The following is a 288,358-nucleotide window of genomic DNA, read 5'->3' on the forward strand; positions in this document are numbered from 1 at the left end:
AAATATCCAACAATAAATTACCTTGCCTTAATAAGGCAAAAAAAAAAAAAAAAAGAAAATTGTTTTGGATATAAATTTAATTTGGATATAAATTGAATAAAGGAATATGGAAGTAATTATTAAGATATTTTAAACATATATGGAGGAGATGAAGCCGATTGTCCCCAAATGCTATTTGTGATCCTTGAAAAAAAATTAGATCGTCAAAGAAAATATGTTTTTTTTTAATTAGCGATATTACAATGTAGATTTTTTAAAGAATGCTTTTGGATCACCACTAGATGGAGCCTCTAAAGAAAAAATTTTTTTCCTGGCCACACCTTAATTTTTTTTGAGGAATATTTTTTTGCATAATATCAACTCCTTGAAAAAAATACATCCTCGAAAAAATCCTTTTTTTTTAATTTAGTGACATCTCAATGTTGATTTTTTAGCAATAGCTAGAGTGTCATCAATAGGTGGAGCTCCTATCGTCAAAGAAAATATGTTTTTTTTTAATTAGCGACATTACAATGTAGATTTTTTAAAGAATGCTTTTGGATCACCACTAGATGGAGCCTCTAAAGAAAAAATTTTTCCTGGCCACACCTTAATTTTTTTTGAAGAATATTTTTTGGGATAATTTCAACTTCTTGAAAAAAATATAACCTCGAAAAATATACTTTTTTTTAATTTTGCGACATTTCAATGTTGTTTTTTTTTAGCGATAGCTAGGGTGTCATCAATAGGTGGAGCCTCTATCGTCAAAGAAAATATGTTTTTTTTTAATTAGCGACATTACAATGTGGATTTTTTTTTTAAAAAATGCATTTGGATCACCACTAGATGGAGCCTCTAAAGAAAAAGGATTTTTTTCTAGCCACACCTTAATTTTTATTTTTTGGAGGAATATTTTTTTGGATAATTTCAATTCCTTGAAAAAAATACATTCTCGAAAAAATCCTTTTTTTTAATTTAGCGACATCTCAATGTTGATTTTTTAGCGATAGCTAGAGTGTCATCAATAGGTGGAGCCTCTAAAAAATAAAGTATATTCTTTCTAGCGGCTTTCATAATCAGAATTTTTTAACGAATTTCGAATAACGAAAAAAATAATAACTCGTTAAAAAACTTTAGAAGAGAAGAAGTCAGTTGCCCTGAATTTAATTTTTGATCCATCCTTGAAAAAAATATTTTTTTTTATTAAAATATTATTATTTTTTTTTTTTGACAACCTTACAAAGCTTTCAAGTTCTCTTCCCCAAAAAAATTTGGATAAAAAATATTTTTTAAAACTGTTTATTTAATAAAAATTCCAATGCTAACCTATGACAATATTTAGCTCTCAAGAAGAGGAATCATCCCTTCTACTCATGAAAATGCATTTGAGTCATATTGATGTTATCAACGTTAAAGTGATGCCCACTCAAGTAGCATTGATTTTGAAATCGACAAACATTTCCAGCTGATAAAGTCGATATTGTTCTACGGGGGATCTTGAAGTTAAATATCAGTATTATAAATAGATAAAATTTAAGTACTTCAGAAAGGAAAAAAAACTTCAGTGAGTCTTGAAAAACTTTTTAAAAATTTCAGAATTATGGCTCTTAAGATTCTTAAAAAATCTAAGGTTTTGGCTCAATAAATGGCCACTAAAATTTCCGTAAAAACCATTTTTTCTGTCCTCTAAAAATTCCTTAAAAACTTTTGGTGGCCTTACAGAATTCTGTAGAAAAATCCGTTTGGCCCCTAAAAATTCCTAAAAAAATACGTATTTTTGTCTTTTGGTGGCCTCTAAAAATTCCTGAAAAATACGTATTTTGGTCTTTTGGTGGTTCTAAAAATTCTTAAAAAAAAATCCACGTTTTCGGGTTGCAGGTGGCCACTAAAAATTCTTTAAAAAATACACGTTTGGTGGTCATTAGGTGGCCTCTAAAAATTCTTTAAAAAAATCCACGTTTTCTGGGTTGTAGGTGGCCTCTAAAAATTCTTTAAAAAAATCCACGTTTTCTGGGTTGTAGGTGGCCTCTAAGAATTCTTTAAAAAATCCACGTTTTCTGGGTTGTAGGTGGCCTCTAAAAATTCTTTAAAAAATCCACGTTTTCTGGGTTGTAGGTGGCCTCTAAAAATTCTTTAAAAAAATCCACGTTTTCTGGGTTGTAGGTGGCCACTAAAAATTCTTTAAAAAATATACATCTTCTGGGTTGTAGGTGGCCCCTAAAATTCTTTAAGAAGTCCATGTTTTCTGGTCTTTAGGTGGCCTCTAAAAATTCTTTAAAAAATTCACGTTTTCGGGGTTGTAGGTGGCCTCTAAAAATTCTTAAAAAATCCACGTTTTCTGGTCTTTAGGTGGCCTCTAAAAATTCCTTAAAAAATTCAAGTTTTCTGGTCTTAAGGTGGCCTCTAAAAATTCTTTAAAAAATCCACGTTTTCGGGTCCTTTAATGACCTCTAAAAATTTTTAAAAATATCCAAATTTTCTGGTCTTTGGGTGGCCTTTAAAAATTCTTCAAAAAAATCCAAATTTTCTGGTCTTTGGATGGCCCTTCAAAATTCTTTAAAAAATCCACGTTTGGTGGCCTCTAAAAATTCTATAAAAAAAAAATCCAGGTTTTCTGGTCCTTAGGTGGTCTCTAGAATTTCTTAAAAAATCCACGTCTTCTGTTCCTTAGGTGGCCTCAAAAAATTCTTTAAAAAATCCACGTTTTCTGGTACTTAGGTGGCCTCTAAAAATTCTTAAAAAATTTACGTTTTCTGGTCCTTTGGTGGCCTCTAAAAATTCTTAAAATATTTACGTTTTCTGGTCTTCGGTGACCTCTAAAAATTCTTTGAAAAATCCAAGTTTGGTAGCCTCTAAAACTGCTTTGAATATTTTTTTCCAATGCTTCAAAAATTCCCCTTCTATGCCCATTTTTTCCCTTCCCTTGATGATCATTGACGTAATTTTCCCCAAATGTCAATAAAAAAACAAAGTGTAGATCATAAAAAATAAATATTTAATGTTTTTATTATCCAGATGATGACCACCATAATATTGGAACAGATGTTTTGTGGGAGATCATTGGAGCCAGCTTAGAGATATTTCCCATATAAATACCTCCACATCTTAGTAAAATGATAAGCAGTACCAATTTTCTCTTGGGAAATCAAGCTGCAGTGGAAAAATGTGGAAATTTTTAAGTTTATGTGTGGTGGGCTTGGCCCTACAGGCCTCGGCTCGCGATTGGTGGGAAAATGGTAATTTCTATCAGGTCTATCCGAGATCCTTCCGGGACAGCAATGGAGATGGTGTGGGTGATTTGAATGGTGAGTGAGAAACAAAATTTGAGATTTTCAGCAATTTTCAAATTTTAAGTTTTTCAATATTTTTTCAAATTTAGAGTTTTGTAAAAATTTTCTAATTTTTAATTTTTTTTTTAAATTTTTAAATTTTTTTTTATTTTATTTTTTTTTAATTTTTTTTTAATTTATTTCTAATTATTTTTTTAATTTCCATTTTTAATTTTTTTAAATTTTTTATTTATTTTTTTTTTGATTTTATTTTTTTTTTTAATTTTTTTTATTTATTTATTTTTTTTTTTTTCATTTTTCCAGGTGTGGCCCAGAAAATTGAATATTTGCGAGACCTGGGCATGGATGGTGTCTGGTTGTCGCCCATCATGAAATCCCCCATGTCCGATTTTGGTTATGACATTTCCGACTACTACCAGGTCCAGGCGGAATATGGCTCCTTGGATGACCTCCTGCGCCTAATTGAAAAAGCCCATAGTGTGGGTTTGAAATTGATTTTGGATTTCGTGCCGAATCACACTAGTGACGAACATGAATGGTTCCAAAAATCGGTGGCCAATGACTCCTACTATCGCGACTTCTATGTATGGCATGATGGCAAAATTAATTCGGAAACGGGTGAACGTGAACCGCCCAGCAATTGGTTGTCTCAATTTAAATATTCCGCCTGGGAATGGAACGAGCAGAGACAGCAGTACTATTTGCATCAATTCGGTGTCAAGCAACCCGATTTGAATTATCGCAACCCTAATGTGGTGGCTGCCATGAAGGATGTCTTGAATTTCTGGATGGATCATGGCATTGATGGTTTTCGCATTGATGCTGTGCCTTTTCTGTTCGAAAGTGAAATTGACCCTGAGACCGGGACCTATCCCGATGAGCCTGTAATTGCCGATACGTCGGTATGTCCCGATCCCAGTGACTGGTGCCATCTACAGCATCCCCATACCAACTCCCTACCCGAATGCATTGACATGGTCTATCAATGGCGCCAGGTGATTGACATTTGGAAATTGGAACATAACTCGACGACTAAGATTTTGTTGACCGAAGCCTATACCAGTTTTGAGAATTTAATGAGAATGTATGGCGATGGCCAAAGGAACGGCTCCCATGTACCCTTCAATTTTGAAATGTTGGCCAGCTTGAATAAGGACAGCACGGCGGAGGATTATCGTTACTATGTCAAACATTGGGTGGATAATATGCCTGAGGATGTCTATGCCAACTGGGTGTTGGGTAATCATGACAATCGTCGTGTGGCCTCCAGATTTGGACCTCAGCGCAAGGATTTGCTGAATATTTTCCTGCAGACATTGCCGGGCATTTCGGTGACCTATAATGTGAGTAAAAAATTCTCCAGAACCCAAAAAAAAAAAAAAAAAAAATATGGAGATCCTTGGAAAAATTAATTTCAGTTTTTTAAGGATCCTATTTTTAAAGGCCCTTGAAAAAAATTTTTTGTCATTTTTTAGGCTGCGATTTTTTGAGGATTTTTTTGAAAATCTCCTCAGAAAATATTTCCAAAAAAATCAGATTTAAAGAAATTTAAAAAATATGTCCTTCGGATTTTTTTTAGGATCCTATTTTTAAAGGTCCTTAAAAATATTTTTTTGTTGTTATTTTTTTGAGATTTGATTTTTTGGATTTTATACCAAAACTGGTCCTCATTTCCCCAGACCACTTGTATGTTTAGGATTTAATGAAGGTCCTTTTAAACTTTTTTTGAAAATCTCCTCCTCCTCCCTTAAATTCCGTCTTTGAAGGATCTTATTTTTAAGAAAATATCTTAAGGAAGTCCTAAGGGTTTCGGATCCTTTAAAGAAAAAAATTCATTTTTTTTAAATTCTCAAAAAAAAAAAAAAAAAATTGCTCCCATCAATTATATGATTTTCCCCTTTCTTCCTCTTCCCGCCTCCAGGGCGATGAATATGGAGCCGAGGATGTAGAGTTCTCCTGGGAGGATACTGTCGATCCCCAGGGCTGTAATGCCGATCCTGAGACCTATCAAAAATACACCCGTGATCCAGTGCGCGCCCCATTCCGTTGGGATGCCACAGCCAATGCTGGTTTTAGCAAGGCAGCCAAGACATGGCTGCCGGTGGGAGAGGGCTATGAAAACAACAATGTCCAGGCCCAGTTGGCGGCCGATAACAGTCATTTGAAAATCTTTTTGGCAGTCAATAAGTTGAGGCGTGAGGAGCCTGCCTTCAGTGGTAAAAGTGTGGATCCCGTCGTTGTGGATAATGTTTTGCTGTATGAGAGGTAAGTGGTGGGGAAAAAGGGGGACAGAATTGTGTAAAAATTCATTTTTTCAATAATTATGGAAAAAATCCAGCAGGTTATGAAAGTAGATCTAAAAATAGAAGGCATTTTTGAAAGGTTACATTGCCAAGCAACCTCAATAGAGGGGGTTCAACCCTCTTCCACATTGTCGGAAATTTTCAAATTAAGATTCCTTGGATTTCTTACATTCCAGGTATAAGGTGTCTTTGGCAATATTGCAGATACAGACACGAGAAATATTTTTTTGGGAAATTTTAACCCTCAAGCGAGCCAACAAATGGGTCTTTTGGGTCCTTTTTCGGAAATATGATTAAAATCTCCCTTTAAGCGGGATCGTAGCAGGTCAAAATATCCTACAAAATTATTTGTCATAAAATTCTATTAAGGGTCCTAGAAGACATCAAAAGTCTACAACTTACCTAAAGGCCAGGAAATCAATTTCATTAAAAACACATTTTAGGGTTAAAACAGTACTTTTTGTGAGTTTGTGCAAAAATCTCCAACAAAGCAGCATTTTAGATAGATGATGTCAAAGAGAAAATTCTTCCTCATCAAATGTCACTGTAAGTCACCAGATGAAACAAATTTCTATTTCCATTGATTAGCAAAAAAATATCTCCCAAAAAAAAAAATCCGAAAATACTCCCTAATTTTTTTTCATAAATTTTTCCTCGGACTTTTTTGAGTTGACGCCTAAAAGTAACATAAAATTTCATTCTAGGTAGATGGTGTTTAAAGGAGGAATATTCTACACCGAATTTCACTAGAAGTTTCGGAATAAACCATACATCTAGGTTCAATAGTTTTTCAGGAAAATTGTATTCTGTTAAGGAATTCATATATTTGGTAAAGAAAATAAATTTTGGGGTTAAAGGTGTACTTTTTGTGAGCTTGTGCAAAAATCTCCAACAAAGCAGCATTTTAGAAGAATGACGTCAAGGACAAAAATATTCTTCATCAAATTTCACTATAGGTTACCAAAGAAAAGAAATATCTGTTTTCACTCTCTATCAAAAAAAAATTTTCCATCAATGTTGCCAAAATCGCACAAAAATTTTTTCCAATTTTTTTTCATCATTTTCCCTCGTTTTTTTTCAAATTGAAGCTGGAAGGTAACATAAAATTTCATTCTAGGCAGATGGTGTTAAAAGGGGAAATATTCTACACCAAATTTCACTATAAGTTTCAGAATAAACCATACATCTAGGTTCAACAGTTTTTCAGGAAAATTGTATTCTATTATGGAATTCATATATTTGGTAAAAAAAAAAAACATTTTGGTGTTAAAGCTGTACTTTGTGCGAGTTTGTGCAAATATCTCCAACAAAGCATCATTTTAGAAGAATGACATCGAAGACAAAAATATTCCTCATCAAATTTCACTATAAGTCACAAAGGAAAAGAAATCTCTATTTTCGCTGTATATCAAAAAAATATTTCCATCAATGTGGCGAAAAACGCACAAAAAATATTTCCAATTTTTTTCATCATTTTTCCCCCGCCCTTCTTCAAATTGAAGCTGGAAAGTAACATAAAACTTCATTTTATGCAGATGGTGTTAAGAGAAGAAATATTCTAAACCAAATTTCACTATGAGCTTCGGAATAAACTATATATCTAGGTTCAATAATTTTTCAGGAAAATGTTATTCTATTAAGGAATTCATATATTTGGTAAAAAATACCAATTTTGGGGTTAAAGGTGTACTTTTTGTGAGTTTGTGCCAAAATCTCCAACAAATCAGTATTTTATAAGGATGTCATTGAAGACAAAAATATTCCTCATCAAATTTCACTGTAAGTCACCGCGGAAAAGAAATCTCTATTTTGACTGCATATCAAAAAAATATTTCCATCAATGTTGCCGAAAATCGCACAAAATTTTTTTTCCAATTTTTTTCATCATTTTTCCCTCGTCTTTTTTCAAATTGAAGCTGGAAAGTAACATAAAATTTCATTTTATGCAGATGGTGTTAAAAGGGGAAATATTCTACATCAAATTTCACTATAAGATTCGGAATTAACCATACATCTAGGTTCAATAATTTTTCAGGAAAATTTTATTCTATTAAGGAATTCAAATATTTGGTAAAAAAATACATTTTGGTGTGAAAGCAGTACTTTGTGTGAGTTTGTGCCAAAATCTCCAACAAAGCATCATTTTAGAAGAATGACGTCAAGGACAAAAATATTCTTCATCAAATTGCACTATAGGTTACCAAAGAAAAGAAATCTCTACTTCCATTGTTTAATACAAAAAAAAAATAATAATTGCATCAATGTTTCCAAAACAAGGCCGATAATACTCTCTTATTTTTTAATACATTTTTTCTGGTGATTATTTCGAGTTGACGCCTGAAGGTAACATAAAATTTCGTTTTAGGCGAAATATGTCAAGAGAAGAAATATTCTACACTAAATTTTAATATAAGTCTTAGATTAAACCATACATCTAGGTACAAATGTCTTTAAGAAAATTACATTCGAAATTCGTATACCACAAGTGAAAATTATGTCTTTTTTTTTAAGTGTTTATTAAACACGTTTTTAGTTCGAGTCCAAATCTCCATTTAAAATTAATTTTTTGGGGTAAGTGCCAAAGGAAGAATTACTCAAGATCGAATTTCGTTCGGAGTCTCTGAACAACGGAAATTTGTATATTTAATAGGAACCCTGAAAATATACCGTCAATATGTATTTATAAAAAAAACCTTGTTCATTAAATTTTTTGATCACTTTTCCTCAGACTTTTTTCGAGAGGACACCCAAAGGTACCATAAAATTTCGATTTAGGCGAAATAAGTTAAAGGGAGAAATATTCTACACCAAATTTCACTATAAATCTCAGAAACAACCACATATCTAGGATTCACAGTTTTTAAGAAAATTACATTCGAACTTCATATATCACAAGTGAAAAGTATGTTTTTGTTTTTTTAAGTACTTATTAAACACGTTGTCAGTTCGTGTCAAAATCTCAATTCAAACTTCATTTTTTGGGCAAAGTGTTAAAGGTAGAATTATTCTAGATCGAATTTCATTCTGAGTCTCCGAACAAAAGAAATTTGTATATTAAATAGGAACCCTGAAAAAGTATCATCAATTAGTATAGTAGTATTGATAAACAAAGCTTGTTTATTAAATTTTTTAATCAATTTTTTCTTGGACTTTTTTGAGTTAGTGCCTGAAAGTAACATAAATTTTCGTTTTAGACGAAATATGTCAAGAGAAGAAATATTCTATACAAAATTTCATTATAAATTTCAGAATACGCTATATATCTACGAAGAATAGTTTTTAAGAAAATTATACTCGAAATTCATATATCACAAGTGAAAATTATAGTTTGCTTTTTTAAGTGCTAATTAAACGCATTTTCAGTTCGTGTCAAAATCTCAATTCAAACTTCATTTTTTGGGCAAAGTGTCAAAGGAAGAATTATTCTAGATCAAATTTCATTGTGAGTCTCCGAACAAGAGAAATTTGTATATTTAATAGGAACCCTGAAAATATACCATCAATATGTATTTATAAATAAACATTGTTTATTAAATTTTTGATCAGTTTTTCCTCAGACTGTTTTTGAGAGGAACCCTAAAAGTACCATAAAATTTCGCTTTAGACGAAATAAGTTAAAGGGAGAAATATTCTACACCAAATTTGTCTATAAATCTCAGAAATAACCACATATCTAGGATTCACAGTTTTTAAGAAAATTACATTCGAACTTCATATATCACAAGTGAAAAATAGGTTTTTGTTTTTTTAAGTGCTTATTAAACACGTTGTCAGTTCGTGTCAAAATCTCAATTCAAACTTCATTTTTTGGGCAAAGTGTTAAAGGTAGAATTATTCTAGATCAAATTTCATTGTAGGTTTCTGAACAAAAGAAATTTGTATATTTAATAGGTACCCTCAAAAAATATCATCAATTAGACTTGATAAACAAACCTTGCTTTTTTTAATTTTTTAATCAATTTTTTTCTTGGACTTTTTTCGAGAGGACCCCTAAAAGTAACATCAAATTTCGTTTTAGGTGAAATATGTCAAGAGAAGAAATATTCTACACTAAATTTCAATATAAGTCTCAGAATTAACCATTCATCTAGGTACAATCGTTTTTAAGAAAATTATATTCGAAATTCATATACCACGAGTGAAAAATATGTTTTTTGCTTTTTTAAGTATTTATTCAACACGTTTTCAATCCAAGTCAAAATGAACATTTGCACTTCATTTTTTTGAAAAAAGTGTTAAAGAAAGAATTATTCTAGAACCAATTTCATTCTGAGTCTCTGAACAACGGAAATTTGTATATTTAATAGGAACCCTAAAAAAATATCATCAATATGTATTTATAAAAAAAATATTGTTTATTAAATTTTTGATCAGTTTTTCTTCAGACTTTTTTCGAGAGGAACCCTAAAAGTACCATAAAATTTCGCTTTAGACGAAATAAGTTAAAGGGAGAAATATTCTACACCAAATTTTACTATAAATCTCGGAAATAACCACATATCTAGGATTCACAGTTTTTAAGAAAATTACATTCGAACTTCATATATCACAAGTGAAAAGTATATTTTTGTTTTTTTAAGTACTTATGTCAGTTCGTGTCAAAATCTCAATTTAAACTTCATTTTTTGGGCAAAGTATTAAAGGTAGAATTATTCTAGATCGAATTTCATTGTGAGTCTCTGAACAAAAGAAATTTGTATATTCACTTTTTACCATGAAAAAATATCATCAGTTTTTTTGGTTCATAAAAAAACATTATATTTCTTAAAATATATATTTTCTCTCTTCCAGAAATCCCCCCTCCGGCAACGGCGACTCCTTCTTGGTGGTCCTGAACATCGGTGATGTCGATGTGCCATTGAATTTGGGCCAATATGCCAAAAAGGTTGGCCAACAGGTTGAGGTCTCCGTTAGCTCTTTGCAATCCGGCATTGAACCAGGGTAAGTTTATGGTGGCTATATTTGAATTCGATTTTTTGAAACTTTTAATTTTTTCAAATTTCTTCTATAGACAAGTTGTCGACAGCGAAAACTTTGTGGCCAAGGCCTATGTCGGCTATGTTTTGCGCTTGATTTAAATATTGTTACGAAAAAAATATATATGTATTAAAAATATGTTTATTTGTTAAATAAATTTTGCTCTATTTGTATTTTGTGCAGACACAAAATTTTATTTTTTTTTTATTTAATGAAGTATTTTATTTTTAAGGGTCCCACAAAAGGAAGAACCTGAAATTTTAAATTACGACTTCTTATCTTAACATTATTTAAAAAAAATATTTTTTTTTTTTTTTTTGAATAAAAAACTTTAAAATTTTCATTAATTGCAAAAGTTTAAAAAAATTAAAAAAAAAATATATTGTTTGAAAATAATATTTTAACAAATTAATTAAGAAACATCCTAGTTATGTGATTGATTTTTTACGGCTTCTTATCTTAAGATTAATTTAAAATAAAAAATATTTTTGAAAAAATCCTATTTTTTTGAATAAAAATTTTAAAATTTTTATTAATTGCAAGAGTTTAAATAAAATATTAAAAAAATATATTTGTTTGAAAACAATATTTAAACAAATTAATTAAAAAAACATTCTAGTTATGTGATAGATTTTTTTCCAAATTTACATTGATTGAAAATATTCAAAAATAGATTACATAAATTGAAGAAAAAAATTAAAAAAAAAACATTAACAAAAAATCATAGTATATTTGATTTTTTTTTTTTTTTTTGACACAGTTTGAAAAATTAAAATATTAAAAAAATCGCTTTCATATGGAAAATATTTCCAAAAAATCCCCAATCCTGTGGAGATGTTTTGATATTTGATTTCATTTTTTTTAAATTCCAGAATTGTTGTCAAGATCTGATAAAACACCTGCTTCAATATTATTTAGAAGCAGAGCAAATAAACAAAATAACGTACATCACAATTGAAAATACATTGTCCATTGAACACGGCAAATATTTGTCATGGGCTTACCTGGTGATCGCCAGCCATCAAATGAATGATTTCAATGTTTTGCATTTTACAATAAGGGTAAATATTTAACTTATATAAAATACAATAATTTCAATGCAACTGGAGTGGCTGGGAGTAAATATTTGTCAACAATTTTCAAAACAAATGTTAAGGAGGTTACTGGCCATTCAATGAGTCAATGTTTGGGATTTTGAAAAACAATAATAATTTCCTCATGGTGATAAAATTTTACGATTAGAGGTTTCCTAATCTTCTCCTGATGGTCTTTTATTTATTTTTTTAGCGCAACTTATTAAAATAAATTTCTCGAAAATTAGGCAGATGTGTTTTGGGGCAACATTTTGACTTTTTGCTAATTTTATGATGACGTTGGGCGCCATTTAATTTATTCTTCTTTTACCTAAAAAAAAAATAAAAAAAAATTATTCAAATGTTCTCAATACATGTTGGTCGCCATTAGCCGATTACTTTTTTAGATACATTTTAACTTTACTTCTTATGTGGAAAAATATAGCCCAGCTTGGGCGCCACTCATCACATCTAAGAGGGCAAGCTTCATATAGTTCATAATCCCACGTTGGGCGCCATTTGCTACATGAAAATTTAACAAATTAGTTTTGAATCCACCTTGGACATCAATTTTCAGAATAAATTTTTAGGATTTTGAAAAAAAAAAACTATTTCCTTAACGTGAATTTTTTAAAAAATATTTTTTGAAGTATCCAACAAACGTGGATTTTTTAAAAAATATTTTTTTAAGTAATCAACAAACGTGGATTTTAAAAAAATATATTTTTTTTGAAGTTATCAACAAACGTGGATTTTTTAAAAAAATATATATTTTTTGAAGTTATCAACAAACGTGGATTTTTTAAAAAATATTTTTTTAAGTAATCAACAAACGTGGATTTTAAAAAAATATATATTTTTTGAAGTTATCAACAAACGTGGATTTTTTAAAAAAAATATATATTTTTTGAAGTTATCAACAAACGTGGATTTTTAAAAAAATATTTTTTGGAGTAATCAACAAACGTGGATTTTTTAAAAAATATTTTTTTAAGTAATCAACAAACGTGGATTTTCTAAAAAAAATATTTTTTTAAGTAATCAACAAACGTGGATTTTCTAAAAAAATAGTTTTTTAAGTAATCAACAAACACGGATTTTTTAAAAAAATATTTTTTTAAGTAATCAACAGACGTGGATTTTTTAAAAAATATTTTTTTAAGTAATCAACAAACGTGGATTTTTCAAAAAATATATTTTTTTTAAGTAATCAACAAACGTGGATTTTTAAAAAAATATATTTTTTGAAGTTATCAACAAACGTGGATTTTTTTAAAAATATTTTTTGAATGAAAATTTAACAGATTAGTTTTTTTTTTCTAATTTCACATTGGGCGCCATTTGGTACACGAAAGTTTTATTATTTTATTTTGAAGAAGGTTGCTGCCTGTTCGATGAGCAAGTATTTTAAAAAATAAAAAGTTTCCACCTGCTGAAAAAATTTTTACGATTAGAGGTTTCCAAATCTTTTTTTTTTTTTTTTTTTTTTGATTTTTTTATCAGTGTATATCACAAACCGAACATGTTTGTTATCTTCATAAAAAAATAATAGTATTGAAAATATCCATTACCGGTTATTTTCATTGGCTTCCAATAAAGATTACACTCTCTTTGGCATAATTCTGGGCTATCACAACCCGCTTATCATCGCTGCCAATTAAAATAGTAATCAAATTCATGACATAAAATCCGATAAAGCATTTCAGTCTGATTCGAATCGATTTCATTTGATTTGAATCAGTCGTTAGTTGACATTACAATGAAGTCCAGAGTAGCCGGTCTGACGCTGCTAGCCCTACTGGTGTTGGGCGCCACAGCTGCCCAAGTGGATTGGTGGGAAAATGCCTCGCTTTATCAAATCTATCCTCGTTCCTTTCAGGACAGCGATGGTGATGGTGTGGGCGATTTGAAGGGTATTACCTCGCGCCTGGAATATTTGAAGGAAATTGGCATTACTGCCACATGGCTGTCGCCAGTCTTTGAATCGCCCATGTCCGACTTTGGTTATGACATATCCAATTTTACCCGCATTGATCCGATTTTTGGTACCCTGGAAGATTTCGATGCCATGATTGCCAAGGCCAAGCAACTGGGTGTGAAAATTATTTTGGATTTTGTGCCCAATCACTCGAGTGATGAATGTGAATGGTTCAAGAAATCCATAAAAAGGGAGAAGGGTTTTGAGGATTTCTATGTGTGGGATGATGGCAAGGTCGATCCTCAGGATAATACAAAAAGATTGCCGCCAAGCAATTGGGTAAGAACACAATTTCCTCTTTTGCCCCTCAAATCAAAATTAATTAAAAAATCTCCAATTTTTTAAGGTCTCTGTCTTTGGTGGCTCCCAATGGACCTGGAACGCCGAGCGCCAACAATTCTATCTGCATCAGTTCCAGGACAAACAACCTGACTTGAATTTCTCCAATCCCCTGGTACGCCAGCATATGTTGGATGTTTTGAAATATTGGCTTGATCGTGGCGTTGATGGTTTCCGCATTGATGCCGTGCCCCACATCTTTGAGAAGCGCAACGATGATGGCTCCTTCCCCGATGAACCCGTGTCTGGTGGGTCCTCTGACCCAAATAGTTATGATTATCATGATCACATCTATACCAAGGATCAATATCCCACCGTGGAATTGCTGTACGAATGGAGGGAATTTTTGGACTCATATCGGGCGAAGAATGGGGGAGATACAAGGTGAGGTTAAAAAGAGGAAATTAAATATTTTTGAAGAAAAGAACTTAGGTTTTTAAACAAATCAACAAACGTGGATTTTTAAAAAATATTTTTTAAACAAATCAACAAACGTGGATTTTTTAAAAAAAAAAAATTTTGAAGTAACCAGCAAACGTGGATTTTTTAAAAAATATTTTTTGAAGAAATCAACAAACGTGGATTTTTTAAAAAATATTTTTTGAAGAAATCAACAAACGTGGATTTTTTAAAAAATATTTTTTGAAGAAATCAACAAACGTGGATTTTTTAAAAAATATTTTTGAAGAAATCAACAAACGTGGATTTTTTAAAAAATATTTTTTGAAGAAATCAACAAACGTGGATTTTTTAAAAATATTTTTTGAAGAAATCAACAAACGTGGATTTTTTAAAAAATATTTTTTGAAGAAATCAACAAACGTGGATTTTTTAAAAAATATTTTTTGAAGAAATCAACAAACGTGGATTTTTTAAAAAATATTTTTTGAAGAAATCAACAAACGTGGATTTTTTAAAAAATATTTTTTGAAGAAATCAACAAACGTGGATTTTTTAAAAAATATTTTTTGAAGAAATCAACAAACGTGGATTTTTTAAAAAATATTTTTTGAAGAAATCAACAAACGTGGATTTTTTAAAAAATATTTTTTGAAGAAATCAACAAACGTGGATTTTTAAAAAATATTTTTTGAAGAAATCAACAAACGTGGATTTTTTAAAAAATATTTTTTGAAGAAATCAACAAACGTGGATTTTTTAAAAAATATTTTTGAAGAAATCAACAAACGTGGATTTTTTAAAAAATATTTTTGAAGAAATCAACAAACGTGGATTTTTTAAAAAATATTTTTTGAAGAAATCAACAAACGTGGATTTTTTAAAAAATATTTTTTGAAGAAATCAACAAACGTGGATTTTTTAAAAAATATTTTTTGAAGAAATCAACAAACGTGGATTTTTTAAAAAATATTTTTGAAGAAATCAACAAACGTGGATTTTTTAAAAAATATTTTTTGAAGAAATCAACAAACGTGGATTTTTTAAAAAATATTTTTTGAAGAAATCAACAAACGTGGATTTTTTAAAAATATTTTTTGAAGAAATCAACAAACGTGGATTTTTTAAAAAATATTTTTTGAAGAAATCAACAAACGTGGATTTTTTAAAAAATATTTTTTGAAGAAATCAACAAACGTGGATTTTTTAAAAAATATTTTTTGAAGAAATCAACAAACGTGGATTTTTTAAAAAATATTTTTTGAAGAAATCAACAAACGTGGATTTTTTAAAAATATTTTTGAAGAAATCAACAAACGTGGATTTTTTAAAAAATATTTTTTGAAGAAATCAACAAACGTGGATTTTTAAAAAATATTTTTGAAGAAATCAACAAACGTGGATTTTTTAAAAAATATTTTTTGAAGAAATCAACAAACGTGGATTTTTTAAAAAATATTTTTTGAAGAAATCAACAAACGTGGATTTTTTAAAAAATATTTTTTGAAGAAATCAACAAACGTGGATTTTTTAAAAAATATTTTTTGAAGAAATCAACAAACGTGGATTTTTAAAAATATTTTTTGAAGAAATCAACAAACGTGGATTTTTTAAAAAATATTTTTTGAAGAAATCAACAAACGTGGATTTTTTAAAAAATATTTTTTGAAGAAATCAACAAACGTGGATTTTTTAAAAAATATTTTTTGAAGAAATCAACAAACGTGGATTTTTTAAAAAATATTTTTTGAAGAAATCAACAAACGTGGATTTTTTAAAAAATATTTTTTGAAGAAATCAACAAACGTGGATTTTTTAAAAAATATTTTTTGAAGAAATCAACAAACGTGGATTTTTTAAAAAATATTTTTTGAAGAAATCAACAAACGTGGATTTTTTAAAAAATATTTTTTGAAGAAATCAACAAACGTGGATTTTTTAAAAAATATTTTTTGAAGAAATCAACAAACGTGGATTTTTTAAAAAATATTTTTGAAGAAATCAACAAACGTGGATTTTTTAAAAATATTTTTTGAAGAAATCAACAAACGTGGATTTTTTAAAAAATATTTTTGAAGAAATCAACAAACGTGGATTTTTTAAAAAATATTTTTTGAAGAAATCAACAAACGTGGATTTTTTAAAAAATATTTTTTGAAGAAATCAACAAACGTGGATTTTTTAAAAAATATTTTTTGAAGAAATCAACAAACGTGGATTTTTTAAAAAATATTTTTTGAAGAAATCAACAAACGTGGATTTTTTAAAAAATATTTTTTGATGAAATCAACAAACGTGGATTTTTTAAAAAATATTTTTTGAAGAAATCAACAAACGTGGATTTTTTAAAAAATATTTTTGATGAAATCAACAAACGTGGATTTTTTAAAAAATATTTTTGAAGAAATCAACAAACGTGGATTTTTTAAAAAATATTTTTTAAAGAAATTAACAAACGTGGATTTTTTAAAAAATATTTTTTAAAGAAATTAACAAACGTGGATTTTTTAAAAAATATTTTTTGAAGAAATCAACAAACGTGGATTTTTTAAAAAATATTTATTGAGGAAATCAACAAACGTGGATTTTTTAAAAAATATTTTTTGAAGAAATCAACAAACGTGGATTTTTTAAAAAATATTTTTTGAAGAAATCAACAAACGTGGATTTTTTAAAAAATATTTTTTGAAGAAATCAACAAACGTGGATTTTTTAAAAAAATATTTTTTGAAGAAATCAACAAACGTGGATTTTTTAAAAAATATTTTTGAAGAAATCAACAAACGTGGATTTTTTAAAAAATATTTTTTGAAGAAATCAACAAACGTGGATTTTTTAAAAAATATTTTTTGAAGAAATCAACAAACGTGGATTTTTTAAAAAATATTTTTTGAAGAAATCAACAAACGTGGATTTTTTAAAAAATATTTTTTGTAGAAATCAACAAACGTGGATTTTTTAAAAAATATTTTTTGTAGAAATCAACAAACGTGGATTTTTTAAAAAATATTTTTTGAAGAAATCAACAAACGTGGATTTTTTAAAAAATATTTTTTGAACTAATCAACAAACGTGGATTTTTTAAAAAATATTTTTTGAAGTAATCAACAAACGTGGATTTTTTAAAAAATATTTTTTGAAGTAATCAACAAACGTGGATTTTTTAAAAAATATTTTTTGAAGTAATCAACAAACGTGGATTTTTTAAAAAATATTTTTTGAAGAAATCAACAAACGTGGATTTTTTAAAAAATATTTTTTGAAGTAATCAACAAACGTGGATTTTTTAAAACATATTTTTTGAAGTAATCAACAAACTTGGATTTTTTAAAAAATATTTTTTGAAGTAATCAACAAACGTGGATTTTTTAAAAAATATTTTTTGAAGTAATCAACAAACGTGGATTTTTTAAAAAATATTTTTTGAAGTAATCAACAAACGTGGATTTTTTAAAAAATATTTTTTGAAGTAATCAACAAACGTGGATTTTTTAAAAAATATTTTTTGAACTAATCAACAAACGTGGATTTTTTAAAAATATTTTTTGAAAAAATTAACGTATGTGGATTTTTTAAAAAAATGTTTTTTTAAGAAATCAACAAATGTAGATTTTTTAAATAAAAATATTTTTTGAAGAAATCAACAAACGTGGATTTTTTTAAAAAAAATATTTTTTGAAGAAATCAGCAAACGTGGATTTTTTAAAAAATATTTTTTGAACTAATCAACAAACGTGGATTTTTTGAAAAATATTTTTTGAACTAATCAACAAACGTCGATTTTTTAAAAAATATTTTTTGAAGTAATCAACAAACGTGGATTTTTTAAAAAATATTTTTTGAAGTAATCAACAAACGTGGATTTTTTAAAAAATATTTTTTGAAGTAATCAACAAACGTGGATTTTTTAAAAAATATTTTTTGAAGAAATCAACAAACGTGGATTTTTTAAAAAATATTTTTTGAAGTAATCAACAAACGTGGATTTTTTAAAAAATATTTTTTGAAGTAATCAACAAACTTGGATTTTTTAAAAAATATTTTTTGAAGTAATCAACAAACGTGGATTTTTTAAAAAATATTTTTTGAAGTAATCAACAAACGTGGATTTTTTAAAAAATATTTTTTGAAGTAATCAACAAACGTGGATTTTTTAAAAAATATTTTTTGAAGTAATCAACAAACGTGGATTTTTTAAAAAATATTTTTTGAACTAATCAACAAACGTGGATTTTTTAAAAAATATTTTTTGAAAAAATTAACGTATGTGGATTTTTTAAAAAAATGTTTTTTTAAGAAATCAACAAATGTAGATTTTTTAAATAAAAATATTTTTTGAAGAAATCAACAAACGTGGATTTTTTTAAAAAAAATATTTTTTGAAGAAATCAGCAAACGTGGATTTTTTAAAAAATATTTTTTGAAGTAATCAACAAACGTGGATCTTATGTGATTACCTTTAAAAACCACGTTGGGCGCCAACAATGGCATGCATTCTTTAGACGTAATTTTGACTAGGCATCTCGTCGGTCAATATTTTAATCTAAAATAGACGGCATTTGTTACGCCACTCATTAAACCCACGTTGGGCGCCATTTGTCTCATAATATTTTGAGGTAAATTCTAATTTTATATTTCTCTTTTCAGAATCCTCTTGGCCGAAGCCTACTCCTCGGTGGAAACCCTTAGCCTTTACTTTGGCAATGGTACCCACTCTGGCGCCCATATACCCATGAATTTCAATCTGATGTATTTGAATGGTTTCTCAACGGCCCAGGATGTGGAAAATTCCGCCAACTATTGGATGGACACAATGTGGAAACAACATCAGGCGGCCAATTGGGTGGTGGGTAATCATGACAATGGGCGTGTGGCCAATCGTATGGGTCGCCACAAGGTGGATTTACTGAATATTATTGTCAATTGTCTGCCAGGGGCCTCGGTCACCTATTATGGTGAGGAAATTGGTATGTCCAATGTGGCCACCCAATGTACGGCTGTGTCCTGTGACGATCGTGATCCTGAGCGCACACCCATGCAATGGGAACCCCTGCCCAATGTTGGCTTTACAAATGGTCCGAGCACATGGCTGCCCATTGCCGAGGACTTTGAAACCTATAATGTCCAAACGGAACGTATGGTGGCCCGTAGCACCCTGAATATTTTCAAGGGCCTACAGCAACTTAAATATACGGCGGCTTTTCGCAATTTCAAGTCGGCCGGTGGTTTTTCCTACAAGGCCTTGTCCGAACAAGTTTTGCAAATCATACGCTCTTCACCGGGCCGCGAAGAATATATGATTTTGATAAATATGGGTAATAAAATGGAACATGTGGAGAATTTGAGCTCGCTCACCTATGAATATGTTTTATTGAGTCCCCATTCGCCACACAATGTTGGGTAGGTTTGATGTGAAGAGGAATTCTGAATAATTTTGTAGTGACAGTTTGTTTTTTTTTTTCTTTGCAGCGATAAGGCGAATTTGCTTGGCCGCTTGTATTTAATGCCCTACGAAGCTGTGGTCTTGCGCTGGTTGGAACGATAACGAATATAAATCAATTATCTACACACAAACGGAGCGATAATGCATAAATATTTGTTTTTTATTGTTGTTTTTCTTTTTTTTTCATTTAAAATGATAGCATGTCAAGAGCTCTCAAGAGTGGTAATATAACAAATAAAAAATAAATAACACATTTATATCAAAATGCGCCTATTTTCCTGCATGGAAGTTTTAGCAAATGCACAAGGGTGGGTCAGATGGATTTTCAATATTTCATGGATCTTCAAAATATTAAAAATCCCAATGATTTTTTTTTAAATATGGATATTTCTAAAATATATTAATTAATATTAAATATAAATTAGTAAATAAATCAAAATATAAAAGAAAAAATATGAATAAAATAAAAATATAATATGAATAAAAAACTAAATAAATAAAATAAAAATAATGAAGAGAAAATAAAATAAAAATAATAAAAAAATAAAAAGTATAAAATATTAAATATATTAAATATTATTAATAATATTAGGAATTTGTTTGAGGCTATGTTTCAAGTTCATGTTAGGCACATACACTTCTCCGATTATATTTTGACTATATATCTTATGCAGCAAACTTTAAATCCAAGTTGGTCACCCCAGACACCTTAATTTAAAGGTAGAAAAATGTTGACATTTTATGACGTTGGGCGCCATTTTTATTCAAATTGCAATATATTTTAACCCATTAAAGAACAAATTAAAAAAAAAAAAAAACAGAATAAAAAAAATACGTTATGGGAAAAGTTTCTGAGTTCACTTTGGACTGTATTTTTATGTTTCAGCACACCATACAAGATTTCAATAGACGTGGATTTTTTAAAAATTATTTTTCCAAAATTTCAATAGACGTGGATTTTTTAAAAATTATTTTTCCAAAATTTCAATAGACGTGGATTTTTTAAAAATTATTTTTCCAAAATTTCAATAGACGTGGATTTTTTAAAAATTATTTTTCCAAAATTTCAATAGACGTGGATTTTTTAAAAATTATTTTTCCAAAATTTCAATAGACGTGGATTTTTTAAAAATTATTTTTCCAAAATTTCAATAGACGTGGATTTTTTAAAAATTATTTTTCCAAAATTTCAATAGACGTGGATTTTTTAAAAATTATTTTTCCAAAATTTCAATAGACGTGGATTTTTAAAAATTATTTTTCCAAAATTTCAATAGACGTGGATTTTTTAAAAATTATTTTTCAAAGATTTCAATAAACGTGGATTTTTTAAAAATTATTTTTCAAAGATTTCTAAACGTGGATTTTTTAAAAATTATTTTTCAAAGATTTCAATAAACGTGGATTTTTTAAAAATTATTTTTCAAAGATTTCATAAACGTGGATTTTTTAAAAATTATTTTTCAAAGATTTCAATAATCGTGGATTTTTTAAAAATTATTTTTCAAAGATTTCAATAATCGTGGATTTTTTAAAAATTATTTTTCAAAGATTTCAATAATCGTGGATTTTTTAAAAATTATTTTTCAAAGATTTCAATAATCGTGGATTTTTTAAAAATTATTTTTCAAAGATTTCAATAATCGTGGATTTTTTAAAAATTATTTTTCAAAGATTTCAATAATCGTGGATTTTTTAAAAATTAGTTTTCAAAGATTTCAATAATCGTGGATTTTTAAAAATTATTTTCAAAGATTTCAATAATCGTGGATTTTTTAAAAATTATTTTTCAAAGATTTCAATAATCGTGGATTTTTAAAAATTATTTTCAAAGATTTCAATAATCGTGGATTTTTTAAAAATTATTTTTCAAAGATTTCAATAATCGTGGATTTTTTAAAAATTATTTTTCAAAGATTTCAATAATCGTGGATTTTTTAAAAATTATTTTTCAAAGATTTCAATAATCGTGGATTTTTTAAAAATTATTTTTCAAAGATTTCAATAATCGTGGATTTTTTAAAAATTATTTTTCAAAGATTTCAATAATCGTGGATTTTTTAAAAATTATTTTTCAAAGATTTCAATAATCGTGGATTTTTTAAAAATTATTTTTCAAAGATTTCAATAATCGTGGATTTTTTAAAAATTATTTTTCAAAGATTTCAATAATCGTGGATTTTTTAAAAATTATTTTTCAAAGATTTCAATAATCGTGGATTTTTTAAAAATTATTTTCAAAGATTTCAATAATCGTGGATTTTTTAAAAATTATTTTTCAAAGATTTCAATAATCGTGGATTTTTTAAAAATTATTTTTCAAAGATTTCAATAATCGTGGATTTTTTAAAAATTATTTTTCAAAGATTTCAATAATCGTGGATTTTTTTAAAAATTATTTTTCAAAGATTTCAATAATCGTGGATTTTTTAAAAATTATTTTTCAAAGATTTCAATAATCGTGGATTTTTTAAAAATTATTTTTCAAAGATTTCAATAATCGTGGATTTTTTAAAAATTATTTTTCAAAGATTTCAATAATCGTGGATTTTTTAAAAATTATTTTTCAAAGATTTCATAAACGTGGATTTTTTAAAAATTATTTTTCAAAGATTTCAATAAACGTGGATTTTTTAAAAATTATTTTTCAAAGATTTCATAAACGTGGATTTTTTAAAAATTATTTTTCAAAGATTTCAATAAACGTGGATTTTTTAAAAATTATTTTTCAAAGATTTCATAAACGTGGATTTTTTAAAAATTATTTTTCAAAGATTTCAATAATCGTGGATTTTTTAAAAATTATTTTTCAAAGATTTCAATAATCGTGGATTTTTTAAAAATTATTTTTCAAAGATTTCAATAATCGTGGATTTTTTAAAAATTATTTTTCAAAGATTTCAATAATCGTGGATTTTTTAAAAATTATTTTTCAAAGATTTCAATAATCGTGGATTTTTTAAAAATTATTTTTCAAAGATTTCAATAATCGTGGATTTTTTAAAAATGATTTTTCCAAAATTTCTATAAACGTGGATTTTTTAAAAATTATTTTTCCAAAATTTCAAATTTCACGTATTTCAACCCCAGGAATTCCCCTTTCTTTAAAGAATGTTGCACAGAAAGAAATTAAAATTCAAATTATTATTTTATTTACAAATTTTCATATTTTACAAAAGAACGATTTTAAACAGTCTTTAGAACAACGGCTTCCTTGGGCATCAGGGTTATGGAATCGGTGTGGGCCAAATCTCTGCAGAAAGAAAAATAAAAAATCAATACCTCTTTCAAATTTCCTATAAATTCCAAATTGCCTACCCCTTGCGTCTAGGACTACGATCGGTGACCACCACATATTCCAAAGAGCTACTAAGGCCAAAGAAGGCACTGTTCAAGTTCAGGGACTCCACACTGTCATTGATGTTCAGGAGGACCACATAGGTGGGGTAACCGGCCAGGGAACTGAAGAAAATTAAGGAACATTAAAAAAGGTTTTTTTTTTTATTAAAATCTCTGTGGACCTACCGCTTAATGGCCAAGGTATTCTCACTCAAGGCCTTGACCTCACTTGCACCACCCTGGAAGGTGGGTTCTCGACGCAAATTTTGCAACTGTTTGTAGACATTCAAATGGCTGTATGTGATGCCTCGTTCACGCTTAACATTGACCGATTTGTAATTATCGGCCACCGGAAGCCAAGTGGAGTTGCCATCAGTGAAACCGGCAAAATTGTTGTCACTCCAATGGAAGGGGGTACGCACGGGATCGCGGGTCAGGCGTTCATAATTTTCCGGATTCGATTGACAGGCCTGGGGATCAACGGTTTCCTCCCATGAGATCCAGACATCGGTCATGCCAATTTCCTCACCATTGTAGGTGATACTGCAGCCGGGAAGTGTGAGGAGCAGGGTGTTGATGATGTCAATGCGGTCTTCGCCCAAACGGGAGCCGAATCTGCTTTGGTCATGGTTGCCAAGCTAAGGGGAAAGGAAAGTGAGGTTATGAATTTAATGACTCGTGATTCATTTAATGACTACTTACCACCCAATTGGCGGTCTTGCCCTCGGGCATTGCCTTCAGCCAGATATTGATGAGCTCGTCATAGTGATAGGCATTGGAATTCTTGTTCAAATTGCTAATCAATTGGAAATTGAAGGGTATCTGAGCCCCATTGTGGGTACCATTGCCATAATACTGCATAATCACATCTAAGGGAGCATAGGCTTCGGTCATAATGATGCGATCATCACCACCCAATTCCTGATCCATTTCCTCCAAGACTTGACGCAATTGGTAGACCATGTCAATGGTTTCCGGCTGATTGGTGGTATAGATGTGTTGGAAGTATTCATAATCCTCGGGATCATTGACATTGGGATTGCGTGGCTCGTCAGGGTAGTTGCCATCGGCATCGGGACTGATTTCGAAGGTGTGGGGCACAGCATCGACACGGAAACCGGAGACGCCACGACGCAACCAGAAACGGAAGACGTCCTAAAAAATATTTTTAAGATTTCAAAAAACGTGATTTTTGTAAAAAATATTTTTCCAAAATTTCAATAAACGTGGATTTTTTTAAAATTATTTTTCCAAGATTTCAGTAAACGTGGATTTTTTAAAAATAATTTTTCAAGATTTCAATAAACGTGGATTTTTTTAAAAATTATTTTTCCAAGATTTCAGTAGACGTGGGTTTTTGAAAAAATATTTTTTGAACAATCCAACAAACGTGGATTTTTTAAAAATTATTTTTCAAAGATTTCAATAAACGTGGATTTTTTAAAAATTATTTTTCAAAGATTTCAATAAACGTGGATTTTTTAAAAATTATTTTTCAAAGATTTCAATAAACGTGGATTTTTTAAAAATTATTTTTCAAAGATTTCAATAAACGTGGATTTTTTAAAAATTATTTTTCAAAGATTTCAATAAACGTGGATTTTTTAAAAATTATTTTTCAAAGATTTCAATAAACGTGGATTTTTTAAAAATTATTTTTCAAAGATTTCAATAAACGTGGATTTTTTAAAAATTATTTTTCAAAGATTTCAATAAACGTGGATTTTTTAAAAATTATTTTTCAAAGATTTCAATAAACGTGGATTTTTTAAAAATTATTTTTCAAAGATTTCAATAAACGTGGATTTTTTAAAAATTATTTTTCAAAGATTTCAATAAACGTGGATTTTTTAAAAATTATTTTTCAAAGATTTCAATAAACGTGGATTTTTTAAAAATTATTTTTCAAAGATTTCAATAAACGTGGATTTTTTAAAAATTATTTTTCAAAGATTTCAATAAACGTGGATTTTTTAAAAATTATTTTTCAAAGATTTCAATAAACGTGGATTTTTTAAAAATTATTTTTCAAAGATTTCAATAAACGTGGATTTTTTAAAAATTATTTTTCAAAGATTTCAATAAACGTGGATTTTTTAAAAATTATTTTTCAAAGATTTCAATAAACGTGGATTTTTTAAAAATTATTTTTCAAAGATTTCAATAAACGTGGATTTTTTAAAAATTATTTTTCAAAGATTTCAATAAACGTGGATTTTTTAAAAATTATTTTTCAAAGATTTCAATAAACGTGGATTTTTTAAAAATTATTTTTCAAAGATTTCAATAAACGTGGATTTTTTAAAAATTATTTTTCAAAGATTTCAATAAACGTCGATTTTTTAAAAATTATTTTTCCAAAATTTCAATAAACGTGGATTTTTTAAAAATTATTTTTCCAAAATTTCAATAAACGTGGATTTTTTAAAAATTATTTTCAAAGATTTCAATAAACGTGGATTTTTTAAAAATTATTTTTCAAAGATTTCAATAAACGTGGATTTTTTAAAAATTATTTTTCAAAGATTTCAATAAACGTGGATTTTTTAAAAATTATTTTTCAAAGATTTCAATAAACGTGGATTTTTTAAAAATTATTTTTCCAAAATTTCAATAGTGGTGGATTTTTTAAAAATTATTTTTCCAAAATTTCAATAGTGGTGGATTTTTTAAAAATTATTTTTCCAAAATTTCAAATTTCACGTATTTCAACGCCAGGAATTCCCCTTTCTTTAAAGAATGTTGCACAGAAAGAAATTAAAATTCAAATTATTATTTTATTTACAAATTTTCATATTTTACAAAAGAACGATTTTAAACAGTCTTTAGAACAACGGCTTCCTTGGGCATCAGGGTTATGGAATCGGTGTGGGCCAAATCTCTGCAGAAAGAAAAATAAAAAAATCAATACCTCTTTCAAATTTTCTATAAATTCCAAATTGCCTACCCCTTGCGTCTAGGACTGCGATCGGTGACCACCACATATTCCAAAGAGCTGCTAAGGCCATAGAAAGCACTGTTCAAGTTCAGGGACTCAACGCTGTCATTGATGTTCAGGAGGACCACATAGGTGGGGTAACCGGCCAGGGAACTGAAGAAAATTAAGGAACATTAAAAAATGTTTTTTTTTTTTTATTAAAATCTCCGTGGACCTACCGCTTGATGGCCAAGGTATTCTCACTCAAGGCCTTGACCTCACTTGCACCCCCTTGGAAGGTGGGTTCTCGACGTAGATTTTGCAACTGCTTGTAGACATTCAAATGGCTATAGGTGATACCTCGTTCCCTCTTAACATTGACCGATTTGTAGTTATCGGCCACTGGCAGCCAGGTGGAGTTGCCATCAGTGAAACCGGCAAAATTGTTGTCATTCCAATGGAAGGGGGTGCGTACGGGATCGCGGGTGAGGCGTTCATAATTTTCCGGATTCGATTGACAGGCCTGGGGATCAACGGTTTCCTCCCATGAGATCCAGACATCGGTCATGCCAATTTCCTCACCATTGTAGGTGATACTGCAGCCGGGAAGGGTAAGCAATAGGGTGTTGATGATGTCAATGCGGTCTTCACCCAAACGGGAGCCGAATCTGCTTTGGTCATGGTTACCAAGCTAAGGCGTGAGGAAAGTGAGGTTATGAATTTAATGACTCGTGACTCATTTAATGACTACTTACCACCCAATTGGCTGTCTTGCCCTCGGGCATTGCCTTCAACCAGATATTGATGAGCTCATTATAGTGATAGGCATTGGAATTCTTGTTCAAATTGCTAATCAATTGGAAATTGAAGGGTATCTGAGCCCCATCGTGGGTGCCATTGCCATAATACTGCATAATCACATCTAAGGGAGCATAGGCTTCGGTCATAATGATGCGATCATCACCACCCAATTCCTGATCCATCTCCTCCAAGACTTGACGCAATTGGTAGACCATGTCAATGGTTTCCGGCTGATTGGTGGTATAGATGTGTTGGAAGTATTCATAATCCTCGGGATCATTGACATTGGGATTACGGGGCTCATCGGGGTAGTTGCCATCGGCATCGGGACTGATTTCGAAGGTGTGGGGCACAGCATCGACACGGAAACCGGAGACGCCACGACGTAACCAGAAACGGAAGACGTCCTATTTTTTTAAGATTTCAAAAAAGTGATTTTTTTAAAAAATATTTTTCCAAGATTTAAAAAAAACGTGAATTTTAAAAAATTATTTTTCAAGATATCAATAAACGTGGATTTTTTTAAAAAATATTTTTTCAAGATTTCAATAAACGTGGATTTTTTAAAAATTATTTTTCAAGATTTCAATAAACGTGGATTTTTTTAAAAAATATTTTTTCAAGATTTCAATAAACGTGGATTTTTTAAAAATTATTTTTCAAGATTTCAATAAACGTGGATTTTTTAAAAATGTTTTTAAGAAAATCTCGAAAACTCACTCTTAAAAAATGTTTTTAAGAAAATCCCACAGCCGTGGATTTTTAAAAAAATATTTTTTATAAAATCCCACAGCCGTGGGTTTAAAAAAAAAATATTTTTTATAAAGTCCCACAGCCGTGGATTTTTAAAAAAATATTTTTTATAAAACCCCACAGCCGTGGATTTAAAAAAAAAAATTATAAAATCCCACAGCCGTGGATTTCTTAAAAATTATTTTTGAAAAAATTCAAAGTAAAATAATTTAAAAAATATTTTTTTTTTGGGAAATCTCACAGACGTGGGTCTTTTTACATTTCGAAAAACCTCCTCCCCTTTTCCACTCACCTTCATCATTTCCATAACCTTGGGATTGCGATAATTCAAATCCGGTTGCTTGGCATGGAATTGATGCAGATAGTATTCCTGACGCTGCTCATTCCATGTCCACATGCTGCCACGGAAAACACTAATCCAGTTGGTCGGAGGCTGGCGAACACCATTAACAATTTTACCCGGATGCCAGACATAGAAATCCTTATACTCGGGATCTCTGGCTGCGGACTTGATAAACCATTCACATTCATCACTCGTGTGATTGGGTACAAAATCCAAAATAATTTTCACACCCAAAGCCTTGGCCTTTTCGATCAAGGCCTCAAAGTCTTCCATGGTACCGAAAATGGGATCAATTTCGGTTAGATTGGCCACATCGTAACCAAAATCTGCCATGGGCGAGGTGAAGATGGGCGAAAGCCAGGTGGCAGTGATGCCGATCTCCTTTAGGTAGGGTAGCTGTTCGGTAATACCTTTAAGGAAAAATGTAAATTAGTTTCTCGCTTCTTCTCTCTCTCTCTCTCTCTTTTCTCTTCACTTACCCTTGAGATCTCCCACACCATCTCCATCGCTGTCCTTAAAGGACCGGGGATAAATTTGATAGAACGAGGCTGTCTGCCACCATTTCAAATCGGCAGCCTGACAGCCAAAAACAATTGCCAAAAGGCAAAACAAATGCAGAACTCTCATTTCGTTGTTGGCCCTCTTAACCGTAACACCAACTATGGTCTAATGTCGTGACTTTCAATTCAACTTTTCGATTTATAATCTCCAGTGCGTTGCCGATAAGCTTTGGCAAATGGATTTTGATAAACTAAAATTTATTCCCCGAATTTTTTGGAAATGACCCAAGTCCAAAAACGTGGGAAAATAGAAATTTTGAATTTTAGAAATAATATTCGAAATAAGACTAAGTCGATAATAAATCAATGGGACCCTTGTATTTCCAATGAATGACCCAGAACTATTTTTTATTCATATTTTTAAAATTTAGTTAAATAAAATAATTTTGGTATTTTTCATTTTCTTACAAAATGGACTTAGTCTGTTTTTGAAAATAACCAATATTCTGCCGGCCCCTTCCGCTTATCAGCAAAAGAAGTGGATTAGTGGCCATAAATAATTGTCAATTAATTTATGATGGGTCTTTGGTATTTTCTCATTACATTCGCATTTTTGTTCTAGATTCAGATAAAAGATAGAGGCACCCGGCCAGAGCTTAACAGCTGTCAAATTACAAATATTTTTAACACATTTATTCAAAATTTGAAAAAAAATATTTATAATTTAGAAATTTTTGTAAAATAGGTCACCAATGGAAGATTTCAATAAGCATGGATTTTTTATGAATATTTTTTCCATGATTTAAAAAAACGAGGATTTTTTAAAAATTAATTTTCAAAGATTTTAATAAACCTTGATTTTTTTAAAATAATTTTTTAAAGATTTCAATAAACGTGGATTTTTTAAAACAATTATTTTTCAAAGATTTAATAAACGTGGATTTTTTAAAAAAACTATTTTTCAAAGATTTAATAAACCTGGATTTTTAAAAAAATATTTTTCAAAGATTTAATAAACCTGGATTTTTAAAAAATTATTTTTCAAAGATTTAACAAACGTGGATTTTTTAAAAATTACTTCTCAAAGATTTCAAAAAACGAGGATTTTTTAAAAATTATTTTTCCAAAACTTCAATAAGAGTGGATTTTTTAAAAATTATTTTTCAAAGATTTAATAAACCTGGATTTTTAAAAAATTATTTTTCAAAGATTTAACAAACGTGGATTTTTTAAAAATTACTTCTCAAAGATTTCAAAAAACGAGGATTTTTTAAAAATTATTTTTCCAAAACTTCAATAAGAGTGGATTTTTTAAAAATTATTTTTTAAAGATTTCAATAAACGTGGATTTTTTAAAAATAATTTTTTAAAGATTTCAATAAACGTGGATTTCTTATAAATTATTTTTTAAAGATTTCAATAAACGTGGATTTTTTAAAAATTATTTTTCCAAGATTCCAATAAATGTGGATTTTTTAAAAATTATTTTTCAAAGATTTCAAAAACGTGGATTTTTTAAAAATTATTTTTCCAAGATTTTAATAAACGTGGATTTTTTAAAAATTATTTTTCCAAGATTTCAATAAACGTGGATTTTTTACAAATTATTTTTTCTAAGATTTCAATGAACTTGGATTTTTTAAAAATTATTTTTCAAAGATTTCAATGAACGTGGATTTTTTAAAAATTATTTTTCCAAGATTTTAATAAACGTGGATTTTTTAAAAATTATTTTTCCAAGATTTCAATAAACGTGGATTTTTTACAAATTATTTTTTCTAAGATTTCAATGAACTTGGATTTTTTAAAAATTATTTTTCAAAGATTTCAATGAACGTGGATTTTTTAAAAATTAGTTTTTCAAAGATTTCAATAAACGTGGATTTTTTAAAAATTATTTTTTAATAAACGTGGATTTTTTAAAAATTATGTTTTAAAGATTTCAAAAAAACGTGGATATTTTAAAAATTATTTTTCAAAGATTTCAATAAACGTGGATTTTTTAAAAATTATTTTTTAGAAAATCTTACAGACGTGGATTTTTTAAAAATAATTTTCTACAAAATCCCACAGATGTGGATTTTTTAAAAATTATTTTTTTGAAAATCCTACAGACGTGAATTTTTTAAAAATTATTTTTTTGAGAATCTTACAGACGTGGATTTTTTAAAAATTATTTTTTACAAAATCCCACAGACGTGGATTTTTTAAAAATTATTTTTTTGAAAATCCTACAGACGTGGATTTTTTAAAAATTATTTTTTACAAATTTCCACAAACGTGGATTTTTTAAAACATATTTTTTACAAATTTCCACAAACGTGGATTTTTTAAAAAATATTTTTTACAAATTTCCACAAACGTGGATTTTTTTAAAATTATTCTTTACAAAATCCCACAAACGTGGAATTTTTTTCGAAGGTTTCCATTAAAGTTTCAAATTTTTCGAATTTTTGAAAATGTTTTCCGATTTTACATTGTTTATCAAGTTTCAATATTTTTTTTTTTTTTTAATATCTCAGCATATCCCCCCAAAGACGTTAATGGGGTGGAAGCCATAAAGATATAGCCTAATCGAAATGTTCCATTAATCGATTTTGTTGTTGTTTTTTTCTTTTTTCCCATATGGTCAAATAAAGATTAGCAGGGGCTGTTGATTACCCCGTAAAGCTTATCAAATCTAAAATACGGAGTTGAAACGAATGGAAAAAAATTAATTCCGAATAAACCACTTAAACACTTAACGTCACGATGGCGAAGTGGACGACATATTGCTGGTGCTCTCTAGTGGTTCTGCTGGGACTTTGCCTTACCCGAACTCAAGTGGAAGCCAAGGAATGGTGGGAAACGGCCTCGTTCTATCAAATCTATCCACGATCCTTTAAGGACAGCGATGGCGATGGTGTGGGCGATCTGAAGGGCGTGACCAGTAAATTGGCCTATCTGAAAGAGATTGGCATGGCTGCCACATGGCTATCGCCATTTTTAAAATCTCCCATGGCTGATTTTGGTTATGACATCTCGAATTTCACCGAAGTTGATCCGCTCTTTGGTACCATGGATGATTTTGAAGATATGATGAAAAAATCGAAAGAGCTAGGTGTTCGCATTATTTTGGATTTTGTACCCAACCACTCGAGTGATGAGTGTGAATGGTTTATCAAATCCGCGGCCAGAGATCCCGAATATAAAGATTATTATATCTGGCATCCAGGGAAAATTGTCAATGGTAGCCGGACGGTGCCAAATAATTGGGTGAGTGTTTTCCGTGGCTCCGCCTGGGAATGGCATGAGGGTAGACAGGAATACTATCTGCATCAGTTCCACAAAAAGCAACCGGATTTTAATTTTCGCAATCCCAAAGTGCGAGAGGCAATGAATGTGAGTATTGGAGGGGAGGGGGAGGGGAACGATTTAAAACAAAAATCTTGGTTGTTTTTCAGGAAATTTTACGTTTCTGGTTACGCAAGGGCATTGATGGCTTCCGTGTCGATGCCATTTACCATGCCTTTGAGGTGGCGCCCGATGCCGAGGGCAATTATCCAGATGAGCCCCGTAATGATTGGACCGATGATCCCGATGATTATGGTTATCTCCATCATATCTACACCGTGGATCAACCTGAAACTCCCCATTTGGTCTATGAATGGCGCAAGCTCTTGGATGATTTCCGTAAGGAAAATGGTGGAGATGAGAGGTGAGTGATTTTTTTTTTAAATTGGTTTCCAATATCCCAACAAACGTGGATTTTTATACTCTCAGCCATATGTCTGCAGAGGGTAAATATCCTTGATACCCGCCTTATCGAAATAATAGTGTTAGATCATAGGTCTCTTTGGACCAAATCCGTTTCAGGATAATTGTAGTCGATCTAGGGATGTCCTTCCGTCTGTCCGTCTGTCCGGCTGGCTGAAGCGCTCGATAACTCTCCAAGAGAGTATCCAATTTTGTCCAAACTTCGAACATCGTAATTTTATTCTCAATCCTTCATCAAGCTTGGAGATGGCCAATATCGGTCCACTCCTTCTGGTAGCTCCCCCACAAAGGTCAACATTTTCAAAGAAAATAATTTACCGTGTAGAACAAGAAAGGATCATTCGATATGGTCCAAATTTTGCAAATCTCAATATTTTTATCAACGTTAGGACAGCTACGAAAATGGGCAATATCGGCCCCCTCAATTAAGTACCTCCCCCACAAAGGGTCAAAATTTGGAATAATTATAATTTTGAATAAAATGTCAACTAAGAGTCCGACTAACTTCAAATTTTGCAAATCTCAATATTTTTATCAACACAAGAACTCGGAAGAATATGGGATTTATCGGTCCACTCCTTCTGGTACCTCCCCCACAAAGGTCAAAATTTTCAAAGAAAATATTTGGCCTCGTAGAAAGGGAAAATATGATTCGATATTGTCCAAACTTTTAAAATCCAAATTTTTTTGTCAGTGCAAGGTCAGGTACAAATAATGGGCCATATCGGCTCACCCTATTGAGTACCTCCCCCACAAAGGGTCAAAATTTGGAATAATTATAATTTTGAATAAAACATTAAGTGAGCGTTCGACTAACTTAAAATTTTGCAAATCTCAATATTTTTATTAACACAAGATCTCGGGCGAAGATGGAATATATCGGTCCACTTCTTCTGGTACCTCCCCCACAAAGGGGTCAAAATTTGGAATATTTATATCTCTCATAAAATGCGAAATAAGCATCCGATTATTGTCGAACTCAGCATATCTCAATATTTCTATCAACAAAAGATCAGCTATGAATATGGGATATGTCGGTCCACTTTTTCTGGTACCTCCCCCACAAAGAGGTTAACATTTTGAATAATTATATCTCTCATAAAATGCGAAATAATCATCCGATTCTCCTCAAATTTCATACATCTCAACATTTTCAAGGATACAAGATCTGGTGTGATGGAGGAATATATCGGACCACTCCTTCTGGTACCTCCCCCACAAAGGGGTCAAAATTTGGAATATTTATATCTCTCATAAAATGCGAAATAAGCATCCGATTCCCTTTAAATTTTATATATCCGAATATTTTTATTAAAACAAGATCTGCTCTGAAGATGGGATATGTCGGTCGACTCCTACTGGTACCTCCCACACAAAGGGTCAAAATTTGGAATAATTTTATCTCCCAAAAAATTGCGAAATATTTATCCGAATCTCTTCAAATTTCATACATCTTAAAATTTTTACTAACACAAGATCTGGTGTGAATGTGGGATATGTCGGTCCACTCCTACTGGTACCCCCCCCCACAAAGGGGTCGAAATTTTGAAAAATTCTATCTCTCATAAAATCCGAAATTAGCATTCGATACTCTTCAAACGTCACACATCCCAATATTTTTACTAACACAAGTTCTGCTCTGAAGGTGGGATATGTCGGTCCACTCCTACTGGTACCTCCCCCACAACGGGTCAAAATTTTTGAATAATTATAATCCTCATAAAATGCGAAATAAGAATCAGATTACTTTCGGACTTGGCACATCTTAATGTTTCTATCAATACAAGACCAGGTATGAATATGGAGAGTGTAGGTCCACTCCTTCTGGTACCTCCCCCACAAAGGGGTCAAAATTTTTGAATAATTATATCTCTCATACAATGCGAAATAAGCATTCGATTCCCTTTACATTTTATATATCCGAATATTTTTATTAAAACAAGATCTGCTCTGAAGGTGGGATATGTCGGTCCACTCCTTCTGGTACCTCCCCCACAAAGAAGTCGACATTTTGGAATAAAATTAGAAAAATATTTTTTTTTAAAAATTACCAATTTTTTTTTCCTCTTTTCCAGAATCCTCATGGTGGAGACCTGGTCCCCCATCAACATTGTCATGGAGTATTATGGCAATGCCACAGCCGACGGTGCCCAGATCCCTTTCAATTTCCAAATGATCAGTTATTTGTGGAATGATTCAGATGCCTATCATTATGACAACCTCATCAACGAATGGCTAAAACTGATGCCGGCGGGACGTACGGCCAACTGGGTGGTGGGTAATCATGATAAGAATCGTGTGGGTACAAGATTCGGAGCCGATCGCATTGATATGTTCAATATGTTGCTGCTCACCCTGCCCGGTTGTAGCATAACCTATAATGGCGAGGAGATTGGCATGACAGATGTTTGGATTTCATGGGAGGAGACAGTGGATCCTCAGGCATGTAATGGCCATGAGGATGGCTATGAGTATAGATCCCGAGATCCGGCACGCACACCCTTCCAGTGGAGTGATGAGAAAAATTCAGGATTTTCAGATGGCGATAAGACCTGGTTGCCCGTCAGTCCCAATTATAAAATGGAGAATCTGAAAAGGCAGCGGGGTATTGCCCGTAGTCATTTGAATGTTTTCAAGGAACTGCAGAATCTAAGGCATGAGGAGACGCTCAGAGAGGGTTCAACGGAGGTCAAGGCCTTTAGCCATGATGTGTTGGGTATTAAACGGTAAGAGAGGGGGAATTTTTATTTTTTTTTTTTATAAAAAATATTATCTTCTCCTCCCTTCCAGCTCCCTGGCCAATGACTACACCTACATTACCCTCATGAACATTTTCGATTCCCAGCAAGTGGTGAACCTAAACGATGCCTTTAAGAACCTACCCGCTGAATTTGAATATGTTGTCCTCAGCGACAAGTCAATTCGTCGCAAGGGGTAAGTGACTTTTAATTCGTGTTTTATTGCCGTTTTTTTTGTTCGGCTCTTCTTTAACTTTCCTCTTCGGAGTTAAACTTTAAATTGGATTTTATATTCATTTGGGATTTCTGTTTTTTTTTTCCTTTTCGGTTTTCATTCTTTTGTTTGTCTTTGCAGCGATAAAGTGGCCAGCAGTCGAATTGAGTTGCTACCCAAAGAAGCTGTGGTTTTGAGGTCAATTGTTAAAGTCTAATAAATGCCATTGATATGGCCTGTGGTAATGTTAATTAGAAATGTTAGAAATAAACGAAGAAATGTTTACAAATAAAGTTGGAAATTTAAGAAAAAAAAAAAAAAAATGATTTTTGACTTTGAAATTTTTGTGGGAGTTTACAAAGGAATTGATTTAATTTTGAAGTTTAAGAGTTTTTGAAAGCCTAGTTGGAATTAATTCACGGATATATTTAAGGCCTTTGAAGATATTCAAAAAAAGGCCATTGAAAAATGTTTTATTAAAAAAAAAATAATTTTAAAAATTTTAAATTTAACAATTTAAAAAGGAGTAAGCTCCGCAGGGCCAAGGTTAATATACCCTCCATAGTATGGTGGAGGGTATAAAAATTATTAATTAAAAGGACCTAAAAATATTTTAATAAACAAATCCTTGAAAAAATATTTAAAAAAATCCACATTTGTTAAAAGGTCCTTGAAAGGATATTTAAAAATCCACATTTGTTAAAAGGTCCTTGAAAAAAATATTTAAAAAATCCAAGTTTTTTAATTTAAAGGTCGTTGGAAAAATATTTTAAAAATCCACTTTTCTTAATTAGAAGGTCCTTGAAAAAAATATTCAAAAAATCCACTTTTCTTAATTGAAAGGTCTTTCAAAAAAATATTTAAAAAATTCACGTTTCTTAATTAAAAGGTCCTTGAAAAAATATTTAAAAAATCCATTTTTTTTAATTTAAAGGTCCTTGAAAAAAATATTCAAAAAAATCCACTTTTCTTAATTGAAAGGTCCTTGAAAAAATATTAAAAAAATCCACTATTCTTAATTGAAAGGTCCTTGAAAAAAAATATTCAAAAAATCCACTTTTCTTAATTGAAAGGCCCTTGAAAAAAATATTCAAATAATCCACTTTTCTTAATTGAAAGGTCCTTGAAAAAATATTAAAAAAATCCACTTTTCTTAATTAAAAGATCCTTAAAAAATATTAAAAAAAATCCACTTGTCTTAATTAAAAGGTCCTTGAAAAAAATATTTAAAAAATCTAAGTTTTTTAATTTAGAGGTCCTTGAAAAAAATATTCAAAAAATCCACTTTTCTTAATTGAAAGGTCTTTCAAAAAATATTTAAAAAATTCACGTTTCTTAATTAAAAGGTCCTTGAAAAAAAATATTCAAAAAATCCGCTTTTCTTAATTGAAAGGTTCTTAAAAAAAAAAATAAAAAAATCACATTTTTTAAAAGGTCCTTGAAAAAAATATTTAAAAAATCCAAGTTTTTTAATATAAAGGTCCTTGAAAAAAAAATATTTAAAAAATCCAAGTTTTTTAATTTAAAGGTCCTTGAAAAAAATATTCAAAAAATCCACGTTTCTTAATTGAAAGGTCCTTAAAAAAATATTTAAAAAATCCACGTTTCTTAATTGAAAGGTCCTTGAAAAAATATTAAAAAAATCCACTATTCTTAGTTGAAAGGTCCTTGAAAAAAATATTTAAAAAATCCACGTTTTTTAATTAGAAGGTCCTTAAAAAAAATATTTAAAAAGTCCACATTTATTAAATGGTCCTTGAAAAAATATTTAAAAAATACAATTTTTTAATTTAAATGTCATTGAAAAAATATTTAAAAAATCCAATTTTTTTAATTAAAAGGTCATTGAAAAAAATATTCAAAAAATCCACGTTTCTTAATTGAAAGGTCCTTGAAAAAAATATGTAAAAAAAATAAAATTTATTAATTGAAAGGCCCTTAAAAAAAATATTTAGAAAAATCCACATTTGTTAATTAAAAGGTCCTTGAAAAAATATTAAAAAAATCCACTTTTCTTAATTGAAAGTCCTTGATAAAATATTTAAAAAATTCACATTTCTTAATTGGAATGTCCTTAAAAAAATATTTAAAAAAATCCACATTTGTTAAAAGGCCCTTGAAAAAAATATTTAAAAAGTCCAAATTTTTTAATTTAAGGGTCCTTGAAAAAAATATTTAAAAAATCTACGTTTCTTAATTGAAAGGTCCTTAAAAAAATATTAAAAAAATCCAAGATCCTTTAATCCTTGAAAAAATATTTTAAAAATCCACTTTTCTTAATTAGAAGATCCATGAAAAAAAATTAAAAAAAATCACATTTATTAAAAGGTCCTTGAAAAAAATATTTAATAAATCCAAGTTTTTAATTTAGAGGTCCTTGAAAAAAAAATTCAAAAACTCCACTTTTCTTAATTGAAAGGTCCTTGAAAAAAATATTTAAAAAATCCAAGTTTTTTAATTTAGAGGTCCTTGAAAAAAAATTCAAAAAATCCACTTTTCTTAATTGAAAGGTCCTTGAAAAAAATATTAAAAAAAATCCACATTTGTTTAAAGGTCCTTGAAAAAAATATTTAAAAATCCACTTTTCTTAATTGAAAGGTCTTTGAAAAAAAATATTTAAAAAATTCACGCTTCTTAATTAAAAGGTCCTTGAAAAAAATATTTAAAAAATCCAAGTTTTTTATTTAAAGGTCCTTGAAAAAATATTCAAAAAATCCACTTTTCTTAATTGAAAGGTCCTTGAAAAAAATATTTAAAAAACCCGCGTTTCTTAATTGAAAGGTCCTTGAAAAAAATATTTAAAAAACCTAAAATTTAGTAACTGAAAGGCCCTTAAAAAATATTTAGAAAAATCCACATTTGTTTATTAAAAGGTCATTGAAAAAAATATTCAAAAAATCCACGTTTCTTAATTGAAAGGTCCTTGAAAAAAATATGTAAAAAAATTAAAATTTATTAAGTGAAAGGCCCTTGAAAAAATATTTAGAAAAATCCAAGTTTTTTAATTTAAAGGTCCTTGAAAATATATTTAGAGAAATCCAAATTCGTTTATTAAAAGGCCTTTGAATATCTACGTTTGTTAATTGAAAAGTCGTTAAGAAAAGTAAAAAAAATATATATATATTGAAAAAATCGACATTTATTAATTTAAGTTCCTTAAAAAATATTAAAAAAAATCACGTTTGTTAATTATTTAAATATTTTAAATAATAAAATTCATATTGATATTTTTTTCAATGACCATTCTATCAACAAACGTGAGTTATTTGTAAAATATTATTTTTAAGGATTTTTTAATTACATTTTTTTAAATAATTTTTTCAAGGATCTTTTTTTGTTTTTTTAGCTCTTTAACATGGATTTTTTAAATAATTTTTTCAAGGATCTTTTTTTGTTTTTTTTTTAGCTCTTAAACATGGATTTTTTAAATAATTTTTTCTTCAAATTACCTTTTTTTAAGGTCCTTTTAATTGACAAACATGGATTTTTTTATATATTTTTTTTAGTTTTTTTTTTCAAGGACCCACAAACGTAGATTTTTTAAATTATTTTTAAGGACCTAAAAATGTAGATTTTTTTATATATAGTTCTCAAGGACCTCCTTAACAAACTTGGATTTTTATAAATATATTTTTATTGACTAACTTGAATTTTTTAAATATTTTCTTATCAAGAAGCTTTAAATTAACAAACGTGGATATTTAAAATTTTTTTTCAAGGACCTACAAACGTAGATTTTTTAAATATTTTTAAGTACTTAAAACGTAGAACTTTTCAACAAACTTGGATTTTTTAAAATATTTTTTCAAGGACCTTTGAATTAACAAATGTTATTGCTTTAAAATATTATAATTAATGGATCTGCAATCCACAAAAGTAGATTTTTTTAAATATTTTTTTCAAGGACCTTTCAATTAACAAAGGTGGATTTTTTAAAATATTTTTTTTAAGAACCTGTTTTTTAACAAGGGCAAATTTTTTAAAATATATTTTTTAAGGACTTTTCAATTAACAAATGTGGATTTTTTAAAATATATATATTTTTAAGGACAGTTTTATTAATAAACGTGGATTTTTTAAATATTTTTTTCAAGGTCCTTAATTTTTTTTGATAATTAACAGAAGTGGATTTTTTAAAATATTTTTTTTCAAGGTCCTTGATTTTTTTTGATAACTAACAGATGTGGATTTTTTAATTATTTTTATCAAGGTCCTTCATGTTTTTTTTGAGAATTAACAGAACGTAGATTTTTTTAAGTATTTTTTTCAAGGTCCTTGATTTCTATTGAAAAGTAACAGAAGTGGACTTTTTTAAATATTTTTTGATTTTTGCTTTCCTTGATTTTTTTTCATAATTAACAGATGTGGATTTTTGGAAATATAGCTTTTTAATGTCCTTTAATTAACAAATTTATATTTTTAATTCTTTTCAAAAGGACTCTTTAATTAGGATAAGTGGAGTTTTTTAAATATTTTTTCGAGGACATTTATTCAACATTATTTTTTTTGATAATTAACAGACTTGGATTTTTTTAAATATGTTTTTTGATAATAAATAGACGTGGATTTTTTTAAATATTTTTTTCAAGGTCCTTGATTTATTTATTTATTTTTTTTTTTTTGATAATTAATAGACGTGGATTTTTTTAAACTATTTATTTCAAGGTCCTTAATTTTTTGATAATTAATAGACGTGGATTTTTTAACTATTTTTTTCAAGGTCATTGATTTTCTTTTGATAATTTACAGACGTGGATTTTTTAAAATATTTTTTCAAGGTCCTTGATTTTTTTTATAATTAATAGACGTGGATTTTTAAAATAATTTTTTTTCAAGGTCCTTGATTTTTTTTATAATTAACAGATGTGGTTTTTTTTAAATATTTTTTTCAAGGTCCTCGATTTTTTTTATAATTAACAGATGTGGTTTTTTTTAAATATTTTTTTCAAGGTCCTTGATCTTTTTTTTTTTGATAATTAACAGACGTGGATTTTTTAAAGGTCCTTATTTTTTTTTTTTTTTTGTGATAATTAACAGACGTGAATTTTTTAAAATATTTTTTTTTCAAAGTCCTTGATTTTTTTTTTGATAATTAACAAACATGGATTTTTTAACTATTTTTTTCAAGGCCATTAAGTTTTTTTGGTAATAAATAGACGTGGATTTTTTTAAATATTTTGTTCCAAGTCCTTATTTTTTTTGATAATTAACAGACGTGGATTTTTTAAAATATTTTTTTTCAAGGCCCTTGATTTTTTTTTTGATAATTTATAGACGTGGATTTTTTGCAAGGTCCTTGATTTTTTTTTTTTTTGATAATTAACAGACGTGGATTTTTTAAATATTTTTTTCAAGGTCCTTGATTTTTTTTTATAATTAATAGACGTGAATTTTTTTTAAATATTTTTTTCAAGGTCCTTGATTTTTTTTATAATTAATAGACGTGGATTTTTTTTAAATATTTTTTGCAAGGTCCTTGATTTTAACAGTCGTGGATTTTTTTAAATATTTTTTTCAAGGTCCTTATTTTTTTTTTTTTATAATAAACAGACGTGGATTTTTTAAAATATTTTTTTCAAGGTTCTTGATTTTTTTTTTGAAAATTAACAGACGTGGATTTTTTTAAATATTTTTTTCAAGGTCCTTTATTTTTTTTTTTTAATAATTAACAGGAGTGGATTTTTTAAAATATTTTTTTCAAGGTCCTTGATTTTTTTTTTTTGATAATTGACAGACGTAGATTTTTTTTTAATATTTTTTTCAAGGTCCTTTAACTAACAAATTTGCATTTTTAATTTATTTTCAAAAGGACCTTTTAATAAGGATACGTGGACTTTTTTTAAATATTTTTTTCAATGTCCTTTAATTAACAAATTTGTATTTTCAATTTATTTTCAAAAGGACCTTTTAATAAGGATACGTGGACTTTTTTTAAATATTTTTTCAAGGTCCTTTAATTTACAAATTTGTATTTTTAATTTTTTCTTTCAAAAGGACCCTTTAATTAGGATACGTGGACTTGTTTTTAAATATTTTTTTGAGGATTTTTAGTCAACAAATTTGGATTTATAAGAAAAAATTTCAACGACCCTTTAATTAGCCAACGTGGATTGTTTAAAAATATTTATTTTCAGGGACATTTTAATTGACATACATGGATTCTTTAAAATATTTTTCAACGTCTTTTTAATTAACAGACTTGATTTTTTAAATATCCTTGCCAAGGATATTTTAATAAAAAAAAAGTGGATTTTTTCAAGGAACTGTTAATTACTAATAACTAATACTAACACTTATAATTTTTAAAATATGTTTTAAGGACTTTTTAATTAGTATACGGAGATTTTTTAAATATTATTTAAGGACCTTTAAATTAACCAATTTGGATTTTTTAACCATATCTTTCAAGGAGCTTTTTAATTAAAAAAGTGATTTTTTTACTTTTTTTCCAGCAGCTTTTTCATAAAAAAACCTGAATTTTTAAAATATTTGTTTCAAGGTCATTTAGAGGGCGAAATACACCATGACTTTTTCTACCTAAACTTTTAAAATATTTTTTATTTTCAATTTTTTTAAAGATTTTGTATTTGATTATTAATATTTTATTTAATATCATAATAATCTCTAGATTAATTGTTCCCAAGAAAGTTTGTTTTCCGAAATCCTTATCTTAGAAATTTCTAGGGGAGTACGATCGTTCTTTAATCTGTCATAAATAATTTTTGCAACACTCAAAATTTTGCCACTTCAAGTTATCCGGTCAAATCAAGTAACCAGTCATGAAATTCAAATCGATTTTTGGAGTGCATATAGTCGATCATATATCTTTTCCATGACCATACATTTGTTTTTGTTTCAATTTCTGAACGTTTCACGTTCAATGGTCGTGCTCTGATTTTTTTTAAATGCGTTCTTCTCAGTGCACTTCAGCAGTGACGTGTGCGCTTGTTGTTGTTCATTTTTTTTAATTTATTTCTTTTATTCAATTCTGATAAAGTGATAAAGTGTTTATTTATGAAATGCTCCAATTAAAAAAAAAGAGAGCAACAAAAGCAATTCAACAACAAAATTAAATGCCATAAAACATTACTACAGCTCATGAGGTGTCAAGTGGCCAATGTACTTGCAATGCTGGCATACTGGTTTGCTGGGGAGGGTGGAGATAATGGTTGAATTTATTTCAAAATAAATTGATTTTTTTTTGGAATTTTGGAATTTTTTTGGAATTTTGGATTTCTTCCAAGTCCTAAAGAACAATGTAACGACTCAGATTCCTCCGTTTGCTGAGGTTAGCTCACGGTGGCCAGAGTTCGTCACAGAAATTTATTTCTGTCAGCGACGGGAGTAAGGAAAATACGACTCTTTATTAATATGGGATCACCCCGGTTTATTGTTCTTCAGTTCAATGTATTTACAACCGGGATATTACACAGAGTCCTTGGAGTGATCTCGAATATTCGTCCGGCTCCGAGATAAGAGGACTCCTAGCAGCTTCCCCGGTTTCTTATCCCAGTGGCTTCGGCAACTCACTGGACTTGACCCAGGTGTTCTTGAGCGGCTTTGACAACTCGCTCTTCCCTTTTCCTGGTGGCTTTAATAACTCACTCAGGTATATCTTTGTCCTGGGCTTCTTTCGCTTCGGCGGTCGCGTTTCCAAGATCTTTGGTTTCACTTTACTCACCTGAAGTTGCAAAAATAGGCTGCTTCGTTGATCTAGACTCCTGTTGGCCTAGTGACTCTCAATCGACTGTCCCCCCTGCAACTTTCTAGTTTCCTTTTATAATCCCGTGTCAACAACTTACCGAAGTCCTTTAACTGCATACGCAGGCGCATTGTTGCTAGTTGTTTACAAGTTAGCCGCGCAATGCAGTCCCTACGACGTGCATTTTGTTGCTAGTTGTTTACATGTTAGCAACGCATTGCAGTCCCTGCAACGTGCGTTTTGTTGCTAGATGTTTACGCATCACAGTTCCAGAGACTTGCGTATTGTTGCTGGTTGTTTTCGAGCCAGTAACGCATTACCGATCCAAAGACGTGCGTTTTGTTGGTAATTGTTACAAACAAGCAGCGCATTGCAGTCCCTGTAACGTGCGTTTTGTTGCTACTTGTTTACGATTTAGCCACGACGTACGTTTTGTTGCTACTTGTTTTGAAGTTAGTATCGACGTGCGTTTTGTTGCTACTTGTTTTTCCCCCGATAAGCGGTCAGTGGCAACAATCGAAAATAAAGGGAAATATAAGTTTTCTTCCAATTAATCCAGAATTGCCATATATTTACTAAAAAAGGATTCATAACATATAAATAATTTCCGCTAATTACCGGAACTAGACACGTTTGTGTGACCGGAAACGAGCCTGCGACTTCCGCCATCACACTTCTCCCTCTCCTCGGGTTCATCGAAATCAACGGCTTTTGACGAAAACCTTCCCTTGTCTGTTAATCAGCAGTCTATAGGAGCGTCCACAGACTTCCACGATACGTTTGTACTGTTTACGAGGTACCCGTAACGCCATGCCCATCCGAATGTGTCTCTGCAGTCCCACCTGAACCTCACTGGAAAATTCCTCCCGGCATGAAAACCGGCACCATGAGTTTCTGCCGTCGGGAACCACTACCACGCTACGCATTCTTCTCGGGTCCCCATCGCTACTGGAACCGCTTTCTTCCGCTTCAGACTCTGTCCAATCAGCATACCTTGGTGACGTGCTAAGCTCGGCCTGGTACCCATTGTCCGTACCTTCCCTGACCTCGAGGTCGGAAACTATTTCGTTTCCCTGGGAATTATCCTCTGCGGACGAAGCTTCAGATTGTGAAACGATGCTGGTCGGTATCATTTCTGGGAGGGATTCTTCCTCAAGGGTGATTATTGAAGATCCCGGGGACATTATAGGTGCTGGCAAGGATTCATGCGACGTTCCACTTGACAGGGAGTCCTCGTCGAGGATGATAATCGACGATCCCGGCGACATAATCTGCGGTGGCGTAGGGGAATTTGCGGACCCATGTCTCGGCCTGGGGGGTGTGGGCTGGTCATCGGTATTTGGGGCGAATGACCCGTTGACTGGAGGCCACATAAAACCTGGGTTTGCCGCGTTCTCTTCATCCGAAATCTCGATTATATCGAGCGAACTTGGCCGCTGCTGCACTCTAAAGGGACGAACAATAGCCACTGGTCGTGGTACGTCCCCTATGGTCGTTCTTCCCAGCCGGACTGGGTTGGGCTGCGTAACTCCTGGTACGCCCTGGCAAATACGTTTGCTGGACGTTGGTGTAACCTCATCTTCCTGGTTCTGCCACTGTTGTTTGTAATAGGCTTTGGTCTTTAGTACAGGCGATCGGTTTTCCATGTTGCCGTCGAGACTCTTTTTTACACCTGAAGAAGAAACAACAGAAAATGTATTAGTGGCCGCCTCCAATACTGGTGCGTTAACGCGTCCAGAAGAGGAAGTCTCTGCCGAAGCGAAAGGTTTCAGTTCACTTAGGTGTGCCCTGCGCACATCGTTTCGTTGTTGACCGCGAACGTTTACAATCACGGGGGAAGTGTAGCCCATCACTTCATAGGGTCCATCATATTTTGGGGCCAACTTTGCTGCAAAGCTTTCAATCGCCTTTGACAAGGGGTGTTGTCGTACCCATACCCAGTCGCCCACAGCGGGCTTCCATTGCCGCCGTCTCAGATGGTAATATCTCCTCTGCTGTTCTCCGGCTTGACCTATTCGTTGACGAACCATTTTAAAAACGTCGCGGAGTTCTTCCGCTCTTTCCTCAGAGCTTTTCCCAGTTGTACCAGTCCCATTCGTTACTTCATCGTAGAGAGTGTTTGGCAACCGCGGTTCCCGACATTGTATTATATAGGCAGGACTATGCCCCGTGGTTTCGGATATACACGAATTCATGGCCAAGTTTATCTCTGGAAGAAATTCATCCCATTTATTATGCTGATTCTGACAGACCTGTGCCAGCATCGTCTTAAGAGTCCGGTTCGCCCTCTCCGTTGGGTTCTCCTGGGGACAGTAAGGTGCGGTGAACTGCTGTCGAACTCCAATTTCTCTAAGGTATCTTCCTAATTCGCGACCCGTAAATTGACTACCATTATCCGAGAGAAACACTTTGGGAGTACCGAACCTAGACAAAATCCGCTCTCTAAATGCCTTGATCACGGCACCCGTGGTGGCTTTACGCAACGCCACCAGTTCCACCCATTTTGAAAAACGATCAATAAATACGAGAAGCATCGTGTTGCCATGTTTTGTCCTGGGTAGAGGTCCGACGAAGTCTGCACAAACCATGGACCACGGTTCCTCGGGGATTGTTAGTAACATCTCTCCAGCTGGTGCCAACTGACTAGGCTTGTACTGTTGACAAGAAATGCAACTTCTCACATACCTAGCAACATCCCTCATCATTCCGGGCCAATAGTATCGCTCAGAAACTCGTCTCGCCGTCTTTCTTATCCCAAGGTGGCCTGCGGCTGGCTGGTCATGGTTTTCGTTAAGTACGCGGTTCCGAAGATTGGTGGGTACACACAGCTTCCAAGTATAATTTTCTCCATCACTCGAGTGTCTTGGTATATGGCGGTAGAGCTGGTCCCCAACGACAGCATAATCGGGGAATTTCTTGGGATCCTTGTTGATCTCCTCCAGTTTTAAGCGAATCCAGGGACACACATCCCATGTTTCAGCAACCGCCCTTTGCAACGATTCTACTGGCTGCCTAGACAGAGCGTCGGCGACTACATTTAGACCTCCTTTCCTGTATCGTATAGTGTAGCGATACTGCTGGAGCTCTAGTGCCCATCTCGCCAATCGGCCGGTAGGGTTTTCGATCGAATTCAGCCACTTCAGCGCCAAGTGGTCCGTTAAAACTTGGAACTCGTATCCTTCCAAGTATGGCCGCATCTTTCTGATGCCCCACACAATTGCCAGACACTCCTTTTCAGTTGCGGAATAATTCCTCTCCGCTCCATTCAGAGATCGGCTCGCGTACGCAATGACCCGTTCACCGTCAACAAATTCTTGGGTCAACACTGCCCCAAGACCAACATCACTGGCGTCGGTCTGCAACAGGAACGTTCGACCGAAATCTGGGCATGCCAATACTGGAGCTTGAGTCAACCTAGCTTTGAGTAGTTCGAACACAGTATGCTGTTCTTCCGTCCATCGCCAGTGTTTACCCTTTTTTAAGAGGGATGTCAATGGTTGAGTAAGTGTCGCGAACTCGGGCACAAAACGGCGGTACCAGGACGCCACGCCTATAAATCGTCTCAGCTCTTTGGGGTTCTGCGGCTGTTTCATTTCCATGATCGCGGCAACCTTGTCTGGATCAGTTCGGATGCCGTGCTCGGAGACAATGTGACCCAAGTATCTCGTCTCTTTCTGGAAAAACTGGCACTTGTCAGGGTTAATGCGAAGGTTGGCGGCTCGTAGTCTTCGGAACACCTCCAACAGATTGGCCAAGTGCTCGTCTAGATTTCTTCCGATCACAATTATGTCATCCAGGTATGCAAACGCAAAAGGCTCCAAGTCTGGTCCTATTACGCGATCTAAAGCCCGCTGGAAGGTCGCAGGAGCTGAATGCAGACCAAACGGCATTACCCGCCATTGAAATAATCCTCTTCCTGCAACCGTAAATGCCGTGTACTTCTTGCTGTCCTCCTCCAAAGGAATCTGCCAGTATCCATCCTTAAGGTCAATACTACTGGTGTAGTTTGCCTCTCGAAGTCGGTCCAAAATCGACTGGATTCGAGGTAGGGGATAGGCGTCGGGGTCGGATTTGGCATTAAGGTGACGAAAATCCATACAGAGTCTCCAAGCTCCGTTTTTCTTTCGCGCAAGAGTAATTGGAGAACTGTAAGGACTATGTGATGGTTCAATAAATCCGTTCGCCAATAACTCACTGATTTTGGCATCGATCACTTCTTGCATAGCCGGGTTACGGGCCGCATAACGTAATTTAAATGGACGATCGTCTGTCATGACTATACGGTGCGTTGCGGCCGTAGACGGTCCATGAATATCTCTGAATTTCTGTAGTTCCTGGTCTAGGAAGCTCTGGATCCGTTTTTGCTCCTCTATGGTCGGGGGCTTTGCCGGCACAGAAGCCTCTGGGACGTTCTGGCCGTCCAACGTCCTCTGACACCGTTGATCGGGTATTCCGCAATTACACGAAATGCTGGTGTTCAAATGCTGCTTTGACTCTGATGCTTCTCTAGTTGCTGTAAAAACGCAGGATAGCCCAGCTATCGTCAGGCGAGCCCCGATCTTTGCCAGAAGATCAAGCCCGATGATTAGGTCTTCCGTGGCATCTGGCATGATCAAGAGACGAGCGGGCACAAGTTGACAGCCTAATTCAATAGTTGTTTCGACAGCATGTTCCACATTTCGTTGGGATCCATCTGCCAAAGTCACCAGAGAAGAGCAAGGTATACGTTCGACTCTAAGTACCGCTGCAAGATATTCCTTAATGAACGACGTGGTGGCTCCTGTATCTACCGTGGCAGCGATTTTTCGTCCAGCGATCCCAACGGTGGCCACCAACCTGTTGGGTTCCATGTGGAGTGTCGTGTCTAATTGAGGGGCTCCTTTTCGAACTGCGGACCCGTCTCCCCTCTTTCCTGGCGAGTCCGGTGCCCATTTCCCGCTGCTCGTTTCCGACAGCACTCTATGGAACGGATACCTCTTCGTCCGCACTCCCAGCAGAATAAAATTCCCTCATTTCGACAGCCTGCGGCGAAATGACCGTCTTGTCCGCATCTCCGACACGCCGTTCGTGGATTGATCGGGGACTGGCGGGGTATGTTTGGTGGGCTGTCAGCGGGATCTAAACGCCGGTGTTGTTCCTTGGATGGTGTCATTAACGGTGGTAGACTCTCCAAGTCTTCGGCCATCGATATCAGTTCGTGCAGGCTCTGGAAGTCACGCCGCCGGATGTACCACAGGTATTCTGGCAGCGCGTTCTTGAAAATCCGCTCCAACTTTTGCTCCTCGGAGTAGTTGCTGTGTCTCATCATGTTCTGCATTCCGAGCGAGTAATCGCGAAATTTCTCCCTTGGACGCTGGCGCCGTTTCCGAATGTCGTCTTCCAAGCGCTCGAAATAGCGAGTTGGCAGGAAGAACCTCTGGAAATCCTCTCGAAAGTCTGCCCATGTCTGCCATTGACGGTTATTGTTTCTGAACCATACCAGTGCCTTACCCTTCACTATTTCTGGCATCATCTTGGGTAGAATATCAATATGTAGCGCGTACATTCCAGCTAACTCCTCAGCTCTTTCGAGAAATTCTAATGGGTCCTGCTCACCATCAAATCCCAAGTTCCACTTTCGCACTTGATCCGCCACCGCCCGGAAATCGATGTTGGTAGGAGCTCTGATTCGGCCAATCGGGGACGTTGGTCGTGTTGGGCTGTTACCCGGAACCGGAACTGTAACTCCACTGGGGCTCGTAATAGCCAAGCTTGGAGTTCTTTTCGGGGAAAGGCTGGCCTTGCTGTCTTTACTGGACGTATGTTGATCATAGTAGTCCTGGTACCGAAGTAACTTTTCCAACTCCTCTGGTTCATGTTCCTCCCCCAAGAATTTGCCGAATCTCCTTCGAAGCTCGTCTACCGTTCCATTTACGTCGAGCCCAAATTCGGTGAGGTAGTTCCCCAGCTCTTCTTTACGTAGGCTGTACGCCCAGGTGGTCCGCAGCGTTGTTGACATACCTGTATGCCGATGGTGACCCCCTTTCTTGTTGGTACTGATTTTTTTTCCTTACTCAGGTCCCTGCTCGGGCGCCACTGTAACGACTCAGATTCCTCCGTTTGCTGAGGTTAGCTCACGGTGGCCAGAGTTCGTCACAGAAATTTATTTCTGTCAGCGACGGGAGTAAGGAAAATACGACTCTTTATTAATATGGGATCACCCCGGTTTATTGTTCTTCAGTTCAATGTATTTACAACCGGGATATTACACAGAGTCCTTGGAGTGATCTCGAATATTCGTCCGGCTCCGAGATAAGAGGACTCCTAGCAGCTTCCCCGGTTTCTTATCCCAGTGGCTTCGGCAACTCACTGGACTTGACCCAGGTGTTCTTGAGCGGCTTTGACAACTCGCTCTTCCCTTTTCCTGGTGGCTTTAATAACTCACTCAGGTATATCTTTGTCCTGGGCTTCTTTCGCTTCGGCGGTCGCGTTTCCAAGATCTTTGGTTTCACTTTACTCACCTGAAGTTGCAAAAATAGGCTGCTTCGTTGATCTAGACTCCTGTTGGCCTAGTGACTCTCAATCGACTGTCCCCCCTGCAACTTTCTAGTTTCCTTTTATAATCCCGTGTCAACAACTTACCGAAGTCCTTTAACTGCATACGCAGGCGCATTGTTGCTAGTTGTTTACAAGTTAGCCGCGCAATGCAGTCCCTACGACGTGCATTTTGTTGCTAGTTGTTTACATGTTAGCAACGCATTGCAGTCCCTGCAACGTGCGTTTTGTTGCTAGATGTTTACGCATCACAGTTCCAGAGACTTGCGTATTGTTGCTGGTTGTTTTCGAGCCAGTAACGCATTACCGATCCAAAGACGTGCGTTTTGTTGGTAATTGTTACAAACAAGCAGCGCATTGCAGTCCCTGTAACGTGCGTTTTGTTGCTACTTGTTTACGATTTAGCCACGACGTACGTTTTGTTGCTACTTGTTTTGAAGTTAGTATCGACGTGCGTTTTGTTGCTACTTGTTTTTCCCCCGATAAGCGGTCAGTGGCAACAATCGAAAATAAAGGGAAATATAAGTTTTCTTCCAATTAATCCAGAATTGCCATATATTTACTAAAAAAGGATTCATAACATATAAATAATTTCCGCTAATTACCGGAACTAGACACGTTTGTGTGACCGGAAACGAGCCTGCGACTTCCGCCATCACAACAATAAACGAGGATATTTAAAATTTTTTTTCAAGGTCCTAAAAGGATTTCATTTTATGAAAAATAATTTTCTCGAGGCCTAAAGGCTAATAAACGTGGAGTTTAAAACATTTTATTCAAGGCCTTTTATTTTAAAAATAATTTTAGGACCTTGAAAAAATTATTTTTTACAATTCCGCGTTTATTGGCCTTTAGGGACTTATTTTTCTGAAAGCCCTAAAGACAATTAAACGTAGATTTTTAAAAATATTTTTTAAGGTCCTCATAGACAATGAACGTGGATTTTTAAATACATATTTTCAATCTCCTCAAACCCAATAAACAAGGATTTTTCCAAGATGCGAAAAAGTGGATTTTTTAAAAATATTTTTTTAAAGTCGTAAAAAGAATTTTTAAAAATAAATTATTAAAGGGGCTAAAGGCCAATAAACGTGGATTTAAAAAAAAATGATTTTTTTAACGTCCTAGAAATATTTTTCTCAAGGCCCGGCCAATAAAGGTGGATTTAAAAGGATATTTTTTTAGGTCCTAAAAGTATTTTTAAAAAGTATTTTTCTCAAGTCAATAAACGTGGGTTGTAAAACACAATTTTTTCAAGGTCTTAAAATTATTTTTAAAATAAATTTTTCTAAGTCCCTGAAGGCCAATAAACGTGGATTTTAAACAACAATTTTTTCAAATAAATTTTCTTAAGTCTATTATGGATTTGCAAAAAATATTTTTTTCAAGGTCCTAAAATTATTTTTAAAATGAATTTTCCTAAGTCCCTGAAGGCCAATAAACGTGGATTTTTAAAAAATAATTTTTTCAAGGTCTTAAATTTTTTTTAAAAGTCATTTTTCTCATAGCCCGGCCAATAAACGTGGATTTGTAAAAAATATTTTTTTCAAGGTCCTAAAATTATTTTTAAAATAAAATTTCCTAAATCCCTGAAGGCCAATAAACGTGGATTTGTAAAAAAATAATTTTTTCCAGGTCCTCAAAGCCTATAAACGCGGATTTGTAAAAAATAGTTTTTCAAGGTCCTAAAAGCCAATTAACGTGGATTTTTAAAAAATATTTGTTTAAGGACCTTACGGCCAATAAACCTCAATTTTTAAAAATATTTTTTTTAACGCCCAAAAGCCAACAAACATCAATTTTTAAAAATATTTTTTTCAAGGACCTAAAAGCCAATAAACGTCATTTTTAAAAATATTCTTCAAGGTCTTGAAAAGCAAAAAACCTGGATTTCTAAAAATATTCGTTTAAGGTTCTCAGAGCCAATAAACTGGCATTTTTTCAAGGTCCTTTAACAATATATTTTAGGATCCTAAAGAGCAATAAATGTGGATTTTAAAAGAATATTTTTTAAGGTCCTGACGATTAATAAACTTTTATTTTTTTACATATTTTTCCAAGAAACCATAATCCGTAGGTTTCAAAAAATGTGGAAGAGGGGGGAACTTATCCGCTCTATTTAGGGGATAAACTTTCAAAACTCTCCTTTACATGTCTTCCATTTTTAGCTTCTATCTGATCTGCTGATTTATTTTTTATGTTGCACGGTGTAGTAGAGTATTTTTAAACGAATTTTTTTAAGGATCCTGAGACAACAAAACATGGATTTGTTAGGATAAATTTTCCAAAAACCCATATACCAATTAACGTAAATTTTTTGAGGAAATTTTTTATGGATCTGCAGGTTAACACAATGCAACATTTTTTAAGATTATATTTTGAGGACCAATAGACCAATTATCCTGGATTTTTAAGGATATTTTCCATGAATCAGCAGACCCAAAAAATTTGGATTTGATATATTTTCTAAAGTCCAGTAGACAAAAGGACGTGGATTTTTAAGAATATTCAAAGGAACGGCAGACCAATAAGAATAATTTTCAAAGACCTATATATATATATATATATATATATATATATATATATATATATATTGTTTTTTTTTTTTTTCAAGGATATTTTTGGAGAGGCTGAAGAAGTCTAAAGTTAGATTTTTAAAGATTTCTCAGGGACTAGAAGAGGACCGCAGGACCAATTAACTTGTCTTGAGAAGAAATATCTTTTCAAGGACCTGTTTGTTATCCGAGAATATTTTTTCAAGATCCTGGGAATTATAAAAATATTTTTCGGCGCAATGCCAGCCAATAAAGGTGGCAGAAGATCTCAAAAAGGTGGATTTTTAATGGATTTTTTTCAAGGACTGGAATAGGAACCCTAAGTATATTTTGTAATAATATTTCCAAGGACCTCCAGGTTATTAAAAAAAAATATTTTTTCAAGGACCTGCCAGCCAATAAAAGTTAATTTTTCACGAATGTTTTCTCGAAGGGCAAAAGACATTAATAAAAAATATACTTTTTCAAGGACCTGCCAGCCAATAAACTTAATTTTATAAAGGATAATTTTATTAGAGGCTCGGAAGTCCTCAAAGAGTCATATTTTTTAAAGGATTCTTTTTTTTTGGAATTATAAATGGACAGACAGACCAATAAAACAGTATTTTGGAGCAATGTTTTCCAAAGACCTGTGGACTATTAAAGGAAGCCAATTAACTTGAACTTTTAAAGGATGATTTTTTTTCGAGGGCCAGAATTCCTCTAAAATTTAAATTCTTAAAGGATTTTTTTCAAAGACTAGAAGAGGACCCTCGTACCAATAAAGTTCCTTTTTTGAGAAATATTTTTTCAAGGATCAGCCAATAAATAAACTCGAATTTTTAAAGAATATTTTTTCGAGGATCAGAATTTCTCAAAAACTCAGATTTTTTAAATAATTTTTTCAAGGACTTGAAGTGAATATTTTTTTCAAGGATCAGCCAATAAATAAACTTGAATTTTTAAAAGTTATTTTTCCGATGATCAGAAGACCTCAAAAAGGCAGATTTTTTAAATAATTTTTTTCACGGACATTTTTTCTAGAAGAAAAGGACCTTGAAAAGATGAATTTTTAAAGGAATTTTTTCTGGGATAAGAAGAGGACACTTAGACCAATAAATCAGTATTTTGATGCAATGTTTTCAAAACACCTGTGGTTTATATTTTATAATATTTTTAATATTTATCGAGGACCTATCAGCCAATTAACTTAAACCTCAAAAAGGCATATTTTTTAAATAATTTTTTTCAAGGACTTGAAGTGAATATTTTTCCAGGAAAAACTAATAAATAAACTTGAATTTTTAAAGGATATTTTTTTCGAGGATCAGAAGACCTCAAAAAGGCAGATTTTTTAAATAATTTTTTTCAAGGACTTGAAGTGAATATTTTTTCCAGGAAAAACTAATAAATTAACTTGAATTTTTAAAGGATATTTTTTTCCGAGGATCAGAATCCCTCAAAAAGGCAGATTTTTTAAATATTTTTTTTTCAAGGACTTGAAAGGGACCTCAAGCCAATATGATTGAATATTTTTCAAGGACCTACGTATATTTAAAAAAATATTTTTTGAAGGACCTGTCAGCCAATTAACTTGATTTTTTAAAGGATAATTTTTTCGAGAGCCAGAATTCCTCAAAATGTTAGATTCTTCAACGATATTTTTCAAAGACTAGAAGAGAACTCCTCATACCAATAAAGTTCCATTTTTGAGGAATATTTTTTCAATGTCTTGTCTATTATTAAAAAAATATTTAAAGCATATTTTTTCAAGGATAAGATAAACTATAATTTTTAAAGAATTTTCAGAAAGGCACATTTTTTAAATAATTTTTTTTCAAGGACTTGAAGTGAATATTTTTTCAAGGATCAGTCAATAAATAAAATTGAATTTTTAAAGGATATTTTTTTCGAGGATCAGAAGACCTCAAAAAGGCAGATTTTTAAAATAATTTTTTTCAAGAATGAAGAGGACATCGCGCCAATAAACCTGTGTTTTGGATGAATATTTTTCAAGAACCTACGTATATTTAAAGGATATTTTTGAAAGGACCTGCTAGTCAAAAAAAATTAATTTATGAAGGATATTTTTTTACAACACCTCCTAAAAAGGCACGTTTTTATAGGTTTTTTCTTTCAAGGAATTGAAGAGGACTATCTCGAAAAGCTGTATTTTGGAGGAATATTTTGAAAGACTTGTGCATTACTAAAGAATATTTTCAAGGACTAATAAACTTAAATTTTTCAAGGATATTTTTTTGAGGAGCAGAGGAAGACCAAGGAAGTTGGATATAAAAAAAAAAATTCAAGGACTTGAAGAGGCTCCCAGAACAATAACTTTTATTCCAGAGGAGTATTTTTCAAGGACCGGCGGGCTATTGAAGAATATGTTTTCAAAGATCAGCCAGAAAATAAAGTCGGATTTTTAAAAGCCAATTGACTTATATTTTTAAAGGATAATTTTTTCGAGGGCCAAGAGTATTTAAGGACTCTGTAGACTTTTAAAGGACTAAAAGATGATCCCCAGATCAATGAAGCTGCATTTTGGAGGACTAATGAACTTGAATTTTTAAAGAATATTTTTTGCGAGAGACAGAATCCTTAAAAAATTTAGATTTTTAGAATATTTTTTTTTCAAGGACTAAAAGGGGACTGTTTTTTTTTGGAAGAATATTTTTCACTGACACAAGTCATGAAATTTTAAGTATATTACTTCGAGGATCTGACTGACTTATATTTTTAAAGGACAATTTTTTGTGGGCCAGAAATCCTCAAATATGTAGACTTTTTAAGGACTACAAGAGGATCTACAAATCAATAAAGCTGTATTTAGGAGGAATATTTTTCAAGGATATATGGATTATGAGAGACTATTTTTTCAAGGACTAATAAATTTGAATTTTTAAAGAATATTTTTTTAAGGACTAAAAGAGGACTTTTTTTGGAAGTATATTTTTCAAGCACACAAGACATGAAATTTTAAGGATATTATTTCGAGGATCTGACTGACTTATATCTTTAAAGGACAATTTTTTGTGGGCCAGAAATTCTCAAATATGTAGACTTTTTAAGGACTAAATTAGGATCCCCAGTTCAATAAAGCTGCATTTTTGGGGGAATATTTTTCAAGGATATGTGGGTTAAGAGAGACTATTTTTTCAAGGACTAATAAACTTGAATTTTTAAAGAATATTTTTTTTAAGGACTAAAAGGGATTTTTTTTGGAAGAATATTTTTCACGCACACAAGAAATGAAATTTTAAGGATATTATTTCGAGGATCTGAAGACTACAAACATAAAGAACTGGCAGACCTCTAGAAAGGATATTTGAAGGACATATTTCCGATGACCAGCAGACCACAAAACATGGATACCAGCAGACCACTAAAAGGGATATTTGAAGGATTTTTTTTGAAGACCAGCAGACCCCAAAACGTATATTTTTAAGCAAACCACAAAAACCTGGATTCTAAAGTATATTTTTGAAGGACCAAGCTATTTTTTAAATAACACATTTTTAATGTTCTGAAGTTAGAAAAATGAATATTTGGCCTAGAAAGGATATTTGAAGGACATATTTCCGATGACTAGCAGACCACAAAACATGGATATCAGCAAACCATTAAAAGAGATATTTGAAGAATATTTTTTTCGAAAACCAGCAGACCAGACCTGAAGTTAGAAAAATTAATATTTGGCCTTGATTCTCCCATTATTATAAGGAAGTGATATTAGATTGGCAATAAAATTATTTATTTTTTCCACTTTTTTTCAGAAAATTTTCCTCCTCTCAATTTCAAGTGTTTTACAAGTTGTAATTGCTTGTATTTTGTTTTTCAGTTCAAGTGGCCACAATTTTATCAGCTTCTCATTTCATGATGGTGAAACAAACAACACAATTTTTTTTTATTTTCCGACAATATATTTACTTCCACTCTTATAAAATATTACTTATATTAAATATGAGAATATTCCAATAATTAAACTGTTATGCCCTCCAGAAACATGGGCAGTCGCTGTTTCTTCAGCACCCGCAGTTTTTGCGGTTGTTTGGGACAGCGACACTCTTGGGGCTTGCACTGACACTTTTTCTTCTTGGCAATTGTGTGCTGGAGAATTTGTTCTGAAAATTATTAAATTTAAATTAATAATTAATTATTTCTTTTATGTGGGAATATTAAAAAAAATAAATGAATAAAAAATAAATATAAATAAATAAAATAAAAAATAATAATAAAAAATAAAATAAAAATAATATAATAAAAATAATAAAATAAAAAATATATATAATAAATAAATAATAAATATAAAAATAAAAAAATATAATAAAATATATTAAATAATAAAATAATAAAAATAACAAAATAATAATAATAATAAACTAATATTTCAAACTCACTATTTTTCAACACTTGATTGGGGTTGGGCAGAGATTTTAGCACTTTTTTGAACATTTTTATGGCGAATTGAGAATTTTCGTTCTTAGTCGTATGGAGTTTGAAAATATTCTGTTCTGTGGGAACTGGGGTGGGCAGCTTGTTAACGAATTTGAAAATAATTCAAAAGTTTATTTTAGTTTTTTTTTCTGTTTTTTTTTTTTTTTTTTTGAAATATGAAGCAACATAAACCACATTTCAAATGATAGCCGGTGGTTTGGTTAAGAAATGGTTTCTAGCTCCAAAGGTTCTAGAAATATTCAAAAAACAAAAAAAAAAATTATATGAAAATTTGTTCGCCATAATCAGCTTGAGAACTTTTTGTTTTCAAAGACAAATTAAAGTTTTGAATACTTTCAAAAAAATCTACCTTTCAGATATATTTTCTTGGTAGGAAATATGTATTCTTTAGAAAAGAATAATAGGCAAATGTTTACCTTTTACACCAAAAAAAAATCTCCGAAATCTTTCATTTTGAAGTTTACCGAGGAGGATATAAGTAAAGCCATTGGAAAATGGACCCACATCCAATTTTTCTATCCGAAACTAGGCTAAACGGCTTCATATGAAAACCATAGAAGCCAAGAGTGACCTAAAAATCGGCCGAAAATGTTTACCTTCGATTGGCCACCAGAACTCAAGCGCTGGCCATGGTGATGGTGTGCGCCGCCATAACAGCTGATGGTTGCTCTCCGTTCGTATTAATCGACTGTGGGATCTGAATAAATGCCGATCGCGAAAATAGCGAAAATATCCTGGAGGATGTATAAAAGCCTTGGGCACGCAAACATTTTGGAAACAGGACTCAGTACCAAAATGAGGTTCCTCGCTTCATTTCCAACGCACAATGGCCAACAAAATCTCCGGATACCAATCCGTTGGACTATTGAGTCTGGAGTATTTTTGGAAAGCAAGGTTGGCACTAAAAAATACCAAAGTGTCGATCAGCTCAAGCAAGCGCTTCGCCGGGAATGTGCCAAAATACCGCAGAGCAACATTCGGGCAGCGTGTGACGGTGACGATTTCATTGGCCGTTTGAAGGCCATAATTTGTGCCAAAGGTGATCAATTCGAACAAATCTAAAGTTATTCTAAAATTTGATGCTATTTCCGAATTTTTTCTGCTGTCATTTAATTAAATTAATTAATTTTAATTTTTTTATCTCACCCTGTATATGAGGTATTTCCAAAAAAATCATCCATATCTCAATTTCAACTATCAACAGAGACCTAAATATAAAATGTGAGAATTCCCGGCCAATACCTTCACCTGATACCAAAATTTCGTACCATTTAGTACTTTTCGTATAATTTTAGTACTCATTTGCAAAATTCCTCCATATCTCACTTCTAGTTATCAATGGAGACCTCATATTTTAAATCCAGATGTCGACAGAGGCCTAAATGTCAAATTTCTGGATTCCAGCTCCATCCCATCACCCAATAACCGATTTAGTACCAATAAGTACTTTTCGTACAAATATAGGACGCATTTGTAAAAAAAAACTTCAATTCTTAACCGCAGACACCAACAGTGACATCTGTATCAATTTTCAGGATTTAAGCTCTAATACTTCACCAAATATCAAATTTAGTACCATTTAGTAATTTTTGTATAATTTTAGTACTCATTTGCAAAACCCCTCCATATCTCAATTCCAGTTATCAATAGAGACTTCAATATCAAATTTCAGGATTCCAGCTCTATCCATTCACCAAACACCAAATTTAGTACTATTTAGTGCTTTTTGTACAAATATAGTACGGATTTGCAAATTCACCCTTATATTTCAATTCCAGATGTAGACAGAGGCCTAAATATCAAAATACAGGATTTTAGCCCTTTTCCTTCACCAAATACTAAATTTAGTACCATTTGGTACTTTTCGGTCAAATATAGGACGTATTTCCAACCCAATTCCATATCTCATTCCCAGAGACCTCAAGATCAAATTTCGGGATTCCAGCTTTATCCCATCACCCAATACCCGATTTAGTACCATTAAGTACTTTTCGTACAAATATAGGACGAATTTCCAAAACCATCTCCATATCTTAACCACAGACACCAACAGTGACATCTATACCAAGTTCCAAGATTTCACCCTCTAAGCCTTCACCAAATACCAAATTTAGTACCATTTAGCACTTTTCGTATAATTATAGTACTCATTTGCAAAACATCTCCATATCTCAATTCCAGTTATAAACAGAGTCCTAAATACCAAATTTCAGGATTTTAGCCCTATCCCTTCACCAAATACTAAATTTAGTACTATTTAGTACTTTTTACACAAATATAGTACGGATTTGCAAAACCACGCTCATATTTAAATTCCAGATGTCGACAGAGGCCTAAATATCAAATTTCAGGATTTTAGCCCTATCCCTTCACCAAATACTAAATTTTGTACCATTTAGTACTTTTCGTACAAATATAGGACGCATTCCAAAACTGCCTCCAAATCTCATTTCGAAATATCAACAGAGACCTCGATATCAATTTTGAGGATCATAGCTCGCTATCCCTTCACTAAATACCCGATTTAGTACTATTTAGTACTTTTCGTATAATTTTAGTACTCATTTCCCAAACCCCTCTATATCTCAATTCCAGTTATAAACAGAGACCTCAATATCAAACTTGAGGATTCCAGCCATATCCTTTCACCCGATACCAAAATTTAGTACCATTTAGTACTTTTCGTACAATTTTAGTACTCATTTCCAAAAACACCTCCAAATCTCAATCTCAGACACCAACAGAGACCTAAATACCAAATTGCGGGATTCAAGCTCTATCTCTTCATCCAATACCCAATTTAGTACCTTTTTGTACTTTTCGAACAATTATAGTATATATTTCAAAACCACCGCAAAATATCAACACCAGATACCAATAAAGACTTCAATAACAAATTTGAAGATTCCCGCTCTGTCTCTTAACCAAATACCAAAATCTAGTACCATTTAGTACATTTCGTACAAATAAAGGACACATTTCCAAATCACCGTCAAATCTCACACACCGCTACCATCAGTAATCTCAATTATAAATTTCAGAATTTTATCTCTATTCCTTCATCGAATACCAAGTTTAGTACCATTCAGTACTTTTCGTACAATTGTAGTACACATTGTCGAAACCACCTCCATATGTTTAGACTGCACATAAATAACGACCCTAATATCAAAGTTCAGATTTCAAACACTATATTTTTGCCCAAAACCAAATTGTACCCTATAAAGTACTATTTAGTACTTTTTGTGCACTTCTAGTATACATATCAAAAATTACCTCATTATCACAAACCTACCCCCAACAGAGGCATAAATATCAAATTTGAAGAATCCAGCCCTATCCTTTCACCCCATACCGAAATTTAGTACTATAAAGTACTTTTCGTACTATTAAAGTACACATTTCCAAAATCACATCCATCTCAATACCAGATACCGACAGGGGCCTAAATATGAAATTTCGGGATTCCAGCTCTATCCCTCTTTCCAATACTCAATTTAGTACCATTTAGTACATTTCTTATAATTTTAGTACTTATTTGTAAAACCGTTCCATAACTCAATTTCAGATACCAACAGAGACCTCAATAACAAATTTGAGAATTCCAGTCCTCTCCCTTGACACAATACCAAATTTAGTACCATAAAGTACTTTTCGTACAAATGTAGTACACATTGCCGAAACCACCTTCATATGTCCAGGCTACACATGAGGAGCGACCCTTACCACCAAATTTCAGATTTCAAGCACCAGAAAGAGACCTTAATATCAAATTTGAAAATTCCAGACCTATCCCTTCATTCAATACCCAATTTAGTACTGTTTAGTACTGTTCGTACAAATAAAGAACACATTTCCAAACCAACGCCAAATTTCAAACACCGATACCATCAGTAATCTAAATATACATTTTCAGTATTTTATCTCTATCCTTGCTCTTATTACTAAATTTAGTACCATTCAGTACTTTTCGTACAATTGTAGTACACATTGTCGAAACCACCTCCATATGTTTAGGCTGGCTTAGGTTTACGCTCTAATATTAATGTTCAGATTTCGAACACTATCTTTTTGCCCAAAAGCATATTGTACCAAATATCGTACTATTTTGTACTATTCGTAAATTATAGTAAACCTTGCCGAAACCACCTCAAATATGTCCAGGCTACACATGAACACACCGACCCTAATAACAAATTTCAGATTTCAAGCACCAGAGAGAGAGAGAGAGAGAGACGTCAATATCAAATTTGAAGATTCCAGCCCTATCCCTTCACCCAATACCAAATTTAGTACCATTTAGTACTTTTTGCTTAATTTTGCATTAATTTTCAAATACAGATGCCACCAGTTATTTAAATATCAATTTTGGAATTTTTTTCTCTAACCCCTCACCCAATATCAAATTGTACCAAATATAGTACTATTTAGTACTTTTTGTACACTTTTTTTTAAACATTTCCAAAACCACCTCTTTATTACACACCTACCACCAACAGGGACCTAAAAATACAATTTTTTCCAAATTCCAATTTCCCCCGGTTGACCCTAAACCAATCTGATCCAAATTTAGTACCATTTAGTACAAGTTCGCACACTTAGTACACATATCCGAAACAATCTTCATAAATCAAACTTACTTTCCAGACTTGATTCTCAAAGCAAATTTCCAATTTTTAACTCTGTCCATTCACATGATATCAAATGGTACCCTTTTAAGAAATTTAGTACAATATTATTACTTTTCATAACCTTAAAGTACGAATTTCTAAAAAAAAAACATTTGGTATATCTTTTCTGCCCTCCATCCCCTCTCATTCCAAATTTCAAAATTCTAGCTCATTCCAACATAAAGTATTCAATTTTTAGTACATTTTGGTACTTTTCGTACCCTTTTAGTACGAATTCTTTAAAAACACAGCCTTATCACACGCCTACGCACCAACACTGGCCCTTTTGCAAAATTTCTCGATTTCTTTAAAATTCGATTAATTTTTTAATTTTTTTTTTTCTCAAAGAGTAATAATTTATTCGGCGCGTACTGTATTTGCCTCACAGTAATGGTGATTTTGACCTCCTCATTTAGAGCGATAACAATAAAAGCGAAAGTGCGAACAAAACAAAACAAAAATATGCAAATTATTGATTTTTCTTTTTGCGTTATCATCGAATAATCGAGAGCACAAGAGAGTGTGAGAGTGAGAGAGTGAGAGAGAGAGATACCGGTTGATCACCAAATCATTTTGCTGTTGTCGCAAAAAGAAGAGACCATTTTCTTTTTTGGCCACTTTTGCTTTCTTAGTTGACAGTGAGCTCTTGAAAAGTAAACAATTGTGCGGAGGCTAAGAAGAAACGTTTCATAATCTGTAGAAATACCCCGCCCCCTCATTTTCACTTCAATTTGTGGGACAAAGCAAAGAAACCACAGCGGGCCGAAGCAATCGAAGCCACACAAGAAACATAAAAACAAACAAAGAAATTTAGCTGCGTCAACGCCTACGCCAACGTCGTCGTTGCTGCTGCCGCCGCCACCACTGCGATGTGGTTACAAACATTTTTCATTGCATGCCTGGCCTCTGTGATAGGGGCTGGCGTCTTTCCAAACTATCATGCCCATTTCGACTTTGTGCAGTGGGACAAAGAGAAGACACTGGACGAATATGAGGCCGCACAGAAATGGTGGCAAACGGCCTCATTTTATCAAATCTATCCAAGGTCATTCAAAGACAGCAACGGCGATGGAGTGGGTGATTTGAAAGGTGAGACATATGGAATTCTTGATTGAAGTTTAGATTTAATTCCCTCTCCCCGCTCCTTAGGCATTACCCAGCAACTGGGCTATCTCAAGGAGATTGGCATTACTGCCACCTGGCTCTCACCCATCTTCCAGTCGCCCATGGCCGATTTTGGCTATGATATTTCGAATTTCTTTCAAATCGATCCTCTCTTCGGCACCATGCAAGATTTTGAGAATCTCATGCAGGAGGCCCAACGTTTGGGTTTGAAAATCATTTTAGATTTTGTGCCGAACCACACAAGCGATGAATGTGAATGGTTCCAGAAATCGGTGAAACGCGACCCTTACTACAAGGATTTCTATGTCTGGCATCCGGGTAAAATCATTGATGGGGTACGTCATCCTCCCTCGAATTGGGTGAGTGTATTCCGCGGCTCGGCCTGGGAATGGAACGAGGAACGCCAAGAATACTATCTACATCAGTTTGTGAAGAAACAACCCGATTTGAATTATCGCAACCCCCTGGTGAGATCAACCATGAAAATGGTACTGCAGTATTGGTTGGAAAAGGGTGTAGCTGGGTTCAGAGTCGATGCTGTACCTCATATGCTGGAGAAGGCTCCGGATGCGGCCGGCAATTGGCCCGATGAGCCTCGCAATCCCTATGTCAATGATCCCGATGATTATGGTTATCTGCAGCATATCTACACCGTCAATCAGCCAGAGACCATTGATATGGTCTATGAATTCCGTAAGGTCTTGGATGATTTCAAGGTCCAGCATGGAGGGGATGAGCGCATCCTGATGACTGAGAGTTATTCGCCGCTGGACATTGTCATGAAGTATTATGGCAATGGAACTGCAGAGGGAGCCCAGATTCCATTCAATTTTTTGATAATTGAGGAATTGGGTAATAACTCGAATGCCTTTAATTATGCAGAGACCATAAATAAGTGGTTGGGCAGTATGCCCCAGGGGAGGACGGCCAATTGGGTGGTGAGTAAAAATTTGGACTTTAAACAAAATATTTTCTTTTCAATGGAATTTTTTAAAAAAATATTTTTTGAACATCTATGGTCACATACTGTTCTGAATAAAGGCTCAGAGATCTAATGCTAACGTTAATACAACCTCAGAGGACTTATACTGGCCATTGTAAGAACTCAGTGAGCTGTTCTGGCTCTTATAAGAGCTTAGAGTTCTTATATTTGCCTTTATAAGACCTCAGAGGTCTTATACTGGCATTTATAAAACCTCAGAGGTCTTATACAGGTATTTATAATGCCTCAGACCTCAGAGGTGTAATAGTGGCCTCTATAAGGCCTCAGACGTCTTATACTGACCTCTATAAGACCTCAGACGTCTTATACTGGCCTCTATAAGATCTCAGAGGTCTTAAACTGGCCTCTATAAGACCTCAGAGGTCTTATAATGGCCTTTATAAGACCTCAGAGGTCTTATAATGGCCTCTATAAGACCTCAGAGGTCTTATAATGGCCTCTATAAGACCTCAGAGGTCTTATAATGGCCTCTATAAGACCTCAGAGGTCTTATAATGGCCTCTATAAGACCTCAGAGGTCTTATACTGGCCTCTATAAGACCTCAGAGGTCTTATACTGGCCTCTATAAGACCTCAGAGGTCTTATGCTGGTCTCTATAAGACCTCAGAGGTCTTGTACTGGCCTCTATAAGACCTCAGAGGACTTATGCTGGCCTCTATAAGACCTCAGAGGTCTTATACTGGCCTCTATAAGACCTCAGAGGTCTTATACTGGCCTCTATAAGACCTCAGAGGTCTTATACTGGCCTCTATAAGACCTCAGAGGTCTTATGCTGGTCTCTATAAGACCTCAGAGGTCTTGTACTGGCCTCTATAAGACCTCAGAGGACTTATGCTGGCCTCTATAAGACCTCAGAGGTCTTATACTGGCCTCTATAAGACCTCAGAGGTCTTATACTGGCCTCTATAAGACCTCAGAGGTCTTATAATGGCCTCTATAAGACCTCAGAGGTCTTATACTGGCCTCTATAAGACCTCAGAGGTCTTATAATGGCCTCTATAAGACCTCAGAGGTCTTATGCTGGCCTCTATAAGACCTCAGAGGTCTTATACTGGCCTCTATAAGACCGCAGAGGTCTTATGCTGGCCTCTATAAGACCGCAGAGGTTTTATGCTGGCCTCTATAAGACCTCAGAGGTCTAATGCTGGCCTCTATAAGACCTCAGAGGTCTTATACTGGCCTCTATAAGACCTCAGAGGTCTTATACTGGCCTCTATAAGACCTCAGAGGTCTTATACTGGCCTCTATAAGACCTCAGAGGTCTTATAATGGCCTTTATAAGACCTCAGAGGTCTTATAATGGCCTCTATAAGACCTCAGAGGTCTTATAATGGCCTCTATAAGACCTCAGAGGTCTTAGAATGGCCTCTATAAGACCTCAGAGGTCTTATACTGGCCTCTATAAGACCTCAGAGGTCTTAAACTGGCCTCTATAAGACCTCAGAGGTCTTATAATGGCCTTTATAAGACCTCAGAGGTCTTATGCTGGTCTCTATAAGACCTCAGAGGTCTTGTACTGGCCCCTATAAGACCTCAGAGGTCTTATAATGGCCTCTATAAGACCTCAGAGGTCTTATAATGGCCTCTATAAGACCTCAGAGGTCTTATACTGGCCTCTATAAGACCTCAGACGTCTTATACTGGCCTCTATAAGATCTCAGAGGTCTTAAACTGGCCTCTATAATACCTCAGAGGTCTTATAATGGCCTTTATAAGACCTCAGAGGTCTTATAATGGCCTCTATAAGACCTCAGAGGTCTTATAATGGCCTCTATAAGACCTCAGAGGTCTTATACTGGCCTCTATAAGACCTCAGAGGTCTTATAATGGCCTCTATAAGACCTCAGAGGTCTTATACTGGCCTCTATAGGACCTCAGAGGTCTTATACTGGCCTCTATAAGACCTCAGAGGTCTTGTACTGACCTCTATAAGACCTCAGAGGTCTTATACTGGCCTCTATAAGACCTCAGAGGTCTTATACTGGCCTCTATAAGACCTCAGAGGTCTTATACTGGCCTCTATAAGACCTCAGAGGTCTTATACTGGCCTCTATAAGACCTCAGAGGTCTTGTACTGACCTCTATAAGACCTCAGAGGTCTTATACTGGCCTCTATAAGACCTCAGAGGTCTTATACTGGCCTCTATAAGACCTCAGAGGTCTTATACTGGCCTCTATAAGACCTCAGAGGTCTTGTACTGACCTCTATAAGACCTCAGAGGTCTTATACTGGCCTCTATAAGACCTCAGAGGTCTTGTACTGACCTCTATAAGACCTCAGAGGTCTTATACTGGCCTCTATAAGACCTCAGAGGTCTTATACTGGCCTCTATAAGACCTCAGAGGTCTTATACTGGCCTCTATAAGACCTCAGAGGTCTTATACTGGCCTCTGTAAGACCTCAGAGGTCTTATACTGGCCTCTATAAGACCTCAGAGGTCTTGTACAGACCTCTATAAGACCTCAGAGGTCTTATACTGGCCTCTATAAGACCTCAGAGATCTTATACTGGCCTCTATAAGACCTCAGAGGTCTTATACTGGCCTCTATAAGACCTCAGAGGTCTTATACTGGCCTCTATAAGACCTCAGAGGTCTTATACTGGCCTCTATAAGACCTCAGAGGTCTTGTACTGACCTCTATAAGACCTCAGAGGTCTTATACTGGCCTCTATAAGACCTCAGAGGTCTTGTACTGACCTCTATAAGACCTCAGAGGTCTTATACTGGCCTCTATAAGACCTCAGAGGTCTTATACTGGCCTCTATAAGACCTCAGAGGTCTTATACTGGCCTCTATAAGACCTCAGAGGTCTTGTACTGACCTCTATAAGACCTCAGAGGTCTTATACTGGCCTCTATAAGACCTCAGAGGTCTTATACTGGCCTCTATAAGACCTCAGAGGTCTTATACTGGCCTCTATAAGACCTCAGAGGTCTTGTACTGACCTCTATAAGACCTCAGAGGTCTTATACTGGCCTCTATAAGACCTCAGAGGTCTAGTACTGACCTCTATAAGACCTCAGAGGTCTTATACTGGCCTCTATAAGACCTCAGAGGTCTTATACTGGCCTCTATAAGACCTCAGAGGTCTTATACTGGCCTCTATAAGACCTCAGAGGTCTTATACTGGCCTCTGTAAGACCTCAGAGGTCTTATACTGGCCTCTATAAGACCTCTGAGGTCTTGTACAGACCTCTATAAGACCTCAGAGGTCTTATACTGGCCTCTATAAGACCTCAGAGGTCTTATACTGGCCTCTATAAGACCTCAGAGGTCTTATACTGGCCTCTATAAGACCTCAGATGTCTTATACTGGCCTCTATAAGACCTCAGAGGTCTTGTACAGACCTCTATAAGACCTCAGAGGTCTTATACTGGCCTCTATAAGACCTCAGAGGTCTTATACTGGCCTCTATAAGACCTCAGAGGTCTTATACTGGCCTTTCTAAGACCATTAAGATCGTATAAGGGTCAGTATAACCCCTCTAAAACAATTCTCCTTTACAGCTTGGTAACCACGACAAAAGCCGCGTTGGCTCACGCCTCGGTGCCGATCGCATGGACATGATGAACATGTTGACCTTTACGCTGCCCGGTTGCAGTGTCACCTACAATGGCGAAGAGATTGGCATGACGGATGTTTGGATATCATGGAATGACACCGTGGATCCTTCAGCCTGTAATTCAAATCCTGACATTTATGAATCTCTCTCCCGTGATCCCGAGCGAACACCGTTCCAGTGGAATGATGGTCCAATGGCAGGATTTTCCAAAGCCAACAAGTCATGGCTGCCCATTTCGCCATTGTACAAGGACGTCAATGTGGAAAAGGAGCGTCAAAGTCCTTTGAGTCATTTGAATATTTTTAAGGAGTTGCAGCAATTGCGACAAGAGCCAACCATGAAATATGGTCAAGCGGAGGTGAAGGCTTTGAAGCAAAATGTTCTGGGGGTGAAGAGGTGAGGAAAGAAAGTCGAACTAAAGAAGGGGTATTTTCTATGGGGATATGGATTTTCTTTAAAAAAATTGAGGGCTCAAGAATTCGGATCTTCTTCTAGAGAAAAATGTGTGGTCCGGAAGATTTTTCAACTCAACATAGATTTTTTTTGAGAAAAAAATATTTTTGTGTTTTCGAAAAATATATTTTTTTCAGATACCTCTTGAAGGACTATACCTATGTAACCCTCCTGAATATTTTCAATGAGGTGGAGAGCTTCAATTTACAGCAGGCCTTTTCCAATATTCCCGATGAAATGGTGTACCATTTGGTGACGGAAAAATCGAAGGCCAAGAAGGGGTAAGTGGAATTTTTTTCAAAGTTGATTTCCGTAGTCAATTTCTTAATTCTCCTCTACAGCGATCGCGTCAAGTCCTCTTCCATTACTCTGCAACCCAAGGAGGCGGTGATCTTGAAATCCCCCAGCAAACTCTCCACCACAGCTGGTTATTATCTCTACTATACCCGTGAAGAAGAACCTCAACATTAAGTGTTAGAAAGTTAAACGAATATTTGTTCTCAGTGCCAAGCACAGATTTATTTTTTGTAAAATTTTAAAAATAAAACATTTTGTTATTTTTTTTCTTTTTTGTAAAAATTTTAATTTTTTTCTTTCTCAGAAATTGTTTTTAAATTCAATCGGATTCTACAATAATGGCCTCATAGCCATTCAAATCGAAATTGTCCAAGGCCACCACATCGCTGGAAATAAATAAATTAAAATAATTTTTTAAAAAATTGAAAATTTAAATCAAAACCTACCCAGCCTTCCTGGTCGATATGATATTGGCAATTTTGGTTTTATAGCTTCCCGAGGCCTTGATGACATCCACGACATTGGCCTTTTGGGCCTTATCCAATACATTGGCCAAGAGAATGTAGGTTTTCTCATTGGGCAGGGATCTGCAAGGAGAGAATTAAAAAAAAATGTTTTTCATTGTTTCAAAAAACTTTGGATTTAAAAAATAAATTTTTTTCATAATTGCGATAAACGTGGACTTTTTTTTAAAAATATTTCTTTCCAAGATTGCAATAAACCTGGATTTTTAAAAATATTTTTTTCAAGATTTTAATAAATGGGGATTTTTTAAAAATATTTTTTTAAAGATTTCAATAAATTGGGATTTTTGAAAAATTTTTTCTATGATTTAAATAAACGTGAATTTTTAAAAAAAAATATTTTTGAAAACTTCAATTTATGGAGATTTTTTAAAATATTTTTTTAAAAATTATTTCCATGAATAAAATAAACGTGAATTTTTCAAAAATATTTTTTTCAGGAATTCAATAAAGTTAGATTTAAAAAAAAAACTTTCCAATGTTGCAATAAGTGTGGATGTTTTTTTAAAAGTATTTTTTCCAAATTTCAAAAAACGTGGATTTTTTAAAAAATATTTTTTTAATGTTGCTATTAGTGTGGATGTTTTTTTAAAAGTATTTTTTCCGGATTTCAATAAGTGTGGATTTTATAAAAAATATTTTTTCCAGATTTCAATGAACCTGTATTTTTAAAAAAAAAATTTTTTCCAGATTTCAATAAACGTAGACTTTAAAAAAATATTCTTCCAATGGTGCAATAAACGTGCATTTTTAAAAAAATATATTTTTCTAATGTTGCAATGAACGTGGATTTTTAAAAAAATATTTTTAAATGAAAAAATATATTTTTTTTTAAATTTAAAAAAAGATTTTTTTATATTGAAATTAAGGTCGATTTAAAAAAAAATTGTTCCTCAATAAAAATATATATTTTTTCCAAGATTTCAGTAAACGTTATTTTTTTAAATGTTTTTAAATTTTTATAAAGTATTGTATTCCGGATTTTAATAAACGAGGAATTTAAAAAAGTTATTTCTTCAATTTTTATAATTTTCTTACGAGATTTCAACAAACTTTGATTTTTGAAAAATATTTTTAAAATTTTTAAAAACTATTTGTTTTGAGGTTTTATTAAACGCGGAATTTTGCACAATGTTTCTTGAATGTTTAAAAAAAGGGTTTTTCGCGATTTTAACAAAAGTAGATTTTTTTTAAAATATTTGTTTGAAAATTAAATAGGATTGGATTTTTATTATTTTTTTTTTTTGAAAAACCAAATTAAGGGGGATTTTTTAATTTTTGAAAAGCTAACAAACGTGGATTTTTTTTAAATATTTTTTTTTTGAAAAACCAACCAATGTGGATTTTTTAAAAATATTTTTTTTGATTAGCCAAAAAACGTGGATTTTTTTAAAATAATTTTTTTGAATAACCTACAAACGCGGATTTTTTAAAAATAATTTTTTGAAAAACCAAATTAAGACGGATTTTTTAAAAATTATTTTTGAAGTACCCAAAAAAGCGTGGATTTTTTAAAAAATATTTTTTGAAGTACCCAAAAAAGCGTGGATTTTAAAAAAAATAATTTTGAAGTACCAAAAAAGCCTGGAATTAAAAAAAAATTTTTTTGAAGTACCAAAAAAAGCGTGGATTTAAATTTTTTTTAAGTACCCAAAAAAAGCGGGGATTTTTAAAAATATATATTTTTTAAATATAAATATATATTTTTTAAAGGCGTGGATTTTTTAAAAAATATATTTTTTGAGAACCAAAAGCGTGGATTTTTTAAAAAATATTATTTTAAATACCCAAAAAAGCGTGGACTTTTAAAAAAATATTTTTTTAATACCCAAAAAAACGTGGATTTTAGTATCCAAATATTTTTTTAAAGACTCAATAAGCCTATAATATTTAAAAAATATTTTTGAAGGACTCAGTAAGCCTAGAATTTTTTTTAAATATATATCTTAAGGATTCAATAGGCACAGACTTTTTAAATAAATTTTTGTTAAGGACTCAATAACTTAAGTTCTTCCGAAAGTTTTAATAAATGTAGACTCTTTTTTTAAATATTTTTTTCGAAATTTTAATATACGCTTTTTGTTTTTAATATTTTTAGGATTTTTCAGATTTTTAAAAAATATTTTTTTAAATTAAAAAAATATATACATATTTTTTCAAAATTTCAATAAAAAAAGTTTTCAATTTTTTTAAAAGACATTTTTAAGCTTCCAATGAATTCTTTTAAAATATGATTTTTTTTTAACTTTTTCCAAACGTGGATTAAAAAAACAATTTTCCAAACGTGGACTTTTTAAAAAAATATTTTTCAAAACGTGTACTTTTTTAAAAAATGCTTTCACAAACATAAACTTTTTAAAAAATATTATAAAAATATTAAAAAATATATGCCGTTTTTTTTTTGTTGCCAAATAGTTAGGCTTAATCCCTTTATTGTCGTTTTTAAAAAATAATAAACAAATGTTGTTTTTATAAAAACAAAATAAATGGGATTAGGTCTAACTATTTCGCAACAACAAAATTAAAAAAAAAATTTAAGCCTTCAATATTATTTTTTAAAAATATTTTACTAAACGTGGACTATTTAAAAGTGTTTTTAATATTTTAAATTTAAAAAAAATATATAATTTCTAAATTTGAAAATATATTTCTTATTGTTTTTTAAGCTTTCAATAAACGTGGATTTTTTATTATTTTTCCAAATGTGGATTTTTTTAAAAATATTTTTAGATTTTTTTCAAAAATGTTTTTTATAGAACGTGGATCTTTTTTAATATTTTTCCAAATTTGGATTTTTCTAAAAATATTTTTAGAATTTTTCAAATATGTTTTTTATAGAACGTGGATTTTTTTAAATATTTTTCCAAACGTGGACATTTTTTTAAATATTTTTAAAATTTCAATAATTCAAGCTTTCAATAAACGTGGATTTTTTTAAATACTTTTTCAAATTTGAGCTTTTTTTAAATATTTTTTTCAAACGTGAGCTTTTTTAAATATTTTTAAAATTTTTCAAAAATATTTTCTAATTTTTCAAAAATATTTTCTAATTTTTTAGAAATATTTGTTATAGTTTTTTAAGCTTTCAAAAAACATGGCTTTTTTTCCAAAATATTTTTTTTTTCAAAAATATTTTCTAAATTTTTAAAAATTATTTTTTTAATATTTTTCCAAATTTGGATTTTTTTTAAAGAAAAATATATATTTTTTTAATTTTTCCTCCCCACTCACCTCTTAACAGCCAAAATATTATCCCCAACATTGCCATACTGCAACCCACCATACTGCAGTGTCTTCGTCTGACGCAGCTGGGACATTTGTTTGTAGACATTCAAATGACTTTTGCTGGCCGCCTTTTCTGTCTCAACATTGACAGTCTTGTAATTGGGATTGATGGGCAACCAGGTGGCGCTGTTGTTGGAAAAGCCAGCATTATCCGCCGAACTCCATTGGAAGGGTGTGCGGGCGGGATCACGTGTAAATTGCTTATAATTATCCGGACTGGCATTACACGCGGCCGGGTCAACACTGTCATCATAGGAGATCTCCAAGTCGACCATGCCCAATTCTTCACCCTGAAAGGAGGCGGGAAAAGAGAGAGAGATAGGGAGAGAGAGTTTTTGGAAATGAAGTCTTGGAGAGAAAACAATTTTGGTATATCTCCAGCTTACCATGTAGGTGACACTGACTCCTGGCAGGAACATTTGCAGCATGTTCATGAGATCAATTCGGTTTTCACCATAACGGCTGCCCACACGACGCTTGTCATGGTTGCCCATCTGTAATGGGAACAGGGGCTCTGTATAGCTTTCAGTTTTTATCGAATTTTTCTTTTTTTTTTTGGATGAAAATGAGGTTCGACGTTTACTTACCACCCAATTGGCCGTCTTGCCCGACGGCATATTATCCATCCATTTCTTGATGATCTTCGTAAATCCTCCCGCCGGCAAGTCGGTGTTGTTTTGATTATCATTCCCAGCACTGATGAATTGGAAATTGAAGGGTATTTGGGCGCCATTCACAGTCTTGTTGCCATACATTTTCATCACCTGGTCAATGCTGGACCAGGTTTCAATCATCAAAACCCTGGTGTCGCCACCATGGACCCTTTGATAATCCTCCAAAAGCTGATGCCATTGATAGACCATATCAATGGTTTCCGGTTGATCCTGCGTATAGATGTGCTTTAGATAGGCCGAGTCTTCGGGATCACTGGTATAACCCGACAAGGGTTCATCCGGATAACGGCCATTTTCATCGGGCAGAACCTCAAACATCCAGGGTACGGCATCAATGCGGAAACCAGCCACACCACGATCCAGCCAATAGGTGAGGACCCGTTTCATTTGGGCCACCACATCGGGGTTACGATAATTCAGATCAGGTTGTTTCACCGCAAATTGATGCAGATAGTATTGCTGTCTCTTTTCATTCCATTCCCAGGCACTACCCCGAAAGGCCTGCAACCAATTACTGGGTGGCTTCCTTTGCCCGTTTTCATCCACATAGCCATCATGCCAGACATAGTAATCCTCATAGCCCTTCTCCCGATTCACCGATTTCTGGAACCACACATTCTCATCACTCGAATGATTCGGCACAAAATCCATAATTATTTTCAGACCCAATTTATTGGCCTCCTTGATGAGTTCATCGAAATCCTCCAGGCTACCATATTCCGGTTGGATGTCAAAGAAATTGGCAATGTCATAACCAAAATCGGCCATAGGCGAGACATAGATGGGCGAAAGCCAGGTGGCATTTACCCCAATCTCCTTCAAATAGCTGAGTTTGGAAATAATACCCTTCAAGTCACCAATGCCATCACCATTGGAGTCCTTAAAGGATCTGGGGTAAATTTGGTAGAATTGCGACACCTGCCACCAGTCCTTGCTGGCCAAGGTATTATCCGTTACACTGCCATCACCGGTACAGGCCGAGGCTGCTTGGAAGCCAAGGAGCAACACCACGCCACTCAACAGGCCAATTAGTCTGGCCATGATTTCCGAATATTTTTTATTTTTTAAATCAATTTTTTTTAGACAGTTTTTACTGTCTTTATTTCAAAATTATTACTGCCATTTGCCGAGACAATGCATGGGGTTTTTAATAAATTTCCCTCAGGTGTTCATGCCTCAATTAGCCTAAGTTTTTCCTTTTGTTTTTTTTTTTTCAGATTTTTTTCTGATATTTTTTTCTAATTTTTTTTCTCAATCCTCAAGTGCCAATTCAAATATTTGGTACTTTGTTTTGAATTGCCACTAGAAGCAATTTTCAATTTGTTTTCCTTCTTCTTGTTGTTGTTCTCGATTTTCTTACTCATTAAGCTGCGGAATTTGCTTTCTGAGATTTGTTTTTATTTTTTTTGTCTTTTTTTTTGCGATTTTCTCTCTTTGTATTTAATTGATTCTTATCACCCGTTTTGTTTACATTTTTCTTTTGATTCGAGTGGCATTTGGTTGCATTTGTTTGATTTGCTTTGTGTGCTGCTCTGCTGATGCCCCCGGGGTGCAAGTATTTAATTGAGCATGCAATTTGCAATAGCTTTACAGTGGGTGGGGAGGAGTAGCAATGAGGGAGTGGGAATGAAAAATTAAAAAAAAAATATTTTTTTTGTGAGATTTAAAAAATGATTTTTAGAATCGAAAATATTGTTCAATCTATTTTTTATTATTTTGAAAATCACGTTTTCTGCAGGTTATTAGAAAAATCTTCTTAAGAAAAATTCCTAGTTTCAATAGAGCTTAAAAAAATATTTTTATAATTTCACTCTTGATATTGGACCCTGGGAAAATTTAATTTAAATCCATCATATGGATTTTTCCTCAAAAAAAAAAAATAAATAAATAAAATAAATAAATAAATAAAAATAAATAAATAAATAAACATTTGTGTACGCATTTTTAAGGATTTTTTAAATAAATAATAAATTTTGAAATAAAAAAAATATTTTTGGAATTAGCTAAAAAATATTTTGAATCAGTTTTGATTATTTTTAAAATCAGGATTTCTGCAGGATATCAAAAAGATCTTCTTTAAAAAGAAATATGAAAATTAAATTAAATTAAAAAAAAATTGATTTTTGGAATTATTTCAAAAATATTTTTTAATCCATGTTTCTGTCGGACATAAACAAATCTTCTTTAGGAAAACTCACAGTTTTAATAGAGCTAAAAAAATGTTTTTTTTTTAATTCCATGCTTTTCATTGGAACTTGAAAAAAAAAAAAATAATTAATTAAAAAAAACTGTCAATTAATTTTCTAAGGGCATTGAATTTTTTTCACAATTTCTAGAAGTCCATTGAAAAATTATTTTCACGTTTTGTGATCTTCAGGTAACCTCTAGAAATTCTTTAAAAAATCGACAATTTCTGGCCTTTAGGTGGCCTCTAAAAATTCTTTAAAAAAAGCCACGTTTTGTGGTTTTTAGTTGGGCTCTAAAAATTAGTTAAAAAATCAACGTGTTCTGGTCTTTAAGTGGCCTCTAAAAATTCTTTAAAAAATATACGATTTCTGGTTCAAATAACGCCTCTAAAAATTCTTTAAAAAATCCACGTTTTATGGGTTGTAGGTGGCCTCTAAAAATTTTTTAAAAAATCCACGTTTTATGGGTTGTAGGTGGCCTCTAAAAATTCTTTAAAAATCTTCGTTTCGTGGTCTTTAGGTAACGTCTTAAATTTCTTTAAAAATCCACGTTTTCTGGTCTTTAGGGGGTCTTTGAAAATTCTTTAAAAAATCCACGGTTTCTGACCTCTAAAAATTCTTTAAAAAATTCACGGTCTCTGGCCTCTAAAAATTCTTCAAAAAAATTCACGGTCTCTGGCCTCTAAAAATTCTTCAAAAAAATTCACGGTCTCTGGCCTATAAAAAATCCACGTTTTGTGCTCTTTAGGTGACCTCTTAAAAAATTTTAATAATCGACAATTTCTGGTCTTTAGGTGGTCCCTAAAAATTCGTTAAAAAATCCAAGTTTTGTGGTTCTCAGGTTACCTTTAAAAATTCTTTTAAAAATCCACGTATTTTGGACTTTTGGTGGCTTCTAAAAATGAAAAAAAAAAAAAAATAATCAAAAAATCCGGGATTTCTGTCCTCTAGAAATTCTCTAAAATGTTAACCGTTTTTAGCCTCTAGAAATTTAAAAAAAATTCACGTTTTGTGGTTTTTAGGTTCTCGTTTTTAGCCTCTAGAAATTAAAAAAGTACATTTTCTGGTTTTTACCTAAAATTTCCTAAAATTTCTTTAAAAAAAATCTACGTTTTGTGGTTTTTAGGTGGTCTCTAAAAATTCCTTAAAAAATCCACGTCTTGGGGTCCTCAGGTAGTCTCTAAAAACTCTTTAAAATATCCAAGTTTTGTAGTCTTTAGGTAACGTCTTAAAATTCTTTAAAAATCCACGTTTTCTGATCTTTAGAGGGTCTTTGAAAATTCTTTAAAAAATCCAAGGTTTCTGACCTCTAAGAGTTCTTTAAAAATCCACGGTACGGCACGGCCTCTAAAAATTCCAAAAAATCCACGGTTTCTGACCTCTAAAAATTCTTAAAAAATTCACGGTCTCTGGCCTCTAAAAATTCTTCAAAAAAATTCACGGTCTCTGGCCTATAAAAAATCCACGTTTTGTGCTCTTTAGGTGACCTCTTAAAAATTTTTAATAATCGACAATTTCTGGTCTTTAGGTGTCCCCTTAAAATTCGTTAAAGAATCCATGTTTTGTGGTTTTCAGGTTACCTCTAAAAATTCTTTAAAAAATCCACGTATTTTGGACTTTTGGTGGCTTCTAAAAATGAAAAAAAAAAAAATTAGTCAAAAAATCCAGGATTTCTGTTCTCTAGAATTTCGTTAAAATGTAAAACGTTTTTAGCCTCTAGAAATTTAAAAAAAATCACATTTTCTGGTTTTTAGGTGGCCCCCAAAAATTCTTTGAAAACTCAAGACGTGGAGGTAGCCATTCATTCATCATTCATCAGGTAGCCTCTAAAACTCCTTAAAAAATCCAAGTTTCGTGGCCTTTAGATGGTCTCTAAAAATTCTTTAAAAAATCCACGTTTTGTGGTCCTTAGGTGGCCTTTAACAATTCATAAAAAAATCCACAACTTCTGGCCTTAAGGTGGCCTCGAAAAAATCCTAAAAAGAGCAAGGCTTCTTTTTTTGGTGGCTTCTAAAAATAAAAAAATAAAAATTACTCAAAAAATCCAGGGTTTTTGTCCTCTAGAAATTCTTTAAAATGTAAAACGTTTTTTAGCGTCTAGAAAAAATCACATTTTCTGGCTTTTAGGTGGCCCCTAAAATTTCTTTAAAAATATACGTTTTGTGGTGTTTAGATGACCTCTAAAATTTGTTTAAAAAATCCACGGTTAGGTAACCACTGAAAATTCTTTAAAAAAATCCATGTTTTGTGACCTCTAAGAATACATTAAAAAATCCACGTTTTACGGTTTTCAGGTGACCTCTAATTTTTTTTTTTTTAAATAAACATTTGGTGGTCTTCAGGTGACCTCTAAAAATTCTTCAAAAAATCCACCTTTTGTGGTCTTTAGTTGGCCTCTAAAAATTCTTTAAAAAATGCACGTTTTATGGTCTTTAGATGGCATCAAAAATTTCTTAAAAATCCACGTCTTGTGTTCCTTAGGTAGCCTCTAAAAATTCTTTAAGAATCTACTTTTGTGGTCTTTAGGTTGCCATTACCAATTCATAAAAAATCCACGATTTCTGGTCTTAAGGTGGCCTCTAAAAATTCACAAAAAAAAAAAAACAATCAGGATTCTGGTTTTTAGGTGTCCTATAGAAATCCTTTAAAAAATCCACGTTTTCTAGTCTTTAGATGGCATTAAAAATTCTTTAAAAATCCACGTTTTCTGGTCTATAAAAATTCGGTAAAAAAAACAAGTTTTCTGGTCTTTAAAAATTCTTTAAAAAATCAAAGTTTTCTGGTCTTCAAAAATTCTTTAAAAAAATTATGTTTTCTGGTCTCTAAACATTCATTTAGAAAATCCATATTTTGTGGCTTCTAAAAATTGTTTAAAAAATCCACGAAATTTTTTTGGGGATATTACAAATTTGTTATTATTAAATTCATTTTTTGTCTTACCATGTTTTACCTCGTTGTAGCAATTATCAACGATTTTGAATTATCTTAATCAGAAACTACCAACTGTTTGTCAGTCAGCCATTCAAAATTCTATTTGAATATGTTCGCACATACAAACACTTTTGGGGTGACCTGAGAAATTCATTCATATTTCGTATCAGTGATGTGGAAGATTTTAATTGTTCCGTAGAGAGGTGTGCATTTTGTGTAGCACTGCGTTTAATGTACAACTCTCATAGAAATTACAAAAAGAAAAATAAACAACAACAACAAATTAAAAAAGGTATAATTACATAACTTGAGTAACAGGTCTGGAAGTGTATTTAATGGGTGTTAAAAGAGAAGCTAATACCTAGAAATATTTTTTTTTATGAAACTATTACCGGGACTTTCGAGTCCAACTTTGAAATTTATATTAAAGTTGATAGCTGAAGTCTGAAGTTTTATCAACTTTGAAATTTTTGACTAAATTTTGAAATTTGATCAGATATTGGAATTTTTATAAAATTCTGAAATTTTTATCAAAATTTTGAAATTTTATAAAATTCTAAGTTTTATGAAATTTTAAAATTTTTGAGCAAATTTTGAAATTTGATCAAATATTGAAATTTGTATCAAATTTTAAGGGATTTTTTTCAAAGTTTGAAATTCTATCAAAATTTTTAAGTTTTATGATATTTTGAAACTTTAAATATTTGTTTCTCAAAATTTGAGTTGTAGCAAATTTGGAAGACTATGTTTCCCATAGCTTTCTAAAAACTATCAAATACTTCTTCTTCCCATTAGCCTGAGATTAAACTGCCATCGACTATGTTTTCTTTTACAAATGTGTACGTGGTACTTCGTTCGATTCAATTTCATATTTTCAAGTGCATGGGTTGATAAAATTTCCTATAAGGACAAGTTAGTTTTTATTTACACACTTAGAGTGCTACAAACCGACCTTACTTAACAAATGGCGTTTACACTACAAAATTCAGTAAAAGGCAGTTTTATCTACCCGGAACTAGATGAGTAAGGAAGATAGGGGAATAGTGTTTTTGCGTCATATTATTCTTAGTTTTTTCTTTTTTTTTTGTTATTGGGCATTTTGGTGGACTTTAAAAATTCTTTAAAAAAATCCAGGTTTCGTGAACTTTAGGTCGTCTCAAACTATTTTTCAAAAAAATGCGCTTTTGTCGTCTTTAAGTGGCCTCTAAAAATTCTTAAAAAAATCCATGTTTTCTGGTCTTTAGGTGGCCTCTTAAAATTCTTTTAAAAACTCAAGATTTGAAGTCTTTAGGTGGCATCTAAAAATTCTTTAAAAATCCATGCTTTCAGGTCTTTAGGTGGCCTCAAAAAATTCTTAAAAAATCAACGTTTGGTGGCCTCTAAAAATTCTTTAAAAATCCACGCTTCGAGGTCTTTAGGTGGCCTCTAAAAATTCTTAAAAAACCAACGTTTGGTGGCCTCTAAAAATTCTTTAAAAATCGACGCTTCGAGGTCTTTAGGTGGCCTCTAAAAATTCTTTAACAAATCCATGTTTTTGGGTCTTTAGGTGGCATCTAAAAATTCTTTACAAATCCATGTTTTTGGGTCTTTAGGTGGCCTCTAAAAATTTTTTAAAAATCCACGCTTCGAGGTTTTTAGTTGGCCCCTTAAAATGCTTCAAAAAATCCTCGTTTTCTGGTCTTTGGGTGGCCTTTAAAAAATCCACGTTCTCTGGTCTTTATGTGACCTTTTAAAATTCTTTAAAAAAATCCACATTTTGTGGTCCTTAGCTGGCCTCTAAAAATTCTTTAAAAAATCTACGTTTTCTGGTCTTTAGATGGCCTCTAAAAATTCTTTAAAAATCTACGTTTTCTGGTCTTCAGGTGGCCTCTTAAAATTCTTAAAAAAAACACGTTTTCTGGTCTTTAGATGGCCTTTGAGCATTCTTTAAAAAATCCAAGTTTAGTGGCCTCTACAAATTTTCGTTAAAAAATCCACGTTTTCTGGTCTTTAAATGGCGTTTGAAAATTCTTTAAAAAATCCACGTTTTCTGGTCTTTAAATGGCGTTTGAAAATTCTTTAAAAAATCCACGTTTTCTGGTCTTTAAATGGCCTTTGAAAATTCTTTCTCTGGTCTTTGAAGGCCACGCTTCGAGGTCTTTAGGTGGCCTCTAAAAATTCTTTAAAAAATCCACGTTTTCTGGTCTTTAAATGGCCTTTGAAAATTCTTTCTCCGGTCTTTGAAGGCCACGCTTCGAGGTCTTTAGGCGGCCTCTGAAAATTCTTTAAAAATCCACGCTTCAAAGTCTAAAAATTTATAAAAAAATCCAGGTTTGGTGGCCTCTAATTTTTTTTTAAATTCACGCTTTGAGTTCTTTACGTTGCCTCTAAAAATTCTTATAAAATCCACGTTTGATGGCCTCTAAAAATTCTTAAAAAATCCACGTTTTATAGCCTCTAAATTTTTTTTAAAAAATCCACGTTTGATAACCTCTAAAAATTCTTTAAAAAATCAACGTTTGATGACCTCTAAAAATTCTTAAAAAAATCCACGTTTTATAGCCTCTAAATTTTTTTTAAAAAATCCACGTTTGATAACCTCTAAAAATTCTTTAAAAAATCCACGTTTGATGGCCTCTAAAAATTCTTTAAAAAATCAACGTTTGATGACCTCTAAAAATTCTTTAAAAAATCCACGTTTGATGGCCTCTAAAAATTCTTTTAAAAATCCAGGTGTGGTGGTCTCTAAAAATTCTTTAAAAAATCCACGTTTTCTTATTTTTAGATGGCCTCTAAGAATCCTTTAAAAAATCCACGTTTAATGGCCTCTAAAAATTCTTTAAAATTTCACGTTGTCTTTCCAGGGTAACCTTTAAAATTTCTTTAAAAATTTAATTTTTCTGTTCTTTAGGAGGCTTTTAAAAAATTCTCTAAGTAACGCCTTAAAGTAGGCTTTAATTTTTTAAATTACTTTTGGGAAAGACTTAACTGAGGGAAAATATATATTTTTGGGTCAGCAAAAGACGTTTTAAAATATTTAAATATTTTTTTTATTTCTAAAACTAGTTTTTATAGATATCTGTTTATATAAGCAAACATTATTCCTTAAAATTAATTAAAAATAATATATTTAAAATATGATGTGGGCGTTTAGATCGACTCCACAATAATGGCCTCATTGCCACTCAAATAGACATTGTCGAGGGAAATTTCATATCTAAAAAAATAGAAAAATATATATTTATTAATTTTTTAATAAAAAAATAATATAAAAAAATTATTTGCTAAAACTTACCCCTCTTTCCTGTTTGAAATAATGTTTACAATTTTTACTTTAAATTTCCCGCTGGCCTTAATAACATCTGTCACATCAACGGTCTTGGCATGGCCCGAAACATTGGCCAGTAAAATGTAGGTCTTTTCACCGGGTAAAGACCTGAAAATACAAAAATATAAAAATAAGAAAATAAATTTAAAACCCCTTGAATAGGATTAGAATTCAAGAGATCCACTCACCTCTTTATGGCCAATATATTCTCGCCAACATTGCCATATTTCAGGCTGCCATATTGCAGCGTTCTGGTTTGTCGTAGCTCAGACATTTGTTTATAAACATTGAGATGACTTTTTGGTTTGGCTCTTTCCGTTTCAACATTTGTTACCAAATAGTAAGGATTTACCGGCAGCCAGGTACTTTCATTTGTAGAGAATCCAGCATTGGCCTCGGTACTCCACTGGAACGGGGTACGTTCCGGATCGCGGCTAAATTGATCATATGTTTCGGGATCGGCATTGCAGGCCGCTGGGTCAACACTCTCCTCCCATGAAAGGGGCGTGTCGATCATGCCAATTTCTTCACCCTGTTTTTGAAGGGGAAGAGAAATTTTCAAAAAAGTGGAATTAAATAAAAAATCCAAAAAAGTGCAAAATATATTTTTTCCTGATTTCAGTAAACGTGGATTTTTTAAAAAATATTTTTTTGAAGAAACTAACAGACGTGGATTTTTTTAAAAAAATATTTTTTGAAGAAACCAACAGACGTGGATTTTTTAAAAAATATTTTTTGAAGAAACCAACAGACGTGGATTTTTTAAAAAATATTTTTTAAAAAATCCCGCTGACGTGGATTTATTAAAAATTATTTTTTAAAAAATCCCACAGACGTGGATTTTTCAAAAATTATTTTTTATAAAATCCCACAGTCGTGGATTTTTTAAAAATTATTTTTTACAAAATCCCACAGTCGTGGATTTTTTAAAAATTATTTTTCACAAAATCCCACAGTCGTGGATTTTTTAAAAATTATTTTTTACAAAATCCCACAGTCGTGGATTTTTTAAAAATTATTTTTTACAAAATCCCACAGTCGTGGATTTTTTTAAAATAATTTTTTACAAAATCCCACAGTCGTGGATTTTTTAAAAATTATTTTTTGCAAAATCTCACAGACGTGGATTTTTTAAAAATTATTTTTTTACAAAATCCCATAGTCGTGGATTTTTTAAAAATTATTTTTTTACAAAATCTCACAGTCGTGGATTTTTTAAAAATTATTTTTTACAAAATCCCACAGTCGTGGATTTTTTAAAAATTATTTTTTACAAAATCCCACAGACGTGGATTTTTTAAAAAATATTTTTTAGAAAATCCCACAGACGTGGATTTTTTAAAAAATATTTTTTAGAAAATCCCACAGACGTGGATTTTTTAAAAATTATTTTTTAGAAAATCCCACAGACGTGGATTTTTTAAAAATTATTTTTTGAAGACACCAACAGACGTGGATTTTTTAAAAAAATATTTTTTGAAGAAACCGACAGAAGTGGATTTATTTAAAAATATTTTTTGAAGAAACCAGCAGACTTGGATTTTTCAAAAATATTTTTTGAAGAAATCAACAGACGTGGATTTTTTAAAAAATATTTTTTGAAGAAATCAACAGACGTGGATTTTTTAAAAAATATTTTTTTCGAAGAAATCAACAGACGTGGATTTTTTAAAAAATATTTTTTGAAGAAACCAACAGACGTGGATATTTTAAAAAATATTTTTTGAAGAAACCAACAGACGTGGATTTTTTAAAAAATATTTTTTGAAGAAATCAACAGACGTGGATTTTTTAAAAAATATTTTTTGAAGAAACCAACAGACGTGGATTTTTTAAAAAATATTTTTTGAAGAAACCAACAGACGTGGATTTTTTAAAAAATATTTTTTGAAGAAACCAACAGACGTGGATTTTTTAAAAAATATTTTTTGAAGAAACCAACAGACGTGGATTTTTAAAAAATATTTTTTGAAGAAATCAACAGACGTGGATTTTTTAAAAAATATTTTTTGAAGAAATCAACAAACGTGGATTTTTTAAAAAATATTTTTTGAAGAAATCAACAGACGTGGATTTTTTAAAAAATATTTTTTGAAGAAATCAACAGACGTGGATTTTTTAAAAAATATTTTTTGAAGAAACCAACAGACGTGGATATTTTAAAAAATATTTTTTTAAAGAAACCAACAGACGTGGATTTTTTAAAAAATATTTTTTGAAGAAATCAACAGACGTGTATTTTTTAAAAAATATTTTTTGAAGAAACCAACAGACGTGGATTTTTTAAAAAATATTTTTTGAAGAAACCAACAGACGTGGATTTTTTAAAAAATATTTTTTGAAGAAACCAACAGACGTGGATTTTTTAAAAAATATTTTTTGAAGAAACCAACAGACGTGGATTTTTAAAAAATATTTTTTGAAGAAACCAACAGACGTGGATTTTTAAAAAATATTTTTTGAAGAAACCAACAGACGTGGATTTTTAAAAAATATTTTTTGAAGAAACCAACAGACGTGGATTTTTAAAAAATATTTTTTGAAGAAACCAACAGACGTGGATTTTTAAAAAATATTTTTTGAAGAAACCAACAGACGTGGATTTTTAAAAAATATTTTTTGAAGAAACCAACAGACGTGGATTTTTAAAAAATATTTTTTGAAGAAACCAACAGACGTGGATTTTTAAAAAATATTTTTTGAAGAAACCAACAGACGTGGATTTTTAAAAAATATTTTTTGAAGAAACCAACAGATTTAAAAAAAATAATATTTTTTTTTAAGAAACCAACAGACGTGGATTTTTAAAAAATATTTTTTAAGAAACCAACTGACGTGGATTTTTTAAAAATTATTTTTTACAAAGTCCCACAGTCGTGGATTTTTTAAAAATTATTTTTTACAAAATCCCACAGTCGTGGATTTTTTAAAAATTATTTTTTTACAAATCCACAGTCGTGGATTTTTTAAAAATTATTTTTTACAAAATGCCACAGTCGTGGATTTTTTAAAATTATTTTTTACAAAATCCTAAAGTCGTGGATTTTTTAAAATTATTTTTTACAAAATCCTAAAGTCGTGGATTTTTTAAAATTATTTTTACAAAATCCTACAGTCGTGGATTTTTTTAAAATTATTTTTTAGAAAAACCCCCTGATGTGGATTTTTAAAAATTATTTTTTAGAAAAACCCCCGGATGTGGATTTTTTAAAAATTATTTTTTAGAAAAACCCCCGGATGTGGATTTTTTAAAAATTATTTTTTACAAATCCGCAGTCGTGGATTTTTAAAAAATAATTTTTTTACAAAATCCCACAGACGTGGATTTTTAAAAAATAATTATTTTACAAAATCCCACAGACGTGGATTTTTTAAAAATAATTTTTTTACAAAATCCCACAGACGTTGATTTTTTAAAAATTATTTTTTCTAGATTCCTAAAGGTTCCCTATCTTACCATGTAGGTGACACTTGCTCCTGGTAAAAACATCTGCAGCATATTCATGAGATCAATGCGTTTATCGCCATAGCGGGTGCCGACACGGCTTCTGTCATGATTTCCCATCTGAAATTTAGGGATAGAGAAAATGGGAAATTTTAGAATATTTCCCAAACATTTTCTAGGGCCTCATATCTTTTCTGGAAACCCTTGGAAAATTTACTCACCACCCAATTTGCGGTCTTTCCTGCCGGCATATTATCCATCCATTTCCCAATGATATTCACAAAACCATCTGCCCCCAAATCTGTGTTATCCAGATCCGCATGGCCCCCAGCAATAAATTGAAAATTAAATGGAATTTGGGCTCCCTGCCTGGTTCGATTGCCATATAATTTCATGACCTCATTAATGTTGGACCAAGTTTCAATCATAAGGACCCTGGTCTCACCACCATGTATCCTTTGATAATCATCCAGCAGCTGACGCCATTGATAGACCATATCAATGGTTTCCGGTTGATCCTGGGTATAGATATGCGATAAATAATCAAAATTCAACGGGTCATCAGGATAAAGGCCCGACAGAGGTTCATCGGGGTATAGACCCGTTGTGGCATTTGGCAAGACTTCAAACATCCAGGGTACGGCGTCAACACGAAAACCAGCCACCCCACGATCCAACCAATAGGTGAGGACCCTTTTCATTTGGGCCACCACATCGGGATTACGATAATTCAGATCGGGTTGCTTCACTGCAAATTGATGTAGATAGTATTGCTGTCTCTTTTCATTCCATTCCCAGGCACTGCCCCGAAAGGCCTGCAACCAATTACTGGGTGGCTGTCTTTGTCCATTTTCATCCACATAGCCATCATGCCAGACATAGTAATCCTCATAGCCCTTCTCCCGATTCACCGACTTCTGGAACCACACATTCTCATCACTCGAATGATTCGGCACAAAATCCATAATGATTTTCAGACCCAATTTATTGGCCTCCTTGATAAGTTCATCAAAATCCTCCAGGCTACCATATTCCGGTTGGATGTCAAAGAAATTGGCAATGTCATAACCAAAATCGGCCATGGGCGAGACATAGATGGGTGAAAGCCAGGTGGCATTTACCCCAATCTCCTTCAAATAGCTGAGTTTGGAAATAATACCCTTCAAGTCACCAATGCCATCTCCATTGGAGTCCTTAAAGGATCTGGGATAGATTTGATAGAATTGCGACACCTGCCACCAATCTTTTTCGGGGGTGCTGGATGTGGAAATTCCTCCAGGGCCTGTACAGCCCTCAATTTCCAGGAGTATTTTTAGCAAGGATATTAGGCAAATGAAATATCCTTGATATTCCATTTTGTATTTTTTGATAGATTTTTTTGAAAAATTGTGTTTAGAATTTTAAAACTTTCTTCAACTATTGTCCACTTTCAACTGCCATTGAAGTTGTTATTGTGCAAGGTTTTTAAAAATTTAATTCCCTCGTTTTTCTAAATTTTCCATATCTCAAGTACCACAGTTCGATGACTAACCTACGTCAAAAAATGCCCGGTCGTTTCCCCCTGGTCTTGTGAGGTGCATATCTGTAAATAATGATGTTACATTACAACTTATCAAGGTTGCCAGATTCCGACCAAAAACAATTTTTATAATAATTATTTTTTCATGATTTCAATGAACGTGGATTTTTTAAAAATTACTTTTTCATGATTTCACTATAAGTGGATTTTTTATAATTTTTTTTTATGATTTCAATAGACGTGGATTTTTTAAAAATTATTTTTTCATGATTTCAATAAACGTGGATTTTTTAAAAATTATTTTTTCATGATTTAAATAGACGTGGATTTTTTAAAAATTATTTTTTCATGATTTCAATAGACGTGGATTTTTTAAAAATTATTTTTTTCTTGATTTCAATAGACGTGGATTTTTTAAAAAATATTTTTTCATAACTGCAATAGACGTGGATTTTTTAAAAAATATTTTTTCATTATTGCAATAGACGTGGATTTTTTAAAAATTATTTTTTCATGAACGTGGATTTTTTAAAAATTATTTTTTCATGATTTCAATAGACGTGGATTTTTTAAAAATTATTTTTTCATGATTTAAATATACGTGGATTTTTTAAAAATTATTTTTTCATGATTTCAATAGACGTGGATTTTTTAAAAATTATTTTTTTCTTGATTTCAATAGACGTGGATTTTTTAAAAAATATTTTTTCATAATTGCAATAGACGTGGATTTTTTAAAAAATATTTTTTCATTATTGCAATAGACGTGGATTTTTTAAAAATTATTTTTTCATGAACGTGGATTTTTTAAAAATTATTTTTTCATAATTGCAATAGACGTGGATTTTTTAAAAATTATTTTTTCATAATTGCAATAGACGTGGATTTTTTAAAAATTATTTTTTCATAATTGCAATAGACGTGGATTTTTTAAAAATTATTTTTTCATAATTGCAATAGACGTGGATTTTTTAAAAATTATTTTTTCATGATTCCAATAGACGTGGATTTTTTAAAAATTATTTTTTCATGATTCCAATAGACGTGGATTTTTTAAAAATTATTTTTTCATGATTGCAATAGACGTGGATTTTTAAAAAAAAATTTTTTTCATGATTTCAATAGACGTGGATTTTTTAAAATATATTTTTCATGATTTCAATAGACGTGGATTTTTTAAAAATTATTTTTTTCTTGATTTCAATAGACGTGGATTTTTTAAAATATATTTTTCATGATTACAATAGACGTGGATTTTTTAAAAATTATTTTTTCATGATTTCAATAGACGTGGATTTTTTAAAAATTATTTTTTTCATGATTTCAATAGACGTGGATTTTTTAAAAATTATTTTTTTCTTGATTTCAATAGACGTGGATTTTTTAAAATATATTTTTCATGATTTCAATAGACGTGGATTTTTTAAAAATTATTTTTTCATGATTTCAATAGACGTGGATTTTCTAAAAATTATTTTTTCATGATTCCAATAGACGTGGATTTTTTTAAAAATTATTTTTTCGTGATTCCAATAGACGTGGATTTTTTAAAAATTATTTTTTCATTATTGCAATAGACGTGGATTTTTTAAAAATTATTTTTTCATTATTGCAATAGACGTGGATTTTTAAAAATTATTTTTTCATAATTGCAAAAGACGTGGATTTTTAAAAATTATTTTTTCATAATTGCATTAGACGTGGATTTTTAAAAATTATTTTTTCCCAATTGCAATAGACGTGGATTTTTTAAAAATTATTTTTTCCCAATTGCAATAGACGAGGATTTTTTAAAAATTATTTTTTCCCAATTGCAATAGACGTGGATTTTTTAAAAATTATTTTTTCATGATTGCAATAGAAGTGGATTTTTTAAAAATTATTTTTTCCCAATTGCAATAGACGTGGATTTTTTAAAAATTATTTTTTCATGATTGCAATAGAAGTGGATTTTTTAAAAATTATTTTTTCCCAATTGCAATAGACGTGGATTTTTTAAAAATTATTTTTTCATGATTGCAATAGAAGTGGATTTTTTAAAAATTATTTTTTCCCAATTGCAATAGACGTGGATTTTTTAAAAATTATTTTTTCATGATTGCAATAGAAGTGGATTTTTTTAAAATTATTATTTCATGATCCACAAACGTGGATTCTTTAATAATTATTTATTCATGATTTCATTAAACGTGGATTTTTTTAAAATTATTTTTTCATGATTTCATTAAATGTGGATTTTTTAATAATTATTTTTTCATGATTGCAATAGACGTGGATTTTTTAAAAATTATTTTTTTATGATTGTAATAAACGTGAATTTTTTTAAAAATTATTTTTTTATGATTGCAATAGACGTGGATTTTTTAAAAATTATTTTAAAAATTATTTTTTCATGATTGCAATAGATGTGGATTTTTTAATAATTAGTTTTTCATGATTGCAATGGATGTGGATTTTTTAAAAATTATTATTTTCATGATTGCAATAGACGTGGATTTTTTAAAGGTTATTTTTTCATGATTGCAATAGACGTGGATTTTTTAAAAATTATTTTTTTCCATGATTTCGATAAACGTGGATTTTTTAAAAATTATTTTTTCATGATTTCTATGAACGTGGATTTTTTAAAAATTATTTTTTTCTTGATTTCAATAGACGTGGATTTTTTAAAATATATTTTTCATGATTTCAATAGACGTGGATTTTTTAAAAATTATTTTTTCATGATTTCAATAGACGTGGATTTTCTAAAAATTATTTTTTCATGATTTCAATGGACGTGGATTTTTAAATAATTATTTTTTCATGATATCAATGAACGTGGATTTTTTAAAAATTATTTTTCCAAGATTTCAATAAACGTGGATTTTTTAAAAATTATTGTTTTCATGATTGCAATAGACGTGGATTTTTGAAAAATTATTTTTCGAAGATTTCAATAAACGTGGATTATTTAATATTATTTTTTTCATAATTGCAATAGACGTGGATTTTTTAAAAATTATTTTTTTTTTCATAATTGCAATAGATGTGGATTTTTTAAAAATTATTTTTTTTCATAATTGCAATAGATGTGGATTTTTTAAAAATTATTTTTTCATGATTTCAATAGACGTGGATTTTTTAAAAATTATTTTTTCATGATTTCTATGAACTTGGATTTTTTAAAAATTATTTTTTCATGATTTCTATGAACTTGGATTTTTTAAAAATTATTTTTTATTGATTTCAATAGACGAGGATTTTTTAAAAATTATTTTCTTAATGATTTTAATGAACGTGGATTTTTTAAAAATTATTTTTTCATAATTGCAATAGACGTGGATTTTTTAAAAATTATTTTTTCATAATTGCAATAGACGTGGATTTTTTCAAAATTATTTTTTATGATTGCAATAGACGTGGATTTTTTAAAAATTATTTTTTCATAATTGCAATAGACGTGGATTTTTTAAAAATTATTTTTTCATAATTGCAATAGACGTGGATTTTTTAAAAATTATTTTTTCATAATTGCAATAGACGTGGATTTTTTAAAAATTATTTTTTCATAATTGCAATAGACGTGGATTTTTTAAAAATTATTTTTTCATAATTGCAATAGACGTGGATTTTTTAAAAATTATTTTTTCATAATTGCAATAGACGTGGATTTTTTAAAAATTATTTTTTCATAATTGCAATAGACGTGGATTTTTTAAAAATTATTTTTTCATAATTGCAATAGACGTGGATTTTTTAAAAATTATTTTTTCATAATTGCAATAGACGTGGATTTTTTAAAAATTATTTTTTCATAATTGCAATAGACGTGGATTTTTTAAAAATTATTTTTTCATAATTGCAATAGACGTGGATTTTTTAAAAATTATTTTTTCATAATTGCAATATACGTGGATTTTTTAAAAATTATTTTTTCATAATTGCAATAGACGTGGATTTTTTAAAAATTATTTTTTCATAATTGCAATATACGTGGATTTTTTAAAAATTATTTTTTCATAATTGCAATAGACGTGGATTTTTTAAAAATTATTTTTCATAATTGCAATAGACGTGGATTTTTTAAAAATTATTTTTTCATAATTGCAATAGACGTGGATTTTTTAAAAATTACTTTTTCATAATTGCAATAGACGTGGATTTTTTAAAAATTATTTTTCATAATTGCAATAGACGTGGATTTTTTAAAAATTATTTTTTCATAATTGCAATAGACGTGGATTTTTTAAAAATTATTTTTTTCATGATTTCAATAGACGAGGATTTTTTAAAAATTATTTTTTCATAATTGCAATAGACGTGGATTTTTTAAAAATTATTTTTTTCATGATTTCAATAGACGAGGATTTTTTAAAAATTATTTTTTCATAATTGCAATAGACGTGGATTTTTTAAAAATTATTTTTTTCATGATTTCAATAGACGAGGATTTTTTAAAAATTATTTTTTTCATGATTTCAATAGACGAGGATTTTTTAAAAATTATTATTTCATGATTGCAACAGATGTGGATTTTTTAAAAATTATTTTTTCATGATTTCAATAGACGTGGATTTTTTAAAAATTATTTTTTCGTGATTTCAATAGACTTGGATTTTTATACATATTTTAGTAAATATTTTAAAAAGATAAATTGTCCCATTAAATCGCGTATGCCCACCCATTTAGGCATATCTCTTTCTTCGCTTTGATCTATTGTTTATTTTCATTGTTTTCTTTTCTTTGCTTTCTGTCACCTATAATTTTCACCTAAGACAATTCGCTGATATAAATGTTTATTGTCTGACACCTTGTTAGAATAATCAGCAACACATGCTCCGGATTTCATATGTCTTCCAAGGAGCGAGAATAAATCAGGGAAAAAAGTCATTAAGATTCCGTATAATTTGTTCGATTTTTATTTGAGCTGAAGTACGGCCATTGTTTGTTGCTGCCTGGATGTGCCTCTGTATTGGTGTCGGTGACTGTCGGTGATTGTATTTGAAGTCAGTCATTACAAATTTTCCAAAACATACAAATTAATCCTAAAAACATGTTATGGTTTGCAATTTTTCAGACCTCCCTCCACACACCCACTCACATGCCCCCCTCCCCCACTTTCCCTTCATTAAGACAACGGAAAATTGCAAGCTCGTCCCCCTTCCCCCTTCGAGAAGAACAAAAGATTTTAATGTTTTTTCATCGGGTATCTGTTTTTATGTGCCCGGGAACATGTAATAAGACTTGCCATGAAAAACAAACTCCATCGTAAATTCGAACAGAAAAATAAAAAAAGAAATCTTGGAAAATAATTATAATGACGATGATGGCAATAATTCCCATTAAAGGAAAAACAAGCAAACACTCACTCACACACACCCATCCCCCTACTCGTACTTTCAAACTCTCCCCCTCTGTGTGCGTGGGTGGGTGGTGTGTACTCCACTGGGAACATTTCCCCCCTTTACGACTGTTGCCGAAACAGAGGCGAAAAACTCATGTTTCAATATTTAACAGTAAAGTTTTCATTCACTCATTCATCAATTCTGAGAAGAAGAAAAAAAACCGTGATTTATATTTTTTTTTGCCGATGATCAATCAAAGTTAATGATTCTGATGCCAAAAATGAAGCGAAACAAACGAGCAAACTTGCCAACAAAAATACAAAACAAAAACAATCCGTATTGAATTTTGAGAAAATTATAGTTTAATTTAAAGTAAATTTAAAGGGGAGGTAAAATGATGAAAAAATAATTTTTAAAAAATTCACGTTTATTGAAATCATGAAAAAATAATTTTTAAAAAAATCCTCGTCTATTGCAATTATGAAAAAATAATTTTTAAAAAAATCCTCGTCTATTGCAATTATGAAAAAATAATTTTTAAAAAATCCACGTCTATTGCAATCATGAAAAAATAATTTTTAAAAAATCCACGTCTATTGAAATCATGAAAAAAAATTTTTAAAAAATCCACGTCTATTGAAATCATGAAAAAATAATTTTTAAAAAATCCACGACTACTAAAATCATGAAAAAATAATTTTTAAAAAATCCACATCTACTAAAATCATGAAAAAATAATTTTTAAAAAATCCACGTCTACTAAAATCATGAAAAAATAATTTTTAAAAAATCCACGTTTATTGAAATTATAAAAAATATATTTTTTTTAAATCCACTTTTATTGAAATCTTGGATAAATAATTTTTAAAAAATCCACGTGTGGAAAAATATTTTTTTTAAACTCTACGTTTATTGGAATCTTGAAAAAAATAATTTTTTTAAACTCCACGTTTATTGGAATCTTAAAAAAAATAATTTTTAAAAAATCCACGTCTACTAAAAAGATGAAAAAATAATTTTTAAAAAATTCACGTCTATTGAAATCATGAAAAAATAATTTTTAAAAACTCCACGTCTACTAAAAAGATGAAAAAATAATTTTTAAAAACTCCATGTCTACTAAAAAGATGAAAAAATATTTTTAAAAAATCCACGATTATTGAAATCTTGGAAAAATAATTTTTAAAAAATCCACGTTTATTGAAATCTTGGAAAAATAATTTTTAAAAAATCCACGTTTATTGGAATATTAAAAAGATATTTTTTTAAAAATAACGTGGAAATCATGAAAAAATAATTTTTAAAAAAATCCACGTTTATTGAAATCATGAAATAATAATTTTTAAAAAATTCACGTTTATTGAAATCTTGAAAAAGTAATTTTTAAAAAATCCGTGTTTATTGAAATCTTGGAAAAATAATTATTAAAAAATCCACGTTTATTGGAATATTAAAAAAATAATTTTTAAAAAATCCACATTTATAGAAATCTTGGAAAAATAATTTCAAAAAAATCCACGTCTATTAAAATCATGAAAAAATAATTTTTAAAAAATCCACATTTATAGAAATCTTGGAAAAATAATTTCAAAAAAATCCACGTCTATTAAAATCATGAAAAAATAATTTTTAAAAAATCCACGTCTACTAAAATCATGAAAAAATAATTTTTAAAAAATCCACGTCTACTAAAATCATGAAAAAATAATTTTTAAAAAATCCACGTCAACTAAAATCATGAAAAAATAACTTATAAAAAGTCCACGTCTACTAAAATCATGAAAAAATAATTTTTAAAAAAATCCACGTCTACTAAAATCATGAAAAAAAAAATTCTAAGAAATCCACGTCTACTAAAATCATGAAAAATAATTTTTCAAAAATCCACGTATACTAAAATCATGAAAAATAATTTCTAAGAAATCCACGTCTACTAAAATCATGAAAAAATAATTTTTAAAAAATCCACGTTTAGTGAAATCTTGGAAATAAATTTTTAAAAAATCCACGTCTACTAAAATCATGAAAAAATAATTTTTAAAAAAACCACGTTTACTAAAATCATGAAAAAGAAAAACTTTTAAAAAATCCACCTCTACTAAAATCATGAGAATAAATTTTTATAAAATCCACGTCTACTAAAATCATGGAAAAGAAAAACTTTTAAAAAATCCAAGTTTATTGAAATCATGAACAAATATTTTTTTTAAAGATCCTCGTTTGTTGGTAGTTTGAAAAAATATTTTTTAAAAAATCCACGTTAATTGAAATATTAAAAAAATATTTTTTTTAAAAATCCACGTTTATTGAAATCTTTGAAAAATATTTTTTAAAAAATCCACGTTTATTGAAATCTTGGAAAAATATTTTTTAAAAAATCCACGTTTATTGAAATCTTGGAAAAATATTTTTAAAAAATCCACGTTTATTGAAATCTTGGAAAAATATTTTTTTAAAAATCCACGTTTTTTTGAAATCTTGAAAAAATAATTTTTAAGACATTCGCATATATTGGAATCTTAAAAAAATAATTTTTAGAAAATCCACGTTTATTGAAATCATGAAAAAATAATTTTTAAAAAATCCACGTTTATTGAAATCATGAAATAATAATTTTTAAAAAATTCACGTTTATTGAAATCTTGAAAAAATAATTTTTAAAAAATCCGTGTTTATTGAAATCTTGGAAAAATAATTTTTAAAAAATCCACGTTTAGTGGAATATTAAAAAGATATTTTTTTAAAAATCCACGTTTATTGAAATCATGAAAAAATAATTTTTAAAAAATCCACGTTTATTGAAATCATGAAATAATAATTTTTAAAAAATTCACGTTTATTGAAATCTTGAAAAAATAATTTTTAAAAAATCCACGTCTACTAAAAAGATGAAAAAATAATTTTTAAAAAATTCACGTCTATTGAAATCATGAAAAAATAATTTTTAAAAACTCCACGTCTACTAAAAAGATGAAAAAATAATTTTTAAAAACTCCACGTCTACTAAAAAGATGAAAAAATAATTTTTAAAAACTCCACGTTTCTTGGAATCTTGAAAAAAAAAATATAAAAAAATTCACGTTTATTGGAATCTTGAAAAAAAATAATTTTTAAAAAATCCACGTTTACTGAAATCTTAGAAAAATAATTTTTAAAAAATCCACGTTTATGGGAATCTTAAAAAAATAATTTTTAAAAAATCCACGTTTATGGTAATCTTAAAAAAAATAATTTAAATAAAACACGTTTATGAAAATCTTAAAAAAAAATAATTTTTAAAAAATCCACGTTAATTGTTTCATTGAAAAATATATTTTTTTAAAAATCCACTTTAATTTTTTCATTGAAAAATATAGTTTTTAAAAAAACAACGTTAATTGTTTCATTGAGAAAAAATAATTTTTAAAAATCCTCGTTAATTGTTTCATTGAAAAAAAAAATAATTTTTAAAAAATCCACGTTTATTGTTTCATTGAAAAAAATATTTTTAAAAAATCCACGTTTATTGCAACATTGGAAAAATAATTTTTAAAAAGTCCACGTTAATTGTTTCATTGAAAAAAATATTTTTAAAAAATCCACGTTCATTGAAATCACGAAAAAATAATTTTTAAAAAATCCACGTTCATTGAAATCACGAAAAAATAATTTTTAAAAAATCCACGTTTATTGAAATCTTGGAAAAATAATTTTTTAAAAATCCTCGATTTTTGAAATGTTGGAAAAATAATTTTTAAAAAATCCACGTTTACTGAAATCTTGGAAAAATAATTTTTTAAAAAATCCACATTTAATTAAATCGATAAAAAAAAATTAAAAAAAAAAGTCCTTGAAGACAAATTCCTTAAATTATTTACCTTTCACTCAAACTTCCCTGCAAATTTCTTTAAAATTCAACACAACACTCTTCATTCAATTTGTATACCAAGTGAATACCACGTGTCGCAACTCAAACCCCCACCTCAAATCACCCCTTCCCTCTCTTCGACCAAAAAATAAACTTGAAGAAGCCTTCAACTTCAATCGACGACCTTTTTTAATTACCCCACGAAAAACACGAGAAAAACAAAAAAAAAAAATCCCCAGAGATTCTTCGAACATTAGTCTTTATTTGTTGTTGGGCCAACAACAATTTCTTTTTCTTCTTCGCTAAACACTGCCTAAGGACAAAATTTGCAGTTGAAGAGTGGCTGTGAATTTTTTCACCGTGTTATCCTTTTAATGAATTAACATATCGAAAAATAGACTGGCGTTGAAAGTTGATAACGGCGAATGCCATACTCCGGCATTCAGATACCCAAAATTAGATTTTGTGGCAAATTTTTGGGCAAAGAAGAGAAAAGTAACTGGTGGTGAGAAGTTTTTAAGACACACATGTCTGACCCTGTCCCTTGGTGTGTGCAACTTTTTTTTCGGAAGTTTGGTAAAAGGCTTCGGGTAAGAATTAAAAAAAAAGATCTTAAAGAGGAATTTATTTGTGGGAGGATATTTGTGGGAGGATAAGAACCAGAAAACCAAGAAAAAATCCACGTTTGGTGGCCTCTAAAAATTCTTTAAAAAATCCACGTTTTCTGGTCTTTGGGCGACCTTTAAAAATTCTTTAAAAAATCCACGTTTTCTGGTCTTTGGGCGACCTTTAAAAATTCTTTAAAAAATCCACGTTTTCTGGTCTTTAGGTGGCCTCTAAAAGTTCTTTAAAAAATCCACGTTTTCTGGTCTTTAGGTGGCCTCTAAAAATTCTTTAAAAAATCCACGTTTTCTGGTCTTTAGGTGGCCTCTAAAAATTATTTAAAAATTCCACGTTTTCAGGTCTTTAGGTGACCTCTAAAAATTCTTTAAAAAATCCACGTTTTCTGGTCTTTAGGTGGCCTCTAAAAATTATTTAAAAAATCCACGTTTTATGGGTTGTAGGTGGCCTCTAAAAATTATTTAAAAAATCCACGTTTCCTGGCCTTTAGAGGGTCTTTGAAAATTCTTTAAAAAATCCACGTTTTCTGGCCTTTAGAGGGTCTTTAAAAATTCTTTTAAAAATACACGTTTCCTGGCCTTTAGAGGGTCTTTGAAATTTCTTTAAAAATCCATGTTTTCTGGTCTTTAGGTGGCCTCTAAAAATTCTTTAAAAATTCCACGTTTTCAGGTCTTTAGGTGGCCTCTAAAAATTATTTAAAAATTCCACGTTTTCAGGTCTTTAGGTGACCTCTAAAAATTCTTTAAAAAATCCACGTTTTCTGGTCTTTAGGTGGCCTCTAAAAATTATTTAAAAAATCCACGTTTTATGGGTTGTAGGTGGCCTCTAAAAATTATTTAAAAAATCCACGTTTCCTGGCCTTTAGAGGGTCTTTGAAAATTCTTTAAAAAATCCACGTTTTCTGGCCTTTAGAGGGTCTTTAAAAATTCTTTTAAAAATCCACGTTTCCTGGCCTTTAGAGGGTCTTTGAAAATTCTTTAAAAAATCTATGTTTCCTGGCCTTTAGAGGGTCTTTGAAAATTCTTTAAAAAAATCATGTTTCCTGGCCTTTAGAGGACCTTTGAAAATTCGTTAAAAATCCACGTTTTCTGGTCTTTAGGTAGCCTCTAAAATTCTTTAAAAAATCCACGTTTTCTGGTCTTTAGGTGGCATCTAAAAATTCTTTAAAAAATCCACGTTTTCTGGTCTTTAGGTGGCCTCTAAAAATTCTTTAAAAAATCCACGTTTTCTGGTCTTTAGGTGGCCTCTAAAAATTCTTTAAAAAATCCACGTTTCCTGGTCTTTAGGTGGCCTTCAAAAATTATTTAAAAAATCTACGTTTTCTGGTCCTTGTGTGGCCTCTAAAAATTTTATAAAAAATCCACGTTTTCTTGTCTTTAGATGGCCTTTGAAAATCCTGAAAAAAATTCAAGTTTGTTGGCCTCTAAAAATTATTTAAAAATTCCACGTTTGATGACCTCTAAAAATTCTTTAAAAAATTCACGTTTGTTGGCCTCTAAAGGTCTTTACAGGCTCTGTTACAGGTCTTTATATTTTTTTATTTTTTTAATAACTTTACAATCTTCTTTTAATTTTTCGAATTTTATTTCGTTCCTAAAACCAAGGCCTCTCCAGCCTCTAGAGCAATCTTATCAAGATTCACAGGAATTCCGGCATATTTCTTTGAGTCCAGACTGCTGATTTTTACATTCATCGACGAAGGCAGGGTGGTATCGAAATTTTCCAATGCATTTACGCTATAGGATCCCTCACCGAAATTGGCCACGAATAGCAGGGTTTCCTCTCCCGCTAAGTACCTAAAAATTAGAAAAATAAATAATTTTTGGAAAATAAATAAAATAACCCCCTCCCACCTTTTCAGCACAAAAACCCCATCATTGAGGGCCTTATATTTATAGGCTCCCTGTTGCAGGGTCTTTGAGGCCCTCCTTAACTGCACCAAGTCCTTGTAGATTTTCAAATGCGACTTATTCGCCGCCAATTCCATTTCCACATTGACCGTCTTATAGTCCCCGGCCAAGGGTAGCCATGTCTTGTTTCCCTCCGAAAAGCCGGCATTTTTCGCCGATCTCCATTGGAAGGGGGTGCGACAGGGATCACGTGTGAGATTCTCAAAAATCTCAGGATTAGAGTTACAGGCTGCCGGATCCACAGTGTCCTCCCAAGATATCACGCCATCAGTCATGCCTAGCTCCTCGCCCTGATAGGTGACACTGGCCCCGGGCAGCATCATTACCAACATATTCATGGCATCAATGTTATGTTGGCCATAACGGCTGGATGCCCTGCGCCTATCATGATTACCAATCACCCAATTGGCAGTGCCCCCAGCAGGCATTTTTGTTAGCCAATCATCGACCGCCTTTTGAACATCTCCTGCTGTGAAGCCGGTATCCACTTCGGTAATTAAATTAAAATTGAATGGCAACTCTGCTCCTTTGGTGGTAGAGTTGCCATACATTTGCATGGTATACCACATGGGGGCATAGGTTTCGATGAGTAGAACCCTCGTCTCACCACCATGTATCCTTTGATAATCATCCATCACCTGGCGCCATTGATAGATCATGTCAATGGACTCGGGTTGCAGATCCACCTTTTCCATTTTCAAGTAATTCCTGTCCTCCTTGTCATCGGTCAGACCACTTACCTCCTCGTCGGGATAGATGCCATTCTCATCTGGCTGGGCCTCAAAAAGCAAAGTGGCAGCATCGATGCGAAAACCATCCACCCCCATGTCTAGCCAATATCTGAGGACCCTCTTCATTTGGTCCACCACATCGGGATTGCGATAATTCAGATCGGCTTGCTGTACCGCAAATTGATGGAGATAGTATTGCTGCCGTTGGTCATTCCATTGCCAGGCACTACCACGAAAACCGGACAACCAATTGCTGGGCGGTTGCCTTTGGCCATTTTCATCCACCTTGCCATTGGACCACACATAGTAGTCTTCATAGCCCCGCTCACGATTTACCGACTTCTTGAACCACTCATTTTCAGTACTCGAATGATTGGGTACAAAATCCAAAATGATTTTCAAACCCAATTCCTTGGCCTTGGCAATTAGTTGCCTGAAATCCTCCAGGGTGCCATATTCCGGTTGGATGTCAAAAAAGTTGGAAATGTCATAACCAAAGTCCACCATAGGCGAGGTATAGATGGGCGATAGCCAGGCCGCCGTCACCCCAATATCTTTGAGATATTGCAATTTTGAAGCAATGCCTTTCAAATCTCCAATGCCATCACCATCGGAATCCATAAAGGATCGGGGATAGATTTGATAAAATTGAGCCGATTGCCACCAATCTTGGGTGACTTCGGAGTTCGTCATTTCCTGACATGATTTCGAAGTTGGCAGTCCCAAGGACAGAAGGCCTATGAGGAGTAGAAAAACGTTTGGCCTTTGTCTTTTCTCCATTTTTACTTTTACCTAATGGGGGTCTGTGTCGCACTTATATATGGCGCCCAAGGGGAAGAAAAAATAAAATAATCTCAAGTTTTGAAATGGAAGAAGTGTGAGTACTAGGAAATCAATGTGTTTTGATGAAGTGATAATGTGACAGCTAATCTGTCTTTAAGTGGTAATTATGGAGTGCCTCCATAACAGAAATCTTGAATGGGAGAGAACCTTGCGCAATAAAAATAAAAATATTAAAAAAAAAAACAAAATAAAAAAATAAACAAATAATAGTTGGCCTCTAAAAAAATCTTGTCTCCTGAGAGCCTCCAAAACTTCTATAAAAATCCTCGATTTCTGGTCTTTAGGGGGCTTCTAAAAATCTGGGATTTCTAGACTCCTGAGAGCCTCCAAAAATTCTATAAAAAATCCTCGATTTCTGGTCTTAGGGGCCTTTAAAAAATCTGGGAATTTTGGTCTCTGCAAAAATTCTATAAAATCCTCTATTTTTGGTCTTTAGGTGGCCTCTAAAAAATCCACGTTTTCTGGTCATTGGGAGGCCTTTAAAAATTATTTAAAAAATCCACGTTTTCTGGTCATTGGGAGGCCTTTAATAATTCTTAAAAAATCTACGTTTTCTGGTCATTGGGAGTCCTTTAAAAATTCTTTAAAAAATCCACATTTTCTGATCATTGGGAGGCCTCTAAAAATTCTTTAAAAAATCCACGTTTTCTGGTCATTGGGAGGCCTTTAAAAATTCTTTAAAAAATCCACGTTTTCTGGTCATTGGGAGGACTTTAAAAATTCTTTAAAAAATCCACGTTTTCTGGTCATTGGGAGGCCTTTAAAAAATCCACATTTTCTGGTCATTGGGAAGCCTCTAAAAATTCTTTAAAAAATCCACATTTTCTGATCTTTGGGTGGCCTCTAAAAATTCTTTAAAAAATCCACGTTTTCTGATCTGTAAGCGGCCTTTAAAAATTCTTTAAGAAATCCACGTTTTCTGATCAGTAGGTGGCCTTTAAAAATTCTTTAAAAATCAACGTTTTCTGGTCCTTCAAAGGCCTTTACAAATCCCTTAAAAAATCCACGTTTTCTGGTCATTGGGAGGCCTTTAAAAATTCTTTAAAAAATCCACGTTTTCTGGTCATTGGGAGGCCTTTAAAAATTCTTTAAAAAATCCACGTTTTCTGGTCATTGGGAGGCCTTTAAAAATTCTTTAAAAAATCCACGTTTTCTGGTCATTGGGAGGCCTTTAAAAATTCTTTAAAAAATCCACGTTTTCTGGGCTTTAGATGGCCTCTAAAAATTCTTTAAAAAATCCACGTTTTCTGGGCTTTAGATGGCCTCTAAAAATTCTTTAAAAAATCCACGTTTTCTGGTCTTTAGATGGCCTCTAAAAATTCTTTAAAAAATCCACGTTTTCTGGTCTTTAGATGGCCTCTAAAAATTCTTTCAAAAATCCACGTTTTCTGGTCTTTGGGAGGCCTCTAAAAATTCTTTAAAAAATCCGCGTTTTCTGGTCCTTATGTGGCATCTAAAAATTCTTTAAAAAATCCACGTTTTGTGGTCTTTGGGAGGTCTTTAAAAATTCTTTAAAAAAATCCCCTTTTTTGGTCTTTGGGAGGCCCATAAAAATTCTTTAAAAATCCACGTTTTCTGGTCTTTAGTTGGCCTTAAAAAAATTCTTTAAAAATCCACGTTTTCTGGTCTTTAGGTGGCCTCCAAAAATTCTTTAAAAAATCTACGTTTTCTGGTCTTTAGGTGGCCTCTAAAAATTCTTTAAAAAATCCACGTTTTCTGGTCATTGGGAGGCTTTTAAAATTCTTTAAAAAATCCACGTTTTCTGGTCCTTAACTGGCCTCTAAAAATTCTTTAAAAAATCCACGTTTTCTGGTGGCCTCTAAAAATTCTTTAAAAAATCCACGTTTTCTGGTGGCCTCTAAAAATTCTTTAAAAAATCCACGTTTTCTGGTGGCCTCTAAAAATTCTTTAAAAAATCCACGTTTTCTTGTAGTTGGGAGGCTTCTAAAAATTCTTTAAAAAATCCACGTTTTCTGGTCATTGGGAGGCTTTTAAAATTCTTTAAAAAATCCACGTTTTCTGGTCCTTAACTGGCCTCTAAAAATTCTTTAAAAAATCCACGTTTTCTGGTCCTTAACTGGCCTCTAAAAATTCTTTAAAAAATCCACCTTTTCTGGTCTTTGGGAGGCCTCTAAAAATTCACTGAAAAACCCCACGTTATATGGTCCTTAGCTAGCCTCTAAAAATTCTTAAAGAAATCTACGTCTTCTGGTCTTTGGGAGGCCTCTAAAAATTCTTTAAAAAAATCCACGTTTCTGGTCTTTGGCTCTGGTCTTTCTGGTCTGGCCTCTACAAATTCTTTAACAAATCCACGTTTCCAGGTCTTTAGGTTGCCTCTAAAAATTCTTTAAAAAATCCACCAGATCTGAGTTGTAGGTGACCTCTAAAAATTCTTAAAAAAATCACATTTCTGATCTGTAGGTGGCTTCTAAAAATTCTTTAAAAAATCCACGTTTTCTGGTCTTTAAAGTACCTTTGAAAATTTTTAAAAAATCGAAGTTTTCTGGTCATTGGGAGGCCTCCAAAAATTCAATAAAAAATCCACGTTTTGTGGTCTTTAGGTGGCCTCTAAAAATTCTTTAAAAAATCCACGTTTTGCGGTCTTTAGGTGGCCTCTAAAAATTCTTTAAAAAATCCACCAGATCTGAGTTGTAGGTGGCCCCTAAAAATTCTTTAAAAATCCACGTTTTGTGGTCCAAAATTCTTAAAAAAATCCACGTTTTCTGGTCTTTGGGAGGCCTCTAAAAATTCTTGTCAAAATCCACTTTTTCTGGTCTTTGGGAGGCCTCTAAAAATGATAATAATATCCGTATTTCCTGGTCTTAATGCGGTCTCAAAAAAATTCTTTAAAAAATCAACATTTCGTGGCCTCTAAAAATTCTTTAAAAAATCCACGTTGGGCGCCACGAAAAAATCTTTAAAAAACACAAGTTGGGCGACTCTTTATTTTTTTTTTCGTATTTTTTGCTCCTCCCTCATGCGATTTTTTTATTTGCCCAGATATTTTGTTAAGCGTTCTGCCATTGTTTGCCATAAACTTCAGCTGGCTGTGAGAGGATTTATCGGGTTTTCAATGGCAATTATCTGAAATGATAATTCAAAATCAAATAGCATGTCATTTCGAAATTCACTCCACATGGAAGTGAAGGTTATAAAAACCCCCTTCAGAGGTGGCGAGAAGCGTTAGTCTAATAAAAATGTTCCAACGATTGGTGGTGCGCTATATCATCGCCGCGCTGCTGGCATTGATGGCTGGGCCATCCCAGCAATGCAAGGATCCCACTGTAGCCGAGGTGACCAAAGAATGGTGGCAAACGGCCCAATTTTATCAAATCTACCCCAGATCCTTTAAGGATTCCGATGGTGATGGCATTGGTGATTTGAAGGGCATCACCTCCAAACTGGAGTATCTCAAGGATATTGGGGTGACAGCGGCCTGGCTTTCGCCCATTTTTGCCTCACCCATGGTCGATTTCGGCTATGACATCTCCAACTTTTTCGAAATCCAACCAGAGTATGGTACCCTGGATGATTTCCGGGAACTAATTGCCAAGGCCAAGGAATTGGATTTGAAAATAATTTTGGATTTTGTTCCGAATCATTCGAGCAATGAAAGTGAGTGGTTCAAGAAATCGGTGAATCGTGAGCGGGGCTATGAGGATTTTTATGTCTGGGCCAATGCCAAGACAGATGAGAAGGGTCAGAGGCAACCACCCAGTAATTGGCTGCAATCGTTTCGAGGCAGTGCCTGGGAATGGAATGACCAAAGGCAACAATATTATCTTCACCAATTTACGGTCCAACAGCCGGATTTGAATTATCGCAACCCGGCGGTGGTGGAGCAAATGAAGCGGGTCCTCAGATATTGGCTGGATCAGGGTGTGGCTGGTTTTCGCATTGATGCCGTTCCCGTGCTCTTCGAAGTAGAACCCAACGCCGATGGCATTTATCCTGATGAGGAGGTGAGCGGGGTAACCACTGACAAGGAGGATAGGACCTATTTGAAAACCGATCTCATAGAAAATCAACCCGAAACCATTGACATGGTCTATCAGTGGCGTAGGGTAATGGATGACCACCAGAGGATCCATGGAGGTGATACCAGGGTGTTGCTTATCGAAACCTATGCCCCGGCCTGGTTTACCATGCAAATGTACGGCAACTCCAGCACCGAGGGGGCCCATTTGCCCTTCAATTTCAATTTAATAACCGAAGTGGATACCGACTTCACAGCCGCAGATGTGCAAAAAGCTGTCGATGATTGGCTCAGTCAAATGCCCGCCGGGAGGACTGCCAACTGGGTAACCGGTAACCATGATCGCCGTAGGGCAGCCAGCCGTTATGGCCAACGCAATATTGATGCCATGAATATGTTGGTCATGCTCCTACCCGGAGCCAGTGTCACCTATCAGGGCGAGGAGCTGGGCATGACTGACGGGGAAATATCTTGGGAGGACACCGTGGATCCGGCAGCCTGTAATTCCAGTCCCGAAATCTATGAGAAATTTACCCGCGATCCCTGTCGCACACCCTTTCAATGGAGTGCAGAGAAAAATGCCGGCTTTTCGGAGGGCAGCAAGACATGGCTACCGCTGGCCGGAGACTATAAGACGGTTAATGTGGCAATGGAATTGGCGGCAGATAAATCACATTTGAAAATCTACAAGGAGTTGGTGAAGATGAGGAAGACTTCAAAGACCCTGCAGCAGGGAGCATATAAATACAAAGCCCTCGATGAGGGGGTGTTTGTGCTGAAGAGGTGGATGGAAATTCAGAGAATTTTTTTTTTGGAAAATTGTTAATTTTTTCAATTTTTATTTCAGATACTTGTCGGGAGAAGACACCCTCGTTTTGGTGGCCAACTTTGGTGAGGCCACCAAAAATGCAAATTTATTGGATAATTTCGACTCTACCCTGCCCACATCCATGAGCGTGGTATTGAGCAGCTCAAATTCCAACAAATATTCGGGTATACCCATATCGGCGAAATTGTTGTCTTTGGAGGCAGGAGAAGCCCTGGTATTGAAGGGAAATTAATTTTGGGATGAACTAAAGCATTTTAAGGGAAATACATTAAAAAATAGAAATAAATTTTTTTAAGAATTTTTAGAGACCACCTAAAGGCCAGAAAATGTGGATTTTTTAAAGAATTTTTAGAGCCCACCTAAAAACCAGAAAACGTGGATTTTTTAAAGAATTTTTAGAGGCCACCTAAAGACCAGAAAACGTGGATTTTTTAAAGAATTTTTAGAGGCCACCTAAAGACCAGAAAACGTGGATTTTTTAAAGAATTTTAAGAGGCCTTCGAAAGACCAGAAAACGTTGATTTTTTAAAGAATTTTTAGAGGCCACCTAAAGACCAGAAAACGTGGATTTTTTAAAGAATTTTTAGAGGCCACCTAAAGACCAGAAAACGTGGATTTTTTAAAGAATTTTTAGAGGCCACCTAAAGACCAGAAAACGTGGATTTTTTAAAGAATTTTTAGAGGCCTCTTATGGACTAGAAAACGTGGATTTTTTAAAGAATTTTTAGAGGCCTCTTTTGGACCAGAAAACGTGGATTTTTTAAAGAATTTTTAGAGGCCTCTTTTGGACCAGAAAACGTGGATTTTTTAAAGAATTTTTAGAGGCCTCTTTTGGACCAGAAAACGTGGATTTTTTAAAGAATTTTTAGAGGCCTCTTTTGGACCAGAAAACGTGGATTTTTTAAAGAATTTTTAGAGGCCTCTTTTGGACCAGAAAACGTGGATTTTTTATAGAATATTTATAGGCCTCTTTTGGACCAGAAAACGTGAATTTTTTAAATAATTTTTTGAAGCCACTTAAAGACCACTAAACGTGGATTTTTTAAAGAATTTTTAGAGGCCTCCCAAAGACCAGAAAACGTGGATTTTTTAAAGAATTTTTAGAGGCCTCTCAAAGACCTGAAAACGTGGATTTTTTAAAGAATTTTTAGAGGCCACTAACGACCAGAAAACGTGGACTTTTTAAAGAATTTTTAGAGGCCACCTAACGACCAGAAAACGTGGACTTTTTAAAGAATTTTTAGAGGCCACAAAAAGTGAATTTTATAAAGAATTTTTAGAGGCCACCTTAATACCACAAAACTTGGATTTTTTAAAAAATTTTTAGAGTCCACCTAAAGACCGCAAGACGTGGATTTTTTAAAGAATTTTTAGAGGCCACCTAAGGACCAAAAAATTTGAATTTTTATAGAATTTTTAGAGGCCTTTAAAAGTTGATTTTTTATAGAATTTTTAGAGGCCTTTAAAAGTTGATTTTTTAAAGAATTTTTAGAGTCCACCTAATGACCACAAAATGTGGATTTTTTATAGAATTTTTAGAGGCCGCCTAAAGACCAGAAAGCGTTGATTTTTTAAATAATTTTTAGAGGCCACCTAAAGACCGCAAGACGTGGATTTTTTTAAAGAATTTTTAGAGGCCAGAAAACGTGGATTTTTTAAAGAATTGTTAGAGGCCAGAAAACGTGGATTTTTTAAATAATTTTTAGAGGCCACCTAAAGACCGCAAGACGTGGATTTTTTTAAAGAATTTTTAGAGGCCACCTAAAGACCGCAAGACGTGGATTTTTTTAAAGAATTTTTAGAGGCCACCTAAAGACCGCAAGACGTGGATTTTTTTAAAGAATTTTTAGAGGCCACCTAAAGACCGCAAGACGTGGATTTTTTTAAAGAATTTTTAGAGGCCAGAAAACATGGATTTTTTAAGAAATTTTTAGAGTCCACCAAACGTAGATTTTTTTAAAGAATTTTTAGAGTCCACCAAACGTGGATTTTTTTAAGAATTTTTAGATTTTTAAAGAATTTTTAGAGTCCACCAAAAGTGGATTTTTATAGACGAAGTTTTTTCGCAGCTTTCAAGGGAATTTTTATGATTTTTTCTTACCTTTTCCAATTTTTTTCCCCAAAATTAAAAATCATATTTTTTATATTTTTGTGAATACATTCATTTTGTTTTTATTTATTTATTTCAATATTAAATTTCTTTATTATATAATATCTTAGAGATGTTGTTTTTTTTGTTTCTTATAGTTTATGTATTTCATTTTATTTTTTTTTAATATTATTTTTATTTATTTATTTATGTTTTTTTATTTGTTCACATTATTCATATTCGGTCTCACACATTTCACAATACTTATTTATGTATAAATACGAGCTCTTATAGCTAACATGAAATGTAAATAAATATTTGTTTTTTGTTTTTTTTTTTTATACACACGAATATACATACATATATGTGTCTCTCTCTCTATATATAAGTAAACCTATTATCGAATTAGTTACTCGGGTATTTAATTTTTTTAAATCAATTTTGTTATACACATTAACAATAGCTATTATAACAATATCAATTTGTCGTTCATATGTGTTTGTTTGTTTTTTTTATTTTTTTTTTTAATTAAATTTAATTAATAAATATATTTTATTAAATATTCGTTATGCGTTTTCTGTACTATTGGTTGTTGCGCAGTGATTTTTTTGTTTGGTAGTTTTTATTTATTTAATTTATTTTTAATTTTTTTTCGAATATTTTTTTTTGAAAATTTAAAACTATTTTGATTCTTTTTTGTTTGGAAATTTAGAGTATACATGGTGTGAAAATTATTTATTTTTTTTAAATATATTTTGTTATATATTTTTTATAACTGGTTAGACTCCTGTGAGTTTATGTACAATTTTATAGTTATTTTTCCTAATAATAATTTTTATTTTTATATATTTAACCTCATTTGCATTGAAATTTCGCTTAGCTTTTATGTATAAGCCTTTATAAAAAATTATAATTTAGATATTTTTTTAATTTATTAAAAAAATCTATTTAACCCAACCAACATTTTTTTGTAAGCCTATATAATCATATATTTAGTAAAGATTTATTTTTTTACACATTATTATCTATATAGAGAAAAAAAATTTAAATATTTTTTATATACATTTGAAAACAATATTTTGTTATGGAAGATCTTGGAAAATAATATTTTTTCTTGTTCGGGATAACTTACAAAAAAAAAAAAAAAAAAAAAAAAAAAAAACAAAACAAAACAAAAAAAATAATAATAATTTTTTTTAATTTAAATAAAATAATATATATAGTGTTGTGAAATAAAAATTATTTTTTTTTAATTTTTTATTTAATTATAATTTTTTTTTTTGAAAAAAAAAAAACTTGAAATAGTTTTGAGAATTTTAATATAATATTTTTAGGCTCTATTACAGTGGCACAATATTTAACATTTAACAATTTTATTAATTTTTTATATTATTTACATTGTATTTATTTAGTTATATACAAAAAATTAATTTAATATTTTTGTTTTTTGGAAGTGTTATAGTTTTGATATTGAGCTATGTTGTTGTTTTTTTTTTTCAAAAATTTAAATACAGTAGCTTCCTTTTATTGTTTCATTAACAATTTTATTCATTATGTTACCGGGCTCATAAGTAACACAACAAATTAAATTGTCAATTTTTTAAACTAAAAAAATAAATAAGTAAAAAAATTCAAAAATCGATTTTCATGGACCTCTTAGGGCTCTAAAGACCAAAACCAAAAAGAGATTAGAAAACATGAATTTTTAGATACCCTAAAATATGTTTTAAGGCTACCTCAGAACCAGAAAACTGGAAATTTTCAAGCCGCCTTCAAGGCCGGAAAATGTGGATTTGTTACTGAAAAAAAATTAAAAGGTCAGAAAACGCGGATCTTTTTAAGAATTTTTAAAGGCCACCTAAAGACCAGAAAATGTGGATCTTTTTAAGAATTTTTAAAGGCCATCTAAAGACCAGAAAATGTGGATTTTTTTAAAAGAATTTTTGAAGGCCATCTAAAGACCAAAAAAACGTGGATTTAAAAAAAATGTAGAGGCCACCTAAAGACCAGAAAAAGTGGATTTTTTAAAGAATTTTTAGAAGCCACCTAAAGACCAGAAAACGTGGATTTTTTTAAAAAATGTCTAAAGACTCCTCCAAGTCAAGATTTCATGGATTTGTGATAATAATAGTAAAGCCTCCTTCAAAACCAGAAAACGTGAATTTTTTAAAGAATTTTTTAGGCCACCAAAAGTGGATTTTATAAGGAATTTTTAGAGGTCATCGAACGCGGATTTTTAAAAAAATTTTAGAGGTCACTTAAGGACCGCAAAATGTGGATTTTTTTTAAGAATTTTTAGAGGACACCTAAAGACTAGAAAACGTGGATTTTATAAAGAATTTTTAAAGGTCGCCTAAAGATCAGAAAACGTAGATTTTTTTAAAGATTTTTTAGAGGCCAGCTAAGGACCAGAAAAGGAGGATTTTTTAAAGAATTTTTAGAGGTCAGCTAAGGATCAGAAAACGTGGATTTTTTAAAGAATTTTAAGAGGTTTCATAGAGGCCATCAAGAGTGGATATTTTATAAAATTTTTAGAGGCCACCTAAAGACCAAATGTCTAGAAATTTTTTTTGGATTTTTAAGGGCCACCAAACGTGGATTTTTTTAAAGAATTTTTAGAGGCTATCAATCTTGGATTTTCAAAGAATTTTTGGAGGCTATGAAACGTGGATTTTCAAAGAATTTTTAGAGGCTATCAAACTTGGATTTTCAAAGAATTTTTGGAGGCTATGAAACGTGGATTTTCAAAGAATTTTTAGAGGCTATCAAACTTGGATTTTCAAAGAATTTTTGGAGGCTATGAAACGTGGATTTTCAAAGAATTTGTAGAAGCCACCTAAAGACCAGAAAATGTGGATTTTCAAAGAATTTTTAGGGGTCATCTAAAGACTAGAAAACGAGGATTTTCAAAGAATTTTTAGAGGCCACCTAAAGACCAGAAAACGTGGATTATTTGGAGAATTTTTAAAGGCCACCAAACGTGGATTTTGTAGAGAATTTTTAAACTTGGATTTTTTAAGCATGGTTAGAGGCCAGAAAAGTGGATTTATTAAAGAATTTTTAGAGGCCATCTAAGGACTAGAAAAAATGGATTTTTTAAAGATTTTTTTAAGGTCACCTGAAGACCAGAAAAAGCGTTTTTTTTTAAAGAATCTTTAAGGTCTCCTGAAGACCAGAAAACGTGGATTTTTTAAAGAATTTTTAGAAGCCTCCTAAAGACCACAAAACATGGATTTTTTTTAAAGAATTTTTAGAGGCCAGTTAAAGACCACAAAACGTGGATTTTTAAAGAATTTTTAGAGGCCACCTACAACCCAGAAAACGGGGATTTTTTTAAGAATTTTTAGAGGCCAAAAATCAGAAAACGGGGATTTTTAAAATAATTTTTAAGGGCCACCTACAACCCAGAAAACGTGGATTTTTTAAAGAATTTTTAGAAGCCTCCTAAAGACCACAAAACATGGATTTTTTTTAAAGAATTTTTAGAGGCCAGTTAAAGACCACAAAACGTGGATTTTTAAAGAATTTTTAGAGGCCACCTACAACCCAGAAAACGGGGATTTTTTTAAGAATTTTTAGAGGCCAAAAATCAGAAAACGGGGATTTTTAAAATAATTTTTAAGGGCCACCTACAACCCAGAAAACGGGGATTTTTTAAAGAATTTGTAAAGAAAATTTCAACACTAGATTGAAAATATTTTGTAACATTTTTTTGAACATTTTGGCGTTCAAAAATGTTTTTTTAATAGTTTCTAAGGCTTCCGATAGACCAGAAAATATAAATTTTTTTTGGTTTTATAAGAGACTCCCTTGAGACCAGAATATGTGAGTATTCATGACACCTCTAGAGATAAAAAATATGGGTTTCTAAAGAACTTTAGAGACCCAAAAACGTGGGTACATTCAGGAATTTTAAAAGCCTACTTCGAGACCAGCAAACATTGATTTTTTATAGAATTGTTAAGGCTTTCTTCAACATTTATTGAAGCCTCTTTCAATACCAGAAAAGTTAAATGTTTTTAGGCCCTTTTTAAGATCAGCAAAATGTGGAATTATAAGACCTTCTTCAAGAGCAAACAATGTGGATTTTCTAAAGAACTTTTGGAGGCTTCCAAAAATTTTTTTCTATAGGTTTAAGACCAGAAAAATTGTATATTTTAAAAAAACTTTTGCAGGCTTCTTAAATATTTTTCTATAGGTTTATGTTCTCGTTTGGGGTCTCTAAAATTGTAAAACGTTTTAATTTTAAAAAATATTTTGAAGTCTTTCTTAAAGCCCGAATCTTGGCTTTTTATAGAGGAAAAAATTGAAAAATTGTTTTTTTTTTTTAAATTATTCAAGGTTTTCTAGGTATCTGAAATTGGAGATTTTAAAAAGAATTTTTCGAAAATCTCTTATGAAGAATATTTTCCTTCTTAACTACTTTTCAAGCTTCTTTGTTATATTTTTAAAAGATATTTTTAAGGTCTTAAATCTGATATAAAAAATATTACTTTTCATATTCATTTTAAATATTTTCTAGAGGCCGCCCAAAGACCAAAAAAGTTGGATTTTTTCTTATAAATCTTTTGAGGTTCTCTAGGCACCAGGAAATTTTGATTTTGAAAAAAATTATGAGGGTCTTTGAAGTAGTGGATAACTAATTTTTTAGAGAAAATTGGAAGTCCCCATCTAGGCCTCCATAAGACAAGAAATATTGGTATTTTTTAGTAATTTTAGAAGGCTTCCTGAGGACCAGAAACTGTATTTTTCCAAATGTTTTTTTTTTTTGAAATCCGTAGTGACCACAAAAAATGGATTTAACGATTTTTTTGCTTGGTTTTTTTTTTTAAATTTTAGGAGGCCACCTAATTGCCAGAAAGGTTGGATTTTTCTTACAATTTGATTTTGAAGATTTTGCAAAAGATTTTATGAGGCTCTTTGAGGTAGTGAACTTCTATTTTTTGGAGAATATTGTAAGACTCCTTCTAACCCAAAATCTAGGCCTCCATAAGACCAGAAATATTTGTATTTTTTAGTAATTTTAGAAGGCTTCCTGAGGACCAGAAACTGTATTTTTTTCAATTATTTTTTTTTTTAAATCCTTAGTGACCACAAAATATGGATTTAATGATTTTTTTGCTCCCTAGAGTCCAGAAATTAAAAATAAAATACAATTAAATTTGATATAAAAATATTATTTTTTTTTTGTTAATTTAAAAAAAATATTTTTTTAAAAATGTAATTTTTAAATATTTTTTTTCATGGAATTTTGAATAACAAAAAAAAAAAAAAAAAAAAAAATATGGATTTAACGATTTTTTTGCTCCCTAGAGACCAGATAAGCAGAAATTAAAAATTAAATAAAATTAAATTTGATATAAAAAATATTAATTTTTTTGTTAATTTAAAATATATTTTTTTTTTAATTAATGTAATTTTTAAATATTTTTTCATGGAATTTTGATTAACAAAAAAAAAAAAAAAAAAAAAAAAATATTAAATTTTTATTTCATTATGGAAGCATTATTCTATTGTTCCAGAACACGAAACTTATCTAAAGTATTTACATGTTTTTCTTCGGTCTATCTAATTTTTGGGTGAAAAAAAAAACTTAGTTTGGTTCGAACATATATTGAAATTACACTTCATAATTATATATTGTTTATATAATTTTTGTTTACTTTTTTTTTTAATTTATATTTAATTTAATTTTAAAAAAATATTTTTTTAAAGCAGTCACATTACATTTTATATATATTTACATGATTATTTATTTGGAAAATTTCGGAGGGGAGAGTGGCCAGGAAATAGATTCGTTAAAAATGGGTATTTTTGTTAAGAAAAAAATTTTCGAAATTTTTTAAATTTATGTTTCTGACGGAAAAAAAATCCAACGAAGAGCATGGGAAAATAATTTCGTATTTTTATTTATTTTTTTTATTTTTTATCAATTAAAAAAATTATATATTTTTGTTCTTTAAATAGACGTTAATAGCCACTCTCTTCATTCCAAATTTTTTCTTCGTTTACTTCCTTTTACATTCTTCTGTTTCCTTTTCCTGTTTACATTGGCCAATAGATTAGTTCGTTTTCAGCGAATACGTATCTTCTTCTTATTATTTGTACGTAGTTGTAGTAGTTTGTTTGTGTGTGTTTTCTCATTTTTTTATTTTGTTTCTCCTCTCTTGGTTTTTTGCTGTTTGTTTATTATCCTAGCCTAAGTCCTTGTGGTATTTTCTTACAACATTCCTATGTTTTTGTTCGGTTTTTTATTTTCCTCTATTTTTCTCTCTTTCTTATTCCCCCCTACTCCTATACAGGTATGGCGCAACGTTTTTTGCCCGTACTACTTTCACGACTTAGAGGAGGATTAAGAGGACTTACATTATTGTTACTGGATTGTGAACCTCCCTTGGTGGAGCCATTGCGTGAGCATGACGAGAGGCTGCCGCCGCTGCCGGCAGGCTTAGGACCAGCACCACTGCTGGCTGTTGTCCTACCACACTCCCCCGCTGTGGCAGTATTTCCATTTTCCGTTGCCCCCCTGACCAAATTATCCGAAGACTTTGAATTGGCCAAAGGCTCTTTGTTGCCAGCAACATGTTGCTCACTAATCTCTGAGTTGCTGAGAGCATTGTTGCCAGCAACATGTTGCTCAACATTCATGGAGTTGCTTAGAATGGCAGCAGCTGCTGCCAAGGTGGCTGATGGAGTGGCTGGTGCTTCGCCATAATAGTTTCCGCACAAAGGCTATAAACTTGTTGTCAGCACTGGGCCGACTTTGTGCGTTGTTGTTGTTGTCGTTTCGTTGCATTTGGGCGCCATTGTCGTTGTAGTTTGAGGCATAGATGCCACCACATGATTCGCAGCGGGCGTGCTCACCGCCACCCCATTGAGGCCACTTGAAATGACACCGGCCGCCGCACAATGTTGTTGTTGATTGATTTTGTTGTTATTCGCCACCACCTGGGCCTCATGGCCGCGCACCAGGTCCATGGCTGTCACAGCACTATTTGCATGCTCATGCTGCTCCAGCACCTCCTGCTTGTCGTTGTGATTGTGTGTATTGTGATTATTTGGCACATACTGATCCGCATAGGGTATCTGCTGATATCTACCGCTATCCAAATTCGTAAATATGCTCGACGATATCGTTATGGTCTGCGTGGCCATTTCACAGAGTTTCTTCTTCTGACTGACACTGCTGTGTTCGGTGTTGGTGGGTGTGATATGTTTTTGGATTTTCTCCTCCTGGGCACAGGTGGCAGCTGTGACCACAGCGGCTGCCATCATCGACGAGGGTCCCGTGTTGGCTGTACGATGCATATGCGAGCGTGGTGGCATCATACTTTGACGTACATTGCGCTCGGGGCGTATGAGGATTATGTAGAGCTGGAAGAAGGAGAAAGGAGGAGGAGAAAAGGAGAAATATTAGAGAGTTCGAGAAATAGAGAGAAAATTAAAAATCATATTTTTGAATATCAAGGTAGGATTTTTTTTGGAGGACATCTCCTGACGTCTATTTTTTATAGATTTTTTTTCTAAGGATTTTCAACCTACGTGGTTTTTAAAGTAATTTTTTCCTAAAGATCTCGGAAGCTGATTTTTTTAAAGAAGAATTTTTTCAGAGAACTTGCCTGGCGTCGATTTTTGAAAGATTATTTTTTTCCCAAGGACCCTAATCCACGTGATTTTTAAGGAGCTTTTCCCGATGATCTCCGATGTTTTTATTTTTCAAATTCCGCGGATTTTTTTATGAGACCTTGCTTTACCTCGATTTTTCAAAGAATTTATTTTTTTAAGGACCTTTAATCCACGTGGCGTTTTTAAGGAGTTGTTTTCCACGGATCTCTGAACGTGTTTTTTTAAACAATATTTTTCAAAGTTTAACGGATTTTTTTCTAAAACCTTGGCTGACGTCGATTTTTTGAAATAATATTTTTTCCAATGACCCTCAATCCATGTGATTTTGTAAGGAAATATATTCTAAGGATCTTTGAACGTGGAAAGAAATATTTTTCCAAGATCCTCCAATCGGGGAATTGTTGTGGAATATTTTTCAGAGACCTTACCCTACATTGATTTTTGAAAGACTAGTTTTTTCCAAGGTCCTACAATCCACATGATTTTTAAAGTGTATTTTTTCTAAGAATATCTGAACGTGGATTTTTTAAAGAAATTTTTTCCATGTTCCGGAATCGGGAATTTTTTTTGAGGAACCTTGCCTGATGTTGATTTTGAAAGAATATTTTTTCCAAGAACCTTCAATCGCCTTGGGGTTTTAAGGATTTTTTTCCGCGGATCTCTGAACGTGGATATTTTTTTGAAGAAATATTTTTCTAAGTTCCACAAATTGAGGTATTAGTTCAAGGACACTGCCTGACGTCGATTTTTGAAAGAATATTTTTTCAAAGACCTTCAATCCACATAAATTTTTGAGGATTATTTTTCAAGGACCTCTGAAAGTGGATTTTTTTGTAAAAATATTTTTCCAAGATCCACAAATTGAGGATTTTTTATGGAATTTGTTCAGGGATACTATCTGACGTCGTTTTAATAAAAAATATTTTTTTCCAAGGACCTTCAATTTTTTTCTAGAAATCTCTGAACGGGATTTTTTTAAAAAGCAATATTTTTCAAAGTTCCTCGGATTTTTTTCAGAGACCTTGCCTAACGTTGATTTTTGAAAGAATATTTTTTTTCAAGGACCTTCAATATATTATATTTTTTTCAAATATCCGTGAACGTGGATTTTTTAAGGAAATATTTTTCCAAGTTTCGCGATTTGGGAAATTTTTGTGGAATTGTTTTTTTTTTTTTAAACATTTTTCCAAGGACATTTTTGCAAGGATCTCTGAAAGTGACTATTTTTAAAGAAATATTTTTCCATATTCCACGAGTCTGGGAATTTTTGTCGGAGACATTGCCTAATGCCGATTTTTGAAAAAAAAAATTTTCCAACGATCTTCAGCACACGCAAATTTTTAAGGACATTTTCTTCGAGAATTTCTGAACCTGACTATTTTTAAAGAAATATTTTTTCATGTTCCACGTGTCTGGGAATTTTTCTAGGACTTTTGTCAGAGACCTTACTTAACGTCGATTTTTGAAGAATATTTTTATTTCCCAAAGAAATTCATTCCATTTGGTTTTTAAAGGCATTTTTTCCAAGGTCTTCTCTGAACTTTTATTTTTAAAATAACTATTTTGCCAAGATCCACCAATCGGGGATTTTTTATGGAATGTTTTCACGGACAGACATTTTTTGAAAAACGATGTTTATTGAAATCATAAAAAATATTTTTTAAAAAAATTCAATTTTTTCCGAAATCATAAAAAATATTTTTAAAAAATCCACGTTTATTAAAATCTTAAAAAAAAATATTTTTAAAAAATCCACGTTTATTAAAATCTTAAAAAATATTTTTTAACAAATCCAAATTTATTAAAATCTTAAAGAACATATATTTTTAAAAAATCTACGTTTATTAAAATCTTAAAAAATATTTTTTAAAAAATCCACGTTTAAAAAATCTTAAAAAAATATATTTTTTAAAAAATCCACTTTTATTGAAATCTTTTTAAAAAATCCACTTTTATTGAAATCTTGAAAAAAATATTTTTAAAAAAATCCACGTTTATTGAAATCTTGAAAAAAAAATATTTTTAAAAAATCCACGTTTATTGAAATCTTGAAAAAATATTTTTAAAAAATCCACTTTTATTGAAATCTTTTTAAAAAATCCACTTTTATTGAAATCTTGAAAAAAATATTTTTAAAAAAATCCACGTTTATTGAAATCTTGAAAAAAAAATATTTTTAAAAAATCCACGTTTATTGAAATCTTGAAAAAAATATTTTTAAAAAATCCACGTTTATTGAAATCTTAAAAAAATATTTTTTAAAATATCCAAGTTTATTGAAATCTTAAAAAAATATTTTTTAAAAAATCCACGTTCATTGAAATCTTAAAAATACACATTTTAAAAAATCCACATTTATTGAATACTTGAAAAAAAATTAAATTAAATTTTAATTTAATATTTTTTTAAAAAATTCACGTTTGTTGAAGTCTTGAAAAAATATTTTTAAAAAATGCACATTTATTGAAATCTCGAAAAAAAATATTTTTTAAAAAATCCAAAAATATGTTTTAAAAAATTTAAAATCTAAACTAAAATCCTTTTTCATTTCTTTAATACAATTTATTCCCTTAAATATCAAATTATCCAACTTATCGCTTGAAACTATCATTTACCAAAATCCAATTTTCTTAAGGACATTAATTTGATATTCCCAACCATTACCATCCTTCCTTCTCCTTTTTTTCCCAAATACAAAATTTATAGTTTTCCTCCTTTTTTTCTCCTTATTTTTTCAACACCTTATGTTCGATGAGCACGCACACAAATTTATTGGCACAAATACAAGCTAATTATCCTCATAAATTTCGTATTTGTTTTTATCATCCTTCCACCCATCCTTCTACTGAGAAAAAATAGATTTAGGTACCACTTACCTTGGGTGAAAATAAACAGGCTATCGTAACACTGGCCGACAGACTTATGGTCACGGACATCGATGTTATCCTCAATGGTACATGATTCGCTGTCCCAAAGTAGAGGGGCACAAAGGCCAGCCAAATGACACAGGTGGTGTACATGGTGAAACCTGTGGGCGAGAGTGTAAGAGAGACAAAGTAAATACAAATGTAATGAGAGGTAACAAATTTGTTGGATAAATCAACAAAAAAAGAAAAAGGAAAACGAAAATCAATGATAAGGATCATTAGCCACGAGAGGGTGGAGGAGCTGTGGGGCAGATGTAAAGATGGGCAGCAGGTGTTTTGGTAATATAAAAATACAGAAAAAATTAAATAATCGATTTTTGATAAAAAAAATATTTTTAAAAAAATCTACGTTGTTTGGTACTTTGAAAAACTATTTTTTTCAAAAATTAACGTTATTTGGTACTTTGAAAAAAATATTTTTTAAAAAATCCACGTTGTTTGGTACTTTGAAAAAATATTTTTTTTAAAAAATCAACGTTGTTTGGTACTTTGAAAAAATATTTTTTAAAAAATCCACGTTTGTTGTTACTTTGAAGAAATATTTTTTTAAAAAATCCACGATTATTGAATGCTTTGAAAAACATTTTTTTTTTAAATCGACGTTTTGTTAATATTATTTAAAAATATTTTTAAAAAATCCACGTTTGTTGTTATGATGAAAAAATAATTTTTAAAAAATCCACGTTTGTTGTTATGATGAAAAAATAATTTTTAAAAAATCCACGTTTGTTGTTATGATGAAAAAATAATTTTTAAAAAATCCACGTTTGTTGTTATGATGAAAAAATAATTTTTAAAAAATCCACGTTTGTTGTTATGATGAAAAAATAATTTTTAAAAAATCCACGTTTGTTGTTATGATGAAAAAATAATTTTTAAAAAATCCACGTTTGTTGTTATGATGAAAAAATAATTTTTAAAAAATCCACGTTTATTATTTTAATGAAAAAATATTTTTTAAAAAATCCACGTTTATTATTTTAATGAAAAAATATTTTTTAAAAAATCCACGTTTATTATTTTAATGAAAAAATATTTTTTTTTAAAAAATCCACGTTTATTGAATTATTCAAAAAATATTTTTTTTAAAAAATCCACGTTTATTGAATTATTCAAAAAATATATTTTTTAAAAAATCCACGTTTATTGAATTATTCAAAAAATATATTTTTTAAAAAATCCACGTTTATTGTTTAATTGAAAAAATATTTTTTTAAAAAATCCACGTTTATTGAATGAGTCAAAAAATATTTTTTAAAAAATCCACGTTTATTGAATGAGTCAAAAAATATTTTTTAAAAAATCCACGTTTATTGAATGATTCAAAAAATATTTTTTAAAAAATCCACATTTATTGAAAGATTCAAAAAATATTTTTTTAAAAATCCACGTTAACTGAAATCATGAAAAAATATTTTTTAAAAAGTCCACGTTTATTGAAATCATGAAAAAATATTTTTTAAAAAAATCCACGTTTACTGAAATCATGAAAAAATATTTTTTTTAAAAATCCACATTTACTGAAATCATGAAAAAATATTTTTTAAAAAATCCACGTTTATTGAATGATTCAAAAAATATTTTTTTAAAAAATCCACGTTTATTGAAATCATTAAAAAATATTTTTTTTTCAAAAATCCACGTTTATTGAAATCATTAAAAAATATTTTTTTAAAAAATCCACGTTTATTGAAATCATTAAAAAATATTTTTTTTTTTCAAAAATCCACGTTTATTGAAATCATTAAAAAATATTTTTTTTCAAAAATCCACGTTTATTGAAATCATTAAAAAATATTTTTTTTTCAAAAATCCACATTTATTGAAATCATTAAAAAATATTTTTTTTAAAAATCCACGTTTATTGAAATCATTAAAAAATATTTTTTTAAAAATCCACGTTTATTGGAATCATGATTTTTTTAAAAATCCACGTATATTGAATGATTCAAAAAATATTTTTTAAAAAAATCACATTTATTGTTTTATTGAAAAAAAATATATTTTTAAAAATCCACGTATATTGAATGATTCAAAAAATATTTTTTAAAAAATTCACATTTATTGTTTTATTGAAAAAAAATATTTTTTAAAATATCCACGTTTATTGTTTTATTGAAAAAATATTTTTTAAAATATCCACGTTTATTGTTTTATTGAAAAAATATTTTTTTAAAAAATCCGCGTTTATTGAAATCATGAAAAAATATTTTTTAAAAAATCCATGTGTATTGAAATCATGAATTTTTTTTAAATCCCCGTTTATTGAAATCATGAAAATATATTTTTTAAAAAATCCCCGTTTATTGAAATCATGAAAATATATTTTTTAAAAAATCCCCGTTTATTGAAATCATGAAAATATATTTTTTAAAAAATCCACGTTTATTGAATGATTCAAAAAATATTTTTTAAAAAATCCACGTTTATTTAAATAACGAAAAAATATTTAAAAAAAAACCATCCCCTGTGCCATATCTCAGCTAAATTTCTACAGCTCTCTCTCTCTCTCTCTCTCTCTCTCTCTCTTTCCCCTCGCTTCAAAATATCCCTTCATAACGTCCCTTAACTATCCCCGTACTTACCAATATGTTTCGACTCATTAAAAGCTTCCGGTATTTTGCGTGTCAGCACCGCATAGACAGTGCAAACGACAATCAATACAATCGGATAGAAGAAGGCGATGACGTAGGAGGCATCAATGTAAGAGTCACAGACCAAAAGGTTATCCTCGCGTGTCGGATGATGATGCATGGCATGGGAGGGGGCTATTAACATCCAGACGCCATTTATCAATATCTGTCGAAGGGGCGGGGGAATGGCATAAAACCACAGGAAAAGACCAGGAACAGGACATCCGAATGCAGAACCGCAATGATGAGGTTGAGTGGAGAGGGAAGAGAAAGACAAGATTTGAAATTTTAACATTAATTATTTATTTCACAAATACAGGACAGTAACATGAGTTGGGGGAAAGAGGGAGAGTGGAGAGGATTTTTTTTCTCCGTTTTTTCTCCCCTCCTCCCAAAAAATTTTTCCCTTAAACCCATAAATCTTACCTGCACCGATATAAAAAATGAGCAAATCACCAACTGCGATTTGGGACTTATGAACGAGGGACGCTTGGCTGATTGCTTGCCAGCCTTAAAGATGCGTGCAATGCGATTCGTTTTGGTTAGCAGGGCAGCATAGACGACGGTGAAACAAAAGCCCACAGAAAATCTAGAGGAGAAAATGGCATTAAAATTTGAAATCCCTTTTTGTAAAATGTAACACACACACTCATAGTCTCTTCGAAATTTTTTTGGGTAATAAAAAAGTTTTGAATTTTTACAAAAAAGACGTTATCCTTAGTAAGCGAATCCTGTCGTAAATCTGTGATGCTGAGTTTATGACATTAATGCTGGGAGGTTGAAAAAAAAAAAAAACTGGAAAATTTGCAATTTTCTTGAAACATTGTCAGGGAAAAAGAGGACATACAAGGAAGGGAGGTGGGGGAGGTAGACAAGATTTAACCATCCTGCAGCAAAGATGCTCGAAAAAATTCAACAAAGTTATTTTCAAGGATAAATCCTATTCTCCTCATTCGAATTAAAATGCAAGCATTAATATCCGTTTTTATGCCCTCCACCACAGCATGGAGGGTATATTAAATTTGTCATACCATTTGTAAGACCTCGAAATATATATTTTAGAACCCACAAAGTCTCTATATTCTTGATCAGTATAAAATTCCATGTCGATTTAGCGATGTCCGTCCATCTGTCCGTTCGTACGTCCTTCTGTGGAAATCACTCTAGCTTCCGAACGAAATGAACTAGGTTTACAAAATTTTACTCAAATGTATACTACGTCTTCAGGACCTTTGGTATTGAAAATGGGCCATATAGGTCCATGTTTTGGTATAACTTCCATATAATTGTACCTCCCGATATTCGGTATTTTGGTGATTTAGGCGATCTTATTCACCGGAATTATTTCAAATTTGGTATTCAAAGTTCGTAATGGATACTGCAGCCTGTGACAGAAAATTGTCCGTGCAGGTTCACGTCTCCGTATAGCCCCCATATAAGGGTACCTCCCTATTTTCGGTATTTTAATGATTTTGGCGACATTATTCAGCGGAATTATTTCAAATTTGGCATTTGAAGTTCGTAATGGATACTACAGCCTATGACAGAAAATTGTCTGTGTCGGTCCACGTCTTCGTGTAGTCCCCATATAAAGGTACCTCCCGATAATCGGTATTTTGACAATTTAAACGGCAATATTCACCGGAAATGTTTCAAATTTGGTATTTGGGGTTCGTAAGGGATACCACAGCCTAAGACAGAAAATTATCTTTGCAGGTCCACGTCTTCGTGTAGCCCCCATACAAAGGCACCTCCCGATATTCGGTATTTTGATGATTTTAGCGAAATTATTTTCCGGAATTGTTTCAAATTTGGTATTTGAGATTCGTAATGGATGCTTCATCCTATGACAGAAAATTGTCTGGGGAGGTCCACGTCTTCGTGTAGCCCCCATATAACGGTATCTCCCGAAATTCGGTATTTTGATGATTTTAGCCAATTTTTTCAATGGAATTATCTGAGAATCCATACCAGGAGTTGCTTCTGAGTACTTCACCCCTTGGAAGAGAATTATCTACAGAGGTCCACGATATTGTATTTCCCCGAAGTGATATTTTTCTACGGATTTTTTTAAATTATTCAAGAAATGGTGGAGGGTATTAAAGCAGCTTTCTTGATTGTTGTTAAATATTACGGCTATGATTTTTCCAAATATCTAAAATTAATTATCCGTTCATAGAAAAATCAAAAGAAAATTTAAAAAAATCCTTTTATTCAAATCTGAAAAATATACCCTTCCAGGAAAAAAATGTTTTTCTAATTTTAAAATTCTAAACCAAAAACATTTTCTATAAACTCAACTTAAATATTCCCCCGTATTACGACAACCCAAAAAAAAAACACAAAAAAACCTGAAAATACATTTTAAAATACCCCCCCACCCTCCCCCTGAAATCCGGGAATTGAGACCTCCACGAAAATAAGCATAATTCTATTTGAATATTTATATTATTCAGCGATTTGAGTGCAAAATCACACACCGAAACACATTTACCAAACCACTCGGGAGTAAATTACAAACAGATCAAAAAACACAGGCAAGCACACACACACACACCCGCCTACACTCTCACAGAGGCCACCAAGCATTCAGCTGGCAAATGTAATGGCATCAGTAGCACACACACACACACACTAACTGCAATGGTTCTCATTTGTTTTTCCGTTATTTTTTTTTTTCATGGCAGAGATGCCATGATTGGCACGTGACCGGGAGCAAAATTCAAAATAATACTCACACACACACATTTATACATAAATATCTACATCCACACATAACGTGTTCGTTGCCCAATTGCACTCTCACTTACCTTTGTATGGCACACACCACATTCGTTGGCTTTAGGACCAGGGCAAATGTGACCGCATAACACATCAGAATGCCCGCTAGGAGTATGTAGCTCAGCTCCCTGCCGGATGCCCGGACAATTGGTGTGTCATTGTGTCTGCGGATGTGGTTCGTTGTTCGTTGTAATGGTCGGTCCAGATTCCAGAGCATTATAGAGCCGCATTATCAGCATCAGGCAGCAATGCAAAACAAATGCATTGCAATGATGATGGGAGAATTTGGGGGAGAGAAAGAGAGAGAGGGAGAGAAAGGAAGAGAGAGAGACATAGTTAGAGAGGCAAATATCATTAGAGGTGCTAATGAAATTTTAATATCCTTTTAATAGCCATGATTTTCTATAAAAATTTGCCAATAATGTGAAAATCGTGGGATTGTTTGTTGGCGGAAGGAAAAAAATGGAATCACACACACACACACATATATTTATACAAAGCTATTCATACAAATGTATGTATCGAGGGACTTAAAACGAATGTAATTAGTACCAATGAGGTTAGGAAGAGGAAGTTTTAATGGTTTAATAATATTTTAAATGGTTTTTTCCTGTTTTTTTTTTTATTTTAAAATACCCATTCTTGAAAAAATTCTAAAAAAATTAAAAAATATTTTTTTTATAATCAACGTTTTTTGGAAAAAAAATTGTTTAAAAAAATTAATGTTCCTTGGAAAAATATTTTTTTTTATAATCAACGTTTTTTGGAAAAAAAATTGTTTAAAAAAATCAATGTTCCTTGGAAAAATATTTTTTAAAAAATTCACGTTTCTTGGAGAAATATTTTAAAAAAATTCACGTTTGTTGGAGAAATATTTTTTAAATAATCCACGTTTCTTGAAGAAATATTTTTTTTTAAATCCAAGTTTCTTGGAGAAATATTTAAAAAAATCCACTTAGAAAATATATTTTTTTATAAAATCAACGTTTCTTAAAATTTTTTTTTTCAAAAAACCCACGTTTCTTAAAAAATATTTTTTTCAAAAAACCCACGTTTCTTAAAAAATATTTTTTCAAAAAACCAACGTTTTTGGAAAAACATTGTTTTAAAAAAATCCATGTTTCTTGGAGAAATAATTAAAAAGAATCCACGTTTCTTGGAGAAATAATTAAAAAGAATCCACGTTTCTTGGAGAAATAATTAAAAAGAATCCACGTTTCTTGGAGAAATAAAAATAAAAAAATCCACGTTTGTTGAAACATTAAAAAATATATTTTTTGGAATCCAAATTTATTTTTTCTTTGAAAATCTGTGTTTATTTATTCTTTTTTTTGAATATTTTTTTCTTGAAAAAATATTTTTTAAAAAATCCAAATTTATTTTTTGTTTGAAAAATCATTTTTTAACATTGAAAATATATTTCCAAAAAAACTAAATTTGTTGAAGCATTGAAAATATACTTCTATAAAAACTAAAATTGTTGAAACATTGAAAAAATATTTTTTTAAAAAATGCACATTTGTTGAAACATTGAAAAAATATTTTTTAAAAAATCCACGTTTATTTGTACTTTGAAAAAATCTTTTTTAAAAAAATCCACGTTTGTTGGTACCTTTCAAAAAATTATTTTTTAAAAAATCCACGTTTGTTGGTACTTTGAAAAATATTTTTTAAAAAAAATCCACGTTTGTTGGTACCTTTGAAAAAATATTTTTTAATAAAATCCACGTTTGTTGGTACTTTGAAAAAATATTTTTTTAAAAAATCCACGTTGTTGGTACTTTGAAAAAATATTTTTTTAAAAATCCACGTATGTGGTTATTTTGAAAAAAATATTTTTTACAAAATCCCCGTTTGTTGGTTCTTTGAAAAAATATTTTTTATAAAATCCACGTTTGTTGGTACTTTGAAAAAATATTTTTTTAAAAAATCCACGTTGTTGGTACTTTGAAAAAATATTTTTTTAAAAAATCCACGATTGTTGGTTACTTTGAAAAAATATTTTTTTAAAAATCCACGTATGTGGTTATTTTGAAAAAAAATATTTTTTACAAAATCCCCGTTTGTTGGTTCTTTGAAAAAATATTTTTTGAAAAAATCCTAGGTTCTTGGTTTCTTAAATGTTTTTTTTTTTTAACAAATTTTGTTAATTGAAATCAGTATCCGTATAAGGTCGACAGATATGTCAAGCTTAACGGATAATATTATCCATGTTATCCAGATACGAAGAAATTTATCCGAGAAAAAGATCCATGTTATCCGGATGCAAAAAAAAATGTCGAAATGAAAGAAAAAGTATTATCCGGCTTGGAAAAAATTATCCAGGATGGAAAAGAATATTATCCATATTATCCGAATGATACAAAAAGTTATCCGCATTATCCGCATGTAAAACATTATCCACGTTATCCGGCAAATTTTCGGAATGTGAGAAAATATGTAATCCTTATTGGAAAAATTATGCAGGATGGAAAAAATATTATCCGAATGATAAAAAAAGTTATCCACTTTATCCGGATGCAAGAAATTATCCAGACGAAAAAAAATTCTCCACATTTATTCAGTTGTGAACAAATTATCCACATTATCCGGATAAGAAAATATTATCTTCATTATCCAGTTGCCAAAAATTATTTATCCATATTATTCGTATACTTTATCCACGTTATCCGGAATAAAATAACTTTGTTATCTAGGTGAGAAAAAAATTATCCACTTTATCCGGATGGAAAAAATGTCCATGTTATCCGAATGGAAAAAATTATCCATGTTATCCGGAGGGGAAAAATGAACATAAATTTGTTATCCTCGTTATTATTACGATATAAAGAAGTTATCCACATTATCCGTTTGACATTAAAATGTTATCGACCTTATCCGGATAACAAATAATTGTTATCTACGTTATTCGGATAACAAATAATTGCTATCTACGTTATTCGGATGACAGAAATTTGTTATCCACATTATCCGAGGAACTTAAATATATTATTTACGTTGTCCGTATGACATAAATATGTTATCCGAATTATCCGGATAGTATAAAAATGCTATCCACGTTACTCGAATAACATAAAAATTTTATCCACGTTATCCGGATAACAAATTAATGTTATCCACGTTATCCGGATGACAGAAATGTGTTATCCAAGTTATCCGAATCATATGAATTTGTTATCCACGTTATCCGGATAGCATAAAAATTTTATCGACCTTATCCGAGTAATGCTAAAATGTTATCCACGTTATCCGAACGACATACATATGTTATCCAAGTTATCCGGATAACCAAAAATGTTATTCGCGTTATCCGAATAACTTAAAGATGTTGTCTACTTTATCTGAATAACATAAATATTTTATCCACGTTATCCGTTTGGCATAAAAATATTATCCACATTATCCGGATAACATAAATATTGTATCCTTATTATCCAGATAACATGAATATGTTATCCACCTTATCCGAGTAATACAAAAATGTTATCCATGTTATCTGAATGATATACATATTTTATCCAAGTTATCCGGATAACCTAAAAATGTTATTCTCGTTATTCGAATAACTTAAAAATGTTATCCACGTTACGGAATAACATAAATATTTTATCCACGTTATCCGTTTGACATAAAAATGATATCAACGTTATCCGGATAACAAAAATTTGTTATCCGAATTATCCGGATTGTATAAAAATGCTATACACGTTACTCGAATAATATAAATATTTTATCCACATTATCCGTTTACCATAAAAAATTTATCCACGTTATCCGGATAGCAGAAAAATGTTATTTACGTTTTCCGGATAACATAAAAATTGTATTCTTATTATCCAGGTACAAAAATGTTATCCACGTTATCCGAATGACATACATATGTTAAAGAAATTATCCGGATAACCTAAAAATGTTATTCTCGTTATCCGAATAACTTAAAAATGTTATCCACGTTATCCGAATAACATAACTATTTTATCCACGTTATCCGTTTAACATAAAAATGTTATCCATGATATCCGGATAACATAAATTTATTATCCACGTCATACGGATAACGTAAACATATATTATCCACTTTATCCAAATAACGTAAAAATTTTATCCACGATATCCGGATAAGATTTAGATGTTATCCTCGTTATCCATATCTCATATGAGTCAGCCGGATTACGTAAATATGTTATCCATATTATCCGTATAACTCAAATTAATTCGTATAACGTAAAAAATTTTATCCACATATCCGAATATAATATAATTATGTTAATCCAAGTTATCCGAATGACATACATGTGATAACCACATTATGCGTATAACATTAAAATGTTATCCACTTTATTCGTACACTTTAAAATGTTACCGTTTGATTTACAAATGTTATCCATTTTATCCTAAAAATGTTTTTTTACACTATTCGGATAAAATAAAAAATTCCGTCATTCCGTTATTAAAAATATTATAATGTAAATTACCCGGATAACAAAAAACAAATCTTCCTCGCCCTCTCCTCTTTATATATGGTGACCTTTTGTCCTTTTTTTCCCATTGACAACAGGATATTGTTCTCTTTAATTGTTATGGCTTCTAAAATGTTTTTGGAAATTCCATTGAAAATTCAGTTTTTTTTGCTTTGCTTATTTTCCCAAAACACACACAAGCATACAAGGCTGAAGAACATTATTGCAATAAGGAAATGTTGCTGATATTCGGTGGTGGTGGTAGAAAAAAGGATATAACTGTGTGTGCAGGACTTTTGTTATATGTTGTAGTTGGCCATGTAAAACGAAAATTACAAAAAAAAAAATATGCAAAAAATAATATCAAATTTGAAAATTTTACATTCGAAATAATCAAGGATTTTTTTGGTTTTCAAAAAGGATTATTGTTTGGCCCGGTATTGTTATGTTTGAGGTTAGATGTTGGTGTAACTGGCTCGAGGCCAAGATTTTTTTTTTTTGATTTTTTTTGTTACAATTTTAAAAACATATGTGTGGCTTGGAATGCAATAAATGTTGTAAGGTTAGAATATTTAGAGTATCCTTTTGAGAAAATTCCAATATTGTGTGTGTTTCGTGTTTGGCCCTGAGCCCAAGGATTTTTGAGAGACTTTTATTATTGATTTGGTTTTAATTAAAAGATCCGCATTTGGAATATGTTCTCCTAAGAGAAACACCATAAAATCTAAGATTTTTTTTCATTGGAAAAATGTCCTTTGAATCCTAAAAGGACTTAAATCAATATTTTTTTTGTTCGAAAAAAAATATATTTTCCTTCAACGGAATAAAAAGCTACTTGGTGTAAAAAATATTGAGCATTTTCAGACCTTCAAAAAAAAATTGTCAAAAAAGGACCTTCCTTCAATTCCAAAAGGACATAAAGTGGTTTGAAAAATTCTAAAAATATGTTCTCGTAAAAAATATGTTCTCCTTAGAGGAAGACCATAAAATCTGCAGATATTTTTTTTCATTGGAAAAATGTCCTGTGAATCCCAAATGGACTTAAATCAATATTTTTTTGCTGAAAAAAAGTTTTTTTTACTTTCAAAGGTAAATTTTTCAAACTTTTAGAGGCCATTTTTTAAAGAATTGTTAGAGGCCACCTACAGACCAGAAAACGTGGATTTTTTAAACAATTTTTAGAGGCCACCTAAAAACCAGAAAACGTGGATTTTTTAAAGAATTTGAAGATTTTTCATTGGAAAAATGTCCTTTGAATCCCAAAAGGACTTAAATCAATAGATTTTTTTTTTGGCTGGAAAAAAGTTTTTTTTTACCTTCAAAGGTAAATTTTTCAAACTTTCAAATTTTTTTTTTTTGCAAAAAAAGGACCTTTTCCTCCAAAAGGACATAAAGAGGTTTGAAAAATTCTCTTTGTTATTTTTTCGATTTAAGGCCAAGAGGCCAAGCATTTTTTTGTTACGATTTCAGAAAAATCTGTGTTTCTTGGAATGCAATAAATGTTGTAAGGTTAGGATATTTAGAGTATCCTTTTGAGGAAATTCCAATATTGTGTGAGTTGCATGTTTGGCCCTGGGCTCAAGGATTTTTTTAGAGACTTTTATTATTGGTTTTGTTTTAATTAAAAGATCCGCATTTCGAATATGTTCTCTTAAGAGAAACACCATAAAATCTAAGAATTGGAAAAAGGTCCTTTTGATCCAAAAAGGACTTAAATATTTTTTTTTTTTGTCTAAAAAAAGTATTTTTGCCTTCAAAGGAGTACAAAGCTACTTGGAGAAAGACCATAAAATCATAAAAAAATTTTGTTCATTGAAAAAAGGTCCTTTTGATCCAAAAAGGACTTAAATATTTTTTTTTGTCTAAAAAAAGTATTTTTGCCTTCAAAGGAATACAAAGTTAATTGGGAAAAAATATTGAGCCTTTTCTAACCTTCAAAAAAAATTTTTTTTTTCCCAAAAAAGGACCTTCAGATCCAAAAGGACATGAAGAGGTTTGAAAAATTCCCAATGTTAATTTTTCGTTTCGTATTTCACATTTGCTTTTTCCTCAAAAATTTTCAACTAAAATCCTCCAATTCGAAAGTGACAACCATGGAGCTGATATCTCAACTCCTTGATATCCTTGTCCAAATTATCCAACAATGGAATCCCCACAATGAAGTCGGGTCAAGTGCTTCGCCATAATGTGTGCAGTGGCATCAATGTCATGCTGGACATTATTGTCCAACTACTGCTGAGTGGCGGCGATGCAATGTTGCGGACATTTGTTATTTACCCAGCAGTTGGTTGGCCATAACGAAAGGACATATTCCCAGATGGCCAATGGCTGAACAAATAGCGAAGTTGGCAAAAGAATGTCACTTCAAAAAAAATGTTGAAAATGAAAAATGAGAAAATTTCGTTAAACTAAAATAAGTAATGTAATGCACTTCCACTCTCTTTTCTTGGGTGAGCGGAGAGAGAGGGAGAGTAACTTACCTCACAAACACACCCACAACAAAGAGCGTCACCAATATGCCCGTTGCACTAAATGCCATGGCACCAATGGCCCAGGCCGATTCGGGTCGTAAATACACTTCTGGTATGGTTTGGCAAAATTGTTTCGTGGCATCCGGCAGGGTGCCCAGCTGGCAGGTCAGACACTGGGTTTCATCGGTGGGATGGCGGATCTAGAAGCAAAAAAAAAAAAAAAAATCCAAAAGACAAACAAAATTAATGAGAAAATGTTAGCACAAAAAAATAAAACTTGAAGTTATTAAAAATAAATTTCCAACTCTAATCACTTTTTCCCGGAAAACCATGTCCACAACCTCTCAGAAAATTATTTTCTCTCACTTCCACTCTCCCTAAGCCATCTGAAAGTTTTCAAATAAATCATGTTTCATTCACACAGACACAACCATTACCCCATGGTAAGCCAAGTAGTCGCAAACAGCCAAAGGAACTGGACGAAGGAGACGAGATATGACAACAACAACAGCAATAACAACAATATCAACTAAAGTTAATGGTATAAATATACTGTCAGCTCTCATACATTGAGTAATAACATGTGGTGTTTGTACACGTTTCCGGTATTGTATTACCACAATCATGTCAGGTTAACAAGGCAGCTCATGTTCGAGGAAAATTGAGAAAAGGATACAGAAGGGGAAAATAAATAAAAAAAAAATTGAAAAATTGTTTTCCAGGGACTTGTCACGATGTAATATAAAATCACAAGAAATAAATGAGAATTATTTAAAGAATTTTCCAGTGGATTTTTTCGAAGAATTTTTAGAGGCCACCTAAAGACCAGAAAACGTGGATTTTTTAACGAATTTTTAGAGGCCACCTAAAGACCAGAAAACGTGGATTTTTATAAATTTTTTAGAGGCCACGTAAAGACCAGAAAACGTGGATTTTTAACGAATTTTTAGAGGTCACTTTAGGCCCAGAAAATGTGGATTTTTTAAATAATTTTTAAAGGCCACCTAACGACCAGAAAACGTGGATTTTTAAAAGAATTTTTAGAGGCCATCTAAAGACCAGAAAACGTGGATTTTTAAAAGAATTTTTAGAGGCCATCTAAAGACCAGAAAACGTGGATTTTTTCGAAGAATTTTTAGAGGCCACCTAAAGACCAGAAAACGTGGATTTTTAAAGAATTTTTAGAGGCCATCTAAAGACCAGAAAACGTGGATTTTTTAAAGAATTTTTAGAGGCCATCTAAAGACCAGAAAACGTGGATTTTTTAAAGAATTTTTAGAGGCCATCTAAAGACCAGAAAACGTGGAGTTTTTAAAGAATTTTTAGAGGCCATCTAAAGACCAGAAAACGTGGATTTTTTAAAGAATTTTTAGAGGCCATCTAAAGACCAGAAAACGTGGATTTTTTAAATAATTTTTAGAGGTCATCTAAAGACCAGAAAACGTGTATTTGTTTAAGAATTTTTAGAGGCCACCTAAAGACCAAAAACTTGGATTTTTTAAAGAATTTTTAGAGGACACGTAAAGACCAGGAAACATGGATTTTTTAAAAAAATTTTTAGAGGACACCTAAAGACCAGAAAACGTGGATTTTTTAAAGAATTTTTAGAGGTCACCTAAAGACCAGAAAACGTGGATTTTTTAAAGAATTTTTAGAGGTCAACTAAAGACCAGAAAACGATGATTTTTTAAAGAATTTTTAGAGGCCAACAAACGTGGATTTTTTAAAGAATTTTTAGAGGCCAACAAACGTGGATTTTTTAAAGAATTTTTAGAGGCCAACAAACGTGGATTTTTTAAAGAATTTTTAGAGGCCAACAAACGTGGATTTTTTTAAAGAATTTTTAGAGGCCAACAAACGTGGATTTTTTTAAAGAATTTTTAGAGGCCAACAAACGTGGATTTTTTAAAGAATTTTTAGAGGCCAACAAACGTGGATTTTTTAAAGAATTTTTAGAGGCCAACAAACGTGGATTTTTTAAAGAATTTTTAGAGGCCAACAAACGTGGATTTTTTAAAGAATTTTTAGAGGCCAACAAACGTGGATTTTTTAAAGAATTTTTAGAGGCCAACAAACGTGGATTTTTTTAAAGAATTTTTAGAGGCCAACAAACGTGGATTTTTTAAAGAATTTTTAGAGGCCAACAAACGTGGATTTTTTAAAGAATTTTTAGGGGCCAACAAACGTGGATTTTTTAAAGAATTTTTAGAGGCCAACAAACGTGGATTTTTTAAAGAATTTTTAGAGGCCAACAAACGTGGATTTTTTAAAGAATTTTTAGAGGCCAACAAACGTGGATTTTTTAAAGAATTTTTAGAGGCCAACAAACGTGGATTTTTTTAAAGAATTTTTAGAGGCCAACAAACGTGGATTTTTTTAAAGAATTTTTAGAGGCCAACAAACGTGGATTTTTTTAAAGAATTTTTAGAGGCCAACAAACGTGGATTTTTTAAAAAAAGGCCAAAGAACCTGGATTTTTTAAGGGATTTTTAATGCCTTCAAACGCAGATTTTTGGGTCATATTTGACTTTGACTCAAATTCTCTCAAAGCTGATTTTTTTAAGGCTCCCCTTAGGCTTTTCAATGTAGATTTTTTTAGGAAATTCCTAAGGTATGCTAAATGTTCTTTTTGTAGAAATTTATACTTACTTGATAGGTTGAGCAATTGAAGCAGTGCCAGCAGCAGCTTTCACCCTCAACATATTTCTTGGCCTGACCTCTTTCGCATTCCAAACTGCAAACGGATTCTGGGGGTTTGGGTTGTAGCATTTTGAACTGGACCTCTGCAATAAAGAATATAAACAAAATTTTGAGTAACTTATTTAGAAATATTTCGATAATATTTATTTGAAGAATATTGGATTTTTTAAAGGTTTTTTTTTTTAAATATTTTGTCAAGGACCAATGAAGGCGTGGAGGTTTTAAAGAATATTTCTTCAAGGACCAAGAGTGGATTTTTCAAGAAATATTTTTGCAAAGACGGTTTTCAAAAAATATTTTGCTAAGGAACAGAGGCGTGGTTTTTTCAAAAAATATTTTTCCATGGACCATCATAGGCGTGGATTTTTCAAAAAATATTTTTCCAAGGACCAACAGAGGCGTGGATTTTTAAAAAAATATTTTTTCCATGGACCAACAGAGGGGTGGTTTTTTCAAAAAATATTTTTCCAGGGACCAACAGAGGCGTGGATTTTTTAAAGAATATTTTTTCCATGGACCATCAGAGGCGTGGATTTTTCAAAAAATATTTTTTCAACAACCAACAGAGGCGTGGATTTTTTAAAGAATAATTTTTCCATGGACCATCAGGGTCGTGGATTTTTTAGAGAATATTTTTTCCAAGGACCATCAGAGGCGTGGATTTTTTAAAGAATATTTTTTCCTTCGACCGTCAGAGTCGTGGATTTTTTAAAGAATAGTTTTTCCTTCGACCATCAGAGGCGTGGATTTCTTAAAAAATATTTTTTCCATGGACCATCAGAGGCGTGGATTTTTTAAAGAATATTTTATCCAAGGACCATCAGAGGCGTGGATTTTTTAAAGAATATTTTTTTCCAAGGACCATCAGAGGGGTGGATTTTTTAAAGTATATTTTTTCCAAGGACCATCAGAGGCTTGGATTTTTTAAAGAATATTTTTTCCAAGGACCATCAGAGGGGTGGATTTTTTAATCTATATATTTTCTAAGGACCATCAGAGGCGTGGATTTTTTAAAAAATATTTTTTCCATGGACCATCAGAGGCGTGGATTTTTTAAAAAATATTTTTTCCATGGACCATCAGAGGCGTGGATTTTTTAAAAAATATTTTTTCCATGGACCATCAGAGGCGTGGATTTTTTAAAAAATATTTTTTCCATGGACCATCAGAGGCGTGGATTTTTTAAAAAATATTTTTTCCATGGACCATCAGAGGCGTGGATTTTTTAAAAAATATTTTTTCCATGGACCATCAGAGGCGTGGATTTTTAAAAAATATTTTTTCCATGGACCATCAGAGGCGTGGATTTTTTAAAAAATATTTTTTCCATGGACCATCAGAGGCGTGGATTTTTTAAAAAATATTTTTTCCATGGACCATCAGAGGCGTGGATTTTTTAAAAAATATTTTTTCCATGGACCATCAGAGGCGTGGATTTTTTAAAAAATATTTTTTCCATGGACCATCAGAGGCGTGGATTTTTTAAAAAATATTTTTTCCATGGACCATCAGAGGCGTGGATTTTTTAAAAAATATTTTTTCCATGGACCATCAGAGGCGTGGATTTTTTAAAAAATATTTTTTCCATGGACCATCAGAGGCGTGGATTTTTTAAAAAATATTTTTTCCATGGACCATCAGAGGCGTGGATTTTTTAAAAAATATTTTTTCCATGGACCATCAGAGGCGTGGATTTTTTAAAAAATATTTTTTCCATGGACCATCAGAGGCGTGGATTTTTTAAAAAATATTTTTTCCATGGACCATCAGAGGCGTGGATTTTTTAAAAAATATTTTTTCCATGGACCATCAGAGGCGTGGATTTTTTAAAAAATATTTTTTCCATGGACCATCAGAGGCGTGGATTTTTTAAAAAATATTTTTTCCATGGACCATCAGAGGCGTGGATTTTTTAAAAAAATATTTTTTCCATGGACCATCAGAGGCGTGGATTTTTTAAAAAAATATTTTTTCCATGGACCATCAGAGGCGTGGATTTTTTAAAAAATATTTTTTCCATGGACCATCAGAGGCGTGGATTTTTTAAAAAATATTTTTTCCATGGACCATCAGAGGCGTGGATTTTTTAAAAAATATTTTTTCCATGGACCATCAGAGGCGTGGATTTTTTAAAAAATATTTTTTCCATGGACCATCAGAGGCGTGGATTTTTAAAAAATATTTTTTCCATGGACCATCAGAGGCGTGGATTTTTTAAAAAATATTTTTTCCATGGACCATCAGAGGCGTGGATTTTTTAAAAAATATTTTTTCCATGGACCATCAGAGGCGTGGATTTTTTAAAAAATATTTTTTCCATGGACCATCAGAGGCGTGGATTTTTTAAAAAATATTTTTTCCATGGACCATCAGAGGCGTGGATTTTTAAAGAATATTTTTCAAGGACCCCAGGGGCTTTGACCTTTTAAAAAAATATTTTTTAAGGACCCCAAGGGCTTTGACTTTTTAAAAAAATATTTCTCAAGGACCCCAAGGGCTTTGACTTTTTAAAAAAAAATTTTCAAGGACACCAAGGGCTTTGACTTTTTAAAAAAATATTTTTTCATCGGCCAAGATTTTTTCAATCGGCGAGATTTTTTAAAAAAATATTTTTTAAAGACCCCAAGGGCTTTCACTTTTTTAAAAAAATATTTTTTCAGCGATCAACAGGGGTATGCAATTTTCAAAGAATATTTTTTCATCGGTGTGGATTTTTGAATAAATATTGTTTTAAGAAACAACAGGGGCGTGGATTGTTTAAAAAATATTTTTTTCGACGACTAATAGAGGCGTGGCCTTTGAATAAATATTTTTTCAAGAAAAAACAGGGGCGGGAATTTTTTTAAAATATTTTTTAACGGCCAACAGAGGCGGGAATTTTTTAAAAAATATTTTTTCAAGATCCTCAAATTTAAGGATATTTTTTCCAGGAACAATGCACCAATATTCCAGATTTTTTTGAAGAATATTTTCCCTCTCTTGAAAATAACGATCTACTCCACTGCCTCAAATCTGTTTCCATTTAAAACACATATCTCTAAATAAAGTCATTATAACCAAGTGTTTCTGCAAAATTTCACCACAAATTTCCAAGGTGTCAATTGATTCAAAACTGCCCAGAAAACTAAACCAAAATTTCTAATTAAAAACCAGTTTTTTTCATCCTGGCCATTTTTCTGGTCCAATAATTGAATGTGGTTTACCAAATGTAAGTACATAAATAGTTTATAACAACTCTTTGTGACTGCAGTTGACAGTAGGATTTTCCTGGTAAAACACAAATACACACACACACACAACAAACACACAGAACATCGTTACGAAGGCAAAAACTAGATAATCTCTTGTGTGTTGTCCAAAACAGAGGGCTGGCTGTTGAAGCAAAGTGAATTTCTTTCTCAGTAGATCTTTAATTTTCTTTGATGTGAAAAAGAAGAAATTCTTGAAGGAAGAATATTTTTAAAGACAAAAAAAGGGAATTTTTAGCTAGATTCAAAAAATTGTGGATTTTTTAAAAAAAATATTTTTTTCAAGGACCAAAAAAGTTGAGGGTTTATAAAAAAATCTTTTTCCAATAATAGCCCCAAAATGTGGATTTTTAAGGCTATACTAGCTAGGATTATCAACACATTGGATAATATCGTTCTCACTCGCACTCACCTGACATGTTCAGACGCAGCTCTCCCTCATAGTACTCTCCCACCTTGACCCAGTTGTATTGGCCCTCCTTGATTTGCTTGAAGTGAATAATATTGTAACGAGCTGGCCCATCGCCATTGTTGTCGAAACGGAAATGATCACCACTGAGGCCTGAAATGGTAAAGAAAAAAATAGTTAAAAAAAAATATAAAGAATATTTTATTTTTAAAAAAAATATAAAATTTTTATTTTTGAAAAATATATATTTTTTTATTTCTGAAAAAAAAAAAAAATAAAAAAATATTTTTGGAAAAAGATATTCAATTTTTTTGCAAAAATTCAATATTTTTTGAAAAAAACTAAAAAAAAATTAATTGATAAAACAAAAAAAAAATATTTTTTTTGAAAAAATAAAAAAAGAATTATTTTATTTTAAAAAAAATAATATAAAAAAAATAAAAAATTCTTTTTAATTGAAAAAAACAAATAAAAAATATTTTATTTTTAAAAAAAATATAGAATTATCTATTTTTGGAAAAAAATTAATAATTTTTTATAAAAAAACAATTGTTTTTTGAGAATTGTTTATTTTTGGAAAAAATATAGATTTTATGTTTATTTTTGGAAAAAATAAAAAAAATATTTTTGGAAAAATTCTTCAATTATTTTTTTTTTGAAAAAATTAAAATTTATTTGAAAAAAAATTAAAAAATTATTTTTAATTGAAAAAACAAATAAAACAATATTTTTTTTTGAAAAATATAAAGAAACAACTATTTTATTTAAAAAAATTAAATTCTTTTTAATTGAAAAAAAAAAAAATAAAAAAAATTTGAAAAATATAAAAAAAACAATTATTTTATTTTAAAAAAATTATATTTTTTAAATAAAAAATTCTTTTTAATTGAAAAACAAATATTTTATTTTTGAAAAATATAGAATTTTCTATTTTTGGAAAAAATGCAAAATACTTTTTTTATGAAAAATGCATTTTTTTATGAGAATTGTTTATTTTTGGAAAAATATAGATTATATATTTTTGGAAAAAATCTTCTTTGTTTTTTGAAAATTTTCAATTTTTTTTTGAAAAAAATCAAATTTTTTTGAAAAAAAAAAATAAAAAATTATTTTTAATTGTAAAAACAAATAAAAAAATATTTTTTTTTTTGAAAAAATATAAAAAAAAACAACTTTTTATTTAAAAAAAATATTGTTTTTGAAAAAAATAAAAAATTCTTTTTCAATTGAAGAAAACAAATAAAAAAAATCATTTTTGAAAAATATAGAATTTCCTATTTTTGGAAAAAATGCAATAGTTTTTTTATGAAAAATGCATTTTTTTATGAGAATTGTTTATTTTTGGAAAAATATTTTTGGAAGAAATCTTCAATTATTTTTTTTTGAAAAAATTTAATTTTTTTGAAAAAAATTCAATTTTTTTGAAAAAATTCAAATTTTTTTGAAAAAAGATTTGAAAATCCTTTTTAATTGAAAAAACAAATAAAAAAATATTTTTTTTTTTTGAAAAAAATATAAAAAAACAATTACTTTATTTAAAAAAAATAAATTATTTTTAATTGAAAAAAAAAAAAAAAAAAACAAATAAAAATATATATTTTTTTTTAAATATAGAATTTTCTATTTTTGGAAAAAATTCAATATTTTTTTTATGAAAATGCATTTTTTTATGAGAAAAAGCAATTATTTTTTATGAAAAAAATTCACATATTTTTTTATGAAAAAATAAAAATTCTTTTTAGAAAAAATTTTAATTTTTTTCTTAAAAATGTTTAATGCCAATATTTGACTCCTTTGAATTCGCTACTCACCCTCAAATTCCACCTTCCTCAAGAATCTCAGCAAATCTGCTCCTTTCGTTGGTTTCATTGCCTCGCACAACGATGGCTTACCGCCACACAATTCTCGATGCATATCTCTGTTGAGGGGGGTTAGGAGTAGGGAAGAGAATATGAAATGACATGAGACACAAGCTAATTATTAATGCGACAGAGAGAGATGTTTAGCAATGATAAGCTTGTTGTGGAGGCGAAATGTCCTTGAACTTGAGGGCAAAGGATTAAACCTTCACACACGCAAACTAGCAAGTAATTATAATTTCATTTGCATAGATTTGGAAATTACTATTCGAGGAGATATGGCAAGGGAAGGCAGGATATAAAATACTCATAAGTACTATTTTTTCTTTCCCCCTCTCTCCACAATATTTAATAAAATTCTGTTTTACCTCAAAGCATAGGCAAATGCCATAACAGCATCACTGACAAACTGCAGCTGATCCTCAAAATCAGTATCCTCTCGAGTCAAACGTTCGGTTTTCGAACATGTCCGGTTGTAGTTGTTGTATGGTGTACTGGAACTGCCGGGATAACGGCACTGGAAATGATCTTCCCAGAACTCTGAAAAACGAAATTTGAAAAATGTACATATTTTGTTAGGTGGGTGAGTCTCCAAGAAGGCACTGGTGATCAGGTCCAATGAAATAGTCCGATATAAATCTTGAAATCATTGCAAGACACTCAAAGGAGAATCATGAGTATTTCCCATGAAAAAATTAAAAATAAATTAAATTGAAAGAACTATTAAAATAAAATAACAATAAAATCGATATTAAATTAAAATAAAAAATAATATAAAATATATATAAAAATCAAATTTAAATAAACAAAAATAAAAAAAAAACAAAAAGAAAAAGAAATGAATTATTAATATACAAAATTATAATAACATAAATGAAAATAAAATAAAAAAAATCTTAATAAAATATAATAAACAAAAAAAAAATAATAACAAATTAAAAATAAAAAAAAAAAACTAAAAACATAAAATAAAAATAAAAAAAGATAAAATGAAAGTGGATAAAAATTAATTTAAAATTATAATAAAATAAATGGAATAATAATAAAATAAAATATTAAAATTAAAAAAAAATAAAATACAACAATTTAAAGATAAAATAAACAAAATTAAATAGGAAAATAATATAAAAAATAAATAACTCAATTAATAATGATAATAATGATATAACACATTAAAAATAAAAAAAAAACAGAATAAAAAATAGATAAAAGGAAATTAGAATAAAAATTAAATTCAAATTATAATAACATAAATGAAATAAAAATAAAATAAAATATTAAAAAATTATAACAAATTAAAAATAAAAAACTAAAAAAATAAAAAAAAAAATAAAAAGACAAATTGTAAGTGAATAAAAATTAATTAAAATTATAATATATAAATGGAATAAAAATAAAATAAAATGTTAATGAAATATTAAAAGTAAAAAAAAAAAAAAACTAAAATATAACAATTTAATAATAAAATAAACAAAGTTAAATAGGAAAATAATATAAACAAGAAATAAATCACTTAATAACAATAATAATAATAATATAATAATAATAATAATAATAATAATAATAATAATAATAATAATATAATAATAATAATAATAATAATAATAATAATAATAATAATAATAATAATAATAATAATAATAATAATAATATAATAATAATAATAATAATAATAATAATAATAATAATAATAATAATAATAATAATAATAATAATAATAATAATAATATAATAATAATAATAATAATAATAATAATAATAATACTAATAATAATAATAATAATAATAATAATAATAATAATAATAATAATAATAATAATAATAATAATAATAATAATAATAATAATAATAATAATATAATAATAATAATAATAATAATAATAATAATAATAATAATAATAATAATAATAATAATAATAATAATAATAATAATAATAATAATAATAATAATAATAATAATAATAATAATAATAATAATTAAAAGAAATTGAAAAAATATGGATGCAACAAAATAAAAATGAATAGACATGGAGTAAAATAAAAATAAATCAAAATAAATTAAAAACTAAAACATAACAAAATAAAAAGGAAATGAAATCGAAAAAAAAAATAAAATACAATATACAAAAATAAAGAAATTATAACAAATTAAAAATAAAAATAAAATAAAAATAAAATAAAAATAAAATAAAATATAATTATAAATTATAATAAAATTAAAGGAATAAAATAAAATGTTAATAAAATATTAAAAGTAAAAAAATAAAACTAAAATATAACAGTTTATAAAAAAAATTAAACAAAATTAAATAGAAAAATAATATAAACAAGAAATAAATCAATTATTTATAATAATAATTAAATAAAAAAATATGGATACAACAAAAATAAAAATAAAATAGTCCATGTCTAAAATAAATAAAATAAAAATAAATTGAAAAAAAAAAATAAATAAATAATAAATTAAAATATAATAAAAAATGAAATGAAATCGAAAAAAAAAATAAAATAGAAACTAGATAAATAAAAGCAAATTAAAAATAGAATAAAAATAAAATCAGATCAAAATAAAAAAATTAAAAAACTTATTCTCAACAATTTTGCTTAAAAAATAAATTGAAAAGAAAAAAGGAAATTAAAATAAAATCGAAGCCTTTGCTCTTCTTTTAGTCTCGTTGAGCTTGACCTGAGTTTGAGTTTTGAATTTTATTTCCTCGAAACTTACCCACAAACCATGGATTCCGCAAATTGTTCTCCACCGTTAAGTTGAGAAAATATTCTTCAAATCCTTTGACGGGATTTGCCTGGGGCTGGACCGAGAGAGTGCCTTCAACCTGTAAAGGAATAAAAAGATTTTTGTAAATTAAATTATTTTTTTTACAACTGAGGATTTTTAACAATTCATTATTAAAATATTTTCATAAGCCCAAACCTAAAGAAATATTTTTGAAAATCCACAAAAGTCTATATGTTTAAATTAAAAAAAAAAAAAAAAATAAATAAATTTAAATTTAAATATATATACTAAGTATCTCGAAAAATATTTTATAAATTCCACAAAAGTCCTTCAAAAATATTTTTAAAAATCCACAGAAGTCCCTGGGAAAAACTACGATTGTTATCCAGAAAGTCTCTAAAAAATATTTTTTGGACTGCAGGAATTTTTTTCAGGGGAATAAAAACTGTCTCAAAAAATTTAAAAAATCCTCGAAATTCACTCAAAACTTTTTAAAATTCACGATTGTAGCACCGAATTTTATTTAAAATTTTTCTACTATTACCCTGAAAATTCCAAAAAAAAAAAAAACGATAATCAGCAATTACACTCAAAGCTTTAAAAAAAATTCTCTGAAAATTTCTCTTTATTTTTAACATTTTTTTAAGTTATAGCCATAGCCACGATTTTTATGCGAAAATTACTTTAAAAATATTTTTGAAAATCCTGGACAGTTCTCCAGAAATATTGCACGATTAGGTCCTTTAAATGTTTTTTTTTTTACTTTTTACGATTAAAGACTTCAGGAAATTAATAAATAATCTTAAATATTAAGAAAATTCCTCATAAATATTTCTTAAAATCCCCTAAAAAATGATTACAAAATTTTCGCTTAGATCCATTTAAAAACAGTTTTTTTTTCTACAAAAACCCTCCAAAAGATATTTTTAAATAGTTACCTAAAAATAGTTTTAAACATCCATAATAAAAATGTTAAAAATATTCATAAAAAGCCCATAAAATATTTTCTTAAAAATTCTTAAAAAAATTCTAAGTTTCCCAAAAATATTCCTAAAAATCGTTGTATACCTCCAATAAAAATATTTTTTAAAAATCATTCAAAAATAGTTCTAGAATCCTTCAGAAAAAATTCAAAATAAAAATCCCTCAAAACATAGTTTTAAAGTTTCACAACTAAGTCCACTAAAAATATTATTAAAAGTCACCTGAATATATTCTTAAAATCATTTAAAAATATGCTTAAAAATATTACAAATATCGCTCAAAAATATTCCTGAAAATCCATTCTTAGGTCCATTAAAAATATTGTTAAAACATCCCTCAAAAATAGTTTTAAAAATCGCTCCAAAAAAGAAAAAATTAAATATTTTTCAAAAATCGCCAAAGAAAAATTCGGAAAAATCGCTCAAAAACCATAGAAAAATATTCTACAAAATACATTCCCATGAACTCAGCTTTCAAAATTTCCAGGTTTCCTTGAAAATTTTCCCTAAATATTTCGCGAATATATTTCCAAGATCCTTGAAAAATTGTCCTCACATACTTTTTTTAAATACAATACTGAAATTTCAAAAATATAAAAATTGAAATTCCAACTATTAAAGAATGCCAGCCGTGACCGTGTGGGCCGCTAGCTACAATTGTAGTGATTGCCATTGAAATAGCTGGGCATTTTTTTTTGCTCTGCAGGATTTCCTACACATTCCAGGAATGTTTTACATTTACCGTTAATAGATTTTAACCAGGCAACAAATAACAATGTACACCCTTCCCAAAGGAAAAAGGTGAAAGCTGCTGCCGTTGACTCTTTAGATATGGAATGTCACAAATTCCTACACACACACACACACACTCACAAGGGGGTTGTAGACCAGGACAATAACGTTGCCAGGGATTTTCGCCGCCCACATTGCTCGTGAATTTGTTGATATGAAACAATTTTTATTTCAATGGAAACCTATTCGGTAATGCCAGGGCTAAAGCCTTGCCTGCTGGCCATAGCCCCCTATCCACTATTCAGTGTTCCCATTAAAGGTAAACCTTAAAGACCATCTACTGCCAGAGGGCAGCTCTGTTGAAGCAAAAACAAAACAAGAAAAATTCAATAACATTTTTCTCGTTAGAATACCAGACAGATGCGAGTGTGTGTCAGTGTGTGTGTGTGTCTGTATTGGCCATTAGGTATCATTTGGAAATTATCAAAATTCAACACAATTTAGGCTGGAGTTGCCACAGAGAGGGAGAGAGAGAAGGAGAACGAGAGCTTATCATTTTTGACCACTACAAATGAAAATAGAGAGTGGTTGTTTACAGTTGTCTCTCTTTGAAATAATTGGAATGTGTTTTGCAACGTAAGAATGAAATGTAATTTTGTTGTGCTATCCCCATCTCCCCTCTCCCCATTTCCGACACACCATTCTCTGGCCGTGGACACCAACACAATTGTTAGCATAACATTCTACTATCATTAATCTGTTATGCCCTTGGGGTATTTAATCTTTAAAATAGGAAATTCCTAGATTTTATAGATGGTAGCTTAAAGAGGCTGAGATTTTCCAATTGGGGGAAAAGGGATTTATAACAATTTTGGAAATGGAAATTTTGAAAATTTCAAGGATTAATAAAAGTGGTTATTGAAGAGAACATATTTTCCAATGACCAGAACAATCGAGAATTTTTAAAGGTCATTATTTTTCAAAATTTGGATTTTTATAAAAAATATTTTTCAACTACACTGTGCAACACAAAAAATAATTACGGGAATAATTCTAGAATATTATAAAAGTAGAGTTAAGAAAATGAAGGCACGTGAATCGGCGTTTTAAAAATTTACATGGAAAAGTAACCAAAAATTACTTCAAACCTTTCATAAATTGGATTTTTTATAAATATTTTCTAACTACACTGTGCGACAAAAAAAAAAAAAAACAAGTAAAACAACTGTAAATTCGGCAGAACCGCACTTTGAATAACCTCCAACATTAGGAAGAAATTTGGCGATTTAAAAAAATAATAAAATCCGTTAATTTTTTTTTAATCTTAAAGATACCGAATATAGCCGTTATATTGGGGACTATACGAAGATGTGGACCTGCACAAACAGTTTTCTGTCATAGGCTGTAGTTCCCACTACGAACTTCAAATACCAAATATGAAACAATTCCGGTTAATAATGTCTCTAAAATCATCGAAATACCGAATATCGGGAGGTACCATTATGTGGGGGCTATACGAAGACGTGGACCTACATGGCTCATTTTTGTATTAGGTTGTAGTATTCATTACGAACTTCGAATACCAAATTTGAAACAATTCAGGTCAATAATGTCGCTAAAATCATCAAAATACCGAATATCGGGAGGTAGCGTTATATGAGGGCTATATGAAGACCTGGACTTTCATAGGCAATTTTCCGTTACAGACTTTAGCTCCCATTACGAACTTCAAATACCAATTTTGTAGCAATTCCGGTGAATAATGTCGCTAAAATCACCAAAATACCGAGTATCGGAAGGTACCATTATATGGGTGGCTATACGAAGACGTGGACCTACATGGTCCATTTTTTGTTTTAGGATGAAGTATCCATTACGAACTTTAAATACAAAATTTAAAACAATTCCGGTGAATAATGTAGCTAGAATCATCAAAATATCGAATATCGGAAGGTACTATTATAGGGGTGCTATACGAAGACCTGGACCTGCACAGACAATTTTTGATCTTAGGCTGTAGTATCTATTTCAAACTTCAAATACCAAATTTGAAAGGATTCCGGTGAATAGTCACGCTAAAATCATCAAAATATCGAATATCGGGAGGTACTATAATATAGGGGCTATACGAAGACCTGGACCTGCACATACAATTTTCTGTCATAAGCTATAGCATTCATTACGAACTTCAAATACCAAATTTGATATAATTCCGATGAATATTGTCGCTAAAATCATCAAGGTACTGAATATCGGGAGGTACCCTTATATGGGGGCTTTACGAAGACGTGAACCTGCACAGACAATTTTCTGGCATAGACTTTAGTATCCATTACGAACTTCAAATACTAAATTTTAAATAGTTCCGGTAGGTAATGCCGATAAAATCATCAAAATACCGAATATCGGGAGGTACCGTTATATGGGGGATATATGAAGACGTGGACCTGCATAGGCAAATTTCTGTCATAGAATGTAGTATCCATTATAAACTTCGAATACCAAATTTGAAACAATTCCGGTAAATAATGTCGGTAAAATCATCAAAATACCGAATATCGGGAGGTACTATTATATGGGGGCTTTACGAAGACGTGGACCTGCACAGACAATTTTCTGGCATAGGCTTTAGCATCCATTACGAACTTTAAATACCAAATTTGAAAAAATTCCGGTGAGTAATGTCGCTAAAATCATAGAAATGCCGAATATCGGAAGGTACCATTATATAGGGGCTATACCAAAACGTGGACCTACATCACCCATTTTCAATGCCAAAAGTCCTGCAGACTTAATACACATTTGAGTAAAATTTTATCAACCTACTTCATTTCGTTCGGAAGCTAGAGTGATTTCCACCGATGGACGGACGGATAGACGGACAGACGGACATTGATAAATCGACATAAAATTTTATGCTAATCAAGAATATATATACTTTGTGGGGTCTAAAATGAATATTTCGAGGTGTTACAAACGGAATAACAAACTTAATATACCCTCCATACTATGGTGGAGGGTATAAAAATGAATGGAGCTCGAGTTAAAGCCATTGAAATTCCAAAAAGTGCGATTGGGCAAAAGTTGTGAACTGCCGAATTTGGTTTTATCTCAACCTATATACCTAAAATGCAAGGATTTCAAGGAATCTTAATCGGAGAATTTTCAAGGATGAGTTCAGAAACTTTCCACCTCTGCTGGATATTCCCCGTAATTATTGAAAAAATTGATTTTTTCCCCAGTGTTTTTAGCTAACCAGGATTTAAAAAAAAAATATTTTTTTTCATTTACCAATAAACCTAGATTTTAAAAAAAATATTTTCAAAAACACAGGATATGGATATTAAAAAAAAATATTTACTTTCCAAGGATCATTAAATTTGAGAATTTTTTATTATTTTTATTTAAAAGAACTAATCCTTATTGTGGCGTTAATCCTCAATCATGAATATTGCTTCCATTTCCAATAATTTCTAAAAATAAATAAATCTCTTGTCATTGAAACCTCCGCTAACTACTTAACACCTCAACAGTGGAAAATAATTGTTTGACTGACATTCATTTAATTTAGAGACGGTATTGCAGTCATATATAACACCGCCGCTCCGAATCCCCTCAGCAAGCCAAGGCATTCCATGGCTTTGTTTAAGGAAATATATATCTATAATGCCATACAAACACCACCTTCAAATACCTCTCCCCACCTCACCATTAAGAGTAATTTGGCATTTCCTGAAATCATAACTTTAACATTTTGCCCCCCTCCGCCGCAGGCTTTACCAACCAACCATCAACAATGCCCTCTCTCTCAGACATTAAGAACAAAAAGGTATATTGCTGTATATTTTGTTTCCCCCCGTTATTGCCATGATTATTTTCCATTATTTGTTTCAGGACAAACTCTCACTTACCTCAGGCTCATTGCCATCCGATACCAAATTACGGGCACTCCAGCCATCCGAACCAATCCACGAAAACGCCCCAGTGGCATTGTTGCGACGCACAGCTCGCATAACTTCACGTACTTCCTGATCGGATCCAAATATTATGGCACCTGTTTAACAGAAAGAGTTGGGAGAAAGAGAGGGAGAAAAGAGAGAGAGAGAGAGAAGGTGGTTAGAGAACAATGTTTAAATACTACACAATACCAAAAAGAAAGGGGTTTGAGTTTAAATCAAACATTGAAACTTAATGAGTGAGCACAGCACAAAAGGTGTTCGACCAAATCAAATTTATGGCGGCTAAGAGGTGTGGGGTTGGGTGCTCTGATGTGTGGGGTGCGTGTTGAGAGCTGTTGTGTCCCGCTAAAAGTTATAGCCATTATAATAATGAATAAAACGGAAATAAAGTATTTTGGTGTTAAACATTTTTCACAAAGAAAACAATGGATGGACAGTGATTAAGTTTTGATGGTGCTGGAGAATTGAGGTATTGAGGGTCATTTGAAAACATATTTTTTCAAGGACCAAAAAAAACCAAGAAACATGAATTTTTTAAAGAATAATTTGTAAAGGACATCAAGACCAAAAAATGTGGATTTTTTAAAGAATATTTTACCAAGGATCTTAAGGCCAATAAACGTGGATTTTTTAGAGAATGCTTTTTTGGGAAGGATCTCAAGGCCAACAAATGTGAAATATTTTTTCAAGGATCAAAGGAGCAATAAACGAGGATTTTTTTAAGAATATTTTTTTCGTGGACCAGAGGACCCAGAAATGTGGATTTTTTAAAGAATATTATTTTAAGGACCAAAAAACTTTGATTTTTTAAATAATATTTTTTTCCAAGGACCAATAAACGTAGATTTTTTAAAGAATATTTTTTTAAAGGACCAAGAAACGTGGATTTTTTAAAGAAGACTTTTTTCAAGGACCAAATGACCAAGAAACGTTTATTTTTTAAAGAATATTTTTCAAGGACCAAAGGACCCAGAAACGTGGATTTTTTAAAGAATATTTTTTCAAGGAGCAAAGAACCAAGAAACTTGGTTTTTTTAAATAATATTTTTTCAGGGATCTCAAGATCAATAAACGTTGATTTATTTCAAAGGTCTCAAGTCTAATAAAAGTAGATTTTTTAAAGATTATTTTTTAAGGAATATTTTCTCAACGATCTCAAGGCCAATAAACCTGGATTTATTTCAAAGGTCTCAAGTGTATTAAACGTGGATCTTTTAAAGATTAGTTTTTAAGAGTATTTATTAAAGGATCTAAACGTGGATTTTTTCACAGAATATTTTTTTAAGGACATCAAGACCAACAAACATGAATTTCTCACAGAATATTTTTTCAAGGACTTCAGACCAACAAACGTGGATTTTTCACAGAATATTTTGTCATGGATTAAAAAAAAAAAGAATAAATTACTTAGATACAAACAAACGTGGATTATTTACAGAATATTTTTAAGGTCCTCATGACCAACAAACGTGAATTTTTTATAGAATATTTTTTCATGGACTTTAAAAAAAAATCAAGGATGTAGAGATCACCAAAAGTAGATTTTTAAAAGAATATGTTTAAGGTTCTCAGGACCAACGAACGAGGATTTTTACAGAATTTTTTTTCATGGATTTTAAAATAATTTTGTTCAAGGACCTCAAGAACAACAAACATGGATTTTTAACAGATTATTTTATCAAGGATTTTTAAATAATTTTTGTCAAGGACTCTCAAGACGTTAATTTTTATTATCTTTTTAAAGGATTTTCCAATAATTTTTTCAAGGACGTCAAGACCAAAAAATGTGGATTTTTTACAGAATATTTTATCAAAGATTTGTAAATAATTTTTTTCAAGGACAAGGACGTTAATTTTTTAATAATTTTTTCAAAGATTTTTTAATATTTATTAAGGATCTGCTAAGGCATGGTTCTTATTTTTTTTCAAGGACCTATTCTGTGGCGTGGATTTTAAATGATTTTTTTTTCAAGGACTTCTGAGGCGTGGATTTTTAAAATATTTTATTTGAAGGACTTCTGAGGCATGGATTTTTTAAATATTTTATTTGAAGGACTTCTGAGGCATGGATTTTTTAAATATTTTTTTTCAAGTACCTTCTAAGGCGTGGTTTTTTTAAATAATTTTTTTAATGACTTCCGAGGCGTGGATTTTTTTAAGGACTTCTGAGGCGTGTATTGCTTAATTTTTTGTTCTGTGGCGCGAAGATCTGAATATTTTTTTTTTTTTTCAAGAACTTCTGAGGCTTGGATTTTTCAAATAGTTTTTTCAAAGACCATCTAAGGCGTGGTTTTAAAAGAATCTAAAGTGGATTTTTTAAATAATTTTTTAAAGGACCTCTGAGGCGTAGATTGTTTCAATATTTTTTTAAAGGACCTCTGAGGCGTGGATTGTTTAAATAACTTCTTTCATGGACCCAACTTCTTTCAAGGACCTCCTTTTCCAAGGACCACCTTAGGCGTGGATTTTTTAAAAAATATTTTCCAAAGACCACCTTAGGCGTGGATTTTTTAAAAAATATTTTCCAAGGACTACCTTAGTCGTGGATTTTTTAAAAAATATTTTCCAAGGACCACCTTAGGCGTGGATTTTTTAAAAAATATTTTCCAAGGAACACCTCACGCGTGAACTTTTTAAATAAAATTTTTTCAAGGATCACCTCAGGCGTGGATTTTTTAAATAAAATTTTTTCAAGGACCACCTCTGGCGTGGATTTTTTAAAAAATATTTTCCAAGGACAATCTCAGGCGTGGATTTTTAAAAAAAAATTTTCAAGGACCACATCAGGCGTGGATTTTTTAAAAAAAATTTTTCAAGGACCACATCAGGCGTGGATTTTTTAAAAAAATATTTTACAAGGACAATCTCAGTCGTGGATTTTTTTAAAAAATATTTTCCAAGGACAATCTCAGGCGTGGATTTTTTAAAAAAAAATTTTTCAAGGACCACCTCAGGCATGGATTTTTTAAAAAATATTTTCCAAGGACAATTTCAGTCGTGGATTTTTTAAAAAAATATTTTCCAAGGACCACTTTTGGCTTTGATTTTGTAAAGAATATTTTTTCAAGGACTTCTTAGGTGAGGATTTTTAAATACTTTTTTTCAAGGACTGTGGAGTTTTTAATTTTTTTTAAAGACCATTTAAGGCTTGGAGTTTTTAATTTTTTTTAAAGACCATTTAAGGCTTGGAATTTTTAAATATTTTTTTTAAGAACTTCTAAGGCGTGGATTTTTTAAATATTTTTTTAAGGACCTTCTAAGGCGTGGATTTTTTAAATATTTTTTAAGGACCTTCTAAGGCGTGGATTTTTTAAATATTTTTTTAAGGACCTTCTAAGGCATGGATTTTTTTAAATATTTTTTTAAGGACCTTCTAAGGCGTGGATTTTTTAAATTAATTTATTCAAAGACTTCTGAGGCTTGGGTTTTTTTTTTTAATTTTCATTTCAAGGGCTTCGGAGGCGTGGATTTTCAAAACATATTTTTTTCAAGGACTTCTGAAAGTGGATTTTCAAAAAATATTTTTTTCAAGGACTTCTGATGCGTGGATTTTTTAAATATTTTTTTCAAGGTCTTCCGAGGCGTGGATTTTTTAAATAATTTTTTTCAAGGTCTTCCGAGGCGTGGATTTTTTAAATAGTTTTTTCAAAGACTTCTGAGGCTTGAATTTGTTTTAAATAATTTTTTCAAAGACTTCTGAGGCGTGGATTTTCAAATAATATTTTTTTCAAGGACTTCTGAGGCCTGGATTTTTTTAAATTAATTGTTTTCAAAGACTTCTGAGGCGTGGGTTTTTTTTTTACCAATTTTTTCAAAGACTTCTGAGGCGTGGGTTTTTTAACTAATTTTCTTTCTTAGGACTTCGGAGGCGTGGATTTTGAAATAATATTTTTTCAAGGACCTGTTAAGGCATGTATATTTTAAATAATTATTTCAAGGACCTGTTAAGGCATGTATTTTTTAAATAATTACTTCAAGGATCTTCTGAGGCGTGGATTTTCCACTGATATAGTTTTTTCAAGGACCTGCTATCGCATGGATTTTTCAAATAATATTTTTTTCAAGGACCTATTAAAGCATAGATTTTTTTATAATTATTTCAAAGACATTTAAAGGCGTAGATTTTCCATATATTTTTTTAAAGACTTCGGACTCTTGGATTTTTAAAATGATTTTGTTTCAAGGCCCGCCTGAGGCGTGGATTTTTTAAATATTGTTTTTTTTTTCATTTTTTTCTTTTCTCTCTTATTTTCCTACCTCATTATATTCAAACTTTTCATTTGTATTTTTATGGCTTTCCATTCACAGAACCATTGTTGTAGGCCAAAGGACCTCACCATATCCTTCCTTCCCTCTCACTCTCAACTTGTTTTTTTTTTCATTGCCCCTCAAGTTTTGGCAAATGCACAGCTTTCAATAACTTTACACTGGCCAAAAAGTTTTCAAAAGAATTTTTAATGAATTCGCTTAGAGAAAAGTTCTGCGACTTGGCCGACATTAGAGCCAAAAATAATGGAACTAATTTATCAAAGTTGAAATTTTTGTTTGGAGGAAAATTTTCACTGGTTGGTGGTTCAGTGAAATGGTGGCGGTTAAAACGGCGAATTTGACAAGTTGCCAGTTTTTTCGGGAGAGGAGTATTGGAATATCAAATTTCCTCTAAGTATGTGTCTTTGGCCATATATTAATTGACCACAGACGTGTGGTTTTGAAAAATGGTGATAGATAAATTGAGAGTATTATGTTTGGGAGACTTGGGGAGGGGTAGGGAGTATAAGTTCTAAGATGGAGGAAATTAAAAAAAATATGTGAATTTTTTTATGATGAAAATTCCTCATAATCCCTGTGGCTGTTAGAAGATATATGGGTGGTTGAACTTTGACCTCAAAACTAATTTCTAATTATTTCGAATATTTTATTAAAATTTATTAAAAGAGATATGTTCCTTGTCTCTTTTTGTCTCCACAAAAAAATTTATTAAAATCCGCCATCTGTGCGGTCGCATTGCCACGAATCTAGTTTGGTTTCCATGGAAACAATCGCTCCACAAAGTGAAAGTGAATTCATGTCCGGCAAAAATAAATAAAACCGAAATCCCTTTTGACATTCACAGACACACACATTTGTCACGTTTATCCATGTTTCAGCACCATTTGCTATAAATAGCTGCGTGTCCTTGGAACAGACAATAATCCGACGAGAAAGCTGTTGCTAGTACAGCTGTACATTAACTAATTTGATTGATGAACAATGGAAAAAAAGAACTTGCATTGTCAGTGGACAATAATAAAATTAAGGTCAAGAGGAAAGGACTTGAAGGAGGAGAGGGATATAGAAAGGGAAAACCAACAATAGCCTTTGGTCTTACAGATTATGAGTAGTTGTAAATGCAGTTTTTCCGTTGCAAAGGTTATATTTTGATTTCCAAGGATATTAGAAAAATTTTGAATTTCTATTTAAATTTTTCCTCAAGGACCTTTAAGGATCTGGGATGTTTGTGAAAGCATTTCAAGGTGTTTCAAAATAAACTGGAATTTTTAAAAGAGGACCAAAAGACCTCTCATGAAAGTGGATTTTTAAAAATAGTTTTCCAAGGACCTTCGAAGATTCTACATATTTTTAAAAATATATTCCATAGGACATTTTGTGAATGTGGATTTAAATTTTTTTTCAAAGGTCCTTCAAAGATTTTCCATTTTTTAAAAATATTTTCCCAGGGACTTTAGCGGAACGTGTTTTTTTCTATAACTTTTTTTAAAGGACGTTCTATGAACATGGATTTTTTAAAAATATATTTCAAGGACCTTCCAAGACCCAAGAATATTTAAAAATTAAAAAATATTTTCAAGGACACTGGAATTTTAAAAAAATATTTTACAACGGTTTTAAATGAATGTGTTTTTTTAAATATATTTCAAAGGACCTTTCATGATCCTAGATTTTTTAAAAATATTTTCTAAAGGACCTTCCATGAACGTGGATTTATCTAAATTATTTTCCAAAGGACCTCCCCGGAAAACGGATTTTGAAAAATACTTTTCAAAGGCCCTTCCAAGATCCTTGATTTTTTAAAATATATATTTCCAAAGGACCTTCCATGAACGTGGATTTTTCAAATATTTTTCAAAATACCTCCTATGAAAGTAGAGTTTTAAAAATAATTTTTAAAGTACCTTTCAAAATCCTAGATGTTTTAAAAATACTTTCCGAAGGACCTTCAATGACGGTGGATTTTTCAAAAATATTTCCAAAATACCTTCCACGAAAGTAGATTTTTAAAAATATTTTTCGAATGACCTTCCATGAATATGGATTTATCTAAATTATTTTCCAAAGGCCCTCCCATGAAAATGGATTTTGAAAAATACATTTCAAATGACCTTTCAAGATCTCTGATTTTAAAAAAAATATATTCCAAAGGACCTTCCGTGAAAATGGATTTTTTAAATATTTTCCAAAATATCTCCTTTGAAAATGGATTTAAAAAAAATTCCACGGACTTTCCGAGATCCTAGATTTTTTAAAACTATTTTCCAGAGGACCTCCTATGAAGGTGGATTTTACTACAATATTTTTAAAGGACGATCTATATGTTTTTTTTTTAAATATTTTTCAAAGAATCTTCCATGATCCTTGATTTTTTAAATAATATATTCCAAAGGACCTTCCGTGAAAGTGGATTTTTCTAAAATATTTTCTAAAGGACCTCCCATAAAAGTGGATTTTTGAAAAATTTTTTCAAAGGACAACAAGATCCAAAATTTTTTAGAAATATATTCATAAGACTTTCCCCGAAAGTGATTTTTTAAAAATATTTTTCAAAGATCCTCCCAACATTCTAGACTTTAGAAAAATATTTTCGAAAGGACTTTCCAATAAGTTGCACTTTTCTAAAATATTTTCAAAGGACCTTCCACGATTATAAGTTTTTCAAAAAATTTTTTCAGAGGACCTTCCATGAGCGTAGATTTTTCTAAAATATTTCTCAATGGACCATCAACATCCTTTTTTAAAAATATTTTTCAGATGACCTTCCATGAACATGGATTTTTCTACAATATTTTCAAAGGACGTTCTATGAACTAGGATTTTTTAAAAATATTTTTTTGAAGGCCTTAGATTAGAGCAATTTAAAAAAAAATATTTTTTCAAAGAACCTTTCATGAATCTTAGATTTTATAAAAATATTTTCCAAAGGACCTTCCTTGAAAGTGAATTATTAAAAAGGACCTTTCAAGATTCTTAATTTTTTAAAAATATTTTCCAAAGAACCTTCCATGAACGTGGATTTTTCTAAAATATTTTTAAAGGACGCTCTATGAAAATGGATTTTTAAAAACAATTTTTCAAAGGACTTAAGAAGATCCTAGATTTTTTAAAAATATATTCCAAAGGACCTTAAGATAAAGTGAATTTTTCTAAAATATTTTTCACAGGATATTCCATGATCCTCTATTTTTTAAATAATATATTTCGAAGGACCTTCCGCGAAGGTGGATTTTCAAAAAAAAAAAAAAAAAAAAAAAATATCCAAAAGACCCCCCATGAAAGTGGATTTTTGAAAAATATTTTTCAAAGGACCTTCCAAGAGCCAAGATTTTTAAAAATATGTTCCGACGGACCTCCCGCGTAAGTGGATTTTTAAAAATATTTTTCAAAGGACCTTCCAAGATCCCCGATTGTCTAAAAATATATTCCTTCCATCGAAGTTGATTTTTAAAAATATTTTTCAAAGGACCTTCCAAGATCCCAGATTTTTAATAATATATTCCGAAGGACCTTCTGTGCAAGTGGATTTTTAAAAATATTTTTCAAAGGACCTTCCAAGATCCCAGATATGTTAAAAATATTTTCGAAAGGACCTTCCATGATCGTGGATTTTTCTAAAATATTTTCAAAGGACGTTTCACGATCCTGGATTTTTCAAAAATATTTTTCAAGGGACCTCCCATCAAAGTGGAAATTTTAAAAATTAATTTTCAAAAGATGTCCATGACACTAAATTTAAAAAAACATATATTTTCCAAAAGACCTTCGGTGAACGTGGAATTTTCAAAATTATTTTCCAAAGGACTTTCCTTGAATGTGGATTTTTAAAAATATTTTTGCAAGGATCTTCCATAAAAGTAGACTTTTAAAAAATATTTTGAAAACATGTTCTATGTTTTTTATAAAAAAAAAATTCAGTTACATTTTTTTAATTCTTTGTACAAAAAAATCCTTTGACTCCATTGATCACATTTTTCTCAATACAGACAAATTTATTGGTTTCTCTTTCTCCCCCCTCAAATGCATCACACATTTACTCCTTAACCTTTTCTAATCGAAAATAAATACATCCAATTACATTTGTCATCCGACCAGTTTGCCTGCGCAATCTCTTAAATCATTTAGCCGAACAACAATGCCCAGGACATTTTTCATTTTAAGTACCTTCTATGGTCAATATTTCAAAGTGAACTGACCAAAACTTCACGTACGGCACAGCCTTGCACACAGGACATTTTCTTGTAATTTATGAGCCCAGCTATTGTTGTTGAAGAGGCAAATCATCAACATCAAAAGGAAATTTCATGTTTCTTTCATGCCGAAGGTCATGTTGAAAAGTGAGCAGAAATTTCAATCACTAACGGTTCTATTGTTGTGGGGGGAAAAATAATGCAAATAATGGCCGCAGTGGAAAGGGAGAAGGAAATCGTCGTGATTTTCTGGAGGTGAAAATATTAGAATTCAAAAAAATTACTTTATTATTTAAACATTTTTCCCAGGATCTTCAATGATGGTACTTTTCAAGGTCTTCCATGAACGACAATTTTTTTCAAAAATATATTTTACAAAAGACTAACAGTTATTGTGATTTTTTTAAATCAATCATTGCAATCTTTTATGTCTCTCAAAGGACCTTTCACATTTGTGGATGCAAACCAATCAAAGAACCTTTTTATGAAAGTAGATTTTTTTTTTAAAAAATATTATACAAAGGACCTCTTAAAAATTCACTTTTTAATTTTGAAGGATGATTTACTAAACATTTTTTCCAAGGACCTTGCGCGAACCTTCTTAAAAATACTTTCAGAGGACCTTCCATGAACGTTGTTCATATTTTAATACTTGTCAAAGAAGCTTCTATCAAAGAAGGAGATTTTGCAAATATTTTCAAAAGGACCTTCCATAAACTGGAATTTTTCAAAATTATCAAAAGACCTCTCATGAAAGTGTATTTTAAAAACTGTTTTTCAAGCGGCCTTCCAAGATACTAGATTTTTTAAAAATATATTCCAAAGGATATTCCATGAATGTGGATTTTTCAACAATATCTCAAAACGACATTCCAAGACTGTAATTTTTTAAAAAAAATATTTTCCAAAGGACCTTCCTGGAATATAGATTTTATTAAAAATATTTAAAAAGTGCCTCCCTTGAAAGTGGATTTTTCAAACATATTTTCAAAAAGACATTCTCTGAACTTTCCAAGATCTTAGATTTTTTAAAAATATTTTTCACAGGACCTTCCAAAACCTTAGAGTTTTCAAAAATGTATTCCAACGCACCTCTCTTGAAATTGCATTATAAAAAATATTTTTCAAATTTTCTTAAAAAACTAGATTTCTAAAAATATTTTCCCAAAAACCTCCCATGAATGTGGATTTTCATAAATTTTTTCCAAAGGAACTTCCATGAACGTGGTTTCTTCAAAAATGTTTACATAAAGATATTCCAAGACCCTAGATTTTTAATAAAATATTTTTCAAAGGACCTTCCATGAACATGGATTTTTCAAAAATATTTTTGTAAGGGGTTCCCTAGAATTTTTAAAAGTATTTATCAATGAAAGTTGATTTTTCATAAAATATTTTTCAAAAGACCTTCCAAGATCCTAGATTTTTTTTAAATATTTCCAAAAGGACCTCACATTAAAGTGGATTTTTGAAAATATTTTTCAAAGAACTTTCTATGAACTAGGATTTTTCAAAGGACCTCTCATGAAAGAAGATTTTTAAAAATATTTTTCAAAAGACCGTCCAAGATCAAATATTTCTTAGAAATGTATTCCAAAAGACAAACTATGAACCTGGATTTTTAAAATATTTTTGTCAAGGGCCTTCTATAAATCTGGATTTTTAAAAATTTTTTTCAAGAACCTTTAATAGGCTCAGATTTTTTTTTAAATCATTTTTTCATTGACCTTTAATAAGCGTGGATTTTGAAAATAATTTTTTCAAGGTCCCTTAATAAGCGTGGAATTTTTAATATAATTTTTCCAAGGACCTTTAATAAGTGTTGACTTTTAAAATGATTTTTCAAGGATCTTTAATAAGTGTGGATTTTTGAAATAATTTTTTCAAGGACCTTGAAAACGCGGGGATTTTGAAAATAATTTTTTCAAGGACCTTTACTAAGCCTGGAATTTTTGAAATATTTTTTAAGGACCCTTTTCAAGCGTCGATTTTTAAAATAATTATTTCAAGGACCTTTAAAAAGCGTGGATATTTCATTAATTTTTCATGGACCTTCAATGGATTTTTTAAACATTTCTTCCAATGACCTTTAAAAAGTGTGGATTTTTAAAATAATTTTTCCAAGAACCTTTAATAAGCGTGAATCTTAAAAGCTTGGATTTTTAAATAATTTTTTCATAGACCCTTAACAATCGAGGAATTTTTAAAATAATTTTTCCAAGGACCCTTAATACGTGGATTTTTAAAATAGTTTATTCAAGGACCTTTAATAAGCGTGGATTTTTAAAATTATTTCTCTAAAAACCTTCAATAAGCTTGGATTTTTAAATATTTTTTCATAGACCCTTAACAAGCGTGGCATTTTTAAAATAATTTTTTAAGGACCTTAAATAGGCGTGGATTTTAATAATAATTTTTCAAAGGACCTATAATATTCGAGGTCATTTAAATTAATTTTTTCAAAGACCTATTGAGAACGTGGATTTTAAAAAATATTTTTGAAGGACCTTTAGAAAACGTGGATTTTTAAAATAATTTTTTCAAGGACCTTTAATAAACGTAGATTTTTAAACTAATTTTTTTTCAAGGACATTTAATAAGCGTGAAATTTTTAAAATAATTTTTTCAAGGTTCTTTAATAAGTGTAGATTTTTAAAATAATTTTTTTAGGGACCTTTAATGAGCTTAGATTCTAAAAATAATTATTTCAAGTACCTTCGAAAAGCGTGGATTTTTAAAATAATTTTTTAAAGGACTTTTAATAAGGGTGGAGTTTTAAAAATAATTTTTTAAAGGACCTATAATGAGCGTATATTTTAAAAATAATTTTTTCAAGGACCTTTAAAATAACTTTTTTCAAGGACCATTAATAGGCGCGGATTTAAAAAAAAAATTTTCAAGGACCAAAAATAGGCGTGGATTTTTAAAATAACTTTTTTCAAGGACCTTTAATAAGTGTGGATTTTTAAAATATTTTTTGCAAGGATCTTTAATAAGCGTGGATTCTTAATTATTTTAAGAATCCACGCTTATTAAAGACCTCAGGGACCTTTAATAAGCGTGGAATTTTTAAAATATTTTTTTCAAGGACCTTTAATAAGCGTGGATTTTTTAAATATTTTTTTCTAGGACCTTAAATAGGCGTGGATTTTAAAAAAATTTTTTTTAGGACCTTAAATAGGCGTGGATTTTTAAATAATTTTCTCAAGGACCGTAAATAGGCGTGGATTTTTTAAAATCATTTTTCAAGGACCTTTAATAAGCGTGGATTTTTAAAATAATTTTTTCTAGGACCTTAAAAAGTGTGGATTTTTAAAATAATATTTTCAAGGGCCTTTAACAAGCGTGGATTTTTTAAAATAATTTTTTTCAAGGACCTTTAACAAGCGTGGATTTTTTAAAATAATTTTTTCAAGAACACCTAATAAACGTGGATTTTTAAAATAATTTTTTCAAGAACACCTAATAAACGTGGATTTTTAAAATAATTTTTTCAAGAACACCTAAAAAACGTGGATTTTTAAAATAATTTTTCAAGGACCATAAATAGGCGTGGATTTTTAAAATAATTTTTTCAAGGACCATAAATAAGCGTGGATTTTTAAAATAATTTTTTCAAGGACCATAAATAAGCGTGGATTTTTAAAATAATTTTTCCAAGAACCATAAATAAGCGTGGATTTTTAAAATAATTTTTTCAAGGACCATAAATAGGCGTGGATTTTTAAAATAATTTTTTCAAGGACCATAAATAGGCGTGGATTTTTAAAATAATTTTTTCAAGGACCATAAATAGGCGTGGATTTTTAAAATAATTTTTTCAAGAACCCCCAATAAGCGTGGATTTTTAAAATAATTTTTTCAAGGACCTATAATAGGCAAGGTCATTTAAAATAATTTTTTCAAAGACCTACTATGAACGTGGATTTTTAAAAATATTTTTTAAGGACTTTTGTGAAGTGTGGATTTTTAAAATAATTTTTTCAAGGACCGTAAATAGGCGTGGATTTTTAAAAATATTTTTTAAGGACTTTTGTGAAGTGTGGATTTTTAAAATAATTTTTTCAAGGACCGTAAATAGGCGTGGATTTTTAAAATAATTTTTTCAAGGACCGTAAATGAAAAAATAATTTTTTCAAGGACCATAAATAGGCGTGGATTTTTAAAATATTTTTTTCAAGGACCTATAATAGGCGTGGATTTTTAAAATATTTTTTTCAAGGACCTATAATAGGCGTGGATTTTTAAAATAATTTTTTCAAGGACCTATAATAGGCGTGGATTTTTAAAATATTTTTTCCAAGGACCTATAATAGGCGAGGTCATTTAAAATAATTTTTTTAAAGACCTACTTTGAACGTGGATTTTTAACAACATTTTTTCAAGGACCTTTAATGGGCGAGGACGTCTAAAATAATGGATCTAGGATCTTTCATAAATCTGGATTTTAAAAATAATTTTTTTCGTGGTCCTTTAATAAGCGTGGATTTTTAAAATAATTTTTTCTAGGACTTTTAATAAGCTTGGATTTTTAAAATAATTTTTTTCAAGGATCTTTAAAATACGTGGATTTTTAAAATAATTTTTTCTAGGACTTTTAATAAGCTTGGATTTTTAAAATAATTTTTTTCAAGGATCTTTAAAATACGTGGATTTTTAAAATAATTTTTTCAAGGACCTTCCATAAACTAAAAATTGTACATAATTCATTTCAAGGTCCTTTAATAAGCGTGGACTATAAAAATACTTTTTCCAAGGACCTTTAATGTGTAGATTTTAAAGATAATTTTTTGAATGAACCTAAAATGAGCGTGGAATATATTTTTCGAAGCCTTGAGATAATCGTGGATTTTTTAAAAATATTTTCTAATGGTCTTGCATGACCATTCCCCGATTGTTTTTGCAGTTTTTTTACTTTTTTTGTATAAAATTGTATATTTCTTTGTTCCCTTTATTCCAAAACGTTATCATCTCTCATGAATGTCAATTCCAGATGAAGATGTTGCAACAAAATATGGGCCAGTAAAGCACAACTCTCAAACAAACCAAAAACACAAAAAAAAACCTTTCCCAAATAAAAGGATGTGTCAGTGGGTCCTTGTTATCCTTAAATTGCTCTACTGCACGACTGGCATAAAGTACGGCTCATTGTGAATGCCAGTCACAGTTTTACATTATGTACTTGATGCCATTTACTTTGGCTCTTTATCATTGTTCGGTAACATTTTGAGTTTTTTTGTTCGCCTCTCTCTCTCTCCCTCTTTACTTTGCCTTGCCCATCTCCACACTGAAATGATGGAATAGCCCCAAAAAAAGAAAAAATGTACTGCAAAATATTGTCCAAGTTGTTGGGTTGAACGTGCCCATTTGCTGGCTGTATGGCTGCCTGTTTGGCCTGTCTGCCAGTTTACCAGTTCTTTATCTAGTCTTTTGGGATTTTTTTTTTTTTTTTTTTTTGGAGTTTCCATCTTTTTTTTTGCTTTTTGGCCCGGCCAAGAGTATCTGTTATTTATGTACTCCGGAGTGGGTTTCGACCACTGGATATTGTGGCAGAAATTCCTTTTTGTCTTTCGGTTTCATTGGTTATTGTCTGTCCTGCAGAAATTGCTTGAACATGATGATTTCCTTTGCCTTGTCTTCGTGGCCATATTGCCTATTGAGATAAATTACGCAGAAAGCAACAACAACAACACCAACAAATGTCGACAACAACAACATGCCAAGTAAAACTCGGACAATTTCATTTGTAATTGAACGCGCCTTCATAACATGTTTGTAGGTGATTGCTTTTTATCGCTAACGTGTGTGTGTGTGTGCGTGTGTGTACGTACATCGCCCTCGGTGTCAGTGAAAGTCCTTGCCAGTGTGTGTGTGTGCGACAAATTACTGCTTAAATTGTAATTGCAATTTCAGCATAAAATCCCTGATAATCATAATGAATGAATGAACGAATGAATCTGAGCTCAAGAAAAGATACTTTCGCCGTCAGATAAAGAATTTCGAATTGCCCACTGGGTGGACATGTGCCCATAAGAGGCCGCACACGCACCGATATAAATTCATGTATTTTTCCAGTTAACGACAGACGTTTAAATGAAATTCACTGATTGGATATTAATCACTTATGCTGTTCTTAAAACGAGATTACGATGCAAAAGGAGCAATGGAGAGAAGAAGGATAAGAAAAAGGGATAAAACATTGAAGAAATATTCAGATATATCCAAGTGTATTAAAGGAGCTTGAAAAAAATATTTTTGAAAAAAACCCTGCGCTCATCAAAGGCTCTAGAAAAAATTATTTTTAATGTCCTCGCATATTAAAGGTCCTTGAAAAAAAAATTTTTAAAAATCCACATTCATAGAAGGTCTTTTACATAACACTTTCATCAAAAGTCCTTGAAAAAAATTATTTTAAAATTCCATGCTTATGGAAGGTCCTTGAAAAAACTATTTTTAAAATCCAGATTTATGAACGGTTCTTGAAAAAACTATTTTTTGAAAAAAGGTCCTTGAAATTTTTTTTGAAAAAAACCACGCTTTTTGTAAGTCTTTGAATAAACTATTTTAAAAATCCACTTTCATCAAAAATGCAAAAGTCCTTTGATAAATTATTTTCAAAATCCACGCTTTATAAAGGTCCTTGAAAATTTTTTTAAAAAATCCACACTTTTTAAAGGTCCTTGGAAAAAATATTTAAAAATCTACGTTTAAAAAATATATTTTAAAAATCCACGTTCACGGAAGGTCCTGGAAACCTATAGTTAAAAACCCAGATTCATAGAAGGTCCTCTGAAAAAATATTTTTAAATAATACACGCGATTGAAGATTCTTTAAATAATGCATGTGATTGAAGGTGCTTGAAAAACTATTTTATAAAAATCCCCGCTTGTGGTAGGTCCTTGAAAAAATATTTTTAAAAAATCCAAGTTCATGGAAGATTCTTGAAAAAATATTTTTAAAATTTCCAGTTTATGAAATGGTACTTTCAAATACATTTTTTTAAAAATCCACGTTAATGGAAGCTACTTTGAAACAAAATTTTTAAAAATTCACGTTCATGCAAGGTCCTTCGAAATATATTGATTTAATAAAAATATACTTAAAAATATACGTTAAAGGAAGGTCATGGAAAAAATATATTTATATATAAAAATCCATTTTTTCAAAGGTCCAATGTCCAAAATCCATGAATTTTTTTTAAATACACATTTAAAAAAGGTCCTTGACAAAATTATTTTAAAAAATGTACGCTTTGTAAAGGTCGTTGAAAAAATTATTTAAAAAATCCACTCCCATTAAAGGTCCTTGAAACAATTATTTTAAAATCCACTCTTATAAAAGTTGCTTGAAAAAAATATTTTAAAAATCAACGCCTATTAAATGTCCTTGAAACAATTATCTTAAAAATCCACATTTACAGAAGGTCTTGAAAAAATTCTTTTAATATTCAACATTAATAGAAAGTCCCAGTAAAAAATATTTTAAGAGGCCACGTGTATGGAAGGTCCCTGCAAAAAAAATATATTTTTTTTTAAATCCGCATAAATTGCATGGCCCTGAAAAATATTTGAAAATAATCCACACGTATTAACATCAATTATTTTAAAATCCAATCTTATAAAAGTTGCTTGAAAAAGTTATTTTAAAAATCAACGCTTATTAAATATCCTTGAAACAATTATCTTAAAAATCCACATTTACAGGAGGTCTTGAAAAAAAATTATTTTAAAAATCAACATTAATAGAAGGTCCCAGTAAAAATATTTGAAAACGCCACGTTTATGGAAAGTACCTGAGAAAATATTTTTAAAAAGTGCACATGTATGGAAGGTCATTGAGATTTTTTTTCAAGTCCATGTCTATGGGGGGTCCTAGGATTTGTTTTAGAAATCCACATTTCCTTAGGGAACTATTTTTGAGAAATCCAAGTTTGTTGGTCTTGAGGTCCTAAAAAAAGGTTTATCAAATACACGTTTATGGGAGGTCCTTAAAAATATTTAAAAAAAAACCACAAAATCCATTGCATGGCCCTGAAAAATGTTTAAAAATAATCTACACTTATTTCGCGTGCTTGAAAAATCCACGCCTATTAATGGTCCTTGAAAAAATTATTTTAAAAATCCAAATTTATAGATGATCCTTAAAAAAATTATTTTAAAAATCCACGTTTAGTAAAAGTTCTTGAAAAAATTATTTTAAAAATCCACGTTTGGTAAAAGTCCTTGAAAAATATTATTTTACAAATCCACGTTTAGTAAAAGTCCTTGAAAAAATTATTTTAAAAATCCACGCTTAGTAAAGGACCTTGAAAAAATTATTTTAAAAATCCAAATTTATAAAAGGTCCTTGAAAAAATTTATTATGAAAATCCACGTTTGGTAAAAGTCCTTGAAAAAATTATTTTAAAAATCCAAATTTATTGAAGGTCCTTGAAATTATTATTTTGAAATTCTAAATTTATAGAAGGTCCTTGAAAAAATGATTTTAAAAATCCAATTTTATAGAAGGAACATGAAAAGATTATTTTAAAAGTCCACTTTCAGTAAAGGTCCTTGAAAAAATATTTTAAAATTCCACGTTTAGAAAAGGTCCTTGAAAAAATTATTTTAAAAATCCACGCTTAACAAAAAAAAAATATTAAAAAAATTATTTTAAAGGTCCTTGAAAAAAATATTTTAAAATTCCACGTTTAGAAAAGGTCCTTGAAAAAATTATTTTAAAAATCCACGCTTAATAAACGACCTTAAAAAAATTATTTTAAAATTCCACGTTTAGAAAAGGTCCTTGAAAATTTTTTTTTGAAAAATCCACGCTTAATAAACGACCTTAAAAAAATTATTTTAAAAATCCACGCTTAATAAACGACCTTAAAAAATTATTTTAAAAATATTTTAAAAATCCACGTTTAATAAAAGTCCTTGGAAAAATTATTTTAAAAATCCACGTTTCATAAAAGTCCTTGAAAAAATTATTTTAAAAATCCAAATTTATAGAAGGTCCTTGAAAAAAATTTTTAAAAATCCACGTTTAGAAAAGGTCCTTAAAAAATTATTTTAAAAATCCACGCCTATTTAAGGTCCTTGAAAAAATTATTTTAAAAATCCACACTTAATAAACGACCTAAAAAAATTATTTTAAAAATCCACACTTAATAAACGACCCAAAAAAAATTATTTTAAAAATATTTTAAAAATCCACGCTTAGTAAAGGACTTTGAAAAAATTATTTTAAAAATCTACGCCTATTTAAAGTCCTTAAAAAATTATTTTAAAAGTCCACGTTCAGTAAAAGTCCTTGAAAAAATATTTTCAAAATCCACGCTTAATAAAGGACTTTGAAAAAATTATTTTAAAAATCCACGCTTATTAAAGGTCCTTGAAAAAATTATTTTAAAAATCCACGCTTGTTAAAGGTTCTTGAAAAAATAATTTAAAAAATCCACGCCTATTCAAAGTCCTTGAAAAAAATATTTTAAAAATCCACGCTTAGTAAAGGACCTTGACAAAAATTATTTTAAAAATCCACGCTTAGTAAAGGACTTTGAAAAAATTATTTTAAAAATCTACGCCTATTTAAAGTCCTTAAAAAATTATTTTAAAAATCTACGCCTATTTAAAGTCCTTAAAAAATTATTTTAAAAATCCACGCCTATTTAAAGCCCTTGAAAAAATTATTTTAAAAATCCACGCCCATTTAAGGTCCTTGAAAAAAATTATTTCAAAAATCTACGCTTATTAAAGGTCCTAGAAAAAATTATTATTTTAAAAATCCACGTTTATGGAATATCCTTGAAAAAATTATTATTTTAAAAATCCACGTTTATGGAATATCCTTGAAAAAATTATTATTTTAAAAATCCTCGTTTATGGAATATCCCTGAAAAAATATTATTTTAAAAACCCCCGTTTATGGAATATCCTTGAAAAAATTATTATTTTAAAAATCCTCGTTTATGGAATATCCCTGAAAAAATATTATTTTAAAAACCCCCGTTTATGGAATATCCCTGAAAAAATTTATTTAAAAATCCATGTTTATGGAATATCCTTGAAAAAATATTTTTAAACTCCACGTCTACTTAAGGTCCTTAAATAATTATTTTTAAATCCACGCCTATTTAAGGTCCTTCAAAAAATTATTTTAAAAATCCACGCCTATTTAAAATCCTTGAAAAAATTATTTTAAAAATCCACGCCTATTTAAAATCCTTGAAAAATTATTTTAAAAATCCACGCCTATTTAAAATCCTTGAAAAATTATTTTAAAAATCCACGCCTATTTAAGGTCCTTCAAAAATTATTTTAAAAATACACGCCTATTTAAGGTCCTTAAAAAATTATTTTAAAAATCCACGCCTATTTAAAATCCTTGAAAAATTATTTTAAAAATCCACGCCTATTTAAGGTCCTTGAAAAAATTATTTTAAAAATCCACGTTTATAAAAGGTCCTTAAAAAATATTTTAAAAATCCACGCTTAATAAAGACCTTGAAAAATTATTTTAAAAATCGACGCCTATTTAAGGTCCTTGAAACAATTATTTTAAAAATCCACGCTTATTAAAGGTCGTTGAAAAATTATTGTAAATATAAAAGCATTATAAAGGTCATTGAAAAATTATTTTAAATACTCAATTATTTTAGAAGTCCTTAAAAAATTATTTTAAAAATCAACGTTTATGGATTATCCTTGAAAAAATTGTTTTAAAAATCCACGATTGTCAACGTTCCTAAAAAACTATTTTAAAATTTTACGTTTATTAAATGTCCTTGAAAAAAAAACATTTTTAAAATCCTTAAAAAAATCTTTAAAAAATCCTCGTTCGTTAGAGGTCATTGAAACAAATATTTTACAAATCCTCTTTTACGGAAGGTCCTTAAAAAATATTTTATAAATACATGTTCATAAAAGGTCCTTGAAAAAATGAATTCAAAAATCCACTTTTCAGAAAGTCCTTGAAAAATGATTCTACAAAATCCTCGGTTATTAAGCGTCCTTGAAAAAATGAATTCAAAAATCTACTTTTACAGAAAGTCCTTGAAAAATGATTCTACAAAATTCTCGGTTATTAAGCGTCCTTAAAAAAAAAATTATTAAAAAAATATATTTAGAGATCCTGGATTTTTATTGTTGCCAAGCAGTCGGGTTTAATCCTCTTATGTATTGTTGCTTTTGAAAACTTTTTTTAATTTACGTTTGTCCTTAAATCCCTTTTGATCCTTCCTAACCCCGTGGTCTTGTTCCTTTAACAAAAGATTAAAAGTTGTTCATTTAGCCAAAAATTCGCCAATTTTTTTCTCTTTCATTGAAGCCATAAAAAGCCAGCTCTAACCTATCACATCCTTTACAAATAAATAAAAATCCTTTTAAATTTCTGCCTTTTATCCATCAATTTATATCAAACCAACCACAAAAAATAAGAAAGAGATTTCGGAACAAAACTTTGGCAAATCAAAAGAAACAAAATTGTAAAATGTCACACATATTGGCTGTTCAACTTTTCGTCGTCATCGTCGTCGTTGTGCATTGTTATAATCCTTACAATGTGACTTTGTATGAAATCCTTTGAACGTTTTTCGTTTCCTTGCCACGCACACACACTGCGAAAAAGAAACTTGTTCACTTTCCGCCATGTACATGGGTGCATGGGTGTGTGTGTCCTGATGCTTGACAGCAATGGTGACAGTTTACAAATGAACTTCACGTCGAATATTGAAAATGAAAGGCGTGTTGAAAGGATATTCAACAACAGCAACAACAACAATAACCACCACCAAAAAAAAAGTGGTTTACAATGTCTGAAATCAATACCAATTGAATTGAAAACGAAAATCAAAATCAAAATGAAAACGTACCGTTGCTGGCTGGCAACTTTAACGTGTTTCCTTGGATTATGTCATTTTGTCACTGAGAACTCATTTGAATGTGACCGACGACAGGGCAGTGATTTTCCTACACACAGACGCACGCACACATGTCACCATGAATTTTCGAAACCCCAAAAAATCCTGTCATGTTGAAAAGATAAACGTGGATGAATAAAAAGTGGGATTTCGTTGTATCATTTTTGAAAAACATATTGAATGGGCATGATTAATAGACTTTGACTGGTCGGAGAAGAATGGTAGGCCGAATATGCCTGGATTTTATTTTTCAATTCAAAAAAGAAAAATAAAAGTTATCTTAAAATAGATTTCGTAAGAAATAAAAAAAACGTTACTTGTGTGTGATGTGGTCCTTGAAAAAAGTATTTTAAAAATCCAAAATTACAGAAGGTCCTTTTTAAAAAATCCACGCTTATTAAAGGTCCTTGAAAAATTTATTTTAAAAATCCGTGCTTATTAAAGGTCCTTGAAAAAATTATTTAAAAATCCAAAAATACAGAAGGTGATTGAAATTTTTTTTTTTTAAATCCACGCTTATTAAAGGTCCTTGAAAAAATTATTTTAAAAATCCGTGCTTATTAAAGGTCTTTGAAAAAATTATTTTAAAAATCCAAAATTACAGAAGGTCCTTGAAAAAATTATTTTAAAAATCCAAATTTATAGAATGTCCTTGAAAAGATTATTTTTAAAACCTATGCTTATTAAGAAGTCCTTGAAAAAATTATTTTTAAAACCTATGCTTATTAAGAAGTCCTTGAAAAAATTATTTTAAAAATCCTCTCCTCAAAAAGATCCTTGAAAAAATTATTTTAAAAATCCACGGTCCAAATTAAGGTCCTTGAAAAAATTATTTTAAAAACCCACGCTTATTATAGGTCCTTGAAAAAATTATTTTAAAAACCCACGCTTATTATAGGTCCTTGAAAAAATTATTTTAAAAATCCACGCCTATTCAAAGTCCTTGAAAAAATTATTTTAAAAACCCACGCTTATTATAGGTCCTTGAAAAAATTATTTTAAAAATCCTCACTTATTAAAGGTTTTTGAAAAAAATTATTTTAAAAGTCTACGCTTATTAGGGGTCCTTGAAAAAATTATTTTAAAAATCCTTACTTATTAAAGGTCCTTGGAAAAAATTATTTTAAAAATCCACGCTTATTAAAGTTCCTTGGAAAAAATTAATTTAAAAATCCACGTTTATTAAAGGTCATTGGAAAAAATTATTTTTAAAATCCACGCTTATAAGAAGTCCTTGAAAAAATAATTTTAAAAATCCCCGCTTATTAAGGGTTTTTCAAAAAATTATTTTAAAAATCCACGCTTATTATAGGTCTTTGAAAAAATTATTTTAAAAATCCGGGCTTACTAAAGGCCCTTGAAAAAATTATTTTAAAAATCCACGTTAATAGAATATCCATGAAAAAATTATTTTAAAAATCCACGTTAATGGAATATCCTTGAAAAAATTATTTTAAAAATCCACGTTAATGGAATATCCTTGAACAAATTATTTTAAGAATCCACGCTTATGAAAGGACCTTGAAAAAATTATTTTAAAAATCGACGTTTATGGAATATCCTTGAAAAAAATTATTTTAAAAATCGACGTTTATGGAATATCCAAACAAGCAAGCCAAATACTGTTCTATTAAAAATTATTTTTAAAATCAACGCTTGTTAAAGGTCCTTGAAAAAATTATTTTAAAAATCCCAACTTATTATAGTTCTTAAAAAATTATTTTATTAGATAGAGGTCCTTGAAAAAAATATTTTAAAAATCCACGCTTGTTAAAGGTCCTTGAAAAAATTATTTTAAAAATCCACGCTAATTAGAGGTCCTTTAAAAATTTATTTTAAAAATCCACGCTTATTATAGGTCCTTGAAAAAATTATTTTAAAAATCCACGCTTATTATAGGTCCTTGAAAAAATTATTTTAAGAATCCACGCTTATTTAAGGTGTTTGAAAAAATTATTTTAAAAATCCACGCTTATTTAAGGTGTTTGAAAAAATTATTCTAAAAATCCACATTCATAGAAGGTCCTTGAAAATTTTTTTTTAAAAATCCACGCTTGTTAAAGGTCCTTGAAAAAATTATTTTGAAAATCCACGCTTGTTAAAGGTCCTTGAGAAAATTATTTTGAAAATCCACGCTTGTTAAAGGTCCTTGAGAAAATTATTTTAAAAACCCACGCTTTTTAAAGGTCCTTGAAAAAAAATTATTTAAAAAATCCAATCTTATTAAAGGTCCTTGAAAAAAATTATTTTTAATATATACGCTTATTAAAGGTCCTTGAAAAAATTACTTTAAAAATCCACGCTTATTAAAGGTCCTTGAAAAAAATATTTTAAAAATCCACGCTTATAAAAGGTCTTTAAAAAATTATGTTTAAAATCCTGGCTTATTAAAGGTCATTAAAAAAAAAATTATTTTAATAATCCCGGCTTATTAAAGCTCCTTGAAAAAAATTATTTTAAAAATCCACGCCTATATAAGGTCCTTGAAAAAAATATTTTAAAAATTCACGCTTATTTAAGATCCTTGAAAAAATTATTTTAAAAATCCACGCTTATTAAATGTCCTTGAAAAAAATTATTTTAAAAATCCACGCTCATTAAAGGTCCTTAAAAAATTTATTTTAAAAATCCACGCCTATGAAAAGTCCTTAAAAAATTTATTTTAAAAATCCAAGCTTATTAAATGTCCTTGAAAAAATTATTTTTAAAATCCACGCTTATTTAAGGTCCTTGAAAAAATTATTTTAAAAATCCACGCTTATTAAAGGTCCTTGAAAAATTTATTTTAAAAATCCACGTTTATGGAATATCCTTGAAAAAATTATTTTAAAAATCCACGTTTATGGAATATCCTTGAAAAAATTATTTTAAAAATCCACGCTTATTAAAGGTCCTTGAAAAAATTATTTTAAAAATCCACGCTTGTTAAAGGTCCTAGAAAAAATTATTTTAAAAATCCACGCCTATTAAAAGTCCCTCACTTGTTTGATCCTGCACCCTTTAAATAAAATCCTTAATATTTTGGGTAGTTATGCTACCCAATCCTGTGTTGCAATTTTGTTAAGTTTTTTCCCATGCCAAGTAAAGTTTGTTATGTAGTAGTTTTTGTTTGTTTTTTTTTATGCAACTACATGTTATTTTCATAACTCTCAGATTGCATTTTTCGCCATGTAACTGCAGAAAAAATAGCTTAACCCGGGAGGTAGCCTGGAGCACCACCTTTCAGCTTTGGCTGGGGAAGTGTTGATGTTAACGCACGACTTGTTAAATGCAGATGTTAATAAAATACAAGTAATTTTTTATTTATGAACGCACACATACACAGCCACCAACATACACACACACACACACACATCTGCATATGTGTGTATGTGTATAATGTGTAAAATTGTACCCTGTTTTTTATTTGTGTAGTCGAGGGGTTACAAGGTGTATGGGATTTTTTCGATTTTTTTTTTCGACATGATTATGTTTCCCTCCCACACATGTGTGCCATGTATTTACGAGTTCAAAAGAGATTTGGAAAGTAATAAATTTTATAATAATGTGCAACATTATTATTATATTTTTTTTGTTAATTTTTTTTTTTTCAGAACACCTTTAACATTTCTTCACTAATTTATACTCCAGAAAAAAATTCCATTACCCTTAAGCTGCCTCTGAGAGAGTGTAAGAGCATATGTGTGTGTGTGTGTGAGTGCCTGTACATGTAAGCGAATTGATTTCAAGTTGGTCTGCTGTACATTTTAAATAAACTTGCAACGATTTACTCACCACGTGCCCGCGGTTTGGTCAACAGTTTCAGCACAATATTGTTGTAGGCAGTTTCATCGGCCACACCAGAGTCCTTAACCAGCTTCTCCTTGACAGCGATACAGATGTTGTGGCGTGCCAACAGCTCTTCCAATTCTTCGAATGCCTGTGAAAGGATGAGAAATTAACAAAAAAAAGCGAGAATTGTAAATAGAGTTCGAATTCGAGATATTTTAATTTGTGGGAATTGATTTTTAATGGCCTTGAAATACAATTTTTTAAATATCGCCCTTTCGACGATTTCGGAAAAAATTGTTGAGAAAAATATCCTCTTTGGAAGAAATCTTACAAAATCCTATAAAAAATTTTGGTTAAGAAAAATCCTTAAAAATCTTAAAGGGGTCCTTCAAAAATCCTTATAAAATCTAAAATCGACCCTTGATTTTTTTTTTAATTCTTAAAAAAAATATTCATTAAAAAGTCAACAGTCGGTCCTTGAAATAAAATCCTTTAAATGTCTTTATTTGAAAAAATCCACTATCGGAGCTTAAACAACAAAAGTCGATTTGACCTTACAAAAATCAACGACTGGTCTTCAATAAGATCCCGCATGATTAAATTTTAAAATAAAATCCTGAAAACCTTAATGACTTCTCCATTGGTAATCCACGATTAGTCCTTCAAATAAACTTTTTCAAAAATTCGCAATTGGTTCAAAATAAAGTCTTTTAAAAATCTACAATTTATCGTCGAAATAAAATTCATAAAAAACTCCTTATTTAAGGCCCCTGTCAAAAATATATTAAAAATCCAGATTTATACAAGGTCCTTGAAAAAATAATTTTAAAAATCCACGCTTGTCAATGGTCCTTGAAAAAATTATTTTAAAAATCCATGCTTGTTAAAGGTCCTTGAAAGAATTATTTTAACAGTCCACGGTTATCAAAGGTCCTTGAAAAAATTATTTTAAAAATCTACGCTTATTTAAGGTCCTTGTAAAAATTATTTTAAAAATTTATGCTTGTTAAAGGTCCTTGAAAAAATTATTTTAAAAGTCCACGGTTATTAAAGGTCCTTGAAAAAATTATTTAAAAATCGACGCTTGAAAAAATCTTCCTTGAAAAAATTATTTTAAAAATCAACACTTTTTAAAGGTCCTTGAAAAAAAAAATATTTTTATTTGTGAAGATCTTTGAAAAAAATATTTTAAAAATCCGGGCTTACTAAAGGCCCTTGAAAAAATTATTATTATTTTTTTAAAAATCTACGCTTATTAGAGGTCCTGGAAAAATTATTTCAAAAATCCACGCTTTTTAAAGGTACTTGAAAAATTAATTTTAGAAATCTACGCTTATTAGAGGTCCTGAGAGCTTAAACAACAAAAGTCGATTTGTCCTTACAAAAATCAACGACTGATCTGCGACAAGATCCCGCACGATTAAACTTTAAAATAAAATCCTTAAAATAATATATTAATGACTTCGCCATCGATAATCCACGCTAAGTCCTTTAAATAAACTTTTTATAAATTCGCAATTGTTTCTAAATAACATCTTTTAAAAAATATACAATTTATCCTCGAAATAAAATTCCTAGAAAAAACTCCTTGATTGATCTTTGAAATATTGTTTTAAAACATCACCGAAGGTCCTTAGAAAAAAATTCTTAAAAAAATTCTTTAAAAAAATCAAAAAAAAAATTCTTAAAAAAATTTTTTGAAAAATTCTTAAAAAATTCTTAAAAAAAAAATTTTAAAAAAATTCTAAAAAAATCGACCCGTGAAAAATCTATTAAAATTTTTTTATGATCCTTAAAACATTTATGATTAGTCTTTGGAAAAAATTTCTAAAAATCGCCAATTCAACTTTGATATGAAATCCTCACAAAGTCAGCAGTTAATCCTTAAAAGATCCACGATTGGTCCCAGAAATAGAGAACCTTATTTTAAATTTCCAGGGTTAGCCTTTAAAATGCAATCCCAAAAAAATCCCCGATTAGTCCTGGGAACTCAACGAAAAGTCACTCAAAAAATTCTTCCAATACCCATCATTAGTCCTTCTACTAAAATCCATACAAAAATCCTCGATTGATCCTTGAAATATTATTCTTGAAAAAATCCTCTATAGAAGGACTCAGGGTACTAAAAATTATTGCTGAGCTAGTCTATGTTGAATGGTCTGAAGGTCCTCGAAAAATATCCTTTATAATATTTTACTTTGGTTGTCTAATGGGCCTTGAAAGCATTCCATTAAAAGCCATCCTGAGGTACATTAAAAATATACACCCTTTGCGGTCCTTAAAAATAGGTTCTTTCGAATAATCCACTTATTTTATGAAGGTCCTTAAAAATATATTATTAAAAAAAATCCACGTTAGTGGTCCTGAAAAAATTCACATTTTTTGACATTGGAAATATAATTCATAAACCCATTGTTTGTTCGTTGGTTACTTGAAATATTCTTCTCCATAAATTCCACAATTGTTGGTGTTTTAGCCCTTGAAAAATATCCTTTCTAATATCCACGTCTTAATCCTTAAACCACATGTCTTTAATTTTATCCAGTTCTTTAATATGAATATTCTCCACAAAATCCATATTTCAGTCCTTGAACCAATTATCCTTCATAAAATCCAGATTTTAGTCCCTGAAAAAATATCCTTTCTAAAATCCACGTCTCAATCCTTGATCCAAATATCCTTCCTGATTCCAGTCCGTCAATGAATATCCTTCATAAAATCTACATCGTAATCCTTGAAAAATATCCTTCGAATCATGAAAATATATCTTTCATAAAATCCACGTTTTTTAATTCTTAAACAAGCAAAAATGCTGCTAAGTTCGGCCGGGCACTTCACTTCACCATTTGGGAGGAACTTGAAAATTTCCAAAAACTTCCGGAAACCACCACCACTTAAATGAAAACTGTTATATGGAGAGACGCGGACCTGATAACGAATTTTTTTGTCATAGTCTGTAGCACCCATTACGAACTTCAAATGCCAAAACAATTCCGATGCATGCGGTATGGACCGTTTCATGGGGGATATATATGAAAAACGTGAATCTACATATTTGTTTGTCATAGGCTGTGGTAAACATTACGAACTTCAAATACGAAATTTGAAACAAGTTCTCTTAATAAAGGTGGATTTTTAAAATATTGTTTCACGTTCTCTTAATAAGCGTGGATTTGTAAAATATTTTTTCAAGATCTCTTAATAAGCGTGGATTTTTAAAATAATTTTTCCAAGGACCTTTAATAAGCGTGGATTATTTAAATATATTTTTTAAGGACCTTTAATAATCGTAGAATTTTAAAATAATTTTTTCAAGGATCTTTAATAAGCGTGGTTTTTAAAAATAATTTTTTCAAACACCTTTAATAAGCGTGGATTTTTAAAATAATTTTTCCAAGGACCTTTCGTATGCGTGGATTTTTAAAATAATTGTTTCAATGACCTTTAATAAGCGTGGATTTTTTAAATAATTTTTCCAAGGACCTTTAATAAGCGTGGATTTTTAAAATAATTGTTTCAATGACCTTTAATAAGCGTGGATTTTTTAAATAATTTTTCCAAGGACCTTTAATAAGCGTGGATTTTAAAAATATATTTTTTAAGGACCTTTAACAATCGTAGAATTTTAAAATATTTTCTTCAAGGACCTTTAATAAGCATGGATTTTTAAAATACATTTTCTTAAGGATCTTTAATAATCGTAGAATTTTAAAATATTTTCTTCAAGGACCTTTAATAAGCGTGGATTTTTAAAATATATTTTTTTAAGGACCTTTAATAATCGTAGAATTTTAAAATATTTTCTTCAAGGACCTTTAATAAGCGTGGATTTTTTAAATACATTTTTTTAAGGACCTTTAATAAGCATGGATTTATAAAATAATTTTTAGGACCTTTCATACGCGTGGATTTTTAAAATATTTTTTTTCCAGGACCTTCTAAAAATGTGAATTTTTAAAATAATTTTTTCAAGGACATTTTTAAAGCGTGGCTTTTTAAAATAATTTTTTCAAGGACCTTAATTCGGACCAAGGATTTTTAAAATAATTTTTTCAAGGAAGTTCATTTGGACCGTGATTTTTAAAATAATTTATTTAAGTACATTTAATAAGCGTAGAATTTTAATATAATTTTTTCAAGAACTTTTAATGAGCGTGGATTTTTTAAATAGTTTTTCAAGAACCTTCTATAAATGTGGATTTTTAAAATAATTTTTTCAAAGACCTTTGATAAATGTGGATTTTTAATATCATTTTTTCAAGAACCTTCTATAAATTTGGATTTCTAAAATAATTTTTTTCAAGGATATTCCAAAAACGTTGATTTTTAAAATAGTTTTTTCAAGGACATTCCATAAACGTGGATTTTTAAAATAATTTTTTCAAGGATAATCTATAAACGTGGATTTTTTAAATATTTTTTTCAAGGATAATCTATAAACGTGGATTTTTTAAATATTTTTTTCAAGGATATTGCATAAGCGTTGATTTTTAAAATAATTTTTGTTCAAGGATATTCCATAAAAGTTGATTTTTAAAATATTTTTTTCAAAGATATTCCATTAACGTGGATTTTAAAAATAGGTTTTTGAAGGACTTCTATAAATTTGGATTTTTTAAATAATTTTTTTTCAAGGACCTTTAATAAGCATGGGTACTTTGGTCTTTTTTGTGCATGAATAGATCCTTTTTTCATGAATAGACCCTTAAAAAGCTGCCATTTAATCCTTGAAAAATATTCTCTTACAAAATTCGCATTTGATTATTGAAGGAATAGCCTTTAAATATTCAAATCACTCTTAGTCCTTCCAAAAAATATTTTATAAACCCTTTACTTTTATTCCACTTACCTTTATTCCATAGTTACTCTCCTCATAGATTATGGAAACATAGCTCCATCCCAGCCGCTTGACAATTTCCACCATGGCCTTCACTTGATAATGATCCGAAGGTATGGTCCTTGAGAAATATTCAAAACGCTGTTTGTTGCTCAGCTCAGGACTGGTGGAGAAAAAGGAGACCTGGAAAGATAAATAAAAAAAATTAGTAAAAATTTCTAATAATTTTAAAAGTGGGCCCTATGGATCAGGGGAACAACATTTTTTTCGGAAGTTTCTCAAACTGATTTAAAATTATTGCGTCGGAAAAAATTTAAGATATTTTCCCTAAAAATCTCTGTTCAAGGCTCTATCCAAAATGGGTCCTTAATTCTAAGGCCCATTCCATGCCATAAATGTCAATATTCCAACATTTTCCCTTCCCTTCTCCCATATTGAAAGAAAATCTCTTTTCTTAACAATACAACATGCAACACACCACCCCCAAAAAAAAGAAACTTCATCCCATGCCAAACATCTGCTACACAAGTGAAATTTAAAAACGAATTTCAAAACTTTTAACAATAAATTTTTCACAAAGAAAAAAATAAAATGCAGTTGTAAAATTATGGTAATGAAGTTTCCGAACAGAAATCAGAGCAACAACAAACGACGAAGTGGAAAAATACAAAACTTAATGCAGTTGAATGGTTTATAGTTTTGCTATTCTTTTCTTCTTCGCTCCTTCTGCCTTCAAATTAAAGAAAAGCGTGGAAAAAAATGAGAATTATTTTCTTTGGCCAAAGTAGCAGCCGGTAATGCTGGAACACAGCTGAATAAAGATTTCAAAGAATTATGGAAATAAATGTTGCGAAAGAAATTCGTTTTTTTACGACCAAGAATGATGGAGCATGAATTTTGTAAAGAGAATTTTTAAGAAAGGCTAATAGGAAAATATGAATGTGATATTTCTCACTCAAAAAAAAAAAAAAAATAAATAAATAAATAAATAAATAGAGAAATAAAAATAAAAAAATAAAAAAAAAATAATAAAAGTATTAATTCCAACTTTTCCATTTTTTCCGAAAAAAAATATTACTAAATTATCAAATTAGGCCAGCCATTCAAAAAAAAAAAAATAAATAAATAAATTAATAAATAAAATAAAAAATGCAGCAAGAATTTTGTAAAAAGATTTGTAAGAAAGCCAAATGCAACAATATGAGGATGAAATTTCTCTCTCTCAAAAAAAAAAAAAAATAAAAATAAAAAAATAATAATAATAATAATAAATAAATAAAAAAAAAATAAATTAAAAAAATAAAATTTTTAATCCCAATTTGTGCATTTTTTCTAAAAAATAAAACAAATATTACTAAATTATAAATATATAAATAAATAAAAATAAATAAATAAAAATTAAAAAAATTAAAAAAATAATTCCAATATTTTCCAAAAAAAAAAAAAAAAATAAAATAAAAAAATACTAAATTATGAAATTAGGCCAGCTATTCAAAAAAAAAAAAAAAAAATGAATAAATAAATAAATAAATAAAATAAAAAATGTAGCAAGAATTTTGTAAAAAGACTTTTAAGAAAGCCAAATGCGACAATATGAGGATGATATTTCTCTCTCTCAAAAAAAAAAAAAAAAATAAATAATAAAATGAATAATAATAATAATAATAATAATAATAATAATAATAATAATAATAATAATAATAATAATAATAATAATAATAATAATAATAAATAAATAAAAAAATATAAAAAAATAAATTAAAAAAAATAAAATTGTTAATTCCAAATTTTTAGAGTTTTTCCAAAAAAAAAAAAAACTATTACTAAATTATCAGTAACTAAATAAATAAAAAAATAAATAAAAAAAAAATAAATAAATTAAAAAAAAAATTATTACAATTTTTCCATTTTCTCAAAAAAAAAAAATAAATAAATAAAAATAAAAAAAATATTAATTCCAATTTTTTTTATTTTTTTTCAAAAAAAAAAAAATATTACTAAATTATAAATTAATTAATAAATAAATGAAATAAAAAATAAATTAGAAAAGTTTAATTCCAATTTTTCCATTTTCTCAAAAAAAAAAAAAAAATAAATAAATAAAAAAAATATATAAAAAATTATTAACTCCAATTTTTTTCCATTTTTTCCAACAAACAAAACAAATATTAATAAGTAAAGTAGTAAGTAAATAAATAAATTAAAAAAAAAAAATAAAAATAAATAAAATAAAAAATAATTCCAATTTTTTCAGAAAAAAAAATATATTACTAAGTTGTAAGTAAATAAATAAATAAAGAATCAAAAAAAAATATTAATTCCATTTTTTTTCCATTTTTTCCAAAAAAATTACTAAATTATAAATAAATAAATAAATACAATTAAAAATAAATTAATAAATAAAAATAAAAAAAAAATTAAAAAATATTAATTCCAAATTTTCCATTTTTTTTTCCAAAAGAAAAAAATATTACTAAATTATAAGTAAATAAATAAATTAATAAAAAAAAAATGAATAAATAAACAAATAAATAAATAAATAAATAAATGAAATTATTAATTCCAATTTTTTCCATTTATTCAAAAAAAAAAAAAAAAAAAAAATACTTTTTAAATATTTTTCCAAAACAAAAACAAATATTACTAAATTATGAAAATTAGGCCAACCATTCAAAAAAAAAAAAAAAAAAATAATAATAATAATAATAATAATAATAATAATAATAATAATAATAATAATAATAATAATAATAATAATAATAATAATAATAATAATAATAATAATAATAATAATAATAATAATAATAATAATAATAATAATAATAATAATAATAATAATAATAATAATAATAATAATAATAATAATAATAATAATAATAATAATAATAATAATAATAATTATAATAATAATAATAATAATAATAATAATAATAATAATAATAATAATAAATAAATAAAAAAAAAATAAAAAAAAATTAAAATTTAACCAGAAATTCCAAAGTTTCAAAATCCCAGTTTGAATACATCTCTTACAAAAAATCATCTCAAAAAGGCCATGAAGTAATTTGTTCTGCTTTTATAACTATACCCTCCACCATATATAGCAGGAGGAGGGTATATTAAGTTCGACATTCCCTTTGCAACTCATCGAAATAATAATTCTTTTAGACATAACAAAGTATATATACAGGCTGAGATGTAAAATCTGCAACCACCTTCAGACTGTTGCCATTTCTAAGCCACTCGTCCGACAGCTGTTAAAATTGTTCCAGTGACAGCTTATTATATTGTTAATTGAAATTAGTAGTCTACGTGTTTAAAATAACCCAAAACCTGTTTTCTACACATTTCATACAATTTTGTCAAACTGTTATACATCATAAAAATGAGCAAAATCACACCTAATTTTCTTTTTTTTTTTGAAAATTTGATGCTGCTTAACAACTTGTTCCGCATTATAACAATAAATTCAAACTGTTATACAGAATGAAATTAGTAGGATATGTTTTAAAAATAGTTCACATTTGTGTTTTTACAAATTTTATTCAATTTTTCTCAAGTATAACAGTTATGTCAAACTGTTATACATTTGAAAAAATAGGCCAAACCACACCAAATTCTCTTGTTAAGGGTTTAACACACATTTTTTTGAAAATTTGATATTGTATAACAGTTTCATAAACTGTTATACACATGAAAAACGATTTCAAAATTATGAAATATACATTTTAAGGCATCACGTTCGTTTCAAATATACAGGGTGAGATGAAAAAAAAACAGCAACCAACTTCTGACTGCTGTCATTTCTAAGCCAATCGTCTGACAGCATTTGGCTGAGAATTTTCCAGAAAAAAAAAGTTATTCGTCTTCATATAGCCCCCATATAACAATACCTTCCGATATTCGGTATTTTGATGATTTTAGCGACATTATTCACCAAAAATGTTTCAAATTTGTTATTTGAAATTCGTAATGTATGACACAGGTCCACGTCTTCGTATGGCCCTCATACAACGGCATCCCTCGATATTCGATATTTTTATGATTTTAGGGACATTATTCATAGGAATTGTTTCAAATTTGGTATTTAAAGTTCGTAGTGAATACCACAGCCTATGATAAAAAATTATATATTTTGGTCCAGGTCTTCGTACAGGCCCTATATATCAGTACCTCCCGATATTCGGTATTTTGATGATTTTAGCGATGTTATTACTTGGAATTGTTTCAAATTTGGTATTTGAAGTTCGTAATGAATACTGCAGCCTAAGGCAGAAAATTGTCTGTGCAGGTCCAGGTCTTCGTACAGACCCCATATATATCAGTACCTCTCAATATTCGGTATTTTGACGATTTCAAGGATATTATTCACCGGAGATGTTCCAAATTTCGTATTTAGAGTTCCTAATGGGTGCTACAGCCTATGACATAAAATTGTCTAAGCTGGTACAGGTATTCGTACAGGCCCCATATATCAGTACCTCCCGATATTCGGTATTTTGGTGATTTAAGGTACAATATTCATTGGAATTGTTTCAAATTTGGTATTTGAAGTTTGTAATGGATACTGCAGCCTAAGGCAGAAAATTGTCTGTGCAGGTCCAGTTCTTCGTACAGGTCTCATATATCAGTGCCTCCGAATATTCGGTATTTTGATGATTTTACGTACAATATTCCGCAAAGTTATTTGAAATTTCGTGTTTGGAGTTCCTAATAGGTCCTACAGCCTGTGACAAAAATTTGTCTATGCAGGTCCAGGTCTTCGTATAACAGTACCTCCCTATATTCGGTATTTTGGTGATTTTAGCTACGTTATGCATTCACCGAATTCTTGTTTTCAAGTTTCGTATTTGAATATTGTAATGGCTTGATGACAAAAGTTCTATATGCAGGTCCACGTCGTTGTATGGACCCCAATATAACGGCTGTATTCGGTCATTTTATGATTTTAACAGAATTTTTAAGGGATTTTATTTTTTAATTTTTTTATTTATTTATTTTTTTTTTTTTTGTTTGAAAATTTCCAAATTCGTTCCAAACGGTGGAAGTATTTAAAGTTCGGCCCGGCCGAATTTACTGCTTCTTATTCGTTTTATTTTTGCTTGAGAAAAATTCGGTCATTTAAAGATAAATTAAAAAAATTGCTTGAATTCATTTTTCTCAGCTTTTAATTTTTTTTTTGTTCAGGAAAAATTGGACCAATTTCTGGCCATTGTTTCTGCCAGCTAATTTCCCTTTGACGATCTGTACTTAAATGCAGCCAAATTCTGCTCATTGTTGGGCAGAGGTCAATTGCAGGTGCAATTCGTGTTTTTTCTCCGATTTAAAACAATGGCAGAATTTTTTTGCAACTGATTCTTGATTTTTCCTGGGTTTTCTAATGAAGTTCTCTTGTTTTTTTTTTCCTTTCAAAACAATTTTCTCATTTTCCTCCAGTTAAGGGGAGGTCCAAAATTACTAATGTCTTGTTTTGTTTTCTTCACGTCCATGAGGTTTGCATTTCGTGGGCGTTGCGTAAACATAATGCCCGGTATTTTGGCAGCAATTGCCGAGCAAGAATTTCTGCAGAGGTTAATAATCAGCAGCCATTCTGCAATTACCCACCAGCTACTAATTGGCTAATTACCAGTGATAGTTGGTTGCTTGGGCAGTTGTTGTTTTCTTTCTCTCTTGATTTTTTTCTTTCGACTTTTTCTTTTTCTCTCTCTCCAAGAAAATAGCACAAAACGTTTACCCATTCTAAGAGAGTAAAATCTGCTTGAGTGTTGTTGTTGGGGCACAACAACACCACGACTGACTCGCAAATTGAAATGTGAAAATCAGTTCGCAACAGTTATTTTCAGTTATTTTCTTCCACATCGCTACCCGAACTTGCAATCGTAAGGAAATTGCAATTAATTTCTGTTTTTTTTTTTTTTGGGAGGGGAAGGGGGAAATTGCAAATGAAAAATGGGGAAAAATTTAATTGAAAAAATAAAAATGAGTTTTTTAATATATTTCTATATTTGCAGAGAATCCTGGGTTCATTAATAATGGAAAATAAATAAAATATTGAAAAAAAGAAGAAAAAACTCAAATCATGACCTTTCAATCAGAGCTTTGCCATTTTGAATCACCCTAACCCCTCTGTGTCATTTGGCAAAAAATTAAATATTTTCTCTGTTAACACTTCAATGAGTTTCAATACCAGGAATATTATTATTATTTTTAAAATAAAAAATATCTAAAGGACATTCCCAGAATTATATTTCTACAAGGAAAATTTTCAATATTTTTTAAAGACAAAGAGAAACAAATTTTCAAGGATATTTGGGGAAAATAGAGTAGGATAAAATATTTTTCATAGGAAAATTACAGCACTGAAAGAGATTTTTTAAAAATAGGTTTCAAAGGTAATTCTGAGAAATAATCCTTTTTTAAAGGACCTCTAGAATAACATTTTTAAAAAATATTTTTCAAGGACAAAAGGGATCTGTAAGGTCCTCCAAAGAATCAGTAAAAGGTCCTATAGACAAACAAGAGCATATTTTTAAATGAATTTTCAAAGGACCTTTCGAAGGTCATATTGACCAAAGAGCCTGGATTTTTTTAAGAAATATGCAAAGGACCTGTCGAAGGTCCTATCGACAAACAAGGGTGGAATTTTTAAAAAAATCTTCAAAGGACCTGTCAAAGGTCCTATCGACCAACGAGTGTGGATTTTTAAAGAAATTTCCCTAGGACCTGTCAATGGTCCTATCGACCAAAAAGCATGGATTTTTTAAAGAAATTTTCAAAGGACCTGTCAAAGGTCCTATAAAAAAACAAGCATAGATTTTTAAATAAATTTTCAAAGGGCCTATCGAAGGTCCTATCGAACAAAAAGCGTGCATCTTTAAAAGAAATTTTCAAAGGAACTGTCAAAGGTCCTATCAAACAACAAGCGTGGATTTTTAAAGAAATTTTCAAAGGAACTGTCAAAGGTCCTATCGATCAACAAGCGTGGATTTTTTAAAGAAATTTTCAAAGGACCTGTCAAAAGTCCTATCGGCCAACGAGCGTGAATTTTTTAAAGAAATTTTCGAAGGACCTCTCAAAGTCGCTATCAACCAAAGAGCGTGGATTTTTTAAAGAAAATTTCAAATGGTCTGTTAAGGTCCTATAGATCAACAAGCGTGGATTTTTTAAAGAAATTTTTAAAGGACCTGTCAAAGGTTCTATAGATCAACAAGCGTGGATTTTTTAATGAAATTTTCAAACAACAAGCGTGGATTTTTAAATAAATTTTGAAAGGACCTGCAAAGATCCTAGTGACCAACAAGCGCGTATTTTTTTAAGAAAATTTCAAAGGAACTGTTAAAGGTCCTATCGACCAAAGAGCGTGAATTTTTTTAACGAAATTTTCCAAGGAACTGTCGAAGGTCCTATTAAAAAAGCGTTGATTTTTTAAAGAAATGTTCAAAGGACCTCTAAAAGTCCCTATCGACAGAAAAGCGTTGATTTTTTAAAGAAATTTGCAAATGACCTGTTAAAGGTCCTATCGGCCAACAAGCGTGAATTTTTTAAAGAAATTTTCAAAAGACCTGTCAAAGGTCTATTGGCCAGCGAGCGTGAATTTTAAAAGAAATTTTCAAAGGACCTTTCAAAGTCGCTATCGACTAAAAAGCGTGGATTTTTTAAAGAAAATTTTAAATGATCTGTCAAAGTCCTGTTGATCAAAAAGCGTGGATTTTTTAAAGAAATTTTTGAAGGACCTGCCAAAAGCCCTATCGACCAACAAGCAGGGATTTTTAAAAAAAAAAATTCAAAGGACTTGTCAAGGATCCTATCGACCAAAAAGCGTGGATTTTTTTGAGAAATTTTCAAGGACCTGGATCTCTTAAGAAATTCGTTAAAGGACCTGGAAAACCAAAAAAAGTTTTTTTTTAGAACTTTTCAAAGGTCCTATCGATCAACATATAATTGTTCACTGGACCTATCGCCCAAAGCACCTTCAGATCAATAAAGAAATTTTTCAATGGACCTCTCAAACAAAAAAATAATTGATTTTTTAAACAAATTTTCCAAGGACCTGTCAAAAGTTCTATGAACCAACAAAGATTTCTTTAAAAGGACGTTTCGACCAAAGGACTATCAGACCAATAAATTTGATATTTAAAATATTTTTTTATAGGACCTGGAAAACAAAAAAAATATTTTTTTAAAGAATATTTTTTCAAGGACGAAGAACAAATACACTTGGCTTGTTAAGGATTATATTTACAAGGACCAATAAACTTATATTTTTTAAGGTCCTATCGACCAACGAGCATGGATTTGTTTAAGAAATTTTCGAAGGACCTGTTAAATTTTCAAGGACCTGGACTTTTTAAGAATTTTGTTGAAGGACCTGGAAAACCAAAAAAGAAGAAATGGATTTTTTTAGAAATTTTTAAAGGTTTTTTTTTGTCCAACAAATAATTTTTCACTGAACCTATCGCCCAAAGGACCTTCAGATCAATAAAGAAATTTCTTAAAGGACCTCCCAAACAATAAAAATTGAGTTCTTAAAAAATTTTTTCCAAAGACCTGTCAAAAGTTCTACCAACCAAAAAAGATTTATTTAAAATAAAGAAATTTCTTAAAGGACCTCTCAACAAAAAAAGATTTTTTAAAGAAATTTTCCAAGGACCTGTCAAAAGTTCTATCAACGAACAAAGATTTCTTTAAAAGGACCTTTCGACCAAAGGACTTTCAGAACAATAAACTTAGATATTTAACAAAACATTCTCAAAGGATCTGTCAACCAAAAAAAAAAAAATTAAAGAATATTTTTTCAAGGACGAAAGGACCAATACACTTGGCTTGTCAAGGATTATATTTACAAAGACCAATAAACTTATATATTTTTCTAGAATCAAAATCACTGTTTAACGGTCGTTGGATGAATACAAAACCAACAAATATTTTTTCAAAATATTTTTGCAAGGACTAACAAAGGCGAGATTTTTTGTTAAAGGACTTGGAAAACCAAAAAAAAATGTTTCTGGAAATTTTCAAAGGTCCTATAGACCAACAAATAATTTTTCACTGGACCTATTGCCCAAGGACATTTACATCAAAAAAGAAATTTCTTAAAGGACCTCTCAAACAAAAAAAAAAAAAAAAATGATTTTTTAAAGAAATTTTCCAAGGACCTGGCAAAAGATCTATTAACCACCCAAGATTTCTTTAAAAGGACCTATCGACCAAATGACTTTCAGATCAATAAACTTGAATTTTCAAAGAAATTTCTCAAAGGACCTGAAGAACAAAAATATATATTTTTTAAAGAATATTTTTTTCAAGGACGAAAGGACCAATAAACTTTGATTTTTGAAAGAATATTTTTTGTAGAACAAAAACCACTGTTTGACGGTCGTTGGACGAATACAAAACCAACAAAATATTTTTGCAAGGACTAACAAAGGGGAGATTTTTTGTTAAAGGACCTGGAAAACCAAAAATAAAAAAGGATTTTTTAGAAATTTTCAAAGGTCCTATCGACCAACAAATAATTTTTCACTGGGTCTATCGTCCAAAGGACCTACAGATCAATAAAGAAATTTCTTAAAGGACCTCTCAAACAAAAAATAATTGGATTTTTTAAAGAAATTTTCCAAGGACCCGGCAAAAGTTCCATCAACCAACCAAGACTTCTTTAAAAGGACCTAACGACCAAGGGACCAATCAGACCAATAAACTTTAATATTTAAAAAAATATCTCAAATTTTAAATGTTTTTAGGAAAATGTTTTCAAGGACGAAATGACCAACAAACTTTGATTTTTTAAAGATTATTTTTTGGAAAAAAATATACTTAAAAAGTCCAATTTTGGTCCTTAAAAAACTATCCTCCAACATTTTTAATTGATCCTTGAAAAAAATAGTCCGTAAACGAACCACGTTTTTGGGTCTTTAAAAAATACTGCTTTGAAAAAAATTCTTAACAACACAAATCCTCTGTTGAAAAATATCCTTTGAAAAATTAATGTTTGACGTTCTTTGGATGAATATCAAAAAAAAAAAATCACGACTTTGTTGGTTCTTAAAAAAAATATTTTGTAAAAAAGCGTGATTTTTACAAAACCAACAAATATTTTTACAAAATATTTTTTTCAAGGACTAACAAAGGCCTAATTTTTTTTATTTATTTTATATCCATCTAAAGACCTTCAAATAGTGATTTTTAAAGAATATTTTCCAACGGAGGAGTTGATTTTTTTAAAAAAAAAAATTTCCAATCATTATTTTTTTTTCAAAGACCAAAAACTTGATTCTTTTAAGGACTATTTCTTTTTCAAGGACCAACTAATGTGGACAATTCAAGAAATTGTTGGAGGATAGTTTCAAGGACAAGGAATATTTTTCAAACTTGAATTTTTAAAAACGTGGATTTTTAAAATTTTATTTTCAAGGATCATTGGCTCATTGGACTTTTTTTTTGATAATAATCCGAAGACCTTTAAACATTGATTTTTTAAAGAATATTTTTCAACAGAGAAGTTGAGTTTTTTAAGATTTTTTTACCAGCAGTATTTTTTTAAAGACCAGAAAACTTTGTTCTTTTACGGTCTATTTTTTTAGGACCAACAATTGTGGACGATTCAAAATAAATTGCTGGAGGGTAGTTTTCAAGGACTTTTTAGGAATATTTGTCAAACTTAAATTATTAAAAACGTGGATTTTTAAAATTTTATTTTCAAGGATCTTTGGACTACTAAATATGGATTTTATACGAATACCTTTTCAAGGACCAAGGGTAGACATTGTGAGGTTATTTTTCGAGGAATATTACCCAATTCAGGGAGAATAGTTTCAAATGTGAATTTTTGAGTGTATGTTGGAAAGAGGTTTTAAGAATATTTTTTCAAGGACCATTAGTGGATTTTTCAAGTCCAATTTTTTTTAAGGATCAACAGTCGAATTTTTAAGGAATATGTTTCAAGAACCAACGGTGGATGTTTTTGAAGCCCAAAAGTAGATTTTAGGTGTACTTTTAAAAGGACCACAAAATTTAGATTTTTAAAGGATATTTTTTAAGGGCCATTATACGTGTAATTGCAAAAGACATTTTATCAAAAACCAATTAAAGTTGACTTTTTCAAAAATTAAAAAATTATGGATATTTTTTAAGGAACAAACAGAAATGATGTCCCGAAGATTTCTTTGAGGGATCACAAAAAATAAAAAAAATATTTAATTTTTTTTCAAAGGGACTTCGTAGCAAAAGGGATATTTTGAGTAAAAAAAATGTGGATATTTCCGAACTAGATTTTCTATCAAAAATCTTTTCTTTTTAAATTTCAACAAAACACTAACAACTTCCCATTATCCTTTTGTTACTTCCATAATAATATTTTTTCACTCAATTTTTACATTATCTTCCACCATTACAAATATACGCAACATTTCAATTCACAATCAACATATTTGATTTATTTTTATTCTTCTATTTTCTTTTTTTCTTTTCATTTTATTTTCATTACATCATTATACAATTGCATTGCATTTTGTGACAATAGAATCGAGATCGAGAAACCCCCCTCATTTTGGTTTCCAAATGAATTTCAATTTTGCAATTGAAGTCTTTTCAACTGAAACCGTATTCCGTTGGTGGGACAGATGAACACACACGCTCACTAACACATATTTGTTTCTCTGTATGTGTTGATGTGACTTTTAACAATTCCGTTTTTTATTTAGTCCTTTGTTCTTGTCTTAAACTAAAACGCTTGCATTTTAAATAGATTTCATTTTTTTTTCATTATTGTTGGGTTTTATGTGGCATTGGAGCAAACATTATATACAGTAGTTTCAGGATAAAAGATCCTTAAATAGGTATTCTGTGAAATTCAGGATTAGCCGTCCTTGAAACGAAAAAATTTGGTTCTTGACATAATATCCTATAAAAAATCCACGCCTGTTTTCGTCGTTGAAAAAAAATTCTGAAAAATCCACGCCTGCTTTCGTCCTTGAAAAAAATATTCTTTGAAAAATTTACGAATGTATTCGTCTTTGAAAAAATATTCTTTGTGGTCCTTGAAAAAAATATTCTTTAAAAAATCCACGCCTTTGGTGGTCCTTGAAAAAATATTCTCTAAAAAATCCACGCCTTTGGTGGTGCTTGAAAAAATATTCTTTAAAAAATCCACGCCTTTGGTGGTCCTTGAAAAAATATTCTTTAAAAAATCCACGCCTTTGGTGGTCCTTGAAAAAATATTCTTTAAAAAATCCACGCCTTTGGTGGTCCTTGAAAAAATATTCTTTAAAAAATCCACGCCTTTGGTGGTGCTTGAAAAAATATTCTTTAAAAAATCCACGCCTTTGGTGGTCCTTGAAAAAATATTCTTTAAAAAATCCACGCCTTTGGTGGTGCTTGAAAAAATATTATTTAAAAAATCCACGCCTTTGGTGGTCCTTGAAAAATATTCTTTGAAAAATCTACGCCTTTGGTGTCCTTAAAAAAATATTCTTTAAAAAATCCACGCCTTTGGTGGTCCTTTAAAAATATTCTTTAAAAAATCCACCCATTTTTTGAAAAAATATATTTTCAAAATTATATGTCTTGTTGATGGACCCCTGGGCGTATGACTGTTGTCAGTCATCATACGCCACACTGATCCCTTTACTTGAATTTTTTATCCAGAGAAATAATTCTTGGAAATTGTGTATGTCCTTGCAATCTCAAGCCCTAAAGGATATATTGATTAATGTCCTGAATATATTTTCCCTTGTTCTCCACTGCATTAGAGATAATTTCCCATGGATTTTCCCAAAATATGTCCCGTTGTTATAACGAATATAATAAATTATATTTATCTCTTTCATTTTAACAGATTAACACTGGCTGGACTTGGGAGACTGGAAAACAATGACTCTCTATGTCCTTTGTCCTATCTTTCCTAAATTTGACAATGTTTTGGTATTTTTGTTTTATATTTGAGTCTTGTTTTTTCTTTTCTTTAATAAATTTCGACGTGAGCCAGTGAATGACACGCAGTGCTGGCATTCTTTGTGTGTGTGTGTGACTATTTAATTAAGGCATGTGGCGAAATATTTTACACAGCGGTTGCTCCTTTTTCTGCAGTTTTTCACCGCTTGTGGCTAGGAAAATATGACAAATGTTATAATTCAGCAGCAGCAGAAACACAAAGAAAACTGGACGACAAATAACTAGACCAGTAATTTATCCAAACCCCAAATGGAATTCCTGACAACGAGACTTGAATTCCAAGTGCCATGCCATGACCATTAGACCTCAGAGGGGTTGGGGGGTAGGACATAAATGTATGAAACACATGTATGATTGTTTTTTGTGGTTTGTTCATATTTTTTGCCAGAAAGTGCGACAACCGTAAAGGTTGACAAAAATTCAATTTGTAATGAAATTCTCAGGGCTTTCCCTGAAATATTTAATGAATTCAAATGACAAAGAAAACCCAGCAGCGTGACTTTTCTCAGCTGCTGAAAGTTTATTAAGTACGTGCCAAATGTGCATTTTCACTTTTCAATGTTAATCACAATTACCGCCAATGGCAGGTGTAATTTGGGTGGAATTAAAAACGAGACGGAGAGATACAGGGGGGGTTAAGGATGACATTAGAGGTATTTATGGTATTTAATTTGAGCATAAATGTATGTTTAAAATTCGAAGCTAAAATTGTCCGAGGTTATCTCTCAAATGCTTAAAAATTAATTTTAATTTTATAAAAATTTAACGACTTCTCTCACCTGTGGTATTCGAAACAGTCTCAGTAAATTGGCAACTTGTATGGAAGTTACAGAAGAGGCAGCACCCACAACGCCAGATATCACCTTTCGGACCTGAGTCTTATTGCAGTGGTACTCAGCATCATCAATGTTGCTAATGGAACCTGAAAAAATAAAAGAAGAATTAGTTGAATGAAGAAAAATTACTAATTTTATTTAATATTTAATGAAATAGGGTCATGGTGGCGTATGATGACTGACAACAGTCATACGCCCAAGGGTCCTTCAAACATTTCTTTTTTTAAATGTATATTTCCAAGCATGAAAATCCTTTCATAAAAAATATTTGGATTTTAAAAATATATTTTTTCATGGAGCACCAGAGGCGTGGATTTTTTAAAAAATATTTTTTCAACAACCAACTGATGCGTGGATTTTTTAAAATATATTTTTTCAACAACCATAAGAGGCGTTGATTTCAAAAAAATATTTTTTCAATAACCTATAGAGGCGTGGATTTTTGTAAAGAATATTTTTTTCAACAACCAACAGAGGCGTGGATTTTAAAAAAAAAATATTTTTTCAACAACCAACACAGGTGTGGATTTTTTAAAGAATATTTTTTCAAGGACCACCAAAAGCGTGGATTTTAAAGAATATTTTTTCAAGGACCACCAAAAGCGTGGATTTTAAAGAATATTTTTTCAAGGACCACCAAAAGCGTGGATTTTAAAGAATATTTTTTCAAGGACAATATTCATACGCCCAAGGTTCCCTCAATATTTCTTTCTTAATTAAAACATTCCAGGATTTTCATAAAAAAATATTTTTTAGAGGCCACCAAAGGCGTGGATTTTTTAAAGAATATTTTCTCAAAGACTACCAAAGGCGTGGATTTTTTAAAGAATATTTTTTTAAGGACTACCAAAGACTTGGATTTTTCCAAGATTTTTCAAAGAATATTTTTTCAAACACCACCAAAGACGTGGATTTTTCCAAGATTTTTCAAAGAATATTTTTTCAAACACCACCAAAGACGTGGATTTTTCCAAGATTTTTCAAAGAATATTTTTTCAAGGACTACCAAAGACGTGGATTTGTTTAAATATATTTTTTTCAAAGACGAAAACAGGAGTGGATATTTTTAAATATATTTTTTTAACAACCATCAGTGGCGTGGATTTTTTAAAGAATATTTTTCATAAACCACCACAGGCGTGAATTTTTTAAAGAATATTTTTTCATAAACAACCAGAGGCGTTAATTTTTTAAATGTATTTTTCAGGGACCCAAAGAGGCGTAGATTTTTTAAAGAATATTTTTTCATAAACCACCAGAGGCGTGAATTTTTTGAAGAATATTTTTTTCAAAAACCACCAGAGGCGTGAATTTTTTAAATGTATTTTTCAGAGGGAGAGAGGAAGAGAGAGAGAGAGGAAGAGAGAGAGAGAGAGGACGAGAGAGAGAGGACGAGAGAGAGAGGAAGAGAGAGATAGGAAGAGAGAGGAAGAGAGAGAGAGGAAGAGAGAGAGAGAGAAGGAGCGGAAGAGAGAGGAGGAGAGGAAGAGAGAGGAAGAGAGAGAAGGAGAGGAAGAGAGAGATAGGAAGGGAGAGAGAGAAAGGAAGATAGAGAGAGAGGAAGATAGAGAGAGAGGAAGATAGAGAGAGAGGAAGAGAGAGAAAAAGGTCAATAACCCCAGGTCAAGAGATCAATGACACCAGGTCAAGAGGTCATTGACCCCAGGTCAAGAGAGGCAGAAAGAGAGAGGAAGAGAGAGAGAGGAATAGAGAGAGAGGACGAGAGAGAGGAAGAGAGAGAAGGAGAGGAAGAGAGAGAAGGAGAGGAAGAGAGAGAGAAGGAGAGGAAGAGAGAGATAGGAAGGGAGAGAGAGAAAGGAAGATAGAGAGAGAGGAAGAGAGAGAGAGGAAGAGAGAGATAGGAAGAGAGAGAGAGAGAGGAAGAGAGAGAGAGAGAGGAAGAGAGAGAGAGAGAGGAAGAGGGAGAGAAAAGGTCAATGACCTCTTGACCTGGGGTCAATGACCTCTTGACCTGGGGTCAATGACCTCTTGACCTGGGGTCATTGACCTTTTCCCTCTCTCTCTCTCTCTCTTCCTCTCTCTCTCTCTTCCTCTCTCTCTTCCCTTCTCTCTTCCTTTCTCTCTTCCTCTCTTCTTCTTTCTCTATCTTCTTCTCCGTATCTCTCCCTCTCTCTCTTCGTCCTTCTCTCTCTCTCTTCCTGTCTTGTACTGGGGTCAATGACCTCTTGACCTGGGGTCATTGACCTTTTCTCTCTCCCTCTCTCTCTCTCTATCTCTCTCTTCCTCTCTCTCTTCCTCTCTTCTTCTTTCTCTCTTCCTCTCTATCACTCCCTATTCCTCTCTATCTCTTCCTTTCTCTCTTCCTCTCTCTCTCTTCCTTGACCTGGGGTCAATGACCTCTTGACCTGGGGTCATTGACCTTTTCTCTCTCTCTTCCTCTCTATCTCTCTCTTCCTCTCTCTCTTCCTCTCTTCTTCTTTCTCTCTTCCTCTCTATCACTCCCTATTCCTCTCTATCTCTTCCTTTCTCTCTTCCTCTCTCTCTCTTCCTTGACCTGGGGTCAATGACCTCTTGACCTGGGGTCATTGACCTTTTCTCTCTCCCTCTCTCTCTCTATCTCTCTCTTCCTCTCTCTCTTCCTCTCTTCTTCTTTCTCTCTTCCTCTCTATCACTCCCTATTCCTCTCTATCTCTTCCTTTCTCTCTTCCTCTCTCTCTCTTCCTTGACCTGGGGTCAATGACCTCTTGACCTGGGGTCATTGACCTTTTCTCTCTCTCTTCCTCTCTATCTCTCTCTTCCTCTCTCTTTCTCTTCCTCTCTCTCTCTTCCTCTCTCGACCTGGGGTCAATGACCTCTTGACCTAGGGTCATTGACCTTTTCTCTCTGTCTCTCTCTCTCTTCCTCTCTCTCTCTCTCTTTCTCTCTCTCTTCTTCTCCGTCTCTCTCCCTCTCTCTTCATCCTTCTCTATCTCTCTTCCTCTCTTGTACTGAGGTCAATGAGATCTTGACCTGGGGTCATTGACCTTTTCTCTCTCCCTCTCTCTCTCTATCTCTCTCTTCCTTTCTTCTTCTCTCTCTCACTCTCTCTCCCTCTTCCTCTCTATCTTTCCCTCTTCCCCTCTATCTCTCCCTCTTCCTCTCTCTCTCTCCCTCTTTCTCTCTCTCTTCCTATCCACCTCTCATCCTCTCTCTCTCTTTCCGCCCTCTCTCTATCTTCTTTGCCGTCTCTCTCCCTCTCTCTCTCTTCATCCTGCTCTCTCTCTCTTCCTCTCTAGTACTGGGGTCAATGACCTCTTGACCTGAGGTCATTGACCTTTTCTCTCTCTTCCTCTCTTGTACTGGGGTCAATGACCTCTTGACCTGGGGTCATTGACCTTTTCTCTCTCCCTCCCTCTATCTCTTCCTCATTCTCTCTCTCCCTCCTCCTCTCTGTCTCTCTCCCTCTTCCTCTCTATCCCACCCTCTTCATCTCTCTCCTCCCCCACTATTATCGTCTTCCTCTCTCGCTCTTTATCACTTTCTGCTTTCGCTCTCTATCTATCTCTTCGTCTCTCTCTCTCCCACTCTATTCCTTTCTCTCTCCCTCCCTCTTCCTCTCTATCCCCACCCCTCTCGCTCCCTCTTTCTCTCCCCTCTCTCCCTCTTCCTCTCTTCCTTCCTCGCTCTGTCTCTTTCTCTCTTCCTTTTTCTCTCTCTCTCCCTCTATCATCATCTCTCTCCCTCCTCCTCTCTGTCTCTCTCTCCCTCCTCCTCTCTGATCAAAAATATTTAAAAATATTATTTAAGGACTAAAAGAGACATAGATTTTTTTAAATATGTTTTTTCAAGGACCAAAATATTTAAAAATATTTTTTCAAGGGCCAAAAACGGCGTAGATTATTTAAAGAATATTTTTTAAGCACCAAAACAGGCGTGGAATTTGAAAACATATTTTTACAAGGATCAAAGTATGCGTGGATTTTTTAAGGAATAATTTTTCAAGGATCTTAATATAATTAATAATTTTTGAAGGACCTTAAAAAGGCATGGATTTTTTAATGGATAATTTTTCAAGGACCTTAAAAAGGCTTGGATTCTTTAAAGAATAATTTTTCAAGGACTTTAATATAATTAATAATTTTTTATGGACCTTAAAGAGGCATGGAGTTTTTAATGAATAATTTTTCAAGGACCTTAAAAAGGCCTGGATTTTTTAACGAATAATTTTTAAAGGAACTTAAAAAGGTGTCGACTTTTACAAGAATATTTTTTCCAAAGATTACCAAAGGCGTCAACTTTTTCAAGAATATTTTTTCCAAGGTCTACCAAAGAATATTTTTGCCAAGGACTATAAAAAGCGTTCAATTTTAAGAGTACTTTTTCAGGTCTTCCAAAGACGTTTTTTAAATAATATTCCTCCAAGGACTACCAAGGGCGTGGATTTTTTTAAGATTATTTTTTTCAAGGATTACCAAAGTTGTCGATTTTTCAAAGAATATTTTTTTCTAGGACTACCGAAGGGGACAATTTTTTTAAAGAATATTTTTTCCAAAGACTACCAATGGCGTGAATTTATTATTATTATTTTTTTTTTTTTTCAAAGACCACTATATATCCAAAAATAAATAACTTGATTTCCATATGTATGAAGTATTAATCTCTTTAATGACATTATTTATGATCCTCAAAATCACACCCCTACCACCATACATTTTTATGTGTGTTTGTGTGTGTGCATGTAGTGTAAAAAGCCTGTATGTTGTTATAATCCTTATGGTGTTTATTATGATTGCTTTTTATTGGAATTATTATAAAATATTGAACATCAATACAATGTCAACACAGACGGGATTCACACACACATATGTTCAAACATAACATTTTGTCACACACACACACATACAGACAACCTTATCGCGTAGCAAACAAATATCCTTCAAACGCCAAGCACTCCCTTGTGACAAGCTCAAGGCCAGCTGGCAGTATTTGTACGCTGTCCCAGAAGGACATGCTTTCAAAGTGCGAGCTTTGAACTGTATGACGTTTAGACAGCAACACCAATAACAACACCATCCATAACCATTCCAATTTTATGCCTGCTTTAAGGTGCCTGTCCTGTTTGGTGTTTAACTGATAACTGTCGATATCAATTCCGGCAAGTCCTACTCATCATCAGCCTCCCCAGCAACAGCAGGAGTCATGCGGCAGAAGAACAGCAGCATCATTGTTATTTGCTTTACCAGCAAATGTATAATTTTCCAAATCACTGAATTAAATTGATGTCATATAAACCAAATTACTATTAGTGTTGTTCTTGTTGTTTTTGGCATTGTCATTTTTGTTGTTGTTGTTGCATTACTGAGACTGCTTATGGCCCGATACTTGAAGATGGTGTTTTGAGGTTTTTATGATGCCACCACATTTCGACAAAATGAATGAGGGCATAAATTCTGAGTGGGGGAGGATAAAGGGTTATTACATAAGTACACAATTTTGCAGAATTAGAGTTTTCTTTTGGATTCCAGAATGAAATAAAGAAGATCTGCCATCGAAATTTCAATTCAGCTGGACTGGAGCGAAGATTTTCAATGAAAACTCAGGATGAATATAAGATCTCCTTCCGAATAACCCTTTTCCTTGCGGATTATTACCATTTTTGTTTATTGTGTTTTTGCTCCTCTTTATGCATGTTTGCTCTTATAATCTTAAGTGCCTTTCTGTGTATGTGTGAGAGATGGCGTGTGTGTGTGGTTGTGTGCCCATAAAACATTGTTTCCACTCTATTGATATGTATACCTTCCCCCCCAAGCATCCCTTCGAAATCTATACATTTTCATTTTATTATGAAAATTATCTATTTTCATGCAACAGACACAGACCATTTTTCTCCATGAAAAAACCTCGTTTGCCAAAAGAACAGAAAACAGCCATGAACGAGCTGTTAATGTTCATATTACGTTTTTCCCATGGCCACTTGGATATCAGACTGGAATATATTTCCAAAAGGAAAGGGAAGCGAGGAGAGAATGGGACTTCCGTATGTAATGCAAATTTTCAAGGATTTATATGTCAAGTATTTAAAAAAAATCCAAAATTTAGGTGACCCATTAAAACAATATCAAAAAATGGGACTCATAAAAAATCGCCGTCTTTTGAGGTCCTTGAAAAATTATCCTTTAAAAAATAAACGCATTTCATGGTTTTTGTAAAATTATTATTTAAAAAATCCTTGAAAAATTATTCAATACAAAACCCACACCTTGAAAAATTATTCATCAAAGATCCACGCCCAAAAAAAATTATTCAATAAAAAATTCACGTCTTGACAAATTATTCATTCAAAAATTCACATTTATAAAGGTCCTTGAAAAATTATTCTTTTGCCGGTCTTTGAAAAAAATATTCTTCACATAATCCACGCCTTTGGATGTCCTTGAATAAAATACCCTTCAAAAAATCCACGTCTTTGGATGTCCTTGGATTAAATATCCTTCAAAAAATCCACGCATTATGTGGTCCTTGAAAAAATATTTTTTTTTAAAAAATTCGCGTCTATTTTGGTCTTTGGAAAAATATATTTTAAAAATTCGATGCCTCTTGTGGTTTTTGGAAAAAATATTCTTTAAAAAAATCACGTCTATTTTGGTCCTTGAAAAAATATATTCTTTTTTTTGAAATCCACCAACAAAGGTCATTGAAAAAATATTTAATAAAAAATTCACGTCTATTTTAGTCCTTGAAAAAATAATTTTGTTTAAATCCACGCCTTTGTTGATCCTTGAAAAAATATTTAATAAAAAATTCACGTCTATTTTTGTCCTTGAAAAAATAATTTTTTTAAGTCCACGCCTTTGTTGGTCCTTGAAAAAATATTTTTTAAAAAATTCACGACTATTTTAGTCCTTGAAAAAAATATTTTTTAAAAAATTCACGCCTATTTTAGTCCTTGAAAAAATATTTTTTTTTTAAATCCACGCGTTTGTTGGTCCTTGAAAATATATTTTTTAAAAAATTCACGTCTATTTTAGTTCTTAAAAAAATATTTTTTAAAAAATTCACGTCTATTTTGATCCTTGAAAAAATATTTTTTTTAAATCCATGCCTTTGTTGGTCCTTGAAAAAATATTTTTTAAAAAATTCATGTCTATTTTAGTCCTTGAAAAAATATTTTTTTTAAAAAATTCACGTCTACTGTGATCCTTGAAAAAATATTTTTTTAGTTCTCGAAAATATATTTAGAAAAATCCACGCCTGTCTTGGTCCTTGAAAAAATTATTTAAAAACCCACACCATTTGATGGTCTTTGAGAAATTTATTTAAATCAAATATTCTTTAAGAAAACCACGGATTTTTCGTCTTTGGAAAAATATTCTTTAAAAACTCCTGGAATTTTTCGTCCTTGGACCATTTTCTTGAAAATATTCACACCTCAGCAGGTCGTAGAAATAAATATTCATCCACGGACATTTCGTCTTTTATAAAATATTCTTTAAAATATCCTGGGATTTTTTGTCCTTGGAAAAAAATTTTCCTGAAAATATCCACACCTCAGAGGTCGTAGAAATAAATATTCATCCACGAACTTTTCGCCTTTGAAAAAATATTCCTTGAAAAATCCATGGATTTTTCTTCCTTGGAAAAAAAATCTTTAAAAATCCACACCTCTTTTGGTCCTTGGAAAAAAATCCACGCCTGTTTTGGAAAAAATATATTTTAAAGAATCTACGCCTGTTTTGTTATATTTTTGGTCATTGGAAAACATTTATTTTAAAAAATCCACGCCTGTTTCGGCTCTTGAAAAAATATATCTTCAAAATTCCCACTTTTGGTAGTCCTTGAAAACATATTTTTTAAAAAATCACGCTTATGGTAATCCTTGATATTTTTTTAAATCCACACCTTTTGTAGTTTTTGAAAAAATATTTTTTGGAAAAATCTTCGCCCTTGGTAGTCCTAAAAAAATACAATTTAAAAAATCAACGCGTTTGGTAATCCTTGAAAAAATATTTTTTAAAAACTGTGGTGACTTTGGAAAAATATTTTTAAAAACTACACGCTTTTGGTGGTCTTTGAAAAAATGTTTTTAATATATCAACGCTATTGGTTATCCCTGAAAAAATCTTAAAAAGAATCCACGTCGCTGTTTGTCCTTGAAAAAACATTTTTCAAAAAACACGCCCTTAATGGTCCTTGAAAAAATATCGTTTTAAAAATCCACTTCTTTTGTGGGCCAAAAAAAAATAGTCTTTGAAATATCCACGCCTTTGGTTGTCTTTGAAATAAAATCTTTATAAAATTCTGGTGGTTGTTGAAAAAATATTTTTTATGAACATCCAAGCCTCTGGTGGTTGTTGAAAATATATATTTTAAAAATCCAGGCTTGTGGTGGCCCTTCAGAAGATATTTAAAAAACAATGTTTTTGGTAGTTTCTGAAAGAAATATAGAAAAAATTCACGCTTTTGATGGTTTTTGGAAAGAAAATAATTTGTAAAAAAAATCACGCCCTTTGGTGGTGTTTAAAAAAATATTTTTTTATAAATTCCACGACGTCTCTGTTAGTCATTGAAAAAATATTCTTTTAAAAATCTTATTTTGGTCCTTTAAAACAATATTCCTTAAAAAATGCATGCCTCTGTATGTCGTTGAAAACATATTTTTAAAAAGTCCTATTCTGAGTAGTTTCATAAAAAATATTCTACAAAATCCACGCTTCTGAAGGTTTTTTTTAAATGTATGCCTTCGCAAAAATATTTAAAAAAAAAATGCATGCCTTTGGTAGTCCTGGGAAAAATATTCTTTAAAAAATCCACCCCCTTGTTTGTCCTTTAAAAATATTATTTTATTCTTTTAATAATTTACCAATTGTCAAATACCCAAATTTTCAAAGTGAAACTAAATTTCATAACAATTTTTATTTCACGCCATAACTTCGGCTATTTTTGTGCGTTAACAAATCCTCTTTGCGTTAATTACTTGTTGTAATTGTTGTTATTTAGCAAAGTGTTAAATTAACATTTTTATGTAATTTTAACTAATTACTGGCATTCGTGCTTTTTGTTCTTGTAATTCGTTTTTTTCTATTTTTTGTTATTTTATTCGCAATTATTTAGCAATTAAAATTGTTCACATTTTCGGAATCTCGGCATTAGTGGCGGTTTTTAATATTAATTAGTCTATAAATTGTTGTCGATGTTTATGCTAATTAGTTACATAAATAATTCATGGCGAGGATATTGTGTTTGGTTAGTTTTGTAACAAATAGGGGGAGAATGAAAGAGAGAGAGAGAGAAAGAGAGGAGAAAAAAAAACGCTTTAGAAGTGAAATATTAACCCGTGAAATGCTGGGGGAAAATAAAAATCAAAGGAATCAATTTTTTTAAAAGTTCAAGTACTTTTGTCCTAAAAATTAAAATCAACAACTATTATTTTCTAAGTTCCCCTAAAAATAAATAAATAAAAATATTTTTTTTAATACGAACCCTCCTTGTTTTGAAGGGTTAACAAAGTATTCCATTTAATTTATGCAAGCTTGCATTTATTTTTTTATTTTCAACATCACAAAAATGCCTCGTAATGCGCTTATTATGATTGCCCTAATAATTGTTTTTCCCTGCTAAGGCATTCAATTGGAAAATTCTAAATTAAATTTTTTTTTGTGCTGCACTTGGCACTAGTCAAAATAAACACAATAATTTACTGCTCAAGTTAATGGAATAGTTTATTGCATGAAATTGCCTAAAAATAGGCAACACATTTTATTTTAAAGCAAATTATTTCAATCAAAGGGTAAAGTAATGAAGGAGAGAATTCAATATTGAATGAATTAAATTAACAACACAAGGATAAAGAAAAATATTATTATTATAATTATAATTATTATTATTATTATTATTATTATTATTATTATTATTATTATTATTATTATTATTATTATTATTATTATTATTATTATTATTATTATTATTATTATCATTATTATTACGTTTTTTAATAAGTTTTTTTATAATACTTATAAATGTATATTAAAAAATACCCCTAAATAGTCCTTAGCCATTGGCAAAAATATATTTTTTTAAAAATCCACGGAAATCCATTGGAAAAAAATGACCCCAGCATGTCATTGGAAAAAAATACATTTTTTTAAAAATCCACGGAAATCCATTGGAAAAAAATGACCTCAGCAGGTCATTGGAAAAAAATATAATTTTAAATATCCACGCCTCAGCACGTCATTGGAAAAAATATATTTTTAAAAAATTCACGCCTCAGCAGGTCATAGGAAAAATATATATTTGTTTAAAAATCCACGCATCAGCAAGACTTTGGAAAAAATATGTTTTTTTTTTAAATCAACGCATTCTTTGAAAAAATCCACGTGGTCCTGGAAGAAAATTCTTTAAAAAAATTCAAAACCTGTTTTGGTCCTTGAAAAAAAAAATCTTTAAAAAACCAATGCCTGTTTTGGTCCTTGAAAAAAATTCTTTAACAAAATTCCATGCCTGTTTTGGTCTTTGAAAAAAATTCTTTAAAAAAAATCCATGCCTGTTTTGGTCCTTGAAAAAAATTCTCTAAAAAAAATCCAAGTGGTCCTTGAAAAAAATTTTTTAAAAAAAATCCACGTGGTCCTTGAAAAAAATTATTTAAAAAAATCAACGTGGTCCTTGAAAAAAATTCTTAAAACAAATCCACGTGGTCCTTGAAAAAATTCTTTAAAAATATCCATGCCTTTTTTTGATCCTTGAAAGAAATTCTTTAAAAAAATCCACGTGGTCCTTGAAAAAATTCTTTAAAAAATCCATGCCTTTTTTGATCCTTGAAAAAAATTCTTTAAAAAATCCATGCCTTTTCCTGATCCTTGAAAAAAATTCTTTAAAAAATCCATGCCTTTTTTGATCCTTGAAAGAAATTCTTTAAAAAAAATCCACGTGGTCCTTGAAAGAAATTCTTTAAAAAAATCCACGTGGTCTTTGAAAGAAATTCTTAAAAAAAAAATCCACGTGGTCCTTGAAAGAAATTCTTTAAAAAAATCCACGTGGTCTTTGAAAGAAATTCTTAAAAAAAATCCACGTGGTCCTTGAAAGAAATTCTTTAAAAAAAATCCACGCCTGTTTTAGTCCTAGGAAAAATATATTTTAAAAATCCACACCTGTTGCAAAAATATATTTTAAAAATCCATGCCTGTTTTAGTCCTTGAAAAAATATATTTTAAAAATCCATGCCTGTTTTAGTCCTTGAAAAAATATATTTTAAAAATCCACGCCTGTTTTAGTCCTTGAAAAAATATATTTTAAAAATCCACGCCTGTTTTGGTCTTTCAAAAAATATATTTTAAACATCCACGCCTGTTTTGATCCTTGAAAAATATATTTTAAACATCCACGCCTGTTTTAGTCCTTAAAAATGTATTTTAAAAATCCACGCCTATTTTTGTCCTTAAAAAAATATATTTTAAAAATCCACGCCTGTTTTGGTCCTTGAAAAAATATTTTTTAAAAATCCACGCCTGTTTTGGTCCTTGAAAAAATATATTTTAAAAATCCACGCCTGTTTTGGTCCTTAAAAAAATATTCTTTAAAAAATCCACGGTTGTTTTGATCGTTAAAAAAATATATTTTAAAAAATACTCGTCTGTTTTGGTCCTTGAGAAAATATATTTTTAAAATCCACGCTTGTTTTGGTTCTTCAAGAAATATATTTTTAGAAAATCCACGTCTATTTTGGTTCTTCAAAAAATATATTTTAAAAATCCATGCCTGTTTTAGTCCTAGAAAAAATATATTTTAAAAATCCACGCCTGTTTTGATCCTAGGAAAAATATATTTTAAAACTCCGCGCCTGTTTTGGTCCTTGAAAAAATATATTTTAAAAATCCACGCCTGTTTTGGTCCTTAAAAAAATATTCTTTAAAAATCCACGCCTGTTTTGATCCTTGAAAAAATATATTTTAAAAATCCACGCCTGTTTTGATCCTTAAAAACTATTCTATAAAAAATCCTTGAAAAAATATTCTTTTTAAAATCCTTGTCTGACATTTCTTATTTTTTTATAATCCACGTTCTAAAAATATTTTCTCTTCATTATTTTAAATAATCCTTTTTCGTTCGAAAATTTCAAAATTTATAATAAAATATATTTTATATTTAATTATAAGCCAATTTAATACAAATTTACCAAAGACAGAGAAAAAGAGTGCGTCTGGAGTGTCGATGAACATTACACAGAACAAACTTAATCCACTTCATTTAATTTTAGCCTCAATCCTGTGAGAAGTGCTAAACGGATAAAAGTCCTTTGCCGCACATGAGAAACTCTTGCAGCTGGCTCAGAGCCACTCTCAGCTCAGCTCTTCGCATCTCATCTAACACATCTTCCTAAATTACGTGGTACTTATTCCCAAAGCAATCATAAACTTATTATCTGGCACAGAACTCGTTCAGGCTGCAGTCACTGGAGCGAAGCAATGGCAAGAGAGGGAGAGAGGGAGAGAGAGGGGAAATAGTAGGAGAAGTAGGAAGTTGATGATATAGACAAAGGCCAACAAAGCAACGTTTAAAATTGGCAAAATAGAAAAATAAATTGAACTGGGTCTGTAACTGAGGCGTTGATGATGAGATGAGAGAAAAATGGCACACTCTCTCACACACACACACACTCACGCACACCCACCAGCACACGTATGGCCATTACAATGTCGTCTATTGCCTGAGCGCTGTTAGGAGCATATGGCGCCCAGAGATTGTGCATGGAATCGAAACAATTTGCCATATAATTTAATAAATTCTTTTTCAATGGAACGAACATCTATCGGCGGGTCTCAGGCACAAGCTGTGTTCACAGATTGTGGATTGAGAATGAGCTGCGGGAACAGCAAAAAAATATGGGAAATGGAAAACTGTATTTTATAAATGGGAAAAAAAATATATATATCTATGTATTATTTAAGTAAAACACTTGATTTGAGGGGCAGGGGAGATTTGCTGGCATCTGCTGGCATTTAAATAAATTTTTAATATTTTATTTTTTTTTTTTTTGCCTTGCCTCGCCATTTGTCAGGGGACCTGACCGAATGAACGAATGCCTGAATTATCTGCCCGAGTGAAGGCAATTAAAAAGCCCCCGCTAATGATGATGACGAAGATGATGGTGGTAGGCGGCCGTGGTTAATATTCCGCTTGATGTGTGTCATTGATTTATGCTAAAGCTTTTAAACAAAACCATATGCTCTAGCCGCAACACTCTGGGGAGCGACAGTCATTTGCTAGGCAAACTAAGTGACACTTTGACTGTAAGTCAAATTGTGCATTTAATTTGACTAATGTTATTGGCTGGCTGGGGAGGGGCATTAATATGATAGGCATAATTTATTTCAGAGACTTGGTATTAATTTATTACAAAAAATGAAATTTTTATTTTTAAATAACCACCAGAGACATTGGAAGAATATTTTTCCAAAGACATCCAACCCACAAAAATAGACGTTGAGTTTTTTAAGAATATTTTTTCCATGGACCACCAGAGGCGTGGATTTTTTAAAGAATATTTTTTTCATGGACCAACAGAGGCGTGGATTTTTTAAAGAATATTTTTTCCATGGACCAACAGAGGCGTGGATTTTTTAAAGAATATTTTTTTCCATGGACCAACAGAGGCGTGGATTTTTTAAAGAATATTTTTTCCGTGGACCAACAGAGGCGTGGATTTTTTAAAGAATATTTTTTTCATGGACCAACAGAGGCGTGGATTTTTTAAAGAATATTTTTTTCATGGACCAACAGAGGTGTGGATTTTTTAAAGAATATTTTTTCCATGGACCAACAGAGGCGTGGATTTTTTAAAGAATATTTTTTCCATGGACCAACAGAGGCGTGGATTTTTTAAAGAATATTTTTTCCATGGACCAACAGAGGTGTGGATTTTTTAAAGAATATTTTTTCCATGGACCAACAGAGGCGTGGATTTTTTAAAGAATATTTTTTCCATGGACCAACAGAGGCGTGGATTTTTTAAAGAATATTTTTTCCATGGACCAACAGAGGCGTGGATTTTTTAAAGAATATTTTTTCCATGGACTAACAGAGGCGTGGATTTTTTAAAGAATATTTTTTCCATGGACCAACAGAGGCGTGGATTTTTTAAAGAATATTTTTTCCATGGACCAACAGAGGCGTGGATTTTTTAAAGAATATTTTTTCCATGGACCAACAGAGGCGTGGATTTTTTAAAGAATATTTTTTCCATGGACCAACAGAGGCGTGGATTTTTTAAAGAATATTTTTTCCATGGACCAACAGAGGCGTGGATTTTTTAAAGAATATTTTTTCCATGGACCAACAGAGGCGTGGATTTTTTAAAGAATATTTTTTCCATGGACCAACAGAGGCGTGGATTTTTTAAAGAATATTTTTTCCATGGACCAACAGAGGCGTGGATTTTTTAAAGAATATTTTTTCCATGGACCAACAGAGGCGTGGATTTTTTAAAGAATATTTTTTCCATGGACCAACAGAGGCGTGGATTTTTTAAAGAATATTTTTTCCATGGACCAACAGAGGCGTGGATTTTTTAAAGAATATTTTTTCCATGGACCAACAGAGGCGTGGATTTTTTAAAGAATATTTTTTCCATGGACCAACAGAGGCGTGGATTTTTTAAAGAATATTTTTTCCATGGACCAACAGAGGCGTGGATTTTTTAAAGAATATTTTTTCCATGGACCAACAGAGGCGTGGATTTTTTAAAGAATATTTTTTCCATGGACCAACAGAGGCGTGGATTTTTTAAAGAATATTTTTTCCATGGACCAACAGAGGCGTGGATTTTTTAAAGAATATTTTTTCCATGGACCAACAGAGGCGTGGATTTTTTAAAGAATATTTTTTCCATGGACCAACAGAGGCGTGGATTTTTTAAAGAATATTTTTTCCATGGACCAACAGAGGCGTGGATTTTTTAAAGAATATTTTTTCCATGGACCAACAGAGGCGTGGATTTTTTAAAGAATATTTTTTCCATGGACCAACAGAGGCGTGGATTTTTTAAAGAATATTTTTTCCATGGACCAACAGAGGCGTGGATTTTTTAAAGAATATTTTTTCCATGGACCAACAGAGGCGTGGATTTTTTAAAGAATATTTTTTCCATGGACCAACAGAGGCGTGGATTTTTTAAAGAATATTTTTTCCATGGACCAACAGAGGCGTGGATTTTTTAAAGAATATTTTTTCCATGGACCAACAGAGGCGTGGATTTTTTAAAGAATATTTTTTCCATGGACCAACAGAGGCGTGGATTTTTTAAAGAATATTTTTTCCATGGACCAACAGAGGCGTGGATTTTTTAAAGAATATTTTTTCCATGGACCAACAGAGGCGTGGATTTTTTAAAGAATATTTTTTCCATGGACCAACAGAGGCGTGGATTTTTTAAAGAATATTTTTTCCATGGACCAACAGAGGCGTGGATTTTTTAAAGAATATTTTTTCCATGGACCAACAGAGGCGTGGATTTTTTAAAGAATATTTTTTCCATGGACCAACAGAGGCGTGGATTTTTTAAAGAATATTTTTTCCATGGACCAACAGAGGCGTGGATTTTTTAAAGAATATTTTTTCCATGGACCAACAGAGGCGTGGATTTTTTAAAGAATATTTTTTCCATGGACCAACAGAGGCGTGGATTTTTTAAAGAATATTTTTTCCATGGACCAACAGAGGCGTGGATTTTTTAAAGAATATTTTTTCCATGGACCAACAGAGGCGTGGATTTTTTAAAGAATATTTTTTCCATGGACCAACAGAGGCGTGGATTTTTTAAAGAATATTTTTTCCATGGACCAACAGAGGCGTGGATTTTTTAAAGAATATTTTTTCCATGGACCAACAGAGGCGTGGATTTTTTAAAGAATATTTTTTCCATGGACCAACAGAGGCGTGGATTTTTTAAAGAATATTTTTTCCATGGACCAAAACAGGCGTGGATTTTTTAAAATATATTTTTTCAAGGACCAAAACAGGCGTGGATTTTTTAAAATATATTTTTTCAAGGACCAAAACAGGCGTGGATTTTTTAAAATATATTTTTTCAAGGACCAAAACAGGCGTGGATTTTTTAAAATATATTTTTTCAAGGACCAAAACAGGCGTGGATTTTTTAAAATATATTTTTTCAAGGACCAAAACAGGCGTGGATTTTTTAAAATATATTTTTTCAAGGACCAAAACAGGCGTGGATTTTTTAAAATATATTTTTTCAAGGACCAAAACAGGCGTGGATTTTTTAAATATATTTTTTCAAGGACCAAAACAGGCGTGGATTTTTTAAAATATATTTTTTCAAGGACCAAAACAGGCGTGGATTTTTTAAAATATATTTTTTCAAGGACCAAAACAGGCGTGGATTTTTTAAAATATATTTTTTCAAGGACCAAAACAGGCGTGGATTTTTTAAAATATATTTTTTCAAGGACCATAACTGGCGTGGATTTTTTAAAAAATATTTTTCAAGGACCTAAACAGGCGTTGATTTTTAAAAAAATATTTATTCAAGGACCAAAACAGGCAGAGATTTTTAAAAATATATATATTCTAGGAACTAAACAGGCGTTGATTTTTAAAAAAATATTTATTCAAGGACCAAAACAGGCAGAGATTTTTAAAAATATATATATTCTAGGAACTAAACAGGCGTGGATTTTTAAAAAATTTATATTTTCTAGGGCCTAACCAGGCGTGGATTTAAAAAAAAAATATTTATTCAAGGACCACAACAGGCAAAGATTTTTAAAAAAATATATTTTAATGACTAAAACAGACGTGGATTTTTAAAAATATAGTTTTTAAGGGACTGGTACACACGTGGTTTGTTAAAAGATATTTTTTTCATGGACCAAAACAGGCGTATATTTTTTAAAAAATATTTTTTTCATGGACCAAAACAGGCGTATATTTTTTAAAAAATATTTTTTTCATGGACCAAAACAGGCGTATATTTTTTAAAAAATATTTTTTTCATGACCATCATAGGCGTGGATTTTTTTAAATATATTTTTTCAAGGACCAAAACAGGTGGGGATTTTTTAAAATATATTTTTTTTCAATGACCAAAACGGGTGTGGATTTTTTTAAATATATTTTTTCAAGGACCAAACAGGCGTGGATTTTTTAAAAAATAATTGTCGAGGACCTAAACAGGCGTGGATTTTTTAAAAAAAATATATTCAAAGACCACAACAGGCGTGGATTTTTTAAAAAATATATATTCAAAGACCAAAATAGGCGTGGATTTTTTAAAAATATTTTTTCAAGGACCAAAATAGGCGTGGATTTTTTTAAATTTTTTTTTTCAAGGACCAAAGTAGGCGTGGATTTTTTAACTTTTTTTTCAAGGACCTAAGCAGGCGTGGGTTTTTAAAAAAATATTTTTTCAAGGACTGACACATATGTGGGTTTTTAAAAAAATATTTTTTCAAGGACTGACACATACGTGGATTTTTAACGACGTGAATTTTTTAAAAATATTTTTTCAAGGACTGACACATACGTGGATTTTTAACGACGTGAATTTTTTAAAAATATTTTTTCAAGGACTGTAACAGAGGAAAATTAAAAAAAACATTAAGAACTGAAACAGAGGTAGATTTTGAAAAAAAAAATATTTTTTCAATAACTGAAACAGATGAGGATTTTTAAAAAATATTTTTCCAAGGACTGAAACGGACGAGGATTTTTAAAAAAATATTTTTTTCAAGTACTGAAACAAACGAGGATTTTTAAAAAAATATTTTTTCAAGGACTGAAACAGACGTGGATTTTTAAAAATAATATTTTTTCAAGGACTGAAACAGACGTGGATTTTTTAAAGAATTTTTTCTGAAAAACCAACAAAGGCGTGGATTAAAAAAAAAATATTTTTCTGAAGATTTTAATAAGAATTTAAAAAAAAAAATATTTCTGAAGAACCAACAAAGGCGTGGATTTAAAAAAAATATTTCTTTAAGAACTGAAATAGACATGGATTTTTTAAAGAATATTTTTCTGAAGAACCACTAAAGGCGTGGATTTAAAAAAATATTTTTTAAGAACTGAGGTAAACGTGGATTTAAAAAAAATATTTCTTAACGACTAAAACAGACGTGGATTTGTAAATTAATATTTTTTAAGAACTGAAACAGACGTTAATTTTTAAAAAATATTTTTTTAGGAAATTAACATTTATTTAAAACAATGTGCTAATTTTAATTATTATTTTTTTTTAATTTATGGATTTTACACGATTTTTTTTTTTGAAAAAATGAAATATTTTATTTTTTTTTAATTTTAAAATTAATTTATATTTTTCATTAATTTTTTTACTTCTCCCATTATTGCATTCCCCCCTTCCTTGTTTCCCTTCAAATTCCCCCTACTTACCCTTTATAAAATCCACAGCCATTTCCAGGCCATACGAATCCTTGTCACAATCATCCAAAATGTGGGCACCCAAAGTAATGTTCGGCAACAGGCCCCGCTCATTGATGCGATCGATGGTGTAGAGCATTGCCTCCAGTGCCTGAATGCCACCCTGTGGCATTATGGGACCACACATGAGATTATCCTCACGCGAGTGGACCATCATCAGGCCACCAAGAATGACATCACCCTCCACGATGGCCTCACGTTTTATGGGCCAATGGGGATGGGCCAACATCATGCCCGTGCCATAGCCTGGCATTTGGAAGTCCTCTTCGGTTTCCGGTAGGGAACGGAATTTTTTACTACTTCCCGCCAAGGGGATGGAGGAAGAAAAGTGATTCGTAGGATAGCTGTGATGGGTATGGTGGGCATGGTGATGATGATTTTGCCGGCCCCGATGCCTACCCGAACGTGGTGAGGCCGCAAAATAATCTTGAGGCTGTTGATTGCTGGGATGTGGAAAAATACTCTCGCCATTGTCGAAAAAGAAATCTTCGGGCAGAGGAGAGGAGATATCCATTATGTAGGGATATATTGTGCTAAGGGGTAGGGGGGTAAAGGAATCTTCAAGATTCGATTCGCCATTGTTCCACTTTGCCATGAAACTTTCATCATCGTTTTGATAATTAAAATCCTCGAAGTCATTGAACAGCTCCAAGTCTCCTTGAGTTTTCTTTGTTGTGCTTTGTGATTGTTTCTGCTGTTTTTGTTGTTGCTCAGAATTGGTTATTGAATTTTTTAATTTTCGGTTTTTGCCTTTCATCGCCGATTTCTCATTAGACGTCTTTTGTCTGTGGCTTTTTGGCCCCCTACCACTACCCCGGCTCCGATGCCGCCAATGCTGTTTGTGACGTTCTAAAGTATCCAAATCTGTTTGAGGTGAGCGTTGAAAGTCTTCTTTGTGTTGGCGCCTAAAAGTATGCACCGTATGTTGTGGGTGAGGGTGTCGATAATGATGGGGTGTTTGTTGGTGTTGGTGCCGATGCTGCTGATGATGATGTTGTTGACACTTTTGTTCTTTGTGTTGGTAATGATGTTGGTAATAATGTCTCCCATCGTTGTTGTTGTTGTACACCTTGTCATTGTTGTTGTTAACAAATTGTAGTAAATGTTTGCCTTCGTCTTCGTTGTTGTTGTTATATCTGGCAGCCTCAGGTGTTGGAAAGGAAGCCTCATCATCTCCGTCATCCCCCTCATAGTCAGCTAGAGTTTCTCTTTCTAGAATTTTGTCCTGAACATTCTTCGCCTCTGGCAGCTGCTGCTGTCTTCCCTGCTCATGGTTGTTGTTGTTTTTGTTGCCTTGAGCATTGCCATCAAATTCCATATCCATATTTTGTGCTTCCTTAAAGACATTGGAATTGTCTTCCACAAATTTGTTGGCCTCGTCAATGTCACCCACCACCTCCAGCAGCAAGCCCTCACCACCCATGGCTGTAATGCTGCCATTCACTGAACCAGCTTCCTCCAGTGTTGCCACATCTTTGCCATGGCTTCTCCGTGCAAATATTATTATGGCCAATAAAATAGTTAACATTTTCATATCCATGCTCGTGTAAAAATGTAACATTTTTCCCAAGGCAGAGGAGAGAGAAAGAGAGAGGGTGGGAGAAATTGGTGGGTGGCAGGGAAATCAAAATGCAAAAATGGTTGGTATACTTTTTCCCATGGATTTTTGTTGTGTTTTTTCTTCCTCAAATTTATTCTCAATTCTGGGGTGCCTTGGGACCAGATTTTTTTTTTTGTGGGAATTGGCTACGTGAATGAGTCTTATTTTTGATTTCGGTTATTGTTTTCCGCAAATTGTGGTTGTTTGGTATTTTTTTTATTTTTTGTTATTTTTTTCCTTTGGATGGGTTGGGGAAAACTATGAATGCCGCCTTAGAGGATATGTTTTCGGTGCGTAATCAAGTTGTACATTTGTTGATTTGATATTTTTTGTTGTTGTTTTGGTTATTATTTTGTTATTTCATTTCATTTCAGAATTCGAAATCCAATATTTATATATTTTTCGTATTTTTTTGATTTTTATTTTCTCATTTAATTTTGGTTATGATTTTTGTCTTTGGTTGAATTTTCTCAAAACCACTCATTTTACGGTTTTCTTTTTCTTGGTCATGCTGATGATTTTGTTATTTACTGCCTTAATTGGTGATTAAATAATTTTGGGAAAATTAATTTTTAAAGAAATTTAATAATTTTCCGTTTCAGTTCAAAAAAATTATTTTTATTTTTTTTTTCTTTTTTTTATTTTGTAATTATTTATATATTTTTTTATTTTTTAAGTAACAATTTATTTTTCAATTTATGATTCAGATATTATACGATTAATTATATTATTTAATATTGCCTTAATTATCAATTAAAAATATTAATTTAATTAATTTTAGTTTAATTTTTTTATTTTTTTTTTAATTTTTTTAATTATTTTTATGTTATTTATTTTTTAAGTGACAACTTTTTTTTCAATTTATGGCTCAGATATTATATTTTATATATTTAAAATTGCCTTATTATCAATTAAAAATATTAAATTAATTAATTTTAGTTTATTTTTTTTTTATTATTTTTATGTTATTTATTTTTCAATTTATAGCTCAGATATTATACGATTTTTATTTAATATTGCCATAATTATCAATTAAAAATATTAATTTAATTAATAATAGTTTAATTTTTTTTTTTTAATTTTTGTAATTATTTATATATTTTTTTATTTTTTATGTCACAACTTATTTTTTCAATTTATGGGTCAGAAATTATACGATATTTGTTTAATATTGCCTTAATTTTCATTTAAAAATATTAATTTTTCAAAGACAATTTTATAATTTTTTGCCACTTCCCTTCATATTTTTTTATTATTTATATATTTTTTTTTTAATTTTTTACGGTTTATTTTTTTATTTTTTAATTTTAGTTATTTCCTTCGTTTATTGTGTATTAGTGTAGTGAAAAAAATATTTTTTTAATTTTTTTTATAATTTATAAATTTTTTATTTTTTAAGTAACAATTATTTTTTAATTTATGATTCAGATATTATACGATATTTATTTAATATTGCCTTAATTATGAATAAAAATAATTAATTTTTCAAAGAAAATTTTATAATTTTTTGCCACTCCCTTTCATATTTTTTTATTATTTATATTTAATTTTTAAATTTTTTGGAAGAAATAACTATAAAATCGAAAGTAAAAAAAAAATAAACTCTAAAAAAATTAAAAAAATAATATAAATAATAAAAAAATATGAAAGAAAGTGGCAAAAAGTATATATATATATATATATATATATATATATATATATATATATTATATATATATATATATATATATATATATATATATATATATATATATATATAATATATATATATATATATATATATATATATATATATATATATATATATTCTTTTTGCCACTTTCCTTCATATTTTTTATTATTTATTAATTTTTAATTAATTTTTAATTTTAATTTTATTTTTTAATTTTTTTACAGTTTATTTTTTTTTAAATTTCGATTTTATAGTTATTTCTTCCTTTTTATTTTTAATAAATATTTTTTTGTAAATATAATATTTTGTTGTTGCAAAATCGTCAGGCAAAATCCCATTATTGTTGTTTTTATAAAAACAACGTTTGTTTATGAGTGGAGAACGATGGTAATGTTTACCAGGGGGTAAGGCAGGGAATACCTAGGTTTCGGAAAGAGCCACCAATCCTCATCAGTTCCCTTGTTTCTTGTCTGGGATATTCTCCCCAGAAGTTATTTAAAAAATAACTTCTATGACAAAAAAACATTTTTTTACCCAAGTGACGAGATCGTAAGCTCAATAGAAGAGGAACAAAAGAATTACATAAAACTAAAATTATTTTGGAAAATCTTCTACATCTTACAACCGCACTTATAAACATTTACATCTTTCTCCACTTGTTATGCTTTCGTTCAACCTGAACGAAGTAACATAACCATGTAAGTTTGTTTTGTCTGTTACAACAAAAACCCCTTCGTCGACCGTGCCTGTGTCTATTAATAGAACAGTGTTTGGCTTGCTTGTTATACTATTTATATTGAATTTTTAATTTTTTAGAGTTTATTTTTTTAATTTCGATTTTATAGTTATTTCTTCCTTTTTATTTTTTATAAATATGTTTTTTTATAAATATAAAATATATATTTTTTAATAATTTTTTCTATTATTTTTCGCCACTTCCTTTCATATTTTTTATTATTTATATTTCATTTTTTACATTTTTTTAAGTTTTTTTTTTTCAATTTTGATTAATTATGACTAAAAATTAATTTTATTAATTTTTCAAAGAATATTTAATAATTTTTGGCCACTCCCTTTCAATTTTTTTATTATTTATTTTTAATTTTTAAATTTTTTTTAAGAGTTTATTTTTTTTTAATTTCGATTTTATAGTTATTTCTTCATTTTCGTTTTTAAAAAATATTTTTTTAATTATTTTTTGCCATTTCCTTTCATAATTTTTTTATTATTTATATTTTATTGTTTACATTTTTTGTCAATTTCGTTTTTATATTTTTATTTTAATAAATATTTTTTTATTATAATTATATATAATATTTATATTTTGTAATAAATATTTTTTTAGTACTTATATTTTACTTTTTACATTTTTTTATTTTTTTCAATTTCGATTTTATAGTTATTTTTTCATTTTTATTTTTTATAAATATTTTTAATAAAATTTTAATAAATTTAATATAAATGTATTTTGTTATAAATATTTTTTTATTATTTTTTGCCACTTCCTTTCATATTTTTTTTTTTATTTATATTTAATTTTTAATTTTTTTAGAGTTTATTTTTTTTTAATTTCGCTTTTATAGTTATTTTTTCCTTTTTATTTTTTATAAATATTTTTTTATAAATATAATATATATTTTGTTATAAATATTTTTTTAGTATTTATATTTTATTTTTTACATTTTTTACATTTTTTTCAATTTCGATTTTATAGTTATTTCTTCATTTTTATTTTTTATAAATATTTTTTTTTTATAAATATAATATTTATATTTTGTTATAAATATTTTTTTATTATTTTTTGCCACTTCCTTTTATATTTTTTTATTATTTATATTTAATTTTTATTTTTTTTTAGAGTTTATTTTTTTAATTTCGATTTTATAGTTATTTTATAGTTATATTTTTATTTTTTTTATAAATATAATAAATATATTTTCATTAATATTTTTTATTATTTTTTGCCACTTCCTTTCATATTTTTTTTTTATTATTTATGTTTTATTTTTTATATTTTTTTATTTTTTTTTCAATTTCGATTTTATAGTTATTTCTTCATTTTTATTTTTTATAAATATTTTGTTATAAATATTTTTTTATTATTTTTTGCCACTTCTTTTCATATTTTTTTTATTATTTATATTTTATTTTTTACATTTTTTTTATTTTTTATAAATGTTTTTTTTTTATAAATATAACATGTTATATTTTGCTATAAATATTTTTTTTTTATTATTTTTTGCCACTTCCTTTCATAGTTTTTTTTTTTTTATTATTTACATTTTATTTTTTATATATTTTTTTATTTTTTTTTTTTACTTTCGATTTTATAGTTATGTCTTCCTTTTTATTTTTTATAAATATTTTTTTATAAATATAATATATATACTTTTTTTAAATTTTAATTATTTTAATCAAAATAGCGTTAAATAACCACTCCATTATTTGTCGGCTGGGAAACGGACAATTCAGCTTTCGGCAAAATGCCGTTTATCGTAGAAGCCAAATAATTCTCATTTACTTGACCATGTCAGTCATTTGGGGTTACAATGAGAAAGTCATGCTTAGGACTTGACAAAGGATAGGGAGTTAATTCCAAAATCCTTTTCTGTCCTCCGACTAACAGAATCCTTTAGCTGAGAACCATTTGAACTGGCTCTCATTAAGTTGAGTGTCAAGTAATTATTATATAAAGGGGCTTCGGCTCATTGTTCCGCAGGAGCTTTGAAACGTTGTCCCGGAGAAAACTTCGGCTTGTTGTACCGTATCATAGCTCAAACATTGGTCCTCTACCGTCAAATATCTGGCGGATATTTGGCTCTAGAGGACCACGTTTCCGTACAGACCCACATAACTCCATACCAGATAGTAGGAATTTTTACCTGGCAAGTCGCAATATTTACATCATATTTATTTAGGTCCGACACGAAATGGCCAATATTGGCTCATACCTTCGAAACCTACTCCATAAAGGGTCAACAATTTGAATAATCATCATAAAAGTCAAAATATATTTAAATAAACGAACATTGACTGAGGGTATACCGAGACCGACAGATACCTTTTAACTGTTATTGAATTATATTATTTGCTTGTTAATTCACGTATTTATTATTTTAATTGTATTTATTTTTATTATTTATTTTTATTTATTTATTCATTAATTCATTCGTTAGTTCAATCGCCAAATCCTTCATTCATTTATTTATTTATTTTTGTTTGATTCGTTATTTACATATTCGTCTCACATTTTTTATTTAATTAAATTAAATATTTGTGAATTATTTTATTTTTATCCATTATTAGTTCTCCACACACACATTTATTGAAAAAATATTTTTTTTGTATTGTTTTTTTTTTTGTATATTTAATTAAAATATTTTTTTTTTTTTTGAATATACCTATATTGTTTTAAATTTCAATTGAAAGACAATTATTTTCTCCTAAAAGTATGCTCTTCAAATTGCCAAGAAATCTGTTCAATGGTGCTTTAATTGTTTTTATTTTGTTATTAAATTCAAATTTGTATTTATTTATTTTTTTTTTCGTTTTTTTTTTTTTTTTTTTTGTAGATGATAAACTACGCACACAGAAACATTTTTGTTTTATAAATATTAAATGTCTTATATTATTATGTTGAGTTTTTGTTCCTAATTTAAATGTAGCATTTGTACTAGCCTAAAAGTATGCTTCTTTTCGGAGCAAAGGATAACTGAAAATATTTTTTTGTTTTTATAAATTTAATTATATTGTGTGATTAAATGTTTCACAATATAATTAAATTTTTAAAAAATAAAAATATTTTGGTCTTAAAATCTTGCTGCTAATATTTATTTAAAATTAAGAAATACTATTTTTATCCCTAGCATCTGGCTTCTCATACTTCAAAATATTGCCAAAATTATTATTATTTTCAATTTTCTGGGAAAAATATTGCCCCCTCAAATTTTCAGCTCGCACATATCAGGCATTAGAATTTCATAAGGCTTTTGATTATTTAATTGAAACGATATTATAGAAATGTTGCATTAAAGTTTTCATTTGCCTAAAAGTATGCTTAGTGTAGTTTTAACTAATTGTTTTAAAAAGAACCAATTATAGCTACTACGGCATGTTTTGTTATATTTTGAAAGTAATTGTTGCCAAACTTGTTATATTTATTTTTTTTTATTTTTCTTTTGTATAAAACTAGAATCAAGCTCTAGTTACAATAGTTTTTTTTTTTTTTTCAATTAAGAAAATATTAAAAATATCAATATTTAATTTAAATTTGAATATTAAAATTATACCCAAAAGTATGCTATATTTTTTGGTGTTAAAATAATACGATGCTTTTCAATTATTTAGCAAAAATATTAAAAAAAATAAATTTTCCAAGGGCCACAATTTTAATAATCGTGGATATTCAAAGGACTTTTTTGGGATTATTTTTTAGGATATTTTTAGACGACTCTATGTGTAATAATTGTGAATTTTTTGAAGGATATTTTTCTGGTTGGCATTTGGTCAATTATAGTGCATTTTTAAAGGATAATTTTTCGAGATATTTTGAGAGGACAATCAATTAACTAATTTTTAATTGTAAAAGCATATTTTTTAAGAATCCCTTGGTCAAATAACGTAAATTTTAAAGGGATAATATTTCAAGGATTATTTTTTTAGGATATTTTGAAAGGTAAATAATTTTGAATTCTTCAAGGAAATTTTTTCAAGGACTCCAAGGCCTGTTACCGTGAATTTTGAAATGATATTTTTACTAGGATCACCAGGTCTATAGTCTTTAATTTTTAGGTTTTTTTTTAAGAAATCCCAAACACTAAAATTATAAATTTTTTAAAATATATTTTTCAAGGATATTAAGATTAATTATCGTGGATTTTAAAAGGATATTATTTAAAGAATTATTGTTAGGATATTCGGAAAAGACTTACTAGGAACTAATTGTAATTTTTTAAAGCGTATTTGTTTGAATAACCACTAGGTCAAATACGGCGAATTTTAAGAGGATATTATTTCAAAAAAAAATTAGGACATTTTTAAAGGACCTCCAGGGAAATAATTGTGAATTCTTCAATGGTATTTTTTCAAGGACCGCAAAGCCTGTTACCGTGAATTTTAAAATGATATTTTTACTAGGATTACCAGGTTTTTAGTCTTAAATGTTGATGTAATTTTTTTAAAGAAATCCCAAACAAAGAAAAATTATAAATTTTTAAAGGATATTTTTCAAGGATCATGAGATTAATTATTGTGGGTTTTAAAAGGATATTATTTAAAGAATTATTTTTAGGATATTCGGAGAAGACCTCCAATGAACTAATTGTATTTTTTTAAAGCGTATTTGTTTGAAGAACCACTAGGTCAATCATCGTGAATTTTTGAAGGATATTATTTCAAGGATTATTTTCTTAGGATATTTTTAAAGGACCTCCAAGGAAATTATTTTGAATTCTTCATGGATATTTTTTACTAAGATCACCAGGTCTGTAGTCTAAAATTTTTACGCAATTTTTTCCTCAAAGAAATCCCAAACACTAAAATTGTAAATTTTGTAAAGGATATTTTTCAAGGGTCTTAAGATTAATTATCGTGGATTTTAAAAGGATATTATTTAAAGAATTATTTTTTGGATATTTTGAGAGGACCTCCAAGGAACTAATTGCAAATTTTTAAATAATATTTTTCAAAGAACCACTTGGTCAGTTATCGTAAATTTTAAAGGGATATTATTTTTAAGGATTATTTTCCTAGGATATTTTTAAGGGGCCTTTAGGGATTAATTGTGAATTCATAAAGGATATTTTATAAAGGACCCCAAAGCCTGTTACCGTGAATTTTGAAATGATATTTTTACTAGGATCACCAGATTTTTAGTCTTAAATTTTGACGGATTTTTTTTTAAAAAATCCCAAATAAAGAAAAAATATAAATTTTTAAAGGATATTTTTCAAAAATCATGAGATTAATTATTCTGGATTTTAAAAACATATTATTTAAAGAATTATTTTTAGGATATTCGGAATAGACTTCCTAGGAACTAATTGTAATTTTTTAAAGCATATTTGTTTGAAGAACCACTAGGTCAATTATTGTGAATTTTTGAAGGATATTATTTCAAGGATTATTTTCTTAGGATATTTTTAAAGGACCTGCAAAGAAATTATTTTGAATTCTTCATGGATATTTTTTACTAGGATCACCAGGTCTGTAGTCTAAAATTTTTACGCAATTTTTTTTTTTCAAAGAAATCCCTAAGGAAAAAATTGAGCATTTTTTAAAGGATATTTTTCAAGGATTAGACTTATAATTATCATGGGTTTTGAAAAGGATATTATTTGAGGAAATATTTTAAGGGTATTTTGAGAGGAACTAATTGCAAATGTTTAAAGTATATTTTTTCCAAGAACAACTTGGTCAGTTATCGTAAATTTTAAAAGGATATTATTTTAAAGGATAATTTTCATAGGATATTTTTATGGGACCTTCAGGGGATTAATTGTGAATTGGTCAAGGGTATTTTATGAAGGACCACGAAGCTGTTACCGTGAGTTTGGCAATTATATTTTTGTTAGGATCACCAGGCTTCATTTTTTAAAGAAATCCCAAACAAAAAATTTTTGAATTTCTTAAAGGATATTTTTCAAGGATCTTAAGATTAATTATTGTGCATTTTAAAAGGATATTATTTAAAGAATTATTTTTTTGGATATTTTGAGACGAATTCTAAGGAAATAATTTTAAAATTTTTAAAGAATATTTTCCGAAGAACCACTTTCTTCAAGGGTGTTTTTTCAAGGACCACATGGCCTTTTACAGTGAATTTTGAAATCAGCAGGTCTATAATTTCAAATGCTAATGTGATTTATTGAAAGAAATCCAAAGAAAAAAATTTTCTTAAATTTCTTAGAGGATATTATTCAAGGATCATAAGATCAATTAACGTGGGTTTTAAAAGGATATTATTTTAAGAATTATTTTTAGGATATTTTGAGAGGACCTCCAAGGAAATAATTGTGGGTTTTAAGGACCACACTTATTGTGAATTTTAAAAGGATATTATTTTAAGAACGTTTTTTTGCCATATTTTCCAAGGACCAGGAAATAATTGTGATTTTTTAAAGGATATTTTTCGAAAATCCCGCTCTTTATTATTGTGAATTTTAAAAAGGATATTATTTGAATTAATGTGGGGCTTAAAGGGATATTATTTTAAGAATTATTTTTAGGATATTTTGAGAGGACCTCCAAGGAAATAATTGTGATTAATTTTAAGAACCACAGTTGTTGCGAATTTTGAAAGGATATTATGTTAAGAACTTTTTTTGCCATATTTTCCAAGAACCAGGAAATAGTTGTGATTTTTTAAAAGATATTTTTCGAAAACCCCGCTCTTTATTATTGTGGATTTTCGAAGGATATTAATTGAAGGATTATTTTTTTAGGATATTTTTAAAGAACCTCCAGGGAAATAAATGTGAATTTTTAAGGCGATTTTTTTCAAGGATCACAAAATGTGAATTTTGTTGGGGTATTTTTTCAAGGATTCATTGATTTTAAAGATTTTTTTTCAAGCATTATTTTACCTGATACTCTTTCTCTCTCTCTCTCTCTCTCTCTTTTCCTCTAAATATTCGATTGAAAGCTTTTGGCTGCCTTTTCTGCAAATGTCATAAATTATTTTGGCACTAAACTCAATACCGTTTTTATGACTCGCTGCCAAGTTCTGCAATGAATTAACGATGACGATGGAAAAGTGAAGGCGACCATGTTAATGCCGGTATTGTCTACAAAGTTTTTTTTGTTTTTTTTTTTGGCTACCAAAGGTAAAATGCGTCTGCAGTTTCGTAATTTATTGCCAGTTTGTTAAGTTGCCGTTTTGCAGGTAGTTTAGTGTGAAACTATAAATTTTCAGAATATTTTTCATTGCAAAAAAAAGATTTAAAAAGGCAATATGGCATGGAGAAAATTAATTTACCCATAAATATGCTTCATAAAATATTATGGGATTTTTTATGGACTTTGTAAAAGAGAACATGAAATTTTATCTCTTTGAATGGGTATTGAAAATCAAGTGCTAAATTTCGATCATAAATTTTCATTGTGAGCATGTTTTTTTGTTAATAAAAATATAAATTTATTTTATTTTTAAAAAGAGACTTCATATCTTGGAAAAAATACGCAACAGAAAAAAAACTCTTGCCCCTAAAAATATGCAATGTAGTTGAATTATTTGGATTTCTATCTAATTTAAAAGTAGGAATGTTGTAATAATTTTTGTGTCATCCGAAGATTTAATTGTTTTTTTTTTTTAATCTGCTAAAACTTGGCAAAACTATAAATTTATTGTAATTTATTACATTTTAAAGAGACCTGTTATCTCAGGAAAAAATATGCAACAGAAACAAAATACTCTTGTTCCTAAAAGTATGCAATGAATTTAAACTATTTGGATTCCCATAGATTTTAAAATAAGAATATTGAAGTATTTATTTTGTAAATCTTGTGTTAGCAAAATTGTTTGTGTGTGTGAAATTTGAAAAGAGTTCGATGCTTATTTCGGTTTCTTTGAGCGTTTTGGTCAATCAAAATTTTGACCCTTTGTGTGAGAAATACCAGAAGGGGTGGTCCTATGTATCTCATATTCACACCAGACCTTAGGTAAATAGAAATAATTGGACGTGTGAAATATGAAGAGGATCGGATGCTTATTTTGAATTTTAAGAATTGTTTTGGTTAGTCGAAACTTGGAACCTCTATGGGGGAGGTACCAGAAGGAATCGTCCGATCTCCATCATATTCACAGCAGATCTTGTGTTGCTGAAAATATTGAGATATAGCAAGTCTGAATGGAATTGGATATTAATTTCGCGATTCCTGAGGTTCATGAATATTCAAAATTTTGACCCTTTGTGGGAGAGGTACCAGAAGGAGTGGACCGATATAGTTCATCTTAACACCAAATCTTGGGTTTATAAAAATAGTGGGATGTGTGAAATTTGAAGGCAATCGGATTCTTACAACACATTTTATGAGAGTTGTAATTATTCAAAATTTTGACCCTTTGTGGGGGAGGTACTTGATAGAGTGGACCGATATTCTCCATTTTCACACCTGTCGTAGCACTGACGCAAATATTAGGATATGCAAAGTTGGAGCAAAATCGGATAATCATTTCTCTTTCTCTGCAGAAAATATATTTTTTTTGAAAATTTCGACCTTTTGTGGGGGAGGTATTAGAAGGACTGGACCGATATAGTCCATCTTCACACCAGATCTTGGGTTTATAAAAATATTGGGATTTGTGAAATTTGAAGGCAATCGGACACATACATCACATTTTATAGGAGTTGTAATTATTCAAAATTTTGACCCTTTGTGGGGGAGATACTTGATAGAGTGGACCGATATTGTCCATTTTCACACCTGACCTGGCAATGATGCAAATATCAGCATTTGCAAAGTTGGAACAAAATCGGATAATCGTTTCTCTTTCTGTGCAGAAAATTATTTTCTTTGAAAATTTCGACATTTTGTGGGGGAGGTACCAGAAGGAGTGGACCGATGTATTCGATATTCACACCAGACCTTGGGTTAATAAAAATATTAGGATATGTGAAATTTGAAGACAATCGAATCCTTACATCATATTTTATAAGAGTTGTAATTATTCAAAATTTTGACCCTTTGTGGAGAAGGTACTTGATGGAGTGGACCGATATTTTCCATTTTCGCACCTGACGTAGCACTGACGCAAATATTAGGATTTGCAAAGTTGGAGCAAAATCGGATAATCCTATCTCTTTCTGTGCAGAAAATTATTTTCTTTGAAAATGTTGACATTTTGTGGGGGAGGTACTCGAAAGAGTGGACCGATATAGTCCATCTTCACACCAGACCTAGGTTTAATTAAAATATTGTTATGTGTGTAATTTGAGGACAATTGGAGCCTTACATCACATTTTATAAGAGCTATAATTATTAAAAAATTCTGATCCTTGGTTGTAGAGGTACTTGATGGAGTGGACCGATATTGTCCATCCCTTCTCTTTCTTTGCTGGAAAATAATTTTTGAAAATCGTGACCTTTTGTGGGAGAGCTACCAGAAGGAGTATCGGTCCACTCCTCCCATCTCCGAATTCAATCTAAGTTTGATAATAATATTCCGATTTACCAAATTTGGACAACATCGGATACTTCCTTCCAAAGTTATCGTGTGCAACAGCCAGTCAGAAAGACACACAGAAGGACGGACGGACATCGCTGGATCGACTTCAAATGTCCTGAAACAGGTTTTATCCAAAGATACCCATGATATATACCCTCCCTAGCCATATGACTGAGGGTATAAAAATATACTCTAAATGTCCTGAAACCGGTTTTGTCCAAAGATACCTAAGATATATACCCTCTCTAGCCATATGGCTGAGGGTTTAAAAATATTACCTCCGAAATTTTTGGGACTTGATTCTGGGACTTCACAATAATAATCAAAAATATATAAAATAAAAAAATTAAATTCCGATTTTATTTAGATTTAAAAAAAATATTTTTCAAGGTCCAACAGAGGCGTAGATTTTTAAACAAATATTTTTCAAGAATCAACAGAGGCGTAGGTTTTTAAAAAAATATTTTTTCAAGGACCAAACAGAGGCGTAGGTTTTTAAAAAAATAATTCTTTTAAAGACCAACCTTAGATTTTTAAAGAAATATTTTTCTAGGACCAAAGTGCGCGTAGATTTTTCAAAAAAATATTTTTCAAGAACCAACTGAGGCGTAGATTTAAAAGAAAATATTTTTTTATGGACCAGCAGAAGCGTAGTTTTTTTTAAAAAAATACCTTTTAAGGACCAAAGGAGACGTAGATTAAAAAAAAAATATATATTTTTTATGACATTTTTAAAAATTTTAGGGAAGTTAAAATAATTTATAATTTTTATAGATATTTTTTTATATATAAAAGATAAAAGAAATTATAAAAAAAATTATTAAAAAAATAGATTTTTAAATTTTTCCCAAAAACAGTTTTTTTTATTTTTTTTTTAAATGTAAGAAATTGATTTTTTTTTTTTTTTGAAAAAAAGTGGCCCTTTATTATCCTTAAAAATCATTACACCCTTTATTTGAAAAAAAAGAAACCTTAAAATTCCTTGAAAATCATTCTCTTTGCCTTATATTTCATTGTCATCCCCATCATGACGTGGCTAGAATATTAGGCGTTTTTATAGACATTGCAGTCTCATTTATTATCTCGATTTTTTAATGGCATTTCAATATTTATAATTTTAAAATATATTTTTTTAAATAATATTTGGATTATTTGTAAAGAAATTACAAAAAAATATGTATAAAAATTTAAATGTACTTTTTTTTCAAAATATTTTCAAAAAAAAAAAAAAAAAATTTTATTGAAATGTAAGGAATTCAGTATCAATATCATTGTAATTTTTTATTTATTTATTTATTTTTTTGGTTTTTTATTTTTTATTTATTTATTTATTTTTATTTATTTATTTATTTTGTTTGTTTTTTTCTTTTGATTTCTGAAATAAATACCCCTTAAAAGTCCTTAAAAATAATTTTTCTAGCCTCAGATTTCATTGTCATCTCCCTCATGACTTGGCTAGATTACGAAGCTTTTGCATAGGCATTGCAGACTCATTTATTTTTTATAAATATTAATATTTGTTGTTGTTTGGCTGGAATTTAAGCCACATTATATTCTTTCCCACACATATTTTAAATGTGGCTTTGGTCCTTAGATTTTAAATGGCCCATAATGTCTATATTTCTTTGTAATTTTTTTCTTCTTGAGCATAATACGAATGCCATTAGCCTCTGTTTTTCACCTCAACAATAAAAATACAAAAAAAAAAAAAAACGAAAAAATCTATGTTTTCTGCAAACGTAACGCCCCCTAATGTACCACTCGCATGTTGGCAATGCCATTATCATTGTTGTTGTTGTTCCGAAAAATTGTGGGCGGTTTAATGACCTTGACTGTGACTATGATGTTGACAGTTACTTTAAATGCTACTCCATTATGAGACTGCATTATCATCGTTATCAAAGGAAATTATTTAAAAATCGTAAAAGTTAAAGCTTAGTGGGGTTTATGGGGGAGGATTTCATTTTAATGTAATTACAGGACATAATCTTAGTCTACAAGTTATGGTAGGAATTAACAAAAATCTATATGTAATTTACTGATAATCGCAATAATGTGTTTTAAGAAGGACTAAAAATTGAGTAATTTTTTTATAAAATATTTTTTATTAATTAATTTATTTATTTTTATTTTATATTTTTTAATTTATTTTATTTTTTTAGTTATTTATTTATTTATTTTTTTTTTTTGAAAGACATTAAAACTCGGGTTTTTTAAAATATATTTTTTTTGCAATGTGGATTTTTAAAGGATAAGTTACAGCCAGACGGGGATTTTTGAGATTATTTTTTTTTGAAGGACCAAACGTGTTGTTATTTTTAAAATATTTTTAAAGAATTAACAGAGGCGTAAATTTATAAAAAAATATTTTCAAGGAGCAAAGAGAGGCGTAGATTTTTATACAAATATTTTTTAAGGATCAACAAAGGTGTATATTTACAAAAAATATTTTTCAAGGATCAACAGACTAACTAAGGCAAAGATTCAACTGGCGTGGACTTTTTAAAAAATATTTTTTTAATAAATTAACAGGCACGGATTTTTAAAAAATATTTTTTTAATAAATCAACAGGCATGGACTTTTTAAAAAATATTTTTTTAATAAATCAATAGGTGTGGATTTTTTAAAAAATATTTTTTCGATAAACCAACAGACGTGGACTTTTTAAAAAACGCTTTTTAAATAAATCAGCAGACGTAGATTTTTAATTTTTTTAAGGACTACCCCAACGTAGATTTTTTTTTAAAAATATTTTTTCAAAGACGACCCAAACCTGGATTTTTTAAAAAATATTTTTTTAACAAATCAATTAACGTGGATTTTTTTATGAAATGTTTTGCAATAAATCAACAGGCGTGTATTTTTTTAAAAAAATATTTTTTTAAATAGATCAATAGGCGTGTATTTTTTAAAAAATATTTTTTCGATAAACCAACAGACGTGGACTTTAAAAAAAAAGTTTTTTTAAATAAATCAGCAGACGTGGATTTTTTTTAAAAAAAAAATTAAAGACTACCCAATCGTAGATTTTTTTAATTTTTTTTTTTTTTTGAAATACGACCCAAACCTGGATTTTTTAAAAAATATTTTTTTAACAAATCAACTGACGTGGATTTTTTATAAAACATTTTTTTAATAAATCAACAGGCTAAAATTTTATAAAAAATATTTTTTAAGGACCGAAAGAGGCGTCGATTTAAAACTATTTTTTAAAGACCAACAGAGGCGAAAATTTATAAAATATATTTTTCAACGACCAACAGAGGCATAGATTTAAAAAAAATATTTTTTAAGAACCAACAGAGGCGTAGATTTTTCAAAAAATATTTTTCAAAAATCAACAGAGGCGTAGATTAAAAAAAAAATATTTTTCAAGGACCAAAGAAGGGTTAGATTTAAAAAAATATATTCAAGAATGAACAGAGTCGTAGATTTTTTAAAATATATATATTTCAAGGACCAACATAGGTGTATATTTAAAAAAAATATTTTTCAAGAAAAAATGGAAGCGTAGATTCAAAAAAAAAAAATATTTTTCAAGGACCAAAAGAGCGATAGATTTTTAGAGAAATATTTTTCAAGAAACAACAGAAGCGTAGATTCAAAAAAAAAAAATATTTTTCAAGGAAAGAAGAAAGCGTAGGTTTTTAAAAAAAATATTTTGCAAGAACCAGCAGAGGTGTAGGTTTTAAAAAAATATTTTCCAATTACCAAACAGAGGCGTAAATTTAAAAAAAATTTCAAGTACCAAAGGAGGCGTAGACTTTCAAAAAAAATATATTTTTTTCATAGACTACGCCTTAGATTTTTAAAAAAATATTTTTCAAGGATCCACCGAGGTGTAGATTTTTAAACAATTTTTTTTTTAAGGACCAACAGAGGCGTAGATTTTAAAAATATATATTTTCAAGGACCAGCAGAAGCGTAGTTTTTTAAAAAAGAAATATTTTCAAGGACCCAGATAGGCGTAGATTTTTTAAAAATATATTTTTAAGGACCAACAGAGGCGTAGATTTTTAAAAAATATATATTTTTCAAGGACCAACAGAGGCTTTTAAAAAATATATATAATTCAAGGACCCACATAGTCGTAGATTTTTTTTTAAATTTATTTTTAGGGACCAACAGATAGATTTAAGAAAAAGATTTTTCAAGAAAAAAAATAGTTTTTAAGGACCAGCAGGCCCACGCCTTCGTATAGCCCCCATAAAACGGTACCTCCCGATAATCGGTATTTTGATGACTGTAGCTACATTATTCACCGATTTGGTTTCTAAGTTTCGCATTTGAATATTGTAATGGCTTATGAAAAAAAAAATACCTATGCAGGTCCATGTCGTCGTATAGACCCTAAAATAACGGCTACAATCGGTATTTTTAAGATTTTAACAGAATTTTTAAGGGAAGTTTTTTTTTTTTTGAAAATTGCCAAATTTGTTCCCAGTTATGGAGGGTATTCAAAATTCGGCCCATCCGAATTTACTGCTTTTTTACTTATTTTTATTGCCTTAATTTATTTATTTATGTAATTTTTTTAAGTCTATATCCTTATCAAAAAATCTTGGAAGTCCTGTGTATGAATGTGCCAAATAGATATGTCACAAACATCACTTTGATTGTTTCTAAAAGATATTAACACTTAAATGGATACAATTATTGTAAGAAGGGTTTTTAGTATATAAGTAAATATTTAGCTAAGTTTATATGTGTTTGTAGAGCTATACAAATACCACAAATGACAATAGTCCCAGAAACAGATGTAAATTTCAACATATGTACATACAGTGGAACCACTTGTAAGTGATAATTTTTAAAATTCCTTGAAATTATTTTTTTTTTAAAATTCTAGAATAAATAAAAAATATTACGTTTATAAAAAAATAAATTTATTAAATTTTTTATATAGATAATCCTTAATTGTTATATTTTTCTAGTCTTCAGCTAACATTTTTGAGAGGTTCTCCTGTAAAAATAAACTTTTACCTTTATATTTTCCATTTTTGTATTTGTGTGAGTTCATAACATTTACGCACACACACACCCACACAACTCCACATAATTTCCAAAGTTTATGATTTTGACAGTTCGCTTAATTAGTTATTTGACATTTTATCCACTTCCAGGTATTTCCGATGTGTTAAAAATAGTGACAAGGATATAGTTTTAATCATTTGAAAATTAGACATTTTTATGTGATTTTTTTTAGGAAGGAAAAACGAGTAGTAATCTCCTACAACCTCTGGGCAAAACTCTCATGAGTGACACACACACAAAGTAGACACATGGGAGAAAAGAGAGAGAGAAAAAAGAAAGAGGATTGTGGACATTTTGTGTGAAGATAACTATCAACACTTTAAAAAGGATGAAAGAATTATGGCAGAAAATCAAGGCAATGTCACCTTACATGTGAAAAATTCAAAGAGAAAGGATGTTTTATCCTTTCAAACATAAGGTATGCTTATTAGGCGGTAATCGCCTTAGGCTGGATTTTACAAAATTCTAAAATATTTATGTTTTTTGCCTCGAATTTTTCATAATTATCCCTTAGACGCCAAACTCAAAAAATTTGCCTCCCTTTAGGCTCGAGAAAACATCCATCCATCATCCGAATCCCACGCAATTTTTCCTACAAATAAGGCGAAGAAGTAAAGGTATTATATTTACCCTCCCAATCACACCCACACATAACCATAACCACTCTCTCTCACCCGCCTACCCCTCTCAAATTATACGCTCATCAAATTTTAATTTCGTTTAGAAAATTAAGGAGCAGGTTCGAAAAATGTTTTGAAAAAATTAAAATTTCGGCGAAATGCTTTTTAGGCGATTAAAATTGGGAGATAAAAATAAACACTACTTATTGGTATTGAAACACCTGAAAAACACACACACATGGAGAAGTGAGAGAGCGAGAGAGCGAGAGAGAGAGGTGTGTGGTATCAGACATGTTGCAAAGGAGTAGCCATAAACATCAATGTAAAATGGAGGGAGGCCAAACAATAATTTTAATTAAAAAATTCCTTAAAAACTCAAAAGAAAAATTTAAAAAAGAAAAATACAACAACAACATGAAACATGAATGAACATGCATGTATGCTGGCAAGGATATTTGAAGAAACATATAAGGCTTCCATGGATTAAAAAAAAATTGTGGTAAAGTTGTACAAGTAGCTTTCAAATAAAACCGAAACAACTCAGGCCGAAATATAATCTTGTAATTCCCAAAAAAAAAAAAAAAAAACAAAATAAAAAAAAAATAAAAATTAAATAAATAAATAAAATAAAAAAATAAGGACGAACAGAAAAAATGTTTTTTTTTTTTTTTTTTTTTTTGAAAATTTGCCAATTTCGTTCCAAGTGGTGGAGGGTATTTAAAATTCGGCCCATCCGAATTTACAGCTTTTTTACTTATTTTTATTGTCTTAATTATTTATATTTTTTTAAGTCTATGTCCTTATCAAAAAATCTTGGAAGTCCGTCCATAAATGTAATCTTGGAATAAACAAAAAAAAAAAAAAAATAAAAAAATAAATAAAATAAAAAAAAACTAAAAATTAAATAAAAAAATAAAAAAAAAATAAGGACGAACAGAAAAAATGTTTAAAATGTTTTTTGTCATCCGGCAATAAAAGATGAATTTTTAGAGCATATATTGCTCTAGGACCAGTAGTAGTATTTTTATACCCCCCACCATAGTATAGAAGCTATATTAAGTTTGTCATTCCGTTTGTAACACCTCAAAATACACATTTTGGACCCCACAAAGTATGTATGTATATTCTTGATCAGCATAAAATTCTATGTCGATTTAGCGATGTCCGTCCGTCAATCCGTCCGCCTGTGGAAATCACTCTAGCACAGAGGCGTAGATTTTTTAAAAATATATTTTTAAGGACCAACAGAGGCGTAGATTTTAAAAAATATATTTTCAAGGACCAGCAGAAGGGTAGTTTTTTAAAAAAGAAATATTTTTCAAGGTCCAACAAAGCCGTAGATTTTTAAAAAAAATATTTGTCAAGAAACGACGGTAGCGTAGATTAAAAAAGAAATATTTTTCAAGGTCCAACAAAGGCGTAGATTTTTAAAAAAAATATTTTTCAAGAACCGACGGTAGCGTAGATTAAAAAAAATATTTTTCAAGGACCAACCGAAGTGTAGATTTTAAAAAAATATATATATTTTTAAGGACCAGCAGGTCCACGTCTTCCTATAGTCCCCATATAACTGTACCTCCCGATTTTCGGTATTTTGATGATTTTAGCGACATTATTTACCGGAATTGTTTCAAATTTGGTATTTGAAGTTCGTAGTGGATACTAAAGCCTATGACAGAAAATTGTATGTGCAGGTCCACGTCTTCGTATAGCCCCCATATAACGGCACCTCCCTATATTCGGCATTTTGATGATTTTAGCGACAATTTTCACCGGAAATGTTTCAAATTTCATATTTGAAGTTCGTAATGAATACTACAGCCTATCACAGAAAATTCTCTGTGCAGGTCCACGCCTTCGTATAGCCCCCATCCAACGGAACCTCCCGATATTCGGTATTTTGATGATTTTAGCGACATTATTTACCGGAAATGTTTCAAATTTGGTATTTTAAGTTCGTAATGGATGTTACAGCCTATGACAAAAAATTGTCTATGCAGGTCTACGTCTTCGTATAGCCCCCATATAACGGTACCCCCCTATATTCGGTATTTTGATGATTTTAGCGTCATTATTTACTGGAATTGTTTCAAATTTGGTGTTTGAAGTTCATAATTGATACTACATTCTAAGACAGAAAATGGGCCATGTAGGTCAACGTCTTCGTATAGCCCCCATGTAATGGTACCTCCCGATATTCGGTATTTTGATGATTTTAGCGACAATATTCACCGGAAATGTTTCAAATTTCGCATTAGAAGTTCGTAATGCATACTCCGGCTTGAGACAGAAAATGGGCCATGTAGGTCTACGTCTTCGTATAGCCCCCATATAACGATACCTCCCGATATTCGGTATTTTGATGATTTTAGCTACATTATTTACCGGAATTGTTTCAAATTTGGTATTTGAAGTTTGTAATGAATACTACAGCCTATGACAGAAAATTGTCTGGGCAGGTCCACGCCTTCGTATAACCCCCATATAATGATACCTCCCTCTATTCGGTATTTTGATGAGTTTAGCCACATTACTCACCGGAATTATTTCAAATTTGGTATTTGAAGTTCGAAATAGATACTACAGCCTATGCCAGAAAATTGTCTGTGCAGGTCCACGTCTTCGTATGGCCCCCATATAACGATACCTCCCGATATTCAGTATTTTGTTGATTTTAGCGTCATTATTTGCCGGAATTATTTCAAATTTGGTATTTGAAGTTCGTAATAGATACTACAGCCTGTGACAGAAAATTCTCTGCGTAGGTCCAAGTTTTATAACCCCCATGGTACCTCCCGATATTCGGTATTTTGATGATTTTAGCTACATTATTCACCGATTTTTTTTCCAAGATTCGCATTTGAATTTTTTTAATGGCTTATGACAAAAGCTGCCTATGCAGATCCATGTCGTCGTATAGACCCTAAAATACGGCTTCTTTCGGTATTTTTAAGATTTTAACAGAATTTTTAGCGGATTCTATAATTTTTTTTATTTTTTTGAAAATTGCCAAATTTTTACCAAATAGTGGAGGGGGTTTAAAGTTCGTCCCGGCCGAACTTACAGCTTTTTTTACTTGTTTTTTTTTTTTTTTTTTTTTTTTTGGAATTCCGCAACGGAAATCAAGGTCAAGCAGAGTAATGGCCTTTAAAAAAATCCTATATTTTTAATGGCCCGAAGTAGCAGTTCTTCTTTTCTTCAATGCGAAGTTTTTTTTAGTCCCTGGAAAAATGTTTATAAGTGCAGTTGTAAGATTTAGAAGACTTTCCAAAAGAATTTTAGTTTTATTCAATTCTTTGGTTCCTCTTCTATTGAGCTTACGATCTGGTCACTTGGGTAAAAAATGTTTTTTTTTTGTCAGAAGTTATTTTTAAAATATCTTCTGGGGAGAATATCCCAGACAAAAAACCAGGGAACTGATGGGGATTGGTGGCTCTTTCCGAAACCTAGGTATTCGCTGCCTTACCCCCTGGTAAACATTACCATCGTTCTCCACTAAAAAACAAACGTTGTTCTTATAAAAACAACAATTTTGCAACAACAAAATGCAGAACAAACAAACCAACACTGTTCCCTCTCTCCCTTAACTTTCTCACTCTCAGTCTCTCTCTCTCTCTCTCTCTCTCTACGGTTTTAATTAAATAAATACAAAATCACTTAATATATATCGGAAACATCCGCCTGAAGTACTTTATACTTTAATTAGTCCAACACAAACACATTGAAACATATATGCACACACACACTCATATGTCGCCTTAATATGGCCACATATGTGTGTGTGTAAACTTATAAGCCGCTCAGTAAATAATCAGATTTCATTAACAGCAACATTACAGGCAAAGGCCACTTGGTTCGGAAATTTCATCATTTTCAATATTTTCAATGGCACTTGTTATGGTATTCGAATACCAGACGAACGAGAGATATTTGCATGCTGTGACATGCATATTGTTGAGATGACATTACGAATGGGAATGATGGCGATGCAGGTGATTGGTTGTTTATTGGCGTTTTTTGCGGATTATCAAACATTTGATTTTAAATATGGCTTTTTTGTAACTCTTTACAATTTCAATATTATATTTAAATTTTGACCACTTCATGGCCTTACAAAAAAAAAACAAATAATAAAAATTGATATTTACATCAATAAAACTGGAAACCCAACTCCCCTCCCCTTCATTGCCATGGCAATATTTATTACAACTCAAGTACCAACAGCAGCTGGAAAAAAAGTCGAATCTACTCCCCATCTCGCTCACATGTTAAATGAAGAGTCCTTGATTGTTGGCATTTCATGTCCATGCTGCTGGCACTTCAGCTGTTATTGATTTCCATGAAGAGAAAAGCAAAACATCAACTCAATTCCAATATTCTCAGGTGTCATAAAAAAAGGGAAAAATATTCGAAAATAAAAAATAAACTGAACAATCACAAAAAAATAAATAAAAAAAAAACAGCAACAATAAAAATGGAAAACTATTTGTTGTTATATAGCTATTTTCCATGCAAACGTTTGCCATTCGTTTGAGTGATTTATTGTCAAAGTAAAAAAGGGAAAAATATATATTTCTCAAAACTGATGGAGAAAAATGCAGAGAATGGCATGTAAGTGACTCAATTTTGTCATAGAACCCCTCTCCATATAAGAGTGTTGTGTGTGTGTTTGAGAATGTGCATGTGAAATCCTTGAATCTTTTGGGGGAAAAAATCTGAAATTTATTTTACATAATCAAAAATAAAATTGAACAGGTAAGCTAGCTATTTCTATAACTATAAAAAAATGCTACAACTATAAAAAATATTTGAAAATTCATTTTGATCGATTTCTGTTTTAAAATAATTCCTACAACAATCTGAAAAATTATAGAAACAAATACTTTTTAAAAAATCCAGTGCTATTGTGATCCCGAAAGGAATATTTTTTAAAAAATCTACATCTTTTGTAAGCCACGTAAAACCACTTTTAAAAAATCTACAACATTTTTAACCCTCGTATATTTTTAAATAATCAACGACTATTTTAAGCCCCGAAAAAAATATTTTTAAAATATCCACGACCAATGAAGCCTTGAAAAATTATAGAAACAAATATTTTTTTAAAAAATCCACTGCTCTTGTGAGCCCGAAAGCAATATTTTTAAAAAATCTACAACATTTTTAAGCCTCGGAAAAATATTTTTAAGAAATCCACGACTATTGTAAGCCTCAAAAAAATATTTTTAAAAAATTCACCAATGTTTCTAGGTCCAAGGAATCATTTTTAAAATACCCACGACTATTGCAAGCCTTGAAAAATTATAGAAAAAAATATTTTTTTATAAAATCCACTGCTGTTGTGAGATCGAAAGGAATATTTTTAAAAAATCTACAACATTTGTAAGTCTCGTAAAATTTTTTTTAGAAAATCTACAACATTTGTAAGCATCGAAAAAATATTTTTTTTACAATCCACGACTATTGTATGCCTCGAAAAAATATTTTTAAAAAATCCACGACTATTGTAAGCCTCGTAAAAATATTTTTAAAAAATTTACAATATTTGCACTCCTCGTAAAAATATTTTTTAAAAATCCACGACTATTGTAAGCCTCAAAAAAATATTTCTAAAAAATCCACGACTATTGTAAGCCTCGAAAAAATATTTTTAAAAAATCCACGACTATTGTAAGCCTCGTAAAAATATTTTTAAAAAATCTACAACAGTTGTAACCCTCGTAAAAATATTTTTAAAAAATCCAGGACTATTTTAAGCCTCGAAAAAATACTTTTAAAAAATCCACGACTATTGTAAGCCACGTAAAAATATTTTTAAAAAAAATCTACAACATTTGTAAGCCTCGAAAAAATATTTTTAAAAAATCCATGATTAGTGTGAACCCCGAAAAAAAATCAATAATTATTGTGAGCACCGAAAAATATTGTAAAAAATCAGTGACTATTGTGAGAATTGAAAAAAATATATTTTTAAAAATCCATGACTTTTGTGAGCCCTTAAAAAATAATTCCTTTAAAATCCACGACTTTTGTAAAACCCGAATAAAATATTTTTACTATATCCACGACTGTAGCTAGCCCTGGGCCCCGAAAAAATATTTTCAGAAAATCTCGAGCCATAAAAAGTATTTAAAAAAATCCACTGCAGTAGAGAGCCCCGCAAACATATTAAAAATACGACTTTTGTAAAGCCTGAAAAAATATTAAAAAAAAATCACGACTTTTGTTAAACCTGAAAAAAATATTTTTAAAAAATCCACAAAAAAAATATTTTAAACAAAATCTTTCTATAAGATCGACAACTTTCTATAAGATCGACAACCACAAACGCCGATTTTCAAGGGTATGGAAAATTGGCGTTTGTGGTCTTCAGGTCTTTGAAAACTATCCTTTAAAAGGACGTACTTAGTGGCTTCTAGCTCCATGAAAATTATTTTCTAAAAAATCGAAGTTTGTAGTCTGATCTTTGAAAATTATTCTCAAAATAGACCAGGTTTGGTGTCATTTTGGTCCTCCTAAATAATTTTCTTAAAAATGCAAGTATTAAATGTTATTTTTATTTAAAAAAAATCCATGTGTTTTCGTTTTTTGCTCCATATTTGGTTGTTTTAGATCCTGGAAATTTTTGATCTAAGAAGACATATTTATAAAATCCGTGTTTGGGGTCTTTGGTCTTTGAAAACTATCTTTTTGGTCCTTGAAAATTTTTTTCTCAAAAACTACTTCCTTAAACCATTTTACGTCCTTGAAAAATTATTTTTTGGTCCTTGAAATTTTTTCTCTAAAAAGGCATCTTTAAAACATCCATGTTTGGGGTCATTGGTCCTTGAAAAATAACTTGAAATATCCCCTTGTTCCTTGAAAATACTTATCTAAAAAAAAACTTCTTTAAAAAATTCCCGTTTGAAATGTTTATAAGATAAACCCCGTTTGGTGGTCTTTTTGTCCTTGACACATATTCTTCCAAAAATACATGATAAAAAAATTTAAAAAATATCCTTAAATAAATCCATATTTTTTCGCCAGCTTGGACTTCAAGAATGTTCTTAAAAACGAAATAACTTTTTGTGGTCCTGTGTACGGAGAAATAAATAGTCTACAAATCCACATGTATGGCCTGGGGGTTCTTGAAAAAAATCCTTAAAATTTTCACTATTCGGGTCTAAATGTTTTTGAGAAACATTCGCTAAAATCGATGTTTTTGTTCCAATTATCCTTGAAAAATAATCTCTAAAAATCCACATTACTTGGTCCTTTCGGCCTTGAAAAATATTCTTCAAAAATCCACGTTTTTTTGGTCCTTTCGTCCTTGAAAAATATTCTTTAAAAATCCACTTTTTTTGGTCCTTGAAATAAATTCTTTAAAAATCCACGATTCTTGGTCCTTTTGTCCTTGAAAAATATTTATTAAAAATCCACGTTTCTTGGTCCTCTTGTCCTTGAAAAATATTCTTAAAAAATCCACATCTGTTCGTCCTTAAAAAAATATTCTTTAAAAATTCACATCTGTTCGTCCTTTTGTCTTTGAAAAATATTCTTTAAAAATCCACAATTCTTAGTCCTTTCGTCCTTGAAAAATATTTTTTAAAAATCCACGTTTCTTGGTCCTCTTGTCCTTGAAAAATATTTTTTAAAAATCCACGTTTCTTGGACCTTTTGTCTTTGAAAAATATTCTTTAAAAATACGCATTTCTTGGCTTTTTCGTCTTGGAAAAATATTCTTTAAAAATCTACATTTCATGGTATTTTCGTCCTTAAAAATATTTTTTAAAAATCCACGTTTCATGGTTCTTTCGTCCTTGAAAAATATTCTTCAAAATTCCACATTTCTTAGTCCCTTCGTCCTTGAAAAATATCCTTTAAAAATCCAAGTTTAGTGGTCCTTTCGTCCTTAAAAAATATTCTTTAACATCTACGTTTCTTGGTCCTTTTGTCCTTCTTTACAAAATTATATTTTTGTTTTCCATTGTCAATGTATTTGATTTTTTTTTTAATTAAATATATTCAGTTTACTGTGGCGTATGAGTGTTGTCATAACTCATACGTGGAATAGTTCTTTATGAATGTAATGGGACATAATCCATATTTATGACCGTAATATATTAACCTCTAGTAAATATTTAATACAAAAAATAACAATAATAAAAAAAAATCTATTTATAATTCCAAGGCCTTCAGAGCTCCCCAGCGCAAAATGACAAAAAAAAAAAAAATACTAACACAAATTAACTTTTTTTTTTCATATTATTTTATTTACTTCTTTTTTATATGCAAACAAGCCCAGTGGCGTAGTTAATAAAAAAGGAAAACAAGTCTCATAATTTTTCCATCTAGATTTCATATGAAAACATTTCACATTGTCCCCTATTTACCCCTCTCTCTCTTAAGAGAATTATTTCTATTCTATCCTACCCTCCCCCAAATCACCCTTAGTCCTTCATATGTAAATACCAGCAAAAATGTTGTTATAATGAAATGTTTATTTTTATGACCAGACGGCAAATAGTAAAAACAACAACTATTAGGCGGAGAAAAACTCGAATAAAATAGTAAACGAAATAAATTGTCTGAATGCTATTGAATTTTGTATAAATATTTGCGAAATGTATTCAGCATTTGTGTTGCTGATGTGGGTTTTGTGGGGACAAAACAAATAAAGCTGGGCAAAAAATTGCCTAGAATCCACAACAATATTTACCACAACCTATTTTTTTTTTGTTTTTTTGTTATAATAAAAATAATGATGGAAAAGAGACGAAAAAATCGAAATTCACAGAGGCATTTTCAGGTGTAGATAGATATGGGAGGAAAAAAAGGAAAACTGATAAATGTTGACATAGTTGAGTATTAAAATTTATTTTCATAGAAAAACTATTTTATTTTTCCATATTTCATTTGAAATTTGTAAATATTCCATAATTTCTCTATCAATTTAAGGTATTCCTCAAAGTACATTCATGCGTATGACTTACGACAACACTCATACGCCAGCAATTCCCCTTGTCTTTGTTTACACAAAGAAAAATGTAAATGAAACTGTTTCAAATATAAAATCTCCCGTAAATGCTTAGACAAAACGTATTACCTTAGCAAAACTGCCCACCAATGGATACCCAAGGTCATACAATTTTTCAACAAAGGCTGGGAGATTCAAGGAATATTTAACAATGTTTTAAAAAATCTTCACTCACAATTTGCGAAGTAAATTGTCTTCGGAGAAATCCTAAGTGAGCATTATATTAACAGTTATCTCCCACATTCGATTTTTTTTTTTTTTTTGTATTTTGTGGGACTGACCACATTCAAGTCAGACAGATTTGAAGTGATTACTTTAGCAGATTCTTTAGAAACTACTTAAATATTATTTTTTTCCATCGCATGACAGTTTACTAAACGTTACTTACTTTGCAAGACATTAGGGTAAAATATGTTTTATTTTTGTTTTTTTTTTTTTTCTAGGAGCCAGACACATTTAGAGTTATTAGAGCATAAAATCTCTAGGAATTCTTACTAGAGACATTTATGAGCTTCTGTAGGGTTTCCAAGCAGAGTTAAGTGATTTGAAGAAGAAAACCAAATTGGGGACAAAGAAGGAGGCATATTCTAAAGGTGTAAATTATATGATACCTCGTAGAGCTTAATTTTTGCGTCAAAATATAAACAATTTATACATCATGTGGAAAAGAGAAGTTCGGACATTCAAAATAAAAATATTTCATGAAGATGGGCGCAATACCTAAGAAGTTGTGGCCTACAGAACATAGTTACCCAAAATCAACAAAATGTTGGCCTTTTTTGCGTTTGTCTTCATTTGAGGATATTTCATACATTTGAGGGACTAAATAGATATAATTTACATCGGGATAAAGCTAAGACCTTCCTCTTTTAATAAAATGTATACATATATCTCACAATATAACGCAGCTGAAGATATCAACCTTTGGGTGAGACTACTATATGTCACTTGAGATCTTGCAAAGTATTCAAATATAATTCGAATATTTTTAAGGTATTCAAAAATTTCTAAGTAGAGTGACTTCAAGTCTGTTAGGAATATAAAAGTGAAGCACTTACTCTTTCAAGATCAAGAAATTTAATGGAGAAACCCTTAGTACTTTGGAAGTTATGGATGCTAGATGGCGCTTACGCAAAACTAACAGAAAAGTGACACAATTTTGCGCAACTATTTATTTAATAATTTCTTTGTTATCTTCAAAGACCACTTAATAAAATTTTTGCATCGAGTAGAAAGGAGAAGGCCATGCTTTAAAAGAAAGAAGATGTAATGAAAATAGAGGCAATTTATTGTATGTCATGACCTCCAGAACACGAATTCTCAAAATTAACAAAAATTTGACCATATTTTGTGTGTGTCTTCATTTGAGGATATCTGAGACAGTTGTAGGCCTAAGTAAAAATTATTTACCTCAGTGTAAAGCTGAGACCTCTCTCTTTTAGGTCATATGTATAAATATATCTCACAATATAACGCAACTGAAGATATGAACCCTTGGGTGAGACTACTATATGTCACATGAGAGTATCCAAATTTAACTCGAATATTCGTAATGTATTCAAAAATTTCAAAAAGGAATGACTTCAAGTCTGTTAGGAATATAAAAGAGAAGCACTTACTCTTTCAAAATCAAGTAATTTAATTGAGAAACCCTTAGTACTTTGGAAGTTATGGATGCTAGATGGCGCTTACGCAAAACTAACCGAAAAGTTACACAATTTTGCGCAACTATGAATTTAGCAATTTCTTTGTTATCTTCAAAGCCCTATTAATAAATTTTTTTGCGCCGGGTAGAAAAGAGAAGTACGAGCTTAAAAAAATAAGATTTTATGAAGATAGAAGCAATTTCTAGCATATTATGACCTCCAGAACACAAGTTCTCAAAATCAACAAAAATTTGAACATTTTTTTGTTTGTGTCTTCATTCGAGGATATCTCAGGCATTTGCAGGACTATGTAGGTATAATTGGCATCGGTGTTAAGCTGAAGCCTCTCTTTTTTAACCCTTATGCATATATATATCTGATAATATTACACAACTGAAGATATGAACCCTTAGGTGAGACTAACCAAAATAGACAAAAATTTTACCATTTTTTTGCGTTTGCCTTTATTTGAGGCTATCTCAGGCATTTGTGGGACTAGCTATAATTTACACCAGTGTTAAGCTGAGACCTTCCGATTTTAGGTCTTACGTATACATATATCTCATAATATAACGCAACTGAAGATATGAACCCTAAGGTGAGACCACTAATAGCGTACGCGACGTTATAAAATATAGCAATTCAGCTCGAATATTTTCAAGGTATTCAAAAATTTCAAAGCGGAATGACTTGAATTCTGCCAGGAATATAAAATGAAGAAATTTAATGGAAATTCTCTAGGTACTTTGAAAGTTATTGGTGATACATGGAGGTTACGCAAAACTAAGAAAAAAGTGACAAAATTTTGCGCAGCTATTAATTTGGTCATTTCTTGGATATCTTCAAAGCAAAATAAACAAATTTGTTGCACCGAGTGGAAAAGAGAAGCCAATAATTTTAAGACAAAATGATTTCATGAACACAAAAGCAATCCGTAAGAAGTTATGTCCACCAGAACACGATTACCTAAAAATCACTAAAAATTTTACTCTCTTTTGCGTTTGTCTGCATTTCGGGATATCTCAGGCATTTTTAGGACTATGTAGATATAATTAACATCAGCTTAAAGCTAAGACCTTCTTCTTTTAAACCGTATAAATATATAGCCCATAATATAATGAGTCTAGAGATATGAACCCAAAGGTGAGACTGCTACATGGCACATGCGACCTTTTAAAGTTCGAAATTTCAACTCTAAGATTTTCAAGGTATACAAACCATTTAGAGTCCAATGACTTCCAGTCTTCTAAGAATATGGAAGAAAAGTAGCTCCTCTTTCAAAATCAAGTGGTTTTATGAAGATAAACAAAGTACTTCTGATGTTATGGACGCTAGAAGGCGATTACTTAAATCTAGCAAAAAATTGATACAATTTTGCGCACCTCTTAATTACGTGATATTTCCACTATCTTGTAAGGCACATCAATGTAGTGTACTTTAATGTAAAGGCGAGAATTTCCTCTTCCGCAAAACGTTAAATTTTTATAAAAAAATTCACTAGAACCAAAGTTATGTTCCACAAATTACATTTCTACATTAACTGACGTCATAACTCATATGCCCTCCTGCACAAATATCTAAACCAAGGTATCTCATTTCTTAAATTTCTCTTAAGCTTTCTCTTATCTTACCTTTTCCGTAACAACATATTTGGAATACCTTAAATGTCTTTCAAGGACTATGGCCACAACAATCTTGGAATTACTTGTTTAAACCCAAAATCTATCTCACTTTATCTAAATTGCCTGTTTATTTTTAGTACACAAAACCAACCATTTAAATTTGATTTTATTGGCCTTGATTACATTATTTGCCGCTGCTGTCTTAATGACCAACTAACTTCGGCAGATTAAGTTTTGTAATATTATGGAATACTAATACAGTTGCCTTAGAGATAATATTTATCTAAATTATGGTTATTGAATGAAATTAATAAATACAATTTGAGAAGGGGTTGAGGTGAGGGTTTCCTGAACGGAAAGGGGCTGGAGTTTTGTGCTGTTGTGGTTAAATCATAAGAAATAAGGAAGTTGGTCGAATAGAAGGAATTCAGAATTTCTCTTCATATCTCTCTTAAGGGGTAGAGAATGTGTCCTTAGGCCTGATATGTTTACAGGACTGGGAAAGAAAGTAGCAGGCGTGAATTTTCAAAAAGAAAAAATAAATAAATAATAATAATAATAAATATTTAAAAAAAAGAAATAATAATTATAATAATTTTAAAAGGTTGAAAGTGGGAGATATTAAAAAAATATTTCCTAAGCCAAAAAATATTCTCTACTTTTACATTTCAAAATCCTACACGATATTGTATAAGTTCTTTCATTTGTGATACACATTTTTAATGTAGACCAACAGGACTACCATTTCGGGTATTTTTCAGAACAACCTTCTTAGATATTTTGAGGAATATTTTAAGGACTACTAAGAAAAAATATTCTCTAAAAAATTTCAATGTCAGAATCCCCAACGTCCCGAAAAAATAATTTTAAAAGAGAAATGTTTCTAAGATTGCGGACTTGAAATCTGCAAACGTGATTTAAAAGAAAAATTATTTTAAATTCAAAAATACTGCAGGATTTTTACGAATGGTTTAGAAAAGCTTTCCCAATCCTGATCTTCTTAAAAATAATTTTAAAAATTGCGTATAAGTATTGACAACACTCATACGTGCAGGTGTCCAATGTGCAAATATTTTTCTTTTGGGATTTCAAGGGTCTTAAGTATGTCTAACTCCAGAGCAACAGACGAATATTTCTCTCTGGAAATTTTCTAAGACTGGGGACTTGAAATCGTCAAATCGTCGAATGTGAATTTTCAAAAAAATATTTTTAATTCAAAAATGCTGCGGGATTTTTTGGAATATTTTTAGAAAAGCTTTCTCAATCCTGATCTTCTTAAAAAATAAATTTAAAAATTGCGTGTAAGTATTGACGACACTCATACCTTAAGGAGTCGAATTTGTAAATGTTTTTCTTTTGGAATTACAAGGGTCTTAAGTATGTCTACCCCACAGTAACAGATGAATATATCTCTGAGAATTGTTTCTAAGACTGGGGACATGAAATCTGCGCACGTGAGCTTAAAAAAATTATTTTAAACTCAAAAATACTGCGGGATTTTTAGAATATTTTTGGCAAAGCTTTCCCAGTCCTGAATTTCTTAAAAAATAATTTTAAAAATTGCGTATAAGTATTGACAACACTCATACGTTCAGGGGTCCTATTTGCAAATATTTTTCTGTTGGAAATACGAAGGCTTTAAATAGGTCTAACTCCAGAGCAACGGACGAATAATTCTCTCTGGAAATGTTTTAAGACTGGGGACTTGAAATCTCCAAATTTGATTTTTTTAGAAATTATTTTTAATTCAAACAATGCTGCGGGATTTCTTGGAATATTTTTGGAAAAGAATTCCGAATCCTGAGCTTCTTAAAAAAATTTTAAAAATTGCGTATAAGTACCATTTGCAAATATTTTTCTGTTGGAAATACGGGGGCCTTAAACAGGTCTAACTCCACAGCAACATACGAATATTTCTCTCTGGAAATTTTCTAAGACTGAAGAGTTAAAATCTGCAAGCGTGAATTTTTTAAAAATTATTTTTATTTCAAAAATACTGCGGGATTTTTAGGAATATTTTTGGGAAAGCTTCCTGAATCTTGAGCTTCTTAAAAAAATATTTTGAGAGACTAGCGCAAAAGACCTTTTTCGAAAAATATTTTTTGAAAATTCTACGTCCATGATTCTCCAAAAAAAAATCTAATATTTAAGTGTCTTTGCTGCCAAAAACTATTTTTAAAAATTGCGTATACGTTGTGACAACACTCAGGCCTTCTCCCCACCCTCCCGTGATCAAAGGGTTTTTTGGAAGTGCTTTCGCAATCCTGAACTTCTTAAAAAAAATATTTTGAGGGACTAGTGCAAAAGACTTCTAAGAAAAATATTTTTTTCTAATATTCCAAAATTATGATTCTTCAGAAAATCTAAGATCAAAGTCCCTTTGGCTGCCAAAAAAATATTTTGAAAAATTGCGTATACGTTGTGACAACACTCATACGCTCAGGTGTCCCATTTGGAACAACAAGTGTCTCAAGTCTTTTTCTCCATCCTTATTTTTACTCTTTGACTTTGACTCGTACATAGTGTCTAGGTCTCGGAAATAGTGCGGGATTTTAAGGAATTTTTTTGGAAATGCTTTCGCAAACCTGAACTTCTTCAAAAATTTATTTTGAAAGACTAACGCAAAAGACTTTAAAGAAAATATATATTTTTAAAAAATTCCCCAACTATGGGTCTTTAAAAATCGAATATCCAAGTCTCTTTTGCTGTGGAAAAAATTAAAAATTGCGTATAAGTGTTGTCAGTACTCATACGTTCAGGTATCCCATTTACATAGGCTTTTCTTTTTGGAATGACATGTGCCTTAAGCCACTTCCCATCCTTCCACGAACTCGTTGACTTTGTTTTGTACATGGGTTTTGGTCTCGGAAATAGTGTGGGATTAAAAAAAAATTGTAACTGTTTTCGCAAACCTGAATTTCTTAAAAATTTATTTTGAAGGACTAAAGCCAAGGACTCCTAAGAAAAATATTTTTTTTTAATATTCCAAAATTATGATTCTTCAGAAAATCTAAGATCAAAGTCCCTTTTGCTGCCAAAAAATATTTGTAAAAATTGCGTATACGTTGTGACAGCACTCATACGTTCAGCTGGCCCATTTGCATAGACTTTTCTTTTTGGAATGACACGTGTCTGAAGCCTCTTTCCCATCCTCGCATGAACCCTTTGACTTTGTCTCCGACATCATAATTCATGGAAGATATTTTTTCTTCTAAAAATATCCACTTTCAAAGTGTAGAAGTCATGTAGCATATGCAACGTTTTTCTGACATATAAATTTTGCAAGGAGAACCCTTAATTCTTTTTTTTTTCCTTGATGCTCTAAATATAATAAATTGTTATTTTTTGTCTTAAACCCAAAACAAGTGTAAAGTGCTACTTATATTCAATAACAAAATTCGGAGAAAGAGAAGAACGTTTTTAGATAACAAAGCAACATATGAGAGTATGATGGAAATGCTCAAGGGTACTTATGAGGTCCTTGCCATACTTTTGTGAGAAGTTTTTGTGAAACAGGTAATCATAATTCATTTTTATGTTGAGGGGAGAGGCTAGGGTTTGTCTTAAATTTCTTAGAAATATTTATGGGGAGGGGGAGAAGGGGAAAATATCCTAAACACACATGACATCACTCACTCGAGTAGATTCGGTATTGTGTGTGGGGAAAATATATTGAAAGCCAAACAAAGGATGTAAAGGATAACGAGTGTTTCGCAGAGAAAACATAAACCTCTTAAAAAGAAAACATAATTTTTGTTTTAGCAAAAATAATAATTTTCACATCAAAGATTCAGGAGACCTTCTTCAAAAAAGTTATTTTTGGGAAATTATATTTAGGTAAAAATGAAAGAAATGTGTTAGAATTTTAGCATTGATTGAAATGATTTGAATTGGATTTTTTTGAGATAAAATGGAAAATCGGAAACGCAATGGAAGTATTTAAAGGACTGGACTGAAGAGAATAAGAAAATTGGGTATGGAGGCGTATCAGTATTGACGCAACGTATACGCCATAATTTATATTATTTATTCTTGAAAAATAAGTGGAATTGTTAGGTTTCCCCCCTTAATTTCGGTATACTGAAGAAGAATTAATAAATAAATTAATTTTTAAAAAATCTATGTCCGCGCAATTTTCAAAAAATTAATTTTTAAAAAATCCATGTCCGCGGAATTTTCTAAAAATTAATTTTTAAAAAATCCATGTCCGCGGAATTTTCTAAAAATTAATTTTTAAAAAATCCACGTCTGTGATATTTTGTAAAAAATATTTTTTAATAAATCCACGTCTCTGATATTTTCTAAAAAATAATTTTTAAAAAATCCACGTCCGTAAAATTTTCTAAAAATTATTTTTTAAAAAATCCACGTCTGTGAGATTTTCTAAAAACTAATTTTTAAAAAATCCACGTCTGTGGGATTATCTAAAAATTATTTTTTAAAAAATCCACGTCTGTGAGATTTTCTAAAAACTAATTTTTAAAAAATCCACGTCTGTGGGATTATCTAAAAATTATTTTTTAAAAAATCCACGTCTGTGGGATTTTCTAATCATTATTTTTAAAAATTCCACGTCTGTGGGATTTTCTAAAAAATAATTTTTAAAAAATCCACGTCTGTGGGATTTTCTAAAAAATAATTTTTAAAAAATCCACGTCTGTGGGATTTTCTAAAAAATAATTTTTAAAAAATCCACGTCTGTGGGATTTTCTAAAAATTATTTTTTAAAAAATCCACGTCTGTTGGGATTTTCTAAAAACTAATTTTTAAAAAATCCACGTCTGTGGGATTTTGAAAAAACTAATTTTTAAAAAATCCACGTCTGTGGGATTTTGTAAAAAATAATTCTTAAAAAATCTTCGTCTCTAATATTTTTTAAAAAATAATTTTAAAACAATCCACGTCTTTGGAATTTTGTAAAAAATAATTTAAAAAAAAAATATTATTATTATGTGGAATTTTGTAAAAAATAATTTTTAAAAAATTATTATTATTATGTGGAATTTTGTAAAAATAATTTTTTAAAAATCCACGACTGTTGGGATTTTTTAAAAAATAATTTTTAAAAAATCCACGTCTGTTGGGATTTTCTAAAAAATAATTATTAAAAAACCCACGTCTGTTGGGATTTTCTAAAAAATAATTTTTAAAAAATCCACGTCTGCTGGGATTTTCTAAAAAATAATTTTTAGAAAATCCACGTCTGTTGGGATTTTCTAAAAAATAATTTTTAAAAAACCCACGTCTGTGGGATTTTATAAAAAATAATTTTAAAAAAATCCACGTCAGTGGAATTTCCTAAAAAAATAATTTTTAAAAAATCCACGTCTGTTGGGATTTTCTAAAAATTGTTTTTAAAAAATCCACATCTGTGGAATTTTCTAAAAAATTATTTTTCAAAAATCCACGTCTGTGGGATTATCTAAAAATTATTTTTTGGAAGTAATTATGAACGAAAACGGTTAAAATATCAGCATGGGCTAAAATGCGACGGATTAAAAACTAATTTAAAAATAGAAAATTCTGAATTTTAACTAAAATATTTGAGGGCCCAAATGTAAGATTTCACTACCATAAATATTCGAAATTAATCGAATAAAAACATTTGGTACGGTGGCGTATGAGTGTTGTCACAACGTATACGCTCTCCTTGAAGTTTTTTGTTTCTTTGACAAATACTTGAAATATTTCAGAATTCCGGCTTACTTTCAATGTAATCTCCACCAAAAAAAAATTCCAAAATATCAAAATATTTAAATATCTTCCACCGAAAATTATTTACCAACCTGTGGCTTCACATGTAAACCCTAAATTACCTCTAAATACTTGAAACATGTTTCACATGTTTTATTCAAAATTAAATTAATATCGTGTATTTAAATATAATACTCGCCACACGCACACTATCACACACAACTGACCAACCAGACACACACACATATGTACATGACCATCAACCATTAGCTGTTCCCATATAACATGGAATCATGGGCCGCAAACGCTTAATCCTCTACCGATGACATGGGTCTTTTTCCTGTATAGAGAATACACATAAATTACGTTAAATTAATTTACTCCAACAAAATAGCAGACACGATACACGCGCGTGCGAAAAATATTCTCTAAGAGGATTGCGTCCAAAAATTATTGCATGCCACCAGCTCAGAGATAGAGAGAGAGAGGGAGAGGGAAAAGGAGAGCAAGAGAGACATCGAGAACATAAAGGTTCACATTAATTTTACTTTACCCTAAGTAGCTAATCATTAATTACTAACACACAAATATTCCATGCAATTGGTGAGTTAAAGAGAGAAGGAATGAAAGAGGTATATCATATACAACGACATAATTAGGTTCGAAAAAAAGCGTAGAAGGGAAAAATATCAAAAGGGACAACAGATAGTTAAATTTAGATTTTTTGGGAATATCCATTTTTATGGATTTTCAAACTTAAGATATATTTCAAAGGTTATCAGAAAGTAAACGTGAATCTTTAAAAGGTTATTTTCAACCAAAATCAGGCCTGAAATTTGAAATAATTAATTCAGTGGCAGTACCCGGATTTTTTTTAGTTTTTTTTTTTTTTTTTGTAGTAAAATTACCAAAAAAAAAAAACATTAGTCGTTTTTTCCGGCAGATCTATACACCCAGCCAATGATCGATTTTTTAAATATATTTTGACTCCAGAAAGTAAACGTGAATCCTTAAAAGGTTATTTTCAGCCACAATCAGGCCTGGAATTTGTAAGAATTAATCCAGTAGCAGTAGCCGGAATTTTTTTATTTTTTTCTGTAGTAAAATTGCAAAAAAAGTATTAGTCGGTTGTTCCGTCAGATTTATACCCTCAGCCAATGTTCGGTTGTTTAAATATATTTTGACTTTTGTTATGATTATTGAAATTGTTGGCCCTCTATGGATTAGGTTGCGAAGGAATGGTCCAAAAATTGTCCATTTCATATCGGACCCAAATAAATACGATAAAAAAAAAATTGCAACAAAGTCAAGCGCCATAATTTTTACATTTTTTTTTTTTAAATTTTATTGGATGAAATGAAAAAAATATCGGAAATAGCATCAGATTTTAGAATAAGTTTAGTATTTTTTTTTAATTTGTACGAATTATAGCCTTCAGACGGCCAATGAAACGGTCACCGTCACACGCTGCCCGAATGTTGCTCTGCGGTATTTTGGCCCAATCTCGGCGAAGTTGTTGCTAGAGGTGATCGACAATTTGGTGTTTTTTAGTGCCAACCTTGTTTTCCAAAATACTCCAGACACAATAGTCCAACGGATTGGTATCCGGAAATTTTGGTGGCCATTGGAGGCTGGATATGAAGCGAGGAACCTCATTTTGTAACCATTCTTGATTATCTTGAATTAAAAAATCTCAAATATAACTTATTTTTATTGATGTGCTAAATCGGACCTGTAAGGACCTTCTGATTTTTTTTTTCTAGGATAACATATTTATGTTTACCCTCGAATTGCTTTGTGTGGATGGTTAATCCTTTGACATTATTAATAAAACGTTAAGCGTGTGTGCTTGTTTAACAAATACATTGACAAACATAGAAAAATAATAAATGCCAAGAAAAAAAATACGAGGTTCACTTGTAAAATTTTGGAAAATATATTTTATTGTATTTTCCTATTTTTACCTATTTCTAAAGGGACCTCGTATATTTTCTTTTTTTATCCTTGCGTAGGAAGTACAGTGAAAAAACATACGAGGATCACTCTCAAAATTTTCGAAAATATTTTCATTGTTTTTTTTTTTTTCTATTCTTAGCCATTGCCAAGGGGACCTCATATATTCTCTTGTTTATCCTTATTAATCCTCGCGTAGGAAGTACAGGATTTTCAAACATAGATTGAATCCTCCAAACATAGCCATGCATTCTTCTTCACAATCTTGCGCCATAATAGCTGCCATAACACCATATCAACAACTGGCAGAACAAATTGTTGTAATAACAACAACACCGCGGATAATAACAACTTATTATTGGGAAACAATGTTAACAGCCATATATGAGGATATTGTTTGCTTTACAATAGATGTCGAACCAAAAAAAAAAAAAAACAACAAATCCTAAAACCATCTCCCATGGCTACCCACACCCACACCTCCACCCCCATTCCCATTCCTAAGCATCTTGCCCCGGGAACCGAGTTACGAACTCTAAAAATGAAATTGTATTTATGCACTATTAACTGGCAAAAGAAAATGGAAAAATATAGACCTTCCCTGCCAGCCGGAGGAAAAAAGTCCACAACAAAACAAGCAATAACAATAACAACAATAACAAAAAACCTGCTGTGTCTGCATTTGAAATTTTCTGCGATAAGCCGGGCTGCTCATATGGTTCTACATATTTTATAATAACTGTCAGCCAGTCATATGTGTTATGAGCATGGGAGAGAGAGAGAGAGAGAGAGTGAGTGAGTGTGTACATGTGTGTGTGTGTATAATTCCCATATTGTGGCAGTTATTTTCTGACCCTTTTCCTTTCCTCCAAGCCTTCGTGTGGAGCAAAAAAAAAATATTAGTTTCACTTTCATTTTATTTATGGCCGCCTGTAAAAGATATGCCAGCCAATGGGCCAAATCTCAAATGAAATAGTTGATGTTTTCGCTTTTTTTTGCTCTCTCCATTCCTTGGAATCAGAAAGGGTAAAGGATAATTGATGAACGCATGTCACAAACACCCAAACGAAATTTGTCACAAGGCAATTTTATGGTTCACACATCATAAAAAATGAACGCATAAAAAAATATTTAGGGGGAGATGTAGTAAATTTTTATTATGGGGGGGAGGGTTTGAAAATATTAAATACATTAAGGAAGAGAAATAATACAAGGATTTTTTTTATGTGAAAATATTAAAAGTGATGTTCCGTTAATTTATTTATTTATTTTTTAATCAGGAAATCAGGTGGTGTTGTTCAAAATATTTTTTAAAAAAATATAAGTACTGAAAAATTATTTTTTTTTTAAAAATGGGTTCCCGAAATATATGTTTTAAAAGAACTCAGGGCTATATAAGAAAAGAAATATGGAAAAAATATTGTTGATTTGTTGAAAAAATATTTTTTTTAATCCACGTCTGTTGATTTGTTGAAAAAATATTTTTTTTAATCCACGTCTGTTGATTTATTAAAAAAATATTTTTTTTAAATCCACGTCTGTTGATTTGTTGAAAAAATATTTTTTTTTTAATCCACGTCTGTTGATTTGTTGAAAAAATATTTTTTAAAAAATCCACGTCTGTTGATTTGTTGAAAAAATATTTTTTTTTTAATCCACGTCAGTTGATTTGTTGAAAAAATATTTTTTTTAATCCACGTCTGTTGATTTGTTGAAAAAATATTTTTTAAAAAATCCACGTCTGTTGGTACTTTAAAAAAATATTTTTTTTTGAAAAATCCACGTCTGTTGATTTATTGAAAAAATATTTTTTAAAAAATCCACGTCTGTTGGTACTTTAAAAAAATATTTTTTAAAAAATCCACGTCTGTTGGTACTTTAAAAAAATATTTTTTAAAAAATCCACGTCTGTTGGTACTTTAAAAAAATATTTTTTTTTTGAAAAATCCACGTCTGTTGGTTTATTGAAAAAATATTTTTTTTTAATCCACGTCTGTTGATTTATTAAAAAAATATTTTTTTTAAATCCACGTCTGTTGATTTGTTGAAAAAATATTTTTTTTTAATCCACGTCTGTTGATTTGTTGAAAAAATATTTTTTTTTAATCCACGTCAGTTGATTTGTTGAAAAAATATTTTTTTTTTAATCCATGACTGTTGATTTATTGAAAAATTTTTTTGTTTAAAAATCCACGTCTGCTGTTTTTTTTTTTTTAACTATTTTTTAAAAAATCTACGTCTGTTGGTTTATTGAAAAAATATTTAAAAAAAACGTCTGTTGATTTATTGTAAACATATTTTTTTAAATAATCTACCCCAGTTGCTTTATTAAAGAACGATTTCTTTAAAAAATCCACGTCTGTTGTTTTATCGAAAAAAACATATATTTTTATAAATCCAAATCAGTTCATTCCTTGAAAAAAAATATTGGAATTATATATGTCTCTTTCTTCATAAAAAAAAATATCTTCATATTTTTACATTTCTTCTCAAAATTATGGAACCCATTTAACAATCTCACAAACAGCAGCGGCGGCAATAACTTTCTAACACCATTAAACACTCTATCTTTCAATTCTTTCCTGCCCAACACCCCGACATCCCGACAGCCATCCCTGGCTCCTGGCTTACATATATCCTTTTTGTCACTTCATTTTTACTGTCACGGAACATAAGTTGCCTCTGAGTTATGACATTACAGCTTCTTCTCGGCCCAGTCAAACAATGGAGGCATGGAAAAAAATGAGGGGACGTAAAAAAAACCCTTCTTCATTGTTTGCCAGCTGACAAAGGCATCAGTTTCTGTTGGGGCTACATTAACATCATTTTAGATAAGGCACACCAAATGCTTGGATTCTTTTTTTTTTCTTTTCTGTGGAATGAGGGGAAATGGGGAGAATTGTGTCAAAAAATGTGGGCCGTGCTTTTTCTGCATTTATTTGCTGATGATTGGAGATTTTTTTTCAGAGAGAGAGAAAGAGAGTTAGAGAGTGGGGGGAGGAGGGAGATATATTTGTCTTAAAGTTAAAATTCTCAAATATTATTTTTTTTCCTTTCATACACCTTCCGGGAAACCTTCTCTCTTAGGGGGTGCTCTCCTCTCTAAAAAGGGTTCTCCCAAAAGAAAATCTACTATTTTAATGGGGACTGTGTTAAAAATTTTATTGTTTTCCTTAAATTAAAAAAGTTTTGGTAAAATTTAAAATTCCGCCAGCTCTATACTCTTATCGCCTCCATAATTGATAACTCACTCCGAGCGGAACCATATGCGAATTACATTTTAAGTAAATTATATTCATTCACATAAATAATGTTCATTTAAATCATGAATGGCAATGTGTGGGTGTATGAGTCGGTATATGTCAGCTGACATGCCGTGTGAAATGAATGAAACAAAGAAAGAGATAAATAATTCATTAGCAAAAGAAATGAGGAGCTATCTAATTTGTGTTCATTAAAATCGCGCACATTCATTATTCATTTACGAAATTTACGAACTGAAATGGACAATAAATGTATGTCAGGAAAATAGATCTATATATATTCTTTTTTCTTCAATAAATCAACAGATATGAATTTTTAAAAAAATATTTTCTCGAAGTACCAACAGACGTGGATTTTTTAAGAAATATTTTCTCGAAGTACCAACAGACGTGGATTTTTTAAAAAATATTTTCTCGAAATACCAACAGACGTGGATTTTTAAAAAAAATATTTTCTCGAAGTATCAACAGACGTGGATTTTTTAAAAAATATTTTCTCGAAGTACCAATAGACGTGGATTTTTTTAAAAATTATTTTCTCCAAGTACCAACAGACGTGGATTTTTTAAAAAATATTTTCTCGAAGTACCAACAGACGTTGATTTTTTAAAAAATATTTTCTCGAATTACCAACATACGTGGATTTTTTAAAAAATATTTTCTCGAAGTACCAACAGACGTGGATTTTTTAAAAAAATATTTTCTCGAAGTACCAACAGACGTGGGTTTAAAAAAAAAAAATTTTCGAAGTACCAACAGACGTGGATTTTTTAAAAAATATTTTCTCGAAGTACCAACAATAAATATATAAAATTCAATAAATCAACAGGCGTGGATTTTAACAAAATATTTTTTCAAAAATTAAAAGACGTGGATTTAAAAAATATATATTTTTTCAAAAATTAAAAGACGTGGATTTTTTAAACAAATATTTTTTCAATAAATCAACAGACGTGGATTTTTTAAAAAATATTTTTTCAATAAATCAACAGACGTGGATTTTTTTAAAAAATATTTTTTCAATAAATCAGCAGGCATGGATTTTTTAAAAAATATTTTTTCAATAAATCAACAGACGTGGATTTTTTAAAAAAAAAATATTTTTTTCAATAAATCAACAGACGTGGATTTTTTAAAAAATATTTTTTCAATAAATCAACAGACGTGGATTTTTTAAAAAATATTTTTTCAATAAATCAACAGACGTGGATTTTTTAAAAAATATTTTTTCAATAAATCAACAGACGTGGATTTTTTAAAAAATATTTTTTCAATAAATCAACAGACGTGGATTTTTTAAAAAATATTTTTCAATAACGACCCAAAAGTGGATTTTTTAAAAAATATTTTTGAAAGGCGACACAAACGTGGATTATAAAAAAAAAATTTTTTAAAAATTAAAAGACGTGGACTTTTTAAAAAATATTTTTTCAATAAATCAACAGACGTGGATTTTTTAAAAAATATTTTTTCAATAAATCAACAGACGTGGATTTTTTAAAAAATATTTTTTCAATAAATCAACAGACGTGGATTTTTTAAAAAATATTTTTTCAATAAATCAACAGACGTGGATTTTTTAAAAAATATTTTTCAATAAATCTGCAGACGTGGATTTTTATAAAACATTTTTTTAATAAATCAACAGGCGTGGTTTTTATAAAAATATTTTTTTAATAAATCAATAGACGTGGATTTAAAAAGAAATATATATTTTTTTAATAAATCAATAGACATGGATTTAAAAAAAATATTTTTCAGTAAATCAACAGACGTGATTTTTTTTTAAATATTTTTTTTCAACAAATCAACTGACGTGGATTTTAAAAACAAATATTTTTCAATAAATCAACAGACGTGATTTTTTTTAAATATTTTTTTCAACAAATCAAATGACGTGAATTTTTAAAAAAAGTAACAACAGACGTAGATTTTTAAAAAAATATTTTCTCGAAGTAACAACAGACGTGGATTTAAAAATATATATTTCAATAAATCAATAAACTTGGATTTTCTAAAAATTATTTTTTCAAAAATTCCACAGACGTGGATTTTAAAAAAAATATTGTTAAACAAACCAACAGACGTGGGTTTTTTTAAAAATAATTTTTTTAATAAATCAACAGGCATTGCTTCTTTAAAATATATTTTTTTAATAAATTAAAAAATCAATAAATTAAAAGACGATATTTTTCCGTAGTACCAGCAGACTTGGATTTTTAAAAAAAAATGTTTTCTCAAAGTAAGAACAGACACGGATTTAAAAAAAAATATTTTCTCGAAGTAACAATAGACGTGGATTTAAAAAAATATATATTTTTCAAAGAAAATCCAAATATTGATTTTTAAAAAAAAAAATATTTTTTCAAAGATTTGGACTTAGATTTTTTTAAAAAAATATTTTTTTACAGACTACCCAAACGTAGATTATAAAAATATTTTTTTAATGACGACCGAAACGTGGATTTTTTTTGAAAATATTTTTTTTTCAATAAATCAACAGACGTGGATTTTCTAAAAATTATTTTTTCAAAAAGTAAAAGACGTGGATTTTTTAATTTTTTTTCAAATATTAAAAGACGTGGATTTTTTTAATTTTTTTCAAATATTAAAACACGTGGTTTTTTTAATTTTTTTTTTCAAATATTAAAAGACGTGTATTTTTTTTAATTTTTTTTTTTCAAAAATTAAAAGACGTGGATTTTTTAAAAAATATTTTTCAAAGACGACCCAGACGTGGATTTTTAAAAAAAATATTTTTCAAAGACGACTCAAATGTGGATTTAAAAAAAATATTTTTCAAAGACGACTGAAACGTGGATTTAAAAAAAATATTTTTCAAAGGCGACTGAAACGTGGATTTAAAAAAAATATTTTTCAAAGACGACTGAAACGTGGATTTAAAAAAATATTTTTCAAAGACGACCCAATCGTTTTTCTCAAAAATCCAATTTAAAAAATACTTTTTTATGTTTTAAATTATATCTTTTTTAAAAATTACTGGATGTTGAATTTTTCCTCTGTTGTTTATTATTATTTTGGTTTTGTTTTGTTACCTCAAAGGTATTGTGTTAAAAAATTGTTAACATAAAATTTTAACACATTTTATGAAACAAAACTTATGTTGAACAACAGCATCAAGGGAAAACGCAAAAAAATATGAAATTTCGCCTTTATGAAAAATGATGCTACCCCAGGGCGAGAAAAACTGAGATTAACCACAGAAATGCCAAAAAAGCGGAAAACAAAAAATAAAAAAATGGGTAAAAAGAAACAGTCAAAATACATGGCCAAAAGGAAATTGCAATGTTCTGTGGATGCATTTCCCCACAACAATATCAGGTCTGGCAAGTACTTATGTTGTTCTTAACACCCCCTCACTCTTCCTCTCCTTTCTGCCCCAATGTTGGAATAATAAAACAGCAAACATCAGTGAAAAAAGCACTGAAACGCCCAAGGCGTTAAAGAAAATAAACTAAAAAGTAATGTTTTCCTTTTTTCCAAAAAATAAATTTCGTATCTTCCTGTTCTCCTTTTTGTTGTTGCTGTCGTTGAGGGTCTTGTTAAATTTTTTTAAATTTTTTTAAATTTTTTTTTATTGAAGTTAACTCCTTCATTGCCATAATCCTTTGAATTAACTATGTCTGTGGTACACTGACCCGCATACACATATTGCATGTTCTGCCAAAATGGTAGGGGGAGGAGAGGAAAACGGAAGGAAGGAAGGATGGGTTGCTGAGGGCAAATGCAACTTTTTAAGCAAGTTTTGTGTGTTAAAAAAAATATTTTTTAAAAAATAAACAAACTTTTAGTGGGTGCTAACTTGTGTGCTTCAGTTTCCGTTCCGTTTTTTGTTCTCCAATGTTTCTTCATCTGTTTGGTTTGTTTGCAGTTTCCTCTTGTTAAAGGTACGTCCCACTTAATTTATGGGTGGTTTGTGTGGTCACACGGACGTGGTTTTTAATTTAAAGGGGTATTTATTTAGAACAATAATTTAGAAAATTTCCAATAATATTTAAAAAACAATCCACCTCATTCGAAATTTAAAAAAACGAATAATAAAAAAATTCAATTCTTTTGAAATTAAAAAAAAAATTATTAGGACAATGTGGCTTGTTTGTTCGGGATACCGTATTATTAAAAGTTAAAAAAATCCAAGTCTTTTGAAATAAAAAAAAATTAAAAAAATAATTTTTATAAAAAACCACGTATTTTGGAATTAAAAAAATAATTTTTATAAAAATCCACGTATTTTGGAATTAAAAAAAATAATTTAAAAAAAAACCACGTTTTCTGAAATTAAAAAAAAAATTATAAAAATTCACGTATTTTGAAATTAAAACAAAGTAAAAATCCACGTCCTTTGAAATTAAAAAAATTATAATTGTAAAAAAATCCACGTCCTTTGAAATTAAAAAAAAAATAGTTTTGAAAAAATCCACGTCCTTTGAAATTAAAAAATAATAATTTTTAAAAAATCCACGTCCTTTGAAATTAAAAAAAAAATTTTTAAAAACTCCACATCCTTTGAAATTTAAAAAATAATTACTTTTATAAAATCCACGTCCTTTGAAATTAAAAAAAAAATAGTTTTTAAAAAATCCACGTCTTTTGAAATTAAAAAAAAATAATAATTTTTAAAAAATCCACATCCTTTAAAAATTAAAAAATAATTACTTTTAAAAAATCCACGTCCTTTGAGATTAAAATATTTAATTTTTAAAAAATCCACGTCCTTTGAGATTAAAATATTTAATTTTTAAAAATTCCACGTCCTTTGAAATTAAAAAAAAACATATTTTTTTAAAAATCCACGTCCTTTAAAATTTTGAAAAAAAAAATAATTTTTAAAAAATCCACGTCTTTTAAAACTTTGAAAAAATAATTTTTAAAAAATCCAAGTCTTTTAAAACTTTGAAAAAATAATTTTTAAAAAATCCAAGTCTTTTAAAACTTTGAAAAAATAATTTTTAAAAAATCCAAGTCTTTTAAAACTTTGAAAAAATAATTTTTAAAAAATCCAAGTCTTTTAAAACTTTGCAAAAATAATTTTTAAAAAATCCAAGTCTTTTAAAACTTTGAAAAAATAATTTTTAAAAAATCCAAGTCTTTTAAAACTTTGAAAAAATAATTTTTAAAAAATCCACGTCTGAGGGATTTTTGAAAAAATAATTTTTAAAAAATCCACGTCTGAGGGATTTTTGAAAAAATAATTTTTAAAAAATCCACGTCTGTGGAATATTTGAAAAAATAATTTTAAAAAATCCACGTCTGTGGAATATTTGAAAAAATAATTTTTAAAAAATCCACGTCTGTGGAATATTTGAAAAAATAATTTTTAAAAAATCCACGTCTGTGGAATATTTGAAAAATAATTTTTAAAAAATCCACGTCTGTGGAATATTTGAAAAAATAATTTTTAAAAAATCCACATCTGTTGAAACTTTGAAAAAATAATTTTTAAAAAATCCACGTCTGTGGAATATTTGAAAAAATTATTTTTAAAAAGTCCACGTCGGTGGAATATTTGAAAAAATTATTTTTAAAAAAATCCACGTCTGTGGCATATTTAAAAATATAATTTTTAAAAAATCCACGTCTGTGGCATTTTTGAAAAACTAATTTTTAAAAAATCCACGTTTGTAGAATTTTTGAAAAACTAATTTTTAAAAAATCCACGTCTGTGGAATTTTTGAAAAACTAATTTTTAAAAAATCCACGTCTGTGGAATTTTTGAAAAACTAATTTTTAAAAAATCCAAGTCTGTGGAATTTTTGAAAAACTAATTTTTAAAAAATCCACGTCTGTGGAATTTTTGAAAAACTAATTTTTAAAAAATCAACCTCTGTGGAATTTTTGAAAAAATAATTTTTAAAAAATCCACGTCTGTGGAATATTTGAAAAAATCATTTTTAAAAAATCCACGTCTGTGGAATATTTGAAAAAATCATTTTTAAAGAATCCACGTCTGTGGAATATTTGAAAAATAATTTTTAAAGAATCCACGTCTGTGGAATATTTGAAAAAATAATTTTTAAAAAATCCACGTCTGTGGAATATTTGAAAAAATAATATTTAAGGAATCCACGTCTGTGGAATATTTGAAAAAATAATTTTTAAAGAATCCACGTCTGTGGAATATTTGAAAAAATAATTTTTAAAAAATCCACGTCTGTGGAATTTTTGAAAAAACAATTTTTAAAAAATCCACGTCTGTGGGATTTTTGAAAAAATAATTTTTAAAAAATCCACGTCTGTGGAATTTTTCAAAAATAATTTAAAAAAAAAATCCACTTCTGTCACGAAACTTTGAAAAAGAATTTTTAAAAACTCACGTCTTTGAACATTTTTAAAAAAATAGATATCCTCATTTCATTCCACTTTCTCCCAAACTTCCCTTCTACATAAATTCACATATTAATGCACAGTTTCAATTTAATGTACTTAAGTGGATGTGTGTGTGTGTGCGTGCACGTCTAAATCCAACTAAGTTACGTTAGATTTGCATGTGAAAAGTCCATAACTTTTCCCTGCAGGTGGAGGAGGTGGAGAAGGAGGGGAAAAGTACGAATCTAAAACAAGAACTATGGTGCAGTTGAAATCCATGGTTTTATCTGAGCGCACACCAATAGTCATCTAAACTCGCACAATTCGCTACACTTGAGAGCCCAGTAGGAGGGCCTGATTCGGAAGGCGGATGGGTAAGGGGGTTTTTTATTTACAACATTACATTTATACTTTCACTAATTGTTTTTTATATTCTCTACCATGGCATATATTTAAATATGCAAATTTAAAGTATGTGTGTGTGAGTGTGAGTGTATTAGCCTTAATGCAGAACATAAACACCAACAACAACAACAAGGCAACATGTGTTTAATAAATTCAATGACTTTTCAACAACCCATTTAACCGCAAATGCCCCAAACGCACGCACGTCATAACTTACTTAACCAGGGGCTAAGTAGGACCGGATTTGGTGCGTTTACATGGATAAATATCTGACACACATATACATACCTACCCACACATATATAGGGAGATATTGTGTTTGAGCAATGGCCTAAAAATACATGCAACACAAATACCAAAGTTTAACACTGGATAAACATAAATTTTAACACACAATTTTATTGGGAGGTTTTCCATCACAAAAAGGACGAAAAAAAAATCCACGTCCTTAAAAATTAGAAAAAAAAAAAAAACATTTTTAAAAAATCCAAATCTGTGGAACTTTCGAAAAAATTATTTTTAAAAATCCACGTCTGCGGAAAAATAATTTAAAAAAATCCACGTCTGCAGAAAAATAATTTTTAAAAAATCCACGTCTGCGGAAAAATAATTTTTAAAAAATCCACGTCTGCGGAAAAATAATTTTAAAAAAATCCCCGTCTGCAGAAAAATAATTTTAAAAAAATCCAAGTCTGCGGAAAAATAATTTTAAAAACATCCCCGTCTGCAGAAAAATAATTTTAAAAAAATCCACGTCTGCGGAAAAATAATTTAAAAAAAAAATCCACGTCTGCAGAAAAATAATTTTTAAAAAATCCACGTCTGCGGAAAAATAATTTTTAAAAAATCCACGTCTGCGGAAAAATAATTTTAAAAAAATCCCCGTCTGCAGAAAAATAATTTTAAAAAAATCCAAGTCTGCGGAAAAATAATTTTAAAAACATCCCCGTCTGCAGAAAAATAATTTTAAAAAAATCCACGTCTGCGGAAAAATAATTTAAAAAAAAAATCCACGTCTGCAGAAAAATAATTTTTAAAAAATCCACGTCTGTGGAATTTTTGAAAAAATAATTTTTAAAAAATCCATGTCTGTGGAATTTTTGAAAAAATAATTTTTAAAAAATCAGTTCAAATCATCTGAATTTTGACACATCCGACCAAATTCAATCTAGAAGCAAGTACATCAAATTTGGAGAAAATCGGTTCAGATTTAGTTATAGCTTCCACATATATGTTTCAACCGATTTGGGATTTTTAGTCCCTCGCATGTTTTAAGTCCCTCACATGGTACCAGATAACTTATGTAACTCAAAAATACCTATGTCAAATCTTATATAGATATCAGATCAGAGTAGGATATGGCTCCCAAATATGGCTTAATCCGATTTGAGGATTTTTGTGCACCAAATGGCTAATATCAGCCCTAATGGACTAAATTTTAGGCAATTCTGCCTGAATTTATTCTTCAGATATAGCTATATCTTCCATATATATGTTTTATCCGATTTGGTGTTAAAGTCCCTCGTATGCGTAATGTGCCCTCCATAACAATGATATTTGGTACCAGATATCAGATATAGCTCTGACATAAATGTATTAAATTTTGCCAAGATCGGAAAAGATTATAATATAGCTCCCAAATATATCATAATCCGATTTCAGGTCTTTTGTGCACCAAATGACTAATATCGGACAAAATGACCTGAATTTTGCCACATCCTCATAAATTCATCCTAGATATAAGTTCTTCAAATTTGGTGAAAATCGGTTCAGATATAGCTATATCTTCCATATATATGTTTTATCCGATTTGGTGTTAAAGTCCCTCGTATGCGTAATGTGCCCTCCACAGCAATCATATTTTATACCGGGCATCAGTTACTGCTCGAAAATACCTCTGGCAAATTTTATGGAGATCGGTTCAGATTTTTATATAGCTTCGATATACATCTTCATCGGATTTTACGGTTACGGAGCTCTACTAAATACGCAAGGTGGTGTAGGGTATCATATAGTCGGGCCTGACCGACTTTTGACCTCTCCTTACTGGTTAATTATCATTTTGTGATGCCTTTTGAAAGATTCTAAAATAATATCCGTATCGGGGTCCTTAAATAGTCAAAAAAAAAAAATCTTTAAAAAAATTAATTTTTTAAAGTACCCTCCAAAAACTCTTTAAAAATTCGGTATCAGGTATCACAGGGCTTCCAAAAATTAAGAACTCAATATTTTAAGATCTTCAAATATCGTCCAAAAATTGTTTCTAATTTAGCCTCTAATTTAAAAAAAAAAATCCACCTTTGAGAGTCTTCTCAGGCCTTTTGGAATCCCAAAGAAAAAAATATATTTTTTTAAATAACCGACATTTTTGCTCTCTTGTATGGACTATTAAATTTTTAGGAAAAATTCATCCTTTGAATTTTTTTTCTTAAAAATACGTTCTATAGCATTTTTTTAATTCTTTTTAATTCGATTGAAATCAAATTTGTATGGAATTTAAATTCCGAAAATTCTTTAATCCTCCTTCGCTTAAATCCTGCAAGTGTAAATATTTTTATTATTACTTATTCCCTTATTTGATTCTCTCGTTTTATCCTTTGACATCATCAATTTAATCCTTTGTCGTTGGGTGTGTTTGTTTGTGTTTTTTTTTTTTTTGCCTTCCCGGTTATTTAGAATATTTTTTTATGTTTTAAAAGCCCACCGTATTGTATAAATGGCTCTCTCGCTCCCTCCCTCTCTCACTCTCTCTCTCTCTCAAATCGATGGCTTTCAATAAAGTTTATAGTTTACAAAGAGATTTGTTGCCAAGGCAACAAACAGCCAACACATGCTGGAAATAGCCAGCATAAAATGCAAATAACAGTTTAGTTAAGTGCCTGCCAGGATGCGGAATATGTTGGAGAGAGAGGGAGGGAGGGGGAAAAAGGGAAATTCGAAAAAGAATTCAAAGCCCTAGGCAAATCAATAAATAAAATAACATGGGTCTGTAATGCTCGATTTATGGTGACTACGTGACGTTTGAGATTTAAATGTGGGTGCAAGAGAGAGGGAGAGGAGGAGAGGGAGGGAGAGCGAAAAAAACCCAAACATGTGATAAGCCTTTGAAAAAAAAATCCCAAAAAAATCATTTGGCATTTTTCTATGGAAAAATATTAAATTTCAAATATGTATCTCCACCTGGCAGGTTATCACCTTACCTGGGTGCCCTCCCCTTCCACACTTTCTCTCCCGGCCGGAGAGGCCAAAAAGGACTCAAAGTTTGTTTTTTTTGCTGCTCCCAGGCCATTCTGCACGTGTTGCCTTTGTGCAAACTTTGTGCTTAGTAGTTGTCATATTTTAGGTAAATTTTTAATATTCTACGAAACAGCTGAAGCTGAAATAAAAAGCAGACAACCTGAAAGTACCTGTTTACATGGCTGACTGACTTCCATGTCATAGATATATGACACACACATCTGTTTTATTTGAATTTTGGATACAGGCTAGAGGATATGCAGCAACAACAAAAAATGAATTCACTTAGACAAAGGTTGGAGGAGAAAAAAAATAAAAAATATGGAAACACAAACAAAAGTCCACCCACCCCCTGAAGAAGATATCCTCTCGTCTGGGAGGATGAGCAATGGAGGTTAAAAGGATGTTGGGAAAAAAATTTGTCTTTTCTCTTTTATGATTATTACCCATCATATTTTATATAATGCCCGACAAGGCCAGCAAGCAAGCTATTTTTAGCCATTCACTTTTAAATATTTTTATTCCCCAGCTTACCTGTTCCCCACACACCCTCCCTCCCCATCGCCCTCTTAATCCAACTTTGCCAACATTTTGAGTTAATGTTTTATTTTAATCTATTAACTTGTAACTCTTGTTTCGAGAGAGTTGTAATCTTCCTACGAGGGAGAGGGAGAGGCGGAGGCATGTTTACTGATTAGATTACATTTCTGTGTAAAGTCAGCCCGTCTGGCACGAACCCTCATTATTAGCTTAGGGTATTAATAGCTTAATCTTGATGTACATATGTATGCGTTCGTGTGTGTGTGCGTGACGACTTAATTGTTTTGTGGTTTCCAGGTTAATGGTGATTAACTGGGCTCCAAAATGCGTCGGAACATTAAAAAGTTATGTGGCAAATAATTGAAACATTTAACTTAATATTCTGGAACTTGTGAGGGTTAGATAAGCTTATAGGACTTGTAAAATGGATTTCTTAAAGAATTTTTGAAAGAATTTTTAAAGCCCACCTAAAGACTCTAGAACCTGAATTTTTTAAACAAATTGTTGAGATGTATTTTTTTCTGCAAAATTTGATAATTTTCCTCGGAGTTTTTCAAATGTGGCAAAGTCCTGTATAGACCCACAATCCGATTTTCTATTAAAATAATTTTTAGAGACAATTGTTTGGAATTTTTTAAAGGCTCTCTAAGGCGCCTAACACGTGGATTTTATTGAAAATATTTCAAAACCAACCGTAGGCTCGAACAGGTGGATTTTTAAAGACTCTTCAAGGCCATATACCATGGAGACTTTTGGACATTAATTAAAGGCCGTATTATGGGGATTTTTACAGAATTTTTGGGCCCGGCTAGAATGTCTTAAAATTTCGATTTTAAAAGAATTTTCGGAGATATTTTTTAGGAGCTTCAAAGTTGAATTGTTAGAGAATTTTTTGGAGGCTCGTTGAAGTTCCTTGAACTCGATTTTTAGAGAATACTTTATAGCGTGTTTTTTACTAAGTGATTTTTGAATAACGTGAAAATTTTATAGAATTGTTAGATGTAATTAATTAATTTTAACAATTCTTGGAGATTTCTCAGGATATTGATTTCTTAAGAATGTTAAGGGGTCGCTTCGTGGATTTTGTGAACGATATTTGGCGACCACCTAAAGAGCTTACAATGTAGATTTTTTCAAAGAAAGAGGAAGAGGCCTTAATTTCTTCCCGGGTTGAATTTATTAATACTCTAGCGTGAATTTTTAAAGGTGTTTTGGGGAGTCCTTAACCATCCTCCAACTTGGATTTTCGCAGCATATTAAGGACTTATAAACGTTAATTTGCTAAAGAATTTAAGGTTTCCATGAAGGTACTCCAAATTGAATTTTCAAAAGGATTTTCGGGGAGTCCTTTAACGTCCTCCAACATGGATTTTTTTGGATATTTGGAGACTCCTTACATGTCCTACAATGTGGGTGTTTTAAATAAATTTTGAGACTACCTAAAGGCCTTACATAATGAACTTAAATTGTGAAACTTGTGAAAAATATTTGGCGATCTTTGAACGTGGATTTTTTAAAGGATTTTGTAGCATTCTTGAAAGGCCTTCAACGTGTATTTTTTTTTTTTAATAATTTTGGAGGCCCCTAACAGGTCCCAAACTTTGAATTTGCAAAAGATTTTTGGGCTCCTTGCATGTCTTTCAACGAATAATTTTTAAAGTATTAGTGGATGGTCTTTTCGGGTCCTTTAACGTTAAAAATTTTAATGGATTATTGTGGCTCCTTACAGGTCCTTTACCGTGTTTTTTTAGTAATTTTTAGAGACAATTAAAGTCCTTTACAATGTGAATCTCATAAATAATTTTTAAAGCCAATATATTAGTCTTTTTTAGAGCCAGCCTAAGGTATTTCGTAATTAATTTGCAGTAGCTTTCTCAAATAATTTATAAAGGCAACCCAAAGTCCCCTTAAAAGCAGATTTTTTTCAAAGGATTTGTGGAGAATCTTTACAGGTTCTACAATGTGCAATTTTAAGTCTTTCGATATGAACTGTCTTAAGGCCGTTCCACTTGGATTGTTTAAAGGATTTTTATGGATCTCTTTTGATTTTTGAAGATTTTTTTGTAGAATCCTTAAAGGTCCTATACGGATTTTTTTAAACGAATTTTTGGGGACTGTAAAAAAATGTTTAAGAAATTTTTCGGCTCTTGCACTCAGGCCTTTTAACATGAGTTTTAGAAAAGATTTACTGAAAGTCTTCGCAAAGTGGAGGAGTTCTGAATATTTCCTACATATTTTTAGAAGGTCCTTAGAGGTTTTAAATAGAGGATTTTTGACGATTTCTTTGAGGTAACCTAAAGACTGTAAATAGAGGATTTCCTAAAGAATATTTGGAGGCTCTGTTCAGGTTCCTCAGTGTCGATTTTTTAGGGATCCTTCACAAGTCCATAAAGGAGGATAAAACGTGGATTTGTTTTAGGAATTTTGGAGTCTTTTTAGGGCCTTACGGCTTGGATCTTTCTTGAGATCATCTAAAAGCCCTCTAGAGTTGATTTATTAAAAAAAATCAAATTAAAAAATAAAAATAATTGTTGGAGGCTTTTGGCAGGACATGCAATTGATTTCGAAATAATAAAGGCCGCACAAATTTCAAATCCATCCTAAAAGCGTACGAAGGAATAAAGCCGTGCAATTTTCAAATTCATCCTAAAAGCGTACGACCTCGGGAATTTGACCAAAGATTGGATTTTTTTTAAAGAATTTTAGAGAACGACTAAAGGCTCTTTAACGTGTATTTTTGAAGAATTTTTAAACGAAATCAAAAGGCTCTAAAATGAGAATTTTTTGAAGAATTTGTGAAGGCTCCTTTTAGGCCATATTATGTAAATTTTTTAGGAATTTTCGGAGGCTCCATGAATTTAAAAAAAATATATATTTTTTTTTAAATAATTTTTAGAGGCCAATTCTAGACATTTTGTGTCATTTTTTTTAAAATAAATTTTAAGGAACCTAAAGGATTTTTTAAGAAATGAGTCTATATGACATGGTCTTTTTTTTTGAGACTCCCCAGTGAGACTCCCCAGTGACTCTATAGCAAGGTTTTTTAATTAAATTTTTATGAGAATTTTTGCAAGTTCTAACACAACGATCTCAAAAAATATTTAATAGCCCATAAAGGCGAGGTTTTTTGTAATTTTAATTTTTAGAGGCAGCTAAAGGCCTCTATATGTGTATCTTAACAGATTTTTTGAGGATAACTAAAGGTTCAGATATATGAATTTTATAAAAAAAAAACATTTGGGACTCATTTTAAAACCCAATTTTTGAATTTTCTCTTAATATGGCACTGGCTTCTTCTCCACACCCCCTCACCAGGGTCCATAAAAATTTCACCATGTAACGATCTCCCATTAAATTTTACTCCCTTGAATTCTTTCCCCTTAATAACTCTCGCCTAATGAACTTTCCCATTAATTGCCGTATTAAAATACCATTATCTATGGCAAAACAACAAAAACAAAAATATGCATCATATTTTATGACGGAACAAACCCATTAATAAGCGGCACCAACAGAAAAAAAAGGCTTATAAAAATTTATGATTCCTCTGTTTGTGGCATAAAAAGTATAGGTGTATGTGTGTGGGTATCCTCTTAAAAATTGTAATAATATTAAATGGCCGGAAAAAAAGGCTGCTGCTCAACAAAGTAAAGTGTATAAATTATATACACATACACCTGTACATGAGTGTGTGTGTGTGTATAAATAATTAAGTATGTGTTTGTTTTTTGTTGTTGTTGTTGCATTCCAAACATGACTTAGTTTTACTAATTTGTGGCTAACCACACCTTTCGGTTGGTTGTGTGTGTTTTTTTTTTTTTTTTGCTGCTGCTCTGTTCAAGTTGTGAAAGCAATTTTTTCTACCATTTCGACGGTTTTTTTTTGTGCCACACACACATACACTCACACTAAGTGGTTGAGTGGTTAAATTGTGGCTCTTTATTATATTTACACGTTTTAAACGGTGACGTAGTCGACATGTTTATGCTTAGATGTGGGTGTAGAGCGTTAAAATCGAGAAGATGTGGGGGTGTGGATAAGGGAGCCTTTTTTGCCGGTCATTAAAAATTGAAAAAAAAAATATAATTTTGGATTTTTTTCAAAGATTCAACAGATGTAAATTTTTTAAATAATATTTTTCAAGGACTAACAGCTCGTCAAACGCGGAATTTTTTATTTTCAAAAAAAAATCCAAAATATTTTTTTAATATTTTTTTTTATTTTTAACGTTTTTAATAAAAAAAAAGAATACATTTCAAAAAAACATTCTCTTAAATATTTAATTAAGGAGCTGTTAATCCTTTAAAAATATTATTTAAATATTTTATAGAATATTTTTTTGAAATGCGATTTTTGTTTATAAAATTGTTTAAAATTAAAAAAAAAAATATTTTAGATTTTTTTTAAATACCCAAAAAGTATGGATATTTTAAAGAATATTTTTCAAGGACCAACTGACAACCAACCATGAAATTTCTTATTTTTTTTTTCCTTAAAGACCACAAAATGTGCATTCTTTAACGAAATTTGGTTAAGATATGAATTACAAAAAAAAATAATTTTTATTTTTTTTCAAACACTCAGAAGATGTGAATATTTTAAACAATATTTTTCAAGGACTAACAGCTCCTCAAACGCGTTTTTTTTATTTTTTCCTTCAAGGACCCTAAAATATTGATTTTAAGAGAATATTTTTTTGAAATGTGATTTTTGTTAATAAATGCCTTTAAAATTAAAAAAAATATATATTGAATTTTTTTTCAAATACCCAAAAGGTGTGGATATTTTAAAGAATATTTTTCAAGGACTAAGAGACCACAAACGTGGATTTTCTTTTTTTTTTCTCTTTAAAGTCCCCAAAATGTGGATTATTTAACGAAATTTGTTTAAGATGTGAGTTAAAAAAAATAATTTTGATTTTTTTAAACACTCAAAAGATTTGAATATTTTAAATATTTTTCAAGGACAAACAGCTCCTCAAACGCAGATTTTTTATTTATTATTTTTTTTTCTTCAAAGACCCTAAAATATTGATTTTAAGAGAATATTATTTTAAAATGTAATTTTTTTATTAATATCATTTAAAATTAAAAAAAAAATATTTTAGATTTTTTTTAAATACCCAAAAAGTATGGATATTTTAAAGAATATTTTTCAAGGACCAAGAGATCACGAAACGTGGATTTTCTTATTTCTTTCTCTTTAAAGACCCCAAAATGTGGATTCCTTAACGAAATTTGGTTAAGATGTGAATTAAAAAAAATAATTTTGGATTTCTTTTCAAACACTCAAAAGATGTGAATTTTTTAAATAATTTTTTTTTAAGGACTAACAGCTCCTCAAACTTAGATTTTTTTTATTTTTTTTAACGACCCTAAAATATTGATTTGTAGAGAATATTATTTTGAAATGTATTTTTTTTTTATTAAAATCGTTTAAAATTAAAAAAATATATTTTGGAATTTTTTTCAAAGACCCAAAAGTTTGGGATATTTTAAAGAATATTTTTCAAGACCACAACAGACCACCAAGAGTGAATTTCCTCATTTTTTTCTTTAAAGACCACAAATAATAAATAATCCACATTAACGATATTTGGTTAAGATGTGAATTAAAAAAAATAATTTTAGATTTTTTTTAAAACACTCAAAAGATGTGAATATTTTAAATAATATTTTTCAAAGACAAACAGCTCCTCAAACGCGGATTTTTTTTATATATTTTTTTAAAAAAACCCAAAATATTGAGTTTAAGGGAATATTATTTTGAAATGTGATTTTTTTTATTAAGATCGTTTAATATTTAAAATAAATATTTTGGATTTTTTTTCTTTTTTTGAATAACCATAAGTTATGGATATTTTAAAAAATATTTTTCCAGGACCAACAGACCACCAAGCGTGGATTTTCTTATTTTTCTTTTTCGTTAAAGATCCCAAAATGTGGATATATCAACGAAATTTGGTTAGGATGTGAATTTTATAAAAAAATATTTTTTTCGGTTGACCACCAGAACTCAAGCGCCGGGGAAGGTGTGGACCGTCATAAAAGCCGACAGTCGCTCTCCGCTCGTATTAATCGACCGTGGCATCAGAATAAAGGCCGAATATTATCGCGAAACTATTCTGGAGGGTGTATTAAAGACATTGGACATTCCAACATGACTTGACCCGCGCCACCCAAGAATGATTACAAAATGAGGTTCCTCGCTTCATTTCTAGCGCACATTGGCCACCAAGATCTCCGGATACCAATCCGTTAGACTACTGTCTCTGGAGTATTTTGGAAAGCAAGTTTGGCACTTAAGAATACCAAAGTGTCGATCACCTCAAGCAAGCGCTTCGCCGGGAATGGGCCAAAATACCGCAGAGCAACGTCCGGGCAGCGTGTGACGGTTTCATTGGCCGTTTGAAGGTCATAATTCACGCTAAAGGTGACCAATTCGAACAAATCTAAACTTATTCTAAAATTTGATGCTATCTCCGACATTTTTTGAAAATGTAAAACTTATGGCGTTTGACTTTGTTGCAGTTTTTTTCGCACCCTGTAATTCTACCTCCCTATTTTCGGTATTTTGATGATTTTAGCGACACTATTCACCGGAATTGTTGCAGATTTGGTATTTGAAGCTCGTAATAGGTACAGCAGCCTATGACAGAAAATTGTTCGTGCAGGTCCGCGCCTTCGTATTGCCGCCATACAACGGTACCTCCCGATATTCGGTATTTTGATGATTTAAGCGACATTATTCACCGGAATTGTTGCAGATTTGGTATTTGAAGCTCGTGATGGATATTACAGCCTATGACAGAAAATTGTCTGTGCAGGTCCACGCCTTCTTATAGCCCCCATATAACGGTACCTCCTTATTGTCGGTATTTTTGCGATTTTAGCGACATTCTTCACCGGAATTGTTTCAAATGTCGTATTTGAAGTTCGTAATGGATACTACAGCCTATGACAGAAAATTGTCTGTACACGTCCAGGTCTTCGTATAGCACCCATATAACGGTATCTGCCGATATTCGGTATTTGGATGATTTTAGCGACATTATTCACCGGAATTGTTTCAAATTTGGTATTTGAGCTTCGTAGTGAATACTACAGCCTACGACTGAAATTTTTTGCGCAGGTCTACGTCTTCGCATTTCCCCCATATAACGGTACCTCCCTATTTTCGGTATTTTGGCGATTTAAGCGACATTATTTACCGGAATTGTTTCAAATTTGGTATTTGAAGTTCGTAATGGATACTACAGTCTATGGCAGAAAATCGTCTGTCCGGGTTCACGTCTTCGTATAGCTCCCATTTAATGGTACCTCCCTATATTCGGTATTTTGGTGATTTTAGTGACATTATTCACCGGAGTGGTTTCAAACTTGGCATTTGAAGTTCGTAATGGATATTACAGCCTATGACAGAAAATTGTTCGTGCAGGTCCACGTCTTCGTATAGTCCCCATATAAGGATACCTTCCTATATTCGGTATTTTGATGATTTTAGCGACATTATTAGTCGGAATTGTTTTAAATTTAGTATTTGAAGTTCGTAATGAATACTACAGCCTATGACAAAAAAATTGTCTATGCATATCGACGCCTTCGTATAGCCCCCATACAAAGGTACCCCCCGATATTCGGTATTTTGATGATTTCAACGACATTATTCACCGGAATTATTTCAAATTTGGTATTTGAAGTTCGTAGTGGATACTACAGCCTATGACAGAAAATGGTTCGTGCATGTTCACGTCTTCGTATAGCCTTCATATATCAGTACATTCCGATATTCGGTAATTTGATTATTTTAGCGACATTATTCACCGGAATTATTTCAAATTTGGTATGTGAAGTTCGTAATGAATACCACAGCCTATGACAGAAAATTGTCCGTGTAGCTCAACGCCTTCGTATAGCTCCCATATAAAGGCACCTCCCGATATTCGGTATTTTGATGATTTTAGCGACATTATTCACCGGAATTCTTTCAAATTTGGCATTTAGAGTTCGTAATGGATACTAAATCCTAAGACGGAAAATTGTCTGTGCAGGTCCACGTCTTCGTATAGCCCCCATTTAACGGCATCTCCCGATATTCGGTAATTGGATGATTTAAGCGACATTATTCGCCGGAATTGTTTCAAAGTTGGTATTTGAAGTTCGTAATTTATTCTACAGCCTATGACAGAAAATTGTCTGTGCAGATCCACGCCTTCGTATAGCCCCCATATAACGGTACCTCCCGATATTTGGTATTTTGATGATTTTAGGGACATTATTCACCGGAATTGTTTCAAATTTGGTGTTTGAAGTTCGTAATGGATGCTACAGCCTATGACAGAAAATTGTCTGTGCAGGTCCACGTTTGGTTATAGCCCCCATATAAGGATACCTTCCGATATTCGGTATTTCGATGATTATAGCGACATTATTTACCGGAATTGTTTCAAATTTGGTATTTAAAGTTCGTAATAGGTTCAAGTTCCTGCCAAATGGTAGGAGGTGTTAAAAGTTCGGCCAGGCCAAACTTAGCTGCTTTTTTATTTGATATTTGTTTGTTTTCTTCAAGGACCTCAAAATGTGGATTTTTAACAAAATTTTGTTAGGAAGTGAATTTTATAAAAAAAATGTCCTTAAGGAAGGACCAGTGTCCTTAAAGAAGGACCAGTGCCCTCAAAAAATATTTTTCCAAAAATTCAAGTTTGAAAGTCTTTTGTTGCTGGAAAATATCGATTTTATGAAGGACTTGGAATCCTTGGAATCCTTTTTTTGCGATTTTTTTATCTCCCACAAATTTTCCTCGTACCTGCCTTAATTTAACCTTTAATTTCCCTTCAAATTCCCATTACACCCCTTCATTCCCTTTTGTTTTTTTTTTTTCATAATTATAACCTCTTCCCGGCCATTCCCATATCCACCCCTTCATCCACCGCCATTCAAGTTAAACGAACTTTTGAACTTTTTTAACACCCCACACCACCCTCTTCCACCAAAAACTGACAATTACACTTTGATATGTAATTTATATATGTTTCTAACAATGGCCAGCCTTTGTTTAACCTGTCCTTCAGGACAGCTGGGCCAACAAAAAAAAGTGATAAACAAATAACACCATTTGCCTTTGTTGGCCATGACATTCCAGCCCATACCGCCCCGCCCTGCCAGGCACTTGAGAAGGCAAATAAAATTAATAATTTATTTGTTGAATATTTTTTTGTCAATATTAATTACTGGCAAAGCGTTATGCACGGTTCCACGCAAGCGGGTCATTGGCTTTTGACACGCAAAGGAAATTTTTGAGGGAAAAAACCTCCCAGGAGGAGAGAACAATACGAAGAAGGTATAAATGAATGCAAATTATTTCGATTGGAGTGGTATAGAATAAAAAACAACACACAAAAAACCTAACATAAATTGTTAGCGATTATCTTAAATGGTACGGAAGTAACGGTGTTTAGATGTTCTTGATAGCCAGTCGATAATAAAATACACGTGGGTGCCTAGAAATGCAGGGGAGAAGAAAGGTTGAGGCCGAAATACTGATGGATTTAAAATTGAATAAAAATCCTACAAAAAAATATTTACAAAATGATTCTTAAAGGTCCTTCAGTGATATCCACAATTATTGTCCTAATTTTCCTAAATTAATATTCAAAAATATTCAGCTTTAAAAATATCCGTTTAAAATCAATGATTATTGTCCATAGTGTCCTCGACTAATGCCCTGTTATTCCTTTAAAAAATATCCTCCAAATTCTACCATTAGTACCTTAAATGCCCCTTAAGAAATATCCTTAAAAAGGCACTATCATTGCCCTGAAAGTCCTGTACAAAGTTTTTCAAAAAAAAAAAAAATCTCAAAAGCCGTCTTTTAAAAAATATTCCAGAAGGTCTTTCAAAAATCTCTACATCACTTATTCATTACTCTGGTTCGACTCCAAAAAAGTCCTTAAAAATACTCTTCAAAAATGCATATTCATTAGCATGAAAGTCCTTGAAATGAAAATAAAATGAAATATTCTTAAAAAAGTCGGAGTGTGGTTCTTGAAGAAATATTTTTAAACATACGGTTGGGGCGCTTGAAAACAAAAAAAAAAATCTTCAAAAAATCTCGTTTCCGGTCCCTGTAAATTAAACGTAAAATATCCAGTTCTAGTCCTTGGGAAAAAAATTTCTGAAAAAAATCCAGTTGCGGTCTTTCAAAAATAAAACATCCTTAAAGTACTCATTGAAATTTCACGTTTATTGACCTGAGTGTCCTTGCAAAGTAAATAAAATGATTTATTTAAAAAAAACAAATATTTAAAAATATTTAAAAAAAATTGCTTTTGAAAAATCGTTTTTGGGTCCTTTGAAAATATTTTTTTAAAAAATTCGATTTTTGTCCTTGGAAAATTTTTTTTTTTTTTTGAAAAGTCCTTTTGGGTCTTTGAAAAATATTTTTTTAAAAAATCCAATTTTTGTCCCTGAAAAGTATTTTTTTTTAAATCCGCTTTTGATTCTTGGAAAATATTTTTTTAAAAAAATATGGTTTCGGTCCTTGGAGAATAACAGTTCTTTAAACAATCCGGTTTTAGTAATTGGAAAGTAAACATTCTTTAGAACATCCGCTGTGGGTCCTTGAAAAAATATTTTTAAAAAAAATCTCGTTTTGGTCGTTAAAAATGTCCGCCTTTTTTGCTCCTTGCAAAAAATATTTTTAAAATATCCTCGCCTTTGGAGGTCCTTCAAAAAATATTCTTTAAAAAATCCACATCATTGGGTACCTTCAAAAAATATTCTCTAAAAATCCACGCCATTGGGTACCTTCAAAAAATATTCTTTAAAAAATCCACGCCTTTGGATACCTTCAAAAAATATTCTTTAAAAAATCCACGCCTTTGGGTACCTTCAAAAAATATTCTTTAAAAATCCACGCCTTTGGGTACCTTCAAAAAATATTCTTTAAAAAATCCACGCCTTTGGGTACCTTCAAAAAATATTCTTTAAAAAATCCACGCCTTTGTGGTCCTTGAAAAAAATATTCTTTAAAAAATCCACGCCTTTGTGGTCCTTGAAAAAAAAAATTCTTTAAAAAATCCACGCCTTTGCTGGTCCCTGAAAAAAATATTCTTTAAAAAATCCACGCTTTTGGTGGTCCCTGAAAAAAATATTCTTTAAAAAATCCACGCTTTTGGTGGTCCTTGAAAAAAAGTATTCTTTAAAAAATCCACGTCTTTGGTGGTCCTTGGAAAAAAATATTCTTTAAAAAATCCACGCCTCTAATGGTCCTTGAAAAAATATTCTTCTTTAAAAAATCCACGCCTCTAGTGGTCCTTGAAAAAATATTCTTCTTTAAAACATCCACGCCTCTAGTGGTCCTTGAAAAAATATTCTTCTTTAAAAAATCCACGACTTTGATGGTCCCTGGAAAAAATATTATTTAAAAAATCCACGCCTTTGGTGGTCCTTGGAAAAGTATTCTTTAAAAAATCCACGCCTTTGGTGGTCCTTGGAAAAGTATTCTTTAAAAAATCCACGCCATTGGCGGTCCTTAAAAAATATTTCTTTAAAAAATCCACGCCTTTGTTGGTCCTTGGAAAAAATATTCTTTAAAAAATCCACGCCTTTGTTTGTCCTTGGAAAAAATATTCTTTAAAAAATCCACGCCTTTGTTGGTCCTTGGAAAAAATATTCTTTAAAAAATTCACGCCTTTGATGGTCCTTGAAAAAATATTCTTTAAAAAATCCACGCCTTTTGAGGTCCTTGAAAAAATATATTTTTAAAAACTCACGCCTTTTGTGGTCCTTGAAAAAATATTCTTTAAAAAATCCACGCCTTTGGTGGTCCTTGAAAAAATATTCTTTAAAAAATCCACGCCTCTTATAGTCCTTGAAAAAATATTTTTTAAAAAATCCACGCCTTTGGTGGTCCCTGAAAAAATATTCTTTAAAAAATCCACACCTTTGGCGGTCCTTGGAAAAATATTCTTTAAAAAATCCACGCCTTCTGTGGTCCTTGGAAAAAATATTCTTTAAAAATCATTATCCTGCAAAAAAAAATTTAACATTTCCTAATGCCATTTGTTGCATATTTCCCCCACAAGACGCATTTCGGATTTTCCAGCATCACTTCAATTTAATTGCTAGATTTTTTATTCGCCTTGTTTGCTATAAAATATAACAAATCTGCTTAACCACAAAGTGGGGGTTTTTTGTGAAGCAAAAAGCAAGTTGGTGGTTAATTAGAGGAATAATTGAATGGAAATAAATGTGAATTTAAATCTGGGAAAAAAAGAAGAAATAAAATAAAATATAAAGCGAATGCTACACAGGAAAAGTATCCATGGAGATTTCTAAGTACTGCCTTTGTGTTTGGCCATTTTAAATGGGCAATTTTTAATTTCGAAATAGTCAAAGTTTAATGTCTAGGAGACTTTTTTTTGAGCCTTGGATATGGCAACAGACAAATATCTGTCTCTGTGACATTTAAAGCAATAATGAAAATCGTTCAAAGGAACATCCTCTAACACACAGCACAGGATGTCATAAATAAACTTGTTTTAAAGTTTCAACTTTCCAACAACGACAAAAAACTTTGCTAATTACCCCACACCCAGGGGAGAACAAGGACACCGGCAACAGCAACAAAACCATCAGCCAATGTCCTTAACACCATTTGTCTGCCAACGTTGGCGTCGTTTAAATTTCACTTCAAACTAAAAACTTCGTCCCACTTAACAACAGACTTACAAGCCTTCCAGGCATTTTAAAGCTAACCGGTCAGTTAGCCAACTTGTTGTATGGCTAAGTGACTGAATGCCAGCTTGAACAGCCATCTTGTCAATTAAATAATTTATGTGCTAAATTTATAAATAATTCATAACATTTTCACTTAATTTTTTATGCAACAAGAAAGAAAAGGTATTAAAATTAACATCAATCTGGAAGAAAAGGAACCACAGTTGGTGTTACTTTTAAGAGTAGTTAAAAGGATTTGAGTTGCTTAAATTTGTTAAGACGACAGTTGGCTGAGTGATTTATTAATGAACAACAAATAATGATTTTCGTGTACATTTTTAATTTAAAAAATGGATTAGCAGATGAGGATTTTAATGGAAATCTGGAGGAAATATTTTAATAATTGAAACTCAGAATCACTTGAGTGACAACATTTCACGAGGCATAGCAAAGGATTCCAAAAATAAATATAACAAAGTCTTGTGCATAATTGGAAAAGAGGAGGGTCACAAATTTCAAAATCAATTTACTTTTTTAAAATCCTGCAGCTATTTCCGAAGTTATGGCTCGTTGAGCTCGAGTACTCAAAAATGGAAAATTTTTGACTTGTTTTTGCGCAAGTCTTTACTTGGCGTAGCAAAGGGTTCCAAAAAACAATATAACAAAGTGTTGCGCATAATTGAAAAGAGGAGGGTTACTAGTTTCAGAATCAATTTAGTTTTTTAGAATCCATCGACTATTTCCGAAGTTATGGCTTGTTGATCTCAAATACGCAAAATGGAAGATTTTGTGACTGATTTTTCCGCAAGTTTTTACTTGACCATATCTCGGAGACTTTTACAGCTATATTTCTTAAATTTGCACAGCTCAAAACTGAGGCAACATCCTTTCCAGAAAGTATAATTTCAAATAGAAATGTCCACTGGAACCAAAGTTATGCCCCTTTAAAGAAATATTAGACCGAATACCCTTGAACATTTTTTACTAAAGGAATCATATATTTTCTCCCATGCGTAGCCGGATTTTTGAACAGAACATTTTAAGAATATTCCCCATATTTGAAAAGAAAAGGTTCATTAGCTTCAAAATTGATTGACTTCATTAAAATCCACCGACAACTTCAGGAAATATGGCTTATTGAGTCTCATTACGCAAACTTGGCAAAAGTCTGACCTATTTTAGCGCAAGGCTTCACTTGGCAATATCTCCGAAACTTTTCCAGCTATATTTCTATAACTCACACAGTTCAGAACAGAGGTAATATCTTTTTTAGAAAGCATTACTTCAAATAGAAATATCAACTGGAACCAAAGTTATGCCCCTTTATAGAAATATTAGACCGAATACCATAGGAAATTTTGACTACGACAAACATATGTTTTCTCCCATGCGTAGCCGGAGTTTTAAACATAAAAATTTTACAATATTGTGCATATTTGAAAAGAATAAGTTCATAAGATCTGAAATCGATTGACTCCAATAAAATCCACCAACTATTTTAGGAAATATGGCTTATTGAGCCTCATTACGCCAATATGAAAAAATGCTAACAAATTTTAGCGCAAGGATTCACTTGGCAATATCTCCGAAACCATTCTAGCTATATTTCTTAAATTCACACAGTTCAGAACTGAGGTAATATCTGTTTTAGAAAGCATTAGTTCATATAGATATGTCAACTGGAACCAAAGTTATGCCCCATTATAGTAATATTATACCGAATACCCATTGACATTGTGGTCTTATGTAAGTGTATGTTTTCCACAATACGTAGCAAGATTGTAAGACAAAAAAATTTAAGAGTATTTTACACATTTGAAAAGGGGAGATTTACTAGTTTCAAAATATATTTCCCTCATTAAAATCCATTGACTATTTCAGGACATATGGCTTGTTGAGCTTCATCACGCAAAAATGGTAAATTTCTGACCAACCAGTTTTAAACTGAGACAACGCCCTTTTCGGAAAGCATGAATTTTAATAGAAAAGTCAACCGGCACCAAAGATATGCCCTGTTGTCTCAACAATATCCCAAATAATAATGAACTTTTTTTGACTTAAATACATGTATATTTCGACAATGCATAACGAAGGATCTAAATAGAAATATGTAAGAGTATTGGGCATGTTTGAAAATATTGGGCTCATAAGCTTCCAAATCGCTCCACCTTTTGAAAATCCACTCACTATTTCAGGAAATATGGCTTGTTGAGCTTCATGACGTAAAAAAGCCAAAATTCTAACCAAAGTTTGGATAAGTCTTAACATATCCAAATCTCGGGTAATTTTTTTGCTACAATTCTAGTTTTAAACTGAGACAATACCCTTTTTCAGAAAGCATAACTTTTAATAGAAAAGTCAACTGGAACCTATCATTGGTCAACCAGCCTGAAAAATATCCCGAATAAGTTTCAACTCTTTTGACTTAAATAAATGTCTTTTTTCTAGAACGCAGAGCAAAAGTTCTAAACAGAAAAATTTAGAAGTTTTGTGTATTTTTGAAAAGAGGAGGACCATAAGTTTCAAAATCCTTTTACTTCATTAAAATCCACCGACTATTTCAGAATATATTGCTTGTTGAGCCTCATTGCGCAAAATAGCCAAAACTCAAACCAATTTTTACGCAACCTTGATTTGGTCACATCTTGCTTGTCCTCCAAAATTTGCAAATTTGTAGCCAATTATCTGAATTTTTCACAGCTTAAAGTTGACATAATAAACTAAATTAAGATACTCCGATCCAAACTAAGCCATTTTTAAGAACATTTTCGAAAATACAATTTTTCGTTTTTATTGTTCAATTGCCCTAGTTTTTTGTCAAGTATAAGTTGAGTATTCCGTTTAAAGGAAATATCTTGTACTTTAAAGAGCAGTGAATTTCATAGCGCTACTAGTTCAGGATACAGGGATATGTTCACATGAGCAAGATTACTTGTCTTAACATGGGGTCGTAGTAAATATTTTTTCTCAAATTTTTACAATTTCAGAAAATATTTTCAAATTTTAATTGGCATTATTGTACATTATTTCAAAGCTTAAGAACTCTTCTATAAATCAATGCATTTTGATCAGGATAACTGAAAAAGTTTGGAAGTTTTGGTCTCCATTGTGTGATTACGCAAAAATGCCAAAATTCTTGTCCGATTTTGCGCACGCCCTGATTGAGCCATAACTCCTACACTTTTAAGGATATATTAACATAACCTACAGGGTTAAAATAGGAGACAATTGTAATTCCAACAAGCCCTTGCTTGTGCTGAAATCCCGAGAACAGCCAATGTTATGGCTCTTAGGGTAAAAATATTTCGAAATACCTTTTCAATATTTTACGTCAAATTCGTGTCTTAAAATTGACAAAATTTACAGCTTCAATGTGACAATGTTGTACATCGAATGAAAGCCTGGAACCTCTGCCATCTCAGAAAATTTAATGGAATAGGTTTTACTGAGAAAATTGAAACTTTTGATCTCCATAAGACGATTACGCAAAAATGCCAAAATTCCGGATCCATTTTGCGCAAGCCCTAATTGAGTCATAACTCTTAAAGTTTTTAGGATACATTGACATAGTTTACAGAGTTAAAAGAAGGGGCTACCACAATTCCAACAAACCTGCTTTTGTGCTGAAATCTGGAGAAAATCTGCAGTTATGGCTCTTTTGTTAAAAATATTTCGAAATACCTTTTCAACATTTTCCATCAAAATCGCAGCTTAAAATTGGCTAAATTTTTAGCGTCAATGTGACAATGTTGCACATAAAATGAGAGTCTGGGACCTCCACTATCTCAATAAATTCAATGGAATAGGTTTTACGGAGAAAATTGGAGCTTTTGATCTCCATATGACGATTACGCCAAAATGTCAAAATTCCGGTCCCATTTTGCGCACGCCCTAATTGTGTCATAACTTTTAAATTTTCCAGGATACATTGACATAGTTTACAGCGTTAAAGGAAGAGCCTCTTACAATTTGAAAGAGCCTATACATGTGCTGAAATCTGGAGAACAGTAAAAGTTATGGGTCTTTTGTTAAAAGTATTCGAAATTCCTTTTAGAAATTTTGCTTCAAATTGGCAGCCTAAAATTGGCAAAATTTTCAGCTTCAATGTGACAATGTTGCACATCGACTGAAAGTCTGGAACCTCGGCTATCTCAGTAAATTTAATTGAGTAGATTTTAATGAGAAAATTGGAGCTTTTGATCCCCATTTGACGATTACGCAAAAATGCCAATATTCCGGTGCCATTTTGCGCACGTCTTAATGGAGTCATAACTCTTAAATTTTCCAGGATACAATGACATAGTTTTCTGAGTTAAAAGGAGAGGCAACCACAATTCCAACAAACCTGATTTTGTGTTGAAATCTCTAAAATAGCCAAAGTTATGGCTTTTTTGTTAAAAAAAAATTTCGAAATTCATTTTGGACAATTTGCGTCAAGTTGGATATTCAAGAATTCCTATCCATATACTAGAGAACCACTTAAATGACATTTGTTCTTTAATTTCTCTTTTAATATCAAAGTATTTAAGAAAAATTTAGCAATGCTTGAAGAAAAAAAAAAAAAAAAAAAAAAAGAATTCCTTTCAACAAAATATAGCCTTCAGCCAATCCATCATCATCATCGTCGTTGTCGTCATCATCATCAGCGGTGTCAGCATTATCATATCAGGGGTTTCTCTTTCATTTTATTTATTATGCGCGGTAGCGCGTTACCCCAACAAGAGCCGGCGGCAGGTTTGATTGATCCTTGGGCTTCTTTCAATTTTGTTATCACTTGGGTTTGTTTTCGCTCCTTTTTTTTCTGCGCGTCATCTTCCACTTGTTTTGTCTTATACTTAATTTTAAGTCCGCGGGTGATTGTGTTTTACTTGCGGTGAATTCAAATGTTTGCCAAGATGAGTCGCTGACGGCAGCGGTAGGTATTGTGTTGCTTTGGCTGAAATCAAATAATGCTTGGTTGGTTTTCCGCTGCGGCAAGGACACATTTTCTTTAATATGGAAATTCGTTTCTTTGTCTACCAAGAGTTTTCTTTTTTCGAATGGGAGAGAGGGGAGTCCTCACGAAATGTATACCGTTTTTTTGGTGACGATGGTGGATAGATATAAGAAAAAAATACTGGGTGAGTAATAAAAAAATAAAAAAATGACAGAATATATATTTTCTCCTTTTTATTCAGGCGTTTCCTCCCCGAGTTTCTTTGTACTGCTACTTCCGATGACTTTGCATACTGTGGTGGTCTGGTAGTGTGGTTTGGTGTTGTATAGGTGTTGACTGCAGCAGGGAGAGGGTGTAATAAAAAAATTACGTTTCCTGGGAAGTAAAGGCAATTTAAAACAAAAACACCAGAAGTAATTGTATACATCACTCGGTGGAGAGAGAGGGAGAGGAAGAGGACTTCTATGATGTAATGGTGGATTTTTTACAACAATAGCCTTAAGTCCTTTTCAGTCCATTTTTTTATTAATAAATTAACGATGTTTCTGGCTAGTTGCTTATTTCTTATGCCCTTAAAAAAGGATGGTTTTAATATCCTAAATTAAAGAAGTCTGCTGTGGATTAAAAAGGAGTTTGTTTGGATCTATTAAAATTGTCCTTCAAGGGGTATTATTTTTAAATCCTAAAGGAAAATACTTTTGAGAATTTCAATATTTTTTATAATAGTTTAAGGACAAAATTTTCAGCTTCAATGTGACAATATTGCATATCGACTGAAAGTCTGGAACGTCTGTTATCTCAATAAATTTAAGAGAATAGGTTTTACTGAAAAAATTTGAACTTTTGATCTCCATATGACGATTACGCAAAAATGCCAAAATTTCGGTCCCATTTTGCGCACGCCCTTATTGAGTCATAACTCTTAAATTTTCCAATATACATTGACATAGTTTACAGAGTTAAAGGAAGAGCCTCTTACAATTCCAACAAGCCTATATATATGCTGAAATCTGAATATTAGCCAAAGTTATGGCCCTTAGGGTAAAAATATTTCGAAATACCTTTTCAACATTTTGCGTCAAACTTGCCGCTTAAAATTGGCAACATTTTTAGCTTCAATCTGACAATGTTGCACATCGACTGAAAGCCTGGAACCTCTGCTATCACAGTAATTTTAATGGAATAGGTTTTACTGAAAAAATTGGAACTTTTGATCTCCATATGACGATTACGCAAAAATGCCAAAATTCCGGATCCATTTTGCGCAAGCCCGAATTGAGTCATAACTCTTAAATTTTCCAGGATTCATCGACATAGTTTACAGAGTTCAAGGAAGAGCCTCTTACAATTCGAACGAGCCTATATATGTGCTGAAATCTTTAGATCAGACTGAAATATTTAAAAAAAATATTTTCAAGGACTGAAATATTTTTTTCGAAAATATTTTCAAGAATTTTTTAAAATATTCATCCATTGTCAAATTTAAATTTTATAAAGAACTTTTTATTTACTTTTTTTTAATATGATATTATTTTTAAATCCTTAAGGAAAATACTTTCAAATTATTCTTAAAGCCTTAAGGAAATACTTTTGAGAATTTCAATACTTTTTAATAATATTTTAATCATTTCAAAGATATTTAAAATGTGTAGAATTATATTTGCAAGGACTAAAATATTAAAAAAAAAAATATTTTCAAGGACTAAAATATTTTTTCAAAAATATTTTCAAGTAATTTTTATGAATATTTTTTCATGGCCAAATTTAAATTTTATAAAGAACTTTTTAATATATTTTTAATATGATATTATTTTTAATCCTTAAAGAAAATACTTTTGAAAATTTCAAATTATTCCTAAATTCTTAAGGAAAATATTTTTGAAAATTTCAATATTTTTTTATAATATTTCAATGGGTTTAAAGACATCTAAAATGTATTGAATTATATTTGCAAGGACTAAAATATTTAAAAAAAATTTTCAAGGACGGAAATATTTTTTCAAAAATATTTTCAAGTATTTTTTAGGAATATATTTTCATGGCTAAATTTAAATTTTATAAAGAATTTTTTTTTTAATATTTTAATGGTATTATGGATACCTTAAATGTATAGAATTAAATTTCCAAGGACGAAAATATTCTTTAAAACAAATTTAAAGGTTTTTTTTTAAATATTTTTTTCATGGCCATATTATATTTTTTTTAAGATTTTTTTTTTAATTTTAACAGGGAAAAATACACAAATGTTTAAATAAATTTTGCTTATTTTCATAAGATACGAATAATTGTGTGGCTGCGATTAGGTTAAATTAGTTCTGGTAGTCTTAAGAAACATTTTTTTTTTGAAATCAGAACCAGAATCGAAACTATATTCCAAGAATAAGGTTGTTCTTTCCTTCGCACTAAAACATTTGGTCCTTCGAGTCGGAAACATTTGGTACTTCCAGCTGGTTATAGAATTGAATTGATAATCGAATTATTTTTTTTTTGATATTTTATAGAATTATATATGCAAGGACGGAAATATTTTTTAAAACAAATTGTTTTTAATCTTTTTTCATTGCCAAATTTTTTTTATTATTTTTTTAAATTTTTTTTAATTTAAACAGAAGACAATCCATTCATATTCAGCTCAATTTTGTTTATTCTCATAAACTAACCTCTAAATAGTTTTTTTTTTCGACCTTTCCTTTATTTGGTCCTTCCAGCTGGATATAGAATTGAATTGATAATCGAATTATTATTATTTTTTTAATATTTTAATGGTTTTATGTATATCTTAAATGTATAGAATTAAATTTCCAAGGACAAAAATATTTTTAGAAACCAATTTTTAAGGATATTTTTTTTTAATATTTTTTTCATTGCCAAATTATATTTTTTTTCAAGATTTTTTTTTTAATTTTATCAGAGAACAATCCATCCACATTTAAATAAATGTTATTTTTATTTTCAAAAACTAACCTCTAAATAGTTATTTTTTTCTACCTCTCCTTTATTTGCAGTTTGAAAACTTACTAGACAACTTCGTATATTATTTTTGTGTGTTTTTTATTTTCGTATTTTTTTTTTTTTTTTTTTTTAAAGGCCAATTTTAAATTTTATAAAGAACTTTATAAAGAACAATCCATCCTCATTTAAATAAATGTTTTTATTTTCAAAAACTAACCTCTAAATAGTTTTTTTTTTTCGACCTCTCCTTTATTTGCAGTTTGAAAACTTACTAGACCACTTCGTATATTATTTTTTGTGTTTTTTTTTTTATTTTTGTATTTTTTTTTATTTTTTAATGGCCAATTTTAAATTTTATAAAGAACTTTTTAATATTTTTTTATATGATATTATTTCTAAATACTTAAAAAAAAATACTTTTGAAAATTTCAATATTTTTTTATAATAGTTCAAAGATTTTAAAGATATTTAAAATGTATAGAATTATGTTTGCAAGGACTAAAATATAGAAAAAAAAAGATTTTTAAGGACTAAAATATTTTTTCGAAAATATTTCCAAGTAATTTTTAAAAATATTTTTCATAGCTAAATTTAAATTTTATAAAGAAATTTTTTTTGCAAGGACGAAAATATTTTTTTATAACAAATTTTAAGGATATTTTTTTAAATATTTTTTTTTTTCATGGCCATATAATATAATTATTTATTTCAAGATTTTTTTTTAAAATTTTAACAGAAAACAACTGCCAAAATAGTTTTTTTTCGACCTCTCCTTTATTTACAGTTTGAAAACTTACTAGACTACTTTGTATATTATTTTTTTGTCTTTTTTTTCTTAATTTTTGTATTTTTTATTTTTAGACCTCAAGCTTGTTTGCAGAGAAAACAAAACTCTGTTTGCCATGGCCCAGACAACAAAAACGCAGTTCAAAGCTAACAGGTGGGCCATCAAATTTGTGGTAGTTGATAGCGAACACAAAAACTGGCATGGCATGGGTTTTGGCTTTAAATATTTAATTTTCAAATGAAATGAAAATGATATTTAAATTGAAAGGATGGCAAAGAAAAGAAGTTCAGAGTGAGCAGAGGCAGAATAATTATTTAGAAATTTTGAATAACTTTAAATAGAATTTTGGAGCCTAGAAACTGATGAGTCATGAGAACCTTTAAAGAGAGAGAGGGAGAGAGAGAGAGAGTGAGAGAAATTATAGGACATTTGAAAAAACCAAACAAATTTCACTGGTTTCGGTTACTGAAGGGTATTACCAGAGAGAAATCAATAGCAAACCACCAATGGCCGTGAGAGCGAAAACGACAAACCGGAGCTTAGCATAAATCCATTGACAATCTTTTCCAACATGGATGATGATGGTCTACAACGATGGACTGCAAATTCGTTAGCATGGACAATGAAGCTGGCAGATAAAGGTGGTGGTCGTTTCGGCAAGAGAGGCTAAGCAAAGAAGCGACAAATAGTGATATAGATCTGTCCTGCAGCATACGATAATGTGTAAGATAATAAAGGTTATGACCCACACACACGCTTGGAGATATCGACGGACGTCTTGAATGAAGAGACAAACAGCCCTGCATTGTTCTCCATTCAATATTAGAATATGATACGAATAATTGTGTGGTTGCGATTAGGTTAGATTACTTCTGGTAGTATTTATGAAACATATTTTGAAATCAGAACCAGAATAAGAATAAGGTTGTTCTTTCCTTCTCACTAAAACATTTGGTCCTTCGAGTCGGATATAGAATTGAATTGACAACGGCAGATATATTGCCGAAACTTAATTCAAAGAATGAGGTTGTTCTTTCCTTCTCACTAAAGTATTTGTTGCTTCGATCCGGATATAGAATTGGATTGACAATCGAATATGGATTCCCAACTCGTTTTTTTGACATTTGGTTCTTAAAGTCGGATCATCAAACGTGGATTTTTTAAAGAATTTTTAGAGGCCATCAAACGTGGATTTTTTAAAGAATTTTTAGAGGCCATCAAACGTGGATTTTTTAAAGAATTTTTAGAGGCCATCAAACGTGGATTTTTTAAAGAATTTTTAGCGGCCATCAAACGTGGATTTTTTAAAGAATTTTTAGAGGCCATCAAACGTGGATTTTTAAAGAATTTTTAGAGGCCATCAAACGTGGATTTTTAAAGAATTTTTAGAGGCCATCAAACGTGGATTTTTTAAAGAATTTTTAGAGGCCATCAAACGTGGATTTTTTAAAGAATTTTTAGAGGCCATCAAACGTGGATTTTTTAAAGAATTTTTAGAGGCCATCAAACGTGGATTTTTTAAAGAATTTTTAGAGGCCATCAAACGTGGATTTTTTAAAGAATTTTTAGAGGCCATCAAACGTGGATTTTTTAAAGAATTTTTAGAGGCCATCAAACGTGGATTTTTTAAAGAATTTTTAGAGGCCATCAAACGTGGATTTTTTAAAGAATTTTTAGAGGCCATCAAACGTGGATTTTTTAAAGAATTTTTAGAGGCCATCAAACGTGGATTTTTTAAAGAATTTTTAGAGGCCATCAAACGTGGATTTTTTAAAGAATTTTAGAGGCCATCAAACGTGGATTTTTTAAAGAATTTTTAGAGGCCATCAAACGTGGATTTTTTAAAGAATTTTTAGAGGCCATCAAACGTGGATTTTTTAAAGAATTTTTAGAGGCCATCAAACGTGGATTTTTTAAAGAATTTTTAGAGGCCATCAAACGTGGATTTTTTAAAGAATTTTTAGAGGCCATCAAACGTGGATTTTTTAAAGAATTTTTAGAGGCCATCAAACGTGGATTTTTTAAAGAATTTTTAGAGGCCATCAAACGTGGATTTTTAAAGAATTTTTAGAGGCCATCAAACGTGGATTTTTTAAAGAATTTTTAGAGGCCATCAAACGTGGATTTTTTAAAGAATTTTTAGAGGCCATCAAACGTGGATTTTTTAAAGAATTTTTAGAGGCCATCAAACGTGGATTTTTTAAAGAATTTTTAGAGGCCATCAAACGTGGATTTTTTAAAGAATTTTTAGAGGCCATCAAACGTGGATTTTTTAAAGAATTTTTAGAGGCCATCAAACGTGGATTTTTTAAAGAATTTTTAGAGGCCATCAAACGTGGATTTTTAAAGAATTTTTAGAGGCCATCAAACGTGGATTTTTTAAAGAATTTTTAGAGGCCATCAAACGTGGATTTTTTAAAGAATTTTTAGAGGCCATCAAACGTGGATTTTTTAAAGAATTTTTAGAGGCCATCAAACGTGGATTTTTTAAAGAATTTTTAGAGGCCATCAAACGTGGATTTTTTAAAGAATTTTTAGAGGCCATCAAACGTGGATTTTTTAAAGAATTTTTAGAGGCCATCAAACGTGGATTTTTTAAAGAATTTTTAGAGGCCATCAAACGTGGATTTTTTAAAGAATTTTTAGAGGCCATCAAACGTGGATTTTTTAAAGAATTTTTAGAGGCCATCAAACGTGGATTTTTTAAAGAATTTTTAGAGGCCATCAAACGTGGATTTTTTAAAGAATTTTTAGAGGCCATCAAACGTGGATTTTTTAAAGAATTTTTAGAGGCCATCAAACGTGGATTTTTTAAAGAATTTTTAGAGGCCATCAAACGTGGATTTTTTAAAGAATTTTTAGAGGCCATCAAACGTGGATTTTTTAAAGAATTTTTAGAGGCCATCAAACGTGGATTTTTTAAAGAATTTTTAGAGGCCATCAAACGTGGATTTTTTAAAGAATTTTTAGAGGCCATCAAACGTGGATTTTTTAAAGAATTTTTAGAGGCCATCAAACGTGGATTTTTTAAAGAATTTTTAGAGGCCATCAAACGTGGATTTTTAAAGAATTTTTAGAGGCCATCAAACGTGGATTTTTTAAAGAATTTTTAGAGGCCATCAAACGTGGATTTTTTAAAGAATTTTTAGAGGCCATCAAACGTGGATTTTTTAAAGAATTTTTAGAGGCCATCAAACGTGGATTTTTTAAAGAATTTTTAGAGGCCATCAAACGTGGATTTTTTAAAGAATTTTTAGAGGCCATCAAACGTGGATTTTTTAAAGAATTTTTAGAGGCCATCAAACGTGGATTTTTAAAGAATTTTTAGAGGTTCCATAGAGGTCATCAAACGTGGATTTTTAAAGAATTTTTAGAGGCCACCTAAAGACCTGAAAATGTGGAATTTTTAAAGAATTTTTAGAGGCCACCTAAAGACCTGAAAATGTGGATTTTTTTAAAGAATTTTTAGAGGCCATTAACGTGGTTTTTTTAAGAATTTTTAGAGGTTTCAGGCCATCAAACGTGGACTTTTCAAAAAAAGTTTTGAGATTTCATTAAGGCTACCAAACGTGGATTTTTTCAAGAATTTTTAAAGGGTCCATAGAGGCCATCAAACTTGTTTTTTAATGATGATGATTAATGATGAATGACCGTCTTTAAGACAGTATTTAAAAAATTGCATGAAAAATTACACAGAAGATGACAGGGAGAAGGGGTCATGTTAAATATTCCCAAACCTATGATATCTTGGGAAAATAAATTTCAATTTTTATTTTTAATTCACGATTTTGAGAAATTTAATTTTAATTTCTTGCACCTATTGAGTCCTTTTTCACCTCCATCTTTAGAAATGGAAAATACATCGTGTCTTTATTCCTTTTTTTTTGTCTTCAAACGTGCCATGTTCGTAGAGATTAATATAAATAATTTTTTCCGTCGAATTGAATCTTGTCAATTGATTTTCTCGTCTCTTCACTACTCAGCCATAGAGCAACGAGTTTCTGGCAGTGACACTGGCAATTGAATCAATCAGGCGAGAAAAAATATGATATGAGGAAAATACCTGAATTTAAGCAAATAATGTCGATGGTAATGAGATTTACACTTTTTGTCGATGGGGCAACAGGAGATGGGGGCAGGTTGTCATCAGGGTTCATTGAAAAAAGGAGACAACAAAATTTGATATGCATAAAAACGGTGAAAACGTCTATCAATTCAATTAAAAGTTAATCGCTAACAAGATCGATGGAAATTATTTTTTTTAAGAAAAACATGCGTCATGAAAATTGCGGGATGAGAGAAGGTGGCGGGAGTGAGAATTACATATCTCAAAATTGAGGTTTTAGTGGACATAGCCTTCTAATAAGCCAAGTTGAACAATGACTTTATTTGTGTTTGTGTAAATTTTCTTAACTGAATCCGAATCTGGAGGTCCTTCGGACGCATGAAAAAATATTCATCAAAAAACATTTTTGAATCGGTATTACATTTTCTCTCTACCTCACTCCCTCTCTCTCTCTATGGCCTCTATGGAACCTCTAAAAATTCTTTAAAAAATTCACGATTGATGGCCTCTATGGAGCCTGTAAAAATGCTTTAAAAAATCCACGTTGTATAGCCTCTATGGAACCTCTAAAAATTCTATAAAAAATCCACGTTTGGTGACCTCTGTGGAACATCTAAAAATTCTTTAAAAAATCCACGTTTGATGACCTCTATGGAACCTCTAAAAATTCTTTAAAAAATCCACGTTTGATGACCTCTGTGGAACCTTTTAAAATTCTTTAAAAAATCCACGTTTGATGGCCTCTATGGAACCTCTAAAAATTCTTTAAAAAATCCACGTTGTATAGCCTCTATGGAACCTCTAAATTTTTTTTAAAAAATCCTAGTTTAATGGCCTCTATGGAACCTCCAAAAATTCTTTAAAAAATCCACGTTGTATAGCCTCTATGGAACCTCTAAAAATTCTTTAAAAATCCACGATTGAAGGCCTCTAGAAATTCTTAAAACTGCACGTTTGATGGCCTCTCTGAAACCTCTTAAAATGATTTAAAGAATCCAGGTTTGATGGCCTCTATGGAATCTCTAAAAATTCTTAAAAAATCCACGTTTGATGGCCTCTATGAAACCTCTAAAAATTCTTAAAAAAAAATCCACGTTTGAACCTCTAAAAATAATTTAACATTTTCTATGGTTTTCTCTTTCTCTCCCACGCTCTATCTCTCTCTTCTTCACTCTCTTTCTCCCTCACTCTCTATCTACCTCCCTCTCGCTCACTCTCTCTCTCTCTCTCTCTCTCTACTTAGAAGACATAAGATTACTTCTTACATAATTAAAGTTCCGAAGATTCTTTTCCCAGATTTATGCCAACTATCTTTAGCTACGAACAAATAAGTTTTCCACCACTCAAAAGTCAGCAGCAGTTTCTGTCATCAAGACTCAATATTGAGCAAACTAAGTTGTCTAAAGACACACACACACACTCACACTCTCACACATCCACAATAAACGAACAACAACTCTCTTAAGGCTGCCAGAAGTGAAATCGGCATCTGAGGACATAGAGCTGTCGTTAAAACGCTTAAAAAAATAAACTTTACGTTCAGGTTATAACAACTTTTAAGGGCAACAACAACTCAAGGAAGACATTTTTTACGAAGTCTTCAGCGACGACATCTTCGACGACTTCGATGATGATGATGATGACAGCCAATACATTGATAAGGCATATGTCTTGGCTCAATACCAACATGTATGACGCGTATGATGTCAACGGATGTGCGACATGAAGTTTACAAGCAGTTGGAGCAGCAGGAAAAACTACATTATTTTGAGTAGGTACTCAATGGTGCACCTGCTGGCAGAGGGAGAGTAAAAAAAAGTTATGTGGCAAGCTTGCATAATTTTTTATGTGGGCCACAAATTGATGAGGCATAAAAACATTAAGATGACACTTCAGGATTAAAAAAATCATGAGGAAAAAAATGATGTGAGGAAAAATTTAAAAATAGAGAGAAAGAGAGGGAGAGAAAATCATAGAAAATTTTTAAAAAATGTTTAGGGCCCATCAAACGTGGATTTTTTAAAGAATTTTTAGCGGCCATCAAACGTGGTTTTTTTATAGAATTTTTAGAGGATCCATTGAGGCCATCAGAAATGGATTTTTTAAAGATTTTTTTAGAGGCTCCATTGATGCCATCAGAAATGGATTTTTTAAAGATTTTTAGAGGTTCCATAGAGGCCATCAAACGTAGATTTTTTTAAGAATTTTTAGAGGCAATGGCCGTTGATTTTTTAAAGAATTTTTAGAGGTTCAAAAAAGGCCTGCGAACGTGGATTTTTAATGATTTTTAGGGGTTACATAGAGGTCATCAAGCGAGGATTTTTCAAAGAATTTTTAGAGGTTCCACAGAGGCCCTCAAACGTGGATTTTTTAAAGAATTTTTTGAGGCTCAATAAAGGCCTAAGGCCTAGAGGCTTAAGAAAATGGATTATTAAAGAATTTTAAGAGGCCATCAAACGAGGATTTTTTAAAGAATTTTTAGAGGTTCCATGGAGACTATCCAACGCGGATTTTTTAAAGAGTTTTTAGAGGTTCTATGGAACCTAGCTATGCAACGTGGATTTTTTTTTTTAGAATTTTTAGAGGTTCCATAAAGACTATCCAACGGGGATTTTTTAAAGAATTTTTCTAGGTTCAACAGAGGTTATCCAACGCGTTTTTTTTTAATTTTTAGAGGTTAGATAGAGGCCATACAACGTTGATTTTTTAAGATTTTCTAGAGGTTACATAGAGGCCATCAAACGTGGATTTTTTAAGGAATTTTTAGGTGTTCTCTAGAGGCCATAAAACGTGGATTTTTTAAAAAAATTTTTAGAGGTTCCGAAAATCCAATAAACGTGGATTTTTAAAAGAATTTTTAGAGGTTCCATAAAGGCTTTCAAACGTGGATTTTTTAAAGAATTTTTAGGTGTTCTCTAGAGGCCATAAAACGTGGATTTTTTAAAAAAATTTTAGAGGTTCCGAAAATCCAACAAACGTGGTTTTTTTAAAGAATTTTTAGAGGTTCCATAGAGGCCTGAAAACGTTGATTTTTTAAATAATTTTTAGAGGTTCCATAGAGGCCTGAAAAAGTGGATTTTTTAAAGAAGAAAAGAGGTTCCATACAGGCCTAGGAAAGTGAATTTTTAAAGAATCAAAACATCAAACATGGATTTTTTCCATAGAGGCTGGATGTTTTAAGAAGTGGATTTTTTAAAGAATTTTTAGATGTCCCGAAAATCCAACAAATGTGGATTTTTTAAAGAATTTTTAGAGGTTCAATTGAGGCCATCAGATCTGGAATTTTTAAAGAATTATTAGAGGTTCCAAAAAGGCCTGCTAATGTGGTTTTTTTAAGAATTCTAAGAGGTTCCATTGAGGCCATAAAACCTGGATTTTTTAAGAATTTTTTGAGGCCTTCAAGTAGTTATTTTTCAACGAATTTTAGAAGGCCATTGGACGGCCTCAATACCTCGATTTTTTTAGAATTTCTAAAGGCCACCAGATAGCCTCAAAATCTCGATTTTTTAATGAATTTTTGAGACCTCCAAATAGTTATTTTTCAACGAATTTTGGGAGGTCATTGGAAGGCCTCACAACCTCAATTTTTTAAGAATATTTCAGGCCTCAAAATAGTTATTTTTCAAAGAATTTTAGGAGTGCATTTTTTTAAGATTTTTTAGAGGCCTCGACAAATTTTAGGAGGTCATTAAAGGCCTTAAACTCTCGATTTTTTTAAGAATTTTTAGAGGTCTTTAAATGGTTATTTTGGGAGGTCATTGGAAGGCCTCAAAACCTCGATTTTGTTAAGAATTTTTGGAGGCTCTTTAAAGGATAAACTTTCTTTGTCTTAAAGTATACAACTTTTTCTCCATTCCGTGAATTTATTACCTCGCATTACTTTCCATCACCAGCCAA

The 288,358-nt window shown here is 30.3% G+C and overlaps 10 protein-coding genes and 1 long non-coding RNA gene across 12 annotated transcripts; 5 read left to right on the top strand and 6 right to left on the bottom strand.

Annotated features, from left to right (window-relative positions):
• The first annotated feature begins 3,105 nt into the window (after positions 1–3,105).
• On the top strand, positions 3,106–10,739 carry LOC101895737 (maltase A1). Its single transcript, XM_005186266.4, has 5 exons — positions 3,106–3,284; positions 3,573–4,612; positions 5,191–5,534; positions 10,364–10,513; positions 10,584–10,739. Exons 1-5 carry the CDS (start codon positions 3,143–3,145, stop codon positions 10,648–10,650), a joined length of 1,743 nt encoding a protein of 580 aa, XP_005186323.2. The 5' UTR covers positions 3,106–3,142; the 3' UTR covers positions 10,651–10,739.
• A 2,615-nt stretch (positions 10,740–13,354) lies between these two features.
• Positions 13,355–20,046, top strand: LOC101895561 (maltase A2). Its single transcript, XM_005186265.4, has 4 exons — positions 13,355–13,879; positions 13,947–14,323; positions 18,986–19,738; positions 19,808–20,046. The coding sequence occupies exons 1-4, from the start codon at positions 13,382–13,384 to the stop codon at positions 19,881–19,883; spliced, it is 1,704 nt and encodes a 567-aa protein (XP_005186322.1). The 5' UTR covers positions 13,355–13,381; the 3' UTR covers positions 19,884–20,046.
• A 2,873-nt stretch (positions 20,047–22,919) lies between these two features.
• LOC101895383 (maltase A3) lies at positions 22,920–28,616 on the bottom strand. Of its 2 annotated transcripts, none has more exons than XM_059123598.1 (6): positions 28,414–28,616; positions 27,884–28,344; positions 23,823–24,275; positions 23,307–23,758; positions 23,100–23,243; positions 22,920–23,034 (listed from the first exon to the last, which is right to left on the bottom strand). In XM_059123598.1, exons 1-6 carry the CDS (start codon positions 28,559–28,561, stop codon positions 22,968–22,970), a joined length of 1,725 nt encoding a protein of 574 aa, XP_058979581.1. In that variant the 5' UTR covers positions 28,562–28,616; the 3' UTR covers positions 22,920–22,967. The 2 variants fall into 2 exon arrangements, with proteins under 2 accessions (XP_058979581.1, XP_005186321.2); XM_005186264.4 differs by lacking the exons at positions 22,920–23,034; positions 23,100–23,243; positions 23,307–23,758; positions 23,823–24,275 and adding exons at positions 25,878–26,001; positions 26,068–26,211; positions 26,277–26,728; positions 26,793–27,245 and having other exon boundaries at positions 28,414–28,615.
• Positions 28,617–31,147: 2,531 nt separating this feature from the next.
• On the top strand, positions 31,148–35,465 carry LOC101895212 (maltase A3). Its single transcript, XM_005186263.4, has 5 exons — positions 31,148–31,815; positions 31,878–32,131; positions 34,266–34,916; positions 34,981–35,124; positions 35,284–35,465. The coding sequence occupies exons 1-5, from the start codon at positions 31,186–31,188 to the stop codon at positions 35,357–35,359; spliced, it is 1,755 nt and encodes a 584-aa protein (XP_005186320.1). The 5' UTR covers positions 31,148–31,185; the 3' UTR covers positions 35,360–35,465.
• Positions 35,466–55,812: 20,347 nt separating this feature from the next.
• Positions 55,813–56,442, bottom strand: LOC131802933 (uncharacterized). The gene is made up of 2 exons (XR_009342422.1): positions 56,313–56,442; positions 55,813–56,036 (listed from the first exon to the last, which is right to left on the bottom strand). It is a non-coding gene; the product is annotated as an uncharacterized LOC131802933 (long non-coding RNA).
• Positions 56,443–61,654: 5,212 nt separating this feature from the next.
• On the top strand, positions 61,655–67,743 carry LOC101899510 (maltase A3). Its single transcript, XM_005175915.4, has 5 exons — positions 61,655–62,129; positions 62,190–63,103; positions 66,679–67,130; positions 67,325–67,468; positions 67,529–67,743. The coding sequence occupies exons 1-5, from the start codon at positions 61,910–61,912 to the stop codon at positions 67,656–67,658; spliced, it is 1,860 nt and encodes a 619-aa protein (XP_005175972.1). The 5' UTR covers positions 61,655–61,909; the 3' UTR covers positions 67,659–67,743.
• Positions 67,727–73,050, bottom strand: LOC101899666 (maltase A3-like). Its single transcript, XM_005175916.4, has 5 exons — positions 71,881–73,050; positions 71,680–71,787; positions 71,240–71,583; positions 67,931–68,071; positions 67,727–67,870 (listed from the first exon to the last, which is right to left on the bottom strand). The coding sequence occupies exons 1-5, from the start codon at positions 73,006–73,008 to the stop codon at positions 67,804–67,806; spliced, it is 1,788 nt and encodes a 595-aa protein (XP_005175973.2). The 5' UTR covers positions 73,009–73,050; the 3' UTR covers positions 67,727–67,803.
• Positions 73,051–80,126: 7,076 nt separating this feature from the next.
• LOC101899837 (maltase A3-like) lies at positions 80,127–85,221 on the bottom strand. The gene is made up of 5 exons (XM_005175917.4): positions 84,058–85,221; positions 83,849–83,956; positions 80,580–80,923; positions 80,359–80,499; positions 80,127–80,280 (listed from the first exon to the last, which is right to left on the bottom strand). Exons 1-5 carry the CDS (start codon positions 85,189–85,191, stop codon positions 80,214–80,216), a joined length of 1,794 nt encoding a protein of 597 aa, XP_005175974.2. The 5' UTR covers positions 85,192–85,221; the 3' UTR covers positions 80,127–80,213.
• Positions 85,222–96,687: 11,466 nt separating this feature from the next.
• On the bottom strand, positions 96,688–98,571 carry LOC101895039 (maltase A1-like). The gene is made up of 2 exons (XM_005185608.4): positions 97,004–98,571; positions 96,688–96,946 (listed from the first exon to the last, which is right to left on the bottom strand). The coding sequence occupies exons 1-2, from the start codon at positions 98,569–98,571 to the stop codon at positions 96,733–96,735; spliced, it is 1,782 nt and encodes a 593-aa protein (XP_005185665.2). The 3' UTR covers positions 96,688–96,732.
• Positions 98,572–101,793: 3,222 nt separating this feature from the next.
• LOC101894876 (maltase A1-like) lies at positions 101,794–103,688 on the top strand. The gene is made up of 2 exons (XM_005185607.4): positions 101,794–103,393; positions 103,458–103,688. Exons 1-2 carry the CDS (start codon positions 101,832–101,834, stop codon positions 103,669–103,671), a joined length of 1,776 nt encoding a protein of 591 aa, XP_005185664.3. The 5' UTR covers positions 101,794–101,831; the 3' UTR covers positions 103,672–103,688.
• An 8,545-nt stretch (positions 103,689–112,233) lies between these two features.
• Positions 112,234–208,269, bottom strand: LOC101895209 (metabotropic glutamate receptor 2). Its single transcript, XM_020037518.2, has 16 exons — positions 206,159–208,269; positions 187,754–187,896; positions 174,036–174,206; positions 169,190–169,334; positions 145,006–145,148; positions 139,368–139,476; positions 137,011–137,182; positions 136,595–136,701; positions 134,787–134,936; positions 131,076–131,209; positions 128,436–128,626; positions 121,525–121,659; positions 119,141–119,303; positions 118,667–118,880; positions 116,031–116,182; positions 112,234–112,902 (listed from the first exon to the last, which is right to left on the bottom strand). The coding sequence occupies exons 1-16, from the start codon at positions 207,765–207,767 to the stop codon at positions 112,261–112,263; spliced, it is 4,380 nt and encodes a 1,459-aa protein (XP_019893077.2). The 5' UTR covers positions 207,768–208,269; the 3' UTR covers positions 112,234–112,260.
• Between the last annotated feature and the right edge of the window lie 80,089 nt (positions 208,270–288,358).

This window comes from Musca domestica, unplaced genomic scaffold (assembly GCF_030504385.1).
Source record: "Musca domestica strain aabys unplaced genomic scaffold, Musca_domestica.polishedcontigs.V.1.1 25, whole genome shotgun sequence".
NCBI classification, from domain to species: domain Eukaryota; kingdom Metazoa; phylum Arthropoda; class Insecta; order Diptera; family Muscidae; genus Musca; species Musca domestica.

Bases quoted from the DNA above. Each gene is read 5' to 3' on its own strand.
- LOC101899510 (XM_005175915.4), top strand. From the start codon at position 61,910: ATGTGGTTACAAACATTTTTCATTGCATGCCTGGCCTCTGTGATAGGG. The intron at 62,130-62,189 runs GTGAGACATATG...CCCGCTCCTTAG, and splicing joins TGGAGTGGGTGATTTGAAAG to GCATTACCCAGCAACTGGGC. The intron at 67,469-67,528 runs GTAAGTGGAATT...TCTCCTCTACAG, and splicing joins AAATCGAAGGCCAAGAAGGG to CGATCGCGTCAAGTCCTCTT.
- LOC101895737 (XM_005186266.4), top strand. From the start codon at position 3,143: ATGTGGAAATTTTTAAGTTTATGTGTGGTGGGCTTGGCCCTACAGGCC. The intron at 3,285-3,572 runs GTGAGTGAGAAA...TCATTTTTCCAG, and splicing joins TGGTGTGGGTGATTTGAATG to GTGTGGCCCAGAAAATTGAA. The intron at 4,613-5,190 runs GTGAGTAAAAAA...TCCCGCCTCCAG, and splicing joins GCATTTCGGTGACCTATAAT to GGCGATGAATATGGAGCCGA.
- LOC101895039 (XM_005185608.4), bottom strand. From the start codon at position 98,571: ATGGAGAAAAGACAAAGGCCAAACGTTTTTCTACTCCTCATAGGCCTT. The intron at 96,947-97,003 runs GTGGGAGGGGGT...TCTAATTTTTAG, and splicing joins GGGGTTTTTGTGCTGAAAAG to GTACTTAGCGGGAGAGGAAA.
- LOC101899837 (XM_005175917.4), bottom strand. From the start codon at position 85,191: ATGGAATATCAAGGATATTTCATTTGCCTAATATCCTTGCTAAAAATA. The intron at 80,924-83,848 runs GTAAGATAGGGA...CTTCAAAAACAG, and splicing joins GAGCAAGTGTCACCTACATG to GGTGAAGAAATTGGCATGAT. The intron at 80,281-80,358 runs GTAAGTTTTAGC...CTATTTTTTTAG, and splicing joins ATTTCAAACAGGAAAGAGGG to ATATGAAATTTCCCTCGACA.
- LOC101895383 (XM_059123598.1), bottom strand. From the start codon at position 28,561: ATGAGAGTTCTGCATTTGTTTTGCCTTTTGGCAATTGTTTTTGGCTGT. The intron at 28,345-28,413 runs GTAAGTGAAGAG...TTTTCCTTAAAG, and splicing joins TGGTGTGGGAGATCTCAAGG to GTATTACCGAACAGCTACCC. The intron at 24,276-27,883 runs GTGAGTGGAAAA...AATATTTTTTAG, and splicing joins AGGTTATGGAAATGATGAAG to GACGTCTTCCGTTTCTGGTT.
- LOC101895209 (XM_020037518.2), bottom strand. From the start codon at position 207,767: ATGTTACATTTTTACACGAGCATGGATATGAAAATGTTAACTATTTTA. The intron at 139,477-145,005 runs GTAAGTGAGAGT...ATTCCTTTACAG, and splicing joins CGGATGGCAATGAGCCTGAG to GTTGAAGGCACTCTCTCGGT. The intron at 119,304-121,524 runs GTAAGTGAGAGT...TTTCTCCTCTAG, and splicing joins GTGGTGTGTGCCATACAAAG to ATTTTCTGTGGGCTTTTGTT.
- LOC101895561 (XM_005186265.4), top strand. From the start codon at position 13,382: ATGAAGTCCAGAGTAGCCGGTCTGACGCTGCTAGCCCTACTGGTGTTG. The intron at 13,880-13,946 runs GTAAGAACACAA...CAATTTTTTAAG, and splicing joins GATTGCCGCCAAGCAATTGG to GTCTCTGTCTTTGGTGGCTC. The intron at 14,324-18,985 runs GTGAGGTTAAAA...TTCTCTTTTCAG, and splicing joins AAGAATGGGGGAGATACAAG to AATCCTCTTGGCCGAAGCCT.
- LOC101895212 (XM_005186263.4), top strand. From the start codon at position 31,186: ATGGCGAAGTGGACGACATATTGCTGGTGCTCTCTAGTGGTTCTGCTG. The intron at 31,816-31,877 runs GTGAGTATTGGA...GTTGTTTTTCAG, and splicing joins AAGTGCGAGAGGCAATGAAT to GAAATTTTACGTTTCTGGTT. The intron at 32,132-34,265 runs GTGAGTGATTTT...CCTCTTTTCCAG, and splicing joins GAAAATGGTGGAGATGAGAG to AATCCTCATGGTGGAGACCT.
- LOC101894876 (XM_005185607.4), top strand. From the start codon at position 101,832: ATGTTCCAACGATTGGTGGTGCGCTATATCATCGCCGCGCTGCTGGCA. The intron at 103,394-103,457 runs GTGGATGGAAAT...TTTTTATTTCAG, and splicing joins GGGGTGTTTGTGCTGAAGAG to ATACTTGTCGGGAGAAGACA.
- LOC101899666 (XM_005175916.4), bottom strand. From the start codon at position 73,008: ATGGCCAGACTAATTGGCCTGTTGAGTGGCGTGGTGTTGCTCCTTGGC. The intron at 71,788-71,880 runs GTAAGTAAACGT...TTCCCATTACAG, and splicing joins GCAAGACGGCCAATTGGGTG to ATGGGCAACCATGACAAGCG. The intron at 71,584-71,679 runs GTAAGCTGGAGA...GCCTCCTTTCAG, and splicing joins GAGTCAGTGTCACCTACATG to GGTGAAGAATTGGGCATGGT.